Source organism: Maylandia zebra, linkage group LG10, assembly GCF_041146795.1.
Source record: "Maylandia zebra isolate NMK-2024a linkage group LG10, Mzebra_GT3a, whole genome shotgun sequence".
Classification (NCBI taxonomy): Eukaryota; Metazoa; Chordata; class Actinopteri; order Cichliformes; family Cichlidae; genus Maylandia; species Maylandia zebra.
The window spans coordinates 16,334,961-16,620,223 of NC_135176.1; the positions used below are offsets into that span (position 1 = coordinate 16,334,961).

Below are 285,263 nucleotides of genomic sequence, written 5' to 3' on the forward strand. Positions count from 1 at the left end.
AGCTGTTCCTTCAATCACAATTTTAGCGACGGCTGGAAGTGGCACTGCTGCACGTCTGGTGACTACGATCTTTACCACTTCTTCTGAGAACTGTTCTTCACCATCCTGGCAAGTAGGTTAAAAAGAAACATGTCGGTATTTTATGTGCTATTTAAAAATATAACACAAAACAATGTGAGATTTACCTACCAGCTGTTCTCTGAAGAGATCCTCTTCTTTCTCTTTCAGATACACCATCAGGCAACGGATTGCGACCTCTCTTCTTGTTTCCACTGAACTCTGGAGAATAAAAAAAGTTTACTAGGCCAAAAGTCAAACATATTACATTCATAGGACTAGCGTTTTGCTAATTATTGATTTAATTTTTTTTTTAACAAATAAACAATTTAATTTTTATAACTTGAATTTAATCTGTTACATACTGCCCTGCTTTCAATGCACCCTTTGCTAGCAGTAGGATAAGGTGAGTGAAAGTAAATGTAACCTAGATTTGGAGACTATTTCAAACAGTTTTTGTTGAGTTCTAAGGACTATAAAAGACTACAAAGGCTTATCGAGGCTTTTGAGTTAACAAGTTATTTTAAGTATAAAACCTTCTCTAAAATACTACAATGAAACACTGAAAAGATGAATCCAAAATTCAAAAAATAAATAAATAAATCTACAGACTGTAGTTTAAAATTGGAAAAAGTGTGTCATATCCAAATGTGTGAGAGAATTTTCTTTTTAATTATTTGAAGACCACTGTAGACATGCCACAATCCCACACTCCACATTATGCTTACAATTACAGAAGGTAACGAAAGCAAGTCTTATGTGCACACACACAATTTAGTTTTTTCTTGCTAGGTCAACTAACTTTAACCTCAGGCATATTTCACATTTGCGCTTAAAATATCAATACATTTGATAGAAATACTTTTACTCACATAAATACTCTGGCATAAATTCACCACATTTCACTCTGTCAGTAATTAGTTACCTCACCCAAGACCGTCGAAACAAATTTACTCTGACACCATGATAAAAATGCAGGCAGCTGCTGACTGGTTAATTTGAACATATACAGGTTCAAATTGAACATGCTCTGCTGTCTGCAAGGTCTGTCAGCTAACCAAATGCACCCTGACAAGTGACAAATTTTAAGTATAAGTGGAAAAATTGACAATGTACTCTGTTTGCTAGCTAAAAGAAAGCTAGCTAACAACTTTAACTTTAGCAACTTTACTATGCTAAACTATGATTAAAACCATCAAATTTAAAGTGTACAAATATAACTTGTAATTAATCTATTTTGAAATTCAATACTTAGTTAACTCACCGAACACAGTCTAGGGGAAACACACCTCTACTCCCACAAAGTGATAAGAATGCAGACAACTGCTACGCCTGTGATGATACGAACATATGCTACGGGGTTACCCTCTGCTGTATGCATGGTCTCATACACACCTATGGCTAACCAAAGTAACGACCGGAGTGACAGATTTAATTGACAGATTTCATTAACAACAGGAAAAAATACAAACGCTCTTTTATACTTTTATACTTTTATAGAGTAACAACTAGCATAACACAGAGTGTCAATTCACATCATGTAGCTGCCATTGTCAGACTAAACTTAAGCAGTAAATTCCTGTAACTAGTACATATTTATTAAAGACTATAAAACAAGGAACTTACCAGGTAGTGGTGCCAACCTCTGTTTTTTTCCATTTCTTCTTTTTTTATGGTAGTTGTAATTATTTTTTCGTTATGGTCCAGTTATGGGCAGTTCAAACACGAAAGATGTTCAAACTCACTTTTACATGTTACACAAACTTAATATTTTCTGTTGTTGATTGATGATAAAAGTATTTTGTTCAATATACTCAAACATTTAAGTTAAGGAGGTGTTTATTAATTTCTGTGTTGCACTGACTTTTAACATTGATTAGTCAACTCACTGAAACGTGTACATGTAGACAACTTACTTTTTTAAGTAGAAAAATGCTTTTTTGTTAAGTTCTACCTACAAACACCATGAATATTTTTTAGAGTGTAGCTATGGTTTCAGAATTAAGCTGATGCAGAACAGCGTGGTCTCCTTAGTGAAATCTCTTCAGTTTAAGAAGAGATGCATTAAATTTATGAGCAACCCTATTGTAGGATTGAGAGCCACGTCTACACTATAAAAATTAAAACTGACATTTACTTAAAATCTTTGAGGCAACACTTAAATATTGAGTAGATTGGAAACCAGTCAAATCTGTTCAATATACTTGATCAATCGAATAACTAAAGCTTAAACATATTAAGTTGAAATGACTAATTTTAGTTGTTACACAAACATGAAAAAACTGAGTAAATAACACTGACATGCTTGGTTAATGTAACTGAAATATAGATGCTAGATGTTAATTCAAAATTTTGTTCCATTTACTTAATATTGTAAACTGAACGTAATCAAAATTGTACTTAATATTAAATATGATAAATGGCCTGTCGTTGTATAGCCCTTTACTTAGTGCCTCTGGACCCCAAAGAACACATTCAGGATCATTCAGTCATTCACATACACACACATTCACACACTGGTGATGGCAAGCTACATTGCAGCCACAGCTGCCCTCTGACCACCACCAGTTATAGTATTTCACTGGTAGTCTAAGTCTAAAAAAACAAAACTAATATGTAGTTGTGTGTTTCATAATACATGTATGAAAAATGACCACATGTTAAACATTTTTCCAAATGAAAATTTAATTTTCATTTGGAATTTTCATCAAATGTTTCTGTTTCCCTTTTAGCTCAAAGCCTTACATACTTGAAGGATCAATGGCAAACCAGGAGAGCAAACACAAAAGCTCAGAGTATTTAAAAAACTAAATGAACAAAACAATGAAAAAGGCTCATGGTAGTCAATTACTCTATGTTATCGTGTTTTACTTACACTTTTCAGTTGTAGGTGCTGACAATAAATAATACTGATTTGAATAATTAATGATTTTAGTACAAGATACTGATGAGTATAGATACCTATTTATCAAATATTTTGAATTTGAAATGAATTTTAAACAAAAATATTAAGTACATGCAAAGAAGGTATTCTGTGAACCACATACTGAATTTTTTGTCCGAGATAAATGTAAATAAATACCTTAATTTAACACAAACACATACGTTAACATTTTAGACATTCATTTAAACTTATCAAACTCAAATAATTACTAAGAGGATATTCATAGATTTTATCAGGCTCATCTAACTTATATTTATAGTGATATTTACTAAGCCTCTGAATTACAGTGTACACTGTCCTTGACGGCAGTACGCAGGCTAAGTAAGGGTAAGTCGCCAATGTGTAGTTCATAACTTAGTCCACAACAACTGCTTCTTACGTGCCTCAGTAAAGCTACAATATTAGCAGAAATTATTATCTATAGAAGGAGAATTTGCAATTATGTTAGCATTCGATCTTTCAAATGTTGGCGTTTTAATGGACTCTTCCAGTCATGCTGTAGGAAATTACATCACAAATAGAAAATATTCTCATCTGACTGTACCAGAAAAACAGCTGCTAAGTGACAATAATATCATTTTTCCACAGTGCATGTCATACCCCCCGATAACCCGTGTGGTTGGGTTAAAACAAAATGAGCTGAGTTTTCCTTCAGCAGAAATGCCCCCATCATTTTGCAGCAGAGAAGGCTGGTCATTTTTTTTATGATATTGAAACCTAATTTCATAAACTTCTTTTATTGTGAAAATATAGCTCCTAGTTTTATTGTGACAAACTCAAAACACATATTTACTCCTGAATGGTGGAGTTCTTCTAAATGTTTGCACATTTTAGAAGTATAGCAGACAGCCCTCAGCGATACAAGCTATTCTTTCCCCATAATTAGGTCAAGGAAAGGGGTATCCTAACCCTATGCAGTAGTAGGCACAGAATATTGAAAAACTTCTTATATTAATGCTGATAATTGTGTAGAGTTCTACTTTCTCTGTAATGCAATGGATAGTTTTAGTTAATAAATGCAGCAGATTATTGAATATGTCACAGTGATTACATTCAGGCATCTAAAGTGCATCTTTTCAATTCTTGCACATTCTTACATCTCTGCTTCCATCACTCTCTTCTCCCTTATTATCCATCGCCTTCATTTCTTCCCAGGCTTTTTTTTTCCTCACTGTTGTCTTTGATAGTTCTTCTCTGTGATTCTGTTGCTCCCTCTATCCCTTTTCTGTCGAAGATAGCTTGAGCTCAGATCTCTGCTTTGGGATAACTTCATTACAAAGCAACCAGGGGAATCGAGGGAGGGTGAAAGCGAGGAAAAGGAGGGAAAGAGAGATGAGGGAGATAAGTAGCAGTGTTGTTATAAAACTGTCTTCCTTTTTATGCCTTCATCTCATCTCTCTGGTCTTGTCCTTCGCTAACAGAGAGATAGTCTGGTTTTAAATGAAGAAACACTCACCTTCTCCAGGGTGCTGCAATAACAGAAATCGCTGTTCGCTATTTTTAAAAAAAAGAAAAGAAAGTTGCAGTGATGTGGAGGCAGTGATATATTGTAATTAATGCTGTGGAGGGTGCAAGAGATTTTTATATCTCCAACACTATTAACAGCTTAATCCACTTTACACTTTAATACCCGGAGCTATTTTGCAATGTTGTATTAGAAATAGGTGTGTCTGAAACTGAAAGAGGACACAAGACATCTGTAAATGTTGCATGTATGCAGTGTGCGTTTGATATCCCTCCTTTTATCTGCGTTTTTACAACCACGATGACAACAGTAGCCTTCAGGCAGATCAGGTCGCACAGTAACCAATCAACAAATCATGTTTACTGCAAGTATTTTTGTTTTTGTTTAGGAGCCAGCTAATCCTCGTCACTCTTTTTTTTTCTCCTTTGCCTCCCCACTTTCTGTTTTCTTCTATCCAACCCTTTGTTCCACTCCAGTCTCCCTCTTAAGGCAATGTGCTATTAATGAAATATAGCAGGGAAGAAGAGGACATGTGTAAGCTCAGCCTGTTAGGATATGAAGCAGTCATCCCAGTATCATTTAAGTTACTTTAATTGAATCCCAACAGGCAGAAACAGCCCAGTGAAGGCAGACTCTGGTTTGTGTGTTTGAGTGTGTGCGGGCATATGTGTACATATGAGTGGAGAAAGCTCTCAAATGTTTCTGTTGGCATATATAACAGTGTTTGTCTTGCAGCGCAACGTAATAAGTTTCTACAGCTGAAAAGATTTTTCTCACTAAAGGGTTTTGGAGGACTGGGAGAACTTGAAACCTCTTTGCTCCAATATAGCTAGACCGTATGGTGCTTACTGGGGGTGAATAGTAAGATGTAATGGGATCAGCTGTACATAAAAGGGTTAATTCTATTAACGGGAGAACTCCACCCAAACTCCAACACCCTGAAGCTCTATGAGCTACAGAAAGAGGAAGGGTGAGGATTTGTGAGTGTCAGAGCCACAGTCCTGGAGGAAACACGGAGCATCCACAAATACATTAGGAAGGCAGCCCCGTGGAAGGAGCAGCTCCAAGAGTGCCTCAGGGAGCTGAAGACAGACGGTGATGAGGAACAGGAGGAGAAACTATCATGGAAGACCAAGCCCCTACATGGTATGCACCATTGATAGGTAGAAAACGTTGCTGACATCAAGAAATCCTACTTGTGGCAAGAAAAGGTTGACCTAAAGAACAGCACAGAGGCTCTGATCGTGGCATCATAAGAGCAGGATGTAGGCACCAGATCCAAAGAGGGAGGACCCAAGTTGCAGGTTGTGCAAAGGTGCCTCAGAGACTATCCACCAGATAGCAGCAGGATGTAGGAGGCAAGCACAACCAAGTGGCTGGGATAGTGCGGAGGAATATCTTTGCCGCATATGGACTAGAACTCCCCAAATCCCAATGGGAGACATTAGGTCCTGTGGGACTGAAGGTTCCAGACAGACAAGCAGCTGTTTGAAAAACCAACCAGACATAGTGGTGGTCGAGAGGAGCAGAAGACAGTTGTGATAGATGTGGCAATCCCAGTGCACAGCAACATGAGTGGAAGGAGGACAAGGAGATAAGGAAGTCCTACAGACTGAAGAAACAACTGGCGCAGATGTGGAAGATAAAGTCCAAAGTGGTCCCAGTGGTGCCAGGAATTAGGAGCCATTTCACCTTTTTCAAACTCCGAGGAATTGCCTCACCTCCCCCTCAATACCACACCTTCACCTCCTGCAAGTAAGCTTGAAAAACTGTTATACTTACCCTCTTTGGTAATCCTTTAACCCAGCTCTAACTCCGCTCTCCTCTCTCCCCAGTGTGACCAATACTTACCTGCCTAGATCCAGTTGTCCTAACGTTCATGCCACTCTAATAGTTCCACGGCTACGTTTCCACACCACAGTTTGCCACGTCCTTGTGTTTTCACCTATATTATATATTCACCAATAAATTGTGTTAAAACGCTCTCTTGCTTCCGCTCTGTGTGTCTGCGCTTGGGTTCTGTTCAAGTTGCTGGCCTCCGTCCAGCGTGACATTTAGTTTTCACTTTAGTTTGAGTTTATTTGAACTAAAATCTACAAACTCAAATTTTAGATATTGTCTATTAATGGAGACAACAAACATAAGTCTCTCATAAATCACAGCCTGTATTGTAAAAAATATGGACCAACATTGTCACAGTCCCTCATGTAATCCAGCATCAGCCTGCTTTATCTGCACTCAAATAATGATTAATAGATCTCGTGAACATGAAGCAATGATTTTGAGTAAAATCCAACTGAAATATATGAAATCAAAGGTTTATGTGTTAAAATAATTAGTCATTAAGGAAAATATGCTATAAACTGAATTTATAGCAATCAAGTGCATTTAATCAAATGTAAAATGTTACCTTCCATATACATGGAAAATTTACATGTAATCAAATTTTAGGCCATTTTTGGGCATAAGTATTTTGTGTGTGCTCTATCTCTCTCCCTTCACCTTCTACGTTCAGTTTAGCACATTTGTGGCCTTCTCCTGGTTCCTGCTCTGTGCCAGCTTACACACCTGCAATCAGTCTCCTGCTTCTAAGCACCAGCTCATCCTCCCGTTCTCCGCCAGATTGTTCCGTCCACTCGTGTAGTAGTGACGCTCAGACTCTCTCAGTTGCACTTGGTAATTCTAGATCATATTAACCCTGATGATCCTGCCAGAGACTTATCTTGTTCCTCTTATGGATTCCTTCTTTGTGTGTCAGCTGACAGTTCAGTTCTATGTTGTCTGTTTTTGGATTCTGAGCTTTCCAAGAAACCACCACAATCTCTGTATAACCGCATAAAGATGGACAAGGATACAGTGCAGTATTGTTTGTGTTTGGGGTCATCTGAGTATGTTCTTAATCCTGTGATGTAATTTACACAGTTAAGAGAATTTGCTACCTAATAGGTCAACATTTATTGAGAATAAACTAGCTATGAAAACAAGTACATCCACACCACAGCTTTATGGTTATAGCTACATAAATAATGGTTTCATTTATTGCATAAATCCAGTATTTGCAAACCGATGTTTGCAATCCACTCAACACATTAAAAATGATAAACCTGGTCCCATTTCATTCATGATGGCCTCTCTTTAACAAGGAGTTCTGTACAGAGGACAGGAGGAGTCTGATCGTCAGATGACACCAAAAGAGCTACTTGAGAGGTGAAGAAGAGCAGAGTATCTAATAGATAAGACGGAGTTTGTCACAGTTACGAGTTTTCGAGTTTAAAAAGGAGCCCTTGTCACAGAATAAAAGCAGAAGCTAGGAGGCCAGGGTCATTTTTCAAAAGTTTTGACATCATACAAACTGAGTGTTTAATCAGTGTCAGGGCTTTTCTGTGGTTGTAGTCTGTTGCTGAAAATACAAATAATAAAGTTAAATGAAAAAAAAAATAGATTGCACTTATTTTGTTCATTTCAAATTCATGTCATAAAAATCAGCTCATCTACCTAACCTGACCCTTTTGGCAGAACACATATATATTTATTTTACTTTGAAAAACTTGGGATCTCAGAAAGGAGCTAAGGTTTTTGTTTCAAGATCCTAATAAAACACCTGGATGTATATATGAATACTTTACTATACGATGCTATTCTGTAGTATATAATATAAAACCAGAAAGAGCGACAGAGTAAGTATAAAGATTACACTACTGATTGATATTGTTGGTTGCTTCTGAAGGTGGTGGTACATTTTTTAAAACCCCGGTTGCAAGGCTGTACATGCATGTGTGGTCCTGGTTACACCTATTGTAAGGTGTCCTACTGCAGATGGGCTTTTTAGTACCTTGGCAGGTTTTCATGTGTCCTTCAGCCCAAGTTTAGACACATTTTTCAGGTGATGAAACTTTTCAAATGTGGACTGAAGTGTAGTTGACAATAAAACAAAAGCTAATCTGAGCATGGGTGAGATCCAAGAGCTCTTTGCCTTCTGATCCAACTGAAAAAATCCTCTCTTTTGTTTGTTCGTTTACCTTGCACTTTTTTTCATGTGGGGTTTGAAGTGGTCTTATTTCAGCTCCATATTCTAACATGGTGAGTAATACATTACAGTATTCACTGCAATATCTTGCAGATGCATACACATACACACGCACGGAGCTGAACTACAAGACGTGTAGAGACTGGAAAAGAAAAACAAACAAGAGGTGTTGGTGATGACATTGTGTAAGAGACCTTGAGAACAGTAATGAAACAGACAATGTGAACTGGGAGTACAAATATTTCATTAAAGCAAGTGTACTAAACCAGGTTCTCCGGTTATTTGTGTCCTTGTCTCAATCTCCCTGCTGTCACTCATAAGTCATCAATGCACACAACGAATGGCTCATGGCTGCTTAATAAAAGAAAATCAGAAACTCATTTTAATGTCCTCTGTTTCACTTAGTCTTTGGACTTTTAGTAAGTATAAAATATACACACATGCACACACACACACACACACACACACACACACACACACACGTCCTCCACAAGATGTGGAGGGTGAAGGCAACAGTGGTCCCAATGGTAAATGGAGCACTCGGTGCAGTGACCCCCAAGCTAGGCAAGCGGCTCCAGCAGATCCCAGGAACAACATCTGAGATCTCTGACCAAAAGAGTGCAGTCCTTGGAAACAGCAAAGATACTGCGCAGGACCATCAAGCTCCCTGGCCTCTGGTAGAGAACCTGAGCTTGAATCTTTGTATTATATCTATCTGAGTTATATCTTTGTCTTTCTACCTTGTTTTAACCTGCCTGAGACTGACTGACCTGAGAAATGGGAAGATAATATGAAATATAGTCATCAAATACAGGTAGTAATGGGTAATGGAGGTCTTTTACCAAAAGGAAAAAAGGATGTTTGCAAAATCCCTCTGGCTTTCACCTTTATCCCCAAGAGTTCTGACATTCAACCCAAGAATCTTACCTGTAAAAGAACATCTTTTCCCGTCAACCTTTCAGATGGAAGACCTAATCTCATCTATTACAGCTTCTTCTTGGTATGACAGAGTTCAGCCTAATTTTTCTTTTTTACATCTAAAACTACATCTGTTAGTGGCTCTTTCACCTATATAATTAGAGACTGCGCAGTCTTTTGAAGGTGAAGAGGAAAGGTCCTGCAATTGCCATCTGCTATTGCTTGCTGAGATTGTTTTTGTGTTTGACATCTTTTTTTTTTTACATGACAGGCCTGTAAAAGCAAATCACGAGAAGAATGGACTACATATGTTGTGGTAATTCTGCCTTTCTATGAAAGAAATAGTCTATATCTGATGGTTCTGTAACTGGCAAAACAGTGTTGTGGTGATTAAAGTCCAAACCATTCCCTTGGAAACTGTCAACACTGGAAAAAAAAAACATCTTTATTTGCTTATTTTATATTCTACTTCTTCCATTTCAGTTCATGTCTCCATCCACTCATCCATCCATCCATTTCTCAACCACTTTAATGAAATAAAATGTGTTAATGATATGTCAAGATATCACTCAGCGTGATTTGCACATATGTAAAGAACTGTGGTTTCTTCGTTTTGCCCGAAAAAAAAATCCATCCAATATGGCTATTTAGTCAGAGGGTTTAAGTGCTATCTTCCTTCTGTGGCCATGCAGAGGCTGTTGAAAGGCAGAGCCACTTGAAAACCAACAGGGCCATTAAGGTGCTTTCATCGTCTCCACAACCATTATTTGGCCAGTGCATATTCAACTACGGAGCAGCGATGACTGGGCTAATTCACTTAAGATAATTAAGTGAAGTGGGTTTGTTGTGCCATTTCACCCGTCCCTTGTCTTCTCCATCCCCTGCTTTTTTTTTGCATTTCTTTTTGGCACAACCCTCCAGAGTAACAATTAAGCTGCTGATCCACTGAACAATACAGACAGCATCTACCCCCCCCCCCCCCCCCCCCCCCCCCCCCCACCACCACCACCCACCCACATCTTCATTAGGAGATATTTATGTTGCAGTTGCTTTTAAAAAGGCTGAAGAAAAACTTGCAGCGTTACCATGGAGATAAAAGCTGCACACACTCCATCTATAGCAGCCATAGGTCTTCTAATCATGCCAGTGTGGTGTAGTATAGCATGTGACATTCCTGCCTTGCTTAAGAACACCTTGTTATGTAGCCAGGTACATTTTTCCACCCATTCCTCTTCCCATTTCCTTTTCCTTGTTATTTTCTTCTGGACTAATTCTGCCCCCTACTGGGTCTCATCGTTGGTTTGGATTTTTTTCCCCCCATGTTATTCTAGTATTTCACTTACAGCACAATAAGCAGCTGTTGAGTACAGCTTTAAATATGCAACCTTGTCTTTAACAAGATCTCATGTCCTCTTTCAGGGGAAGCGTAGATGAGCAGCAGTATGTGCAGCTCATCTTTATGGTGTCCTTTCCTGTGTGATATTCTGTGAGGACATAGCGGTAGTAGCCATCTGTTGTGACTTCACATGCAATGCGATTTCACAGGCTGTTTTTTATTGCCTGAAACTATCCTCAGTCTGCCTTTATGAGGCACAGCAAGGACAACTAGCTAGTAAAGTGTGTTTGTGAATATGTGCGTGTGCTTTTTTGAGAGAGCGAGAAAGACAGAGGGAAGGGGGCCGCCATACCGCGTAACAGAGGCTGCTCCTGTTAAATCACCCAGCTGAACACTCATAAACACTGAAATGCATCATTTGCAGAGATAGGCAGAGACATGCCACCATTACTTCGTTCCAGCTACTTGACTAGATTTTTCAAATATTTGTCCTTTAAACAGCTTCGGGAAAAATCATTCTGGTTTTTTAAGTATATATTGAATTGAACAGATATAGCTTTTGTAGTATTGAATTTTCTATATGAATTGTGGTGAGTAAATGTGGCTATGACTATGAATTGCATTGTGGGATAAGAGCTCACCAGAGAATGAAGACCCGACGTGGGTTGCAATCTGAGCCTCGCTGTTGTGTGCCTTGGGAGCAAGTCCGGCTAAGTGCATGTGACTCCGTGCTTCCCCAAGTTTAAAAAGAGACGAGTGTCAAGTGAAAGATAAAGCAATATACACACTGTGCACACTGTTTTTCATTTGTTGATTTAGTTTAATATTTTTTTGTTTGGCAGCACAGTGGTGCGGTTAGCACTGTTGCTTCACAGCAAGAAGCTCCTAGGCTTGAATCTACTGCCCTGCTTTCTGCGCGGAGTTTGCATGTTCTCCCCATGCTTGGGTTCTGTCTGAGCACTCTGGTTTCCTATGATGCTCTTTCACATAAGAAGGCCCATGCGCTGCGCTCTGAAATCCATTCTTTTCTGTTGCTTGTGCTACACAGAAAAGGTTTCCCCACTGCGTCAAGCAAAACGCAACACAAGCACTAGCCAGGGAGGACTCGTGTGTGCCGTGGTGAACCTTGTGGCTTGGTGTGAAGTACATTCATACAATCAACAGGAATGCAGAATAACGGGGAGTGGGCACATATTGTACACAGAAAAAAAATTGTATATTACAGGCAGAGAACAGCAGGCAGCTCAACACAGATTTTAGGCCCTTCACACAACCGAGCAGTCAGTTCAGTTCATGCCACTTCCTATGTGAAAGGGTTACAGTCCAAAGACATGCATGGTTTAGGTTAACTGACATTTCTAAATTGAGTGCTAAATGTGTGCATGAATGATTGTCTGCCTCTGTGTGCACCCTGCCTTTTGCCCCGTGACAGCTGGGATAGACTCCAGTCCCACCACAACTCTGAACAATGGATGGAAGGATGGATGGAAGGATGGATGGATGGACAACCTTTCTGACTGCCAATTAAACATAAAGGCAGGAGGGAGGTTTAGCCAATGATTACTGCTTTTATTTTCTTTTTTCGAAACTTGTGTTTTTTTAATTGTTCATGCCTTCTTCCCATGACGTCAAATACTGCTGCTTTGTAAGATGACACTGGCATTTCAAATAAGGTGTCTTTTGATGTCAGCCCCCTGATGCATCAAACACACCAATAAGCAAAGTTGAAAGATGACGGTCCTCTATATAAACAGCAAGTTTGGAGGCTGCAGGGGTGATGATGGAGGAAGCTCAAGCACCACAGTAAACGTCCTGTTTGGAGGGACTGTGCTTTGTATATACTTCACTTTGTTTTAGTTTCAATTTCAATTTTGCTTTGAATCTGCTCCAAGTTTGGGCGCTAAAATTCACAACATTAAAGCTGCACGTTGAAAAGAGACATTTAGCCATTATAATTAAATGTGATACCAAGGGAGTCCTTTACAAGCATCCATACATAACAAGTCAGTAATAAGACCGTCATTTTTATTGCCATAAACTGAGTGCATCATGCCACAGCACTACTGTCCACTCTCTGACAGGGACCTGAGATTGAAAACAGGTTAAATGTCTCGGTATTCTGACTGCTGCCTATAAAGCATTTAAATTTCTTTGACTTTAAGGCACTTTTGTAGCAAAAATGTTTTAAATGTTCTTAAAATACCAAAAGGTTTTACTTATTAATTCACAAGACGACCTTCACTCTCTAGAGAGGTAAGAAACTTCATCTTGGTCATTAGTCCTTAACATTTGCTGCTCTTATCTAAGCTTATACCTGTTAAGCTCCTAATTCAGACATCATCTTAGAAGTATGGTCCTCTTTTCTTCCCATATTATGATGCAAAGAGGGGTCTTTTTTAGCCTCAGTAGCAGACCAAAATAGCATCCATAATTGACATAGGGTTGTCAGTGCTTAAAAATCCTGAAGCATATTACATCCTAAAAATCCCATTAAGAGCTACACTGAACTGAACTGAAGGACCTGGCATAAGAGCATCCTCTCTGCTGACATCTTCACTCTGATGTTAATACCGTGTTTGTGTCATATCAAATTTACCATAAGTATGAGGAGCCAACTGGGGGGAAATAGCCATGTCAGCCTGCTAATGCTAATTACAAGGAGGATGTGTGGGAATTTTGTTAGCTCTGATATTTCCAATGTGGTATTACAAGTTGCAACAAACTTATTGATATCATCAGTCTAATGGAATACAAATTAAAATGATCGCACTAAAATTATTCGATCATATTTTCTATCAAAATAATGAGTACGCTACAGCTTATCAGCAATTTTGCTCCAAACAAGGTTCAGAATTGTGACAGCTCGATTGCCAAAAAAAAAAAAAAAAAAAAATCAAAAATACAATATCGTTTGCACATACACTGCCTATTTTTTAGGTACACCTCTTCAGCTCCTCATTAATGCAGATATTCATCCATCCATTCATCCATTTTCCTCTGCTTATCTAATTCAGTCACATAGCAGCAACTTCATGCATGAAGTTCAAACAAGATTCAGACTGGGGAAGCAAAATGACTTGGTGAAAGAAGGGCATGTCTGAGTATTTTGGGAATCTATTTTGGGATTTTCCCACTAAACCAGGGACTGATCTGAAAAAGAGAACATTTCAAAGAAATAGTAATTCAAATAACCTCTTGTTACAATCAAGACATGAAGATGAGCATCTTTGAATGCACTGGTTTCTTTCACAGCACTCGAATGTCATCCATAGTCACCTTAATATAGCAGCCATAGGTCTTCTATGTTAATATGGATCAAAATCTCAAAGGCACCTTGTTCACCTCGAAGGCAAAATCAAACCCAGTCCTAGCAGGTAGACAATGACTGCAGATCAACAATCCCCTGGATGACATTTACAACAACTGGTTGTTCTAATAGTGACTTTGACCTATTTTGTGTCTTCCACGAAATCAAGAAATGTTGTTTACATTTCACTGCTGAGGAGCCTTTGTCATAATTCCTAGTGAAGTAAATGATGACTCATTTAGTGACCATTACCCAAATCTCACAAAGTCCAGTTGGCTGGTTGAGAATTCAATGAAAGCATATCAGCTCACACCACTAATACACAAAAAGGATGTTTCTATTGTTATAAGACTATTTTTCACTGCACTTGAGTTGACAGAAATATGATGGCAAAGCCCAAGTGTCAGAAAAGGTTTTTCCGGGATAGTTTTCACTATAAAATGTATGTTTCTTGAGAAGTTGCTATAAGTTTTAATTTTATAAACGCACCTTTGTTTATCGTGCTTGACTGCTTATACATGCAATCATTGCTGAAGTGAATAATAGCCAGAAAGTACTTGTAATGAACTGTGGTGCATTACAGGAAGATAATAAGCTTTTAAGTGGCTCAATCAACATAATTAATTCACAAAATATCAAGATAATAAAATGTCAGCCCCTAATTAACCATATACTGTAATTGCTTCATCTTATTCGCGAATGCCTTAGATTGAAGAATCACACAAGTTTTCAGACAACTGTCCAAAGAATAAGCAAACTTTATATAAAAGGGGAACATGTGAAAGTTAAAAATTAGTTAAAAATCTTGGAAATTAAATAAAAGAATGTGTATCCACCCCCCTTTTGGGGGATGAATAGGCATATACAAAAACCTGTGGTGTGTGATCCCACTGCCTCCTACCATCGACTGGGGCCTTCAGCTTCTCAAGATGATTCGATTCATCACACATACTTCAGGAGGGGGAAAGCTATCGTGAATCAGAATCTGTATGTGTGTGCGCGTGTATGTGTGTGTTTGTCTGTCTGTATGTGTGTGTGCATTTATGTCTGAAACCCAGCAGGTAAGTATTTATTTGTCCTTTTCTTTGTGCGACTACTTCCACCTTTCATTGCTTACAAAAGCCCAGACTTGGTGCGTCTGTTTGGGTGGTTCTGCTTTGTGTTTGTGTGTCTGATCTGTCTGGCTCATAGGACTGAAAAGGTTTTTTCTTTTCTTTCTTTTTTTTTTTTTATCCTGAAATGCTGTCTGTACTGAGGTCTCCTTAAACACACACAATACCAAAAAGAAGTCAGGCTCTTTTTCTCTTCTCTCTCCCACATCCCTTTTGTTGGTCTCTGTAAATATCTGTTCAGTCTGACTGTACTTCCTGACCTTGATGGTGAACTCTCCAGCACTGTGTGAGAATTACAGGTGGCTGAGGAAAAAGGGAAGCCAAAAGCAACCGAATGCTGAGCTGCAGACATTTAACCAAGGCAAGCGAAGAATTTTGTTTCCACATATTTTCTCTGCAATAATCCAACAAGCACATAATAGAGCACACAAACAACAAATAAGATTTCCTTGGAGGCAGGAACAGACACTTTGAAAGCCTTCTGTGATCTAAACTGGGATTCTGCTGAACAATGGCAGTGCCCACTGCTTGTTAAAGATAAATCTTTTGAATGACAACCATGCCAAGTCCATACTTGTAAACTGTGTTTCACTAAAGATAAAAAGAGGAGCAACTGACAATTTGGTACCAACAAAACTGCTGCATTATGTCAATTAGTCAACCAGTTAACAGCGTTCTCACTCACTGAAGCTCACGTAACTGTGCGGATTAATGCTGCAGTCAAGGGATGCTGTCAAAGGACTTGATGAGAATGTATCTTATAGACAAAGAATGACTGATGATATGTTATTATACATTTATTAGCTAGTTGGAACCTTAGTGCATTATTATCACTGTTGTCAACTATGAAAACAATTTTTTTAAATAAATAAAAATACGTATAAATGTTATCTGCCTAGAGGATTCTTTAAACATACCAAACAATATATAAAACCAAGTCACTTTGGTACAGCTAATAACTTCTTGATAGATAGATAGATAGATAGATAGATAGATAGATAGATAGATAGATAGATAGATAGATAGATAGATAGATAGATAGATAGATAGATAGATAGATAGATAGATAGATAGATAGATAGTAAAATACTAGGGAAGAGAGGTTTTACCCAACATTGGTGTGTTAAAGTTTTCTTCTCTCTCTAAACTGCTCCTGACAGTCTTGAAGAAAGTTTGAAGGCTTTTAGTAAAGTGAAGGTTAGGAAAAAGATCTCTTTTTTTCCACCTAAAATTTCTGACAATGCTGCCCTTCATTTTAACTATGAATGGAAATAAGTCGCACAGTCAGTCTGTGTTCTTCTGCTGTGTTAGCAAGTTAGTTAATTTGTTATTTATCTGACTTCAATGTTTTGTAGTGGCTTCTGTCAGTCGTTATTTCTCTCACTCTCACAGTGTTTCTGGCAAACACACATGCACACACACAGCTGTCTATGAGTCCCTGGAGACCAATTTGCTCCTGCAGCTGGCATACTGTAGGTGGTACAGGCCATGGGGCATTTACCCATTTACCAAAGTAATGAGGCTTACTACTATTCATGGGTCTCTTCCTCCTCTGCTTTAAAAAAGAAAAAAAGCTGAAAGCTCCTCCATTTTCTCCCACACACAGTGAGATTTTTTTTTTCACTCTCTTACTCTCTTTTTTTTTATTCTTTCTTTTTTTTCTGGCCCAACCTTAGTGGAACAATTTCTACACTGGACTGAACTGAAATGTAGCACACTTCTAAAGTACAATAAGCACCAGGAACAGTTCATCAAACAGGACTCTAATGGAGCAGGAACAACAACGCCCCTGCAGTCCCGGTCACCAGACACACCTGTGTGTGTAACCTGAAAAAAAGAAAACATGAAAAAGAGGTAGGTCAGCACATATTTTAGCTAAGGAAGACAATAACTTTTGCCAAAAGCAGTGCAAGAACAGAGAAAAGAAGGTAAGTGTTTTAGTCATTTTTATCGTTGCTAGAGCAGTTTAGTTTCATATCAAAGCTGCTGCCAGTTAACACATCCCACCTTTGTACTTCTCTGATTCTTACCAGCAGTGATGGAAGGATGATCTTTTTCTCATAGCAGCACCCGACAGTAAAGAAAAATTCTTCTTTGTTGGAGCTGGTAATAACAATTGCTTGTATCCACACCTATTATTATGGGCAGGCCCAGACTGGGTGGGCAGGACTAACCATCCCCTGCAGCTGTGAATAGTGTCAGAAGGACTGCCACTCCACTGTGTGTGTGTCATTACAGTCACAAAAGGTGCTGCTCCAGTGAACGAGAGCATTGTTCTACTAGTCCTGCAGGACTTCAGGATGTCTCATTTATTGGGTTTTTTTTTTCTATTTTCTTTTTTTTTTTTTTTGGTTATGCTTTACTAACATCAGTTTACTAAATGTTTCTTCAGATTTAGTGGTGGAGCAGCGGTTAACACTTTTGCCTCACATCAGAAGGTAAGAAGGTTTGGGATTTGATATGCATGTTAGGTTAATATGCGATTCTAAATTGGCCACGGATGTGGTTGTGAGTCCGTCTCTCTGCTAGCGCTTTGATAGACGGGCGCCCTGTCGAGCGGACACCCCGCCTCTCGCCTCTTGTTTTTCTACTCCGAAGAAAACAAAGGTAGTTCACCAACAAGGTCACCTAATGAGGACGGCCGCTCAGCAGGAACAACCACGCCAGAATCAACCCCCCCACAAGCAGTTTTTTAGATCGCGGTAATGAAATGGCAACAAGTGTTGTTAAACCTAAAACAAAATACAGAACAAAGAAAGTGCAGCCACCATCTCTCTATTTCTCTCCACTCTCCTGTTAACCACCTCCCGTTGCTGCTTGAACTCATCGTGCTCTTCTGGCTGTGTTTTTCTTGTAATTGGATTTTATCTTCACACATGCAAAAATTGAGTCAAAACTCACTCACCTTTTTTTATTAACTCTGGTATCAGTCCATATTTTTGTGCCATGGCTCCTGAGCTGTGTTGTAACACATGGATCTGTGGTCAAAAGTGAAGACAAACCTTTTGTTGATTTTTTAGAAAAGGAACAAAACAAGCACAGGATTTAGAAGTACCATTTTGTAATTGTGAGCGAGTGGGAGGACTACAAGCCAGCTACACTTTCACTGGCCCCTATGCATAGCCTTTTCTGACCATTGTCTACATATTCTAGCTGTTTACTGTCACCAGGGGCCAGCCTCTCAAGCAACCGGTCAGTGGGCTTCTGCTTGTCTTGTTGTTTGTCCTTCAGCCACTTATTAAGAAGATTGAAGGGTTTTGTTTGTTTGTTTCTTTTTTTACAGAAAAGAAGAAAAAGAAAAACGAAATTGAAACTTAGTTTTGAAGATAATTGAAACTGTCTACAGTGGCTACTTTCTTATTTTTGGATGTTTTATAGTTTTTTTTTATGTTACTGTATTTCAGTGTGAAGTCAGCTGAAATCCCTTTGCTTAATCAACCCAATTTTTTAATCATTCACCATTTGACATATCACCATCAGACTATGCACTGGCTGATGGCTTTTTATAGCACACAAGCACATTTCCATGGATTGCACACTCTGCATAGCTAAATACCTTCACAACTGGACACAAATGTGATATCATGAATTTTACATAAAAGTTCAAACTGATTATGTATAAAATGTTCATAGAGCCCCTTTTTCTGGGACTGCTTGTATCCATTTTGGAGGAATGGAACATCTACTGTAAAAACTATTAATGAGCATAAGAGGGCGTGGTAAAAATAAAGGGTCCTAGTGAACTGCAGGGACACAGTAAAGATACAATGATGTTTACACTAGAGCAAGTGCTCCACAGCTGTTAAGATGATTGTCTGACAGACAGAGAAGCAGGAGATGGGGACTTGGCATAACGAGCAATTTAGAATAACTGTCTTCCTGCTCAAACTTTGTCTAAACATTTTTGATTGTTTATTTTACTTTAATCAACACCAGTCACCCAAGAGATGCAAAAGCTGAAACGTAAAAAAGACAAGTAATAAAAAACGCAACAGGACCTAAAAATCATAATATAAAAAGACAGTCCATAAGAGGAAAGCTACATAGTATGGCACAATAATAACTAAAAACAATGGTGGTTATGGAAACGCCCACCTCCTGACTCGCATGCCCAGGAGACCCACAGGCATCAGCACAAATGAGCTTCTATAGCTATTAGTCATAATAGTGGACACAATAAAAAAGGAACCAGTAGCTGGAATTGAAACTTACGCTGATGTCAGGAAGAATTTATTATTGACTAGGTGCATGCTAAGACAGCTCAGAGAGAAAAGGGACTAGAAGATTCAAGCAGAGAAATGAAAGCAAGTTGCAGTCCCACAAGAGACTGTCAGCAGCAGTCTAAGGTCTGAATCTAAATAACAGTCCAACACTCAGCCGTTTGTTTACTTGGTAGAACTCACCCTGCTATGAGAGGAATGGTAGATGAGGGCAGAGTAACCTTTGTGGATTTGTAAGCTACATGTAGATGAGTTTGGAGATTTGTGGACAGGTCCGGAAAGGGCAAGCAGTGACTCAGGCTGAAAGAAAGGAATACAAGTTGGATTCAAAATAGGAAATTGCGCAGAACATTATAATTCAGTGCTGCAGTGGCAAAGTTACCTTCATAAATTGGCAGGTATTTTTATGATTTATTGACTACTATAATCAGATTCTGGTAAATTAAATACATAAAGTCATTGCTTGCACAGCCACCTTTTTCTGTATGAGCAGTGAACTGTGACAGAAAAGTGACATTTGTAGTCCACTACGTCTGTGTAGTGAAGGGTAAAGGTTAAAGCTCTGACAAAAGGTTTCTTCCCTTGATCTCTAGTGTGCACATTTTCTGCCTTCTTGATTAAATTATTACAATTTGAGCCATTTTAACATGCTGTACAGTTTCTGGGATAATACGTGATATTAACACACAATTAGACATAAATGTTTTATATGCTTTCATCCACCCCTAAGCTTTATCTCACTTGATTCCCAAACTCAAATGAGTTCAGTGTTGCTCCAGTCCTGCGACAGTTCCATGAGTCCTGTAGGATTCTGATTTTAAAGGCAAACAGTCCACAAAAATCTGATCTGCGTTGATGTTGGATGCTAAGAAGACAGGCTCTTTATAAGTCTCAAGGCGTTTGTGTGGGCTGTGCTTGAGAAAGAAAACAAAAATACAGATGATGAAAGTATCTAAGTGGGTGATGTGCATGCGACAACTACCAATGAATCAGAGGCCTAGATTTTATTTATCAAAGCTTATCCCATCTCAGAACATTAAGAAAATGTCCTCTGTCACTCATCTTAAATAGCTGATAGTTGCTTCAAATGCTGCAAACTAGTATCGGGTCATCTGTATTCTTCTTCCTTGTCTTCTCTATTCTCTGTGCATGTTGCCAAAATGCCTAGATATGAAATTTAAGCAGCACAAATGTCTCGACAAAGCAAAGTTCAAGCAAGAGCTGTGGGAATAACTGCTCTTTTTTCATAATTTTATTCTAGGCAGGAGTTGTTTTTTTGATTTTCCTATCTTCTCATTAAACTTGTGTTTAAAGACAATCTCCCAAAAGTCACATTAGTGAAGTTCTGACCCTTCCGTCATTCAATTAGACAGTGGTTTGCTCTTGCTAGGTGCCATGATGAATTGAGAGGTGACACATCCTGCTCTAGATTTCAGCTAAAGAAATTGAGACTTCAGATGCAGACCAAAAGATTGCTGCACTTTTAAAAATTGCAATTTTATTGTCAAGTCAAGGTTTAACTAATTTGATTGTCTTTTGTAGCAAAACACACCGTGACCTTGTGCATGTTTGATTTTTTTTTCTTAAACTCCTAAGTGTATCTTTTTGGATGAGACATAAGAAAATGTAAGATCATGAAAGATGAAACTGGAAACATTACAAACGATGAAAACAGAATTCAAAATGAAAAAAAGCATCTGCAGATATTACACAATAGAACACACTATTGCTAAGCAATCAAAGAGTAAACAACAAACACTAAACAGATAACTAGACGACACACTGCTCAAAATCAATAAAGCTAAGTGTACAATTGCAGTGTGTCGTGACCTGTTTGAATGTCACATGACCTGAGGCTGTGAATTGTGGTGCTGTGGACATTGAAGCTGTTGCTAATAAAGGCAAATGGCATTTAGCCATTTCTGCTAGCACACCATGTTTTGGAAGGTGCTCAGTGGGGAGAAAGCATTTGATTATCGTATATTGCTCACTGAGAGTTTTCATTTGATATAATAAATGTTTCACTGAGGTTACGAGCGTTCAGATATGAGTTTATCGTTTTTCACATCAAGATATAAACAGATAATAAACAGCATTTGAGTGAGGGAGTAAATAAATGCTCTTTAGAAGAGCAGGCAGATAGCTAGAGTTAGATCTGTATGTTTACGGACAATGACACTCAAAGATAGCCCAACAAACTAAGATAAATTTGAATAGAGGCCATGTTTTTTAATTCTTTCATGAAACTGCTTTGCAGGCAATGACTTCCTGAAGTCTAGAATCCACGGACACCAAACGCTATTTTACTGTTTACTGTTTTGTCTCTAATGTCTGAAGAGCACCCTCAATTGGGTAGAGAACAGGTGAGTGATTTGGGAGGTAGTGTGCCTCAAGAAACTCTGGGGTTGCTTTTGTAGTAGGCTTTGGGTAATTATCCATTTCCACTGTGGAGTTCTCCCTGATCAGTTTTATAGCATTTTTTTTGAATCTATGTTCCTTTCCTTTTCTATGTTTTCATTTATCATTTATCCAAAGCATTTTTAGTTATTTTCTTGAAAAGTGTAACTGCTCCATTTTATTTTGTTAAGTTCTTTTTTAAGTTCAGTAATGTTTTAATGTAATTTCAATGTAATTGTAAATGGGTTTTTTTGTGTAATAGAGGTTTTATTTTAGCAAATGTTCGGGTTTCTGGCTAAAATCTTTTAATTTAACATTTAACTGGATAATTACTTTAGATTTAAAATGTAACCTAATTTCCCAATGGATGAAAGACATTTGTAATTACCCTGTTTCTACTACCTACAGACAGTTAACATAAAAAGAGAAAAGAAAAACATGAATTAATGAATGGAGAAACATAAAAAATGCAGATACTTGCAAACAGGTGCACTGGATCTAGAAATGCTCTCTGGAATGTAAAAAAAATGCTGAACAAACACAGTTGAGTTTGATTTTGGATGAAGCCTAAGTAATTTTGAAAGAAGATCCATTCTTGGGGCACAGATGGTAGGTGCTTCAGCCACAAAGACTACACAACTGCCTACTGTTTCAATAGGAACAGTGACTAAAGTGATAACTGCATTTAGATGTACGGGAAAGATATTGTGGTTGACAGCATACATTTGATAATGGTGAGCTTGTGCATTAATGTGACGTGTGAGAAAATGAAACAGAAGCATAACTTTCCCTCGGGTAACTGAGAAGCTTGATGCAAAACAGGATCAAACTGTGTCAGCAAGCACATCCTGGGGCTGCAGTGTATAAACCCCTGATTGCAGATATCACGTGAGAGTTTAGAGATGTCAAAAAAGGCACCAGTTTACATGTGTGAAAAAAAAGACGATGTGGTCTGATGAGTGATGCACAAAACGCCACACCCAGGAGGAGTCAATTAAGCAACCTAATCAGGCTTTTGATGTGGAGGAGTAGCAGCTCTACTAAGAGTCCCTTGTGAACCAAGCTTTTCACAGTATCTCAAAGGCAAAGCCCAGTAAGCTTTTGAAGGAAACTCATTTCTGCTGCTTGTATCCACAACGTTATTCTTCACTACTCAGGACCATGACCATAGGTGAAGGTAGGAACTGACTTACACCAAAGTCATGTTCCTGCATTATCATATTAATGCTGGTCCAGGATCAGCACTGCAACCGACCAGTCCTGTTGTTGCAATGTCATAGTTTTGGAAGGAGGAAAAAATGGTGAAAAACACCATAATTTTCTAGAACAAATGTTAAGTGTTTCAAGTTTATTTATTTAATATAATAAATATTTTATCAAGAAAGATGTCATGACCCTGTGCCTTCTCGGCTGACTCTGTATGGCTACAAGTGTTTTTGTTGTGCTGCATCTCTCTCTCTCCCCTGCACTGCGCTCTACCGGGGCGGAGTCATGACGGCTCCAGCCCCTGGCTCGGACACCTGCAAGCAATCATCTCACTCACTTCTTAAGGCGGCTGCTGAGAGTGCTTCCTCGCTGGATTATTGTGTAACACTCGTCAGTGTCATCACTTATCTGAGCCGTTTTTCGAGTTTCTGTCGTGCCACTACTCACCTGCCTTTCCTCTCTGTGCCAGGATTCTCGCCAGCCTGAGGACCGCCGTTGGTGAGCTAAAGCCGGAGTCCGAGCTACCTGAGCTTCAGTGGATGTTGTACATAGCCCTCTTCTTCCCGTGCCTGTGCTTCCCGGAGACCCTCTTCCTGTGCCCCCTCACCTGTATATATTCGCACCTGGTGTCTGTGTGTGTCAATAAATCACGAACTTAAGTGACGGTCTGCCTCCGAGTCCCTCCTGAGCCTGACAGAATAATCCAGCCACCGCTATGGACTCAGCAGGCCCAGCCTCGGCAGCGACAGCCCCTATGTCTCTGGAGGAGCTTCTGCACCGACACGAGCAAATGCTGGTGAAGCTCAGCGGAGACGTGGCGTCTCTAACGCAGGCCTTCGCCCAACGGATTCCGCTGGCCGAGGACCAGCCTCCCGCGGCCCCTCCCCAGGTAACGCACGCTCCTGCCGTCACTACAACAGCCACAGCTACCCAGGCTGCTAGCGTGGTATCATCAGTAGCCTCCGCGGTTTCGCTGGATAAGCTTTTGCCTTCACCTGAGGCTTTTTCTGGGGAGATGGGAAAATGTGCGGGATTTTTGTTGCAGTGTTCTATGCACTTTCAATTACTGCCCCATGTGTTTGTTTCTGACGGGGTTAAGATCGCTTACGTCACCCAGCTACTACGTGATCGAGCCCTGGCCTGGGCCCAGGCCCAGCTGCAGGCTTGCCCCGGAATGTCTTATGACGACTTCCTGTCGCGCTTCAAGTCGGTGTTTGATAAAGGCTCTAGTACAGAGGCAGCTGGCTATCGTTTGATTAATCTGAAGCAAGGTAGGCGAAGCATGGCTGACTTTTCTGTTGATTTCTGGACTCTAGCTGCACAGACCAAATGGGGACCTGAGGCCCTGAAGACCACTCTGTTAAATAATATCCGCGAAGAGCTCAAGGATGAGATAATGATGCGTGAGCTTCCTGCTTCTCTAAATGCTTTGATGTCCCTGTGTATTCAGGTGGATGATCGCCTGCGGGCGCGCCAGAGCTCACGAAGACAGCAGTTTCGCGAGCCCCTGGCTTTTCGGGAGCCCCAACCCGACGCACGGGAGGCTAGAGCTTTTGGAACTGAGGAGGAGGTACCCATGCAGCTGGGACGTTCTCGACTCACCCCTGCGGAGCGACAACGCCGGTTTTCCGCGGGTGAGTGTCTGTATTGCGGTCGCAAGGGGCATTACATCTCTGCCTGCCCGGCGCTGGCAAAAGGGGGCGCCCGCCAGTAATTGAGAGGGTACTGGTGGGCGACCTGTCCAGCAACAAGCCTCTTCCCCGTCTCTTGCTGCCTGCTAAACTCACCCTCCGGTCGTTGTCCCATTCCCTCTCTGTGTTAATTGACTCTGGTGCAGAACAGAATTTCATTGATGCGTCGCTAGTCTCCAAGCTCAGCATTGGCACACGACCACTGCCTCATCCTCTCCGCGTGTCCGCCCTGTCTGGTCACCGGTTGCCTGACATAACGCACGTCACCCTACCTGTCACACTCACTCTCTCCGGTAACCACGTTGAGAACGTTTGTTTCTGCGTGTTTAAGGCTCCAGTAACCCCGCTCGTACTAGGTTATCCATGGCTTTCACAACACAACCCACACATCGACTGGAAGAAGGAGCAAGTTATGGGGTGGGGTGTGGGCTGCCACATGACCTGCCTTCGGGCCGCCACGCCATCTGCTCCCTCTCCCCCCCCCGGGAAGCCTTCAAAGTCACCAGAGTTGTCTTCGGTTCCTTCCGTCTATCATGACCTCGCAGCAGTTTTTAGTAAGGATGAGGCGGGCTCGCTTCCACCACACCGGCCCTATGACTGTGCCATTGATCTTTTCCCTGGGGCGCCTCTCCCCTCTGGCCGCCTCTACAGCCTCACACAGCCCGAAAGGGAAACCATGGAGAGATACGTCAACGACTCTCTGGCTGCTGGGTTAATTCGCCCGTCATCCTCCCCCGTGGGGGCAGGATTCTTCTTTGTTGCAAAGAAAGACAAGACGCTCCGGCCATGTATTGATTACCGCGGCCTCAACAAGATCACGGTAAAGAACAAGTACCCTCTTCCCCTCCTTAATTCTGCTTTCGAACTACTCCAGGGGGCCACGGTGTTCAGCAAACTGGACCTGCGAAACGCTTACCACCTGGTGAGGATCCGGGAGGGAGATGAGTGGAAGACCGCTTTCAACACTCATATCGGACACTATGAGTATCTCGTCATGCCCTTTGGCTTAACCAATGCGCCCGCGGTCTTCCAGGCCCTTGTTAACGATGTTCTGAGGGATTTTATTAATCGATGTGCTTTTGTGTACCTTGATGATATTCTCATTTTCTCTAAGTCCCAGGCGGAGCACGAGAGTCACGTGAGGCAGGTCCTGCAGCGCCTCCTGGAGAACCGGTTGTTCGTGAAAGCGGAGAAATGTGAATTTCACGTTGACACTGTGGCCTTCCTTGGCTATATCATCTCTCAGGGGGATCTCAAACCTGACCCCGAGAAGGTCCGGGCCGTGGTGGACTGGCCTCAACCGCCGAACCGCCAGCAACTCCGACGGTTCCTAGGATTCGCCAACTTCCACCGACGCTTCATAAAGGACTACAGTAAGATCGCCTCACCTCTCACTGCGCTTACCTCTCCCAAAGTTCCTTTTCAGTGGGACCTCTCTGCTCAGGAGGCCTTTTCCCTACTAAAGGAGAAGTTCACTACCGCCCCCATCCTCCGTCAGCCCAACCTCAGGCAACCGTTCGTGGTGGAGGTGGATGCTTCGGACTCTGGAGTGGGAGCAGTTCTGTCTCAACGATTTGAAGGTACGCTCCATCCCTGTGCATTCTTTTCTCGTCGTCTCTCACCCGCAGAACAGAACTACGGCATCGGTGATCGGGAGCTGCTAGCGGTCAAACTGGCCCTGGAGGAGTGGAGGCACTGGCTTGAGGGCGCGGAACACCCATTCATCGTGTGGACCGACCATAAGAACCTTGAGTACATCCGGTCCGCCAAACGCCTAAATTCACGACAAGCCAGGTGGGCCCTCTTCTTCACAAGATTCAATTTCACCATCACTTACAGACCAGGGTCGCGCAACGTGAAGCCCGATGCACTCTCCCGTCAGTTTTCCAGTACGGAAGGAGACTCCGATCCAGAACCGATTCTTCCAGCTACCTGTGTTGTTGGAGCTGTCACATGGGAGATCGAAGCTCTCGTGCGCGAGGCCCAGGATACTGACCCCGACCCGGGGACGGGCCCCCCTGGTCGGTTGTTTGTCCCTGCTGCTGTCCGACCTCAGGTACTCCACTGGGGCCACACTGCCCGGTTCACCTGTCATCCAGGAGCCCGCCGCACCATCACCTTCCTGCAGCGGTTTTTCTGGTGGCCCACCTTGGACAAGGACGCCAGGGAGTACGTTATGGCGTGCACCACGTGTGCCCGGAACAAACGTCCCAACCGACCACCCGCCGGGCTTCTTCAACCACTCCCCACGCCAGGACGGCCATGGTCTCACATAGCGCTGGACTTCATTACGGGGCTCCCACCGTCATCCGGTAACACCACCATCCTCACTATTGTTGACCGTTTTTCTAAGTCGGCTCATTTCATCGCCCTCCCCAAGCTCCCTACAGCCCTGGAGACCGCCCAGCTGCTCACCACCCACGTCTTCCGGCTTCATGGCATTCCGATGGACATCGTTTCCGACCGGGGACCCCAATTTACCTCTCGGGTTTGGAAGGAGTTCTGCGTGCAGATCGGCGCCGCGGTCAGTCTCTCTTCGGGCTTCCACCCTCAGAGCAATGGACAGGCCGAGCGTACCAACCAAGAGCTCGAAGCGGCACTCCGCTGTGTCGTCTCTCTCAACCAGGCCACTTGGAGCGAGCAGCTCCCCTGGATTGAGTACGCCCACAACTGCCTGACCTCTTCAGCCACTGGACTGTCGCCGTTCGAAGCCTCATTGGGCTACCAACCACCCCTGTTCCCGGCCGTGGAGGGTGAGCATGCCGTCCCATCGGTACAACATCATTTCCGCAGGTGCCGCCGGGCCTGGCGGTCCACCCGAGCCGCTCTGCTGCGGACGGCGGAGCGCAATAAGGAGATCGCTGACCGCCACCGGATCCCTGCGCCTGCCTATACAGTTGGGCAACAGGTATGGCTCTCCTCACGCTTTGTTCCCCTTCGTGCAGAGTCGAAGAAACTTTCCCCGGCTTTCATCGGTCCGTTTGAGATTGAGGCCCTGGTCAATCCGGTATCCGTCCGTCTGAAGCTGCCTCGCAATATGCGTATCCATAATGTTTTCCATGTCTCCCAGGTCAAGCCCGTGCTCTCCAGCCCGTTGTGCCCTCCTTCCGGGCCCCCTCCGCCCGCCCGGCTCGTGGATGGGCAGGAAGTGTTTAACATCACCCGCATTATGGACTCTCGGCGGCGGGGGCGGGGCGTCCAGTACCTGGTGGACTGGGAGGGCTACGGGCCAGAGGAACGTTCCTGGGTGCCCCGGTCGGCGGTTCTGGCTCCTGGTCTGCTCCGCGAGTTTCACCGGCGGCATCCGGGTAAGCCAGGTGGGTCGCCGAGGGGCTCCCGTTGAGGGGGGGGTACTGTCATGACCCTGTGCCTTCTCGGCTGACTCTGTATGGCTACAAGTGTTTTTGTTGTGCTGCATCTCTCTCTCTCCCCTGCACTGCGCTCTACCGGGGCGGAGTCATGACGGCTCCAGCCCCTGGCTCGGACACCTGCAAGCAATCATCTCACTCACTTCTTAAGGCGGCTGCTGAGAGTGCTTCCTCGCTGGATTATTGTGTAACACTCGTCAGTGTCATCACTTATCTGAGCCGTTTTTCGAGTTTCTGTCGTGCCACTACTCACCTGCCTTTCCTCTCTGTGCCAGGATTCTCGCCAGCCTGAGGACCGCCGTTGGTGAGCTAAAGCCGGAGTCCGAGCTACCTGAGCTTCAGTGGATGTTGTACATAGCCCTCTTCTTCCCGTGCCTGTGCTTCCCGGAGACCCTCTTCCTGTGCCCCCTCACCTGTATATATTCGCACCTGGTGTCTGTGTGTGTCAATAAATCACGAACTTAAGTGACGGTCTGCCTCCGAGTCCCTCCTGAGCCTGACAAAAGATTGCAATGCAGTTGCAATGTTGATCCTGGGCAAGCATTATTATGGTGCCAAATCAGGCGCCCCCTTCCAGCTCTACTCTCTGCTCTTTCCTATCTTGTCCCTTTTGTCCCTTTTGTCTTACTTCACTCTATCACCTTTTCTATCCCTTTGAAGAAGTGAGGCTCCATAAATGCTAGAGGTAAGTATTATTTCTGAGTTACAGCAAATAGATAGGAGAAAATAAACTGTGGAAAACTAAAGAGAAGAAAGAAGAGAAGAAATAACAATTTAACATAAACCAGTGACACACTCCAGGGATGAGGGTGTCTAGTGAGAATGGCCGAAACACCCGATTAATCCAAGGTCCACTACTGATGATGTGCCCCAAATCTTAATATGATGATCTAAATCAGATCTCTAATCCCCAAAAAATGGCAGATTAACTTGGGTAAAAGACCGAAAGTTGAGGCACAAAACGATGTGTGCTGCTGGTAAATTTTCTGGGCTGCCTTTCCTCATAACAGCCATTCCTCAAGATTCTCTCCATTTAAAGCAATGCAATGTCAGGGACTAAAACATCTACTCCTTTTACTGAATCAGAAGCAGTAGCTAACTTCCTGGCTAATGCTAACGGAATGCTCGGACAACATCATTGGTCAGTTGCAATGCTGATCTTGGGCAAACATTGTTATGGTGACATTAGAACAACACCAACACAGGTAAGATCGTGCTGCCCTACCACTAACAGGAGGGGCTGCAGGGGCTAAGGTCCTGGCTGGTATAGTATATTTAGAAAGCTATCGCTAGCATATTTCGATTTTCTTTTGGAAGGAAACTTTTTTCTCTTTCTTTCAAACTTTGACAAAATGAATGTTGTACGCGTCTTAATATATCAGGTGCCCCAGATACATGAGGCCGCATTGTGGCAAGCTTCTCCTGTTTCACACCACTTCAGTTGTCTTTAGTGTATAAGGCAAAGTTAAAGTTATCATAGTGGCATATGCTCACACACAGACATCATTATTGTTATTCCTGCTGTCCACTGAAGCCTTTGTACACAGTAATAGTCACAACACCCTGGATGTGTTACGACCATCATCTCGTTTAAATGTGGGGATTTCTACTGTAGTGCTGTACAGTGACTTTACCACATGGGTCGCTCTAAGCCAGTTTTGAGCCTAAAAATCAGAGTTGGGACTATACTGCCATTAACTCTTGTCCCCGCTGTTTCACAACCTCATTTTTGGCCAGACGGGTGACTAGATAAGTACTTTTTATAACAGCAGTCTAGCAGTTTCTTTATGCGGTAGGGAATGATGATTAAAGCTTTTTAACACGTAAATTGGGAGAGAATCACAGCAAATCAAATTTGTTAAATGCAAATGTTTTCTTTTAATAATTACAAAAGCTCAAGGCTGATCAGTAAAGGTTTTGGGTTCATAACTAAATGAGAATATCAATGTCTATGTAACCCTTACTTAGTGTTCACATTTTACGTCTTTACATCGTGGTCCAGATCATTTTTGACCAGAGACAAAAGTCATAATAAGTGCCTGCAATAAATTGTGAATTGAAGATTTATTTAGAATGATTTAAATGTTCTACTTACATCTGACAATGAATGATTAAAGATTAATTAATTCTTCAGAGAGCAGGTAGGGTGTAATTTTAGATTTTACAATATTTTGGAACTTGCATGCTTCCCACACTCACTGAAATGCCAACTCAGGTGCATTCCTAATTTTATGACCCTCCTGACCCTCATTTGATCTCTGTTTTATTCTCAGTTAACTGCCAATTAGTTTAATTTTGGTTAACTCAGAGTAAATGGATTCTAATTAGTTTATTATTAGATGATTTAGTTACAGTGTAGGTGCGTCTGCTTGCAGGTGTTGATATCGTGTCTGCGTCGTGGCATCCTCTCACCTTTGTATGATCTCTGTTCCTCTACACCTTTGCACCAAACATGATCACTCTTATGGCCCTTTCACATATGCACTGCACTGACCACACTAGTCTGACTCAGTGGCCCAAAAGTTTTTCAGAGTTTAGCAGTGCTGTTGTTGCATTGTAAGTCTCTTTTCTTTTTCACTGTTTTGAGATTCCCCCGTAATCTTTCAAAAGCCAGAAGCACAGATAGTATCAAGGGTCCCGTTGAACTTTGTCACCACTGTCCCATTAAATATCCTTATAGATATGGCATGTACAGTTTAACAGTTTCAGCATTTCCTTATGCCACAGTTTTCCTTTGACCCACACTGGTGGATGAAAAATCAAGCTTAAAAGATATGAGTCAAATTTGACCATTTTATGGCCTTATTTATATAAATGTAGTTGGATAGTCGAAGATTGTTTAAGCGTAATCTTAAATTTACAAATGGATTACTTTTTAACAAGGTGAAACAAAGCTTAGTTTCTTGTCTGCAAATGAAGCTGTTCTCTTTTTTTTTGTACAACGGTGGAGCAGGCAAGAAACAAGTAATAAATAAAGAAGTAATTCCACACTAGTCAGTTTCCTGAAATGCTGAAATCCCCTTTCTAGCCACAGAACAGAGCATGACTGAGGTTAGGGTCTGCCCAACCCCCAGGGTGCACACCACTGAACACACATCACGTTTATGTGGGCCAGACAGTGTGTAAAAAAAAAAAAAAAAAAAAACCTTCTAAAAATAAGTTAGTTGACCTTAACCTTCTCCCCCCCACCTCTTTCCTCAGTGTTCACATCACTGCATGATGATTATCAATCTTATGTAATGTGGTCATGACCGAGGTGTGCTTTCAACCACTCATCTGAGAAGTACCCTCATCATTCTTTTGTCTCATTCTCATTATGCCTGTGGTAATGCACAAAGACAAACTGGACACATTGTTATGCAGAACTTTCCCAGAATTTCATTTTAGAAGTTGTCCCTGGTTAAATAGAGCAAATTTCTTTTCCTCCTCTTTTCCTCACCCATCCCTATCTCCAGTTCTCAAGTTGCCTGTGGCCCGGCAGCAGCAGCAGCAGAAGCCACAGCAACAGTTTGTGTTGCCACAAACATAGTAGGCAGGAGAAACCCACCATGACAGGAAGATAACAATGCTGCAACCCCACACTAATTGGCCTGGGGCTTACAGGTAGAGTCTGCTGTTCAGCAGCCTGGTATTTTGGGATGTGAAAGCAGAAGGAGGGCAGGTGGGGAAGGGGAAGATGAGGGACAGGAGGAAAGGGGGGAGTAGAGGAAAGAAGTGTCAGGTTTGATTATGGATGAACTGTAAGATAACTTGAGTTGGGACATGTTTTTTCTTGCAAGGTAAAAGAAATTATCTGTCTATATAGATGCAGCATGGAATAAGTGTGTGCATAGATGCCATCTATGCATATCTGCCTCACAAAGCCCTAAGCATAGGACATTGATGATTTAAGCAGTTTGGTATAAGCAAGAGTTGCTACTTTTTTTAAAAATAACCACTGTAAACATTTGTTCTGTTATTGATGGTGTTACTTTTGAAATCGCTCCAAAAGTACATTATATTCTTAACGCTACATAATACCACCACTATCTACTTAGGCTCATGGCCATGTACTTATCTTGTACCAATTTAACAGAATTTTTCTCAGTATTTTTTTATTCTTCTTAGTCCTGACAGCTTCTGGGAAAACAAACTGCTCCATTAATCATAAGCTAAGAGAGGATAGCTGACCTTTTTTGACTTAAAACGGTCTACTCGGCAGCTCAAAAATTAAGTTGTATCAAAAGATTGTAGGTTTAATCATATACTGTAGCACAGTAATAAACAAGAGCTGAGACTGATGTCTGAGGTCTCAGACATAAAAGTGGTCTGGGATTTGTGCCAGTACACTGCTCAATCTAAAAAATAAGCTTCTGGTCTTTGTGTTTCTCATTTAGTGATCAGCCTTTTATTGTGTACATTACTGGCGCAAGTCTTTCATTGTCTTTTTTTTTTAATCCAGTGAGATCCCAGCCGAGATATTATGTAAGAGTGGACATGATAATGGTTATATATCTTATTGCTAAACTAAAGTTGATTTATAGTCGATTAAAAATAAACAATACACAATCACAGCCTGTAATGTTGAATTGCACATTTAGACATCACACTTGATCCTTTTCATTCCTGTAAATTGTTGTTTCAGTTGCACTACGTGGCTGTGGAGCCTTCTTAAATAGAAACGCTTCACCTTTAAAAGCATGTTGGGTGGTTTTCTTTGCTTTACTTATTGTCTCTGTTGTTTTCAACTATGGGTTTATAATGGTCCAATCAGCTAGTACCTGTGTTTCCACTGAAAGCTCTGTTTATGAGCTACCTTATTGTTTTGTTAGAAGCATTTTGAGCAGAGTTCTGTTTTGTTGACCTCCTTTAAGGGCCCATTTATTTGCTAAAATTGCTTATTTTCATTTCTATGTTTTGGGTCTCAGTAAAGTCCATTTTAAAATAGTAACCAGTGTTTTTGTGTGCCTTTTAAGTCCCCGATTCCCTACAGAATCTATGTGATAAGCTAGGTAGGGCCAAACCAGCCATTCTAACAATAGACTAGCAGCCACAACCACCAAACAGGAAACAACTGGCTCTATTAAGTTACATTTTGATTAGTAACTTTTACATGCATCAGGCATAACATGTGGTCAATGACAGGTGAAGTGAATAACACTTCTCTGTTTTTCTTCATTGTGGCACCTGTTAGTGGGTGAGATACATTAGGGAGCAAGTGAACTTTTTATCCTTAAACCTGATGTGTTGGAAGCACGAAAAATGGACAAGTGTAAGGATTTGAGTGAGTGTGATAAGGGCCAAATTGTGATGGCGAGATGTCTGGGTCCAAGGGAGTGATCCAAGGAAGGAACAGTGGGTGGCCATGGCTAAGTGATGCACATGAGGAGAGGGTGTGTGGGTGTGTGTGTGTGTGTGGTCTGATCCAATAGATGGTCTACTGTAGCTTAGACTGCCAGCTCTCACATCCCATTGTTCATTCAGTGGTGCTAGTTTCAGTCATTGTGCAAATGTGCTGTTTATAAGGTTGGGGAAACCTGCAGTCAGCTGAGACTGAAGAAGTCACTTGGATGAGTGATGAAACGTTTCTCCCACTGAAAACGCTACGTCCAGATGAACAGAATCGACCTTTTGGGGTGCCAGAAAAGTTCATGCTGATTCTGACAGCAAGGTGTCAGAATACATACCACACACATACCACAGGCTGTCTACAACTAGAAGCACAAACAATGGGCTCATGAGCATCAGAACTGGATCTTGGAACAATGTAAGAGGGTGGCCTGATCTGATGAGTCACATTTTCTTTTACATTAGGTGGATGGCTGGGTGCATATGTGTTGCCTACCTGTAGAACACCTGGCACCAGGAAGCACTACGGGAGTAAGGCAAGCTAGTGAAGGCAGTGCGACACTTTGGGCAAGGTTCTGCTGGGAAACCTTGAGTCCTGCACTTGACTCCATGCAGATGTTACTTTGATACGTACCATTTCTTTCATCGAAACGATATTCCCTGATGGCTGTGGCCTCTTTCAGCTTGATAATCCACTCTGCGACGAAGCAAAAATGATTCATGAATGGTTTGAGGAGTTGACATGACCTCCAAATTCCCAGATCTCAATCCCATCAAGCATCTGTGTGACGTGCAGAACAAACAAGTCTTCAAAGTTTACAGGACTTAAAGGATAGGTTGCTAACACCTTGGTGCCAGATACCACAGCACACCTTCGGGGCTCTATTGAAGTCCGTGCCTCAGTGGGTCAGGGCTATTTTGGCAGCAAAAGGGGGACCAACATAATATTAGGCAGGTGGTCATAATGTTATGCATAATCAGTGTGGATTGCTGCCATCTAGCTTTTAATTATTATTTTCCCCTTCAAAGTCAGTATAAATCATTCCCTGACAGGCCTTCTGGAAGAGCTTGATGACAGTTTATCATGATGACCTTATTAAACCATCTCAAAGAACAAATAGGTTAGGTTGGCAAGTAATACAGCACTATCAGTATTATTATATTACAGCATATATTTTTGCAAAGCAGTAGATTCCATGTTAAATCCTCCAAAAAGACACAATAGAACAAGGTAGAAATTTTTCAGATTTAAGTTGAAAGTCAAGTAATGAGTAATGACAGCAGAGCCTTCAACAGGGCATGGTTTCATTATTAATAAGCTTCAACTTATATTTACGTTTCCCTTTCCCTTTATAAAAGTAGAAATTGTAAGTGGATTCAGTTTGATTATTTAATTCCTTGCTATTTCCAATTTCACAACACATGCAAACACATGGACAATACACATAGTGAGCTGTAGCGTTCATCCACAACCGTAATACACAGATTAGTGGAAACATGGAAATGGATTTGTGAGAGCTGAGTGTGGATGGCAGCAGTGGTGGAATTTTTATGGACCGTGTATGTGAAGCACGTGTTTGCTTATCCACCTGTATATGTTAACAAATTCCACAAGGGATCTAGTCCAGACTGTATACGTGTCTGCAAACAGTCCAGGCCTCATATGTATGAGGTTGTTAAAGTCAGGAAATAAGTGATTCTGTCAACATCCTAAAGGTCAGCAGTGGTTATTGTCATAGCTCTTTCAGACACATTATTATCTTAGGGATGGCTTAGAAAATGTATATACAGGGAAACCATTTTTATAATTGCACATGCTATCCAAAGGGACAGTTTGGGATGATTGGTTTGGAGACAAAGTTAGAAAGGCAAGGCTGAATATGTGTAGTGGAGGAATCACTGACATATTGGGGAAAGGATTTTGAAAATGATCTGCTGGCAGGAGAAAAAGATGAAGACCAGAGAGAAGATTCATGGATGTAATGAAGGAGGATATGCACAGGGTTAGTGTGACAAAGGAAGATGCTGGGGATAAGGTCAGATGAAGGCAGATGATCCACTGTGGCAACACCTAAAGGGACCAGCCAGAAGAAGAAGATATACTGTTCAAACAGAGATCTCCGCAGGGCTAGAATGAATCATAGAGCTGTATTATATTTGAGACTAAATTCAATTTCCGTGCAGTTATTTTATTCACCCTTCAGGAGCCCTTTGAGCTTTTACAACCCTAAATTTAAAGACGTTGGTATGCTCTTTAAAATGTCAATAAAAACACAAACAACACATATTCTATTTACAATACAACATAGAAAATATATCAAGTGTTTAAACTTACTAAATTACAACCATTTTAAGAAGAAACATGAGCTCTGAATTTGCTGCCAGCAAGACATTTCCAAAACATTCGAATGAGGGCAAGAAAAAGCTGAAAAGGTAATTGGTACTGCAAAAAACAGCTCGGGGAACATTTTTCAACTAGTTAGTCTTATTGGTAATTATAAAGTCGGTATAAAAAGAGAATCTTAAAGGGGCAGATTTTCTAAGAAATAAAGTTGGCCAGAGGTTTACTAAGTAAAATTCTGAGGACTTTGAATATCATCCACATCATGTACAGAACATGATATCGTCAAAAGATTCAGAGAATATGGAGAAATCTCTGTACTGGATGCCAGTGATCTTCCAGCCCTCAGATGGTACTGCATTAAAAACAGGCATGATTCTGTCAGGGAAATCTCTGCATGGCTTAGGAACATTTCCAGAAATCACAACACAGTTCACTGTTCCATCCATAAATACAAGTTGTCATACAAGACTTACAAAAAAGAAGCTACACGTGATCTTCTACGTACCAAAACTCATCTAAAATGGACTTAAGCACAGTGGAAACATGGCCTGTGGGCAGACAAGTCCAATTTTAAATTCTTTTTGGAAAACATGGATGCTGTGCCCTCTGGACTAAAGAGGAGGAGGATCATCTGGCTTATTATCTGGACTCAGTTGACTCAAATCTCTGATAGTCAGCATGCAGATCTGAAAAGGCACCATCAATACTCAAAGGTATGTACAGGTTTTAGAGTAACTTATGCTCCCAGGTAGATGATCTTCTATTCAGGGATGTCCATATTTCAGCAAAGTGGTGCTAAATTGCATACTGCATCTATTACAACAGCATGGCGTCGCATGAGTCTGGGTGCTTAACTGGCCTGTCTGCAATCAAGATCTTTCACCAACTGAAAACATTTAACACAAAATGAAATAAAAACATTATGACAAATAAGACCCAGGACTGAGTAACAATCAGACTGCTGTTAAAAGACGAGGGCATGCTGCACAGTTGTAAACATGGCCCTGTTTCATCTTTTTCCAGATATGTTGGTCCTATTAAATTCAAAATGAGCTAATATTTCTCTTAAAATGTGGCATTTATTTCAGGTTAAATCTTCAAAACGTTTTCTGTGTTCTATTGTAAATAAAATAAGGGTTTTATTCATTTATTTTACACAGCATCCCAAATTACTAGGAATTGGTTATTGGGTTTGTAAAAATAAAGGTGTGTGAAGGGAAATTGTTTTGGCATGGAGTCTGTTTTTTTTTCTCCTTTTTTTGTTCATTGATCTACACTTTTCTAACTATCTCAAATCCTATCAATATTTCAAACAACGTCAAGTATTAAGAGGAAAGCAGACGAAGGCTTGGTTCAGTGAAAAGAGGGATTGCTTTAGCAAATAGCATCAATTTCTCCCTTTAATAGTCTTCAAGAATCCTTTTGGGAAGTATGAGCTAATCAATAACCTGTCAGAGAGAAAGCCTTTTCACGTTTTGGCCAGTCCACCCGCTACTGCTCAACTCAACTCAATCTAACTCTCTGCTTGTTTTTCAGTCTTTCTCTCTCAAACTCGTTTTATTACCTTGACTCTATTGAGTGAGGCTGCCAGCTCAAAGAAACATTGTCCCCTCTTACGCTGCTCAGACTGTTAATAAAAGAAGGGTCACAGTGTCGGAGATGCTCAGCAAATTGGATGGTGGAAAAACCACACATTACACAGCAGGAAGTTAAACAAAACCTTCGCTCAGCGTTCCTCAAGCATCCTACTAACAGCTGACTTTTGTTTCAGTGTTGGCTTTGATTCTGTTAACCCGGGAAATTATCACGTTTAAACTGACTGGTTTGTTTGTTTTGGGGTTTTTTTCTTTTTCTTTTTTTTTTATGCAAAAGGTGTTTATAGTAAGCAGTAGGTTTTAGGGAAACTGTGATAATAGCTAAAATAAAATAGAACAAAAATAAAATTCTAGTTTTGACTGCCACTTAAAGTCAATTTTTTGCATTCTAATATTAATATTTAATTCTAATATTTAATATTATTGTGTTACAACATAACTGTTATATTAGCGATAAAGCTATGATATTTCCCTCTGTTATAGAAAGAAAGTATTCTACAATGTCTTCAGATATTGCTTAAAGCAAACTGGCCACTTAACTCTGACATATGTTCATGCAAATATAAAAGAGCACCTAACTCAAGGGTAGAACCGGTGTCATGTCTATAAACGACCACTTAGCAAAGAACCACTGTTAAATTCTTTAGGGGCTTTGTTACTAGCAGCCTTTTGCCAATTTGTTCCTATTTATTTAGCTGAATCCAGAAATTACCAAATATAAGACAGGAAGCATAAAATAGTGTTTTTGAATTTATTCTCAAAGAGCTATTAGCTAAAAACTTGCCCGGCCTAGCTTTTAGCTGTTTGACTGTTATATAGTGTAGTGAGTATGCAAGTAACAGTGTTTCACTAATGACTACATAATTAACCTAACATGGGAAATATTAGTTTAATGCACAAATGACATTTCTGTTATAAACACCACAGGAAAATACTGACCGTTGTTGACTGTTCTAAAAAAGTTTCTGAGGATATAAAGGCCATGTCTATTGATTTTACAGATCTATGATTAATTGATCAAGAACTTGGAGGAATAAATCTTTTTTTTTAATGACCTCAATTATTGCACTTCAAACTGAATGAGCCATTGTCATAGATTGGCATCAGTTTGGGCTAATATTTACACAATACCTGGCACGGATAGCATTTTTTATATGACACGACTGCCAAGCACAGGCACGTGGGCAAAAGCCAATCTTGATGCTGGTTTTTGGGAAGCTGCCATTGTACAATGCAGCGTGGTAGCAAGGTCAACAAATTTTAAAAGCTCAACCCCTTGAACTTGGCAAAATCTGATGCCCAGCGGCTATTTGACACTTATGGATTGTAATTTCTAAAACGTGTAAGCACATATCACACACTAATGCACTTTCCTCATGACATACAATTACAAAAACCTCCCAATGCACACTGTATAAAAACATCTAATATATTATAAACACACAACAAATCCCTTTAAAAGGTGAGTGTTAAGCCAGGCACGCTCCTCCATCGACCCACGCAAAATGCCTGAAAGCACATTGACCATGGTAGCCCAGTGGGACTGCAGAGTCAATATAAACCAACAGGAGTGATGATTGATTGATCCCTTGCTACCCTACTCTCCTTCTCTGCTGCCTCATCATGCTCTCCTTCCATGCCTAGCCCTTCCTCTCCCTGCAGTCTCTGTTGGCTTGTTCAGATTTATCCAAATTGGATCAAGATCCTGTAGACGTGATTAACAATGCACATCTGACCTGAATGCATCTCAGACCAGAGTCACACTACTATATATGTATATATATAGGCATGTTTTACAGCAATGGCATCTTTTTTTGGTTAGACTGCTGATCATCTATTATGTTTTTTTATTTGTTTGTTTCTGTATTTATAGAAACCATTAATGAAAAGCAAATTAGTCTAGGTAGGGGTTACAAAACATTTTTATTTAAATACCAGTGACCCAAAGTTCTCTCCTGGTTATTTTATCTTGGAGAAACTTAAGTGTGCGTGTCTGACTGGTAGAATCATGCTTCATGATGAACTCCCATCCTGACCCTTTATCACGGTACGTATTTTAATGAGCCAAAAAGAGACGGGAAGCGAGGTCAGCTTTAAACACAGTGATTAGCAGTTCAAAGAGAACAACCGGGGTTTCATCTACCTCTCCTCCTCTTGGCCCTCCCTCCCCTTATACTAAGCTGCTCTCATCTTCAAACAACCCAGGTGGAGGGTGAGGGTTGGCCTCTCCTGGGTCAACCTACTGGGAGCATTGATGGCAGGAGGATGGAAGGCTGGAGGGCAGCTTTGTTGCCTGCTTGGCCTCTCCCCTTGCTGGGCAATGATTAAATCAAGGCCCTGGTGCGAGGCCTTCTGCTGGGGCAACAGTGGGTTTTTAACCATGCTGAGCTTGGATGTGTCCCTGAGAGGATATATTACAAAGTGTCTCTGTTGTTTGTTTTGCCAATTCATTGTGTACCAAGGACGCTTTTATCCACATCATGGGCTTGAAACATCACTCATATATGTCTCTTACCTGCCCAAAATCTCAAAGTGTTATTGTTAACCTGCTGGATATCAAACTTAAGATCCGGTTGGATTTTGATGCTGTTGACTGATATACTTCACATTGCCTAGCCCTTGGCCTTCAAGAGCAAAAGGCACTCTATAAAGGTGGCAGAACATAATCTCAAGACAAAGACATGAAAAACCTTCAGTTATCTGGGCTTTTCTTTTGTACACACAGAGAGAAGATCTGAATGAAACATTTAAAGAGACCAAAGTACTTTGGAAATCCTAAACAGTGACATGAAGATGAGAAAAGTTTAGTTTGATTGCAAGAACTGTAGATTGAAACTGAAGAACAGGTGATAAACTGTGAGGTAGGTGGAGCTGTCCCTCTAAACCTGTTATTTAAGTACATTTGCGCTACACCCAGTTGTTCCAGTGGAGCTGCTCAGCGGCAGATGCCAAAATGAGCCTGCCCTTGCCAACTCCCTGGTGGAACCTTTAAAACTGTATGAATGTGACGCAGTATGGTGCTGAAAAATAGCATGCATGGTAAGCCAAAGCCATAATGATTGAAAAAAGGAAGAAAAAAGGGACTATATATTTTTTTTTCAAGCTCTAACTCCCTCCTGCAGAGCACTTGCGAGTGATTGCTGTTCCCCATGTCTTTTTCCTGTTGACTTTACAGAAAAAAAGGTGGTGCATTCAAGGAGAGTCTTATTCTTATGTAATAACGCCGCAATCATGAAAAAAAAATCTTTTTGTCTTTACGTGTAAACTTTTGGGAGATTCTGACTCCCGCCTGCAGTGTAATAGTGAGTGATTGCTGTGCCCCAGGTCCTGTTCCTGATGGGTTGACAGGAAAGAGGGGAGAAACGCATTCAAGGAGAGTCATCATTTATCCCTACGTAATTACTCTGAAATCAAGGTGCTGAAAGATCTGTGCTCAAACTGACAGAGGAGAACGCCTCTGAAGGAGTGTCTGAAACATACGTTGACTAGGAAATGAGGAGCCCAGGAAGAAAGACAAATCAGAGAGAGAAACGTGAAACGAAGAGATGTCGGGAAAAAGAAGTCGAAACAAAGTCAAGCAGCTTTAAAGGAGATGGTCTAATGAGCAGTCAGATACAATGATTAATCAGCAGACGGTGATGAAGAATGGGTTGGAGATGTGCTTTTGTACATCGTGTGAGCCAAACTGTAGTCAAGTAGTTGTTTTAAAGTGCACGAAAAGGAGTCAATTCCTACTCCAGGATGATTTCCACTGTTTTATATACAATGGATTGTCAATCACAGGACAGTTAGCTGAAATTAATTTAAATCTATTGTCTTTAATCATCAAAACTTCAGCGCAATCTGTGCTGGTTGGCCCGCAATGAGAGATAACATCTGCTGCCGAATGTGTGTTTGTTTGTCAATGTGTGCAATTGTGACATAAATACTTATTACTTTAGTTTATGCTAAAATGTTGAAGTTCCTCTCTGAATTAGCCCCTCTTTCATCTTCTAAACATCCGCATTGAAAATTCTCTCTTTTCATTTTTTCCTGCAGTAATTCTCTCAAGCAAGAGTGTACTCACCCTCCCGTTCTGCCAAATGAGAAGTTTAGCTAACACATCCAGCACTAATCTCAGGACCATTATGGGCATTGCAGGGATGAAAGAATAGTAAGGGAGCTGATGAAAGGCACCAAGGGCTTTCGCTTCTTTTCCACTGTGCTGTCCGCTGATGAGGGGGTTCTGAGGATGTTTGAGTTGATCATTAGGAAGAAAATGTTGCATTCTCTTCTTTTCTACATGCACTTGAAGACAACAGTTTGTGAGCGGCATGTTTGTTCCTAATGCATCATGCATCTTTAAGACATATGCATTCACTTTTATAAGTTATACGTGCACTCGAGTGTGTGTGTGTGAGAGAGACTATGACAGGAAATGAATATTTAAGCACTGAGCCGCAGGTGTAGGAGCCGCAGCCATTTCTTAAGTCTTCTTGAGCACATCATTTATTTACCAGTTTGAGGCTTCAAAGAGGGTTTAAACATCATCATTTTCTCTCTGTGTTCTCTTTAATCATCTCCACCACTCCTTTTCTTAACTCTAGCCTGCATCTGCATTGCACACAGCTGCTCTCAGGAAGTTCAGCAGCATCCCTGAAAGGATGCTACGGTTTCTCCTTTGTCACATGTTACACATCAGTGCGTGCTAGTGTTCTTAAATCCTCATCACAAATCCGATGCCTAGTCCCAAGCACGCCCACGAGGGGGCTGTGAGTGGGGTGACAGTATTAGAAATATATTCACGCAACGCTAGAGGTTAGCGCGTGGGTGTGTGAGAATTCATGAGTGTGTGACTATGTGTAAACATAGATATGAGCAAAAACACTGAAAATAACTTTTTTTTTTTCTTGGACAGGATGTGTAACTTTAGCTAAGTCTCCCAGTGATTAGGCTTTGATGTCGCCTTGAGTGATAGTTGAGAGAGGAGGTAGGCTGGAGGAGAGGAAAGGTGATGTTGCTGACACAGTAGTTTGAGACAACTTTCTTCCTCGCACTTTATTTTAAAAGTCCTTACCGCTTCTCGATCGGCAATCCTAAAGTGAGGCGCAAAGAAAACCCCCAACCGTTTCCTTAGAAGACGGGAAAAGGAGAAAAAAGCTAAAGGGAAGGGTGAAAGGGAGAGGAAAAGAAGCATGAAATGGTTAAAGTTAAATTTTATTATAATGCATGAAGGAGGCACTTGGAGGTCACTGCAGCTTTTACAATTCTGGGTTAGTGCATAGATCCTACATTATCATCTCACGCTGCTACATAAGCCTACAGCATACGTTCTCCTAGGTGACATGAACAGAAATATAAAGATATTTTTACTGGCACATTGTGGCGTATTTGTGTATACTTTTGAAAACTAACAAATGCATTTCCCAGTCTTCTTACATAAACCTAGCAATTTGAACACATGTAAAGCAATTTTGACTAATTTCACAATCTGGATAGGTATTCAAATGTTCACCCTCAGCTTCACAAATATGAGAAATATTCTTGTGACATTCTCATCCATTTATTCACGCGTAGTTAAATGTGCGTGGGCAGATGCCTGATCTAAATGAAACATGTTATGTTCTTTGAGAGTCTTCACAGTATGATCCCTACAAAAATCTACAAATGCGTGCTGCGTAATGTTCTGCTGGTTGTGTTTTCAGTGGGTTCATACAGTCATCTGAAAAATAAAGTTGTCTCGGGACTCTGTGCAGTGAAAACTAAACTACGCCCTTGCTTCTTCCATAGTAATTAACAGGGAAAGAGGCAGCGAGGTGCTGCTAATCAAATTCACTTGATTAATTGATCATCTGCGAAAAAGCGGAAGTTTTGGCAGTGTGTTGGTCTGGAGCATTCAGCGTACATCCCGGGAGTGAACGGACCAGCAGACTCACCCCAAGGTCAGACTGTGCAATGTGGAAAGAAACTGCAAAATATTCCAGAAAACAACTGAACAAATATGGCTTATTTGAAACAGTTGACAGATAGAAGGTAGTTTCTTTTTTAAAAAGACCCTGACAGCAGTGATTAGGTTTGGAAAGCATGACTCTAAATCTGAATGTCATTTGGACAAATGAGACAAATGAGAAAGTGGAGATGCTCGGCCACACACAGTGCCGCATTTGGCAAAAACCAAACACAGCATATCTGAACAAACACCTCTTACAAACTGTCAAGCACAGTTTGTAAGAGGTGTTTCTGCAGAGGAGTAATGATTTGGACTTGTTTTGCAGCCACAGGACCTGAGCACCTTGCCGTCATTTGGTCAACCATGAACTCCTCTGTTTGTCAAAGTATTGTGGAGTCAATGTGAGGCCAACTGTCTGACAGCTAAAGCTTGGTTGAAACCGGGTCATGCAACAGGACAATGATCCCAAGCACAGCAGCAAAACTACAACAAAATGGCTGAAAAAGAAAATAATTGAGATGTTGTGATGGCCCAGTGAAAGTAGAGACCTCGGCCTGACTGAAATGCTGTGGCAGGACCTTAAGAGAGCTGTGCATAAGCGAATACCTGTAAACTTCACCTGAAGCGATGCTGTGAAGAAGAGTGGGCCAAAATTGCTCCACAATAAAGTCATACAGAAAGCAATTGCTTCTGAAGTTGCTGCTGCTGAAGGTAGTTCTACGAGCTATAGAGTTCAGTGTAAACTTTCTTTTTCACATGACTGTATATAATTTAGAAGTGGTGGTGGGTGTTTTTCTAATTAGACAGAATGTCACAGCTTTTGATTAGAGCGCATGTATTTTTCAGCTGTAGACTACAAACACATATATGTTAATATCTGCTTTAAATAATCTTGGACTTGTCCTTATGCTGGGAAAACAGCTGGTTCACACACTGCACTGATAAACTGGAATCATAGTGAGCAAAAACTCGATCACTAGTCAGTATTTTTTTTTTATCAGCCTAATTCTAAATGTATGTCTGTCAGAAAAAGAAATCTTACTGATATTTCTGAAGTGTGTGGGGTTTATTGTCATCACTCTAAAAACACCTGCTGCTACTAAGCTGCTACTAAGTCTTAAAAAAGACCTTAGCTCCTCCCAGGGTTCCTTAAAGCTCCACAAATAGGCAGGGGGTTGGTGTGTGTTTCAACTGTCTGATTTGCTGACATTTTATAATCCTCACATAAGCTGAGCGACATCTCTCTTTTCTCCCCCGGCAATATTGGTACTCGTATTGTTCACTGTGCTAACTGGAGATATAATGTTAGCTTCTTCCGGCCTCTTTAGCTCCCCTTTTTCAAGGAAAGAAGGAGAGATCCTAATGTTGCAATTTCCTAATGTTGTAAACCCGCTCAACATTTGGCAATAAAACCCTTTCTGATTCTGATTCTGATTCTGATCTCTGTTTGTTCAATTCATGAGGAACATGATGCATGATGACAGTATGATTATACGTTTTTTGTTTTTTTTTACTATCCGTGATCCTCCCTAAGCAGGTATGCAACCACCATAAACTTGAAGCTTAACTTTGCATCGCTGCAGTGGCAAATGTGGCAGTTTCTTTCCATGAGTTCCTTGTGGTACACTTCTTGCAGCACAAACATCTATTTCCATCACTAAACAAGCAACCGCTGTAAAGAATGTCATTTTATACAGTTCAGCATCTTTACCCTCTTAGAATGGTACTCCGTGTTAATGCGACCATGATGGCATTTTTGAAATGTCACTCATATATAGTGATTTTTTTCACCTGTTTTTCACCTTTTGTAAATGCGACATACCCTAAATGTAACAACTTCACTCCAGAGCTTTTGGCTTTCTCTGTGTTTAGAACAACCTGAATTTATGACAAAGCTGAAAACATTTTGAGAGAATGGTTTCTGTGGCTCGCTGTTTCTTTTTTTTTCCACTGGTGATGAATTGATTTCTGAATCAAGGTTTTCACCACAGTTAGAATTGCTCCAGTGCCACTGACCAGCTCAAATCTGAACCTTTCTGCTACCCACCAAGGGTTTAGCTCAAAATGGTTCTTGAGAATAGTGACTTTTTCATTAGATGTCATCTCTTTTGGGCCTACTGGACTGCATTAAAGTCCTTAAAATTCCATTTGTGCTTGCCTTTCTTTAGATATGTTGCTATTTTCAAAGAGGTGTTCCACCTATTCAGTGGTTATTGTCCATTTCTCATAAACTTATCAGTTCTTCCAAGAATAGCCACTGTGCTCAGCACCGCAAACAGCAAGTGTTTCTCTATCACCACAAAAAAAAAAATCTTTTATCTTCATCACCAGAGAAGGTAGCCTTCATTCGCTTTACTGGCTCATATCATTCATCAAAGATCAATGCTCATGAACCATATACAACTCTCAAACAGGCCCATGCTCACAGTGGTCCCAAACCCCATATTTACCTTGCAATAACTGTGTAAACAATACATCACATGCATTCACACAAGCCACATTGACCATTTTCAGAAAATGAAGAGTGCGGACTATCGATCCAAACCTCTCCTTTTTTGTCAGGCTTCTAAATGTGTTTCTACACATTTTCCGAAAAATGTAAAACAAATTTCGGGGTTCATTTGTGTCAAGACAGCTTGCGTCCCTGATAACAGAGCAGTTACTTAGTTGATTTCATCTTGTGATTGGTAGTAAGACCAATCCTGCATCTGTGCCGGAGGAGGAATAATGTACTCTGATGGCACAAAGGATTCAGAAATTACCTCTGTAAATCCTGACCCCCTGTCAGAGCTAAATATTAGTTATCCACAGTATTCATTTGTTGCAGCTCTGTATGTATGTGTGTGTGTGGGAGCCCGCATTATAGCATTAATTTTCTGTCTTAAAAGCACAGAATTACCTGAGAGTACTGGGACACGTGTGAGAGTTAATGTGCAGTCAAAAATAAGGCAGGTGTTTTAAAAGCAGACTGGCTTTGCCTTTAATAAAATGATGATTGCATTCATGAAAGCAAAAGAACACAGTTTTCCTACAGTCGTTCTCATTCTGTCTATTTTACGTATTGACGCTCACCCAGTGCATTTAATAAGCTCCGTTATTCAACCCTGATGTTTGTACCATTGGTGCAAATGAAACCTTGACTTCTATAACTTTGCTTTTACAGCTACTGTATCCTGGGGGAGGAATTTAACATGGCATCACTCCTGCGACACTGCTTAAAGAAGACAGACACTGCCTATACTGCTTCCTTTTACCACAGCCCCCTGCACACAGACAACAACTCACCAAGTAACGATATTCGCCTGAAATGAAATCCTTCTTTCTTTTTAACAAACAAATACCTGAAATGATCACAGAGCCTAGCAACAGCTTCCCCTTAAAGATGAGAGGAATGATTTGATGAGCCTTATGAACCTTTGAGTAGTCAGTATTGATGTAATCTATATTCATCCTGGCCTATTTCAGATACATTGACTGGATCAGGAAATGTCATTGTATTTCATTAGCATTTATACATGAGTGAACTATGAGCCTACCTTGGCCACAAATAAAGCAGCCTTTTTTGTATCTTACAAGGGGCTACAGTGCCCCCAAGTGGTTATTCGATGAATTCCATGTCCCTGCTTGTTTGGAATACAAAATGACAATCAATCTAAATTTGTCTGTACCATTTTTTTTAAACTTGTGGGTCTATGACCAGGTCAATGTGGTGTTCCCTGCCTGGTTTAATCGGCTGATAAAGCCTAACTTTTGCTTAAATGTACTTTTATGTTACCAGAGGACACAGTGTATTAAGTGAAAACATGGGGTAAAGGTTCCCATAGTAAGAAAGCCCTACATAGCAACAGCCCAAGGCACTGACTCAGGCTCTAAATTCCCCAAACTGAGCATCCACAGGATTAACTGCAACAAACCCCATTTAGAAGACAACCACACAACCCACAGGACCAAAAGTATCTCCTGCCAATATCAAGCTGCCATGGCATGATGGATCAGGGCTTTTTTTTGTGGCTTTTTTATGAGGATCTAACCAATACCCATAGAAACAGGTTTCCAAAGTATGAACATACAAAAAAAATGTCTTTACATTTTTTTGATTATACAATCCAAAGCTGATCAAGATTCAAAACCAACGTGCTCTTATCGATGTCAGTTATTGTGCGTGAATACCTCACTACATACCAGGATCATATGTTTTGTGCTTCGGTGTATATGCGTTAAGGTGAAAAATGGGGCTGTGGGACGTTAAAACTGAAATGCTACAGATAATGGGAAGGTATTTATCTCCAATTATTGTTTTAATGGCAAAGGGTCATCTTGTCGTTAATTAATCACAACATATCACTCCAGCTTCATCTGCGGTGACACTTTAATTTCAGCAGTTATTATCACTGCTGCAGTGTCGACTGCACTGTGTCTCTGTAATGGCTCTGTAATGACCCTGACTAACGGCAGCACACATGTCTGGCATTTATTAACGGAACTGAACATTGTCGAAGTCTCCGGTATGCATCTGCACCATTCAGGACAGAAATAACCTCCTCTCCTTGCCTCCAATGTCCATAATGTGTTTGAGATGCCATCATACATACTGTAGCAATCAGGTGCAATTTCAAAGCTAGGCATTTGAAATCTTTCATCTTCTCAAGACTATTTTTCAAAACGCTGTTGTCAGGTAAGTGAAAGAAATAGTCCAGAGATAATGACTGGTGAACGAAAGTGAGCCAAAATGAAAGGCCTTTCTTTCTTTCTTTCTCTTTTTTAGACATTTGTGAGAAAAGGGGAGGGGAAAGTCTATCAGCAGTTTCCAACAGGTATTTACTTCTACCTGCAAGGTTATGCATATTTTATTTTGTCCATCTTTCAACCTGTCTATATCCAAACATGAATTTTAATGCGAATAAGCACTTACTTGTCACAGCTGGAAAAGCACAACTGTCAAAAATCAAGTGTACCAATAACTCACGGCTGTTTGAACAGACGCAGAACCCTGAAACGAAAGCAGCTAAATGCAATTCAGCAGTCACTTCATGTATTGTTTCATTTAGTATTTATCATTTTCCCACTGTGACGTTATAAAATGGCTGCAGACAAAGATGGCTACAGCCATAGGCTGCCAGTTAGTGACCTCTAATCCTGTTTTGCCTCCTAAATAATGAGCGCTTTTTCAAAAAAATGCATATTTTCCTTTTGTCTTTCCTGCATGTTTAATTGAAGTTGCAGATGATTTGGCCAAAATATGCAATATGAATCATTCACAACTGGTCAAGTGATACTGTAATTGTGTGTATGTGCTTTAGCAGGAGAATGAGCACTCTAATTTGTTTGTTGTTGTTGTTGTTGTTGTTGTTTTATATCAGGCTCTAAATACCACAGATCTTGATGATGACTAGCAGACAGAGTAACTGTGCATACATGCCTAATGCAAAATGGGCCAAGTCAAATCCATTTTCAGTGCCAAGATGGAACTTTCCTGCTCGTCTTTGACGCAGCAGAGTAAACTTAGACATTGTCACGCTACACATATACTGTAATAACTGAAAAAATACTAAAAGAAATGAATAAATAAAGATATAAATAAAAAAAACATATGAGCAAGAGGAGCCTATAGAGCTCATGTTGGAAAAGCAAAATGTATTTGGCACAACACTGCATTCGGATCATTATTCTGATTGCAAAAGCTGCCAGACAGGTTTCGACTCTCACTGCTCTACCTCCTCTCATAGTCATGATGATCTAAGCCTAAAATCTGTTACCACTGATTTTCAGTTGAGTTCTTCTGTAATTTGGCATACTTCAAACCTTTTCCCTGTTTCCCTTCCTTGGGAATGGTTTCTTGGCCATGTCTGATTATGCTTTGGAGAAAAGCACCAGAAGTATTCGCAGGTCCTGTGTCAACTCGTTGCCTGACATTTTCCTATTTTTTTGCTGCAGAATATATACAGAATAAATATATACAGAAATGAAGGGTGGTTCAAATGTTTTGCAGTGTATACAGGAAAATAAAAGTACAAAACAAAGTGATCAATATTTTTTTCTTAAATCAAAGGTTGGGGAGTTAAGTACTTCAAAGTTAGAGCAAATGCACCATTTTACATCATTAAGCCCAAATTACATGTGTCCATTGTGGGTGTCTCTGACCTTTCATTTTAACACTTTATATTAGACTGGAGATTGTGGTATTTATTGAACTAGAAGACACAATCCCAAACTGAACGCTCCCTTTAAACCCCCTTATGTTGAGACATCTCACCATCAAATAAATGCCCCTCCAAGGATCACTCGCCTCTTGTGTTTGTAGGATTTTGTAAACAGTGGCTGTTATCAACTGTTGTTTGCTGGTGGTGTATGTAAAGCTTAAATGGCAATGAAACTGAATGTGGCCATGGTTTTTCCCATGGCCAAATCTTTGATAAGAAAGGAGTGAGAGATTCACGGCAAGACGTGGGACACAGATATCAAAGGGCGACAATATCAGTGTATGGAATCAGTGAAGGCATTCAAAGGCAAATGAGGAGTGGGAGTCTAAGATTAACACCCAGGAAAAGCAGATTAAAATCAACTGTTTAATAACCAAGTGTCTATGAGATAGGTGTGTTTTTATAAGGTTCTCAATAACATAAGCATTATAATTTATATTTATATGAGGTATGACTTCCAATGGATTTCAGGGAAGGGTGAAAATATTACAGTGATGAATGAAAAATATTTGCTGTCATAAAACCTAAAGCAGTTGGCTTTCTTCAGTTAATTTACAGGTGAAGACAAAATTATTAGTGGTTTTATGAAATTTAGTTTTGTCAAAATTTTCCATGCGCTTTTGTTTAATAGAGCTCATTTTCAGCAGAGCGTTTCAAAACATACTGACCTTTTTATTGAGCCATAGCACAAACCACTGCTGTACACTGATCTGTTTTAACCTTGTAATGCTCAAACCTTGTAAAATCAAGTCAAGACTAACAATGGGCTGTTTTCAATGCTGGCAGTTTCTTGATCATTAATATGATTGATGACCATGACCATTAACCAGTAGCAGTGAGAGTTGGGGAATGGCTGCAATCACAGCATTGTAAGATGGTGAAAGATGTACCCTTAGGCCCCCTCCTCGATTCAGAGATGGTCTTTCCCTTTTCACATAAATGGCCTCTCCTTGACTCCACGCTCAAACCAACGTTCCTCCTTGTCCAGGATGTGTACATCCTCATCCTTGAAAGAGTGTCCACTGACTTGTAGGTGTAAATAGACTGCAGAGTCCTGACCTGATGAGGTAGCTCTTCTGTGTTGTGCCATCCTCTTAGCCAGAGGTTGTTTGATTTCCCCGATGTATAAATCATGGCATCACAATCATGGCATCATCCTCCTGGCACTTAACAGCGTACACTATATTACTCTGTTTACGCATCCTTGGGGTGGACCAATTTTTGCCTCAGCATGTTTTGGGGTTTAATAGCCACAGAGACACCATGACACCGAAAGTGTCTCAGCTTTTCCAATACTCCTGACACATAACGGATCACTAAAGGTTTTCGCTTAGGTAGCAGTTGTCCTTTTCTCTTGGAACGCCTGGAGCATTCTTTAGGTGCTTCCCAGCTTTGACAAATGTCCAGCTGGGATAACCACATTTACTCAGGGCCTTCTTGATATGATGTTCTTCTGCTTCCCTGGCCGCTGTGTCTGTGGGGATGATGTTCTCCCTGATGACACCCAGTTTGTTCTCCAGAGGATGATGAGACCCAAACCTTAAATACTGATCCGTATGCATAGGTTTACAGTACAAATCAACTTTTAAATGTTCACCATTACTGATGGAAATCTCACAGTCTAAGAAGACTCACCTGCCACTTTTCATATCCTCCCTGATGAATTTGATGTGTTTGTGAATCAGTGAATTGGGGCACATCCTGAGATTTGATTTTTACCCAGGTGTCATCCACATACCTGAACCAATGACTTGGTGGTGTTCAAGAGATGACTGGATGATTGAGCATGCTTTAAAACAATTCTGATGGAAATTTACAGAATACTGTCCAGTGAGTGAATCTTTCACATGCTGCAGCATGGTCTGTTCATCTGAGGCCTCAGAGACATGTATCCCACCACACAATCCCACTTGCACACCAATGGAGGATGTGGCAGGTCATTTCAAATGCAGTGTTGAAAAACTGTTTGCAGCAAAAGTTCACTAACGTATATCTGCTAGTTCTGCTAGTGTGACAATTTCAATCTCAGAGGTGAAGCAAGAGGATGTATTTTTAAATGAGATACTGGATCTGCACACAAAGTGTTGTCCAATGTGACAAATTAAAAGATCACTTCATATTATTCAGGTTTTTGTCACCAGAGATTCCAAGTAGCCACAAAAGCATGAGAGAGAGAGCGATTCGTTGAATTCAGAATTCAAAATTAAGGGTGTATTTTGCAACAATAAAGATGGCAGTAAAGGCATAATTTCCAGGAAAAAAGCATTTAAAACCTTATTTGTGTGCAAAGTCATCACCAGTTATAGTTAATTTAAATAGTGTTTAATCGTTTTTAGATTTTATTTTGTAAAGATTAAGATTTAGACACAATGTAGCAAAATCTATAAGTAGCAACATGTTTATCAGAAAGAACACAATATCTGACAATAGACAATATCTAGGTGTAATGAATATTCTATATTTGTGGGACATAAGCTAAGATATGAAGTATAATTTCCAAGGGATTTTACTGAACGTAAGAGAAAATATATGTAAAAGTCTTTGCTTGTCAAAAAAAGAAGAAAAAAAATGGTAAAATGGCATTCAGTCATCCACCCATTCACACACACATTCACACACTGGTGATGGCAAGTTACATTGTAGCCACAGCTGCCCTGGGGCGCACTGACAGAGGCGAGGCTGCCAGACACTGGCGCCACTGGGCCCTCTGACCACCACCAGTAGGCAACGGGTGAAGTGTCTTGCCCAACGACACAACGACCGAGACTGTCCGAGCCGGGGCTCGAACCGGCAACCTTCTGATTACAAGAAGAACATGACATGATGCCATTTACATGTTTATGTATTTATTGTTATTACTTTTATCCATTCATTTATTAATTTTATCATGAAGTTTATGAAGCTCTGGTAAAACATAAACTCGTACAGTAGGTGGCAGTATTCGACCAAATATGTTGAGCTGAGGATAAACAGTATACACCATTGTAGATCAAGTCAAGGAGACACTCGGATGATATTAGATAAAATACATTTTTATCCGATATTGTTGGTCCAATAAATTTCTTCATGCTGAGCCTAGGAAGTCAAAATTTATACATTAAAACAGAAGCGATTTTCAACAGCTTGTTTGTTTGATTCGTACGTTTCTGTGACTCTTTACTGTAACACTTGAGATTTGTTGCTTTTTCTGTCATTAACAGGGTGTCAGGGGCTGACAAACCATAGTGACACTGCTCTGAGATTATACAACTTTCCATAACATTTCTTTTGGGTTGGTACAGAACTACAGGCGGCGATCGTGGCTCAAGAGTTGGCAGTTTGTCTTGTAATCGGAAGGTTGCCGGTTCGACCCCCAGCTTGGACAGTCTCGGTCGTTGTGTCCTTGTGCAAGATACTTCACCCGTTGCCTACTGGTGGTGGTCAGAGGGCCCAGTGGCGCCAGTGTCCGGCAGCCCCGCCTCTGTCAGTGCGCCCCAGGGCAGCTGTGGCACAATGTAGCTTGCCATCACCAGTGTGTGAATGTAGTGTAAAGTGCTTCGGGGTCCTTAGGGATTATGGAAAGCGCTATACAAATACAGACCATTTTACCATTACAGACGACATCAGCTAATTTGGGTGTGCATCAAGTCCTCTGAATGGCTAACTGTGGTATAGTGATGAAAGAAAACAATTTGCTGTTTTAAAACAACACAAAAAGTTGTTGGCTTTCTAAATTCAACCGACAAGTAAATGATAATATTTTTTAATCCCTGACTTTTTGCGAGACTTGGTTGTGGCCAGCTCTACCTCCATTTCTTCTGCAGGTGCATGCATGAACTTTGAAGAATGAACTTGCTGAACTTGTCATAGTAAACTGGAGCCAACATATACGGCTCGCTGATTTCTGGCTTGCAGTCAGCCATTAAAAGGAGACAAATCAGTAACATCCAGGGGCTGCAGCAGGTTAAAATAAATGATCTAGAACGGCGTTCCAGTTTTTTCAGTTAATAAGTAAATTTGTAGACATGCAAATGATGTGCATTTAAAGATCTACAAAATACTGTCAAGTGAGTTCATTTTCCACGTGTAGCTGGATGGTCTGTCCACATGACGCTTCAGGGGCTTTTATGACACTACACAATCCCACCTGCACACATCCTTCTTTCTGTGCTGCACATGTCAGTGAGCTTCAGCATCTGCATGGCCCTGCTGAAGAGGAGAGAGCAAAAACTAATACAGTACTTCAAACAATATAACAAATATCACCAACAGCACAAAACCAAACACACAAAGTGTTTCCAAGGAAGATCTGTCATGGTCCGGAGTCTGATGACTCCATGTTTATGGTCTGTGTTTTTTAATTTTTTCGAGTTTTGTGGGTTTTGTGTTATTTTTCTTCCAGTGTTTGGGTGTTCTCTGTGCTCCCCTTGTGTTCATGTCATTTTACTTTGATGGTCCCTTGTCTCATGTCTGTGTCTCTAGCCTTGTCTCCTCTTAGTCTCGTCAAGTGTGCTCAGTCCCAGCTGTGATCTCCTCCTGTGTCCCATTCCCTCGTTATCCCTCAGTGTGTTTTAGCCCTGTGTTTCTATCTGTCAGTTTCGTGTCATCCTTTCATGCTGTGTGGGTTTCTCCTGTTGTGCTCCCAGAAATCACCATCCTTAGTTTCCCGGTGTTTTGTTTTTAGTTCCCAGTTTCTAGGTTTTGGTTTGGTTTTGCAAGTGTTTTTGTGTGACTTTTGCAACAATAAACTAGCCCCCATCAGTTCATCTCCGTGTTTTGAGTTCTGCATTTGGGCCCTTATCTCCTGCCTGCCACAGCCGTTTCATGACAAGATCATATCAGTCGAGGAGATAGAGATTTTTTTCAACAGACATCAGTTCTGTACATGATCTGTATGCAAGAGAGAGAAAGAGAGATGCCACTTTGGATTTAATTTGGAATTTTTGTTTTTGGAACATTTTTAATAGTAATTATGGGCTGTAACTACTAATATATAACTAGCTTTTAAAAATGTATTTGTGGACAAACAGGACAAATGTAAAGCACTCCTTTGCAAATTTGACAGATTATTCAATAAACACAGTTTTTGACTATTGAAATTAAAGTTCATCTGAAAAATTGTTCAAAATAACTTTCCGAAAAATCCAAACGTATGGGTGCTGGGCAGCAGGGCTGACTTTGAAGCTTTTATCAGTTTAAAATAAACCTAATAATCTTCTGTTTGAATCTTTGTTCTGGAATCTGCTTATATAAAATGCAAATGTATAAAATGTAAGACGCACAAAGAGGACTAAACCTTTGGACCAGTACAGCGTTCATCTGACCACAATGCATCCACAACGAGCACAAATCTGCTGTAGTTATTATGTCACTTATTTCTTAGTGAGACATTTTCCACCGTGGCCCCTCTACACCGGGATTTACTGAACTACACTTTAACTCATCTGAACATCTAGTATATGAACAACAGTTCACCAATCTGAAATTAACTCATGAGTGGAAAAATGTAATACTAGTGTGGGAAGCAGAAAGGTACTGTTTCTGAAAAACATGTAGCAGAAGACTATAGAATAATTTGGAGGATAATAATAAAGTAATGACAATGTCATTGAGTTTGTAGCACAAAACTAATAAGAAAGTAAGTACATTTATTCATATAGTAAATGACCGGTGATTCACATCAAAATAAAACTAACAATAAAAGGAAAACATACAATATAAAGCAGCAAAACCAACAGAGAAGCACAAATAATTAGAAGTAGGTTAAGATGTTCACCATCACCTGTCTAGAACACTGTTTATTACTAACTGTAAAAATGACAGTGAAGAACATCCTGACTTGTGGAGCAGGGTGGTGAATACAGGTCTGCAAAGTTAGGACATGTAGAGGGGCAACATTAAAGATTTGCATTAAAGGGAGAACCTGATACACAGATTCCGTCAGGAGACTAACACAACTGGACACACCACAGACCAGGGGTCGGCAACCTTTATGTGACACAACTCCCTGTCTTGGACCCCGGCACGACACACACAGACATAGTCAGTGTTGCGGGGCAAGTGAGGGTTTTATTTTATTTTATTTTTTCAGCAATTACTTTTCAGCCATCGTGTCTCTGGCTCAGGTCTCCCTCTCTTCGGACCCCACGAGCTACTAAAACAGGGAAGACAGTCAGTCAGTTGATCCAACCTGCCCTGACAGCTTTCCTGGCACATGCCCCCGAACCCACAGCACTACCCCACCTCGCGGAGCCACAGACCAAAAGCAGTTCTTGAAGAAAAAGAAGTGTAGCTCATATAATGAAGGTAACACAGTCTTTTAAGTATAAATTAGCATGCCACAATTACTTATATTTAAAGCACTAATTGATAGTGATTTAAAATCACATGTGACTCCGCAGTGTAAAGTTACAATTTTTCTACTTTAACTTTGTATTTTTATTATAATAAAAAAAGGTTTTAGCTTTTTATTGAACAATTAGGAAGTGACAGAAAAAAGTATTAAGGCCTAGCTTGAAAGAAAGTGGCCAAAGAGTTAAGAAGGCCACTCTATGCAAATTAAATCAAATTTACTGTCAGTACAGCAATTTGTTAAATTAAACAGACTGTTTAAAATTGGACACTGTGTCAGTAGGCACATCATTTGACGTAGGCACATAAAAGTCAGCTAGGTTGCCCAATTTTATAGCTGGACAAGAATCACAAAAAATCATAATAAAAAAAAATTTAACAGTTTTTTTTAATTATTATTACATATTAATATTATAAATATTATTTTTTGCCTCGTTCTTTGTCAGAATTACACTGAACTGCTGGAAAAACCTAAAAGAGCCGCATGCGGTTCAGGACGCGGGACAATAGCTAGTTAAAACTACAAAGGAGGCAGTATTTCAAAAGTCCTTTCAGTGGAGAAAGGACAATAACTCCCGAGAAACACCGAAGAAGAATCGGTTGCCTGACAGCGAAACAGCCAATCACAGCCAAGGAAAGACAGCCGTCTAGCACCGCGGCATCCACTGCACACCTCTCTGAAAGAAAATGGCTGACATGGTGTGTGGTTGTGACATCTTTCGGCTCGAGTTACATTTTTAAGATGAACCGTGTTTGTACGTGCACTGTTGCATTTAGCTGGTAAACTAAAAAAAATGTTTAAGAAGGCGAAAAGAGCTAACTTTAGACGTCGGAATGAGTCCGACGAGGATGAGCAGGAGGAGAGTCAGCAGCCGCAGCTGGCGCCGACAATGTTTGGGCCTACCGAAATCCCATTTATGGAGACTTCCAACAGCAACGCTACCGGAGTGCTCAGCACTACAGAGAGCTGTCATAGTAACGGCCTTCAGGCTAACAGCGTTAGAGCCGTCAAGAAGGAAAAGAAGGTCAAAGATACGACTGCCGTGCCAGGACCCACGAAGGCCAGTTTGCTGAGCTTCGTCGATGAAGAAGGTAACTTTGGTAGCCAAACCGATGCTAAGCTAGCTAGCTTGTTCACATTAGCCGGAGAAAGCGTGGCAGTTTTAAGTATGATCGTTATCAAACAGTTTCTGCATATTCTGCGCAAACTACACTTCCTACTCCAGGCACTGTAGAGGGAAGAAAGTTATTGACCACCAAGCTAACATGCACGTTGTGCATGGTTAATTGGACTCATTATTAACTTTGTGCTACGACTTGTTTGTAAACAGACGGCTCAGAGGTGTTCCGAGTGAAGAAATCCAATCACAGCAAAAAGATTCTGAAACAACTCAAGAAAGAATACAAGGAGGACTTGGAGAGGTCTGGATCTACCAAACAGGATGTCAAATCAGGTGTGTTAGCCTACTGTCAATGCCATGCGTTATGTGCTGTCATGTGAACCATGAAATATTATATTTACTACTTATCTATATATTAGCGCCCAACTATGAAATAAGGTGAAGCCTAATTAAGCAGTAGAACTATAATTTTTTTTTTAACTGTGACATTAAATTACGTTAGCAAATACTTCCAATGTTTCAGCCAATTAATTGTCAGAGGCCCCCCACCTTCTTTAACCATAGTAGTTGTGTTGTCAGCCACATCTGACAGTCACAACTATGCCATAAATGATTTCACTCGACTTGATGCATCTTTCACTGCATTCCTGTTTTTTGTTTTTTCTAGATGCTCCAGCTCAGCCTGCAGTTAAAGAAGAAGTTATTAGCAGAGCAAGTAGTGAACAGGGAGAGGAAGAAATGGAGGTGGAGAGTGCTGATGAACAGGAGGATGCAAGGAGTCAAAGTGGTCAGACAAACAGTCAAGTGTCCAGAAGCAACAGCACAGGAGCAACATTCAACACACTTTCCACACTTGGCAGCTTGAGACCAGGTATATACGACACACACTTCCACCACAGTACCTATCTGAAAGGACTGTCATCACAGGAGCACATTCATGACAGTTTATTGGCATTGTAATAGCTGTGGAGTTTTTCTGTGTGTTATGTAACAAGGAATATCAGTGTCTTTGGTTTTGATATCTTGAGAACAGGTGCAGCGTTTTACATCTACCACTCTGCTGTGTTAGTTTAACTGCATTAGTGCTATGCCCCAAACACACAAGCTGTATTGTTTGTTGTTTGCACAGCATCACAAGAAGTTAGATGAAGACTTTTCTGACTTTATTCCAGGGGAGATTCCTGATGCAGCATTTATCCATGCTGCCAGAAAACGCCGGCAGCTTGCTAGAGAGCTGGGAGGTGATGCTCCTCTGGTTGAAACAGAGGCGCCCAAGAAACGTCTGGTACGAGAAGACCAAGATGCCAGCGATGACGAAGATGAGGAAGAGAAAAGGATCCGCTTCAGCGGCGTCAGGAACAAAAGCCAGAGACAAAAGATAGCCGAGGAGATTGGTACTCTATTCAGCTTCCCTGCTTGCTGTCTACTGACTACTATTCTGAATCAGATTTGTTTGTTTTTTTAACTTTATTAAAAATGGATGTGTCTTTCATATGTGTACAGGTATTGAGGGTAGTGATGATGAAGCACTGGATACCGGACAGGATGAGGAGGTGAGCCGCTGGGAGCAGGAGCAAATTAGGAAAGGGATCAGCATACCCCAGGTAAGATGTACTGAATCTCTGGATAGAGAGATATAATAAAAATATTCTCCTATCAGGTGTGACTGTTGACAGTGAATGATGTTTGTGTTTTTACTTACTGTTTGATTCTGTGCTGCCATTGTATTGTTTACTAAAAAACTGGGGCTTTCCCTTAATCAGAGTTTTTCTGTTTTTCAGTTAAGTGGAGAAATTTAAATATTTGTTCTTCCATATGAATATATTGGAACAATGTCTTTAGATGGTGTGTAAGAGCATCTCAATCTTTGTGAAGCTTGAGCGTATTTAGGTAATTTGGTAGTGACCTTTAGCTTGCACTGGAGCATTTTGGACGAGTGTGAAGCGGCTGGAAGGAGAATCGGGAACTCCAAGCCTGAGACCACGGTTCTCAATCGGAAAAGGATGGAGTGATAACTCCAGGTCAGGGACGAGGTCTTGTTCACGAGTAAGCAGAGAGTGGAGGGAGAGATCGATAGATGAATTGGAGCGGCATCCACAGTGATGCAGATGCTGCACCAATCTTTTGTAGTCATGAAGCTGTCTATTTACTAATCAGTATCTGCCTAGCCTCACTTGTTAGTCATAGATAGAAGCAGAATGGGTTCCCAGGTGGCTGAAGATTGGTCGTTCGAAAGGGACTCGGAGTAGAGCTGCTGCTCTTTTACAAATATAAAGGAGTAAGTTAGGGGGTTCAGGCATCTGACTAGGGTACCACCTTCTACGTGGGCGATCGTGGCTCAAGAGTTGGGAGTTTGCCTTGCAATCGGAAGGTTGCCGGTTCGAGCCCCGGCTTGGACAGTCTCGGTCGTTGTGTCCTTGGGCAAGACACTTCACCCGTTGCCTACTGGTGGTGGTCAGAGGGCCCGGTGGCGCCAGTGTCCGGCAGCCTCGCCTCTGTCAGTGCGCCCCAGGGTGGCTGTGGCTACAATGTAGCTTGCCATCACCAGTGTGTGAATGTGTGTGTGAATGGGTGGATGACTGGATATGTAAAGCGCTTTGGGGTCCTTAGGGACTAGTAAAGCGCTATATAAATACAGGCCATTTACCATTTCTACGTGAGGTATTCTGGGCATGTCTTACTGGGAGGAAGCCCAGGGGCAGACCCAGAACATGGGTGATTTAGTCCAACTGGATGAGTTGGATAAGGTGGCCAGGGTAAGGGATTTCAGGGCATTGGTACTCAGACTGCCACCACCCTTTGCTTTCACTTTGGTATTGTGAAGTAAAATATAGTGTTTCACAACATTTATTATACCTGCATAATGGATGTGAATTTGTTACTCACAATGTTTAGTGGACACACATTTTGGTCAAATGGAATGCAATTGTGTTGGTGATTTCAGTGCATCTTTGTGAGCTGGAAGCAGCTTGAATAAGTTGTGTTGCTTTGCGAGGCAGACACACCTTTACAGAACTCTTTGCATATGATTTCTTCTTGGTTAACGTCACTCAAGTCACTTTGAATCGAGTGACGCATTTCCGAACGATGCGTAATGATCGGGCACAAGCTCTTCACTGTGTCTGACTTTTGCTGTACATCAGTCTTTTAAAGTTGTTCCTCATCCAAGCTAGTATAGGAAACTACATGGTGCAGGGAGCAGCTGTGTTAAGCATATGCAATGTTTAGGAAAGGCTTGATTTGCCTTTGCATTTTATAGTGCAGCATGCATTTTCAATATCGCTTGATCATGTTTAATTAATTGTGGGAAGCCAAAATCATGATTGAAATTAAAATTTGATCCATTGTGCCACCCTAATATATTGAATAGTTTATGGGGTTGAAAATTTGTGCTTTAATCGTTAGTTGGAGCAATGCTGTTATTTTTAGTAGCTGAAGTGTTTTGTGTTTTCTGTGTTCCTAATGAATAGGTCCAAAGCAGTCAGCCAGAAGACAGCACAGTCTACTACCAGAACAGCTATGAGAGCCAGCCGTATGGCTCTTCCTACAGCATGCCTTACACCTACAGTACAGTGGCTCCACAGACTGCCAAACAGACTGGACAAGCTGACAATGGTTCCGTTCACTATGGGGCCTCTCTTAATGATCTAATCCCGGTATCCATTGATCTGGTAAAGAAACGCCTGCAGGATAGGTAGGTCCAGTAGAAAACTGCACCAACGTCTGTTTTCAGTCCTCAGCTCGGCTGCTGCCATCTCTGTTTGCTGTGGTCCTGATGACCGAGACACACAGTCCACAGATCTAAGGACCAGAGAGGCAAAAATGTTGCCTCTCTAGTTGCTGTTTATTATTGTTGGTGTACTTCAAACTTTTCTATCTGCAGAGCTTGTAATTAAGATTGCACTAGCTTTACAACCATCTAACTCATTCTGTCCTTGTATGTCATGTGTCTACAGGCTCAGCCAAATGCATGCAGGCCACAATGGAAATGTCGACCGCTACAAACAGATCAATGAAGACCTTGCTGCTTCTGAGCGTACCATACAGCAGCTGGAGGACTCATCCAATGACAATGCAGAGCAATATAAGTTCTTGCAAGAGATGCGAGGGTATGTTGGAGACTTGCTTGAGTGTTTCAGTGAAAAGGTAAGGGAGAATTCGCCTGCAGTCTCATTAGCTGTATGCTGTTTTGTGTCTGTGTTATCTCCACGTAATGTGGATTTCCAAGGGGTACAGTCTATCGAAATGCTGTCTTTTGAGGATTAATTGTAATTATATTTATTTTTTTTAACTGTTGAATAATTACGGCTAGTTAACAGTGCTAACAAGCAAATGTGACAGTACATATATGTTGCTTGAAGCACACTTTAGGTATTTCTCAGTTTCTTCAAAACTGCTCTCATTAATTAAAAATATATTTATGAATATATAAATATACCTGTTCAGGTTGTTTAACATTATCAGCTGTTTAAACAGAAATAATATATACTAGTTTTTGTTCATATAATACGATACTAGATTTATGAAAGATGGATTCGAGCTGCAAAAGAAATTATTACAGTAGATTAGACAAGTATGTATTAAAATATTTTCACAACGAGTCCAGATAGCTACTTCTGAATGCATGTCTTCACAGAATAATTTAGTTTTGGTCTTACAGCAACTATATGGAATGATGGAAGAACTGGCCTTCCCACCACCATTATGTTTCCTCAACTAATCTGTGCTCCAAATGGGCCACTAACCTTCCATTGTCAGCATGAATTAATGTGGAGTGCTTTCATACAGTATATACATGTCTGGATCATGATATTGTTTATGTTGGGTAGAAATGATGAACTTCACTATATTTTCTATACAAATAATCTAAGTTGACCCTTAACTTTGTCACTTTTCAGTGTTTAAACTAACTAAGTCCACTAAGTTCAGGCTTTACTTCAGAGAGCCTCCCCCAGAATAGCACATTTTCACCCAACACCAGCAATATTTTGGTTCCAGTATTATACTGTCCATCCCACTTCTTTTATCCCTTCAGCAAGACATCCCTGTGACTCGGAGTCCCACTTTTGCTGGGTCAGAGGTCACAGAAGGCATCATATTTTTCAGGTGCCTGCTGTCCTGGAGCTGGAGGCTGCCATGCACCAGTTACTAAGGCAACGGGCCACGCGACTTGTCCAGAGACGACAGGATGATATTAAAGATGAATCGTCGGAGTTTGCAAGCCTTTCAAGTCAGTCCATCTTGAAGGTTTTTATGATTTATTTGAACGGCCTCATTAGCTCTCTGTATGTGCGTGTTATGTCTGCGTGTGTCTGCGGTTCACGCTGTTGTATCGCATCACATTTCTCTCACAAATACGATTAAAGCTAAGTGATGTGTGTTGTCGAGTGGATGAGCATGTACGTTTATGGAAAAAGCTTTGTTGAGGGAGCTGTTTCGGCTGTCCTTTAATGGCCGAATCTGAAAGTCAGCTGGGTGTTTGTAACTCAGCTCAAGTAAAGATGACTGTGTAAAGATGGCATTTAAAAAAACAAATTAAGTGATATGTCATCTGTCACGTTGACTGTGCCATAAGTGAAGTTCCAGCCTGGTAAGTAATTGACACCAAAAAGTGATTGATAAAAACATTGTTTGGATTTAATATGTTTTGTTGCCAGTGGTGCCCAGTAGATAGGAAGGCTAGGGCAATATCTTCACCTGCTTGATAAATTTCAAACAGATTTTGATCTGATCGTCTAATTTATTTTTAAGCCTTTAATTATACTTTCTTATTTGAGTACCCATGTTTTAGTTTGGAATTAGTCATCAGAATAAGAATGAGGCTATGGGTTGGCTTAGCTTCTCATTACTGGCTCTAACATTACTCCTGTCTCTTGCAGATAAAGCTGTCATGGCTCCTAATCTAGACTCATTTGGCCGAGATCGCGCAGCATACCAAGAGCACAGTCGTCAGAGGAGGATAGCTGAAAGAGAAGCACGAAGGTACCAACTTGTTCTCACATTCCTCTCCCTGTGGAAATGCTGTATTGTGCTGTACTTTTGGCCACAAATGCGAAGCCAATTACAGTTACACAGAAACGAATAATGTGAATCCAGCTATAGATTTGTAAAAAAAAAAAGGTTTTCTGTGCATCAGATTTTAAGTCTTGACCATGAGAGTGTCACCTTAGTGCCAAGTTGGTAAAAGGCAATTTCTGCTCATGTTTTTAATTTGGCTTCCTTTATATTCGTGGATGAATACAGGACACGTCGACGACAAGCCAGAGAGCAGAATGGAAAGAGGGCAGAACATAAAGAAGGCTTATCATCTGATGACGAGGAGACTTCTACTGACATCACCAGCTTCAACATGGAGAGAGGTATGTTCCTGTATTTAAAAATAAATAAATAAAAAATACATTAAAAAGTAAATGTATATTGTATGCAGTGTTCAACAATGTTAACTAAAAAAAAAAAAAAAGAAATCTGTCAAAATCTTGTTTAAATTTAACAAACTGAATTCAATGAATTTCTCTGAAATAAGTCAAATTATTTGAATATAACATTCAACAAGAAAACAAATGGTTTTCTGTTTAGGAATATAAGTTTAAAAAAAACTGCACCAAAGATGTGCGTTAATATTTTTCCTGCCTTTTTTAGTAAACAAAGAGTAAATTTGAAAATGAATGAAAAATAGTAGTTATATTTTTGCATTGAAAGTATCGTTTTGATTAAAGAGCCTGTGCACACTGGTTACAGAAACCTAAAAATGATTTAGGTAATTATCAATACTGTTAATTTAGGGCAGCTGTGGCATTTACCTTACATTGGTTGTTAGTCTAATAAATGTATTACGTACCATACATATGAGATTCAACTGATATTGAAAATAATTTTTTAAAATCTGACGTGATCTCTTTGTGCTACCCAGATCGTATAATAAGGGAAAGTAAGAAGGTATTTGAGGATGTTGTGGAGGACTTTCATTCTCTCGACTACATCAAATCCCACTTTGAAGTGTGGAGGAAGGAGTATGCCAACACCTACAGAGATGCTTACATAGGCCTCTGTCTGCCCAAGCTCTTTAACCCCTTAGTCCGTCTGCAGCTGATTACATGGAACCCTCTCGAGGTAGGGCATGGGTGTATTATCAGTGTAACCAGTTCCTTTTTGAAAGGAAATTGGATGAGGAATGGTGATGGAATCTTTTTTTTCTCTATTCACTGTGCAGGCGCAGTGTGCAAACTTTGAGTACATGCTCTGGTTTGAGTCGCTGCTGTTTTACGGCTTTGAAGAGAACAGCACGTTGCAAAAAGGAGATGGCGACATCGGCTTGCTGCCTGCTATAGTGGAGAAGGTCATCCTCTCCAAACTGTCAGGTTCGAGGCATAGCATGCTCAGAGATGTCCTTGGCTTGCAAGCCTGTAGAAAATTACTCCTACTATATGCATTTCTCTCTACTTTGTGCATGTGGCAGTGTTGGCAGAGCAGGTGTGGGACCCACTTTCCAGCAGTCAAACAACCAGGTTTGTGAGCTTCATTCACAGACTGCTAAAAGGCTATCCCACTGTGCTGCACGGGGACAACCGATACACACAGGTACTCCCCACCCTCATCATCTTTTTCCTCAAAATACATTGGCTGTTAGATTACCTGATATTTTTTAGAAGAACTGCTGTCATTACCTTGATTCCCCCCCCCCCCCCCCCCCCCCCCCCCCCCCCTTCTTTTAGGAGCTATTGAAAACAATTGTCTTACGGACCAGGAGGACTCTGGATGAAGATGTCTTTCTTCCACTGTACCCCAAGAAGTATGTTCTTATTAATAACAATATTAACATTTTGATTCCACTTAGTATTTTTTCTATATTTACAATAAGCACTTAAAGCTGCTTAAAGCAATCTCTCTTGCTTTTATTCAGCATCCTGGAGAACAAGAACAGTGGTCCCTACTTATTCTATCAGAGGCAGTTCTGGTCCTGTGTGAAGGTATGTGTGCAAATGTGTGTTCTTTTTGGTGTGTGTGTGTGTGTGTGTGTGTGTGTGTGTGTGTGTGTGTGTGTGTGTGTGTGTGTGTGTGTGTGTGTGTGTGTGTGTGTGTGTGTGTGTGTGTGTGTCTTTAAATTACTTCCTCCAGTCAGTTGCTGAACTGATAGCATCACATGAATAGCTTGCCTGATTGTTGGAGATCACACAATGAGATCTGTATAATTTGAAAAGCAGCTGCAGCGGGCTGATAATCAAAGTATCTTCACACTGATATTATGTACTTTTGTGTTGCTGCCTTTGAGTCCAGTCTAACTCTTGTCTCCTTCATGCTTAGCTGCTGGGCAACATCCTGCAGTGGGACGGTATCTTATCCATGTCCTCTCTGAAAGACTTGGCCTTGGACAGCACTCTCAACCGATATATCCTCTCTGCACTGCAGACCACAGATACATGGGAGGAAAATATTCAGAAGTGCCAAAAGGTAGATAAAATGTAATCACTTAGTAGGGGTGGATTTCATTCAATAGATAAATCAGATTAAACTGAGCATTGCAGATTTCTTTTACTTAACAAAATATCCTTCCATCCATCATGAACGGATATTATGTGTGAGAACATTGTACCGATATCACTACGTCTGTGTAGGTTCTCAGTCATCACTACTTCACTTGTTTTTGAGAAAAACTGAATTTAGAACTTTTCTCTGACCGTGGTTTTACTTGTCATATATAGTTTTAAACTGATAACTGCGCTTTCAGTTGATTTGTTTTAAAAGTGCTGTAAACCTTGATATTCCAAAGCAGATGAGAAGATTTCACATTTGGTAATATAAGAATTAGTGACACAAATTTTTGGTCCTACCTATTAAATTTTGTTTAAAATGATATATTTTACAAACTGTAAAAATTACTGCTCACAAACTGTAAGGCAGTAATTTTAGTTTGCTCATGTGACAAACTGTGATCGATACATCATTTTTTTCCCCACCTTGCATACTCGTTATTTACAACCATGTAAAATACAATAAGATTTGTTGGCTGAGATCATTGTGGTAAAGAGTGAGCATGCACAGACAAAATATTTTGAAGGAGGGGTCTGTTGTACCTGTTTATGACTACATGGTCAGTTGCTATTTTTAAGTCGCATGATTATTAAAAACTGGCCCTTCTGCTGGGGTGTTAGATGTTAGTTGGTTATCTTTTTACCATTAGTGGCTCGCTGAACATGATAACACAAAGCTATTGTTTAATTCGTTCTCGTGTGCTTCTCAGGTGGTGGAGTGCTTGCCATCGCACTGGTTTTCTGGATTGAAGGGCCAGCAGACGTTGCCTCAGTTGGAGCCATTCTGTCGCTACCTCACCCACCTGGCCAACTCAATCCACCGCAGCGCACTGGTCGGGTCTGATATTGAGCGGCGCACTTCAAAGTAAGGACCTCTACACGGCTTTGTATATACAACTTGGCGCCTTGAATTTACTAATAGCTATATCTGCAAGAATGGTATTGAATGTGCTTTAGGAACAATTGCATTGTCGGTGTTGTTTTATCATATTAACTCTTCCTTTTTCACAATGAGTGCTTTTAAGCTGTGTTGTAATGAGTATTTTTTGTAGTGCTCATAGTGCATGTCATGTCATGTCTTACAACAGGGAGCAGGTCAAAGATGTTGTGAAGATGTTGGGCCAAATGAATGCCCTGGACCACATCATAGCTGTGGCAGCAGAGCATGGGATTAAAGACATCAAACCACTTTTAGAAGTCAAATCATAGAGGAGAAGCAACTTTTCATCCGGATTACAGATCACTAAATGGGATTCCCAGAGAAGGGATGTGTCACCCAGCTTAATAACTCAACAACTGAGACCATGACTGAAAAAAAGATCTTGTAAATATTGTATATATTGTATTGTATAGAAAGGTGTGTTTATACTGATGCTGAAATTAGGCCTTGTATTGTCAGCTCAAAGAGACTGTTCACTGCTGGCAATATTTTAAATGTGTAGAAGTTCTTGACATGGATTATTTTTTGAGACTGATTCCTGAATGAACACTATTCACTCCAACTCTGTACAGCAGACTCATCTTTGCCATACGAGCTAAAAGGTCAGATGCACGCAGGCAAAGAATGGTATCCAACTTTTGTTTCCTAACAGTCCAGATGTGATCTTTCTGTGATCCCTGCTTCATCCTGTTAGTATTCCTCACACCTCTCTGTTTAAATGCTCTTTAAGAATCTGAGGGCTTTGTTTTCAGCTTTGCAAGAATTCTGTTTTAGCCGTTTATTTGCCTGTAAATAAAATGAACATTTGAATGATTCTGTCTTGCTGCCATTAAGCAACAACTGTCCCTCACGATGTCGTGTTTTATGTAAGTATTATGATCATAAAAGAACAATCCAAACTTACACCCAGTGTTCTTCACCGTAGGGTTTTTAAAACTACAATATCTCTTTAAACTTGGGGGAAATGGGTATCACTGATTTATTTAAAATGATAACATGGAAAACGTTTTCAAAAAATTGCAAACCGCCAGTTTCTACACTCTTGGCAACTCTGTTTATGTAAAATGATACTTTGTTACTGACTTCAGCCAGCTGCCACATGTGGGATTTGGTGTCATCCAGTGCGATTTCAGCCAGGAGGCGATTGCGCAATAGTAAAGAGCGGGTGGGACAAGCTGTTTTTGCCTTTCTATCCCCTCCTCTAGCTCAACTACCTAGACATAGCCACTCAAGACCTAAATATATCTTTTCTACATTTAAAGACGAGACTTTCCTGACCAGCGTCGTGTGAGACAAGAGTTTGGGGGTTCTACAGCTTCCTCTTCTCGGGCCTCCCAGGGAAACTGTAAATACCTCTCCTCCTTATGCCCGTTAAGGTAAAGTACTGCTTACAATAGCTACGTAGCGACTGCATGAAAGTGATCGGGCACTTAACACTACTGTATAGCAGGCTTGACTGCTGTCCAAGTTAGTGTTAGGGATCTTTGAGGAGACTCATTTTCCTGTGTACATTTGAGTAAAGCGAATAGGGGGTCCATGCTGTAAAACACATGCTCTTTTCACTCGGACCCCCATTTTTACTGCTCGGTTGTCTGTGCTGCCGTCTTCTGCAGCGTGTCTGTGTGCAACTGTATCCTAGTTAAGGAAGCTTCTGTTAATTCTACATTAAGGGGGTACTTGTGATGCATCCTTTGAAGATGCAATCACACAAAATGAACTGCAATTCCCGGACACGTGACTCTAAGTTATCCAACGGTGGCCTGATGCGTGCAAGGATTCTTGCCATGTAAGATCTGGAGCACCGTGCAGGATTTAAAACTGCTCTAAACCCAGGACTGAGTGGGACCTGAACCTGAACTATCAATCGGTGGTCTTCCTCTTGTCCTCGATCGAGGACAGTAACAGTAGAAATTAAAATCACCGACGCCCCGATTTGACATTACTCCGATTTCCAGTTGTACAATAACCTTTTGTTTTCAGTACAGCTGTCCGGGAGTACATAGCTACTGTAAAGCTCATTTAAATTGCAATTTATAGACAAATTGCAGCAAGATTGTTGCTATCGTAAACCCCGTTTATTGACGAACTTCAGAGAGACAGCGTTTGATATTTTTGTAATTACTAAAATAGTTACATTACTTATTTTCCCCAATTACTGTAGCAGGCTTTTGGCTTGAGAGTCTGGGTTGTTTCCCAGTGTCTCTCTCTCTCTCTCATACACACACACACACACACACACACACACACACACACACACACACACACACACACACTCTTTTATTTTGAAGTCTACACCCCCACCCCCTTTCCCTCCCCTCACTATTTTCAGCAAAATGGCACCCACTGTCTCAAGGGTATGTATTTTATGAAAGAACCTCAAACTGACCTGTGGAAAACATTACTAACCCTGTCATCATGATGCATTAGAATAATAAAAAAAAATGAAGCTGGTTCTTAAATTAGAGAAATCACAAGTTTATTGTTTTAATATTGTTCCACTTATTAGAAAATACAATAAAGAATAAGTACTTCATACAACAACATGTGAGTGAAAATAAAGTAATTCATTGGAAAAACAAATTTTAAATGGTCTAAGCCCCCTGACTATTGCAATGATGGCAACAGATTGCTTTTAATTATGACTTCTTCTTATAAGAGATTGGTACATATAACCTATCAGGTCTATTTTTCATGTTTTTTTTTTTATTTCTTTTTTTTTGGTTTACTCCTGAGCAGAAATGTCTGTCTCCAGCATTTGTGCTCAGCCAGTGTCCCGTTGATCAGTCTCAATAGGGAAGATGTGATTAAAAGTGTGGATGCTGCAATCTCAAGAGTTCCATCTGGCACTCCTATGCAACCTCTCAACATAGTCTTCCCCATTGTTCATCTTTCTCTACATAATTTGCTTAGGGATTAATACAGTATTCTGATTCTTACTTTGTGGTGAGCTATAATTGTCCTACATCCAACAATGGAACCCTTTTTAAATCACAATGATCTTTCAGATTGGTCAGAGACTCTTACTCACATTGTCTAATCAGTCATTAAATTTTTTTTTAAGACTCTGGTTTGATTTGGTGAGTCTTGCTAAGGACTTCACTGTGGTCCTAGACTTTGTGCAGGGGTGCAGTGTTTGGCTGGAGGGTGAGGACGGCATTGCTAAGCAGAATGGGTGGTCCTAGAGTAAAGACAGTGGAGTTTAGCTGCAAGGCCAGAAGGATATTGCTGCAAGGATGGGTAGTCCTGCAGTAAAGGCAGTGATACCGCACCTGGGTGCCGTGCTGAGCTAGGGAGCAAAGTGTTTATTGTTGGGGAGGGTGTGTGGTCGTAAAGTAGAGCCAGTGGCGCACAGTTGGAGAGCGAGGATGATCGTGCTGGTGAGGACAGATGGTCCTGAAGCAACAGCAGTGGTGTAACACGGGAAGGCAAGGATGATTTTGCTGAGCAAGGTGGGTTGTTCTGGAATAAGGGCTGTAGCGCATAGATGGAGGGCGAGGATGATTTTGCAGAGGAGGACAGGTGGTCCTAGAGTGAGAATGGTGCCTCACTTGGATGCTGTGCTCAGCTCGAGGGCAAGGTTGATTTTGCTGGGTAGCATGGCTGGTCCTGGAGGATGGTTGCTGCAGAGACCTGCACACAGGTACCACCAGTCGTTACTGACAGATGCTCATCTTCTGAAAGCAAGAGTTAACACTGCAAAACAATCAAGCCATGTACCAAATTATTGACTCACTCATCTGAATACAACATTTTCCACATAAAGCGAGATACAGAACATATGCTCACAGTGGAAATGTGTTGTATGTGGAGAACCAGTGTTTCAAAAGAGAAGTAATATCTTACTCGAAGCTGTAGGGGTACAGCGCGATATGTGGCGCAGTGTTGTGAAGTCGTGCTGCAGCACCTGACTGGGCGTCATCCGTCTTTCAGGATCAAGCTGAAGCATTCCTTTAAGCAGCTCGATAAACACCAGCAGATCACAGATTTCTGCGGATTTACTGGTATAATTTTGATGACGTGTGAACCAGAGCTGAAACATCAAAGAAAGAAAAGGCCCCTAAAAACTCTGAATTTTAAGTTGTTTCTTTTTGGGAGTTTTGTTTAAATATTTATTCTATAAATAAAATCTATATTTAGTTTTAAACATACAAAATAGAACAGTCAAGAAGTACACCTACATTTTTAAGGTCATCAAGAGAGGTCAACTTCATCATCCTTTTCTCAGTGAACTTAATCCCTGTCTCACTGACAAACTGCTCAGGTGTCTGAAAAGACAGGAAACTCATCAACACTGATAAATTGTAAATTTGTAAAGTAAAAAATTGTAAAGTACTAAGAACCTTGAGTTTCCACGTGCTGGTGGTGAAATACAACTGCGTGTTGAAATAAAAGGCAGTCTTGAGCCCACTGTCGAGGATCTTGCCTGGAGGCTGGCCCTGAGTCTCCACTATGTACCTCATCTGGAAATACAGACCAATTGGTCAAATTCAGAGTCCAACAACTTTAACATAATGTGTTGTAATCCTTTAAATAAAGCTTTAAGTTCTTCAAAGGAGAAGCGCTAGTTATACTTACCACCTCATATTCATTCTCACCAGGGTAGAGCATGGAGCCAAGGTACAGATTAGCAGCAATGCAGCCCAGAGACCATACATCTATGGCCTCTGTAAATGGAGCCCCGAGAATAATCTCTGGGGACCTGATTTAGGACAAACAGGAAAAACAGCAACTGTCAATTATTAACAACAAAAGTGACAACTGGATTAGTTATACAGCCAAGAAGCCCATCACAGAAACAGCAGGGGAGTATCCAGTATTGACCTTTAAGAGAAAAAGCCACTTTGGTTACAGCTACTAACCGGTATGAACGGGACTGAATGCAAGAGCCCATCAAGGCAGCGGAGGTTTCACATGCCAAGCTAAAGTCAATCACTTTGACCCTATAAGGTTGTTTCTGATGGTTGACAAGCATCACATTTTCCAGCTTGAGGTCTGCATGTATCAAACGTACAGACTTCAAATGATCCAGTGCTTTCGCAATCTAAAAAAAACCCCCAAAAAAAACAAAAAACCACACACCTTTGTATTAATGTAATCAGCATCCATCTGAAAAACTTTATTTATGTAGAGAATACAGTTAAACACACCTGCTGGGTGATGGCTCTAACTGAGTTTAGAGCGAGTGGTCGGAATTGTCTTTCCTTCATGAATTCATAAAGGTTCTTGTCCAAAAGCTCGAATTCGAGACATAATTTTTGCCCATCGGTAAGAACGTTGTAAAACTGAACCAAGTTATACCTTTCAGATTTGTACAACTTTAACTTCAGCAGGGCAGCCACCTGGCAACATATGAGTTTTAGCTTCAAGTAAATATTTTAGAGGAATTTCTTCAAATACAATTGTTGGATTAACTGCATCAAGCCAAGTCTTTCCTACCTCCAAGTTTGCCAGTCCATTTCTGAAGCAATCAGTCTTAACTATTTTGATGGCTACGCTCTTCATGTCATTGAGCCTAATGAATTTTCCAACCGTGCCATAGACTCCTTCTCCCAGGGTAGTTATCATCTGGTACCGTGAAGCTCCAGTTAAGTGCCAGCCTATGGGAAGTAATCGGTTGATCTGGGCAATTTTATGGGCATCTCTGGCATCATAACACCTAAAAAGAAAAAAACGTTATAAAGGAAAAAAAATCCTAAAAAACGAACAAACAAAAATTTAAAAAGTAATTTAAAACTTCATTTCTTACAATGTAGACAAATTTTCATAATAACAGCAGGTGATATTAGAGGAAAAAGTGAAACAAAGCATTGTGATTGTAAACCGATCATCTGCTGTCATGAGCTAGTTAACCAGAAAGCAAACTAAATACTTGGCAAGTTAATGTCCTTGATTTATCTCAGTAGTTTCACCTTAAAAATTACTTTGATGAATATCGAGTGAACAAGTTCTGCATACTACAGTGCTTGGAGTTTTTTAGTACTGAAATGGAAAGGTTTGGTGAAGCTGTTTTTTTAGGTCACAAGTCAGGGGTCTGACTGGACTTCAATAAATAAGTCTTACAGTTAACGTTATTTTGACCTGTCACAAATATTGATTTGGTGATGTCTAAAGGTTCATTCTTGGAGAGTACAAAACTTCAAACATTAGCCATTTCAAATGAGAGAAGACAGTTTTTACCTATAAAACAAATTAGAGCCACAGAGCCGAGCTCATTTGGCCCAGGTGAAACTCATGCACCTAATTACCCTCCAGTTATCTCCTGCAGAATAAAGCATGGCACAAAATCCAAAAGATAGAGATCTAGTATCCATGCAACATCACAAACCACACCTTCAAAGTGTAGGGGCTCTGGAAGCGAGTCTCATACGAGATACATTTCAATCCAGCATTATGTTTCATTTTATGTTCTTATTAAAAACCTTATTAATATTATAACAGGTGCATTAAGTACTGACAGCCAAATAATTTTAAGAGCTGATTTGCACATGTAAAGTTACATTAAGGGTTGCCTTACATTAAGGGTGCAGACGCATTATAAGCCTGCATGTGGCCTGCATGCACTAGGTCAGGGGTGTCGAACTGCAGTCCTCAAGTCATTCTTTGTTGACAATAAACTTATTTGAATATTTATTAGGACTGCCACTAATGATTATTTTTATTATAGATTAATCCACTTATTTTTTTTCCATTGATTGAATGTTTTGCACAAGCCATAATCCAAAGTTGTAAAGGCCTTAGCAACTTTAGCTGACCAACATTTCCTTGATTGCCCTATTAGATTTATTACCTTATTAGATTCACAAGAACAACCAAGAAACTTGCTAACACTTAAAACACAAGCCCATAGGAGCAGTAGACAATGCATCTTTTGGAGAAATTGCAATGGGATGTTGCTACTTCCAGAGTTGGTCTGTGGCTTAGTGCTAAGAAGCCAGACAGAAAATGGGAGGGAGAGAAGTTTGTTCTTATATCATAAAATGTTAAAAACAATTAAATTTTGTTTTTAAAATCTGGAACATTCAAGTATGCTAAAGTGTACTTAGTATATCATTTAGGCAGACTTTAAGATTAAAGCCTACTGGTTACACTGTAACTAACACTATGATATTTTAAATGGAGGTTTGTTAAAGTTGCTGCTTGTGTGATTATAGATGCAGTGAGAGTCATGTTTCCCTTGCCGCCATATGTCATGACATCTTAAAACCTTCAACCTGAAAGTAGACAGAGGACGTTCAAGAAGGTGAGCTGCTGTTCTTGTTGTTATTCTACTGCTGCTTCACATAAAGAAAATACATTTTATTAGTGGACTCAATGATACTTTATGGTCAGACCTTGTCTTTGTTAGACACGGGAAGCCAAACTAGATTAATCAATAAAGTACATCTAGCAACAGTCCAAAACGGTGGCGTTAGACGCTGCTCAACTGCAGGATGAGATCCTCTCTTTTTTCAGTGACCAAGCTAGCAAACCAACTTGTAAGTCAAACATTAGCTGGGAGGGCCTGAAGTAGCTGGGGAACAGTGACCACACTGAACCTAGGTATTTAATGAATGCAAAGTTTCATCAGTAAAAGCAAACATGCTATAAGGAATATCTAACTTTTATTGGGGTGGCTGCCGCTCAGGAGAAGCAGTTCATCCTCTAATGGGAATATTGGTGGTCCGATTCTTGGCTGCTCCAGTCTGCACGCCAAAGCGTTTTAGGTAGAACGCAGTTAAGCTTATATAAGAAACAGTCCATTTACCATTTATAGAGCTATCTACACTTTGGTCAGATACATTTTTAGAAATTTCTGTTTAATTCTGGAAGGATGACAGATTTTAATATTGATAAGATGAGTCACTACTAACGAATCCAAAATAGATCCGGTCCAGATGGGGCTGATTATTTGATCCTTATCTGTTCTGCGTCCATCCTGATGTGCAGGTGGACTGTGATCTGGACCTGGTTTGCAGATCCACTACAGAGCCTATGATATCTCTAGGTTGGATCTGAGCCAGGGTCATTTTGCTATTTAAAAGTAGCCTAAACCCAGGATTGAGAAGGTCTTGAACCCGAATGTGTCGTGTGGCCTTGGTGGAGTTTCGGCAATCTAAATTAGAGTGAAAGCAGAAAGTGGCCACTAACATCTGACTGCAAACCATAAGTAGGAGTAAAGTAAAGGTGTTGTGCAGTAAGTACCGTAATGGAAAACATAACACATCTTCAAACTGATTCAGATCCTGCTTTGGTTAGTATGAAGGTGTTAAGAGTTAAATACTTGTCTCCTAATTGGATACTGACTTGTCAAGTCGACATTTTATTCTATTTTCTGCAAAAAACAAAACAAAACTCAAATAAAGTGGAATATCTATTGTTTTGCTATTACCACAATGAGTTTTTTGTATTTATGCTTATATTCTTGAGAAAAATAGAGAGGCTCATTATACAGTAACATATAATCGACAAGAGTTCATGTTATAAAGGCATTTAAAGAAAGAGTAATCTGACCTTTCAGATCTAGACCATTGCAGCTCAGACCAGCTCGAGTCAGTCTAACTTTAGCACCCCTGAATGTGGGTCACTAGTGGTGAAGTTGCTGACTGTGTTAGTCTATCTGCAACCCCTACACACTTAAATAAGTGTGTGTGTCTGTGTGTTTGTTTGTATGTGTGTGTGTGTGTGTGTGTGTGTGTAAGCTTTCCAGGATCACTGAGATTATGGAGGCTTCCGCACCATGAAGGGCTTATTCATATTTCCTCATTACTGTGTCTCTACCTGATTTGTGGCTTCTATTTATACCCATCACAGTTATGAGTAACACACTCAGACATTGTGTGTTCCTGCTTTTGGAATTGATTTGTTGCTGAAATAGGAATGCTAAGAATAAGATTCCAGGTAGAAGGTTTGTATTGAGTGGGTAGGGATTTATGAAACCTGTAACTTTTCGTTCTTCGTAATAACCAGAATACTTTTTATGCTTTAACTCTGAATATTTTAGAGTTCCACTTTTTCCTGGAGTAATCTACAGAGTAATAATCTGCTATGAGTGGAATTAAGTTCATTGTAAAATGTTGATGAAAGAGATCTTTTGGTCAATGTAACATAACCTAACAGTTAAACATATGCTCTTGAAGTTCTCGACGATATGTTACTGCATATGATCTTGGTGGTGAGTTCACTCACTTTACATTGTGTCAAGTGTATTTCTTTCTTGGCATATATTTATATTTGTCACAGTCTCTGCTGCGCTCTTGGCCAGGTTTATATATAAAAATCAATATATATCACAAGTATACACAAATATAGTACTTTGAAATATAAAGTTACATTTTTGCTTATTAGGTCAAAAGTGCAGTCGTGCTTTTCTGGGTTTTTTTTTCATCTTTGGCAACAAAAACTCTGCAACTATAAGTTGACTAGCCAATCACAATGAAATAAGTCACGCTTTACACTGAAACAGTATCACTTTCAGAGTTCTGTAGCTTTTTATTGACCACCACCAGTCATAAAAGTGATTCCAGAGATGTCAATAAATACAGCCTTCTTTTTATTTCCTTTTAATTTTGTGCAAAAACAGCATGAACTATTCCTGACCTGACCTAAAAAACATTAGTATTTTTTACCTGCGTCAGGAAAGAGGAGAAAGAGTAGAAGTATTATTAGTTATTACCAGCCAGCCTGGCATGTTGCCAGCCTCTTTTTTTCTTTCTCGCAAGTATAGTTTCACTTTAGTTTGACTTTAAAACAATATGTCCACCAAAACAACCTGTTTAAGGAGTTACTACCTGATGCCCAGGTGCTGCCCATTTCCTTCTTTTACTTATTAACAGTTGACTTGCTTCTGATATTTTTCCAACTTGTTTGAACATAAAATCATTCAGCTGCTACTGAAAAACCACAATTCCCACACCCTAATTTTCCAGGAGTAAGTCATTTCAATTCACTTAATATCTCTGATGTTGCTTTGTCAATTTCTATTACTTATAATAGCAATAACATTCTGAATTTTTAATGCAGGATAAGAACTTTAGAGTTTATCATAATGCAGAGACCTACTCGTCTCTGCATTATGAGTACTTACTTTGATATTGTATGTGCCCTCTGTTAGGAAAGTATGGGGAGTAGGACTGTTAAGAAAATGGGGGAACTGTCATGATCCCTGCATTTTGGACCCCACGTTTGACATTGTGAGGTAATGTTTCCTTTGTATTTTTAAAAGGACAAAATATTTCAAAAGAAAAGTTTTGTTTCTTTTGTAATATTGCTTCCCTTGTGGCCTTAGATATATTTAGTTCATCATTTTCAACTAAGTATTGGTCCCTTTATAGTTAATATATAGTGTACTATTTGTTGAATGGCTGCTTTCATTTAATTCCCTGTGTTTACAAGTTTAAAAGCTTTGTCTATTTTCTGTGGCTCTTTTCGATTATCTTCTTAAGACTTATTGTATTCCTCTGAGTCTTTGGTTCGTCTTAGTTGTAGTTACTGTTTACACTGGGTTAGTACCCTGTTGTGTTCCTTGGTGTACTGATCTGCATTGCCCTGCATCTTTATGCGTTCCTCTGTCTTGTCTTTCTCTCCACCCTTATGCCAAGTTAACCTTTGCTTCCATTCAGTTGTGTCTTTCTGTTTTATTTTCTGTTGTTCTCTGTGTCTTCTGTTTTGTTTACTTCACCAGCCTGATAATGTCTATAGTAACAACATTTTTATACCTTTTACTTTTTACATTAAAGCAGATTTTTTTGTTTGAGTCATTCCTGTTTCCTGAGTCCTGCATTTGGGTCCGCCCTCTCACATGGTAAAATCCATGCTGGCTATTTTTCATCTTCTTTTCTTTTTCTTTCTTTTTTTTTTACAAGTGTTTAGATTAACTTCAAGTTTGACTTACTTACATAACATTCTGTTGCTTTTGGCTTAAATTGATCTGAAAAACTAATATACTAGAAATTTGATTTGACTCAAATAAGAGGCCTAGATTTTTGGTAATGCTGACAAGTGTTGTGGAAACATTTTATGTCTTTATGAAACATTTGGATCTGACACAGTGGCTAACTGTTACTGATACTGTATTACTCATCTTGTTCTTTGTTTGTCCATAGAGGTGGTGCCACCTATCAATACACATTGTTCAGTTACAACTGACAAGGTTTACGGGTTCAAGGTGACCCTGTGGGGCATACCACCTCTATCTTGGTTAGCCAATAAGAAACACAACATGTTACCGTGTGGAACTGAAGATGATACCAAGATATTGCTGCAAATATAAGTAATCAGATAACACAGGTAAAATAAAATCAACACATAATTTTCAGAACTTCTCTGAGTTGCTTTGTCACAGTGTGGCCGGGTACTTATTCTAGCTCTTAAAACATTCATGTGTGATGTATGCATAACTACAACTTGAATCACAACTATAGTCTGTTGTAGTACCTGCTCATCCCTAAGGTTACATTCTTGCCCTCATCTCAGCCCAGAGGCCCTAGATGTAGAGGACAAATTTATATCAAACCACAAGCTCGATGTTTTTAATGGATCTCTTTTGTTCACACTTTTAAAATTTCACCCTCACCTTTTAACCTCCCTCAGTAATCATTGTGTGTCGCTAAACTGAAATGGAGAAAGCATAACACCAACTCCTGCTAATTAGTTCATTTAGTTCAGGAATGGAGAAAGTTGAAAGGCAAATGAACACTAATTAAAAATGAGACAGCCTTCTCTACTTTATATGAATTTATAAAATAAACTACCAAAAAGCAGTTAAAGCTGCAAGATAAATAAGTATAATTCTTTTATATCATGTCATTTGTTCTCCAAGGAAGAAGTTTAAACCAGAAAATGACTGGTGCAGGGACTTGCACCGATATATTTCTACTTTAAGGAAATATAACACTGGGTACAAAACGTTAATCATTATCCTGCGGTCAGAATAGTTTCTCAGCTTAAGTTTTGCTTGTGCTATAGATATGTCAACCCAGTTTTTAAAGAGATACTATCTGCTGTTGCTCATTTATTTCTTTTACTTATTAACAGTTGGTTTGCTACTTGGTATTTTTTGCAGCTGGTAGTAAACTGAAAAATCATTCAGTTGTTACTGAGAACGCTTTTTGTGCGCTTTTAAAGCATTAGATTTAAAGTTAAAATAATATTGTTGTAAATCCATCCATACTGACATGAGGTTTTGTGTTTTTACTTTGCTGTTCATTCACCTCAAAACGACGCCTCTGTTATACCACATGCTGACAATATTTCAAATGCACAGCCTAATAATGCATAGACATTCATGTTTGTGTTATTGACACAAACATGAATGATCAGCATCGTTTATTGACCTGACTAACCTTTTTCATGTTTGTTTCATTTCATTTCCACTTTATTTGTCAGGGGCCATGTACAAACAAAAGAAAAACTTTAATCTCCTAAGAGAAAAGGTTGTACCAGATTTAGCTACTAGCTTTACTATCTGCAGCCTGTGGGCAGCACAAATAGAAGAACTTTGAATAATATCTTTGGCTTAATAAACCAAGTCTCTTGGTTTTTTTTAGCAGGATGCTTCAGCCCTGTGCACATCACAATTCATCCTGCTGCTTCTATTGGCAGTCACATCATTAATACACACTCGCAGCTGGCAGCCGTAAATGCACATGCCATAGCATTGCTTCCATAATAAGCAGACAACCAGAAGAGGATGGATGAAGGAGATGGATAGATGAATGTGTGGCCTCTTTTACATGTTTTCTAGCAAAGTCTAACTTGCCTATCTTTAGGCTAATGTCTAATTATGACCTTCTCCCTTGCCCACACAGGTCTTTCAACTTTTAGCATATCAGAAATTCCAGTGAACAGCTGCCAAATACAAGTCCAACTATTTCCTTATTATTGCAATGAAATATCGAGAGAATAAGCCTCACACAGCCAACCACTAATCAGTCAATTACCTTTGATCCTCTGGAAACAGCAAATCATCCATAAAATGGCTATAATTTACTCGTTATATGTTTTTTTAAAATGTATGTTTCTTATCTTTTTGACTTGGAAGTTAACTGGAGCAGTTGTGCCCTCCAAAATTGCAGACTACCAATTTCCAGACACGTGAATTTCTGGTTATTGATTTCAACAGTTCTCAGGTGTGTGACTTAATCATCTAGTGTAGTTTAAGCCAGAAGGTTATAGCATCATAGTAATGGCTGATAGTAATGAGCAGGCGGGGCTGCGTGTTTGCACCTCTATCTCCTCCTCCATCTCCATGCGTTAAATAGAGTAACCCCGAAACTCCTCACTGCATCCAAAGATCAAACTTTCACCATTGTGGGAGACTGTGTTGTGGGGTTCTACAGCTTCATCTTATTAGGCTTTGCAGGGAAGCATCCAATACCTTAGATACATTTTGCCCAGCTGCTGCATTAAGGTAAAATACTACTGTTGTAATGTTATCATTTCTGTGTCACAAATGCAGGAAAGTGATCAAGTACTACCGAACTGATAACTTAGTAGTACTGTACCCCAGCTTGGAATGATTTTCTGGGGGAGAAATGTGTTTTCCTACATAAAATTAGGAGCACCCAGTGGTCTCTCTACAACCATTTAGAATTTCCTTTTTCCTGCACTTGTATCCTACTGAAAGAAGTTTGTTTTAATGCAACACTACAATAATGAGCTACTTAAAGCACATGGTCAGTAGCCAAAACTATTAAAAATGAATAATAAATCCTGGAAACTGCTAGATCTGAATCTATCGGAGCTGCAATTGAACTTATCCAACAATGGCCTGTAATGTATGTAGGGAAAAGGGTGGCTGTAAGACTTGAAGTACTGTTTTGTACTGTAAAACCACAGGTGGTGGTGAAAGCAAAGGCACTGCAATGAGAATGAGAAAGATACCTCATCCTAAGGTGTTAAATCCCATCCCATTTAAGTCAATATGAAAACTTTCTGAAACTTTAAGGCTGTCATGTCAACAAGGAAATCCAATCTCTCACATGCACAGTACTGTTTGCTATTACTGCAGTGAGTTCGTTTTATATTTACACTTGTTTCCTCTAGAAAAGGGCATATGTTCATTATCTAGATAGCTTCAGCTCAGACCAGCATGAGCTCACATTTTCCCTAAACAATGTGTAGCTTCTGTTTATACCATCACAGTTAAGATGAAGCAAGTTGCAACTGGATTTTGACTTTGACTTATCAAAGCAGTGTGAAAAATATAAGCAAGTCCAGCTTTAGTAAATATGTGTATAAATGGTTATTAAGATATCGAGTACCACCAGAGGCGGGCGATGGTGATACCGATAATGACGTATCACAATAATGGAAAAACAGAACACACACACACATATATAAATAAATAAATACATACATTTATTATATGCCTGTGTGCGCATGTGCATGTTTGAGTTTGTGTGTCTGTGTGGTTGTGTAGGTCATTCACTGTCCCTTAGGTGGTGGCATGTTGACATATATCAGGCAGCCAGTCATGCCCTGTGTCCTTCTCCTGGGAATATACTTTTATTTTGAAATGTTGCTTAGCTCGTGGAAATTTGGAATTACAGAAGTGAAGTGGTTTAAGTAAGTGTTCCTTACTTCATTGAATGACTTCCAATCTAGGAGGAAATGTGTCTTTGTTTCAAACTGACCAGTCAAACACTGATCGCATGTTCTGTGTCCTTGCGTTAAGAGCTGTCTCTACTTTCTATCTCTGACTGTTTTTCTTACATACATTTATTTGCATTTTGTTATAATTAGCTGGCTGGTGTTTGGAAAGCAGTGTTTTTGTGAGATCAGTCAGGCTCATTCTTTGGGTTTAGAGGGCTTTAGAATGAAGTGTGTCTTAGGAGCTGGACTTATGGTGATCAAAAATGTTTTACTTTATTTAATTCAGTCTAATTATCAGTGGGTGTCTTCCTAATTCTGCTGGACAGGCATCACTTAGTGCTTTTCTGTGTATGCATAAAATGTATCTGTAGAATTCTGCATTTAGTGATTATGTTGGGTGTTTATTTGAACAGATTATAGCTCTGATGGCTGAGTGAACCCTGTACTTCAAACGGTACAGTGCACACCATAACATTATCAAATGTTTCAAGGCAGATTTTCATTGGAATTTGCTCTAATTTAAATGAGAGCTTTCTCTTTTTGCTTTATTCCCTCTCTCACACACACACACAGCTAACCAAGTCTTCACTCTAAAGTTTCTTGTGCTATCTAGAGAGACTATAAAAACAAAAACTATATTGTTTTTAATAAAATTAGATGTGGAAAAGATGACTTTAACTTTAACTTTTCTACTTTGACTCTATTTTTAAACTGAGGTTCTTATGTTGTTGTAGCCAGCTGTGAGGTCCGTTTTAAAATGCGGACAGTGACCAGTTCAATCGTTCACAGTTAGCCGTCTGTTTTTTTATATTGTCTTTATTTTAGTATAACTAGTTTAGCTTAGTATACAGATACAGCCACTCAATATTGCTGCTTTCAGTCCGATGATTTTCTCAGTATTATTTTTATAAAGGTCTTTGCCTTATAATTGTTTTGTACCTTAGGGTGGAATGTTTCTTCAAGTTCTGTTTTAACCTTGCAACCATCCAAATCCAAGTGTATTCCACCTGTGTTAACTTGATAGGTGTGTGTAGGTGTGTAACTCTTATCAGCTGTTTAGGCTGTTTATGAGGGCTGGGTCTTTGAAAATGTGAGCAAACAAACAAAGCAACCTCATGGTGCCTTCCTGAAAGCGGGGCATTAGAAGACTGGCAAAAAATGGAGTCTATACTACTATGTGAATTCCATATATTTAAGATTTTCCCACTTGATAGTGAGCTTTTGTTCTTTCTGTTGAAACCTTCAATTTGTTTCAAGGAGAGCAGCACATGCTCTCACAGTTACCACAAGAGTAAAAAAAACCTGACTTTCTGATGTCGGGGGTTTCATGAACGCTGCGCTGAAAACTGTTTCTGTGACTGACCTTCTCTGACCTTAATACACTAAACAGGCATGTTCTGGTTTGTCAGATCATTGCAAGTTGAAATGACTTCTGCATCGTTTTGGGTTACACTCTGGTATAAATCTACCATGATGTTACAAAGTTTGCAAATGTATTAACAACAGTAACGAACTCTGGACTGCATACTTTTAAAACGGGATTTTTACAGTAATGTAAGTAATCTAAAAATCGTTTTTGATTAATTTTATTGAAGGACAAAACACATAATTGGCATTGAATAAGAAGGCTTATCAGGATTTATCAGAAATGTGCAGAGTGTGGAAGGAGAATTAAAAGAAAAACAGGTGGTTAACAGCGAGCAATTTACTGCATTTAAAAATGATGCAATGGCCTGCATTTGTATAGCACTTTTCTAGTCCATAGGACCCCAAAGCGCTTTACACTACATTCAGTCATTCACCCATTCACACACTGGCAATGGCAAGCTACATTGTAGCCACAGCTGCCCTGGGGCGCACTGACAGAGGCGAGGCTGCCGGACACAGGCGCCACCAGGCCCTCTGACCACCACCAGTAGGCAAACATGGGGTTAGTATCTTGCCCAAGGATATTTGACATGCAGCCAGGATGCAGCCTGGGATCGAACCACCGACCTTCTGATTAGTGGCTGACCTGCTCTGCCACCTGAGCTACAGCAATCCATATATTATAAGACTACATAACTAGCTAATATATGTAATTATTATTGTACCACATCTAAAATACGCTCTTCTCTGACAGGACCAACCAGTAATCAGTTTGCATTTATATTTTGCATTGATACATGTGTAGAAAGCTGGAAGTGAATCAACTTCCATTAGTGCCCCCTGGTGGATGTACAAGACATTACCACTGGTTTTCATAAATGCTGCTTGGGACAGGTCATGGTCCTGTCAGGAATGAGGAGGGCATTTGAAGTGGCTGTATCTGTTACTAATACCACATCCAACTTTCATTTGTAGCTTTTATCTTAATTTCTTCTCCTACAATAATTTAATTATTTCCATGTGTTAGGTATTGTGTTGTTTGTTGTACCCTCTGTTTGTTAGGAGGTTCTCAAATATATTTTACCTTCACGATCTGTACCGAAATAACTTGTAAAATGAATAAAACCTCTTAAATTAACTCAATCTTAAATAGGTACTTATTTTGTTAAATCTAACTGAAAGTTAACAGGTTACATTTTTTCAAGAAAGGATTTCTTTGACATTACTTCTGTTGTTGCAGGACAGGTTAAATATTTTCCCTGTGGGATACTGGTAAAACAGTACTGAGTATTTTCCTGGGTATCCGAGATATGCATCAACAAGTTCACTTCTGAATGATTAAAAAAAAACACACACACACACTCATAAACAAAAGGAAGGTTTTGGAGTGGTCTAGTCAAATTCTTACATCACAATGAGATGCTATGGTGAGACCTTAAACAGGCTGTTTATACAGGAAAAGCCTCCATCATAGCTAACTCAAAATCAATTCTGCAAAGACGAGTGGCCGAAATTCCTCGACAGTGAAGTTATTATTATTTCACGTTAGAGCAGTTGATAGTTGATTGCAATTCCTGTTGCCAAGTGTGGAGCAACCAGTTAGTTTTTTACAATTACTGTTTTACAGGAAGCAAATTCTGGATATTTTTGGCTCTTAATAAATTAAATAATCTTTTAAAAACTGCAATTTGCATTTATTTTGGGGGTTTTTTTTGTCATATAATAATAAAATTTGTTTGATGGTCTGAGAAATCAGAAAAGGGCCAATACTTTGTCATAGCACTGTCCATGTGTACACACATACAAAGGTACCCTGTACTTGTACAAAGTGATCTCAAACCTTTCTTTTTTGCATTGAATCATCAAAAAAGGATTAAAAAAAAAAAAAACCTTCACCACCTTGCACTACATTTAACAAACTTAAACATTAAAAAAAAATATTTAAAAAACCTGTCTTTTTTGTACCTGATGTGCTTGTGACAAAAAAGCGCATCAGGTACCACTAAGAATGTTCATTTATTCACCATTATTGTTTAAGGGAGCCACATATTTCTATTCTTTAGTAATACTAGGATTTTGATGATGGAGCCGAACTTAAAATCTGGAGCTTCAGCAGGAGGGAGAGACAACCCCGATCGTGGTTCTTCACGCAGCCTGTTTTACATGCAGCCAAATCCACTTGTTCAGCGAGCTGATTGGTTATCAGACTTTTAGACAGAATAGACAGAATGTCTACAGAAATTTTGACACCTGGAAAAGCTATATTTTCCCCGCTGTGCGCGCACACAGAGACATTTTCAAGTTACTTCCCTCGATCAGCCCTATTATATATAATTATCGAAATGTTTGTCTAAAATGCACTCGTTAATGTTACTTTGTAATGGTGCTAGATTAATGTCCGAATATAACATCCAAAAACCTGACGTTAATACTGCCCACAGCCTCACACAGCCTGGTGCGCATTTACGCACATGGCCTAAAACCCCTGTCTTAATTGAACTGCGGATAACTCGAGATGTGACGTTAAATAATTTTTTCTGTCTTTCCACACATACAGGCCAGCTGGTAGACACTGACTTCAGGTTTAAATAGTGAAATAGTATTTTTTTTAAACAAACTTTTCCTCCTCCTTGTATATAAATGATTCTATTAACAGCTATCACGAAAAACTTCCTCCAGCCATGTGCGCATTTTTGCGATTGCAGCAAACGGAATGCCGATGCGGCAACATACCGGGTCAGACATCGTGTTAACAATGAACTATTAAAATGTCAATAGAGAAGAGAGGCGAGCATCAGGGAAGCTGAAGGAACTGCCCGTGAGATGCTTTTTTAAGGAGACAAACAGAGGAGGGAGGGAGAGAGATGGCACGCTTACCTTCTTGAAGAAGGTTGTTGCCCGTTGTTGGCAGGTGGTGGTCCAGGGAAACCCCGCTCAGTTGGCAGCTCAGCCATTGCCTTTACTGTAGAGTAAATTTAGAGTAAATTATTTGATCCTCTTCAGTACACTGAAACATACACACTTGTCATGGAGTTTGCAACAGCTAGTTGATAACTCCAGTGGTATGGAAAAAAGTAGGTTCTTAAATTTGCTCTCAAAAACTTACTGAAGCTACAGATGTCAGTTTAGAAAATTTACCTTGTTTGTCTCCAGTCCTCCCAAACACTTCTTCCAGAGCTGCCTTTCTAGTTCTAATCAAACCTGCCGCTTTAGCAGATTCAGCTGATGGAGAAAGGCGTGCCGAGATTTCAGAAGAGGGACCCTGTCTTTTACGCAGCTCCATGCGCCGCCCCTGTCTACGTTTGTGCGAAATAAAGCTTCTTCATTGGCGCAACTGTGCACAATTAGCATACATGTCAATAAATGAAGGCTGATATTGTTTCATGCAAACATTTGCATGGTTAAAATACAGTCAAACAACTAGTTGTAGCTAGTTTTATACATGTAGTTAGCAGCCTGTGCGCTTAAGATGTTATCGCTAACGGCTATGGAAAACAACAGCAGACCTGCTGCAGTCTAACCTTTGCAAAGCTAATGCTACTAAATTTAATACCAACACAGTCCCATAGTTAATGCTACGCTTTTTTTCCTCTACCACCTCTGTGTTAGCCCTCATCAAGCTGACAGCATTAACTTTATCCAGCATTGCTAGCGTTAGCTATTTCCACAGTGACATGCTACGTTCAGACAGAAATGTCTTTATTTTATCAGATAAAAGTTTCAAATTCATTAACAGAAGCCAGCACAGGAAACATTAGGCCTGTTGTTAATTCTTACCCACACTTATAGTTAGCTAGTAGTTTTAAAACAGAATAGCACAAAGTGTCCAATTTCGACCTTTGTAATATTTAAATCTAGTCTGGAATGTCTGGTCCCATATCTACACTTACATTTCTTCCTCCAATGAAATGAAGAAAACAGGAAAACAGATGACTAAATCAATAATCCATCCTCTTCCATGCTAATGCCCTTCACACTGGACTGAATGGATTCAGCACCTGTGCTCAGCCATTCACTGTACTGTACAGATGAGTAGAAGCTGTCATTGTCAAAAATAAACCTATTTAGTTAAATCCTGTATTATTATTATTATCATCATCATCATCATCATCATCATCATTATTATTATTATTATTATTATTATTATTATTATTGACCTGACAAAGTGTGTCACTGATACAGTTTTTTTCTGTCTGTTTTTGTTACTTTGTTTAAAGGTGACTTGTGATTTAATTATCTCAGTTTACTTGGACTTCTTTATGGTAAAGCCAGTATGACTAAATTCAGCCACCAGTCTTCCTCAAAGATGTGAGAGAGGTGTTGATTTTTATAAAAAGTGTGTTAAGTGTCCTTTGTTTCTCTTGGCAGTTTCTCTGCTTTTGGACTCTTTAGCTTGTCGTGCTTTTTAATATATCGATTTGCCGAAACAAAACCAAAAAACACAGCACATCATTTTCTGCACTTTTCTCTGTTACTCTGTCAATGGGTGTCAGGGTACTCATTCTAGCTGTTTAAACATTCACACGTGTTGTCCGTGTTGTCCTGACCTGATCAAAGTCTAGAGAACTTAGATGTAGAGGGTAAATTTCCATCAGACCACAAAGCTTTTTATTAAACTTCAGCCCATCTTTGTCTCTACCACTGACTTTACTGCAAATAAATTCAGTGATGCTCTTGTCAGTAAGTCTTTTCCTCTTACAACAGCCCTGCCGAATCCCAGTGAACTCCCAACCTCTTTCAATAATCATTGTCATGTAGCTGAACTGAAATGCAATGTTAAAACTCACTCTCTTCCCTGCACGACTAATTATCTAGATTACTTAACCCTTTATTGGGCAATTTTCAGCCTAAAAACGCTATCCCTCTTATCTTGATCACTTAATGTTTTTGGAATTGAATTGTAATCAGAGGTTATCTGAAAACATAGTAATCCTCACTCACTACCAACTAAAAACACTGCCAGTTTCAAACCATTAATCATTCATAGACATCATGTCAGCAAGGTTGTTTTTTTTTTGGGGGGGGGGGGGGCGGGGGCGGGTTAGACAGATACCAGTTGACTCTTTTACTTATAAACAGTTCTTCGCTTCTGGTATTCTTCCAGCTGTTTTTGGACATAGAATCATTCATCTGCTACTGAGAAAGCTCAATTAGCATTCCCAGGGGCCGTTTTGATTGTTTTCAATGATCGACAGAGGTGTCTGCTCAGTGTTTGTGCTTTTATATTTGATTACTGCCTTGGATACTTTTGCTCACTGTTTTCTCATGCTCTGTCTATTAAGGTTAACGCACCCCACTTGCCCATTTTGTTTGTGGTGTTCCTGAATACTTTATTTTTTATGTATTCATTTATGTATTATTTCATTAAAGGCAATTTTCAGGCCTACCAATCACATTAAGCTCTTTTAAAGCTTCAGTTAAGTAATTTTAACCCCACACCCGAGATATCAAATTTGACAGATTTTTAAGTGTCCAGGACCCTCTTAGGGACACTCCCAATAGGGGCTAAAAATCTGGGACTCTCCACCAATTGCTCTTAGAGCTGAAAAAGCTCCTCGGATGAGAAGTGAAACAGCTTCAAAAAACGTAAAGAAGTCCAGACGCGTTTCTTTCCAAACTCAGTCACCTCAAGGAACTTTATATTGTAAGGTAAAGACTCTACAATAACAACTAAGGCTATTTATGGAATGACTATTAAGTCTTCTTTAAGCCAGCCATTTTCCAAATGTCCAGAAGTGTCATATTTATGGTCTAACTTCATTGGTTGAAAGGGCTTACACCCCTTTTCTGTTCAGTTCCTCCCTTCCACTTCTTTAACATATTATCCAAAGTACCCTGCCAAATACTTTTTAATGTGTCTTACAAGGGACCATGCTTTATATTGCATACTGTTGTAAATGTAATATGCAAGTACAATGCTGCTGTTATATTAGTCTATGTACAAGAGTTCTTCTGGTAGAAATGCATTTATTAAGTCATCCGAAGTCTGCAGGAATTAAGTCTGCACATGTGTGCATGTGTGCCCACTGCTTGGAATAGCCAAGCCATGTGATTCTTCTAGATTCTATTTCAGATCGCCTACTGTCCAAAGCCCCACAGTCTTCACAGCAGCTTAAAGAAAAGTTAACAAATGCACAGTTTAATCCTTCTGTCGTCGCTTATCATTTCATCAGGAGTTGTTAGGTCGAGCGCTGAAGTGTACCTGTAGGTGTGTTTGAGTAAGTACTCTGTTCTGTCTTTTTCTGCCTTCACAACGAACAGGTTACTTTGACATAAGGTTCAGAAGGCGTATTTTAGTTTGTTTTGAATGATCAGATTTCATTCAATTTGAACAAAATCTGACAAAATGTAGATTTTTCGACAGAAAGTTGTGACCCCAGACTGACCCGTATACTCAAGTCAGTCAGGGGTTGTGTGATATATATAGGTCACTTTCATTGGTTTGTTTTTTGTTTTTTTCTGCAAGGATTTTATGACTGCACCAGAACATTTTTTAAAATCTTTACACTAAATTGGATTTTTATTACAAATTTGTATTTATGAGCTTCTGAGATCATAGACAGATGCAGCATGTGTAATGCTGTGATAATCAAAGCAGTATGCAGTATTAGTGCTTCTGGTTTAGTCCAGATTTAATAGATTATTTGTACAATGGTTGTTCTTAAGATGAATAAAGCATATCATTTCTCAACTTTTACTTGCGCATTGTTACTTTTCTGCATGTCTATACACATTAACCATTCACTTTCATTTGCTGAATGAGTGAAATAATATAGGGTTAATACATGGCATGCATTAAGGAGAAATGGCAACCTGAAGTCACATTTTACTTTGAAAAAATGCTAGTTTTTTATGTCATGCAGTATATGAATCAGATATATCAATTCTGTAATTGAAGGCTGGAACTAACACTTATCTTCGCTTTTGATTATATTCTCTATCAACTGTTTGGTCTGTAAATGTCAGAATCTACCAGGAAAATATTAACATTTGATTTTCTCATTTAACTAATAAAGGACCAATTGGTGTGCATCTAATCAAAAGGCATATGTTCATTATCTAGGCCCTTAATAGTGGAAAATAGAAGAGGCAGTCACCTGTGAAAATCTAATGAATGGCCATCGAGCTTACCGTTGAACGTGTATCATCATTTAGAATCACTGACAACATGCAAACTATAGTGACCTCTACACTGCTGCAGGTGTGACTTCTGTAGCAGTTTCAGTTTGATAATGGTGGACAGCTTGATGCAACAAGGAATAGAATCATTTCATTGTGCCAGCACATTACTAAAATTTCCCCATTTGTTTAATGTAAATATGAGTTATTGTATTTTCTTGCCTTTTTTCAAAGATTCTATGTTTGTTTGTTTTTTCTTTGTTTTGTTTTTTAGTTCAGTGACATGAAAATATCTGTACAGTGTTTTTTGTCCTGAGCAGTTATTTTCATTTATTCCCTAAAATGTGGCTGGTTGCATGTGATATTATATTTGTATTTACATATGCTATATTTTACAGCGTCGTCTAAGTCGGCTTTAGATATATGTGTGTAATTTTGCTTGGTTTGGATACAAGCTCATTTATTAGACATCTTTATACAGTGTAATTCATAATTAACGTGTGATGTGCTAGGCTGGAAAATTGAATGTGAGCCTGATTATTCTCAGAGGTAAGTGCGACGACAGTGTTCTCACATCAGCTTGTCCTTGGGTGGAAGTTTCCGTGAGCTGCGGAAAAACTGTTGCACTGTCCACATGACCTCTCGTGTTCATATCCTTAGGTCACTGTAATCTGACAAGGTGTCTGGATACTTGTCAGGCTGCTACTCCCTGTTACTTGTGTTTATCTTGTGCAAATGATTTAGCTGTATGATCCAAACATGGGCTAAACAGTATCAATCCTGGCAGATACTTTTAGTTTATTTTCTGCAATGAGTAACGCACTATAATGAGCTTCCTTAGCTATTGTCAGAAATGATTCGGAGTCCTTTGTTTAAACAGGGGAGATGAAAAACTAAGCGTGTTTTTTAAACTTACTGTCTTTCATCTTTAGGTTGTGACCTCTGAACCCCTAAACCCTGACTTTTGCTGAGACCAGAGTGTGATCCATGGCTATAAAGAGCCTTCTGCACGCTGCTTCCACTTTCAGGAAGCAGCTGATGAGGGTGAAAGTGGTAAACTCTAACTCCGAGGACTCACGTCTGTGCCGATGTCTCAACACCTTTGACCTGGTAGCCCTCGGTGTGGGCAGTACATTGGGTGCTGGTGTTTATGTGCTCGCTGGTGCTGTTGCAAGAGAGAATTCAGGCAAGTGACATTACTTTTGATAGTGAAAACATGCGTATTGAGGAAAAACCTGAAAGTTTTTAATCATATGATTCCCACCACCTTCCACAGGTCCTGCTATTGTGCTGTCATTCCTAATAGCAGCTATAGCCTCAGTGTTAGCCGGGCTTTGCTACGCTGAGTTTGGAGCCCGTGTTCCCAAAACAGGCTCGGCTTATCTGTACTCCTATGTGACTGTAGGGGAGCTGTGGGCCTTCATCACTGGATGGAATCTCATTCTTTCCTACGTCATTGGTAAGCATAAAGCACCACTGCTTTATTGTTTCTGTTTTGCCTAGTTTAAGGTCATGTGTAGGAGGAAATTTGTCTTCAAGAATGTTTTTTTCTTCGTCTCAGGTGCCTCCAGCGTGGCTCGTGCATGGAGCGCCACCTTTGATGAGTTGATAGGGAACCCCATAGGGCAGTTCTGCAGACAGTACATGGCCCTGAATGTACCAGGAGCACTGGCAGAGTATCCTGACATATTTGGTGCTTTCATCATAATCATTCTTACAAGTAAGAAGACATAGAAAACATTTAATATTACACTTAACACATTTTCCCAAGACATTTTTCATTTTCCATTTCTTTGTCCTTTGCAATTCTAAGGTCTGCTGGCATTTGGGGTCAAAGAATCAGCAATGGTGAACAAGGTCTTCACTTGTATCAATGTCCTAGTCTTGGTGTTCATGGTGATCTCTGGATTCGTCAAAGGCAATATTAAAAACTGGCAGCTAGACCCTGAAGAGATCCTACATGCAAGTTATACAACAAACAGCACCAAGTAAGGACATATTCAATGCTGAATCTTTCCCTTTAACTGTCTCTGTTACTCTATTTTGTTTTTATCTGGATGACATTCTTTTAGAACTATATTTCATATTATTTATATTCCTCTGGTTTAGTGTGACAGACGTCCTGCCAAGCGCAGAGAGTTTAGGAATCGGCGGCTTCATGCCATTTGGATTCACCGGTGTCCTGTCAGGAGCCGCTACCTGTTTCTATGGGTTTGTAGGATTTGACTGCATTGCTACCACAGGTTAGTGCTGATCTGACCTGAAAACTCTGTCGACCTTCTGTTTTTGACTCCCTATGCTTCACGTCTCGCAGTTTCACATACATCTCCCTTTGACGGCCTCATGGGTGTGTTTCCATTTTCAGGGAGAGAGGGGGGAATGTAACTCAATCTTTTTGGAACCGTTTCAGCCCCGAGCTTTCCTAAACATCCAGAAGTATTACATAACAGGGGGGCAAGAGAGAAATTAAAGATGCACTTTACTGCGTTTGACTTATTTCTGCTATTGGCTGAAGGCCAAAAGACTGCTACTCAGGTTAGGGGGGAACAAACAGGGTTTTGGAAGAGGGCATTCCAGAGGTTTTTCCCTGAGTTTTGCAGAGTTTGTGAACAGCCTTGTTTCTTTATACATGTTACAAGGTTTTTCCCACCCATAGGTTTCCTGAATTTTAACTGGCTGGCAAGCTGACCAGTTAGCCTTAAATTACGATTGTCAGACATAACACAAACTCACAATGATCTTTTTGCATGTGTGTGTGTGTATGGCAGTAAGAGTTAAGTTGGCATGAAGCCATACTCCATTTCCCCCTGACACACACACACACAGACACACACAAACACACACACACATATCATCCACACAGCAGTTGTCTCCGTCACGTTTCAGAGCTCTTTTATTTTACAGTACTTTGGGCCTGCTTTGACACGTAACTGTGCGTCTTATGCACTCGCTCCATCACCGTAATGTGGTTTTATTACACAGCAAGGCCTTCCTACATAATCACCTGCAGCTGAGCAGTTAGGCCCCTCAGCATGGTGGCTCCCCCCAAAAAATAAGCTAATATCTTCAAACCTTGCAATGAATTGGGAGTGGCTAGTAACAAAGACATAGCTGTATAGCAGACGATGGGGCGATTTAGGAAATAACTAAGAAGGTAAAGTAATTTCACTACTATTTACAGGTTCAGTCAACCACTTAGCATTCAGTTAATTTCCACAAAACTTTGCATGCACTTCTCGATTCAACTGCAGCACTTCTGTAAATTATGTTACCTTTCTGAATACAGTGCCTGCACCCTGCATTCAAATGGACAATTCTCAGATGAAAGCATAAAACTCCTCCAAAATCTGAATATCCATCCATCATCCATCCAACACTAGAGTTTGTACTGTGTTCTGTGTTTTCGTTCCACTGAATTTTCACATATTCACTTTTCTGCCTCATGTTCAAACGCTGAAAGTAAGAATTTCTGTCTTCTGACGATGTTTTTCAAATATAAATATAAGCAAAAAATGGCACATTACCTGAAGATATTTCTGCACCCGTTGAAGTCATACAGAAGCAGATTTGCATATCTTGGCTCTTAACTGTGTCTATATATTATATATGTCCTAGGTGAAGAGGTGAAGAACCCCCAGCGAGCCATTCCTTTTGGTATCGTATCCTCATTGCTCATCTGCTTTGTGATCTACTTCAGCGTTTCTGGTGCTCTCACCCTCATGATGCCATACTACCTGCTGGACAGCAACAGCCCTCTGCCTACAGCTTTTAATTATGTGGGCTGGGGGGGCGCGAAATATGCCGTAGCTGTAGGCTCTCTTTGCGCTCTGTCTACAAGGTAAGAGATTTGAACTTAGAAGCACAATGCACATGTACTAGATCTTGTTCTGAGTAAACTTTGAACTGATTACCACTAAGATAAGCAACTGTGAATACCAGTAGATATTCTATTAGGCTGAGGAATATAAATTTGTTCCTTGTGGACTATGACATTTATTCAGCATTGTCCACTCAGTCATCATTAGACAACTGCAATTTTCCTTTAAAAAAATCAAACTGGAATCCTATCAAAATATAGATGTTTGAATGGGGAAATGAAACACTGTCACTCAGCTGCTACAGCTGCAGCAGGAGGGCAGGAGTCAGTAACTAACTCAGAGTTTAAGCTCCTGTTTTTTGGAACAGAAGATCCAGAATTTCCCCTATTTCAGGATTAGCAAACTCAGAATCTTCACTACATCTGCTTTCTGGAGCGTAACCAAAGACTATCATTCATTTTAAATGCGCAGTTGTGTACACGGTTCTGTCTCAGATAACTACACACACACACATATATTTATGTTTGTGTTTCTGAGCGAGAGTGTATATTTAACTTCGGAAAGCATTTGATGCCTTAACTAAAAATAAAACATGCTGCTGAGAATATAGCTGCACCATCAGTGTGTGAAGGCGATTATGTAACAGGGACTCAGAAAGGCTAAGGCAGGTGACTTTTTTTTTTTTACTAACAATTAGTTTCTAATCACTTTAAATGATGGTCCATATATGTTATATTTAGCAATTAATAATAGCAACAATCAACCAATATTTTATTCATGATAGAACATAGAAAACACATCAAATGTTTAAACTGAGTATTTTACTATTTCATGATAAAAATTACGATACAATGATAATTTAGAATTTGATGGCACCAGACTGGGCATGGGTGCAACAAACAGCTGAAAAAGAACATTTTGATATTATCTTAAATGGTTCATCGCTGCACTAAAGGCAATAGCCAGAAATCAATATTGGAAGCTCATGTGCTTCGGCCCCTCGGGCAACACTGCATTAAAACCAGGCATGATTCACAAAGGTTAAAGCTCTATCATGCAGAGAAGAAACTATTTATGAACATGATCTAGAAATGCTGTCTTCTCTGGGCCAAAGCTGTGGTCCAGTGAAATGCAATTTGAAATTCCCTTAGGTAAACTTGGACACCGTGTCCTCTGGACTAGTAAGGAGAGAGACTATGCATGTTGTCATCGCTGTGTCCAAAAGTATGCATCTCTGATTTTAAGGGGATGCATTAGTGCATTAGTACATTAAAGGTTTTATAGTGACATATGCTGCATATCTCAGCAAGACTGTGTTAAACCACTTCTTGAAACACTTAGAACTACATGGTTTCATAGTAGCAGAGGGTGCTCAAAGGGCCTACTTGGAGTCCAGACCTTTCACCAGCTGAAAAGATTTACATTAAAATATTTTTTCTCCTATCATCACAAAAAGGTCGTGGTGGATGGCTGTCGCTCCCTGAGCCTGGTTCTGCCAGAGGGTTTCTTACTGTTAAAAGGGAGCTTTTCCTTCCCAGTGTCACCAAGTGCTTGCTGAAAGGTATTTGAGCAAGCACTTGGTATTATTGTAAGGTCCATATCTTTCAGTATAAAGAGTCTTGAGGCGCTGTTTTTATGAATTGGTGCTATAAAAATAAAATGAATTGAAAATAAACGTGTAGTGAAAAATACGATAAACAAGACCCAGGGCTGTTGAACAGCTCAAATCAGATAAGAGTGAGATAACATTCCTCTTTCAAAGGTTCAGCAGCTGATCTCCTCAGTTCTCGAATGCTTCGAGACTGTTGTTAAAAGAAGAGAGGATGCCACACAGTGGCAAACAGCATGGCCCTGTCCCATCTATACTAAGACATATTAAATTCAGCTAATATTAAATATAAAAATGAGCTAGTATCTTTGTTTTAATGGTACATTTTCTCAGTTTAAACATTGATTTTTGTCACGTTTTATTTTGAATAAAATATGGGTGCATAAGATCTGCAAAAAAATTGCATTAAATTGTTATTTACATATTACAAAGTTACATTACAAAGTGTTGCACATGTGTTCCTAACTTAAAATGTATGCACAACATATTTAAGTATCCTGTGTTCTGTGTTTTTTTCTTTTGTCTTAATCTGCTGTATCTATGTTGAATGTAATGCTCCTTGCATATGTGTGCTGTTGTCTTTGCTTATGCATGTTTCACATGGTTGCTCCTGTGGATACTTTATATTTTGGTACGCCCTTCCCCCCATGTTAGCTTGCTGGGTTGTCTGTACCCTGTTCCTCGTGTGATCATGGCTATGGCTGATGATGGGCTGTTATCAAAGTCCTTGGCCAGGGTCAACTCCTGCACCAAAACCCCACTAAATGCAACTTTTGTCACTTCCTCTCTGGCAGGTGAGATACTAACATGCGTTAGCATTAAAAACTAATTATTAAGTGTTTTACATAGCCAGGTCTCTGTTTAGTTGGCTGAGGGAGTCAAGGTTATTGTGTCTATACTATAAGTCTTCCATTGTTTTTTCTGTTGGGAAACTTGAGACATATTTTCTAACTTGCATCTTGAGAAGGAGATGTGCACCAGCACTAATCCAAACTAAACCGCATGGTACGTGGACTAAAACTGACAGTAACAGCATGTGCAAAACATGCAGTCATACTGGGGGCCAAATTTTACATGCTGACATCAGAGTATCCTTGTCCCAGCATGTTGTTCTTCAACAGTGTTGCCAGTCTGGCACGCTGCAGCATGTTCTTTAACCCCCAGATCTTTCCACCCACATACGTCTACTTTCTCTGAATCTTCCCTTGGTACTCGCTGACCTTTCCTAATTCTTCTTTCCCCCTTGTCCCTCACGTTACACCAAACCGCTGCCATCACAATATGATGCCCTCCCCCCACCTTTACCCCAGTCTGTTGGGTTCCATGTTCCCCCTACCTCGTATCATCCTTGCCATGGCGCAGGATGGCCTGCTCTTCTCCTTCTTGGCCAACATCAGCGAGAGAAAATCTCCCGTAACATCTACTGTTGCTGCCGGGGCTATAGCTGGTAAGATAAAGGGGGGCGTTAAATAAAAACGCAAATTCCTGTATTTGAGTAGAGGGACTTGAGAGAGGCAGTGATAGAAGGTCAGGTTTGAATTGAAGAGAAAAAGAACAAAGCAGAGACTTTTTGGTTTTTGAAAGATTAAGTTTAAAAACTTTTTACAACTTTTTTTTTTAATAGAGGCAGCTCTTTTTGCCACCTCCAGCCTATACTTTATCCATTCCCAACTGGGGCCCTTTTTAAAACTGAAAACATGCAAACCTTTAATCAAAACTTTAATCAACAGGTTTTTAATTTTTTCTTGATTTGTTTTGTTGAGATTGATTTACTATTAACTTCTTTCCTTTCTTAGCCACTGCTTCATTTTTTATCTTTCCCCACCAGTGACGTGATATGAGATTTTGCCCCATTTAAAAAATAGAGCGGAAAAATAAGAGTGTCATATAAATGAAATGGAATGACTTTGCCGCCAGGTGGTTGCTGGCTTCGCTCCATAATGCTATTTTTACCCTATATCCTAATACAGCACCCTAAGAAGATTGTAGTTGTGAAATTTCAAGTAAATTTTGAACTCATATAATTATATATTATACATTTTTTTGTAGCAAAGATTTCTTGTGTGTGTGGTAAACCATTGGAACACCAGAGGGTCATGACCCACACTTTGGGAATCACTATTGTGAAAAGAATATGTACATTCGAGCTAGCATCTTTATGAGGCTGTACTCAATGGCATCATTTGAGCTTATGATCAGCATACTTCTATGCTCACAGTAACTGTATAAGCATGCTGAATGTTAGACACATCTTAATTTATTCTTCTAAGACAAGTATGGAAAATAATTGATGGGATCAAACAAGCATTCTCACTTTAAATTTTTATTTTTTGTCTCCTTGTACTGTGAAGTTGTCATGGTGTTAATGTTCGAGCTGAAGGACCTGGTGGACCTGATGTCGATAGGGACGCTGCTAGCCTACACATTAGTGGCTGCCTGTATCCTGGTGCTCAGGTTGGTGAGAATATATCAGCTTGGACACGGTCTGAACATGTTTATAGTTGTTTATGCTAGCCAACAAAACTATTGGAAGCTATTTCAAACATACGCAGCATTGACATTGCTTATAAGCAGGTTCATTGTGTGCTAATGTTGCAGTGTGCATTACCAGCTTTGTCACCGGTGCTAGCAACTATTTTAAGTGGCAGGAACACAGAGTACAACTGCTATGTCTGAACACTTCATTATGGGTGTTTGTTCTTGTTGTTTCAGGTACCGGCCCAGCATGGGTTACCAGATTGTCAGTAGCCACGAGGAGATGGAGTTGAATGAGGGCAACATCCTGCCCGGTATGGAAGAGAGGCTCAGCTTCAAAACGTTGCTGTTCCCAGACAACCCCACACCATCCAAACTGTCAGGCTTCACTGTCAACGTCTGTGTCTTTCTCCTCGGTATGTTATTAAACCAGGACTGCCTTAAAATGGCAATAAAATCATACAAATAATGTAAGAAAATCAAGTATAAAGACCTTGTAAAGCACTTTAGTTTTAAATGTGCTGTAGAAATAACATTTATTTGCTTACTCAATAAAATGAAGGCGTTAGATCTTTGGTAAACAACCCAACAAGTGTGCTCGCCTTGAATGTAGGTGATGGATTTATTTCCAGTATCTTCACTGTTAAAAATCACATTGCACTTGTGAAGTATTACACATAAGATAATAACATTTCTTTCATTTTAAAGGAATGCTGATGCTGGCATTCAGTGTTCTGGCATCTTATGGAGATCTTGCTTCGTGGAACTTGGTAGCCCTCAGCGTCATCTTCATGATGTGTCTTTTCGTGGTCTTCATCATCTGGAGACAGCCCCAGAACCACACTAAACTCTCCTTCAAGGTTTGATTTAAGCCCTTTCAGCACTACCTCTGCCCCCTGAGAGTTCACGCTCGCTAAGTTTTAATGGATACTGTTACGCTTTCTCCTTTTGTGGTATTTGTCTCCCAGGTGCCCATGCTGCCCTTCATTCCAGTGATCAGCATGTTTGTCAATATCTACCTGATGATGCAGCTTGAAGAACGCACTTGGGTTAAATTCTCAATCTGGATGGCCATAGGTAGTTACACTCCATCGTTCTTTTTTTAACTGCAAGAATTCTGCTCGCTACACTTACCTAGGATGATGCTGAAAAGTCTCACACACCCAGCTGACTATTTTCCTTGCTTTAGCTGCTTGAAATGGGCTAGCTGCTTTGACTTGACATTGCAATGTGTTCGCAGACCGATCTGAAACATTTACAAAACACGAGTAAACATACTTTGTCAGTTGGTTGCGAAAATGTCAATGTTATTAAAAAGGTACATGTTTTTAGACTGAAAAGTTCAGCAGGTGTATTTGCATTGAAAAGCTAGGATTCCATAACACCGGTTCTTTTTGCCTTTCCAGGTTTCGCGATCTACTTCAGCTATGGTATCCGTCACAGCACCCTGTCAGCTGCAGCTCATTCGACTCCGGACACAGAGATGATGGGCTTAGGGCTTAACCACAAGTCAGCATCACCAGAAAAGGAAGCCTTTCTGTCCAATGGCATTGATGTAAGGGAAGAGAATGATGGAGATTTGTAGGAATTTGCAAATCTCCATCATCAGATCACGCTGCTTCCAAGACATGCATCCTTGATAGCCAGTGTCAGCTCACTGGCAGAACTTTCTTTTAGGGAAGGTAAAGATAAATACCTCATACCTAAAATTCACAAACTTCTGACTTACTTCTTCAGCTGCAGGGAGAACACAGCCATAACTGACATGTTCTGTATTTTGCAATAAGGTTCAGATTCAAGTGCCAATTATTACTTGACTATCAGGAATTAGGGCTTATGTTGGAGATACAGAATACATCATTGTCTTAAAGAGGTTGGGGGGGGGCATAGTCTCTGTTTCTTTTCATATTGGGTTGTACTTACGTCTACAACCTGTGACTGAGCCACATTTTTGACAGCAGGAATATGTACAAAAGCCAATATGTGGGTACCAGAAAGGTCTGCAATGATCAATGATGGATGGATTTTTGTTGTTGTTGTTGATGATGATGTTTGTTTGTTGTATCAAAAGTTCATCAGTTAGGTTCATGAGTCTTTGTTGGACAATGACACATTTTTTAGTGCTTTTGCCTCCATTCTGTACCAAGAGATTTTAAATCAAATGATCAAGATGTGAATCAAGGGAAGTGCAGACTTTAATTCAAAGTGTTTATACAATTTCTGAATTTAATTATCAGGGACAAAAAAACCCTGGAGAAATTAACAAGGGTTGCTTTTAATAACTGGGCAAAAATCTTTTACAGTCAGTGATGGTCTGACATCCAGAAATTAGTTCAGTTTTTTCTTCTGAAAGTGTAACTCTGTTGGCTTGATGTAACTGATATGGCCATTAAAGAACATAGCCTTTCTTTGCCTTGAGAAAGTTGCTTTTGCAGAATGTGTTTGGTCATTATCCAGTTTGCACTGCGAAGTGTCCATTGTACAACCGGGTTGAATTGGAACATAGAGTACAGCCCTGCATGCTTCACAGTTCATCCTGCTACTTATATCAGCAGCTGAATCGTCATCAATAAACTCTAGTAAACTGGTTCCACTGGCAGCCATACATACTCATGCCATAGCACTGACTCCACCGTGTTTGACAGATGATGTGTTATGCTTTGGATCATGAGTTGTTTTTTTCCTGCTTCACTATCCTTTTCCCATTATTATTGGCTTCATCCGTGCAGGTTCTTTTAGATATATTTCTGGCAAAGTCTAATCTGGCCTGTCTCTTGTTGAGTTTAACCAGCAGATTGAATCCTCTTTTAAAATGACTCGATTTCCATTCATGAAGGCAACTAACTACCTCCTAAAGAGTGTTCTTGACTTTCTTAACCAAGAAAGTCAAGAACACTCTGATAACGACTGTGTTTAGACCGTCCCCCCCATTCCATGCAAGACCACCTGGGTTGGCCTGGGTTGGCTGGAAGACTGTTTACTTAGCCTGGCGGGGCGAAGGACACTGTCTCAGCTGAACTCTGGACACACACACACATACACTGATATGCACACACTGATCCCCCCTCCCTTTCCAAACGCCTTCGATGCTTGTGCCCTACTGGGGAAGATGGCAGTCGACTGGACCAGCGCAGACACGCTGCAGGACCAGATGCGCTGTCTACACCGGCTCTCTCTTACCCTTTCTTGTGTTTCTATGGTGTACTGATAGTCATGTGCTTTTTGTGCTGAGGTGTTTTTTCTGTTATCAAACTGTTCTCCCACTAGGAGCTCAGTCTGAGTGGAGTTTTTTTTCTCCTCCTCTTACCTCATGTTATGTATTTTTGTTGTTTTTTTCCTATCAGCCTACCTTTCTGACATGTCTCCCCAAAGTGATGTTTGTGTAAAGTTGGTCAGAAGGTTCCTTTGTAAGTGCGCATGCGCCATTAGCGTGCTGCCTGCTGTTACCCTAATTTCCTTCGGGATTAATAAAGTATTCTGATTCTGATTCTGATTCTGAAAAGAATTCTGCGATCATCCACTTTAGTTTCTCCTGTAGTTTCCTACGCTTTCTGGTGTTGCTCAGCTGCCCCCCTGTGTCCCTTCTTGTAACAGATTATTGATTTGGCAGCTGTTTATTTTGGTTTATTTTTGATTTAAAATCCATCGTTGTGTGGTGGTCCACAAAGGCTAAATTACAAAAAAACAAACACAAATAAAGTGTGTCATTGTCCATATACTTATGGACCTGAGTGTATGTGCAGCAGTCTTATCATCAGATAACACATGTAAGTATAAAATACAGGTTGGTATGAATACCTAAGTTCTCTAAAATCTCCCAGTTCTTATGTAACAATAGAAAGTATACTGTTCTAACATTGCTCCATTACAAGCTCTCACATTACACTTGGCTTATCTGTGACATAATTCTTCACTAACAGAAATCTGTGGTCAGGTCATTGTCTGGATGTATAAAAGCAGCTGCAGTTCGCTGTGCTTTACCGTTTCTACATGTGAAAATTTTTCATTGATGCCTTTTGAGGTCCAAAACTTGGTCCTCATGTTCAGTTGTGGTTTAACAGTACAGTTTTAATGCAGTGGTATGTTTGTTTATATCTTTGTTTTCTTAAGCAGCAATCATGAAACATTGTAAAGCAAAGATCTGCAACGCAGAATGTAATACACAAACTAATGTTCCAGGAGTGTAGACAACACTATTGCAAGTTGTTTAACTTGTGCGTTGTGTTAGCTCTCCCATTGGTAATGGCAGTAAATCTAACTTCTGAATCTTTGTACATGTTTAGGATGAAAGCAATGACAGTTTCAGATTTTCAGTTCATGTCCTCCAACTTTAAGTGACAGTGGATTTTCACAGTGCTGGCTGCTGTATCTTTGCATTTGTGGTTTGTAGCATGTATTTTCTAATGCAAAATAAGAGAGGCCAAATTTTTACCACTTGTTTGTTTTTTCTAATCAAATGAAATGTCTCTTTTGAGGAAGTTATATGTCCGCCATTCATTTTACATGTTTTCTCCTGTTTATTGATGTGTTTTAATACCCATGCTGAATTTTTACAAATGTAATTGGATACTGTTTGGCTGAGTTTTACACCACTGTCATTAAAATATGTAACACACAAACTGAACTTAATAAAATTTTGATTGTATGATCAAAATGACTGGCTTCATGTTTTATTTCTTTAAACATGGTTTTCACTATCAAAATGATGCTTGCATTTTGAATGAAAGAAGCAGTGAAGCAGTGATGTTGGACATTTGAAGTTTTTCTGCTAGTTCATCCCAAAAGTGTTTAATGAGACTGAGGACAAGGCTCTGTGTTCGCCAGTCAAGTTCTTTCACAATAAACACATCCAACTATATGAATCTCGCTTTGTGCAAAGCGGAAGTGGGATCTAAATACTGTGTTCCCTAAACCCTAAACTGTTCCCATGACGGAAGCAGAGACTTGTCTAAAATGTCTTGATAACCTGAAGCATTAAGATATTCCTTCACTGAATCTAATGAGCCCAGGGCCAGCCGCAGGGAAGCTATAATTAGGGGTGTGGATACAATTGATTTCTTTAACTGTAGATGGCAGATCTTTAACTTTTCACACATATCATAGTTTCACTGCATTTGTAGTTCTTCAATTACAGTTTTATAGCCAAAGCACTTCCCATAATTTTATAAAAGGAATTTAACTCAAAGGAATCTACATGTTGTGCCAAATCACTATGTATGGACCTACAACAGTATGAAAGAGATGAACATAAAATACTGAAATACAGGAAATGCGTGTAACTGTGTAAACTATAAATAAAAAACAGAATCTTTTATTCACAACTGAGATATTTTAGGACATCAATGTTAGGCCCACTTGATTGATTTAAAATCTTGGAAAATTTGTCATTTTCCAAAAACCTATGAACCTAATTGTATATACATCTTCTCACACACACACACACACACACACACACACACACACACACACACACACACACACACACACACACACAAATCCTACACATATCCTGCTATTTTGGTACCAGTGTCAGTATGTAGACTCCATATGTCTGTAATGCTTAAATGATTTTTGAATTTATATCACGGTAGGACTTGTAATTCAGCTTTTCAAAATCCAGTCGCGGTCATATTGGAATCCCACCACGTGGGAAGAGCTGCTTCCCACATGTTCCAGCAGAGGGCGCACATGTGTTAAAAAAGCCCGGCCGTCTGAGCAGAAGGATGCTCAGCCAGGTGTCGGCTGCAGCATCAGCACCGCTCCTCCTCCAGTTCCCTCCTCCTCCTGCTGTCCGCAGTACCTCTCTCTCTCTCTATCTCTCTCTCTCTCTGTGCGTCGTTTCGGGCAGCCAGGGAGAGTGGGGAGGAAGTGGAGAGACGCGCTGGCAACTCCTGGGTTTTCACCGACATTCTTCAATGAATCAGCAACAGAGAAAGCTGCAGGTAAGTCGCACGACTGTAAACACCCCGTGCTTATTTTTGCTCGGAGGGCTAGCATTGATTTCCCGAAAAAGTGTCGCACTTATTTTGCTCGTAGGATTTCGGGTCTTGCTGCCGGACTCGGTTCGACCAGCACCATAAATACAGTTTGTTTTTGACTAGGCCCGCATCACGGCAATGCGCGAAGGAATTTAGCTCGACTCTACATATAAATAGCTGTAACCTCGAAGTTGAGCCACAGTGTTGGAGAGAAAGTGAGGTCAGAAGGAAGAGACGGTGCGATGGAGATGGATGGAGCAGGTCAAGTCTCTGTGAGTGTTGCTAATGATCCAGTATAGATTTTAGGATTTAAACCAGATCCACTGCACTGAGAGATGATATGGACTTGATTTTGAAGGATTTTGTTTTCATTTCTCGCCAAATGTCATTTATTGATGAGCTATTTTTTGTGAGTGTATAGACTTCAAAAGCAAAGACTCTCACAGCTTTCTAATACATAACATATAATTCTTGTTAACTGATAGCGGAAAAGCTGCAATATTTTAAATTTCTTGTCGTGTTTGCCCGCTCAGGCTTAAGCTTTTTACCAGTGAAAGTGGACAAATGTACATTTATAATACCAAGGTTTGAAGTCTGATAGTATGATTAATAGCTTTTCATTTCTAAGTCCACGAGTGACACTGCTGCACACTCATGCAAACACTAATTCTTCAGTATCTTGACTGCTTTCAAGGAATTCACGGCACAGAGGTTGTATTGATACTTCAATTCCATTTGCAACACTTCCCATTTTCTCAGTCTCATTGTTGGAGACTTGAGACCTGACAAAAGAAAACAACGGATGGAACAATTAAAAGTGACTGAGGGATTTCACGCTGTTGTTTCAATTGACCGGTGTCGGATGATTGGATTGTCCTTAAGGCAGTTGGATGGGGGTGTCTTTGTTGGGGTGAATCCCCCTTTTTCAGCTGCTTGGCCGAAGTTCTTGTACTTTTTTCAAATCCGTTCTAGTTTGCAACCGTTAAAGTTCAGAATTTGCCTGTACTACTGAAGTATGTAAACAATGTGCCTCTAATCTGACAGTTTCCGTGTAAAAATAAGTGATGTTTTCAGCATTTATTGGAATTGTCTGCTGCCACTATTGATCTCAGTATCAGAGACTTCCCACATTTATGGATCTTCAAGTCCGTTTTGCTAAATCTCACCAATCCCTCCCGATCATGTTAACGTGGAGGTTGACACTGCATCAAAGCAGGAAAGCAGATCTTACGGCCTTGGCTGTACACTGACTGCTCTAGTTGCTGCTCTCGATGCTGATGCATGTGTGATTGATTCATTACATCTGACCTCTGCTAGGTCTGAAGAGCGATCAATTTATCAGATCTCTGCCAGAAATACCACTGCCGGCTGTGTGTGTGTGCGTGTCTGACTTTGTGTGTTTTGTCTAAGCGTGAGGTTCCTATACCGTGTGTGTGTGTGTATGTATTTGTTTCTGTAGGTACAGAAAAGCCTATGAATGTAGCACACCGGTATGACCTTCAAGGTTATTTAATAGGACAGAACGGAGGAGAAGGAGGAGGAAGGAAGGGAGAGAGGGAGAAATTGAGATGGGAAGTGAACTGAAGCTGAGAAGGACACTAAAGTTGGTCAGTGTGCCTTTGAATAACATGTCACAAGTGCAAGGTTTTAATTATTTTGAAACATTTTTGTCTTTTTTTTTTTTTAACATTTTTGCTTGGATGATTGCAGTCTACTAATAAATATAACAGCGGTTTCCCGATAGTGGTGAAATAGGTTTAATGTAAGAAAATGATAGAAAAGGTTGAAGTTATTTTAATAACACAATTGTAAGAATCCTCCACACTTTGGACGCAAGACGCTCTGCACTTGCAAGTGCACGTACACACGCATGTGCCTTATGTGTGAACCGAGCATCAGCACACGCATTCTCGAATTCACGCTGCTTTTGTCTGGAAGGTGGCATTGAGCTTATTGTAGCTCCTCCCCTGCAGTCGCAGGCAAGACATTACAGGGTGAAAAGAGAGGCACGCCTCCCTTCATGACACACAAACACACACACATACAGTTTTCCGTGTCCCACCAGGAACAGACATGAAAGACCTTTATTCACTTGTGTCAGACAGTTTAAGCGCTCACCTGATTTTGCTTTTTTTATTTTAAATGTATCTTATTTGTATATTTGTCTCATATTATTTGATTAAGCTACAGATGTTATTAAGAAACTTTATAGAATTGTGTCAGTGAACTTAAAAGCACGTGTGTGATAGAAAGAACCGCTGTAGTTATCCTTGGTTAGGTCTACCTCATTAATGTTTTATGAAACTTCTCAACAGTGTACATCTATGTTCTTTTTTTAGACTTACTCCCACCAAATAAAATCCACTCCCAGAACAGCAGCACAAGGGGATTCTTCTCCTGTGTTGTACTTTCTAGCTTTCCATTATTGAATGTATGAAAACTCTTAAAAAAAGCCCCCCCCCACACACGCACTTTTTGCATATCATTGCCCCTCCCAAAAACCCCTCATCTTGCCCTATTCTTTGCTCACCTCTCACTGATCCTTGGGCAGCTCTCCCTCCCCCATACCCCAGGGGTTTACCACTTGCTCATTGCACATACGCTTGCACATTACAATACTAACCAGAATCCGTCACATCCCCGCTCCTTTGCACCCCCTTGGCACTCCGCAGCATCATTTTCTGTTTCTATATTCTCTCGAAATAAACACAAGTGACTCAGCTCGTCTAAGTTGCTCTCAGCTTCTCTTTGTCTGGTCCGTCTCGCCTCTCCTGCTTTATGTCTGACTGTGTATGTCTGCGAGTCTTGGTGAGCTTGTGGCATCCTCACAGTCCCACGGAGAATTGCACTATCATTGCACCGCTTTGCATTTGAAATGACCTCCTCTTTGTCCCGCCTCATACAGTTTCGCACAGCCAGCTATGGAAGAGTTAACATTTTTTTTTCTGCGACAGGAGTGAGGCTAGTGGGTGGAGGGGCTTTACTAATAACAATGCGGTGGTGCTGCTCCCAGCAGCCAGCATGGACAAACACCCTCTTTTCTGCTCCCCTTACCTCAATAAACCCTTGTCTGGACCTTTGCAAACACGTGTTTTAATGGCACGTAGTTGCTGCTTTTAACCTGATGGTTCAGGTTGAATATCCAGAAAGGACTCAGCTTTGTTGTCGTTTTTATTTATTTATTTTTTCCCTCATATTTCCTGCCTTTTTCTTTCATTTCATCTTAGGTCGGCTTTTGTTGCATTGGTCTTGCTTTTTATGTGCCCCATTCTTACATTTAAAAAAATGTAAAATGTAAAATTGTAGTTTAACCATGTAGATCACGTTGCACCATAAAGTTTATTATTATTGTCTGCCCTCACTTTATCCCAGTCCGGCATTACCGACTGCATAGCCTGGTGAAATAGACAGCGAAGCGGGACCGTGTCCAATTTAGTAGAGATTCATCCCGTGTTTTTGCATAAAAAGCAAGGCTAAAATAAATAAATAAATAAGGAGATGGTAAATCCCATAAATAGATGTGTGCATGCATGCAGACCTTTTGTTTTGTTTTTGTTTTTTTAAGCCTCATTCCCCCCCCCAGTTAGGAGCTGTTTCTTTGTCTGCCCCTGCTGCAGCGATAGTCACTGCCTGAGCGTGAGCTGTTGTGTGTGAAGGTGATTCTCGTGTTTGATGATCTTTCATTTCGCATGCACTCGGTGATCACCTTGGTGCTTTATGGGGTTTTTCGGATCAGAAGTCCTTTTGTTTTTGTTCTGCCTCCCGTGTTGGCAACAATGGGACAAACCTAGCGTGCGAACACGTTTTGATGGATGGATGTGCATGTGAACCCATGCCAGCGTTTGACCGTTTTTCATTTGGTTTCACCTAATAAATCTAATTTCTGGCATATTGTGATCTGCTGCTGATTTCATAGCAGGCGCCAAACGCCGCCTGCCTGCCCGAAATAAGGGAATAAATCAGCTTTTATTGGAGATCATCTGATATTCTCATTCTCCCTTATTCACTCATATATGACCACCCACTATGACTCAAGATCCTGTAGAAATCCTGTTACCGATTCCCCTGCGATATAGACTTATTCCCCTCCCCCGGGGTACAAAAAGGTGTCCAACTGTAGGAGTAGAGTGGGGGGATGAGCTGAGAGGAAATCATTTGGGCAGATGTAGCCTGCTGATGTGCCATCTATAAGGATGAAAATGAGATTGATTACCTCACCCTGCCCTTATTAACTCTGTATTATTGGGATGAAAGAGAAGAGGGGAGCAAAAGAGACAGAGTTGTTGAGAAAGGCATAACACCAAAGAACTGAAGGGACATCGCTGAGCTCAGTGTTGTGAGCTAAATTGTGTCAGCGAGGCGATGCTGGTTGATGAGGAGCATGTCTGTAAGCACAGCTATAAAGAAAATCGGTGCAAAACAACAATCAAGGAGCTGGAGAAGACTATTTCTGGTTATTTTTGCGCTCCTGTTTGCCTTGCTGTTTCTGTGTGATGGTAATCCCTTTGCTGTGTGCATACTGGGTTATTGCTCGGTTCACACGTATAAACAGTCGAGCATACTTCAGTGAATCATCACTTGTGAAATTCTGTCTGCAGGTTATCTATTGTGTCTTGTGAAAATGGAGCGTTTAGCTTATTTCACTCCTATTTCTGTCTGTGTGGTTCGCAGACAGCGATGAGGTGGCGGTAGTGGGGTTGAAAAGGAAGGAATGGATGACTAATTCTTAGCTAATTTGTGAATAGGTTTTTTCGCTAAGCTTTATCCTGCTGGATGATTACGTTAAGGAATGCAATATAAAGACAACATCCTCCACCCCCACCAAATTAGCACAAATATGATAGTTTTTATGTCTTACATCTATCCACGGCTCTAGAACACGGCTTTTCACAAGTTCACACTCTCCAACATGTTCATTGTACAAGGACACACAAGGGTAATTTCACTGGTGATTAATTGCATGTATGCAAAGACACAGCATGGACTGAATTAGAGAGAGAGAGAAAAAAAGATTTTAAGGATAACCGCTCCACTGCATTTTAATGCAAATCTTGCACAATCCAATTTTCAAATGCGGGAACAATCAGGAGTCATAAATTATGTCGTCGCTTTGTCCATTTGAGTTTTTTCCCCTTTTGCTAATATTGCAATGTGATGGAATTTACATCTCAGCAGAGGTATGTGTGGATGAAAGAGCGATAGGGCATGGGGCAATGAATATATGTGTGTGTTCCTGGGTTTCCCCTTGGGACCACAGAGCTGTAAAACCTGTCTGCTCTCCAGTGGGGGAGGAGAGAAATAAAGCAAAGTGCCAAAGACAAATGGCTTCTGTAATAGCCACATGTGCTGCTGGACCAGCAACAAAGACACTGAGGGGGAAGGCTCGTGTTGATGTGTCTACACAGGTGACTGCCTTTGTACTGTCACATGCGTTCATGCGATACAGAAAATGTAAACCAACTCAGCAACAGAAGAACAAAAAGATATGCCCATCAAATTTCCTTACTTGCTTTCAAAGAAGAATATATAAGATGCCGGGGCATATTCCTTTGAAATTTCATGTTTTTTTTATCTGGAAAAAATTCTTTGCGGCACTCAACTTTGATCCCCTGAATGAATCCAAGACTGACAGCCCCTACCCTTCTTGAAATCTGTAAAAACCTCTCACATATTTTGGCTCATATTTTGACCTGAGAGGAAGTAGAGGACTGAAGAGAGGAGGCTGAATCTTCACCACTCTTACTATTGCAAGACATTAGTGTGTTTAGAGACACAGTTTTCTTCATCCAGTTAAAAAACAAAACACAGCATTCTCTCTATAAGTCAAATATTCATTAGAAATGCCTTATAGCAACATATTGAACAATTCAATTTGTAATTGTAAGTGAGAGGTTAGAACACAGTTAGATGGTTACTTTAATTTGAGCTCTACTGTTGGAGTGGAGATAAAAAAAAAAAAAAGCTGGTAGGTAGGCAAAACTAAAATAAAGAGTTGCTAATGTGGCCAGGAAATAGCTATTAGTGTGTCAAGTCAAGTACTTCCATTGTTTCATGTAGTACACGATCTACTGCATACTTAGTTGTGGAGTATGTGAATTTCAACAGGTTAATTTGGCCAGCTGTTGCACGTCTGAACTTCTACATCTTTCTGTGCCTCTGAGCACACATAAAATAACATTTTTCTACAGTCAAGATTAAAATTGACATACACGCAACATTAAACACCATTACACCAACATGACGTGCTTTAGATGGCTGAAAAAAATCTCATTTAGCTATCGCTGACATCATCATTGATGCTATTATTGGCTGACATTGTTTGGAACCCTGTCTTTCCATTGCGTAGCCAAGAGTTAACTTTGTGACGTTTATGAGTACATCGTCAGTGCGCTCACTTCATGTAACAATCCTTGATTGAGTGAACAGCAGAGATGCACCGATCGACCAGTCAGGAAGTGGAACTGGACAAATTCCAGCGTTCTCGTCCCAGACTGGTGACTGCCCGGTCAGCCTCACTCATGTGTAATTACAAGCTGGTCTGTTTCATGCCTGCACAACACAAGCGCAGGTTTCACAGGCAAACGGCCATGCACGCTAACACGTCATTAACGTGGAAGTTCTTCACTGTGAGTGAAGTCACAGAGTAAAATACTTAATCCTCACCCTGACTAAAAATGGCCATTTTAGTGATGTGGCTAAAGGTAGAGCTATGCAGATGTCAGAGCCAACCACAAGACAGCAGCCTCGGTATGAGCAAAAGATCAAAGCGGTTACAAGAAAAACTATGGAGACTAGTGAAAAAGAGAAAAAGGTTGATGTTCTTTTTGTATTGAGTGTATGTAAACATGCTAGAATAAATGGCATAATAAAAGAAATAACATTTTTTTTATTACAGATATCTGTTTCATCGACTTTTTTTTCGTAATACGTCAGCTAAAGATTATTGTACAGGAACCCCATAACGTATTGGAGTCGAAGGAAAATTGTACGTTTTAATTTCTTTCATTATGAAAATCAGATTTTACATTAAAGAAACGTTTTATTCATACTGTCAGTTTTAATGCTTAGGAAGAAAACTGACAAACAAAATAGGCATCAGTGGGTCACACTTAGAAAAAAAACTGAAGAAAATTGCAGTTGGTGCATTTCTAGTGAACACACTTGTGTGAATGCAGACTATTTGAGTCACAGCTTAGACAAACTGATTGGAGTGTAGATGCAGGTGTAAACGATCAAGGTTGAGCAGACACCAGTGTAGAAGAGAAGAATAGAAGCAAAGCAAGCAAAACAACAACTAGACACACAGGCTCCTACAGCCTGGCTTTACTTTTGTCAGGAGATTTATTTATGTGTACCCACAGTCGAGAGATTAAAAACGAAAAAAACAACAACTCTCAGTTTCAGCGACATGACCAGTACCAATTAGTATTAAATCTTGTAACAGATTTTTGTTAACTGATTTGCTCTCTTGGGCTTTTATCAGTAAGTCGCTTCAGAAAAGGGGCTCTGTAGTGCATCCTATAGAGGGCCAAATGAGCACTAATTAGAACACTCGTGTGCTCCAGCAACAACTCTCTTTTCTGTATCTATTTGCATGTCTCATTTCTCTCACCTCAGGTCTGTGTCTCAGTCTCTCACCCACACAGACTCATTCCTGCTTGGAGACAAAAACGGAAGGTTAAGGAAAGCCTCCGTCTTTTCTTAACTCAACACCACTTTCGAGTTTCCTTGAGACCCCTGTCATGTATTGTTACCAACCTCTCATCTTTCACCTTCTAAAAAGAGCTTTCCGTCTTAAACGCAGCACTTCGTGGGATAGGAGCCCAGTGAAAAATATCACAAATACAAGTGTCATTCTCCAAATTTAAGCACTGCCAAGATATCCCCATATCACAGCCCACGCTCCCATCACTTAAGCTATGCACCTTTCCACCTTTTTGCAGGGATATGATTGCTCCTTCGCTCATTTATGTTTAGTACTGTGTGTATTTTGTACGCGCTGTGCGTGCTTGTGGCTGAGTGCGCCTCTAACAACAGTTGCGTGTAGGTGTGAGTTTACATGTGAAATTGATGCACAGTAGAATGCATAGGAATGTAAAAGCATAAAAGTGACCTTCAGATCTTTATTGTATGACTGACCTTTTTCACTTGTGGTAAATTCGAGCATGAGGAAATGTATTATCTGCATCCGATAACAGCTTTGTTGGGTTATGCCTACATCTATTATTTCCCAGATGAGCTCAGTCTGAATACTTAACTCAACATGTACATGTACAGTTAGGTGAAACAAAGCCAGCCTTCCTTCTTAACACCTAAATCTGAATGATGTGGCACAGATTACAATATTATCCTCAAGCAGCTTATGCTATTTATTCAATTTGGATAAAAGGAAAATAAATGTTAAAAAATACTATAGCATATATTTGTTCCCTAACTCCCTAACAATCTGGAAACTTACTATATAAACCTTTTATGATACCTGGATTGACTATATATATATATATATATATATATATATATATATATATATATATATATATACTTATGATATATCCAGGTATCATAAGTTTGTGATTCAATTTGGGTCACTCAAATCATTACAAATGAAATTTATATTATGTGTAGAGCTTATCAATGGCAATCTAACGTGTACGTTACATGTAAGTTGTCGCCTTTACATACGTTACCTGTACAATATTTTTGTAAATACATTTTTCTAAATAACGTTTACTGCAGTGTCGCTTTTACAAATGTAAAAATAGGTGTTCATCAAACACTGACATTAATAGCGCTTGTAATGAATTACTTTGTCTTCTACAATGAGTATGTAGCTTCAAATAGGCAGAATGAATATATGTTTGTATTCATTTGTTTGGTCTTTCTGAACAGCAATTTTTGCCATTTCACTGTATATGAAGATAAAGGGAATAACATTATAAATGAACATGCATGTATGTGTTTTTATATATACGTGTGGCGAGCAAGTGCAGACAGGCTTGGCTTGTATAATGTAAATAAGGGTTTGGCTGTGCCAGGAGTGCTTGTGGCAACTGTGCGTTTATAACTCATAACTACTCTTATATAATGCATAGTACCCTGTCCACTTAGTTTTTCATATTTGCAGTTTTTCCTTTGCTCCGAGCTGGGTGATCAAAGAGATTTTTCATATTTGTTAGATTTTGTAATTGCATAATTCATATTCCTGCCAACCGACACGCCTTCAACCAACACTCCCTCGCATGTGATCTTCTTTACTTAGAGGATCTGAGCGTGTGTGACATCAAAATAGCCTAATAACGAGGAAAGGCAGCTGAGGGTTTTTTTTCTTTTCATGTTTCAGATTTTTTTCTTTTTGTTTTACTATCATCCACCAGTTTCTACTATTCTTTTTGATTCTATTATTTTTCATGTTATGATTAGAGTTTTGCTGGATTGTTTTCTGTTTTGGATTTTCTCAGTTAGGTGAAATGCAGCTTATTCTGGTTCAGCCACTGTGACCGAGCTCAGCATCCAGCCTCCCGAGAGTGCTGTCATCAGCACAAGCTGCAGCACTACATCAGTGCCAAAATTGATCTGCCACACATGTCTTCTCAGGGAATTCTCTCACCCTGTAGCACAGCTCTCTGCCACTTTCCTTCCCTCCTATCGGTCTCTGTCCCCGCCTCTGTGTGAGCAATTAGCTAATTATTTGATTGTTTGCGCCAATCAAGGGTAAATATGAGCAGGGTACACACAGGCAGAGGGGAGCAGACATTGTGTGGATTATCCTCCATGTTCTGTTTGTCAGGCACAGTGAATTTCCATGTGTTCCCATTGTGTGTGTGTGTGTGTGTGGGGGGGATGTTTACTTTACCACAATCTCAATAAAAGACTTGGGTTTTTAGATTTTATAACTGAAATTCTTTTAAAATTCTTGCTAAAGCCAACTTTTATTGCTTTTACATTTAGAGAGAATTTAGCTCTCTAGGTTTTGTGGAATATCAAACGTGCCACAGGCAGTGAGAGCTGTCACGGGGCACGTGGAAAAGCCACTCGCTAATGAGAACAGACACCCCTGCTGCACATATAATTAGAAGGTGGGAGAGCTATTCATACTTTGCTACTCAAACATTCAGTGTGATGGTTTAAGACATATTTTACTTCATTCTTTGAATGCACAGACAGATGAATTGATCCAGACAGTTTTGACGGCAATTGATTGAAATCTGACGCTTGTTTTGTATGAATTTTCTCTATGATGCAGGAAACAGGCCTACAGAACAAGTGAGCAAAAGATGCTCTCCCTGAAGGGCAAAGGAGCTGAAACCATTAATATTCAATGGTTTTAATGCTTCTGGTTCAAGGCAGAAAGAGAATTCCTCGTAGAGCTCTCGTATAATTATGGAGAAATTTAAGGAGACAGCCGGAAGTGTTTATTTCGAGAGCGTTTGAGTGTGCGTGTTTTATACCGCATGTTTAACTCATCTCGTAATATGATATGTAGTAATATGTTTCAGCTCTACGGCCTCATTTGTGCATTAAAGGCTAACGCAAGTATTTAAAACACAGTTTTAGAGACTGCAGATTTTAAATGCAGCAGGACATGCCGTTGTTGTGTACAGTCCAATCATGCCATTAACTACATCCACCCGCTACAGAAAACATGCTGAGAGGAGAGTGGAAACCCTCCTGTAGTGATCAGACATACCGCATGGATTTATCCCTTCTGAACTGCTCTTTCTGGTCCTCGCCATTAACGACCCCTGCACCTAATTTTCATCTTTTTCATGTTAGGATGATGCCTGCCTTTGAACATATTGGAGACACTGCTTGCTTGTGTTATATGTTCTATAAAAACTTAATGATCGGAAAAGCTTTTATTACAAGTCTTTTCACCCAGTTCTCATCTTGCTTTCTATTTCACATTGTCTCTTGAGGAAAAAAAAGCTCATTACAAATCACTTCTCACCCTTTCCGCCTTCCTCTTACTTGCCTTCATCAACCATTCCCAGGGTGACTCCTTCACTTACATGCAAACACGCTGTACTTCTCTCTTCACATATCTCTCACGACTAAAGTGAACATCTACAGTAACTGTCCCTGTACTCGTGCTGATCACAGTAAGAACATTGCTATTACCTCAGTGATGCGCTTTATGGATGCTGTTTTGCATAAAATAACTGGTTTTCAAAATAGTGAAACAAAGATTTTGGTGCTCAATTCAGTGAAACAGGCAATGTTTAGCCTCAAAATACACATAAAATGCATAATGTAAAAGACCCATTATACAGAATTATTTAAATTTTATGTAAATTACCGATTCAAAATGCATCTGTCGCTTCAGTGTCGCAGGTGGATATTGATTTTAACTAATTATACATAGCTGGGTAGTGTTATCTGTTAGCTCATTGTTGAGCTGAAATATAATTATTTCAGCATATTAGAAAATAGAGTACAAAATGCAACACTTGCATCCAAAAGATACTGGCGTAGCAGCCCTACACAAATGAACGTAACACTGTTCTTAGGTGAAGTACTTACTTAGTTTCACCACCTCTGGACATGTCTCTGCTCTCTCTCTCTTGTAGGGCAGCCGCCCCCAACCTTTTTTGGGCCACGGACCGGTTTATGTCCGACAATATTTTCACGGACTGGCCTTTAACGTGACTTAGATCACTTGGCTGTTTGTAGGTTCCAAATTGCTGCAACAGGGGAGTTGCAGGGTGCCCTGTGGAGAACAAACTGTGCAACGTCAGCACAATAACATGGTTGAACGGTGTTTCTCCTGCGTCTTCTTTACTTTTTACATTTTCATTTATTGCCTATTTTAAAAACCGACTCCAATAAACTGGAGCTGCCAGTATGTCGCGCTTTACTTACAAAGAACCTAATTTTGCCAATATCAAGTGCACCAGTTTCCAAGTGATTCGCTTATAAGGAGGAGACATGGCACTCCCAGAAATTCAAGGGTGAATTTGCTGGTAGAAGTTTAGCTACTGGGACAAAATGTCCATTGAAACCATTGAACTTAAAGATAATTTGGATAATGTTTTAAAATAAGTATCTGGAGGCATTTCAAGATGGCTGCCAAGTGGCCAGACTTGTGTCTAGAATGACTTTGATGATGCCTGAAATTAAAATGAACATTATTACTTAGAGAACTAATATCTAATTCTCATAAAAATGATAAGTTAAAACCTCCAAGTTCTTTTTGAACACACAATAAAACTTGCAAACTGCTGTAATTGTGTGCATGTTACATGGCACCAGCTCCATAGGCCCCATTTATGCTAAACTGCCTTGCAACCACCCACTAACACAAGAAATCTCTAAGTGGGAGTCAAGAGTTCTCCTCTACTTGTAAAGTCTCTGATGCCTCTGAAATAGAAACAAGGTAGTATTAAAACTGTAATTTTCTTGTTATACTTCCAGTGATTCTTCTCTCATAGGCAACCAGTTTTTTTTTCAAATGGCTATCCACTGATATGAGTCATACATTAAGAGCAGAAAATGGTTCGCCATACACAGCTGATTTCATAATTGCTGCTACCCAGAGCAGGCTGAATATTAAAAAAAATTAAGTGACTCTGTGGGGGAACTGCAGAATGGCTGCTTATTAAGTGTACTTGATGCTTTTTTTTTCTGACAGTTCCCTTTGTTGTCTTTTATTTCAGATTGAAAGACCTTCATCGTGGTGAAAAACCATCAGAGACCGCTTTTTAACTCGCCGTAAATGCAAAATAAGAAAGGTGAAGTGAGAAAGGTTTCATGAGATGACATTTTGTCCCTGGCTTATTCAAAAGAGCCGTCATCAGACCCTGAAGAGAAAAGGCAGTGAGGGAAGTAACTTTTGTAGCTCCATAAATGGCCTCAGTACCCTGCAGGTGTCTTTGAGTGTGACAAAAATCAATTCAACATGAGCAATCCAACTAGTATCCAAGGCCTGAGGGTCAGTGTTGACAGAGGAGAAAAGATTGGAAATAAAACCCAGATCCAGTTCACTCAGTCTGGAGATGACAACGCCAATCAGTTATCCTCAATCAGTGATCAAGAAAGAAGAGGTTTGTATGAGGACACGGGATACGGCACAAGCTCTATTCCTCCCTTGGTCTCTCAGAGCGACTCCCCAGAAAAGTTAGAGTTTTGGGGATCAGAGCAGCAATGCGTGGAGTCTGACTATGAACTTTTGGCACGTCAGGAGATACATACTTACCTGGGAAGCAGGAAGCAGGAGGAGAATGAGGAGGAGGACGATTGTGGAAGCATGAAAGATGGAAAAGATGAAGGTGCCATGTCAATATCATCGAGTTCAACAGCCAGCTCTGCTTCTACCGGCGTGAGGAGAAATGACAATGACAGCAACAGAGTGGAGAGTAAAATTCAGAGAGGCAAAGAGGTTCAGAAAAGGATCGCCTGTCATAGCACTGAGGAGCTAGACGCATGTGTGACAGCAGAGAAACAGGACACCAGGTCAGGCAGAGAAAGATGGAAGGGAGGTCTGAAGGAGTCTAAGTCTGAGACGAATGTGTTTGTCTCCAGCCTGTCAGCTGTTTCCCTCAGTGGAAGCCTGTCTAGTGCTCTGGATGGTGATGGAGAAACTTCTCTCGCCTCTCTGTCGAAGACCAACCCTTATCACAATGCCCAAAACACTACCTCAGCCCAGAACAGAAGAAGGGCAGCCCCTGTAGATGCCAATCAGAACTCCCCACCGATGCATCCTCAGGAGACCCTTAACCCAGCATTCTCATACCAGGATCAGAGAAAAGATGAGAGAAGTCATAGAAATGGCTTGTCCTCTGATGGAGGGCTAGGCCAAAGGAGAAAGGCTGGATTTGAGGAGAGGGTGCTGCCACCACGGCGCCAACAGCTTGTGAGGCCCCTCTGTCAGACGGAGATGGGAAGAGCGAGGAGTGCAGACTCCAACACTCAGCAAACTGAGACAGGGCAACCGTCTCCTCTTAACCTCTCTGCAGATCCACACAGTAATGGGTCAAACAGAAAGTTTACAAAAACATCTTTACGTGAACCATCTGATTTCTCCCACCTGTACAACACATCTGTAGTCTCCCAGCTGAGGCAACCCAGCCAGACATCCCAAAGGGAGACTCCACCAGCGGAAAAACAGCCAGCTACAAGTGCACGCCACAGTTCCAATCCCTCAAACCCTTCCACCTTAGAGAAGAGACCCCAGACTCAGCTTACATACAGAAGGAATTGCTCTAGTCCCAACAGAACTGGGGTTGAATCCAGGTCATCAACCCCTCCACACTCCCCTCTCAGGACACCCCAGGGCTCACCATGCAGGCAACCCTCCATGTACCTCGTTTCTAGGAATGTCTCTGGAGTGGTTAGACATATCCCTGCTGTATCAACATCAGCTCAGGGCTATGGCAACAGTTGCTTGAGAGCACCAGTCAAAACTAATATAAGCACAAGTGGAATCCCCAAAGCGCCTCTTAACAACCAGCAAAGCTCCCCCAGCTCTAACAACAACAACTCCCCCAAAGACAGCTCGCCATCACCTAAACTGAAACCTAAAGGAGTTCGCCCCAAAATCATTACCTACGTCCGAAAGAATCCTCAGTTTAAGCCTCAGGCTTCTGATGGACCGTATCAGGTATCCTCGCTACCATCCAGGCTGTCCGCATGCACCCACAGCCAAACACCCACATCTTTTAAAGACACAACTAAAGAGCCCCCAAGGCCTGATCCGGAAACCCGAGGAGCCCCAGTTCTTTGTGCCTCCAATCTGCTTTATGATAAGTACCGCCAGGAGATGCAGACAAACATTTTTCCATCAGGAATACTGAATAGGAGTATAAGGGCTCCTGGACACACAAACACTGTTCCACCCGTACACGCCCATAGCCACACAGCACCTCCAAAACTGGGCAGCAAGGCAGACAACTTCTATGGGACACCATCAGAGGTGAGTCCTGTTTACTGTAGAGATGTGATTTTAAGTCTTTCTTTGATTATGAGTCTTACGCACAGTTTATTGACTAAGCATGTTAATGCTTCCATCATGCTGATAGGCCTAGTAAACCATGTATAATTGATAACAGGCCTTTTGCATTTTATGATCACTCTCAGAGGACCTTCATTATTGCTTCTAAACCTATTTCTTATTGATACTGATTCAATAAATTCATTTTGCATTCATACTTATATACGCAGTCAAACACGAACATGGGGAAATAAATATTTAATGCTTGTTGAAGTGCAAAGTCCGCGGGGGACGAGTTAGTTTTCAGTGCTTCACATGACAATGTATGTGTGTTAGCATTTTGCCTAGAACACAGTAACACTGTTGAGAGTGTCAACATTTCAAATTTATTCCGCAGCTTCCAGTTTCCCTGCAGGACTGTTACATTTTCATTTAGAGTTAATAAGATCTGATTTGCTGGGTTCCATTTTTCATCAGATTTAATTGCTTCTACTCACAATATAAGAAAAAGAAGCATGCAGCAGAGTTCCAAACTGAGGATAGAAATACTTTTTTTTTCAATAATCAGCATCATGCTGCTATTAGATTACAGGGTGCGTTGCATTTTTGCACAAAATTAAAGCTGCTACAGTATCCAGACATTGTTGCTAACAAACGTGGGTGAAAGTCTGAAGGGGGTTTTAAAGCAAACACACACAAATGTTAAAAAAACAAAAGAAAACGCTGTTATTATCTTAGTCATGAATTTAAGTGTGGCCCATACTTGAAATGCTGCAATGAAAAATGGAAAGCTCTTATGTGATTTAACTGCACAGAAATGGCTTCAGAAAACACAGCATGTCAGTTATTTTGATGGCATTTGACTCCATTTGGTGATTTTGATTTCTAGGTTGGAAGATCCGTCAGCTTGAAAGGCTGCTCCGCTGAGGACCCTCTGCAGAGCAGGACGGCTGCTCAGGCAGGAGGGAGTGGCAGTCTCCTGCGGTCTGGCAGAGGTCTGCGTCTGGGACTGGGAGCTGTCACCAGAACGGCTACGATCGCGGCCAAGGGCAGAGGACCTAGTCAAGGTCAGAGGTCAACACAAGTCTTCAGCCAGCCGGTCCAACCTGTCACCCCAGCAACTAATCAGAAAGACCCGGATAATACAGGTAAATTAAACATTTGACCAGATCTGAATTTTCCACACAGAAAGCAGCAAGGATAGCAACTGTAAATGACCTCTTTTGAGTCATCTGAGCTCATGTCAGATTCTATTTCAGCAACCCAAAATTTATGCTGCGTTACCTTTCTTCTCCTCTGCCGCACCAAGCAGTTTTGAGACCCTTTCCTCCCCTTATCAACTTGGCCCGAGATGAAGGCAGCTCATTAAAATGCGTTCTCTGAGATTAATTTTGATCTGATTGGGAATCTTTTAGAGACACTCTGAGGGGACTCGTTCCACACCAGTACGCTGCCATCACCAAAATCAAATAAATAAATAACTACTTGCTCACATTTTCCTCTTCGCGCACAAAAAATTTCCAATTCTGAGGGTTCAGATAGCATCTCTGGCTGCCGAACTCAGATTTAAGTCACAGCTCAACTGATAATGCAATATTGGAGTCTAAAATTTTCTCATCATCCTGCACACTGCTGGCAGGCTGTGTCATTTATCACTCCCATGCATGTTTGATTTGCTGTGTAGCTGAGGGTGCCAACGCAGACACAAACTGATAACATCCGGAGAGATTTTGTACATCTACATGTGTACTTTAATATATACATATATACACAAAATACATACATACATACCCAAAACTGAACATGCACAGTTGATCAGCATAGTTTCATGATGTGCTGGGCTTCCTTATCATAATCCTTATTAATACATATGCATAGCAACTACATGCCGCTTGGCCCTCTGGGAACTAAAGCCTTTGAAGTACAAAGCAATTAACACTTAAGTGATGTCACTATCTTCCTTCTGGAATCCTCCATGCCCTTTGCATGGTTGGATAAACGGCACCTGAAATGCTGAAATTATTTGAGTTTTTCATTTTTTCTCATCAGTCTCCTGGGAAAACACTAACTAGAACCCCCCACCCTACCCCCCACCCCTTTATTTCATTCATCGCTGTGAATAACAACATGTGAGAGAAGAGGAAATCTCTCTGTGTCACACAGATTATAGTAGTTATGCTATAAAGTTATTGTGTAGCTGTCAAGCTACTCAAACTACTTACTTAATTACTATATAGATACGTCTAAATACTGTATTGTTTTTATAATAAGGACCTTCTTCTCATATGTGTTGTAGCAACCACAGCTTCTTCGTGCTGACACTCTCATCTACTCTAAAAGCAGTGATCCTGATGCTTTGTGCATGTTCTGCTGCAGAGGTTGTAATAAACTCAGGTGTTACATTTACATGGAATTTCAGACTCAGTGGAGGTAATCGGTGCAGGTTTTTGTGTCTCACCTTGACCTGACTCTAAAAGACTGGCGATTGTTGCACCTTTCCCAGCTGCCTATCCCATTGAATTTTTCTGGCCTAAATTACTTAATGTCCTTGCTTTCATTCAAAGGCAGTGGACGGAAATATGGTTTTGCTCACGTCTTTAGCATTGGCAAAACTCTTAGGGTTTTCTAAGGGAAAACAATTATAGCCTAAAGGACCTTTATATATAAGCTTTTTGATGGTGACTTTATCACAGAGAACTTTGAGATGTGTGGAATAAAGACACCGGTTACTGCTTTCTATATTCACAAGCAGTCTGCGGCTGTGGTATTTAGGCTATAGTTGATGATTGCCAAGCTCACTTCTCTCCGTTGTCTCTCAGAGTGAATGAGTACAGAGGAGTGGGGGTTGGGAGGATAGAATAGAAATGAGACCATTTATCTTGAATGATCCTGACCTTCTCACTCTAGAGGAGCAAGCTCCAACCTAATGAACAGACCGCATGGCACACAGACGGGCGCTAAGGATTGAGGGAGGACATGACAAGTGTGAGCAGCAGCATTGATGATGCTGGAAGGGAGCTAGACTGGAAGCTTTTTTAATTTTTCTCCCGGGTTTTCCCCTCTCTGTTCCAACAGAGTTTTATTTCTCCTTCACAAAGTTTTTCTTTCTTTCTCTTGTCCTCACGATGTGGTTGCCCCCATAGCATGCACTGGCACATGCAGCTGTGCCAAATGGAGAGGAAATGAGGGCTGCCTACCTTATCTCTGTAGCCAGCAGGGGATAAAGCTCCTCTTCCACCCAGAATCGTTCCCTGACAATAGCTTCCTATATGAGGCTGTGATTACCTTTTTAACCTCAATTTCTCTCCTTGATTCCAAACATTTTCCTTTTGTCCTTCAATAACAATAGTTTCTCTTTTTTAAAATTTACCTTCCATACCTTTCAAGTTTGGAAACGACTGCTTTTAGTCTTCGAGATAACTTTGAAGGGTTACTGATAATAAGGCAGTAAGGTTATGGGTTAGATAGATATATTAACAATGACCTAATCTGTGAGTGTCACATTGAATACCATGATAGCGCTGACATTTGAGAAACCGCTGGCCAGTAGCCCAGTCTGCAATCACCAGCAGAGCCAAACACAGCTGTTCACAGGTTGTTGTGTGTATACTTATTATATTTACTTGGCGCAGCAGTCATAGTCATAGAATGATGAACTTCCTGGTGCCCACTGAGAGCTTAGTCAACACAGGATAATGAATGGTTCACAGGGGGATAAACATCACAACTGTTGAGCTTCTTGTATATATTTTGCCTAATGAGTTTAGTCAATAAGTACTAACACACACACACATACATGCACACACACAGACATCTGTACACAAAATCACTTTCCCTGTATATCAGGATTCATTTGTTGCAACTTAGATAAAAGGAGCATAAATGCAGTAGAGCCAGATATGATGAAATGCAGTGAAGTAGTTCTTTTTTTCTCAGTTCATTGCGCATGTCTTGATTCGTTTTTTAGAATTCTCAGTAATACACATGAGATAACATGATTTATGCTTGATTCTCAGATGACCAGGCTGCCACCCCACCCGCTACTACGACAGCAGCAGCCCAGCCCCAGGCTGCAGCGGCCTGCAGGTCTCTGCTTCCCAAAGCAAGTCAGTCGGGTCTTCGCCCCCCAGGTTTCAGCTCCAGCCGCCTGCCCGCGGGCCGCCTGGCGGCATTTGGCTTCGTCCGGAGCTCCAGCGTGTCCTCTGTCTCCTCGGCCCATTCTGCTGACAGCACACAGAGTGACCCCTGCAGAACAGCTCACCGTGAGTCAGCTCAAATCTGTTGACACCACCATTACCACGCGTCAGATAGAGGCCCTTCCATGCACGCGTCTGCTTTTCTATGATGCCACGTTCACGTCACGCGAATGCCTGCCTGTTAACTTTAATGCCGACTTTATCACCACATTATGATACATTAAGAGTGATAAGCACTTAAGCGCTTTTGTTGCCTTCCACTGTGTTTTCCCTGATGAATATAGTTTGCATAAACAGCCCCCACCCACATGCATTATGTTAGGGTTTGCTTTCTCTTTGAGTTCCACCCCTCCTGCAATTTATCCTTCACTCTGAATTTTCACACACAATATCAACGTAATTATCGTGTGCAGAGACACAGATTCAAGAAGCACATCTTCCATAACACACGAGGACACCAAAGAAAAATCAGATTATAGTCACTAGCAGTGCAGTGTGTAGCTGTCAATTCGCATTAGTGTTTTATCATCAATAGGTTTGTGCACAGGCCACGTTGGTCTTTCCATTCTTACGCTTAGAGGTTTGTCAAAACGACACAGCACACATCATCGTTACCCAGACTTACCAGTAATTTTACAGGCTCTTACTGTAACTGGGTCTGTGCTGCAGATTCTGTCAGCATTAGCAGAGATAACAGCAATGCTTGTGTGAATAGTTTTCATTTTCACAGTAGCAGGGGCCTGGAAGAATTTACAGTTGTGATCCCAGTGCTGCTTGGCAGACTGGTTAGATAGTTGGCTGAATTTTGTGATGGCTGCATGTGTATTTAATGTGACCTACATAGGAAATGCTTGCTCTTCCTCTCCCAGTTACAGTTGACGTAAGCGCCTCGCTCTCACGCACATCAGGCCCCCTGTTATGTCATCGCTCCTTTCCCTCATTTCCCCCCTTGTGCTCATCCTTTTTTTTTATCCTTGTCTTTTCTTTGCCATTGGTTAAAAAGTGAACACAAACTGTGCAGTACTGAGGGAACGGCTCTCTGCAGTGCAACAGGGAAAAGAGGAATCCCTCTGGGTTTCCAAAGCAGAATGTGTTTATCTTTTTCTTCTTTTTTTTTAAACAAAGCTGCATAAATAGGGAGGTTTTATTTTTTGAAAAGCCTATGTGCTTCAGGAGAAAAAAAAATGTTTTTATTGTTTTAAACTTTGTACGTATTGATGAAGGAAATAGCACTATTACTGACTAAGAGTGGGGGCACGTGTATGTGTGTCAAGCTGAAATCAGTGATTTTAAGAATCCTTTATTCATGAATATTTATTGTCTTTTGGAGCTATTTCTAAGCAACTATACATCTCAGCATCCTCAATTTAAACAACTGCAAGTACAACTTATGTGGATATGTCACCACTTGGCAAAGGTCTGGGAGAACACCCAAACTGTCACCCGTAGATGGGAGAAAACTGGTTAGGATGTTCAGTAACAACCATGGAAACTGCTGATTCATCAGCATCACTTTCCACAGTGAACAAATAATGGGTTGTTTTCTCGCCGTGGCACTGGTGCATTGCACAAAGTGGATGGAACAGTGAATTAGGACTACCTCCAAATCCTTCACCTCAAATCAACACCTAGATGGTAAAATTTGTTCATAATTAAGTGCTCTAATAGGATAATGACCAAAAGTAATCAATTTACATTCTTCATTTTATATAAAACCTTCATTTCTACAGTTTTTTTCTTAAAATAAAATATTTCAAATAATGTCGCACATAAGTGAAATTTGATTTAAGATATTTCTGCTGAGCAAACATTCATTAATTACATCAGGACACACTGCAGCTCTTCACATACTGTAATGACACACTTGTACTACTAAATCAGAGAAGAACAAACACAATGTGACATGATCTTTCTTGCTGGCACATTGTCTATTTAAAAAGCTCTCGGTATTAATGTGCAGTAGCCAATCACCTGTCGGTCAAAACTCCTTAGGCAGTTAAACCTTTATACATCAAATATACTCAGAAAGTGTAGCAGCACCTGCCAGGACAACAGAGAAGACTAGAAATTGTTAAAAGTAGTGCCTGCAGCAGAATATTCCTCTTCCTGCTGTTGAACGGCTGCAGTGTAAGGTGAAGCTAAAATGGAATAGAGGATGATAGACGTGAGAGGAGGAAGATTAAGGTCCTTTGATGTTAAGTTTTATGTGTGTGTCTGTTGGTGTGTTTGTACGTGGCATGCAGTGCGGGAGACAGAAGGGGAGAGCAGAAACATTTATTTCCACTTTTGACTCTGCGTGGTGCTTGTGGCCTTTATCAGTGAAGTATTTGAACTCTGGGCCCTTTTTGAACCCCCGACTGCAGATCCTCCTTTTTCTTTCCTGCTGTGTGAGCACTTGATGAGCTTCAAGCACAAGGTTGTCTGATGTCTTTTTGTCTTACTTTACTTTACTTTCTTGGGGGGATAAGTTTAACAGTCATACTAGCTCTTCTCTTTGCGAGATTAGGGTGAGTTTTTTTTTTTTTTTTTTTTTTTTTTTTTTTTCGCCTGTCCCATTTGGTTCTTTAGCCATCAGAATTGTTGTCTGAAGACCAACAAGGATACCCAATGGATTTACTTTGCCAAATGGATCATCGTGGCATTGCCGTATTGGTCCATTTGGTCGATCTTTGTTTTTATTATTTATTATATTTTATTTTCAGATGTTACAGACGGGACAGACATGAGTGAGAGATAGGAAAGGGAGAAAGAAAGAGGAAGGAAAGGAAAAACAGAAGGGGAGAGGGACAGTGAGAAAGGGGGGGAGAAAAAAAATAAAAAAAATCTCCTGGATCACCTGTTGAGAGAAGAATAGAAAACAAGCAAAAAAAGACAAAAAAAACAAAAAACAAAGCAACATACTAAACACAACACCATCGCATTAATCTAGCTAAGTGTAAACAGCAGTAAATACTAAATATTCAATATTGTTGTGCAGCACGCAGGACAGATGTGCTTCGAAGTAGCAGAAAGGTGTAATTTGGGTCTACGAGCAGTGAACACCCGTGTGCATACCTGTGTGGATCAGCGCACTTGTATTCCAAAGGTTTCTCCATGTAACGATCTGCTAGGGAGTGTGGGGGGGCCACAGCCGCGTCCTCCAGGGTGTGAAGCAGGTATGGAGGAGATCAAAACTCCAGACATCCAGAGGCCCCCAGAACACAAGAAACCATGGAAGACCAACAGAGGGGCAGCCGCGCCACTGTTCCATTAAGAGCTGAGGAGAGTCCCAGATGAGGGTTCACTCAGCAGCCGCGGAGCAGAAGCCAGGGGGAGTTGCAGTGACGCGCCCGTGAGCTCCGCCGGCCGCCAGCTGTGCCTGAGTGACCGAGCCCCAGGCCGAGAGGCCGGGGGCACCCCACCCCCGAAGGGGCCCGAGCGAGCCCCAGGCTCCAGGCCCCGATAAGCGGCCGCCAAGGAGTGAGCCGGTGTGTACCTGGACGCCCACCCCCAGACACAAAGAACCACCAACACACCGACACCTGAGGGAGTCCGCCACCGGCAGGGGAAGTGGTGGTAGGTGGAGATAGGCCTCCAAACCTTGGAGGGCCTGAGGTGTCCCCAGAGAGGTGGCGTCTGATACCCAACCTGACATATAGACACAGACATACAGGCACACACAGATACAAACATCCATTCCCCCCCTCATGCTCTCATATGCACTTACTCCACACTCAACCAACGTGGAGACAGACATAAAGAGACGCTGTACACACGATCACACTCCCCAAGCGTACTCTACAAACCGGGTCTAGGTACCCTTGCTCCTGGAGGGGGGAACTGCACCCAGACCCAGGTGGTGTTACCCTTTTCCCTGCGGTGGGGAGAGGCAGACCACCCCGACTCCGTAGCAGCAGGGAGGCCCCACACTCCAGACCGCAGTCGGACGGCCAACTCCACCTAGCCCTCCCGCTCCAGCAGGCCGCAGAGAATGGGGGTGGGAGAAGACTCCAAACCTCCCTCCACCCGCTCATTGTAGTGTTGATGCATGTGTGTTCTAAGGTGCAATTAAAACCCAGGAGGGCATGGAGCTACCTGCCAAGGAGCAGCAGGTAAGCGCATAGTCCCTCCTGATAGCCCTCAATGTCTAAGTGTATTTAAAATTGAGAGGTGGGCAACGACGCCAGGGGTGAGGTATACACCCTGATGGTAATTTGGACTCCGTGATTGTGCCCACCCCCAAGATCCTATATGTATGTGTAATGAGAGTGTGAATAATGTGAATGTCTAAGTTGTGGGATAAGAAGAAGAAAAAAAAAAAAAAAAAAAAAAAAAAAAAGAGATTAGGGTGAGTTGCCATACATTTATATGTATAATGAGTTTAAAACCACAACAATAAATGTATTTAGGAGTTTCTCTAATCCACATGACAGTTCTTAGATTTGAATGCCTCACTTTTGTCCTTCAAACATACCTTCTAGTTCTTGTAAATAAATAGCTTAATCTTTGTCTCCTCTGGCCATAAAACCGTTCTCCAGCATTTGGTTTGTTTATGTGGGCAGCTACAAACTTCAGTTGGGTTCAGTTGTCCATGGCAATGTAAAACTTGCTTTACTGTGTAAAGGAATGTAGGTGTTGCAGCATTTCCCAGTTCATTGCAGACTTCAGCCTTGTCAGTTTCTGGGTTGCTCCCAAACATCCTAAGCACTTCTTCTCACCTCAGGGTGACAATTTGTGTCTTGTTCCAGACCTTGACGAAGTTGTGATACATGCAAATAACTTGTACTTAAACACAGTTGTTTGAACTGATGATGCTGGAAGCTGCATTTGCGTAGAAATGACTCCAAGAGACCTTCCCAACTTGTGTAAATCTACAGTTCTCAATATTAGATCGTCCTATGACTCTGTGTGCTTTGGTCAATCCAACGAGTCCTGCCAAAGTCAGCCATGCAGTCAGTCATGATTACTAATGAGACATTAGTAGGCATGCTTATTAAAAGGTTTAAGTGAGTGTATGTATACTTTTGACCCTGTGTGGTTTAGAGAAAATCCATAATAAATTCAAACTTGTGTATATAAACATCTGACCACAACTGTATCAAACATTAGTCAGAGATTTAGCTAACATGGGTTTTTTCAATAATATATTAAAGCTGTCAAAATACAGGAAGACTGACGTTTCATTTAAACCGAAGCCTTTCCTCAATTTGAATTTTAAATATTGTCAGTTTTACCCCCCAAAAAATGCCTTTAGAAATCTTTATATAGCTCACGGCACTTTCTGAGAGACTGGTCCGTGTTTCTGCACAAACTCATTTGTAGAGAGAAATTTGCAATACCTGATTTTCCTCCTCTGCTCTGGGATCTTTGCCCCATCTCACCACGCTCCAGCTTCGATCAAAGAACAGAAAGACTGACAGATGCATTCTCACATCCTTCTGTCAAGGATGTCAGGGGAGCTCCAGCAACCTAGTACCTACTTGTGCAGAGAGAAGCATTCCCCATTGATCAACGAGCAAAACGGACTCCGTTAGTGCTCTGGATGGTACTGATAGAAGAAATCATTAAGGAGTAACGCGTTTGGGAAAAGATTGCAGGGCACTAGTAAAGTGGGTTAGAGGAATGTCCCTGGAGTTTATACTTCCCACTGTTGTAGTTCATCCTCCAGCTCAGTGGGTTGTGTGTGTGTGTGTGTGTGTGTGTGTGTGTGTGTGTGTGTGTGTGTGTGTGTGTGTGTGTGTGTGTGTGTGTGTGTGTGTGTACGGTGCAGGACTAGCGTAGATAGTAGCTTCAGTAAAAATAGCTGATGGCTTGTTCAACTATAAGCCATTCAACTTTATTATTACAGTGGGATGAAAAAAAGAGTCATACAGCATCAGGAAACTGGGGAAATTAATGAAAATTATTTGCAATTATTTGATACTATTAGAGCTAATTGGAATTAGGGCATTTTTCTGCATAGGAACACATAACATTCACACACTAAGCTAATACTAGGCTAAACTGCTTTGACCATAATTGATTCTTATCAGTGGTTTGTATATAAGTATACATGGAAATATGTATGAGTTAGTCTAGAGGCTAGAGTAGAGTATCTAGAGGCACATAGCTTACTCTACATGGCATTGATTAGCCATTAATTCAATCCATGCTTTAGCCCAGTGGCTGACATCTCCCAAGATGTTTCATGTGTGTGTGTGTGGATGTCTGCGTACTTTTGCACTGAAGACACCCCTCTTGCATCCGCACATGAAAGAGGGGTGTGTGCTGTTAATTCCTCTGTGATTGACAGACTCTGTTTCATAGCTGAGAGAAGATTCCAGCAGAAGACAGTTGATTAAGCCTGTGCCTTTGAGCAACACCGACTCCATGACAGAAACTCAATCGCCAAAACAAACTGTGTATTATCAGCTCTATTTGTCTTGTCTTGCGATAATAAAATATTGTAAGAAATCAAACGAAGGGCGGGCTGGAGCGAGCAGGGAGCTGAGGGGAGAAGAAGAGCTGAAGGGAGATGCAGCGGTGAAAGCAAATTCAATGAGTCAAAATGAGCTAAGGGGAGAGAGGAAGGAAGACGGGGGAAAAAGGAGCGGAAAGCGAGGCATGCGGAGAGCTGCATAGAGAGGAGAGTGAATGCCGTACCCCAGATGCCATGGCTCAGATCTAGTCTCTGACTCATGCTCGCTCACTGTGAACAGATGGTTTCTGTGGTGCATGTGCGCACACACTTATAAGCATACACACACACACGCTGGTGGAGGAGAACATTAGATGGGCCAATTAGATATGGCTGGCATTCTGTGGTAGAGGAGAGAAAAAACTAACATGGCAGAGGCTTATTGAAGCGGCAGTGCTCTAGCGGTGAGGATGGGCTCGACGGGGTTGTTTATTAACTGCTAAAGTCCCACTCTATTTCAACCAGCTCTGTGTTAATCGAGCTTTATGAGCTTAAAAGATGCTTTAGACTGACAAAGATGCATGCATATTAGTCAAGAGGCAGCACCCCTGTCCTTCGTTCTCTCCCCGCTGAGGAGCTCTTATTGCTATTTTAGTTTTTCACTGATGCATCTCTTAGAAGAAGCAAATAACTCCAGGAAATATCTTTTTTAATGAGATAATTGCAGGAAGTCAAACATTTTTGAAAAGATTTTGGAATAACAAAATAGCTGCTAACACAAGTTAAGTTTTGTTTGAGTTTTATTAGAAAGTTTCATGTTGTCAGCCAGTATCGTTTCTTTTCCTGTTTTTTATTTACTAGTTTTTGCCTTTTTATTATATTTTTTATTTCACAGCCTCAAAGGCAACCTCTTTTATAGACACGTAAATAATGTCGTCACACTTGTTATATGTAATTTCATGGCTGAAAAATGTAAGCTTGTAAAATTAATAAATGAATATTTATTTTTTTGCTTTGTTCTTTCAGAAACCTAAACAGGGAGCTTGATATTATCCCAAAAAGTGTCAATAACTAACAGGCGGGTGTAGCAGCACCATGGTGGTAAATGCATTTTCATTAACTTATTCTGTAAAAGGCTTAGTGCCTGGAGACAGAGTCTGAATACTGCTGAAATAGTGCTGACTGCCTGTGCTCACTTCTCGTGATGTTGCCTCAGTGAGTGAAATGACTGTTTTTGTCCAAGCTTGTGACCAGAAGCTGAAAGAAATGCAGAGCAAATGGCTCGGCTTAAGAACACTTCAGCAGGGATGATTCTGGCTGTCACTTTGAACCCAGACTGTGGTTAACAGATGGTCTCCTTCTACTGCCTCCTCTCTCCATCCTAAATCTTTCGCTTATTCTCTCCTGCTTTGAATGTTCAGAAATCTACTTTCTTCAAGACTGATCAAGAGCCTAACAGCAGTGTTATATTTAACCTTCTAGGACCCTGCGTCCACATATGTGGACATCACATTTTATTTAGACCAAAATACTCACTTATGCTCTACAAGGGCCTGATATCCACTTACGAGGACATTATACTGCCACTGTTCTATCAAAATTCTAACAAATATCTTCATTTGTGGCTCTCATTTTTCTTAGAAACAAAAAGCAGGTAAAAAAAAAAACATTTGATAATTCTTTGTTTTTACATTCATCGGGCCCCAATATGCCCAAATGTCAAAGAGAAATTAAAAATGCATCCTCTGGAAGAGTTCGGGTCTTAGGAGGTTAATCAAGAGAAAATGCTTTTCCTCCAGTCTAACTCTGAGATCATTTCTTAAGACTGAACTTTAAATTACCATTTGACTGCTTTCAGTCAGTGCTCCTTATCATAGAGGAGCATCTCTCTCTTGTTGACCATGAGAGGAGAAACGCTGTCCTTTTAGCTGGAATGAACTTTTAATCTCTTGGCATCTGTGTCCTAAGAGAGGAAAGGAGGCCCGAGGCTGCTGCCGTCAGCTCCTGTGTTATCATTTAATTCGACTGTCTACAACCCATGCCTTTGCTCTGTGGGGTTATTAATTTGATATTTATATATTCAGATATAACCTTACCATGACTTTCAAGAACATCACACATGATTGTAGCGTTTTATTCCCTGATATAAAACTGAGAATTGTGGGATGTACAATTCCGTGCGTTTGCAAACTGTTTTTTAGTTACCATGAGAAGACATTTGGTGACAATCTTAACTTAAAGTTTTAAGTTAATGTAGCTTGAGATAAATTTCAGTTTGGAGCATATTTAAAGCCACACTTTCTAATTTTGAACCAATCAACCTCCTTTGTCAATTCCAGGTTGCACTTTCAATTAAAACGATTAATGTAACCTGAATATTGAATATCAAATCTGTATCTTATTCTATGTTTTATTCATCTTACTCTGTTAGCATGCTTTGGAAACCCAGTATTCAAGTTAATCTGTTTGTTGACCAGTTTTTAATATTTAATATTATTAATGTGATTTTATTTAGATAGCTTTTCTTCCAAATATTCTTTTACTGGTTCATCTACAAATACTGGATAGAGTCGATGGAGTCAAATTCCCTTCCTTATGTGGCTAGATTTTTTTTTCTTTTGACAGTTGTTCTGAATTTCATTTATTCCACCTTTAAAACCAGCTGAAGGAAGGAATCAGCAGGAAGCCATTAATAAGCAGAACAAATTATGGCCTCTGATGAATATGAGTTTCAAGCTTCATTACACACGCTGTCTTTCGTACTGAACAGTGTTAAAGGAAACTGACATCTGTCTGTGAGAACATGTGGTCTAATTAAAAAAAAGTTTAAAAAGTTAATATTAGGGTTAGGCTTAAAAGTTGGTGTATAAATGGAAAAAAATTTCAGTAGGTTTACACACTGACTTACATTACTCATCACTTATAGTTTGTTTTAAATCACACTACAAAAGCAGCGTGCAAGCAAACCTGGATCTGTTACTTTTAACTTTGTGAATTAATTTCTTGCTGTTTGTTTTTCTGATTATTTCTTCTAATTATTATTAAAAATAAAATAAAAATATTATTTAATTATTATTTCTTTTAATGACTTAAACTCAGTCATTTTAAGGCGCAAGGTGTAATCTCTGTCTTAAGGTATTTGTACTTTTGTTGTTAAACAAAAAAAAGTGAGATAAAATAAAGGAATGGATTTATTGATTAAAACGCAAAGAAAGCGCATTAATTAACATTAACTTAAAGTTAAACATAATAATATTAACAGGGAAACGATGATATCTGTTCATTGTGTCAACATGAATACTTTTTGTACTTCTTTTGTTCTTCAAGTACAAGTTTGAGTGTAGTGATTTTAAATGAAATATTTGCGCACTGTGAGGCTGCTTCATCTATTTATACAGTATACAGGACACGAGTACCTCCAGCTCAGTAGGTATTAACGAGAAATGCTCACAAACCACAACTTAAAACATCTATACTCTTCCACTTGTTCTTATCAGGGTCGCAGGAGCCTATCCCAGTTAACATGTGATGAACGGCAGAGTACACCCTGGACAGGTCGCCAGTCTGTTGCAGGGCTAACGCAGAGAGACAGACAACAATATGCTCTCACATTCACACCTATGACAATTTAGAATCAGCAGTTAACCTAACCCAACTAGGTTATTTGTCTTTGGGAGAGAGCTGGTGAAGGAAAGGACATGAAGGAAATATGGTGAAATCAAAGTCACGATCTTCTTGGTGTGAGGCAACAGTGCTAACCACCACCGTGCTGCCCTGACTTAAAACAGGACCAATGTAACCCCTTTACCTGCTTCATTAGTTATCTTACAAATATCTCAAAGAATCTGTTACCGCATGGTTCTTCTTTTCATATAATACATAATACATCATTCGCCTTTTTGTTGGGTGGTAGGTGTTTTTCAGGAAAAAAAGGGGGGCTATTGATTTGCCATGTCAGCACTGCAAGCTGCACTGCAAGCTCCTACATCAGCGCCTGCGTATGCATGTTTGCACCTGGATGCATTCCCCCTGGGTTACTTTCAACGTGAATGGGCTTGATCAGTTCCGTGCTATAAATGTGAATGTGAAAAACACCAAAAGAGTTCATGTCGCAGTGAGAACGAAGCATTTGACTATTTCACTTTCAAATTAAAATGTCGTTTTTGCCAGTGAATACCAGTGAAAACCAAAAAGCCAGGTCAGTTCTGCTGGTCTTGGTTTAGCTATGAGGAACAAACCCATCCAATAAAATGGCCTCCCGCTGAGAACAAAAGCCTGCTGTCTTTTGTTCCCAGCTGTTTCCTCTTATTCATGGTCCCTTTTTCATTTCTTTGCTATTTTTCATCCGTCTCTGTAAAATACTAAGCTTGCTGCCGGCTCCATTGCAGCACCAATTATTGCTCCTTGTAGGTCTTTTTATATCCTTTTGTTGCCTTCCTCCTAATTCCATGCATCCAGCCTTTTCCCTCTTTCTTTCTCTGTTATCCATCATCAGCTGGCAATTAGCCAATAAGTGATGCATATCAGCTTGATAATGAAATGCATCCCCCCTTTTCTCCTTCTCTAAGCCCTCAAAATAGTCGCCATCTTCTCTTTCACAGCATTCCCCAGTTTTGTATTCCCCACATCATCGTTTTCTCTTCCTCTCTGTGCTCCGGGAGTTCATTTGTCCATATTTGACCTCTGACGAATGAGCTCATCTCTGTTTATATCAGCCAGCCAACTGATCTATGTCAACTCAGTTTAAATGTTCTAGGCTAGGTTTTCATCTTTTAAACCTCTAATATAAAGGATGCTGACAGGTTGAGCCACAGAGCTCTGTGAACGTAGTCCACTCCTCTCTCCAAGATTAGATTTGAATGAGATAAACTGACCATATCTTCAGCTGGTTAATGAGAAAGAAATGCTGTCAGACTGTCAGCAGCCTTAGTAATGAACTCCCAGAGGAGCTCTGGGATAATATGGAAGCTTGGGGAATGCAACATATGTCAACTGTGTGCTGACAAATCAGTGAACAATAAGACATGCTAGTAAGGTTAACTGGTGACTCTAAATTGGCTGTAGGGGTGGATGTGAGAGTTTGCAGTGATGGACTGGTGACCTGTCCAGGTTGTTTCCTGCTTCTGGAATATTACATATAATATTGCTGTTTTTATATTTGCACAATATTCATGCATCAAAGAGCAAAGTAAGTTTGCAGTCACTATGGGCTTGCGGCTGGTCAAAGGAAAGTATTGATAGATACATTCAAACAGGATTTTTTTCCTGTGTTGTTAAGCAACCAACTTGCGTTACAGTGAGGTACAAGTTGTGCTAAATGGCTTAATGATAATTTCATAGCTTCTTTCGATCAGCTTTAAAACCAATTCTTAATCCCTGTTTGATGGAAAAATTTTGAAGCTTGAGAAATGCCGGTAATCTCTTGTGTCACTATTGATCAGGAACGGGGAGATGAGCAGGATTTATGCCGTGCGAGAGAGAGTGTGTAAACTATCTGTCAGTTTTTCAATAGATTAGAGCTCCATTAAGAGTCAGGAAGAGCAGTAATCACTGCAAGTATACATGTTCCAAGTATTGTATGCCTGTCGATGTTTCCCTGTGTAAACAAATCCCTGTATGTGTGTGTGTTTGAGATTGTGTGGGTATATGAAAGACAAGTGTATGTCCCAGGTTAACGGACAAGAAATTGGGGGCAGCAGCAGTGAGACCCTGAGGTTAGAAACCATTTCCCGGTCCAGTGACCCTAAATTCAGTCAGAATATAACCCTGTCCAGTTATAGGAATAATATGTGATCGCAAGAGATGTGAAATACAGAAAATAGGGCAGAAAACTCTGAAGGTAATGAGTTGGTTTTTGTTTTTTTTGTATTCTAGGTCTGAGTGTGAGTGAGGAGCCTCCTCTTCATAGAGTGACAACTGGCACTGCGTCAACAGATCACCAGAGAGGGGCACAATGTCGCAGCAACAGCCTCCAGCCCCCCTCCACTCCGGCACTGCCCCGACGCTACCTGCCACCCCAGTCAAGAAGCTCCCCTGGAGGTCAGTAGTTTTCCTGGAACAGCGCACAGAGTCTTGGTTTGATAAAACTGAAAGCATTTTTTTGTTTTTTCTGTGATTTGGCACAGCTAACATTTCTGCACTACCACACATCAGTCGAAACCCATAAGCTCTGTGTAGTAAATGTAGGAAATATATAATTTACATGCACATTTGTTCTCTATGGATGTGTGCAAAAGAGAGAGATGCATGTTTCCAGTAACAGATTGTGTCCTATTGTCTCACGCTGTCGTCACATATGTGGTTTACAGGCACCTATTGTGCACATATGTTAAAATAATTAAAAATATCATGAGAAATCCACATTAGAGGAGGCACACTATGCAGCATATCCAATCGAGTGCCACCAGGAATAAGAGGATGGAATTGACAGCAGCAATATTCTTTTTCAAATGCATTTGTATTATCATACATGAAGTAACACCAGGCGCTCCATAGTATCGCACTTCACTCTGCCACATTTATATGATGTTATAAAAATGACCTGCTTCTGCTTGAATAGATGACACAGAGCTACATGTTCTCTTCTGTGACATAAGCGAAATACATTTGAGACAAAACAATGCAGACATCGCTATTGTTGCCAACAGGTTCTTATCAGGGATGCAGACGGTGTTGTGGGGATGAGAAAATATCCTTCACCCTGTGTGCCCTGAGCTGATACAGAGTGTGTTATGAATTATTGATGTAGAAAGTTCCTGGCAACCTGACTCATACCCTTTTTTTATATTAGCGTTGCATTAAGGCTTTTTTTGGCTCTCTATAGGGTTGTACAGACTCATATGTACAGTCATGGCAATAAAACAGAAGGTACACCATCTTTGAATTCTAAGGTTTTATGCATCAGGTCCCACAATGAGGTAAATAGAACCTCAGATGAGCACCAACACATGCAGTGTTTCATTATTTATTATTTATTTACCAAAAATCAAGCCGAAATTGTCACGGTCTGGCTGGCAGACCGTGGGGATGTAGGGAGTGAGGACCCAAGCGCGGAGCTCTGTGTGTAGACTGTGCGTTTATTTACAGTGCGGTAAATACTGATGCACAATTAATCCCCGTGCTCCCCAAGACTCCCGCGTGTGTCTTCCAGTGGCGTCCGTGTTCGTGCGCCCCGCTGTCGTGACTGTGCACACCCTGTGCGTGCTGTCCTTCCTCTCCATGCTCCTCCTGCAGGGAAAACAATGGAAGCAGCCGTTAGACACTGACCCCCGCGGGCAAACACGATCAGTACTTCCTGGAGTAACACTGACTTGGGAGTCTAACTCAATGATCCCACATCGGTGGGAGCTCCAAGACTCTCCTAAGTAGCTCCCCCGACGAGCCGTGATCAGCAGCAGGTGTGTGGCTTGGGTGTGGCCAGTCCCCTAGCAGGGCCACACCCACCAGGCCTGAAGGCGCCTGTAAACAAGTGTTCAGACACACCTGCACCCATACACACACCCACACACACACTCATATCTACAAACATGGAGAAGAGGGGCAGCAACACCAAAAATACATATAATATCACAAGTCCATGACTGCCCAGGGATCCTGGGTCGCTCAGACCCAGGACCCTGACAGAAATGCAGAAACTGTATGTGGAAAAACTAAATACACCCCCATGATTAAGTAACTTGTAGAAACACTTTTAGCAGCAAAAAAACTGAAGTAACATGTCATGAGCACGTGTATTTCTGCTTCAGCCTGTAAAAAATAACAACGGTTATTTCATGTAAAAAATATCTGTATCGTCATCTGAACATGTTCTACTTGTTTGGAAAAGGTGCTCATACAAGCATGGTGTTCCGTGTAGGCAATGGGAAATGTAGCTGTGCTATCCTAAACAGCTTCACATCACAAGCATCTGCTGACCTTTTATTTTCAAGTAGCCCATCCAGATTTAAATTCAGATTCTACAAAGCCTCACTGTGTGTTCGAGTCAGTACGGTGATGTGATGTGACAGTGTGTGGCAATAAAGATTCCCTCTGAGAGCCACATTTGCATGATTTTACCAAAACATGCACACTGAACACCGCACACACAGTGTTGCTGCAGAGCAAAAGAAACCTCCAGGGTTATATGGGGATTTGTTCAGGATCAGAGGCTTCTTTCCCGTAACAGGTCTAATTAGTTTCTTTTCAAGGTCTCGCTCCCACTCTCCTGCCTTCTTCACACCAGTCTCCCTGCTAACCTCTTGAAACTTCCTTCCTTCCTACTTCTTTATTTGTGTCACCTCTTTTTTCTCCTCCACTTAGAATTTTTCGCCCCAATTTCTACATTTCGAGCTCCCGTGTACTTGTTTCAAATCCAGCCACTTGTTCTTACATTCACTATTCTGCAAAAGATTCAATGTGAAACGCAGGAGAATGTTTTTGAGGGTTGAAATAATATTAATAAATCATTGGGAGTTCCTAATTGTTTCCTGTCTTGACTACAAAGTGCAATAGTGTCACATAGACGAAGGAGGATTTTTAGCACATCTGCTCAGCTTCTTTTTGACCCGCAATCCTGTGGGACATAGTTATACTACACAGCAGGGGGGATGTAGCTGGAGATGAAAGCAGAAGGGGTAACTGGAAAGATTGGAAAAAAGTTAGGAGAGGAGGAAAATCAGCCAAGAAATGGAAAAAAGTACAATAAAAAAAGATTGAGGCAGGCAGGCAAAGTCGATTTGACACTCATGTGTGTATATCTGACATGCTGTACTAGCCAAATGTCACTGTGTGATATTCGGAGCCTAATCAACACCTTGTGTTGTGACAGTGAGCAGGAAGGAGTTTCAGCGGAGTTCAGAAGTCACACGTTCTCTCCCGTCCTCTCCAAAAAGGCTGGCTGTGGTTCCTCCCAAACCTCAGTCTCCAGGTAAGTTTTTCCTCTTTGTTATTATGCAAAGTGTAGATATATGGAATAGTGGTTTTCTTTGTCTACAATACAAAACAGAGGTGCTAGAAATCGAACAGTTTGACTCGCACACAGGGGCAGAAAACTATTGATGGTAATATAGACACCTGTGCTTGTCCTACGATGGCAAGTCAAATTGTATGTAATTAAAAAAGCCTGTGCCAGAATCCCGGTGGCTGACTAATTGTACACTATTCATCCTGATCAATAAGACACGTATTGTATAGCTCCACCTCACTCTGCTCTGGGGTGTCCCGCCCCCCAAATATTTCTAATACCCAGATGTGGTTCTAAACAGTTTGAGGTGGAGATTTGTGATATTTAACAATTTCTTCTATGTTGTGGTTTCATCCATGTGGTCTGGAAAGAGCAGAGTAATTTTCTTTTGGGATTGCGGAGAGAATCCAGATGTTTCCTAGCAGAGTCAAACACATCTCCTCAGGCCACTTATTTTCTCACTTTGGTGCTGCTGTTCACCTTTGTCTTTACTGCTACTTTCTCGGACCTCGTCTACTCCTACACGGTCCCAAAATGAAAGCATTTTTCTTCTTTCAAATTCCCAGCATCATTGATTTTGCTCTTGTTTACTGAAATTTGCACACTGTTGTTCCACCTTGAAGTTGCTCTGGACACGATCCCAGCAAGATGCTAGCGAGAGAAAGTGAAACTGATATTCACCTCGTGAATATCTCGGCCTTGATATCTTTAAGAACACCCTAAAAACACACAGACAAACACTTCCATCTATGCTCTCCGCAAGATTTGCCATTACCTTTTCTCATTGTTTCTTGCATCGTTATTTCTCATCCATCCACCTCTCCGCTCTCATCTGCATGCTGCCTTCACACTCATCCATATAGGCTCATTTAGTATTCAGTATCCTCTCTCTAACCTTTCAACTAGAACCTGCACATGTCTAGGTGTGTGCACATGCATGCTTGTGCACATGTGCCTGAAAAAGAGGCAGAGAGCATTTGCTGAAAATAAGGGAAAGGGATTCCTAATAAGGCTTCAAGGCAAAGAAAGGACATTGAGATAGATGGAGCTCTGGAACAATTGCTGACGCTTGCATTTTTTTAACAGATGACATCAAAACATCTCTGCAGTTTTTTACCTTTTGGTCTTTATTTCTGTCATTTTTTCAGAGAGCTACTCCTACTAATGTGTTACATTTCTACCCAAAGCCCTTTGGTTATATTTGGTTAAACGGGTTATAGACATCAATCACCAAGACAGTTATTCAGTTCATCTGCAGCTATTCCGCTCTATCCGTTCGTTGCTCTTTTTTTCTTTCTTTTTTTTTGTATTTTACCCTCCGCACCCCCACCTCCCTCCAAACAATTTTGCACTCATTACCTGGGACCCTGCTCCCCAAGCCCAGCCTCGTGTTGCCATGGAGACCACTCCCCATGCTCCAGCAGGCCTGAATTATAACGTTGAGGCAGGTGATTTGGTGTTCTGCTGTGATTTTATTTTGTGTGCAAGCACATTTCCACCTACAGGCTGGTTTGTGAGTCTGTTGCTAATATAGAGTAAATTTTATGGTATACACACACTCGCACTGTAACAAGGTGGCGCAAGGGTTAATCGCCTTGCTTGTGTGTCAGCTATGATTTAATGATTGTGCCCCTTCAGACACCGTTACTTTGATGTGCCCAAATGTTTCTTTACATATGCATGTTGTAAATAAAACACCCACGTTAGCATAATCGTGGTGTTAAATCGTTATATGAGAGAAGTTTACACATTTATCATGAGTTTAAATGGCTCATTATGAGAAACTACCTGAAGACTGTATTAAAAAATAGATTTAATTAAATTACTACCATTTATCCTGAAAATGCAATCACTGATTCACCAGTTGAATTTTGATGTTTAAAATTGCCAGATTCCATTAAGGATATTTTTTTGGTTTCATGTATTTACTTCCTGTTTGTTACCTCTTTATGCTGGGAAACTACTGAACTGTTTTAAAAGTGCCTCTCCTTTTTGTCACTGTCATTCAACACTAAAACTGATGTGACAGAACACATAAACTTCGGTATATATGTTTAATTGGCTGATGTTCAGTTGATACATTTGTGAGTCCCTAATGTCTTGTTAGTTTCCTTAAAACACACACACACACACACACACACATACACACACACACACACGCTCATTCTAACCTTATTTGATTGTCTTTGTTGCGTGCAGCAGCAGTCCGGGGCTCAGCTCCCTCTGGTTCCCCTCGCCGCGTGCCCCCCCTGAGGCTACAGCAAGAACAGCAGGAGAACCTGCAGAGAGAGAAAGAGGAGGCTCAACAGAAAGAGAAACAGAGGCAAGCGGAGGAGAGAGAAAAAGAAAAGCAAAGAGAAGAGGTGGGTAACTGAGAAACTCTGCAGCACCGTTTGGGCTGTTCATTCTGGTATTATTCTGTGTCGCTTTTCAGGTTCAGAGGCTGCAGGGACGCTGCGAACAGCAGGAGAGGCAGCTGAAAGCTCTTAGAGATGAACTGAAGAAGACTTCGCTGGGTCTAGAAGCTTTCATAGTCACCACTCAGCATTATTGCCTCAAGGTAGCGAACTGGAATGATACTGTGCACAGTATTACTGTAATCACCATATTAAGGCTTAAAGGTTCACCTGCCATCCCATGCAGATTTACAACATAATACCGCAGTCTTAGTGTTTACACCAAGCCTAATATGTATGACACACGTGCACACAGTGCACACGCGTGAATTTAAGGGCACATGCAGTATTTAACAGCATGAAGTGTTCACAGCATGGTCAATGACATGCTGGATGACAAACAGTTTGAACAGTGTGACTGTGGAAAGGGTCTACCAGAGTTCAGTGTGTCACTGATCTGGTTTCATCCAGTTCTCTGTCTAATGGGATGATTTCACCTCTGAGGTGCTGTGGTAGTAATACCAGTGCCAGACTGTCGGGGGACTGTCTGACTTCTTTATGGTCATTGTCTGAGTGCTGCAATCACAGGTCCACACTGCAGATATTCAAGACAGGGAAAGTACAAGTGTGACTTTTGAGTGGATTTGAGCTCCCTCTGCTGGCATCAGTCAAAAACTACAGCTAGAGCATTGTATATAATACTGTGTAAACAGTTCTGTATAAGCCAGACTTTCTTGTACTTTTTTAAAGTGGTGTTAAGCGGTAGGTAGGGTTTCTGAAGGTCTTTGGCATCATTGGCTGCTTTTTCACTCATTTTCAGTCCTGTACGTGAACCCGACCATTTTCTGATGAATGGCCTTTTGTTTAAGACACTTAACATTAACCTATGAATCATTCACACACAAAAAAACACCTAAACTAGTGTGGTGTCTAAACATAATACACAACTTAGCAAAAAAACTATTTGAAATTGTGTCTTTGGGCACTTTGTTATGTGTCACAAACGCACATATGTTTCCCTTTTCTCAAGCAGAGCCTACCAAAATTACTAAAGACAACATAATCTGACATAAAAGAGTATTTTTGCACCAACAAGAAAATGCAAATTTGAAACTTTTGGTTTGAATCATCGTCATCATGTATGAGAGAAGTAAAGTGAATGTCTACAGCCATCTGTGAACCACAGTCAGGGCTCTGATATGGTTTGAGGCTTTAATCAGTGCAATAACATCTGGAAAGCTTCTGATTAGCAACAGAATTTTTTTTTCTGGCAGTAAAAAAAAATCCCTTACTGCTATTTAAGGTAAAGATTAAGAGCTGTTTGTGGCAGTGTGGATTTTTGGGTACATTTCAAATCAAAGCATGCTGTCCACTACGTTGGTTAATGAATGAAAAACGCATCTGTTAATATACCCATCAACCTTACCTGTAGCCTCACAAATAACATCCTAGTAAGTGAATTGTACAAAGCAGTAATACTCAATTTAGGGCATGAGCTAGACTTTTTTCTACTTTACTAAATTCAGATTATTTAACAGGTTCTTACAATGTTTATTTTTCTGTCAAATCTTTTAAATGTCACTAAAGCAGTCAGTACTGCAGCTAAAATGCCAAACAAACCCAGTGTCAACAAGTTTTTTGTAGTTAAAAGGCCAGTAAATCCATAATTAAATCATTTCAAAGATAGACTATTGGCCTTCTGTTCATTATTTAAACTTTTATTATTCTCTTTGGCCAAATTCAAGGCCAGTCTGAGGTCATTTGAGTTTAAGAATTCCAGTTGATTTGTACTTGGGCTGTGCACTGTGTCAACAATGACGTTCATTTTTGTTTTTCAGAATGAAACCGCAGAAGAAAATCAAAGGAAGTTGTCTTTGGAAATGCAAAAGATCAGAGAGGAAATGGGTAAAAATCAAATCACTTAAAGTAATGTACGGCTGTTACATTAACTAAAGCACAGTTAATGTATTCTAGTTAGAATCACTAGACCATTATAACTACCTATTATTCACACCTGGGCTGTTCATACAGTGAATTGTAAAGGTGTAATCAGTGTAAAAGGCAGATATTTTTATTTTTACATTTTATATTTCAACATAAAACGACTTGCATTAATGATTTCCAAATAGAAATGTTGGTTTTAAGCTTTCTATAGCTGCTAGTGTCCTCATCGCATAACTAGATGACTAGATGTACTTCATGCACAGCCTCAAACTCAGTGCGCTGGGAGAGACTCCAGAGAGAGAAGGCAGCGCTGGAGGTGGCGTTTGAGCGAGAGCTGCAGGAGCTGCAGCTGCAACAGGAGGCAGAGCTGGCTGCTGTGGAGGAAGGACTCAGGAAGTGTCACTCAGCAGAGGCGGAGCACCTGAAGGCGGAGCATCGGTCAGAGATGGAGGAGTGTAGGACTCAACAGCAGGAGCAGGTAGGAGAAAGGCATCGGTGGGAGGTGACTGGTTTGTTTCTGTTATTAGCTGGCTTTAACGTGCACGTGTACACGTGTGTGGCTGTGCGTTAGATCGAAGAGATGACAGTCAGCCATCAGGCAGCCATTCAGGAACTCAGAGACATGCACAACATCACCATGGCAACACTCCATGAAGAGCACGCCCGTACTATGAGAGGTATGAATGTGGGGTTTGTTTAATAAAAAAAAAAACACAATATGATGCAAGCACTGCAGGGAGTCACACCAGCTCTCTTCTTTTATCATCCTTCTAAATCTGCACATAGACTTAAGGAAAGCTCACGAGCAACAGAAGATCCTTCTAGAGGAGGACTTTGAGAAGCTTAGACTTTCTCTACAGGTATGATACTGAAAAGAAGATTTTTTTTTAGGTTTAAACATAGACGTCTGTACTGGTACAGTGTGTAATCTTGTATTTTTGTGTGTGCATTTTCTCAGGATCAAGTGGATACGCTCACCTTTCAAAACCAGAGTCTGAGGGACAAGGCCAAACGCTTTGAGGAGGCTTTGAGGAGGAGCACAGATGAACAGATAGTGGTGAGTAAATACCCTGCATATATATACAAAGAGCGCAAACAGAAACTTGGCATACTTCTGAGACGCTGGGTGCCTTTTATTCAAACACTCCCTTTCATTCATTTATTTTTAAATGCGCTTATTTTTTGGCAGGATGCTTTAGCGCCATATCAACACATCGAGCAAGACCTCAAGAGTTTGAAGGAGGTCGTGGAAATGAAGAACCAGCAGATACACCAGCAGGAGAAGAAGATCTCTGACCTGGAGAAAGTGGTAGGCTCAAATAAGCCACCGTAACCAGCATCTTCTACACTGCCTTTTCCACAAATTCGCACTATTTTGAATAGACAGAAAGGTCAGTGTGGTCTGTATAATGATAGATTGCGGTATGGTTGTTTTCTGCTTTTGAGCAGGCCCAAAAGAACGTGTTCCTCGAGGAAAAAGTGCAGGTTCTGCAACAGCAGAATGAAGATCTTAAAGCTCGCATTGAAAAGAACCTAGCCCTGTCCAGGTAAGAGGCATCATCATTAACATTAATGCTCAGCATTCACTACTTCATGCCTACCTCTCCTGTAGGTACATCCAGAGTCAACCTTTGAGGTGAAAGTTAACTTTACCTCCCTTTTTGTCTTTTTCCCTGCAGACAACTGTCTGAGGAGAACGCAAACCTCCACGAGTCCGTTGAGAAGGAGAGCACTGAGAAGAAGCGCCTGAGTCGGAACAACGAGGAGTTGCTGTGGCGTCTCCAGACCAGCCCTCTCGTGTCTCCAGCGTCCTCCCCACTCCACCGCTCCTTCTCTACCTCACCACTTCCCTCATCCCCATTATTTTCCTCTTCACCTGTAGCAGGGTGTGACTCCCCCACTCACTGCCATGGCTGTCCTCAGCAGGCCCAGTACTCCTCTCCCTCCCACAGAGCTGCTGCTACCAATCAGAATCTCTCACCGGGACCAGCCACACCCACACACAGGGCAGTAACTAATCAGAATTACTCACCCACCCATGTCACACCCACTCACAGGGCATCACGCAGTCGCTGTAATTCAAATACTTCTCTCAGCTCTTTGCAGAGATAAGTTCTTTCCCTTCTCAATTTTCTCTTCTGACTCATTTGACCTTTATTTTATTTTCTCTTTCCCAACCTTCAGTTTGTTGTTTTTTGCAAGCCTGTGGTTTCCAGTCATCACAGCATAAACTGGACAGACTGTACACTCAGTGCTAAAGCAATGAGGTTACACAGTCCTGTACTTTTATCAGGCTCTACAGCTGTTGGTGTCCATCATATGAAAGTATCATCATACACAGAAACACAATGTGGATACATACTGTGATAATGACAGCAAGCTCCTTTTTCCCAGCCCACACTTTTACTGAAATAGTCTTGACTTGTAGGTTGTAGATAATGTATGATAGCGGCACAAACGGTGCTGTAAACTTCCCCTGCATGGGTAGTTGTGAGTCCTGCACAGTACATAGTACAACAGTGCACATTTACAGATGGAAAGTAGCACACTGCTGGCACTACAGCACATACTCTGGGGTGGTACGAACACAAATATATCAACTATGTAAAATAAGCTATAATTTCTAATTGGGATTAGTTTCCCATGCTTTCATGAAATCATGAATTAATGTTTCTCCTTTTTTGGATTGTATCTCTAAAAAAATCCCTAACAAAGCGCCTTAAACTGGGTCCTGCAACCTCACCAGCAGAGAACGACCAATGTTTTATTTATAAAGGACTTTGGATAAAGAATTGGTTTGTATATTAAAAAAAACACCTAAAAGTCATGTTTCTTACCTTCCTCAAACTGTATTTAAAATTTTGTAATTACTTAATTTTAGCTGACAGATTTACTTGGAACCCCAGCCATTTTTATCAGCAAAACACAAAGAACTTATGTCTTTTAAAACCTTGCCAGGTCTTCCTACACATGAGCTACTCTTCACTTCTGGGATCCCTCAGGTCAACTTGCAAAAACTATGTCTGCCATTTTGGATTTACCTCAGTGGGAATGTGCCGTCTGTTGTGTCTCTAGCTCAACGGCAACGTCAACAAAAATCACACAGCTACCGCGGAGCTCAAAGCTAAGGGGGGAAAACCTAGCACAGGAATCACTGTTTTAAATGTTGTGGATTTCTTTATAAAGAAACGTTTCTATCTAATTTATTACATGTGTTTTGCTACTTAGCAAGCATGTACTGTGAAAGTCTTCCAGTTTTAACATGGAACTTATTATTGCTGTGATTTGTCTATTTATTAAGCTCGAGGTGTGAAGAAGATAAATGGCGTTAGTTACTTATAAAATATCACCTACAGGTCACAAGTCGAACGTGATGTACCTGAGGAGAAAGCGGATATACTGCATATTATGTGACTGGTTGTCTTCACACATGCAGTTTTTTGCAAAAGTTTTGCACCTCTGAGGAGACTGCAAAGTTTTTGAAGTGAAACCCTTTTGTTCAGACCCTAATGCCCAGATTCTTGTTTCATTAACTTTAAAACTTTGCAGCATGCACAAAATCTATCTTACTATTTAATAGCTAGCTAACTTTTAAAGCATCAAAGCTTTGTTAACTTAACAGACCTTAAAGATTTTTATAAGACAACATGCTGTAAAGAATGTAATTTGCCCACTGATGCACAAACTTCTGCAGAAAACTGTACATTGATGGTGTCGTATGGTAAAATATAGTATCTATAAGCTATGTAAATTTTCAAAAACGAACCCTCCGTTTACCTCTTCGTGGTGTAGTACAGTAACGTAGTCCTTTCTCGGTCTGTTAACTTCTTCAGATATTCTTCTGGTTTGTTTATCTGAACAACACTTTTTATTCTTTGATTATCATGTTGTTGCGAGCTACGCTGGATTTCCGGTGTGCGAGAATATATTGTTCAGGGAGTTGTTTTCTAAAATTAGATTAGAAATCCTTTCTTTTTTATATAAATATAGAGAGAGCTTCTCAACACAGCATTATACATTTCCAAGATATTCCCCAAGATAATTTTTCATTTATATCAAATACAACAGAGAAACCAACAACTGATATATACAAATGAGAAATATTTTATAGCACACAGTATGTTATACCTGCCTCCTGTACTGTACTCTTCAGATTAACTTCCCCTCAGGGTCTTAATCTCTCGTCCAGCTTCGAACAAGCCAAGATCAAATTTGTGTACAGTATAATCTCAGATTTACTCACAAATAAACAACAACAACAACAACAACAACAACAAAGCTAAAAAAGTCCAGATATGTTAAAAAGGGGTCACTGTAAATACATCAGGCCCAGGAGAAAAGATGAAGTTGGCAGCGCTAATGGGAGCATGAGTTAGATTTAGAAGCTGATCAAATATTGTTAATAGTTTAATAGATGCATGAAAGGGGGGAATAGGGCTGCGTCGGGGGGCACCAATTCTTAACATTTCTAAAACCGCCCCTGGTTTCATCTTCTGTTCACTTACAGATGAAAATGTTACCAGCATGTAAAATATATGGCGTTTCTGAGTTACCAGTTTTTCATTACCTTTAACTAAAGTTGTATTTGCTATACCAGCACTTTTGACAGTCCTGAAAAGAAAGAAAGAAATAGAAGCGGGATTCTTTTCATGGATCTTTTTTTTTGTATGAGACGTACACAGGGTTAACTGTTCTTAAACGAGCAAATGTTGGCGTTGAAAAGGGGGGGGAAAAAAGTATCTCAATTGTGACTGATTTTGTACCTATACTAACAGTTTTTGAGAATGTCAAAAAGAACATGCCAGTCAGAAAGTCACTGTGTTTTCAGTTTTTTTAGGACCACAATTCACCGACACTGAAAGATTCTTTAGGTTTCTCCTAAAAAGTTATTTAAGCTGCAAAAAACTACAGTCAACATGGATGCAACAAAACTACTGTTTACAAGTGACAGCGCAAAGTTACCAGTGTCGTATTTAATGAATATTTCACCACTGAATGGACTTTCATTTCTAAACAATAAACTGGTATTGTAGTGACCCTGCAATGTGTCCTGTGGACATCTTACTATGTGCTGAATGTCAAAAACCTAACTACTGCGTTTTAGGGTTTTTTTTTTCCTTTTTTACAATTTGTTCATGTGATTTTGTTTAATATACAAGGACCTTTTGTCTGACGACTATGTAGCAGCCATTTAACATGTAGCACTTGGCTGAGCCTCCCCGTAATACACGAGTAATTTATTCCATTTATTAGGGGGCAAAATGCCCATTTTAATATTTAAATGCTGTCGTAGCAAATGTTTGTCGACTTTCAGCTCTTAAATTTGAATTTGTGTGTGTAAACTATACAAAGACTCATTTTGGAACTGGTAGAGGAACAAGGTTTACAGAATATTGTTTGTTCTGGCACTGATTGTACGTTTGAATGTAAATACATTTACAACATGAGCTGTGTCTTAGTGCACCAACAGAGTAATAGAAGCATGTTTTTTGTTTTGTTTTTCTTTTCTGTCTTTGCTGTTTTATCGCTCTCCCTTTCTCTTATTTAACCTCTCAGCATTTGTGATTGTCAAAAATGTAACTGTAGCGTAGGAGACCTAGAAAATGAAGAATGAAATAGTTCATCAATGTAATGTGATGCACAGTATGTTGATGCCTTTGATTTGTTCTTTTTGGGGGAGAGCAGAGTATTAAAATGTTTAAGAAAAGTGAGGGAAATCCTTGTGTTCATTTTAGTAGTACTAACGTGTGTTTAGCTGCTGTATATTCAGAGCTAGTTTAATAGTTCAAAGCCCTGACTTACTTTTTGTCATCACTTGTCTTTTCTTCAAACAACAATCTTCTCATCTTTTAAGACGCCACGAAATAATTCTCTACACAAGATGTTACTTCTTTTTATATTACTTTTATTTTTGGAAATGAAAGAATCTTTTGGTAGTTAACAAATAAATTCAAAAGAGAAATAACATAATCTGTTAAGCGATGAGAATATAAACTATAAAGAATGTTACAAACACAATAATTACAAAGCAGCAAAAGCTTTGTTCATTTACGGAAATATAAGAAAACATTCAGTCATTCATGCACTGTATAATGAATTGCAGACAACTTACTGGAAAAGTTTATCAGAATATTGTTCTAGACAAATAACAACAGGTTTAGTCAAGTCACACCTTGAAGTAAACATGAAGATTTTCTGTGATTACTGTTTGGCATTCGCAACAGCTTTTTGTTTTTTTATGCACATATATGCAAATCAGTCGTTTGATTCAAGCTTCACGATGAGCAACAAGCTGAGGCGTCATCAAGCCGGCGACCTCACTTCCTCATGAAGTGGGAAATGACATCCATGGGCAGGGGGAAGATAATGGTGGAGTTCTTCTCTGCTGCGATGGTGTTGAGAGTCTGGAGGTAGCGAAGCTGAAGGGCTGAGGGAGACTCGGCAATCACAAGGGAAGCCTCTTTCAGGGCCCGGGATGCATTCATCTCACCCTCTGCTGCGATCACCTGTGCGTGGATCAAAACAGAGTGAGTAATCAGGAAATGCAACATAAGTCATTTAAAAGTCAAAAGCGTGAAATGAATAATGCACTTCTAGGAAGTATTTCATGTGCGACATTTCCAGACCTTAGCCCTGGCCTCTCGCGCAGCCTCGGCCTCAGCGGCCATGGCCCTCTGCAGCTGAACCGGCAGCTTCACGTCTTTTATCTCCACACGCTCCACCTTGATCCCCCAGTTGTCTGTGGCTTCATCCAAGTTAGACTGGAAAAGTCAAGAAGAAGAGATGATCACAGCTACAGCTTACAGTGTAAATACAGAGTATGTTTGGGAAACAGAGCAGATACTACGCACATCCAAGTCTTTTTTTAGGTATTAGAAATATGATGCCAAAAATAAAATGGAACTGGGTTTTTCATATTCAGATTCATCTAAAGGGGATTTTCTGGCTTCTGAAAAACCTCTAAAAACCACATCACACACGTTTTATACCTGCATGCTGTGAGCGATGCCCTCGCGGTCAGACAAGACTTCAGCCAGGTTCTTGGTTCCCAGGACATTTCTAAGGGTGGTTTGTGCCAGCAGACGGGTGGAAAAGTCAGCATTGCTAACATTGGCCACAGATGCGATGGGGTCACTGACGCGGAAGTAGACCACGCCATCTACGCTAACTGTAACTGAATCTTTGGTCAGGATCTATAAAAGAAATACATATACCAGCATGATGAGTCATTTTATAATGCTGCAAGGGGGCAATTTTACATCATTTTGTTGTTCGTCTACAATCCTACCTCTTGTGGTGGGATGTCAAATGAAATGGTTCGCAGATCCACTTTCACAAAGGAGTCAGTGCATGGCAAAACAAAGAAAATTCCTGTGGACAAAATAAATAAAGTAAATACAAATTCTTTTGTCTAAGAACCCAACAAATGTGCAAACCCTGAGCGTTTCTACCTGGTCCTTTAGGCTTCCTGTCTGTGATGCGGCCCAGTCGGAAGATGACAGCTCGCTCATACTCCTGAACAATCTGCAAGACCAAAAACACAAGCTGAGTTCATGTTCACAGCAGCAAAGGAAACTGTGGTTTCAGCTCCTCAGCCCACTGTGCTTATTTAGTTATCTCGCTCACCTTCAGACAAAACCAGATCGTTATGGGGAAGAGCAGAACTGTGAACAGGCCAGCGAGTATAACTATGATCCAGCCGCACGCTCCCAAAGCCCCTGTGCGTTCGGCTAAAGAGAGAGAAAAACAGAGACGGCGTGTGTTTAAATGTGTTTGGCACACTTTGACACCCATACGTGGATGGAGAAGAAAGTTACCTTGTCATAAGTATTAGCTTTAATCACGCTTACATAGAAAATTGGTTCTGATTCGGTGAGGTACACAAAGATCTTCTTCAAGCTCTCAAGCTTCAGCTGCTAAAAGATCAACAAACTATTCAAAAGTGGATTACGTGCCGACAATTGTAATTAATATTTTCCCACAGTTCATAATGGTCTTATTGTTGGACTGCTCCTCACATTTCCAGCTTATCTTAAATGTTGGGTATAAACAAAAGGTCCGTGTCAACCATTAAAATAAATATTTTCTTTGTTATTGTGATACCTATCTGTGTATATTTCCTCAGATTTCCATCCTAGAGCAAACACAGATACACAGAGAGCTAAACTGTTAGCGTACACATGAAAACACTCTCCCATGCTCTGTGCACACACTGAAATATTTACTCACGCAATACAATCTTGGGATTTCTGCTTTGTTTGTGAAAAGAAGCCATTAAAAACAGAGAAGGGTCAGTGTATTCCAGACTCATGGTGTACAGTCTTTCTCTGCGGTTTTGTGACGTGGCCATTAAACAATGATGTTTAACTTTATGTTGGATTATTAAGCAGCATTAGGGAAATGTTGTAATGTTGAAGCGTAAGTCTCAGCTTCACGGCTAATTTATCTGCTTATTTTATACGTGAGCTGGTTTTCATTGGGAATAATAAAAATAAAATGAGCGCCTGGAATTGTAACAAGGCAAAAAAAAAAACTTATCTGAGACATATAAGTACAGAATGTCCCAGATGACTAACCTGCTTAAATTTATTGTGGATCCCTTTGGAACTGGAGGTGAGATCTTTTGGCTTTCTGTATCTACCACACAGGACACCTGAGGGACGGCTTTTAACCCTCATCTGCCAAGTAGGCCGCCACACAATGCAAAAGTGCGTGGGTGGAAACCAGAGCGCAGGCACGGGTAAATAAGAAGGCCTGTTTACACAGTTGTAATTCATATTTTCCTTCAGACAATTACACTCACACTCAGTTTTCCATCCTACAGTTTACACAAATGTTTAGTCATGCAATATCATCTCCTTTAAAAAAAATTAATTTGGGAGAGGTGCTATGTGTAATAGGTTTCACCTCTAATAACAGCATTTGAGCCTCTTTATATGGTTTACAATAAAAGCATTACAAAATGACTCCAATGTGAATCACTAAACAGGGCTACTATAGGATGATCTTAAGTATACTTTAATATAAAGTTGAGAGATGACCTTTATTTTGCTATTATGCTCTGTGGTATCTTTTCTGTGGTAAAAAAAAAAAAAAAGAAGAAGAAGAAAGAAAGGTGTTGTTTATGCCTTCAAACAAGAGGACATCGATCAGCAACAGGAAACAGCTTCCTGTGGTTTGAATGTGTTGCTGTGAGACTGAGACCACTGTACTGAAGTCTGCAGGCGTTTCAATCCACCTTGCAAACCCACCTCAGATGTTTCATATGTTCTACGGCTATTATTGGGCGACCGTGGCTCAGGGGGTTGGGAATCGCATCTGTAACCGGAAGGTCGCCGGTTCGATCCCAGGGCTCTCTGTCCTGGTCGTTGTGTCCCTGGGCAAGACACTTTACCCTACTTGCCTACGGGTCTTGGCCAGAGGGGCGATGGCGCGATATGGCAGCCTCGCTTCTGTCAGTCTGCCCCAGGGCAGCTGTGGCTACAACTGTAGCTTGCCTCCACCAGTGTGTGAATGTGAGAGTGAATGAATAGTGGCATTGTAAAGTGCTTTGGGTGCCTTGAAAAGCGCTATATAAATCCCATCCATTATTATTTAGAAGTTATATATTTTAAAAATAATACAAGATGATCATGTTATTTCAATCACAGCTTTCATTGTGCCTGTTTTTAATATCTGTATATTTCATTTTAGAGAAAAAATAATAAGCATACTTGCATACTTTTAGTTGAGTTGTAGAAACTTAGCTAAGACATTTAAGGAAATCTTAGCTGTCTCAGTACACTAACCGATCTCTGCACCCAGGTAATATTTTACCTACGTCAAAAATAGAAATGCTGCCCGCACAGCTATCCGTTTGGCATTATCTTGTCCGACAGGCTGGTGATAATAAAAACAATGGGGTAAAAAGTGATATGGAAACAACCCCTTATCAACGCCCACATAAAGGACATTTCCATACATGCGAACATGACAGCGCTTCCTTTTCACCAGTGCACACACACATAAAAAAAGTCACATGCTTTGGGACTGTTTGTCTTGGTGGCATGTGATTTCTGTCACTATGACGATAGAGTCAAACTATAACCCTAGTCTGTTTAGCTGCTTTCCATCTCCACACCGACTATACAGATATAAAACTGATACTAAAATGACTCACAGAACAAGGATGATATTTTACATGTAATTGTTGGCCAACAATAACACTGTGCCTTGTTGGAGAAGGATATAACTCTGTTCTCGAATGAAGTAGTAGTAGTAATAGTAATAGCTTACTTAGCACAGCCAGTAACAGGATATCGAACCCTAAAAACACGAAGTAATAATAATAATGATATTGAAAGTCAGCTTACATATCAAGTCCTCTTTGCTCATTCCTCTCCTCTTCTGGCTTTCCATCTGGTCTTCCATTTCCATATGCTGGTAAAACTGAGAGTGGTTAGTAGGAAGTGCGTTTAGAGAGAGTTTGTTGAAGTGTGCCTGAACTGGAGTAAGTGCGCCTTTTAAAGAAGCCCTGCTGCAATACAATGTGGCTCAAGGTGTAGGCGTGGCTCTGATTCAGGGTCAATCATCGCCACAGTAACAGAGTACTATCGTCATGATTCTTCCAGGCAAATGGATAATCTTAGAGGCTGTAAAATTCTAGATAGCACTTGCAAAAAAAAGAAAAGAAGAAGAAAATCAAAAACCACGTGACATGTATGAACCACATGGGAAACAGTACAGTATATCGATATATTTATTACTATAAACTTTTATTTCTGCTGTGATGTTTACATAAAAAAAACCGTATTATAATTTTGTATTTTCATTATTTTTTATTTCTTAATCAGAATCAGAATCAGAATGGGTTTATTGCCAGATGTTGAGGTTTACAACATTAGGAAATTGCTGCGGTGCTTCAGTGCAGACAATAAGAATTAAAGTGCTATGTAGAAAGAAAGATATGTGCATGAGATATACATGAGATATATACATGAGAATAAGAATTATGAGTGCTACGTAGAAAGATATATACATGAGTGCAGGTGGTGATCAGTGCCAAACATGAAATGATGCAGTGACACAGCGTAGGGTCATGTGTTAGTGGCGGGGACAGTCATATGGTTATTGTTCATGTGTCCAACAGCAGAGGGGAAGAAACTGTTCTTATGGCGAGAGGTTCTGGTGCGAATGGACCGGAGCCTCCTGCCTGAGGGGAGCAGGTCAAACAGACTGTGTCCAGGGTGAGAAGGGTCAGCTGAGATCCGGGCTGCACGCCGCAGTGTCCTGGAGGTGTACAGGTCCTGCAGAGATGGGAGTCTGCAGCCAATCACCTTCTCAGCAGAGCGCACAACACGCTGCAGTCTCTGTTTGTCCCTGATAGTGGCTCCAGCGTACCACACGGTGATGGAGGAGGTGAGGATGGACTCAATGATTGCAGTGTAGAACTGCATCATTGTCTGTGTTGGCAGGTTGAATTTCTTCAGCTGCCTCAGGAAGTACATCCTCTGCTGGGCTTTCTTGATGACGGAGGTGATGGTGGGCTCCCACTTCAGGTCCTGGGTGATGGTGGTACCCAGGAAGCGGAATGAGTCCACAGAGGTGATGGGGGTGTCAGTCAGGATGATGGGGGGGAGTGGGGCTGTGTGCTTCCTGAAGTCCACAATAATCTCCACTGTCTTCTGGGCATTCAGCACCAGGTTGTTGTGGCTGCACCAGGACACCAGACGTTCAACCTCCCTCCTGTAGGCAGACTCGTCCCCGTCCGAGATGAGCCCAATGACGGTGGTGTCATCTGCGAACTTGATTAGCTTGACAGACTGGTGGGTGGAGGTGCAGCAGTTGGTGTACAGGGAGAAGAGCAGAGGAGAGAGAACACAGCCCTGAGGGGAGCCGGTGCTGATGGTCCGGGAGTCCGAGACATTCTTTCCCAGCCTCACGTGCTGCTTCCTGTCCGTCAGGAAGTCAGTGATCCACCGGCAGATGGGATCAGGCACATTCATCTGGGAAAGCTTGTCTCGGAGATGGTCTGGAAGGATGGTGTTGAAGGCAGAGCTGAAGTCCACAAACAGGATCCTGGCGTAGGTTCCTGGGGAGTCCAGATGCTGCAGGATGAAGTGTAGGGCCATGTTGATGGCGTCGTCTACAGACCTGTTGGCTCTATATGCAAACTGCAGGGGGTCCAGGAGGGGGGCCGTGAGGGTCTTGAGATGGGAGAGAACTAGGCGCTCAAATGACTTCATGACCACAGATGTCAGAGCCACGGGTCTGTAGTCATTTAGTCCAGTGATCCTAGGTTTCTTGGGGACAGGGATTATGGTAGAGGACTTGAAGCAGGCAGGCACATGACATGCCTGCAGTGAGGAGTTGAAGATGCCAGAAAACACTGGGGCCAGCTCGTTTGCACAGTGTCTGTGCAATGCTTTAAGTTTAACACTAAAGATCTTCGGGTTTTATTTCATTTTAAGATAGACGGATAGATAGCAAAGAAACAAATCATTTAAATCAAATAAGATACAATTTGTGTTCACGATTAAAATGTAATTTATAGTAAGATGTAAGCTGGAAATAATATAATTAAGCTATAATTACATTTTAATAATTTCCCCACCATGCTTCTGTCAAATAGAAATGCATTCCTTTGTTTCCCTTACTACTAGAATGAGGAACCAGTTAAAGCCTGATGTTGAAAACAGATTTTGTGAAATGTTGCAAAGTACACTTCACGTTACACACAAAAATGTCACTCCATAACATTGCCCACGACCTGAACAGTACAGTGTACGTACGATGTAAAATGTAATTCAATTTACTTATGCTGTACTTTTACTATGTAGGGGAAAATCAGCCAGCCAGCTTTACTGCTGAGGATCCATTGGAGCAATAACCCTTTTTACTTCTGTAATTCCCTAGAAAATTAAATACATGTATACAGGTTTAGATGAATAATCCTAATTGCACTGACTGAAAAAGTGTTTAATAGTTTTACAAAAAAGCTAAACTGTACAAAACAAAAATCACAAAAAGTTTTTTTATATATAATTAGCAAACATATTCTGATCAAAGAACTCAAATGGAAAAATTTTTTCCATGACTAATTGACACATGACTTTGTGTGTTGAGCAATAGCGACGCTTGTGCTAAGCTTTGCATATGGTGGGGTAAGTGGAACGTACGCAGGTTGTAAAACCATTCAAATCAAGGTTAGGAACCAAAGTGGATATTAAATAGATGCACTCATTTAGGATTTGTAGTTAAGTGAATCTTCAAAATTGAGTTGATGTATACGTGTAGCTTTATGGTTAAAATAAACTTTGTTTCCATTATTTTGTCCAGCTCCAGTATTTTTATTCAAGAGATGTCGACAGTAATGGCATCACATAGACTACAGATACAGTAACCAGCAGTTCACTGGAAACATTTTTTTAAAAAGGGCAAAAAATAAAATAAAAACTGTGTAGCATACAAAACATCTATTACTCAAGACAAAGGTCATTGTCATTGAGATAATCCCAGTAGAATAGAAAACTACTAAGGAGCAAAGAGGGGCAAAAGTACAGCTTTCAATCTGTTAAACTACAGAATATAATAAAAAAAAAGTGACAATGTCAAAAAAAAATGCCTGCATACCCTTATTCTGGATAAATGTTGTAGTAGCAGTCACAGCAGTGTCACATATAAGAAATAAACTTTGTAAACATGAGAATCACAGAAAATTGCAGTCACAAATATGTTCACTGAAAAGAAAAGAATGAAAAAAAACCCAAACAAAAAACACACTTGTGTAGAGCTGCCAAATGCAAGTTTTTGTATGTACTACAAACTAACCCCTGACACAGCACATTCATTTGTAGTTTGCATACTTTAGTATGTGCCCCTGCTATGCTTTGTGAGGTTTTTCCTATTTATTCTTTACGAAAGCCTTCTCCAAATGAAGTTTAGAAGTGCTGGAAACACTCAATTTGAAACTGAGATGTAGACAGAGTCCTTACAATGATCTGCACTTCAGCTACAAAAGCATCAAGAATCTCCGTGCACTCCCAGCAACTGAGGTGGTGGCAATGTCCCAGCATCAGCAGAAAAAAAAGAAGTTGTTTCCATCGCTAAAATTACAGAATCGGATCTGTCTGCCCCTTTTCTACACGCTGTGCTCACAGTAACTTTAATTTAATGCAGCTTAACTGTAAATAAAACTGTTCTCATTTACCTATTTTTGTGTTACATAACTGAACAAACAAGAATTGGTGAAGCACCCCCTCGTTACCAATTTAAAACAGCCCAAAGTGTACTGCTAAAAACCTGATGTTTTTAGAAGAAAAAAAAAACTGAGACAAACTTAACATTTTCACATGTTAAAGAAGACCACTGTGCTGTAAATTTTTAGATTAGAAATTAGCATAACGGGGACATCATCAAAAAAAAAAAATCATGTTACAATACTATATCTTATGCCTGTCAATCTATTTCATTAGCATTTCATTTGCTCTGTAATTGGAAATGAGATACTACTGTGGCTCAGGACTGAGGTCAATTTATTACATAATGTTATGTGGACTTTTCTAATACTCTATAATTCATTATTCATTTATAAATGTTCTAAGTTTGATTAAAAACAGGCAAGTCAGGCTAATAATGAAATCACTCACAGTCTACCTGTCAAACTAACAACTTTCACAATTAATATTTACAACGCTTCACTATGAATGATATTACAATTATGCCTTTTCCCCCACAGACTATTTGACCCATTTCACTCCTGTTCCAACATACACAGTGATTAACTGTCATGTGCTCATCTGGGGTTCAAGGACAAATAGAAAGTGTATCACCTGCTAAGAGGTGTGGCAGGAGTCAATGTTACTTTTTTACTCAATGTTTCACAACTATTGTAGGTTTCACGGCCAGCCCAACGGTTGGTGCAGCCCCGATTGGATAGGGAACGTGTGTCCTGGGCCTGCAGGGTAGTTGGTGAAGCTGTTAGGTTGAGTAGTGAAGTTCTCCAAAGCAGAAGGGGGATGAGGCTGGAACAAGATAAGAAAATCAGTGTTTACAACAACATAATATTCAGTTCTTTTTGTTTTTTAAAACTTGGTCAGAACATTTGTGTGTGTGTGGTTTTGTGCGCATTTACCTGCAGCAGGGCAGACTGCACAGCTGGGTTGTGGAGGCCACTGAGTGCAGCGGGGGAGGCAGAGGGAGAGAAGCCTGGCACTTGGAACGACAGTAAGCCAGGAAACCCGCTACTGCCTGGAGGCTGGAGTCCACCGCTCAACCTGGAATATGCGCATGCATGGTCTTAAAAATGGCACATAATAAACAATAACACCACCTGCATGTTATCTGTCCTTTTTTTAATGTGTACACGAGCTGACATTTAAAAACAGCTGACAAAAAGTCCATGTACTGCTGTACAGCTGAGCCGTTGCCATGCAACCAGCGAAGACTCTCCTTTAAGTCTGTGTGCATGGTGTTAGTATCCAGCCAATTCTAAGACTACTTTTCATAAGAATGTAAGAATTATACTAGCAACATAAAGGCAGCTTATGATATGACACTTGTCATGTATGTGCATATTATTATACTTGTTGTTACTAAATAATGTGGTGGCTCATTTAATTCCTCCTACAAGACAGTTTGTCCCTTTCGAGTTCAACAAAAGGAAACCTTCTGCTTGCATTACTTGTTCAAGGAAAACATATCACACTACATATGACGGAGTAAACAGTTGAGCAATGCTGCTGAAGGACTATTTGAGACATCACAAAAAAAAGTCTAATGCTTGCACTCCATGTGCTCCTTGCACTATCTAAATGAACTGTTCGGTTATCAGACAATAACAAAGTGGAAAGTAGTTATGATTTACGATGCCCTTTTTTCCAGCTATTTTATAAGCTACTGGAAATCTGTGTCACATGGTGTCATCGTGTCCAAATTCTTAATGCAGTCTACTTTTCCCTTTCATTACTACAATACATGAATACTATAACAGGTAAGCGTTTGGCGTTCAAACTCAGTTTAATATCAGGAAGTCAATGCTGTATTGTCACACATAGAGCAGATTATGGCACACACAGCCCAGTTTCTGTATACTGGCTAGTAAAGAGGACACATACCCAGGCTGGAAATTGGAGCTGAAGGCAGACGCAAAGCCTGGTAAAACTGGTGAAGATGATGGAACGCCGACTGCTGCTGCTGCTGCCGCCGCCGCCGCCTGCAGTGGTGCCACTGATGCCACTGTAGATGGAGTGGCCCCTGGTAGTCCAATAAATGAAGTTAAAACAGGGCTCCCAGCACCATGCCCCCCTGCCACACCAAGTCCAGGGAAGGCAGTTGGGCTAGCCCCAGGTGGAAGGCCTGGGAATATAGAGGGAGCAGAGGTGAGGCCTAGACCAAAAGGAGAGGCTGCACTCGGAGGAGCATTTGGAGCCAAGCCAGAGTAGATGGTTGTTGGTGGGTGGTTAGAAATCTTGGTAGTTGGGGACATTGTTGGCATGGATGAGGGGACAGTTGAAGGAGGCAGAGATGAAGAAAGGGAGGGAAAAGGTGACAGGCCCGGGTAATGAGAGGGTGCATTGCTGGAAGACAGCGCTTGTAGGCCAGTGAGACCAACAGGACTAGGGAGAGAGACTTGAGGAGAACCTGAAGGGTGTGAGAGGCCGTAGGGACGTGCTAGAGCAGCCTGTGCAGAGCTTGGTGTGCCAGAGCGAGAGGTACCCTTGAAGGCAGAGGGTACAGGGCTATTACTGCCACTGCTACTACCCGCACTGTGTCTGTTCAAGGCTCCAGCCACAACTGCCTGAGCCTGTGCAGAATGAGCAGGGGAAGGTTTAGGACTGGGACCTGGGGTGGAACAGCTCGGAATTACTGGCGTGGAGCGTCCAGGGGGAAGAGACTGCGGTCCAGATGGGGTGTAACTTCGGATCACTGACCCAGAAGAGTTACCTGCTTGTGGGTGTATGCCAGGGAAGGGTGATCCTGACTGGTGTTCTGTGGACTGAGAATAAACCTTCTGCTGACTGGAGTTCGTCTGAGACAGGGACTCTGGGGCACTGCGTGAAGTAGCAGGGGTGCCTGGTCGGGAAATTGCGTGGAAAGGGGAGAAGCCCCCACTGCCAGGGACAGGAGTTCCACAAGGTGTGCCTGATGGGGTGTGCGCTTTAATGACAGATGAGGGTGTAGGTGTAGCATGACCAGTGGGAGTCTGTGGTCCTGCTTTGATTACAGATGGGGATGGAGCAGGTGAGGGAGAGGGGGCGTTGAGGTTGTGAGAGGGCACCATTCCTGGGAAAACTGGCGTGATGGGGGTAGTGGGAGGAGCAGGAGAGGCCTGGTTTGGGACTGGTGTGGACCCATGAGGAATGAGGAGGGGCCCGCTGTTAATTCCAGGTGTGGTGTTCTGTGGATTGCCTGGTTTATTGTAACCTGTAAAGAAGGAGATTATAGTTAGCTAAATGTGCGAACTAATGACTACTATTATCTGACATGCATGGACTTAAATCGAAAAAATGTTGCATTTTATTTATTTTTTAAATGGTTTTTTTTAGTAATACTGTTTACAAACATGTTTTACTCCAGGATGTAGGCAGGAACGCCCAGCAAAGAGCCAATAAACTTGCATATAGAGCATTCATACATGCAGCTCATTAAATTGAAATTTAAAACAATTTTCAAGATCAAAATATGTCTTCTTTTTACCTTTGGGGAAAGGTTTACATAACACACTGGGACATGCTAAAATTGTTTTTATCTGAACATTCTGGCTACAATAAATCTTTGCATTTAAGATCACAAATCTCCCCAAAGGCCTTCAAAAGATGTATTTCAATTGTGAAAAGTGATAAGACGCTGCATTTGGAAAACAAGTCATCCCAAGCGATGCGTGTTAAATGCCAGCACAAAGCATGAATCCAGAAAGAAAACGAGTGACATTAGTTTGAAGTTATTCCCAGGCTAGTCAACCCAAATCCCAACCCCACAAGTGATCAAAAACATACATCTACACTGACTGACCAGAAAACCAAAATATCTACAAGAGAAAAAAAAAAAAAAAACAGTAGAAAAATCACTGATTTGTTTTTACTGAAACTACTTCTCATTTGTCTGGTACATGTGCTGGGTGCTTTGTAGTGTTGTACTGTGCTACTGCATCACTTGCACTGAAAGGTAATTTGGTACTTTTTCAGTTTAGTCCTCCACATTTATTACAAGAAGAATTATCAAGTTAAATGTATCCGAAATACTGTAATACTGGAAGTGGATGGGAAAAACGACAATAAAATGTTCTCCGACTAATCTAAATGGACGATTTTAATTAAAATCACAGTGGACTTTATTTCTGGTCACTCAGTGTTCCCAAGAGAAGTGGGAAAGACATCTTTACCTGATAAAGCCATTAAACTGGAGAAGCACAGGTAAGCAGCATGCCAGTGTGTTAGGCAGCAAGCTTCAACGAGTGTCTATTTGCTCTCACACTCACACGTACATGGTTGCTGTCATTGGATCATACCTGCTACTTTGTGGGTGGAGTTGTAGGGGGGTGGGGGTACGTTGGCTGTTATAACCCCTCCCATAGAAACAAGGCCTGCGTTGTTGTATGCACCTAAGCAGCAGTTGTAAATATTAAGCGTGTCCACCACACATTCATACACATAAAAGAATCACACACCCCACTACTTACTGCACCCAAACCAATCCCAGATGGCAATAAGAAAACATGGTTAAGTGCACCTCTTTAGGCATCAGTATTAATTGAATTGTCTCGGAGCTTGGTATCCACCTTTTCAATAACTGATAGGTTGTATAGGGAAATGCAAAGGAAACCAGAGGTGGGAGTGTGTTGCTTCTGTGGTGTTTCTTACTTGGTGCAATGGTGGCGTGGGGTCGGCACGGTGGTATTGGGTAAGGAACAGGTCGATGAGGATTGTATGTTGAGGGGAACTTGAAAAAAGGATCACAAAGATATAAAACACTTAGGTGATCAGCAAGTTCTGTATAACTGGAATACATAAAGTCAGAATGTGAGGAAGAATCAAGGAAAATAAGAAAAAACATCCTTTGTATGATCAATGGTTAACAAGTGAAGCAAATTATTTTTTTATACCATCATTATAGTCTGTGTTTGACGTTCATGCTTACAGGTTTGAATGGTCCTATAATTCGGGAAGCAATTCCTTTCCCCTCCATATTGTTAGAGGTGTCTTCTTTCTTCTCGCCTTCCTTTTTTACTGGTGGGTTTCCCTGTTACCATAAAACAAAATTATATTATTTCAAATGACTAGGCCCATTTAAAACAGATAAGGACATCCAGAAATGCACCATTTTGTTGTCTGTGAAGGTTCTCAGTCATCCAGGTCATCGTAGTCAAAGGAGCTTGCAAAGAAAAGCGTCTGGACTTCTTTAAGTTGCTAGAAGACGTTTCACCTCTCATCCGAGAAGCTTCTTCAGTTCTAAGGTCAAATGGTGGGGAGTCCCAGATTTAAACCCAGTGGGAGTATCCTCCCAAAGAGGGACAAAAGGACCCCTTGATGATCCTCTAATTGGCTCATGTGATTCTAGCAACTTAAAGAATTCCAGACGCTTTTCTTTGCAAGCTCCTTTGAGCACCATTTTGTTGTTTACAATTTAAATCAAAAAAATCAATTTTTATTTCCAATGTAATGTAATGCAATGTTAGTTGTATGTAAAGTCTGTTAGTTCAGAACTTGGGTATCCTTCAACAAACCTCATACTTACAGGAAATGACCCAGTGACCAAGCTGGGTTTGCCTTTAGGATATGGATTTCCTGGTATTATTCCACAGGAGGAGATCATTGCTATGGGAGCCTTGCAGCCAACCTTACAGACCTAATAAGAGAGAAATATTATTATTTTAAAGGTTGTATGTGTGTGTGTGTACATTAAAATATGCAAACTAATGGAAAATAACACAATAGCACTCTTAGTTTAAAAGTTTATCTTAGTTTTTTATTACATTAATTACTTCTTCCTAAACAACAGACAACAGTTTATCATCTCCTTATTTTTTTAAAAGTTAAACTTGCCTGTTCCAGGATCCTGCGGGCACGCTTCTTCTCAGACAAGTGTATACGAAAGAGATCCTCCACTGGCCGATAATTCTGAGCATCTGAAATGTTTCTGAATGGGAAGAGTAATATTTAAAGGGATAACAGTTAGTCAACAATTGTACAAATCACTAAGATTTAAACGCAACATCTGAGTTACAGTGTTTAAAATGAGTTGTTTAACCTACTGGACACATTTGTAAAATGTACTCACAAGGCTATCAGTTCCAAGACAATCAGTCTGTCTTTTGAGAACGTGAAGCAGTTCAAGATATTTGCGACTTCTGTTGTGGGGATTGCAACCATTTTCTAAAGGCAACAGATTAGAAAGCATATTTGAGGAACAAAGAGGTTTCAACTTCACTTAAACACATTTTCTAAGTTCATAGTATTTGCTGCACTTGTTTATATTAATCACAGATACATCTGTGATACAGATTACAAACAATTATGAAAGTGTATAAAAATACCATAGTTTGACTATTGCTACAGTTCAATTCTGTGACCAGCTATTTATGTAAATATTACTTTGACACATACCACCCACGTTGCTGTAGACTAAGCACACCCCCCTATGGCAATGGCTCTCCCCAACGACAGGGGCCTCCCCCAGTAGGACAATGCACCGTTAAACCCCAAAAAACAAATGCTCAGGAACAACTCAAAGAGCATGACAAAGATTTGCTGACATTGACCTGGCCTTCAAACTTCCATGATCCCAAACAAACATCAGGAAGATTTGTAGGAACAACCCTGATCCACAGAGGCCCCACCCCGAAACCATCAGGACCAAACAAATCCGCTGTCCCTGTACACAACAGGAAACCCCCAGAGGTCCCGTGTCCATGTCCCTAAGGTTCAGAGCCATTTTGCTGGTGGAAGGTTGACCTACACAATATTAGGCAGGTAGTCTTAATTTCTTTAACGTTGTAGTTGATTATCTCACACAATATAAATAGAGAAAATAAAACTGGGGCCCCAATCGAACAAATAAATAAAAATAAATCAGTGGTTTACTTACATGCTGCAGAGCTTTAACAGCTTTGATCTGTGGTTCAGCCCATGAGAAATACTTCAATATTTCCATCACCTGTGGATTTTTCAGGACAGTATTAGTGCAGAAGCAGAAGCATTAAAAAAGTGTTTATGTGTGTATATATAATATATATATATATATATATATGTATATATATATGTGTGTGTGTGTGTGTGTGTGTGTGTGTGTGTGTGTTTGTTTTTATCCTGAAATATGAGTTCTTTGCAATCATCCTCTTTTTTAATAAATAATCATGCAATTCATCTTGTAACAACTGTAAACAAACGATCATGCAACACGGGTTATACAGTGAGTAATCTATGATTCGAGGTATCGTTTTGCTTTGTGATTGATTAATCTAATCTTAATTAATCTAATCTTTTATCACATGAGGATAGCTGGGGCTATTAAATATGGAGGAAGCTTGTAAAACATTTACCTGTTTACTGGAGAAATAGCCATGCACCTGCTCAATGGCTCTGATGCGCTGATCGGTCAAGACGCACTACAGAAACAGGATGACGAGAGAGCAAGCTAGAAGCTTAAGCGATTCCAAAATAAATAAGATATTTTGACATTAGCCGCTTCTTACCTTTCTTATCTCATCCAATACAATGTCAAATGATTTCTTATCCATGTTTGTTGACTTAAACAAACGCTAGACTCTTTAACAATGAATACTACCAAAAAGCTGAACTTAAATAAACAGACTGATTATGATACAGCAGATTAAGTCAAATGATGTCAAATTCATTCAGATGACTTTTATTTTGATGACCAAAGTTACTCACTTATACTATTAATTCGTCGAAATTTAAAGCAATAAATATTCGCAGCATACTACTTAAAAATTGCATGATCGTTACATACAATACAACAATGACTTCCAAAGAAGAGGAGCAGTCTGCAGAGCAGAACCCGTCTGTACCAGATTTGCCCGCAGCTAACAACAAGCTAGCGGGCTACAGCTAACTCGACTCGGAGGACAGCGCAACTAGAGAAACGACTAGACACCCGGAAACAAATATTTGCAGGTGTTTTCATTCAATCATCGTTACATTTTTTGATGATCTATTAAATAGGAGTGAAAAAATGTCAAAATATATATTTTAAAATCTCAAATTAACCCGGGAAGATAGCAGTCCTGCTAGCTCCTGACAGCTGGCGCTGTGAACGTCAACACTGAAAGGACCCCTTAGAGGTAGCTAGTTTAAAAAATACAGCGTGTAGCAAAAGTGTTAGAGAAAAAATATCAAAGCTACAGTTAACTGGGGTAACATCACCAATGAAGAGAGTTAATGTATAAACAATATATTTGTGAGTTCAGTTGACTTTAGCTTATATTATAATATCTATTTTGGTTTTTGTCGCAGGCGAATTTTGAACAGCATACAGGAAGAAAACATAGGATGAGTCTTACCGGAGAAGAAGTGAAGTGCGACCTGAATTGTTCTTGCTTTTCTTAAAAATGGACCGGTTTTCGTGGTCAAATGGGCTCCTAGAAATAAACGAAACTTTAGTGATCCAGCAGCGAGGTGTCAGACTGTATGACGGTGATGATAAGGTATCGTTTTGCTTTGTGATTTAACAGCCTGGTCCAACAACGCGGTGGCTAAAACTTACACCATATTACTGTTACAAAAACCATATATGTCAGATGCTGATGAAGAGTTGTTGCTTTATGTGGTTGCATGTGTACCGTGGGGAGTGTTTGTAGCTCGGAAAGCTGCGCAAGTAAGTAACGTCAAGTCTTTCGTGTCATTGTACAGGCTAAGCTGGATCTCGGAGTTACCTTGCTGAGCACCCATCGTTTAATCTGGAGGGATATCAAAAATCATGTAAGGGAGCATTAAACACACCCTAACTACCCACCTTGTGTGCCAGCTGGTGCCTATTGCTGATATGATGGCTCCTTTTGCCTTTGCTGTCTCCAGGAATGCTGCATCGCCATGCCCCTGTCACAGATCATCTTCTTTGAGGAGCAGGCTGCAGGAATAGGAAAGAGGTAAACACTGCTGAATACATTTTTTTTTCAGCACACTGCAATGGTCAACAAAGACAGTTAAAAATTATCAGGAATGCACTTAAATCATTGTGAATATCAGTCCTAATGTTTACTTATTCAATAGTCTATTGTTTGCATCATGTCAATTTTGTACATAAATAGTGTGATAAAGAGCAAAAGGTCTAAATTATTTAGGATAGACAACTGCCAAATTATTATAAATAGCATCTGTGTTGCCCCTTACTGATTCAGTAAAAGGACTAGATGTTACAATCCCTGATAATGCATTGCTTTAAATGGAGAGAATCTTGAGGGATGGCCGTTATTAGTAAAGGCAGCCCAGAAACTTTACCAGCGGCACACATCTAGTGTGCCTCAACTTTTGGTCTTTTACACCAGCTAATCTGCCATTTTTTTTCTTCATTGGTTTGGTTTAGAAATTAGAGATCTGATCTATCTTATCATATTAAAATTTGGGACACATCGTCAGTAGTAAACTTTTGGATTCATCAGGCGTTTCGGCTATTATCACTAGACACCCTCATCCAAGGAGGCCATGCCAGGGTTGATCAGGCTACAGAGTGTGTCACTGCTTTATGTTAAAATTGTTATTTCTCTTCTTCTTTCTGCTGTTTAGTTTTCTACAGTTTATTTTTCTGTCTATTCACTGCAACTTAGAAATAATATGTACCTCTTTAATATTTATGGAGCCTCACTTCTTCAAAGGGACAGAGAGAAGTAAGACAAAAGGGACAAGATAGGAGAGCTAACTAGGCTCCATTGCTACTAAATATGTAGTGAAAACAAAGATCAAAACATGATGATCTCACTAGTTGTACTTTGAAAGAGGCAAGCATCACTCTTACATCAATAGATGTGGTAACAGCTACAGAATAAAAAAGTATGGGGAGAGTAAACTAATAAATCCTGTAAGGAGCAATTGATGGGGACTCCCTTCAAGAAACTTAAAGAAGACCAGAAGCTTTTCTTTCCAAGCTCCTTAGACTACAATGACCTGGATGACGGAGAACCTTCACAGAGAACATATAAATACACTAACTTAAATTTAGTACAAGAAAATATGTATCTCCTAACTACTGGTTTTTCTTATTCTTAAGTGCAAAAATAGTGATCCACCTGCATCCAGTACCTGCCAACAAGGAGCCAGGTCCATACCAATACAGCAAGTACTCTTACATCAAGCTATCCTTTAAGGAACATGGGCAGATTGAGGTAGTGATTCAACTTCCTCATTTTCACTTTTTGTACTGCTTTTTTTTTTGATGACTTGGAACTGACATGGCTCTGTTTTGTTGTTTTTCCTTGCAGTTTTACAGGAGGCTCACTGAAGAGATGACCAAGAAAAGGTGGGAGAATACACCAGTTTCACAGCCCATTCCCACAGGAACTGGATCTCAGGTTAGAAACAAAAGAGCACACCGTGTTTCCTCACTGATAACCATCTGTCCTTTGTGCTCTGTTATGTTTATGGGGATTTGTAGGTGTAGGTGGCACATTGTTTTCACTCACCAGCGTATAAACGCAACTTCCATGTACCGTAACAGTTCAGTATATGATAAAATGAAGCTTGGAATCACTGTCAGTGTAAGATATGTTCCACATGATGGCAGCGTAGGCACTTAATTCTTGTACCTTTCAGTTTTTAACAATTAGTAAGAATTACTGCCTGACATTTAGATTTTTCCAACGTTTTTTTTTAAGTATCAATATGCATCAAATTAGATTTAATGTTTCACAGAAATTAGTGCAAGAAGTCATTCCACTTGCATTAGGTCATGTGTCTCCAAAAAGTACATTACTTCATTTTTTGTTGAACAGGATAATGGTCAGTAAAATTAACGTATGTACTATAACAACTGCTGACCACAAAGAGTTCCCTCCTGGATTTCTTTTGTTTGTTTTTGTCCTTCCTTGTCCTTTGAGACAAGTTGCCCGTGTTTAACTTGATTATGTGTGTTTTCTTTTCCTTTGTGGTCATGTAGGCAGGAAAGACACGTGCAGTTGGGATTGTTGGCATTGAGAGGAAGATCGAGGAGAAGAGGAAAGAAACAGACAAAAACATTTCTGAGGTAATGGGAAAAATAAAGAGTGAGAAATGGGCCAGAACTGGAATTATGGTATACTCTCTCTGATGCAGAGTTATGGATAAAATCCATCGCCATCTCCTTGAAACCCTTAGCTGAGGTCTTGTATTTAACCAAAGTCATTTTGACTAAATTAACTGTAAATATATTTTAAAATAAATATGGTTTGGATTTGGACTTTTTTTTTTTTTTTACATTTTTTATTAGTTTTTTCTTCTGTAAAAACTTGTCAACATTGGACGTTATTGCAAAGCAAGATGACCACAGCCACTGTGACACTCTGGAAGGCAACTGGAAAGTTGTTTATATAACTTCTATTGAATACATTATATGATATATCAGTATTTAAAAATACTAATTTAATCCAAATGACAGATACAAATACATGGCAAGTATAGCTTTTACAAAAATGGGGTTTAAAGTTAGGAAGTATGTTTTATATCCAGCTACAGGGGTGGGGGGTTTGCTGTGGAATGACATTTAAATTATATCTGCAGCCAGGAAGTTTTGTGGTTTATTTAATTGTCAACAATTTTGAAAGCCATTACTCATTCAGTCTCTGCTTTTCAGGCCTTTGAGGACCTCAGTAAGCTGATGGTGAAGGTAAGGAAGCTCTCATTTCATGTTTACATGTTTCTATAGTTGCTGAGTTATAACAGAATTAGGGAAGCTTTAAGTTATCCACTGACAAATGTGTAAATTTATATAATCATAAATAGCAGAGCTGTGTAAAACTCATTTCCTTAGTGGGATTTTCTTCATGATTCTCTTCCTAACAGGCCAAAGAGATGGTGGAGCTCTCCAGATCTATAGCCAACAAGATCAAAGACAAGCAGGGAGACATAACAGAAGATGAGGTAAAGAGTTTCCTGATGTGATGAGACAGAAACATGAAGGATAATATCTGTACCTTCAAGTCACTGTACTGTAATCCTCCTCACATCTTATTGAATCACACAAATCGCACAAATTTAACACAACACATGTTTTATTGCATGATACGGTTACCTTAGCGTTTTAGAAAATTGTGACTCTAAAATAACTTTTTTAGCAGCTTGTTTTTTATTTATTCTTGTGTTTTATTCAATAGACAATACGGTTTAAGGCATACCTCTTGAGCATGGGTATCGCTAACCCTGTTACCAGAGAAACACATGGATCCGGTACACATTATCACCTGCAACTGGCTAAGCAACTGGGGGATATGCTGCAGGCCCCTCTGGAGGTGGGTGTGATTTTTATTTTTTGGGGGGTGGGGGGGTGGGGGGTGAAACAGGAAAAAAAGAGATACCTTTTATATTTACTTACTTGCTTTTATTTTATTCTCTTCATGATCCTCTTTCTCTCACGTTCTTTCTCCCACTCCCCACTCTCACAGGAACGTGGAGGTATGATGGCTCTTACAGAGGTGTACTGTCTCGTCAATCGTGCTAGAGGGATGGAGGTAATTCTTCGAAAATGCACACATAACTGTAACACAACATTGTACTTCCACACTACACACAAACATCTTTGGTTATTTTTTTTCCTCTTTCCACAGCTGTTATCTCCAGAAGATTTGGTGAATGCGTGTAAAATGTTTGAGTCATTGAAGCTCCCGTTGAGGTGAGTTTGTGTTGCATTTGTCTTTGTATTCCGTTTTAAATTAGGTGTGCACTAAATTAATTTGAATAGAGACAGGCTATGTTACTATAGTGCTAGGTTGGTGCCCACTTCACAAAGGCCAGGCTCTTCCTGCCAGGCTTCCTGTTGATTGAAGGGCTGTCCAGGCCTCCGCAGCTGTCATTTCCTGTTACTTCTCAGTTTCAGAAAAAAAAACAAAAAACTGGCTTGTTTTACTGTTTGCGTACAAAGTTGATCCCAGCACTACAAGCTAGTTGCCATATTTTAACTGTCTATAATATTTAATAAAACAGCCTAAAACCCTAAAACTGGTCTCTATTCCTTCCATGCACACTTAACCCCTTTTTTCTCATATCTCATCTTGTGTGTAGGTTGCGTGTGTTTGATAGCGGAGTGATGGTGGTCCAGCTGCAGTCTCACAGTGAAGAGGAAATGATAGCTTCAGCACTGGACAATGTAAGCTTTAACTGTTACAATCATAATACAGTCTGTGACGTTATCATGCTTTAGGGTGACTAAACATCACATTCCACTACTTATCAAAATGAACTAAATAATTTAAAGGTGCTGTGAATAGGAATGTAAAGCAATTTACATGTAACAACCTTTTATTTGCTCAAAACAGTATGTTGGCTGGCATCTTTTTAAAGGACTCGGGGCATGATTTTGTCATGAAAAGGAAGAGGTTAGCAAAGAAAAAACTGGGATAATCAAGGAAATAAAGAAAGTAGACAGGCGTATTGGGAGCATATGGCAATGAGAGAGGTGGCAAAGGAAAAGACTTATAGTAGGTTCTATGTGAAGCCGGACACAAAGGAAGGGGAAAAGGACTTGTATATATTTGCTAGACAGAGAGGCCAAGCTGGAAAGGATGTGCAGCAGGTTAGGGTAAGTAAGGATAGAGATGGAAAATGTGCTAAAAAGCGAAGAGAGTGTGCTAAGATGGAAGGAGCTGATGAATGTAGAAAATCAGAAGGAGGGGAGAATGGATGAAGGACAGCTGGTGAATCAGAAAGCAAAAATTAGCATGCATGGTGCTTTACATAGTGGGTCTAACCCTTAACTGTTCTGTGTAGTCCTGATGGAGAATTATAGAGAAAATCAGAAGGACTGTGTGTGGCTGTAGAGAAAGCATATGATGGGCTGCCTAGATAAGAACTGTAGTTCTGTATAAGGGCATTAGAGGAGAGGTTGAGATGGAGCCAGATGAGCTGTTGTGGCGATATTGGTGATATTGGCTATTTGCTGATCTATCAGGGTCAGCATTTATAATGGCTGATAATTGATTTATTTATTTATTTTTAACTAAAGACGAGACAAAAGACACACTATTCAAACATGTTATGAGTGTTGAGCTTGCACAGTTCGTTCACCGGAGAGCGTTCTGCGATGTATGTTTGGAACCACAAACACAACAAACAGCTGATCGGCCCAGAATTGGGCAAACAAGTAAATTAATAACTACAGATAACAAATGTTAGGGAAATCTGTTTATGTTTTGAGTGTCTGACAGAATAATTAAAAAAACTGGACAGTATATCAGATTTTTAAATGATCAAATATCGGTATTGGTATTGGTCTAAAAACTCTGATATTGGTTAGACTCTACTCAGTTCCTCCCTTTATTGCCACACTGCAAGCTAGTGTAAAACACTGGCTAGAGTAAGCTTAAAAACTCAGTCCACTAATGTCAGCAAATGATCTTCTCCCAGCACAGCATAGCCTTTAACATGAACTCTTTGTTATAGCACAAAAATGTATAATTCTATATATATCCCTACCAACTTCAGGGAAATTACTGCAAGTTGTCTAACCTTGTTATTGCTAGGAAAATACTAAATGGCTAAGTTGGCTACTCCTTTAAATGACTTCACTAGGTAATCTAATCTATGATACTGATTTATGGGTTGCATTAAACTAAGCTGATTTTGGTCAACAGAGAGTTATTTCAACACAGAAAAAAAGGTGAATAAGTAGCAATTGCTTTCTTCTAACCAAGAACAATCTGTGCAGTACAGACACTGCTCCAACAAGTGTGAACAAGCGTTCAACTACACGTTTTCTGAAGGTTAAGAGAAAACCGATACATTTATAACCAATTCTGTATCTCTTCCTGTCATGGACAGGTGTCAGAGAAAGGCTCCTTGACTGCAGAGGAGTTTGCAAAGCTCTTGGGTCTCTCTGTTCTTCTGTCAAAAGAGCGGTAAGTTAGTCATGTCAGTCAGTTTTACTTTATCGTCATGGTGTAGAAGTGTGAAATACTTGTCTGTGTCTCATATTTTATAGTTCTTTGTTGCTGCAGTTTGTCATGTTGTAATTTATTTGCCTTCTTCACTCCCCATGTCCAGGTTGTTGCTGGCTGAGAAGATGGGCCACCTTTGTAGAGATGACTCTGTTGAGGGTTTAAGATTCTACCCAAACCTATTTTAACCTGTTTACAATTAAAGTGGAATATATTAACAGATGATTTCTTTAAAAAAAAAAAAACTATATCAGCTGACCTCTACAGGTGCTGTACTTTTCATACATGCTGTATGTATCCAATGTATGTATCCATTTGGTGTTCTGATTATAATAGAGCACTGTGAATCCACCTATAGATATGTTTTTATCTAGAACTACGAGCGATACTGGACTGTTTTCAAAATGTTTCAAGCTTCAGGTCCACTCTCGTTGGTAGAGTGACCATCGGGTGTGTTTGGTAATAAATGCTTTTTGGAAAACGGCACTTTATGTTTTATACTTTGTTTTCATTCACAATGTACTCATTCTGGAAAAGTCGGGTATACCTATTCAATGCAACCAAAGCATTCTGTTATGAAAAATACCATCGCTAATGACATTTTCCAGAGTAAAATATATAATAAGTGGTTAGGGACTGTAGCGTTCCCTGCTGACATAGATGCCCAGGTTTCAATTAATCCAAATGACCTGCTCCACATTGCATCTTTTGTTGGTCATTTAATTTAGTCCATCAACATCAGTTCCTGTCCCTTTCCCAGCAAACGCTCCTGTGAGTGTAATAGCTTTGGGTAAATTCAAGACCAGACAAGACAGACTAAAATGCGTCTCCTGTCAATCCAGTTTACAGAGTGCATGTGAGTAATACTCAGTCCCAGTTCAGAGGAAAGTTGTGCTAGACAAATACCAGAGTGTGTGTTTTGAAGGCAAAACTGAAAGTTAAGCACGTGATCAACTGGCACAACAAATCTTTCAAAACAATACTTTATCATATTCACCCACAGTTACCATATAGCAAGTAACTACATATGAATGAGGAGCCTATGGCAACAAGTAGTGTTAGAATGGTGCTTCTGTTGTCACCATAAAGTATTTTAACAAACAGAATAGAAAAGTTCATTGTTCCCATTGTGAACATGAACGTTTCATCTCCAGAGAGGTTTCCTGTTCTGTGTGGACTCTCGCCAGAGGAAGAATGAAGGTCTGCAGAGTTGATTAGATTACCCTGCCATGTGGCCCGCTTATTGATAGATGAATTCAACTAGTTCAGGAAGTCTCGAGAGCCGAGCCGAGCCGAGGCAGGTCTGATTCTCATAATTGGGGATGCATGCACAATATTTAGGTTAGGTGAACATTTTACCGCACGACATGAGTCCAGTTGCTCTTACAATGAGATTGACTACGGCTTTCTGCATAATTTATGATTTGGTGTGCTTTTATTTTATTTTATTTTATTTTATTTTTAACTCTAATTGGTTAATCATAGAAAAACGACATATATAGTTTACTATACAATACTGATTAAAACGTTAGATTTTTTTTCTCACACTGTCACATAAAGTATTGAACTACAGATCCCTATGTTGAATTTCACATATTTTTCCTGCGGCACTGCCATCTTAAATGTTTTGATGATCCGGGCGCCTGTTAAAACTGATATCGATCTTTGGAATGATAGACTTAATGCAATGCGATCCTTTAACTGCCAGAGCAGGAAATGTATCTTTCATTTGTGCCTTTTTTCATCTAGCATGAAATTTCCCAGAGCTAAAGCACGTTAGAACCAGTTCCACTTCTCACTGCTTCATTTTACCTGCTATTAATCTCAGGCAGGAATAAAAAGGGCGAGAGTCGTTTTGGACGCAAAACGTTCTTTATTTTTTAAATATCTTCTTAAATGGAAGCTTCAAGGCAGATAATATTTAAGACTTAAGTCGTAAACCGTTTAACTGCGTGTCTAATTTCTGAGAGGAAAAGGGAGTTTGTCGCAAACATAATACGCCCTCTTGTTGACCTTACTGAGCGGATCTCTTTCACGCGCTCTGAACCCCAGCGCGCGCCTCTGGAGCGCTCGTGGGGCTGTCATACTTGTCCCCCTGACTGTCAGTGAAATTTATTAGCAGCTTATCTGGCAAAAGAAATTCGCAACGAGCATATGGAGGGACAGTTACTGTGGGTGCTGTGCGGGGGAAAGCGTCGAGGAACCATACTTTTCTGAGTCTTCAAGACACGTGAGTACAATTTGATTTAATCAGACTGCACTACACAAAACAGTAAAGGGTTAGAGTCACTATGTAAAGCACCATGCATGCTAATCTAGACTGAAAATCAAGGTTTAGATTCACTAATCATAAGGTATTGCGCATACAAAGGGCGCTGTGTTTATTCGCGGATTAAAAACCAGTCATATCCTGAAAATATTCACCCAAATGAGCTACACAGTATGAGCAGGGGGTTAAAAACAAGCAAACACCAGGCTCCACCTTAACTTTGTATTTGCTTGGAAGTTTGGCTGACTTTATGATGGAAATAATAACTAGTAGTAAATTTTCTGATTCTGCTCTGACTTCAAAAGTCTGAAATAGTCGGTTTTTGAAAAAAAAAAAAAATATATATATATATATATACATTGTTTGTTATATAGATCAATTCAGACAAGTGTTTGGCTTCAGCCTACTACATGTTTGTGATGAACAAAGCCCCCTCCCCTTCTTTTTTTTGAAACCTCTCTTGTGTGATGGTGGCAGCTCCCCATACCCATTGTGAAGATGAAAGGAAGAGGAAGACGCCAGTGTAAATTCAGAAAAGTCATGTTCACTGTTCATACTCTAGCCTTCCTGTTTTCCATACATGCAGAAGAGCGCACAGCTTCTTGTACACACACTTAACTGCTATCTAGTACTTCTCTGTGGATTATCTTCTTGGTTTTTTTGTTTTATTGTTCTATGATTTCCCCATTTAAAGCTTTTTACAGCGTTGTGATGGTGGAATAGGACGATCATGTGGTGTTGGAGAAGAAGGAGGCACAGGTATCGGAATGCCACAGGCTGTCTCACTGCTGTCCTTCCTGCTAGTGCTCATTGGATATGGTGAGTTTCTACAAATCTATCATCTTACTGCATTTTAATTGACTGTTGAACGAGGCTAATGCGTGGCCTCTTCAGACACCCGCTTTCCTTTGTGAGGATGTGAGGTCCCAACAACAGGATTTACACAATACAGAGCACAATAGCTCTTAAAATAACATGCTACTAGTGCGTTTCCCCCCACTAATAGCACCCTGATTCTTGGCTTATATACTCAAACATGTTTAACTCTTTGTCTGTTTGATATCTATACTTTACTGCTTTTGAACCTGTTAATGTGGACTCCACTGAGCTTGTTCTGTCGTTCTGAGCAAAAAACTATACTTTGTGGTTGTTTGGGCAATATATCTGATGTTGGATAAGGGAAATGTATAAGAGGTTTATAAAAGTATTATAATTACACATAGGACACGTTGTTATAAATTATGGTTACAATGTGTTGTCAAAACTGACGCTTTATAAACTCACAATTGAGGCCAAGTTTTACTAGAAAACCTTCTACAATTTGTAAAATTACCAACAAAAATGAACAGACCCATACACTCCTAGTATTTTTTTAAACAGCCACAAATATTAACTCACACTTGAGCTTATCATTCTGATTAATTTACCTAACAAAATGGAACTAGAAAAAACCTTTAGGTACAGTAAAACTTTGCTTGCATGCTTGGAAAATCTGGATTTTTTTTTAAATAAATGCATTAATGGTTAACTACAACCAGACTTAATTTTACCCATTGTGGACATATTAAGAAGGTGTATTCACCACTTGTAGAACAATGTGTAACATTTTCTTTTTCCTTTCTCTGTCTTTCTCACATCTACTTGTGTGTTTTCTTTCCTGCAGCTTTTGCAGGGCTCAATATCTGGCCCTCTTTGCATTCTGCCCTAAGCAACAGCAGTGTATTTGTGGACTTCAGCATAAAATCCAACAGCAGCACCATCCGGAGAAGGAGCCTATCTCTCGTCAACACGGAAAGCAACACCACTGTTCTGACCAAGACTCTCCACAACAATCAACCGGCTGGCAGGGTGGAGTTCAACTGCTCCTGCTTCCCGTACGCAGGAACTTTCCGGTTCCTGCTGAGACAAACCAGCATCTCCACTGTTTTCCCTACTAATAGCACAGAGGGCAGTAGCATAGAGAGCACTACCTGGTGGTGGAGTTCAGAACTACAAGTCCATTGGCCAACCTTTCATATTGCCGTGGAGAGAGCTGGGAACCACTCTGGATCCTTTCAGGCAATAAAAACAACATTTCAGTATATACTGCTGTAAAACAATGACCATAAATAATTATCATACTTCTCTTCTGTTGTTTCTCTTCAGGTTGGGATATCCACTAATGAACACTTTCAGGCTTGTTCCAGCGGCATTGATTCTGCTCTCTCACTAGAAGTCAGCTACATGGAGTACAACCAAATAGGTCATAAGAGCATCAACAAGGTCCGAGCCCTCACGCGAATCCCAATCAAACCCCTCCGTTCTCAGAGTGTTGAACTGTCCTGTGCCTTCCCATTCACAGACAGAGATTTCATAAGAGTTGCTCTACAGTCTCCTCACACAGCACAGGAGGTGAAGAGCTCTGGACCGCTCTACCTGTCCCGTATCTTCTCCTATAAGCTGCTAGTGGAAAATGCCAATGCTTACAAGAGTGGCTGTGAGGGCACTATGACTGTTAAATTGATCACCCCGCCCTGTGCTCACATCAATGGGAAAGTATTACTGTATAGTGATGCTGCTTCATCTGCAGAGGAGCCCACTTCTCCCCCGTTGGCCTTTAACTGGCTGACTCAGGGAGAGAATGAAACTGAATTCAACTGCTCCGTGTTTTACCCGGGAAGGCATAAGTACTGCTTTCGCTTTGTTTTCAACTACAGCCGCTCGCCCAGTCCAGCACAGACGTGTCTGGTGGCTTACAAAAGTGCAGGTGAGATTGTTTAGCCCGTGTGTTTTTGGTGTATTGGAGTGGAGGGAATTTATGTAGCAATGCAGAGTTAAAGGTTTTAAACTACTAATCTGCTTTATCGTGTTTTAACACTTTCCTTGCATCCTGCAGAGTCATGGGGGCCATGGCAGCCGTGGAGTGTGTGCAGCGTGAGCTGTGGAGAAGGGGTGAGGGAACGAGTGCGTGAGTGTTTACTGCCCTCAGGTGTGCGAGGGATGCAGTGCACTGGCATGATCAAGGAGCAGTCCCTGTGTTCATTAGAGGATTGTGTCGGTGAGTTTGTTTACCCTTAACTTGCTCTTTCTAAACTTCAGTATCTTAGATTAAAGCTTTTTCTCTTCAGTTTTGTGTCCAAACTTTGTTTTTCTTTTTGTCCCAGTGGTACCAGCTCCTTCTCCATCTCTCTCACCTGCACCGGTTGGAGTTGCACCCTTGGGCGGTAACATGATTGTGGTAGTTGGTATCTCCCTTTGTCTGGCTGTGATTATGGCTACTGTTGTGGTGACGGTGTGGAGAAAATTTTGCCAGAGCCCTCAGTGCAGCTCTGTCCGGAGAAGCTCCATGCATTCTCCTGGAGGGCGCAAGCTCTCAGATGAGGCTTCCATCTGTGGGCACAGCCTACAAAGACCCAGCCTGTCTGATGTTCACAGCCCTTCAGGGGGCGTGGGTGTGGCTGCAGCCCAAAAAGATGGGGCTTTCTTGGGAAGTCAACCTCTCTCACAGACCGTGGTGATACCACTCCCACAGGACCCAGAAAGACTATCTCCCACTGGCCAGAAGGTGTTTCCACCAATATTTGGGTATGTTTTAAAATTTATAATATTCTATCCCAGATGTCGCCCTTTTTGTCACAGCTATTAAAAAAAACACACACACAATAAACCGGAAACTATTTTTTGCCTAGGTACAAATTGGCACAACAACAGTTGAAAGAGATGAAGAAGAAGGGCTTAAAGGAGGCTACACAGCTGTACCATGTCTCTTCCAGCCCTGTCCATGACACTGTTGTAGACACATCTGCTTCACCCACCATCTCTCCCATTCCTACACCGATTGGATTTGCTCATTCTGCCTCCCCTTTAGGTCTACAGGGTGATTCTAAACTCAAGAATTTTCACATTGCAGCTCCCTTTTCTGAACCACCACCACAAACTTTTAGGGCCACACCGGACAGACTGAGTCCTAGAGTGGAACTGATCGTAGGTCCTCCTGTTGCTGCTCACGCAAGTAGGAGCAGCTCCAAGTGGCATGACCGCACTGCTGACTGGGTAGAGATGGTAGAGAGGAGTGGGCTAACAGGTTTCAGAGAAGAAGGACATGCAGCAGCGGGAAACTCTTGTCATAAGAATCCAAATTTCCGACGGACTTCCAGTTTTAATGATGCCAAACCTCAGCTACCGTCCTTCTCACAGTCCAGACAGTTCAGAGAAAGAAGCCTGACCCAGGTAACTTATATACTCTTTAGTATGATTTTAATTTATTTTTTATTTTGTTTATTTATTATTGCTGTAAAACATTTTAGTGCCACGAATGGTCAAGTTTAACCGTTATGTCCTTTCCAGGTGGGATCTCGGACTCTTCCCGAAGGAAGCTGTTGGAGCAAAGGAGGGTGGGAGAGACAGCCATATCGCTCTTATCCAATTCCAGAGCATGGGGCTTCAGAGTGGGCTAGATCCAGATTACAGAAAAGTGACCAGAGGAACCCCTGGACAGAGAAACCAGTGCTTTCACACATTAATGAAATCAAACATGCTGGAACCAACACAAACACAATTTCAGCATCTGGGACACAGGGTAAATCTGACTTTAATAGCACAGCAGAGAGGAGAAAAAACAGTGACCAAGTTTCAGGGATCGGGGGTCCCGCCGCAGCACTTGTTAGTTCTCAGGAAGTGAACCAGTTGAGTTTGGATCGGGCTGAACAGAACTGGAATCGTCGTGGCCCCTCACCAATTCAGAGGAACATCCTGGCCCGGAAATTAAAGGAGGCTCAGTCCAACTCTGCAGCCAAGGGGCGCAAGCGCAGCTCCAGCTTTACTGCTTCATCTTCAGACCAGAGGAAAGGTCGCTGCCACTCTCTGCCCGTGACTGAGGAGTACACCAGCAGTGATGGCTCTCCCTACAAGCTGAGCGAGGCAGAACAAAAGATGCTGGATCTAGATCTGTCCTCGTCATATGTATGGGAGGAGGAGTAGATCACAAACGACAGCTGAGAAAAGCTGCCACTGAAAAATCACATTTATTCTTTACCCTTCACCCTACATCTCTGTACCCATCTATGTATTGTAATGTTAGATTTATCTCTATATGTTTATCTTTTAAAGTTCTTATTTTTGACTTTAGTTTGGAATTTTTTAAGGTTTGTTTTGATATTTTGTAATATTATTACTGACTGAAAGTTTTATTTAATTCACTGTATGCCATTGCTGAGATTTTTAACACACTTTGGAAATACATTTCTCCTCTGTACTTCAACAGCTGGTACAATAAACCTGTCACATTTTCTAAATGCACTCTTAAAATCAATACCTAGACCCAGATAATGCTCTAGTTTTATTTCCACATAACTGTATGTGTTTCTTTTATAGTGCTGCCAAGTCTTCTGCAATTACAGTACTCTACAATACTGAAACCGCACCAGCTACACTGCTTCTGTCACAATGGCCACGGGCCGATAGCTAAATTGGACTCGATTGCAGATAACCACAAACAGAGACGGCTCAAACGTTTTGCAGTGTTTATTATTTAGTCAACCAGTGAATTCGTGACAAGGAGTTGCTAACGAAGTAGCCGTGGGTCGGGGGTGAACGGGGATTTAGCAGGTTGAGACGGGAACGGAGCGGTTGCGTTGGTGATCGGCGTGAATCTCGCTTTCAGGGAGAGGCGGTGGTAGTCCAGGGGAGTAGTGGAACGGCTGGCAGACCTGAGTTCCGCTGTGTCCAAGGTGGTGAGTGAGGCTGGAGGGCAGGTAAGGCGAGCTGGGGTTGAGGGCGATGACAACGAAGGTCCAGGAAATGCACATGAAACCAAGGTTAACAATGAAAAAGTGGCAAGAGCGTGAAAAGCCGTAGAGTCAATACCAACGTGAGGTCTTTGACGCACTGGCGGTGAAGGAGAGTCTGAGGGGACCTTAAATCCTCAACCTGATTGCCCCGAATCAGTCTCAGGTGTGCAGGACTGCAGCAGGGAGATGGCTCCGCCCAGGGGTGGAGACCAAGGAACTCAGGTGCCTGATAGCACTTTCCAGTCGAGTCTCCAGATCCTGACAGCTTCACTGTTTAATGTGAGATCTAAGCAGTGTCAAATATGTAATGAAAATTACACAGTTGTATCCATTGTAACTATGCTTGAGGACAATCAAATGAACATCAGAGAGGTGTTATGGATGAAATGCTGTTTATTTTAGTGTTTGGTTAATAGACACTTTACAGAAAGAAATGCATACAATACGGTATTACTGATATTTGATAGAAAAATAGCAAAGGGAGAAATTAAAATATGGCAAAGAATGTTTGTTTTTGTTTTTTAGCGTTTAGGTTTTTAAATTTCGCCCGCTCCACTGCCCACGGCGTCTAGGAAAACCAGAGGCCGCACCTTCATGGTGGTGTGTTTAAGTGAATACCAAAGGCCTTTCCAGGTCCCCCAAACAATACCGTCATCATACTCGGCTTTGTACTTCCCTCTGCGATAGAATTTTCCATTTAAGTTGGCTGCATGACATCTGTAGATCAGAAGTTAAGGGCACAATGTCAAAGGTAAATTTTCCAAATTACAAAACCCGGTGAAGGGACAGAAACTTCATACCGTAATCACATTTGAAGTGATGCAGACTCATCATGAAACAGAAAGGGTGGGTGACAGCCTCACCTGTTGTACCACCAACCTGCTTTATTCTCCTGGGCACAGCTTCCCTGGAGGTACCGGTCGTTATCCTGTCAACCACCGGCATCAGTGTTTTCACATTCATCATTTGCACATGAGTAGTCTATTAGACGTGCTGTGAAACATCAACTTGCCATCTTGGAGTGGTAATGGTTTTGACAGATGTGCGACTAACCTGATCCCTGGTGCTGAAATGCATGCCACTGAGGCAAGAAGACCACTGCTCCACCACACCCCTGCTTCCACTGAGAGCATCTCCCGCTGACCCACTGTACTGCCCATACTGAAGACGATATTTATCCTGGAATGAGCATTAGAACAATGTTTCCTGGGAGGATCGTTATACTTATGATTCTAAGGAAAAGCTACACAAAGTGTTTTTCTCACAGCCTCATCGGTGATCCTGAAGTTGTCATAAAACGCATAGCTTCTCTGTCCATCCCAATCCATAAGATCGATCTTCACAAGGTTCTTACCTTTAGCACAAAAAAGACACAAAGTAAAGTTGGTAAAGGAGAAGCTAATAAGACAGGAAATAGAACTTTTTAAAATGCAACATATGAATGAAAAAACACATACTGGGTGTCTAATGTGAAGCATTAGTGCATAACGTGACCTGCTGACCTTCTGAGAGCAGAGAGTAAATATGTTCATTGCCCAACCAAAACTCGTCATTCCACAGTTTGAAGTCGCCAAAGCCATCTCTGTAGTCCACCCAGTCTCTGAAATGAGAAGTAGGCTGGCAGTTGACTTCAAACAGAAAACCCCACAAGCTTTATCAGCATCATACTAGATAGACAGGCTGTGGGATCTTCCACCCACATGCTGTGGGCTACTTCTTCTGCACAATTACCTGTGAAAGTCAACTCTTCCATGCCGGCGTTTTTGAAACACTGTCCACCCTCCTCCATCATCCATGTCACAGTAAACTAAAAAGGGCTCCTGATGTAATTTGGGTCTTATGCGGTAGAAACCGCTTGATGGTCTCTGTCTGTCGAACAGTTCAGAACAGTCTAGAAGAAAGACTAAATGCTTCAGAGATTGCTGATTATTGTTCTTACATTGACATTTTGACTTTGTGTTGCATGTCAAGTAAAAATAGCTGTGCATGTGCAAAACTCAGTGAACTAGAAATAGAAAAATGCGTCATGCACTGTAGATTTGCACCAAACATAGTGCGCTTTTCTTACCTTTATCATATACAATTAAATTGCCTGTCGGTGGAAGTGGTTTAGTCAGCGTCATATCCAGTCCATCTAGTGCTGCGCTCTTGTTGTGGTTTAAACCAGAATCGGGGTCTGAATCAGCCTGAGGTTTGCTGTTAGACGCAGCAGGCTGAAACGGACGGAAGTATTTGTGCGTCTGCAAGTGCTCAACCTGCCATTTTCTGATCAAAAGACTATTTTCAAGTTTCCTTATGCTGCGCTTGAGAACAGCAAACTCAGGCCCGCACGAGTCTGTTGCCTTAAAATAAGGAAGGAAAAAAATACCTCTGTTTTTATTCTGATAACACACAGAGGAAGCAAGTAATGCATCACGGTTTTTTTCTACACATCTAGAAAAAACACAATTTAAGGCAAACATTTTCAGTTTTCACAGTCAATACAAAAATAAATGAAAATATTTGTTACAGAGTAGATACATACAGACGGCTGTGAAGAGGAGACCAAGACTGGGCACAGCAGAGTCAAGAACAGCAACACTGGCATGACTTTTAGGAAAAACCACGTTTTCTAAAATAAACAAGACAATTTAGATTAAAACTTTAAGAAAAATCAAAAAGTTATCCAAAACTTTAAATGCTTTTTTTAAACACCTGAAGAATCTCGAAGCCACAAGCCTTACCTTCATTTCACAAAGCTTCCCTTGTTTTCTTCAGGTTCAGTGTTCTCTTCCCCTAAAATTTGTCAGCATTATTTATAGGCTGGGCGTCTGCATGTTTCACATTAGAGGATTCGGACTAGAACGGTCTCGTCAAACACTGAACTCAGGTCAGTTTTGTGCTTGCTCCTTCATAAACCATCGCATTGTCTTGAAAGTAGAGCTGATCTCAGAGCTGCAAATAGCTTCACTGACCGAAAATGTTGAAAGAGCTCCATTCTTTACATACCAGAAGCGCTGCTTGTGGGGTTTGCCTTTTAAATATAACACAGTGATCTATTGGGGGGAGACAATTATTCCTAAAAAAAATTACATTCTTTTTATATAAATGTCCTACTTCAAACACTAATTCGAGCAATAAAGTAATGCAATATATGATTTCTTAGTAATTTCATGAACAGCAGAACATCCGGGTGAACATTACCCAGGACACTAAAGTTATAATATTTACACATATTTAATATGCAATGGTATAAAACACGGGAAAGGTGCAAACTGTAGTGTAGGAAGTCAGCGTGTGGGAAGACGATAAATGACCCTCTGCATGTGAAGTAAACACGCAGAGGGTTGTTGTAATAAAAGATGATGCAAGGAAAATGGGTCAGATGGAGGCAGACATGCGCTGTGGCGACCCCTAAAGGGAGCAGTTGAGGTATTTTGTGTTTTCTATGTATTTATTTCATTTTTTTTTTTTTTACTTTTTACTTTTCTGAATATCATACCCAAATCTCATGAATTCATGACAAAAAACAAACAAACAAGTGACGCAAAAGGCAGGAATGTACTATTTCGTTATTTTGGCCAGTCTATTAGAACCAGATGTTCCAAATTAGGCAGCCCGTTGGGCTAGTTTAGTAACTATCGGCGGTTTAAATACGTCTGTGCAGAAGGGTTACCGTCAGACTCTGTTTTTGAGTCAAAGTAAGCTGAGAAGGAAATATGAATAAAGAGGGGGGGCATTTTTTCCTCCTGTTTTTTCTTTTTTTTTTTCTACTGAGCTCCAGGAAGTTCGAAACCGCTACGTTTGCAAAAACGATGAGGAATAGTGGATGGATAGAAAAAAATCCACCCGGTTAACCTTTGAACCGTCTTCCTTTGTCCCCGGGAGAAGTCACAAGACGAAGTCTCGTATAATTTGACGAATGACAGTCCCGACGGTAAGCAGGCGGTGGGAGTTTAGTTTAGTTGGGCTTTTTGAGGGTCTGATTTGTTGTGAACGCTGCAAGGAAAGCAACAGGACAGTGAATGGTGATCACACAGACTGTGGACCGGGCGGTGAAATTTTGTTAAAATTTACCCAGAGGTAAACGGAATGAGCGATTCCTTTCTTGAGCAGTTTCTTTGTACGTGCTGCAGCTGAATGTAGTGGTTTAGGGACGCGCTGTGGACTCCTGCATCCTGCAGGTAGCACCGGGAAATGCGTGAGAGACTGGTTTGAAGAAAAGCAGCGTTTTAGGACGATGACACAAAGTTTATGCACTCTTGTCTCATTTGTTTCCACATTGTAACCACGTAGCATCGCGCCGAAATGGGTGCACTCAATCTTATCACGCTTTTGTCTCCAAATGCAGAAACTCCACGTTCAGGACAAAAAGAGAAAGGAAACAGAAGCATCATGTCCTCTGTGTACTTTAGCCCAGGGTTAGACTCAAGTGTAAATGGGTGAGGTTTTTATTTATTTATCTCTCTCTATATATCAAACAAATACATATATTTGTGTGTCTTTGTCCGTAATCTCTATCTGTCTTCTCAGAAACATGACAAAGATGGAGAACGCTAAAGTAGAGATTGATGATGGAAAGGAGGAGAGTGCACTACCAGACACGCTGTACTAGTAAGTTTACAGAGATCCAATTTGCACAACCCTTCAGCTCTACATACAGGCACATATAACCCTGTCCCCTGTTTTGCAGCAATCTTCGGAAAAGGATAGCCCCGTTTGTCATGTCCTTTGGCTTTCGGTGAGTGTGTTTTTTGCAAATTGGAAAAGGGTACACCCCTACCTGGTTGTCTTTTTAATTAAGTGGATGTTTTATCATCATTTGCATGTCTTTCTTTCCAGTTTATTTGGAGTAACACTGATCATAGTGGACTTTGTGCTGGTGATTGTGGATCTCTCGCTGCCAGCCAAGAGTAGAGATGCTGGAAATGCGTTAGAGGCTGTGTCCCTCACCATCTCTTTCTTCTTCCTTGCCGATGTCCTCCTGCGTGTCTATGTGGAGGGGTGAGTGAGAAATGCTTGTGGGAGTCTAGTCGTTGTTTTCTGTACCTCTGTAACCATCAACACCCGTTTGTGAGTAAGAAGTCATGCGCATGAGCCAGCCTTCCAGGAAGAATAGCCTCTGTTCTGAGGAAGCCAGTGGATTGCCTAACAAATCAGACAAAACTTACTTTTGCAAAAGTAACTTTTTGCTGACACTGCGCTAGAAGAAGTGCTCACATTGATGCAGTGGATCGCGATCGCAACTGTTTCCGTGCTAATGTGAGAAAGAGAAATGTTTAAAGCAGTGATTCCCACCGGAGTTTTGAATCAGCTGAAACCAAGTCTGATTTGTCATTAAACAGGAAGTTGTGAAAAGGAAGTCAGACAGGAAATGTTTTGGGTTAGGGATTAGGAAATGTAATGGCACAGTCATCAGAGTGTCAGAGAAATCACTGAATATGTCCATTGCATGATCTGTGCGGAGTCTTTCTCCAGCTGTATACTAATTGTCTTGTGTCATGTTTCCACTTATCTTGGCCTCCTTTTAGTTTCAAAGTGTACTTCAGCTCCAAGCTGAACATCATAGACGCCTGCGTGGTGATTGTCACACTGGTGGTCACCATGGTCTACACCTTCTCTGACCTGTCAGGTCCCAGCCTCATCCCCAGGTACATGTTTGCTCATTGCATTCCCATCACAACAGGCATACAGTCGGAAGGAACAATTAAATAATTAAGTATGATCAGTAAATAAACATTTTGTTGGATAAGAAAAATGCAAAAGGGGCCACTTTAATGAGCATATCATAGTATAACACATTTAATATTTGAATTAAAAAAAATCTTGTATTTCTTTTCCATATGGGAATTTACACCAATAGCCCACCTACTTGTTTTCTCTTATGATTCCTGACTGACCTCATAGATCTGTGTACAAACTACTCCAAAAAGAAAGCAATAGAGCAATGTTTTCAGTAAATTTGCAATTAGCCATATTGTACTTTAAAAACCAAAGCAAAAAAATGTTGAAGTTATTTTTGTTTTCTTATTTGGTGGTGAAAATCTGAGAATGAATGACTGACTTGGCTGATTGTCTAATGACTGTTTAGCTTAACCATATGGTTTTAAGCTACATGCAGTAGTTGCATAGAGTATCGTAAACCATATTACAGATTTTATAATCTCCTTTTGAATGCACTGGACTTCGAACACCTGGAATAATGATTCACTTTTGCAATTTTCCTTTCAGGGTTGTGACATTTCTCCGCTTCTTGAGAATAATAATCCTCGTGAGGGTTTTCAGACTGGCTGCTCAGAAGAAAGAGCTGGAGAAAGTCACCAGGAGGATGGTAAGGTCGTCATTCTAGACGCAAACTGGACAGTTACAAGTGTTAGGGTTGGCATCAAGAAAGAACACTGGAAAAATTGCTTATTTTTCAGATTTCTGAAAACAAGCGGCGTTATCAGAAGGATGGATTTGACCTCGATCTTACCTATGTCACAGGCAGGTGTTTGAAGTTAAACAATTATGCATGTCAGGAAAATACATTTTGAGATTTAAAAAAAAGAAAAAAAGAAAAGAAAAACAATGATTTTGCATCTTTACCCGCTCTGTAGACCGCGTCATCGCCATGTCTTTCCCCTCCTCTGGGAAGCAAGCCTTCTATAGGAATCCAATCAGGGTAAGTGAGTGGCCTTGGATGCGAACCATGCACCACCTGCTTCATTTTACAAACATAATAATAACATAGACAAAGATCAAGATGATCCCAATCACAGTTACCATTGGCTTTTAACTGACTTCTCTTCTCTCTTTGTGCAGGAAGTGGCAAGGTTTCTAGACACTAAACATGAAGGCCATTATAAAGTTTACAATCTTTGCAGTAAGTGTGCACCACCTTTCCTCACATGCACTGTATGCCCTTTTGTTGAGGATTACAAAACAGCGTAGTTTCTTTTTGCTTCCAGGTGAGAAAGGCTACGACCCCCAGTTCTTCCACTACAGGGTTGAACGGGTGTTTATTGATGACCACAATGTCCCCTCCTTGGAGTGAGCACGGTTTCTGTTTCATATGTGGCCTTTTCTTTAATCTGGATCTTTTTCTTGTAGTAAACCTATACCAATGTTGAGACTTCAAGCATTTCTATAAATGACTCGGATCCAGGAAAAAGATGCATCACAACTGCATCAATTCCAGTGCCAGTTAGTATTTTCACACCTTATTTCTTTGTTCTTGTACTGGATTGTTTCAGGGACATGCTCAAATACACAGCGAGCGTGAGAGAGTGGATGTCTGCTGATCCCCAAAACATCATTGCGATCCACTGCAAAGGAGGGAAAGGTAACATTAGTGAGCTCTCCTTGACTCATTATCATTGGATCACTTATTTGAAAATATGCGTCTTTTTAAATGTGAATTCTACTGCTCCCTTTCCCAGGACGCACCGGTACTATGGTGTGCACCTGGCTTATCGACAGTGACCAGTTTGAGAGTGCACAGGTACATCTCTCTTACTTACTTGTGAAACTAGGGTAAATAGATAAGTGCTTTAAAACAAAGCTATATCCTTACATCTGTTTCTTTTCGCACTGAAGGACAGTCTGGAGTATTTTGGCGAGCGGAGGACGGACAAAAGTCAGAGCTCCAAGTTTCAGGGGGTGGAGACTCCCTCTCAGGTAACAACAAGTCATCAAAAACTCTTTGTAGTGAAGACCTCTAATCATTATGATGAGCAGCTCCATGTGGCAGAAACACAAAAGCATGGCAGCAATACAACGGCCTTCTTCACATGTGAGGCAACTGTTTTGTTTTTGTTTTTTTTTACAAAATTTGTAACATCGCCACAGAAAGTTGCCAGGTTTTGGCCAAACCTTTTCTAGGAAAGTATTTGGAAACAGCCAATGGTTCTGTCTTACAAATCATTTGTGGGAGATTTTGGGCGTACCTGTGAGACATCGCTCTTCACAACCATCATCAAAACAAATAGTAAAGGAATGTCTTTTGGAATAAGTATATTAGAGTTTTAGGCACCGGTGAAATCAATTCCAAGAAGCATAAAAGGGATTCTGGAGTCTCAACATCTTCTTAAGCCTGTTGGAATACACGTACAAAAACTAAATGCTTGCTTTTTTTAATGGTAAATGGACTGATTCTTATTCTTTTCTACTTTCCCAGAGTACTCAAAGCGCTCTATAGAACATGCCAAATTCACATATTCACTATCTTCTATGCTTTCTAACCACCATTCACACACATTCATACTCCGATGGATGCATCACATAGCTACTTGGGGTTAATATCTTGCCCAAGGATATTTGGTATGCAGACTAGGCAGAGCCAGGGATCAAACCACCAACCTTCCAATTAGTAGATGGCTTGCTCTACCTCCTACAGCCACAATATGTTAAAAGGTTTTGTTGTTTTTGTGTCCTGCAGAGCCGGTACGTAGGGTACTATGAAATCATGAAGAATAAGTTCAACAGACAATTGCCTCCACCAAAAAGCCTCAGGATTAAAAGCATCCGTATCCACTCCATAGCAGGTAAACTAGAAAACCTGAATCATGTTCGTTTATAGCTGCACCACCAACAGTGGCACATATGAGCTTTTTTTTTTTTTTTTCTCCCTCTACTCCTGCTCAGGCGTTGGTAAAGGTAATGGTAGCGATTTCAAGGTCAAGATAATTGTGAGAAAAGAGCTGGTGTTTGAGTGTGTGTGTGCCAAGCAGGAGAACTGCACGGTAAGTCTGTCACACACTCACAAATTCACACAACAGGATTGAAGAGTTTTAGCGTTTTAACCCGTTTATGCGTTTTGTTAGGTATTTCCTGATGTGGGTAATAACGCAGCAGTCATCAGCCTGCAGAATGGACCTGTGGTTGAAGGAGATGTGAAGGTCATGTTTGAATCGAGTGCAGTGAGTGCTTACTTTTTCACCTTTCACCTATATTAAAGGAAAGCTTGTGAATTAGATTCATGTGATCTGTTCTCATCACCCTTAGGGTCTCCCGAAAGGATATGAAGATGTTCCATTCTACTTCTGGTTCAATACATCCTTCATAGAAGATAACAAGTGTGTTTCTTTTTCTATTTCAGCAGATCAGAGACCGTTTTTTTGTATTCTTTTGACTGTATTATCATGACTTACACTCTTTAAACTGTCCTCAGGTTGTTTTTACCCAGGGAAGAGCTGGACAACCCACACAAACCAAAGACCTGGGACCTGTACAAGGAAGACTTTGGTGTCACTATGTTCTTCTTAGAATCTGAATAAAAGAAAGATCGAAAGATGGGAAAACCTGTTCTAGCTTCAATGATGCATAATGAACAGAAATATGCAAATTGAACACTAATTTAAAAAATGCAGTTTTGGTGTTTAAAATTGACCAGAGGAATACCGCACATTTACATGTTTAAATGTTGTGATCTTAAGTGCTTACAATTCTCCACTTTACAAATAATGTAGACTAAAATTCTACTCTCAGCTTTTGCCACTTAAATTTGTGAGACATGGAGAATTACCAATACACAAAGAATAATGTCCACATTTAAATTAATCTGTATGTGCAGGTACTTTTGTATGTAGTAAAATGATCAACATTTAGCATTCATGAAATTATAAAGCTATATGTGGCTTTTCTTTTCATAGCTCAGTGCTTTATTTGTGAACTATTTCCCAATGCTGTTACCTATTCAGCCCCACTTGAGGATTTATTGAAACCTAAAGTAGCCTAGGTATTGGTTAGGGTTAGAGTTGTCTTTGGTGGAAATGTGGAAAAGGGAGAGAGGAAGCTAAGACATTGCTAACGAGAGCTCAGAAAAGATGTTAGTCTCACAATGATTTAGAATTTGAGCTTTCAAAGCAGCAGCTATTGTAGAAACTGTATTGATTTTGATGAATTAAGGGTCACTTCAATGCAAATAATGATTTGATGGCAGTTTTTGTATCAAATTTCTGAAGAACAAAAAACTGTAATAAAGTGTTGGAGCTGTGCATGTGTTTAATTAAAAATAATCATTTTAATTTAAACTCAATATTTGCCCCACAAATAGGTAACGAGCAAGCAATTTTATTCACACTCTGTACAATCGCTTAAATTACTGCTTATATTACAAGCACTTTCCTGTTACACCATTAATTCCCCAGATTTGAGGAGCCAAACAAGCATGTCAGATTTATTCACTGCTAAAGAAAGTGGCTAAAAACAAAGTGCAGGCAGAAGTAAACATTAGGAATGTAAAATACTGCTCTTTGGTTGGCTAAAAGATGTTTTTGCTGAGGCAAAAAATGTTGCACATAAGGTGGATTACATAAAGCACAGGCCTAAAATCCAAACAATGGTGCTGACGAAGGACTTAAAAAAAAAAAAAAGATATTAAAGTGCCAGAACATTTGAGTCACACTGTGGGACTGAGATTAGCTTCATCGCGGCACAAGAATAAGGTCTGCCAGCAGGTGTCTTTCTGTGTGGAGTTTGCAAGGTTACTGTATATGTGTCGGTTCTTGTGTCAATGTGGGTGTGAATGGCTGCCTGTCTGTGTTAGCCACAGGCTTGCAACCTATAGAGGGTGTGCTCCACCTCTTGCCCCACGACCGCTGGAAAGGCTCCAGCCACTTTGCAACCCCAAATTTATATAAAAAGAAGAAAATTAATGGATGACTAAAATTTCAGAGGGACAGAGGTTTAAAAGATATATCGCAAGAATCGATAAGTTCATGTTTAACAAAAAAAAGAAAAAAAGAAAAGGCACTGGCTTCAAAAGAACTGCTTAAATCATGAGAACTGAAGAATCCTTGTAATGCCTAACACTGTGTGCGCTTCAGAACAATTTTAACCACCCTTTTCACAACTGACATTAAAGAAAAAAAGTCAACCGTCCCACATTCATCTAAGTGATTTAAAACACATTATTAGTGATGAGGCACAGCAAATACTCAAGTTGGGTTTCTAAGTTCCACATCCATGTGAACATGAATAATAGGTCAAGTGACTTTATGAAACCAAACCTATAAAAACAAAAAAAACAATCATTGTCCATCTGCAACAGAGGATGATTTGTTTTTGGCTCAGTATCATATTTAGTCATATTGCTTTTTCCCCCTCACCCTGCCTTTTCCAGGCTAAACTCCATCAGATCAACAGAGAGTTTTTGTGGCAGCTCTGGCTAAGCTTCCTTTAAAACCATTAAGGTAGTCGCACTGCTTCAGGTCATCATAACGCCCACTTCGCAGGTAGCACAGTATACCGGTCTTGCAGACCTCTTTGCAAGGCTTTGAGACGTGTCCTTTATACCTCAAATACCAGAACTTCTGGAAGACAGGATCATCATTGATAAAGGTCCCAATCAGCCGATTAAAATCGGAGGGGAACAGAGTAGACAGACCATAAGCTTCAGTGGCACGGTACAGTAGTGTCCATTTAGGATCCTTTTGTGGACTATGTGGTGCCCATGGACTGTGGTTTGCCTCTGTAAGGTTCATGATGTAGGTTTCATGGTCGAGTACCAGCCGAGAGCTTCCTTGGTAGTTCCCATCAACATAGTAGACACGGTATCCTGAAAAGATATATTTTTGCTGCGTGTGAGTGTGCTGCTTATGAAATGCTGGAAGATGATTTAACTCAATTATTAACTCACCTGGATTAAGGCCAACAAAGGTAGTGACACTGGGAGCAATAAACACTACCCCCAATGGGTGGGTCATGGTTTCCTCATCATAAAACATCTGGAACTCATCCAGGTGCGTATGGCCAAAAAACTGTCCAGTGATTGTACTTTCATACCTGAAGAAAGGATGCGAGAGTAGTTTACCAAAGAGAAACCAACCAATTCATCTCTGTTCACATGCTTCAGATGCTGAAAAGTGTTTCTAGTAATAAGCCAGCTCTGTATCTCGCTGCTGTAATTCCAAGAATACTGCTTATTGGGATTTAGTTGCATTGATCAGCATTACACACGCACCTTTTCTAAATTCACATTGGGAAACATTTAATGCTCTGCAATTAAACAATAAACCATTGCTTAATGAATACGAGCCCAAATCATTCTCCAAGTGACAAAGAGGTAGCCAGACTGACTTTAGTACTCCAGTTATCTTCTAACAGTTTCTAACAGCTTTATATTAAATCTTCAGTGGCTACTGCAGCTACCTGTTGACAATGTGATAATAGTTCCAGCTCCAGCTGCTAAGACAAAGGCCAGGTGGGATGTGACCAATGATATGTACCTACAATAAAGGAGGAGATATTTTTAAAGAAAAATAAATGTTTTCCTTTGCTTAATAAATGAGATCAGAGGTAATTAAAATAAGAGAATCCCAATGTCACAGTGTTAAATGATCAAACTCACTTTTTCTCCCTTGTCCTCGCTGGCCTGGAGAATGTGTATGAGCCACTGCAGCTGATCCCCGGGATCGGTGGAGTTCACCATCAGCCAAAAGTTTTCTCGTGCACAAAAGTTCATATTGAGAGAAACCAGCCTCAGACCAGGCTGAATCTGCACTGTGTAGAATCCTCCATATCTGTAATTACAACAACAGGACCTCTGAATGACTCAAATTTAAATGAAACTCTAGACATTATCAGGCTCTGGGTCACTTATTGAAGCTCAAAGTGTTGTATACACTCACTGGCCAGTGAGTGTATACAACAACAGGACTGGGACCGAAGTGGTCTTTTGTAGCCCATTTGTATACCATGGTTGTAACAAATGGTTCTTTAGGTTCTTCTCCGACCTCTGGCATCAACAAGGAATTTTCACCCAAAGAACTGCTGTTCACTGGGCATTTTCTCTTTTTCAGCCCATTCTCTGTAAATCCTAGAAATGGTTGAGTGGGAAAATCCCAACAGATCAGCAGTTTCGGACATAATCACACCAGTCCATCTGACACCACCAACCATACCACATTCAAATTAAATTAAATAACCATGTTCCACATTCTGATGTTCGGTTTGAACTTCAGCAGACTGTCTTCATCATGTCTGCGTGATTAAACACACTGAGTGGCTGTCATGTGATTGCCTAATGAGATAGTTGCATTAATGAGCAGTTAATCAGGTTAGTTGCTGCTATGTGATTGGCTGTTTAGATATCTGCATTAATGAGCAGTTTAACAGCTACACCTAAAAAAGTGGCCAGTAAGTTTATAAGAAACACTTTCCATCACTGGTAACCAGTCAAAGTGAAACTGCATCATAAACACAGTTTCCTCGTGTTCCAGTGTAAATGCTTTGTTACCTACGGGTAGCTTTAACTGCAGTACTGTGGCAAAGGACATTCACATATAATAAAATCATAAAATTCAGTAACCTTAAAGTCTTCAATGCCTGATCTGGCAACCACGGGGCCCATTCCTCTGCCATTTGGTCATATAGCCAGGAAGAGGATCTGTTGCCATGAATATAGGGTGGAGGGAAGCTGTTTACTGGTGTGCTCTCGTGGTTTCCTACAGCAGGGTAAACCATCACATTAGGTCCCAGGTGTCTGAGGACAAAAGTTAAGAGTCAACATGAGATTGGACCAGTTCAAGATAGCACATGACAAACTTATGACTGGACAACCCTATGAATGTTAACATGGTCTGAGTCAGACTACAGTGTGTTTGTAATGAATGTAGCCATAAACCAGCACAACATATATTGTTAGTTTTATAATATTAAAACTACTCTGATCTGCTGTTTTATGAGCTAAAGTAGCACGTATCAAAAAAAGTCAGTTAAACTTAAAGCTAACTTACTTGTGGATGAGTCTGGAGATGACAGTAAGCTCTGACAACTGCTGCTCCCTGGTCTGTGACCACACATTGTGTGCTGGTATGTCTCCAGTCCAGTAAACCCAGTCCCATGGCCCAGCTTTGGCAGCATTTTCCAGAAGGTTCTCCACTGTCCAAAGAGGCAGGTCACACTTTCCATAAGTTCCCCAGTGCCCAGCCTTCCTCCTGCTCAAGTTTGGAGAGCCTGAATTGTTACGACAACACAGAGGTTCCTTGCAGTCTGCAGCACTGCCGACGTCATATTCCTGTCAGGAGGAACAAAGAGTAATATTTTTTTTAAGGCACGAGTTAAACCAAAACAAGTCAGGTGATCAAAGCCATAACACTTTATGCTGAGTCAAGCCGAAAATATACAGACGCTGTAAATCACTAACTTTAACCTTGTTTTTAACAAACGTATGACCTTAATATAAAAAGGTTTCATATACACACCTACTGACAGACACACTTTGAGGGACTACATATATACACAAAATTAGGACAAGAATAGCCAAGTTTGCCAGGATTTCACTTCAATTTCAATTTTGGCTCTTTTCGTTTCACACACTCACCCTGTCCCAGTGGACGTCTGTGAGAAACAGTACTCTGCTCTGTGGAGAACCCGGTTTGGGAGGAGAGGGTGGTTTAACGGGGGGCTTAGGAACATTTGGCAAAGTGATGTTCCAAGGTGCATACACATCAAATTTGCCACAGGAAGGGCCCACCAGTATAGCACACGCTTCAGTGGGCCACAGAAATGACTCCTGCAGGGCCCTTATGAAGTCATCCCTGAACAGCTCAATTATATCCCGACAGACTTGCTCATCAGCCAGATGGAGACGGATACACGCCTCACCTACTGCTTGTGCCACTCGCTCTTCATTTGCATCACTCTGGGGGAAGGGGTTAACAGAGAAAAAACAAGCTCTGAGAGGAGGAAATTAAGAAAACGAACCACTGCATTTGAACTTCCTGCAAAGCAGGCCAAGCTAAAATTTGTTTAGAACAATCTGAATTTAAACATGCTCAAAGAAACATTTCACAGTACGAACATAAGTCACAGAATTTAAGTGCAGCATCTGCACTTAAAAAACAGGAGAATATGCAAACACATGTGGTTGAGGTCAGCAGTTACAGCTAACGATAAACATGTTATTTGTGGTCAATAGAGACCACATGACATAGTCTAAGGACTTTTATGCTAAACACAGAAGAAGCAGAGTGTCATACGACTTGTATCATACACCACGAACATTTTTAAACTTTTTATGCTCTGCAAGTGCAGTAATATTCTCTAACATAATTGGTGATTCACATTTGGAAACATAATGCGAACTGCTCAGATTTATTGTCTTTTTAACCCAATTTGGCTGTACCAGAATTGAATAAACAAATAAATAAAAGCGTAACTGCCACAGCTTAAGAGAAGTCCCTTGTTCAGTTTAGGAAGTTGGACAATGTGCAATAAACAGAACAAACCACAAATCACAAAGAAGAAATAAAAAACAAACAAACAAAAAAACAAAAAACAGTTAAACCAGAAGCATATGTTGATATCAAATCTAGTCTTCAGCCATCCAGTTTAAATGTTTCTACTTCTCAACATTAGAAAACACACTGATGTAAATGGTAAAGGGAATATTGAATATACTAGAAGCACCTCTCACTATTTCATGATGCAGGTTAATATGGAAAACATACTCTTCCTGCACAGCATTTTATGAGGCAGCTGCAGTCTTCCAACATTTGTTGGACTTTGATCAAGATTTTCTACGGACTGTAAAAACGTAAGCTCTAATTATACATGTAGTCAAAATGCAGTCCACAACAACAAGTAATGTATAACTACACTTAAATGCAGTTTTAATACTCCAGTAAACGTCTCCTAAATGTTTTTCACTTTTAAAACAAATGACTTCCTGAGCTGCTCTAAGGACCGGATGGTCTGTTGCACTTGTGCAACTTGTGGTTTAATAGGACATTTTTAACACATTACCAGAAGGGCAACATCAACAATGGTGAAGACAGCTTTGCAGACGTAGCAGGTGACATTTCTCCAGTTGAATCTGACACTTGAGTGGCTCAGCTGCTCCATGAACACCAGGCTGGGGTTTCCGGAAAGCTGCGCTGGATGACAGGAGCCAAACAGCGGCAATATCAAGACCAAAGAGCAGGTTATCAGCCCAAAGGAGGGCGGCTGAGAGGAGAGCCTCATGGTCCAGACAGCAGGTGTCCTCAGAGAGCGTTTGCCTCAGCCTCTGTACAGGACAGCAACACAACAGGCACAACAAGAACAAAACAAGGATGGGTGTCAAGGAAGTAACACTTACTGTCGCGGTGCTTAACTTAACACTTCAGCTTCAGCTTCAGCTTCAGAATAAGTGACTCACAAACAACCGCAAGCAATATTCCTCTGTATGTCAGCTACTAACACAGCAGCAGCGAGAACACACACTTAACAAAGCTAGCTACTCTTCTGATACCATACCTCTGAATATAACAAAGTGCCGCAGTTTTCCCTGAGTGAGAAGCGGGAAGGTCAAGAGCGGCCCAGCTCCCACGTCCACAAAGTGCAACGAAATGAGCACGGCAGCCTTCTTTCTTTGTGGAAGTCCGACTGTCACCTCAGCCGCTGCTGCTGCTTCCTCTGACTTCTGAAAAAGTCAGCTGACACGTCACGTGAGGCCGGGTTCACTCGTGCGCTCCCCCCCCCTTCCTGTTTTCTGATTGGCCCACAGTCTGCAGCTGTCAAATGAAGTCAATTAAAGATTATCAAAGCTGAGGTCACGCGCTGACCGTTTATATTTTTACCTCCCCTTTGACCAAATTCTTCCTTAATTACACAGTGACTGAAGTCCAGAAATAGCTGCCTAAGCAAACTTTTATAAATTTGGGACTATAAATTCAATGTGCTGATCGTCAGTATATTCTGCTTTATGTCCGCTATCTTAAAATAAAACCAATAAAGTCTTAATTTTGGTCAAAACAGTTGTAAGTTGCTTATTTCCTTTGTGTGTGCATGCGTTACTGATTCATAATTTATTATTTTATAAGTGTAACGCTATCACCAGTACCAGCGGGTCTATTATGACACATGTAAATATGGATACTACTGCAAAGAATCAACAAAATATTCAAATTTCTATATAGTTATTAACTTGAATGTGCAAGCAACCAAGATGACTGATTCCCAATCCAACCAAACATGGAATAAGGTCAAACATTTTTGAAGTACACCGTGATATCTCTGACAGTTATTGCATTTTTTTTTTCTAATATCGTTATCATATTAGTATGATATGACTCTACTGATTTTTTAAATTCGGTTTAGTTTCACGTAATTTCCAGATTGGGTTTTGATCATTTTAGTTTCGTTTTTATTGTTTAAAAGTATTAGTGTTAGTTTGTCTTCTTAATTAAGGGCAGATATGGCAGAGGTTAGATTTAGCATTACAGTAAAAACATGGAACTTTTGAAAGCAGTTGACTCATATCCGAAGTTTCACCAAACACATTCAAATAAACTGCCAAATACTAAAACTAAAAAGATTTCCTTTTTATTTTCTACTTTATTCTAGTTAGTTTTCCAAATTGGAAAAATGCTTTCGTCACATCTAGTCTTAGTTAAAATATTGCAATCTTGGTTTTTGAGAAGCTGATCTTTAATATCATAGTGTTTAGACATCAGTCAGTGTCAGAATCAGAGTGTGAATTCTTAAGACCAAAAAATGGCTGTAAAGTCACTTACCTTGACCTTTAACCACCAAAATCTGTTTTTTTCTCCACGAGTTTAAGTGAAGAATTGTGTAATATTTGAAGAATTTTCCACCGGAGACAAAAGAGCGGAAGCAATCATTGACAGAAAATCCCAATGACATAAACAAAACCCCATCCAGGTAGCGAAAACGATTTTTAAGAAGTGAAAATGTGACAATGTTTAGTCTGTGATGAAAGTAAAATGATGTCTCAAATGAAACGAACAAGCATTTGTCATAAATATAAAACATTTATTGCATTGGCAGTCAGTGGTGTGCATAAAAGAATCGATTCTATACATATTTCACTGAATGAAATCCACACTGGATCAAAAAAAGAGCTTGCCAGCATTTCAGTGACCAAGTCTCAGTCATTACAAAAGATCTGCTTAGCCAAAAAGAACATTTAACTACAAATTTAACTTATACAAGAAAAGCAATACAATATTAGTGTCTGAACTGTGGGTCGCTGAAGTGGTTCCTGGAATTATTTACAGTGGCTTGGCAGATACATAAAGGAAGTGATGCTATAGAGTGGTTTGGTGATTAAACATGAAAAAGGAAGTGCGTGAACTGATGCACAAGCATTCACTTGTCTTGCATTTTCTCCAAGATGGGAACAATCATATCAAACTTGGGTCTCTTGGCTGGGTCTTCATTCATGCAGAGCCTCATCAGCTTACAGATGTGAGGGGAAATCCCCGGGGGAATGGTCGGCCGAAGACCCTCGAGAGACACCTGTTTATATTGGGGCGGTGTTAAGTAGAAAAGCTGCACGTGTTTGTAATGTAATGTTGAAGCCTATGGGCAGATAAATACTGTGTCAACTTACTTTCATGCCTATCTCCATGTGTGAGAGATCAGCAAAGGGGACTTCTCTGGTAACGAGCTCCCACAATAACACAGCGAAACTCCACATGTCTGCAGATCTTCTGTTAATGTCCTCGGGCTTCTTCTGCAAAGCTGAAGAAAGAAAAAAAACCCCATAAACATAAGCACTATAACTTAGATCTTCATTATGTAACTTTACCAGGTAAAACAGCACGACTGCTTCTTAATTGGTACTAAATTATACAGCGCAGTTTCCTCCTGGCTGAAAGACTCATAAAGTCGAAGGAGGCATTTAGTGAGCAGGAAGCAGGAGGGAACAGTGAGTGAGCGAGGAGAAAAACAAAAGGGAATAAATACCTTCAGGAGCCATCCACGCTGGAGAGTACATACGACCAGGACACTGGAAGGACAACTTAGCATCCGCCATACTTATCCTGGCGGTCATGTCCTCATCAATCTGTAGACGAATTACATCTTGTGATCACATCTGATAATAAACATGCGGATATCTAATGAAATAAAAGACAGCAGAAAGGCCTCTCACCATGATGTGCTTACTGTTGAGGTAAAGCCGCGAAACCATTGGTTCTAAGGTGTGGAGGAAAGCCATGCCACTGGCAATGTCCAGTGCAAACTTCACTGCCTGGCTCTGGTCGACCACGAGAGCTGAGGGAACAGAAGGCAGAAGTAGGATATGGGGTTTAATTAAGTGCCATGATACCAACATCTAAATGTCACTTAACTGACTAGCTGACATGAATGAGTGAGATGGGGGGGAGTGAGAGAAATAAGAGAAATAAGTGAGAGAAAGACGCATGCACAAATACGTTTCTTTATCCATAATGTATGAAGCCACACAGCGTCATCCACAGTGGCAAACCTGCCGCAGTCTTAGCTCTTTCAGGCTGAGACAAAAGACAAATTTGAGCCTTTTCATTTTAACGCATGCACACATTGTCAAATGACTTACTGGTGCCCTGGTGTAATATGTTGTAGAGGGATCCGTAGGGCATGTAGTGGGTAATGATTATAGGGTGAGGGGATGGCGGTGACTGACAGGCCCCAAGAACAGGTAGGATGTTTGGGTGAGAAAAAATCCTATCAAGCCACAACAGAAAAAAAAGAGAGATTGTGAAGTGTTTCTAAATATTATTTAATAAATAGCTATTTATTCTAAGCTCAAGATGGTCTGTCTGGGATAAGAAGAGACTAACAGAGAAGAAATGGCCTCAAAGCTTGGTCTGAATCACGAGAATGCTTTGCAAATCCACGAGAAACCACCCCACCATTTGTGTCACCTTTAAAGTTAAGCCCAGCAGCAGTGTTTTTGCATTTCACTGTCACCTATTTTTGCAGTACATGAAAGAGCTTATGTTGCCTCTAATCTTCGGCGCACGCATAACCAGCGCTTTGATGATTGCATCAAGCACAGCCAGGACGTTCCTACTGCGCACTCAGCCTTCCTGGTGAGGTTTCTTTGATTTGGCCTGCTCAAAGGATTCTCTCACCTTCTGTTCTGGTCATTTTATCCCGAGGATGACAGAATTTATTAAAAGTAGATGAGATGGGAATGCAGTTTTGCTCAGGTGATTTAATACTATTCAGAGGACGCTTCAGAATGCTGAAGTCATTCTGTGGGCCCGCCTGGGCCCGTCTTAACACGTTCTGCAGGGTTCGACGGTTATTGCACGATAAGTTCATAACAGAAAACAGGATTAGAAAGTAATGCTTGAGTCACATTGTGAAGGGTCTGGTTTCATCTTATAAAAGAGGTTCATGTTTGCTGTAGAACCCGACTTAGCAAAAATAAAGGGTCCTCTCCTCCATTGCATAAGAATCCTGCACAACATCCTAGCTAATCTTTGACCACAGACTTCACCGGCGGTTCATCGCGGTCATCTGTACTCTACACGAGGACTGTGTTTACCAGTGCATGGCCACCAGGCCAAATGTCGACTGATTCTATGTAACTCAAACAGACGCTAAGCCGACTCAAGATAAGAAACTGCAGCACCAAATGTATTTGCCTCAGTTTACATAAACACGCAGGCTGACAGCATGTGACCCTGTGATGTTTGCCCATGATCCATGACACGAAAAGCAGAGGTGAAACAAGCTTAATTCAAGAATTAAATTATAAAGATAAATTCCCAGGATATGTTTTTTTTTTATTTAAACTATCTCATTTAAAGCTTAAAGCTTAAAATTATGCATTATTAGGGCCAAGATACAGTGTGAATTTAACACCACCAAACTAAGTCACTGAACTGTATGATACATGCAGTGTTAGTGCCTCCTGGAATATTTAGCTTTATGATAAATATGATGACTCCTTGTGCCGTTTACCCACCCAAATTCATAATACAATTGTCCAAATATGGTGAGTTCTGGCTCAAGAATTATGGCAAAGGTCATAAGAGTCGAAATGTAACTCCACAAACCAGTGCGTGCTGTAACAATGGCTAGATCCATCTTTCATATACAGTCAATGCAATGGAATACCGATTCATTGTTCAGATACCACAAGAAGCACTGCTGCCCCAGACCCACCACTATAACCTTTCTCATTCCTACAGTACGGTTATTTGAATCACCTCAGTTTAGGATGTTCCTCGTTGAAGTCTCTGCTCTTCCTGGTGGTCCAGTCTCTCACTTGTAGCACTTTTACTACAATTTCGTCCCCTTGCCACCGACCCTGCCATAACTACAAACAGAGCGCATGGTGTTAAACAGCCGGGGAGCTGAAAAAGACTGGCACGCAGCAATAAAAACAGAGTGCAGCTAACCTCTCCAGACTGGTTTTCATTGATCTTTGCCAGCAGCGAGAGTTGCTTATAATCGATACCAGCCTGCTTGTTGAGGGTGCCATTACCTACAAGGTCAAAAACATCGCTATTATTGCAAACATTCTGCTTTGATATGATGATTGGCCCCTAGAGTGTGGAATAAATGCTACTCACGGGGTCGTGTCCGCATGGTGCCCTTCCAGAAAGTTTCCTTGTATGGAACTTTGATCAGACTCTGGCCCATTTTCTCTGCCTTTTCTAAAAAGAAAACAACAAAAATTAAGAATGCATAATTATTTCCTTTTCAAAAAACCCCTGTTTGTCTGTTAAAATATCCAAAAATAGTCCCCTGTAGCACCTTGTAGCAGCTGTCTTAGGTGAGGCTTGCCTTTGTCCAAAGGTGTTTGTCCATACCTATTGCATATACACACCTGGGCACCACTGGCCACCAGGTCCTAAAAGAAAAAGTGGTCAAACAATGTAATGTGCACAGATTAGATACTGAAGAGCTTCACAGAAAAAGACTGCAGTGACCATCTCTGACCAGAAGAGGGAGCAAAGAGATAATGGTAAAGTAAAGAGAGAGCATCTGTGTATGGGTATATAGTAAAGTACTGCACCTCGGCCACTTCATCCTGGCCCCAGAAGCAGGCGTAGTGGAGCGGGGTGTTCCCGTGCTCATTGACTGTGTTGGGGTCGGCTTTGCACTGGATCAGCTGCCATTAAAAAACAAAAGGGCATAATGATAAATAAGATTTGACCCACCTAAAAAAAAATAAAACACATACACAGACCCACTGATTAACAACACTGTATCTGTATCTGGGTGGCTTTGGTTCAGGAGAGCAGGTCATCTGCTAACTGGAAGGTTGGCAGTTCAGTCGTTCTGAGTTGATCGGTATGTAAATGTGTGTGAATGTCAGATAGCAAGCACTCAGCTCTAGAAAAAAAGTCCCTACGTGAATATATAAAGTGTATTGTATAAAGCGCTGTGTTTACCTTGGCCACGATGTCTCTGTGTCCATGACTTGCGGCGAGATGCAGCGGCGTATCGTCGCCACGGTTCATCACATTTATGCGGGCACCTCGCATGATGAGCATGTCGACAACGCCGTTCTTCCCTTCCCTGCACGCCCAGTGGAGAGGGCTGAAGCCGTGGTCATCACTAAGCCACAGGGCAAGCACAGTACGGGAAGCAAAGAAGACATACTTTTACTGTAAACTTACTTTATAAAGTCTGACAAGTATATTTTCAGTTGATGAAGTGTGTGTCACTGTGAGGTGATGACATTCTTGTTTCGCTGAACTGCATGTAGGAGGATGCTGGCGGCCTCTGACAAAATTGTACATGTGTGGCTTCCTCTATGACATGGAGACACCCAGGTTCTCACACACAGACACACACACACACCAACTGCTAATCTTTATTTAGACTTAAGCATATGCTACTGCACTTTTCCTGCAGCCTATACTCCTCTGGTGACTCCTCTGATGACTGGCATGTGATAAAAATGCCAGTGCAAGCTGGAATAGCTACTAACATATGTAAAGGCGCAAACACTTGCAGCACTGCACTCTAGCAGCCTGCGAGGAGCCCAGGATATCACCTCCATGTGACTTGGCCCTCTTTCACCCGTTTTGCTTTACCTGACCCCAAGGCAGCTGCTGGGGATTCTCGCAGCTCGTTGCAAAGCCACAACCTCTCCACTCTATTTAACAATAAACCCTAAGAGAGCTTGTACAGCCCGTAGGAAGTAGCTCCAGAACTAGGTTAACACTTAAGTGAAATGCCAGTTAGGCACATTCTGTCTGTTCTGATCCAGCACTGTGTGGACAGACAGTGCAGTCTAACCAGCCCTTTGGGCTATAAAAAGTAACAGAAGAGAGAGAAAAAAACTCAGGAATGACAGGGTGGAAAAAACACAGTGGAATCCTGAGCTACACATTCTCTCTCTCTTTCTCCTCATGTCTCTTTATGTCACACGTTTCCAGGGGGCTGATCTGAAACAGCTTTTTTGTTTGTTTGGTAAAATGTTTGTTTCTAAGTTCCCTTTCCTTTTGTACCAGATGTAGAGGTAAAGGAATTCCACTAACATGTAGCACATTTCCCCTGCCGACACATGACGCTTTAATTGCACATTATTAGATATTCTAAAGGTAAAAACAGGCCTGACCGCATAGCTGAGCTTCCTCAGAGTAAGAGCCAAAAAGGAGGCCTCCAGCATAATGAGTGGCCTCTCAAATGTTTATGCGGGACTGCAGAGAGCTGTCTGGGTAGCTCTGTCGGCGAGGGCTTGGCCCTGTATGGAGCTGAAACAGAGGAAATGGTCTTGGCTGTTGCGTGGTTGGCTAGAAGCTCTGCAGCCCTCAGAGGCAACGTCAACAAACTGCACATATATGGCCTGACCAAAGAATGAGATAACTGAGATCTTTAGCAGTGAGGTCTTCTTTTTGGAAAGGGCAGATGTTGACGGGGCTGCACCCTTTGATTAATATAAAATCATCTGGCAGTAATAGTTTGGATTTCACTTTTAATCCCAAAGTGTGGCTTCTTTAAAAGTAGCTGTTTTTTAAACACAACACACTTCTAGAGGGGCAAATCTTAAGCTCTCTGAGTCACGTAAGTTGCTGTGAAACCTCCTCTGAATTACCCATAAGCAGTTTTTGGAAATGACCTCATAAGAAGAAGGGGGGGAAAAAGTACAGACTGTAGCTTAGTGATGCTCAGCAGTACGTGGAGTTGCAGAGCGAGAACAATATGGAAACTATGTGACCAGCTCCAATGCGCCAAAGATCACCTTTTTCTAATGCACACCAGCACACAAAAACACCAAAGAATCATTTGCTTTTAATACAAATTCTTTAAAAGTCCAGGTCTCGTTGCACAGGCTTCAACATCACAGCTGGATTCAGCAGAAAGTCCAGCAGCAGTCCTCTTCAAAGCCTTGTCTGTTTGAATGAGTGTGCACAGTTATCTGCTTACCCCAGGTTGAGGTCATTCTCCGTGTTGTCCAGCCACAGACGAACAGCCACAGAGTTGCCCTCTCTGCACTGTGTGAAGATGTCATCCATGGGTATGCTGCAGGTTCCGCCTGGTTTAAGCTCAGGATCACAGAGCCTGTAAGAGGTTTTATTAAAAGGTTTTCACCCCCTCACACTTAAAAGCTTTGCACACCTTCCAGCACATTATCAGACATCACTCACTTTTGAATCTAGATTGCTATCAGCGCTATTCTGATGGCTGACTAGTTTTAAGGTCCGTGGGCGCCTTAAAAATGATCAAAATGTTAAATTCACTATTTTTGCTGCAAAAATATCCAGAAGCCAGCAGAATATAAAGCCCCCACGTTTCCTCTTGGCTTCATCTGCCTCCGTTGAATCGGATGGGCTGGCCTATTGGATCACTTTGAAAACTACTGTAAAAAAATGTTCAAGTTCAGTCAACAACGAAGCTTCTCGGGTTTGTTGTATGTTTAGGAAAAGTATGAACTGTATAGAAAAAAAGTTTTCAAACCTTTTACCAGCTGGTGAGCGATCGATTTCTTGTTGGTTTCTTTTTCCCCCGCGAAAGTCTGCCGTCTCCTCAAATTTAAGAGCAGGGAATGGTCGCTCCGAGTCCACGCCCCGCTCCTCAGAGCTGATGTGGGCTACAGCTGGAGAGAAGTTCGAGGAGGTGTCCGCTACTGGCAACCATATCCCGGGACACCGAAGCACCAGCGCTCCCTGCTGGAGGCAACGCAACCATGCAAAAGCAAGCAGGGCATTTAGATGTTCTGAGGTCTGCTGAAGCTCATCTTGTAACCAGCAGGTTGCCGGTTCGATCCCCAGCTCTGTCTGTTTTGGTCGTTCTGTCCTTGGGCAAGTCACTTCACCTACCGCCTACTGGTGATGGCAGGTGGCAGGACTAAAAAACTATCTACAGCAGATTAACAGTATCTGAAAGAAACACGGATGAAAAGGCCACACTATCAGTCATGGATTGGCCTCCCCAGAGGTCGGACCTCAACATTGGGAAGCAGTTTGAGATCATGTTGACAGAGAATGGAATCAAAGGCACCCAACAGCCAAAGAAGAGCTTTGAATGTCCTTCAAAAAGCCTAAAGAACTGAAGACTACTTAAAGAAATTACAAGAAAACTTATCTAAGAGAGTTCAAACTGTGTTGAAGAATGTGGCTCAGGGGGTCAGGGGGTTGGGAAGCGCATCTGTAACCGGAAGGTCGCCGGTTCAATCCCTGGGCTCTCTGTCCTGGTCGTTGTGTCCTTGGGCAAGACACTTTACCCTACTGGTGTTGGCCAGAGGGGCCGATGGCGCGATATGGCAGCCTCGCTTCTGTCAGTCTGCCCCAGGGCAGCTGTGGCTACAACCGTAGTTTGCCTCCACCAGTGTGTGAATGTGAGAGTGAATGAATAGTGGCATTGTAAAGCGCTTTGGGTGCCTTGAAAAGCGCTATATAAATCCAATCCATTATTATTAAAGAATAACCCAGTAATTAATGTTGGCTAATTATGAATTTTCATAGCATTTTAATGCATCACAACAGGATTATATATGTATACAAATTAAAACTATTAAGTGTCATAGTTTCATAAACTTGGTTGTTCTTACATAGATTTATTTATTTATTTTTGCCAATTTATAACTTGAAAAATAACAAAACAGCAAGATTTATGTTCTTCAGTTACTTAGTGTTTTTAGGACAAATAACTCCCTATGGCAACGTGAAATCCCCTCATCTGTTTTAACTAGCTTGTTATTGACAAGGAATGTAAATCTCATTGGCTCCCTCTCTGCAGCAGCAGGGCGGTGAAATATTGTGGCAAAAAACATTTTCTCCAAACAACATCAATAACTGGAACCAAACGTCTTCATTCACAGCCATAAGAACGCACAGTTGCTGGCTGTTTATTGCGGCTCTCCTTCTGGATTTAGAGGGTGTGCAACACAGATTGTGCAAACACAGGAAATGATGGGGAGGAGGGGAAGATGATGATATGTGACAAAGGTCGTGAACTGCCTTCAGAGCTACACAAGCCAGAGCACGTGGCGTTCCCCCGACTGTGTTCAGACACCTGAACAGGATGAAGGCGGGATGGCCTTTAATGTTTTCAAACCATAAAAGTAACGTTCTGTCACTGTTATATTTTAAAAGCTGTCATTTTTCAGAGAGGGTCATCCTACCATTTTATAACTTACACTATATACTACACGCTGTACTGTTAAACTGTGCAATTCCAAAAAACATCTGTCTTGGCTAAGCACATCTGGGTAAACACCAGATTGGTCTTTATACCAGGTGTACGATTGTGCTTTGATTTAGAATCATGCATTTATTGTTGAAATCCCCGGCTTTTTTTTTTTTTTTAACTCAGTCCTTTTCACTCCCTGTGTGTATATACACACAACTGCATTTAATCATGAGTAACAACCAAACTCTGACTCTTTCTCCTGTAGTGTGTCCTTTGTCCCATCTCTCTTTGTTCTCTTCTCTTTCCCCTCATCCCAAATTGGTCGTGGCAGATAGCTGCTACTCCCTGAGCATAATCCTGCTGGAGGTTTCTTCCTTTTAAAAGAGTGTTTTCCCTTCCAACTGTCACCCAGCGCTTGTTTTTAGGAGATCACGTGATAGTTGGTGGTTCTTTCTAATAGTTTCGGGTACTTACCTTACAATATAAAGAGCTTTGAGGAGACTCTTGTTATGAATTGGCACTATATAAATAAAATTGAATTGTAGGTACAGATGCACACAAACACACACATGCTGTCAAACAACTCTCATTAGCAAACAACATCACCTTTTATGGGTAGCCTTTTAATGTTAACCTTTTACAATTTTTTCCCTACTGTGTAAGAAGTCACCATAAAATTACTGCACAATTGAAATTCCTATCATGAATGACATTCCTCCTCCTCATGTCTTTTGATCAAAATGATTCATATAACGCTCTTGATCGATAACTGTGTCAAACCTGTAACATGTAATGCCTTTCATGGTCATTAATTGACTTTAGATTCATCTATTGCTGACTAAGGAAAAGGAAAAAAAATGCTGACATTTGGTCACAAGATATCAACTATACCCTATTTATTAGACTCTTTTTGTCCTGATAGGCTCTCTGATTTAGATGCATCTTCTGATAAGTATGAAGAGTTAGATGACGTAAACAGTGCCGGAGAGCTGGCAGAATCAATCTGGCCACCAGCTACTGAAGGCTGAGAAAATCCTCCTGTATATGAAGGTCCAATGCCAGCTTTATCAAGCACTGGAGCATTTAGCGTTTCATTTGTGGGAGTGAGCGGTGTGGCAGCTGATAATTTGAGTTCTGAGGACACAGACGCATCCAGCTCAGCTGGAAGTGGAGATGAGGTGTTGGGAGCATGATGTGTTGCTGAAATTTCAGTCCCAGCAGCTCCAGATGCTGCCTCTTCCTTGGCATTCTCTGCAGCTTTGCTCTCCAGCTCCTCCATCCGCCGCTGGACCATCCGAGGCATCAGCTGCACATAGGTGCCCATTAAACGATGGTTAGATCGAATGAGCTTCCCTGCACAGTTGTCCACACAGCGCTCCTGGAAGGCAAACAGCAGTCAGAGGTAGAAAGCAGAAAACTACAGTATATTGTGATCACACAGTAGATATGCATTAGTAGGCAAATGTGTTATCCACATCCTGGCTGGGACTATTTTTAGTGGTTTGACTGGACTGAAAATATTCAAGCTGCAACATAAAACTGGCTTCTTTATTGCAGGTTAAATTCAGTAAGGGCCTATGAATGCTACAAAGTTTCTCTTTCACAGAGTAGGGTCACAGGCAAAGTCCTCTCTGTCAAAGATGTTACACAACATCAAATGTGTTTGTAAATACAATAAAGCAGCATGACCAGGATGGACAGATTTAGAGATGAGTATATTAAAGAGCTTAGATTTGGCAATTTGGAGACGAAGTTAGAGAGGTAAGGTAGAGAAGGTTTGGACGTGCATAGGAGAGATAGGTGATATATTGGACAAAGTTTGTTGACGGTTGAGACAGTAGGCAGGAAGAAAAGAGGAAAATCCATTGACCACAGAGAAAATTCATGGATATAGTGGAGGAGGGGAAAGGTTGATGTGACAGAGGACGATGCTAGGGGTAAAGTGAGATGAAGGCAGACGATCCGCTGTGGCGACCCCTAAATGGAACAGCCGACAGAAAAAAACACTTGAAAGAAATCGTGTTGAGACGCAGAACACGGCAATCAAACAATACCACCACGTAGCCGACACAGTAACTGTGATCTTCGCTTTTCCTACCTCGTCCATTGTGAGGTTTCTGTAGTTGAAGTTGCTGCTGCATCGCTGGAAGCAGATTTCAGTCATTCGGTTGTAAACCAGAAGAAAATCCCGCAGCTGAAAAACATACATTCACACTCATCATCCAGCCGTGTTGCTGATTGGGTTATAAAGCAGTGACTTAAAGTGACTTACGTTTCTCAGCTGTTGGTCAGGATCCATCATGGAAATTTGTCTACTTCTAAGCTAATATGTTAGCATGAGCGGTGATCAGCTGCGGTACTGAACAAATGATCCCACTTTTAGATTGTCTGGGTTGGGTGACGGTACAAATCGACAAGATATAAGTCACATATAGGCTTTAACAACGGAATATTCGCATTTGAAATAAGCGCACCTGAATAATTCGCAACAACTGCATGACATTCACATGCACGCTGCCATGTTGGTTACGAAGATCGTCTCCGCCCATCAGAGGCTTCACTACGTAGTCTGTGAAAAAAAAAGTTTCCATTTCCGGCTGGTTAGAAAAAAAGTGAAAGATAACATGATGTTTTTTTTTTTTATTTTTTTAAATTTTTGTTATACATTCTTATATTTCGTGTAAATTATCTACCATCATCTCTCTGCCTGTTTGCTACTGTATTTTACTAGCATAGTAGCATTGGGTTGCCGTCTGAAAGGTGGAAGACCTAAATTTATGGTTTATTCAGGTTCGTGCAGGTAACCAAGGTCGTAACCAAACCATGCTATTTAAACTTAATAACAGAAATGAGTTGTTGTACCGTAGCGAGCTTCCTATCATAGTTTGAGAAAAACAGCCGAGAAGCTAGCCAGTCTCTACAGGTAGGCCGCAAGTGGATAATATGACCCTTCACTGCCTCAGAACAAACCACTTTGCTACAATTTAGTTTTTCTCTCTAAAGAACTATGGTTGGCACTCATTACTTAAATTAGTACTTGTGAGTAATCACTACTTAAAAAATACTTAAAAATACAGTATAACTTAACATCCTTTAAAAAGAACAAATCAAAAATAAATCTCCAGCGGCACTTATTACTTAAAAATACTGACCCTTCAATTTGTTTCTTTCTTTTAAGGTCTCTGGTTGCTACTCCTTTGTGCAACTGTATCTGCTGGTAAGTACTTTATGTACTGAAAATAATATCCTAGATTGTTATGGCAGTAGTTACAAATGTTAGAATTTTAGCATCATTTGTGTATTATGAGGTTGAAATACTACAATCTGAGTTCTGTTGTTTATAATACAAAATAAGGTTATGTTCTTTGAAAACAGTATACTTGGCCTCAACCTGTAACTGTCTGAGTAGCAAAATTATTATTAAAGATTTAAAAAAAATAACGCGTTCATAATAATATTGATTATCCTTGATTGCAACCTTTGTCCGTTGTAACCATTGCCAAATAAATTTAGATGACTAATAGCAGTTTTACAAGGAGGTGGAACAGATTAGAAAACCCACTTACAGTTAAGTCCATAGGTTTTTGAACAAAGTACTTTTTTTTTGCTAATATTGCCTCTGTCCATCACCACAGTGGGTTTTAAATCAAACAATCAAGATGTGATTACATTGAGGTGCGAACTTTTAGCTTTAATGTAAGTGCTTTAACAAAAGTATTGTGTTAGTTGTTTTAAAATTGCATGCATTTTTATACATAATCCCCCATTTTCAGAGGCTCAAAAGTATTTTGTAATTGAACAAGCTAACATAATTTAAAAAATTATGACTAGTTTTTAATACTTGGATGGATGTCAACATTTACCTGACGTCCAGAACCCATGGACATCACCAAATGCTGCCTTTTCTGTATTAAGATGTCCAGCATTAACCTTTCCCGCAGTCACCTTCAGTGGTGTGCTTTGGATCGTGAGCTGTTTGTCTCTACTGAACTATTCTATTGAATGTCACACTTACTTTAACAGTTGTTCGAAACGCACTATAGAAATTTAATGCACAATTCACAAGCTGCAGTGTAACCCACTTTATATTTCATATCTGTCATGTAATCTTTGTTTCATCTCATCCCCCCTCCTCTCGCTCTCTTCGCACACATACATGAAACAAATAAGCAACTTAAAAATAACACCTGTTCCAATTACTGCAGGTCACATGTGGCATCATAAGCAAACTGTACAATGATAGCAATCTTACAAAGAAACCACATGCCCGACTACAAGCTGAAAGAGAATTGTTGCATTGCTTTTTCATGGCTGAAATTAACCCTTTAAAGCCTGAGCTGTGAAACAATCGGCAGAAAATTCAAATTCTTGAAAACAGAGAGTTTATTGAGCCATCTGACAAATTTGTTTATAAATTATTATACGTTTTAATTTCCATATATGGTGCTTAATTTGTATTGTATTTGCTACATCTGGCATTTCAGTTTAAAAAGTCACAAAAAAACTGCATGTATCAAATACGATACACTAGGCGTTAAGGGGTTGTGATTATGCAACCACAAATTTGTACTGTGAGTTTGAAAGCCAATGTCATATCTTAATTACTACTAATTTTTTTTTTTTTACTTTACTTTTTTTTTCATTTTATTTTTTTAACTAAAAAATTAATCTTCTTTTGTATTTTCTGTCTCCTCACAGCCACATCATGCAATTTGCAGATTTTTGCTGAGCCTTGCTGAAAGGCAGATAAATACCTTTGAAAATGTACCTCATTTTCTTACCGCTTGATCAAAGTTAAGTCAGCAGTGAAGCACGATTCTCTGCAGGGTCCCCAAAATGGGCGTCAGCTTGGCTGAGCCATTCTTGTGGACTGCATAATCATTTAATTACTCAAATCATTATTATGAAGACGTTACGTAGTTGAATGATTTCCTGCATTGTCAATGTCCCTTTAATACTTTACTGTAACCCAGTCATAAACTTTGGTACTTGGTTGTATGTTTACTCTAAGAGCATAGTATAAAACAGTACATTTTCCTTTGTCTATGTAAAGATAAGTGTGTTGCCTTTTGCTTCTCATCATGTCATATTAGATTACAGAACACATTAAAAGCGTTATCTCTTTTTTCAATTACACGATTAAGATAGATCTAAAAGCTAAGTTGTCAATTCATACTTATTTAAAGAGTAACTTAGGAAATGCCCACTGCAAATCAACTTAATAGGCTACAGTATAAGATTAATACCCATATTTAAATGATAAACTGCTCCTAATTACAACTGATTCTTTATAGAAGCGTGACTTTATAATTTTGAAAACATCCTGTATAAATGACTGCCTTTATGTCCTCATACATGACAGTTACTAACGGTGCCTGTTATCCGTGAAAAGTTTCTTTTGTGACATTCCCATATGTCTGCAAGAGTTGCATCCAAAATGCCCAAGGGCAAAATTTAATCCATAGAGGGGAAGTAGGCCATGGTCAGCTATTGAAAAACTGTCAACAAAGAGTGGGCTGCAGGCTTCTGACTGCTGAGTTCACTCCATAGCTCAATTCCCTCGGCAGATAGCCGGGCAGTAAATTATCCTGCCAAGGGATTACAGTGAGGGAAATAATCATTTAAGCAGATGGCAAATTAGCTCATATGTGCAATAGATTACTAAAGTAACAACCATTGTCATAACCATGACGTGTGAAATCCTACATGACATTTACAACAAAGTAAGGTGCCCACAGGGAAAACAAAATGTCATCACTTATGTCCCACTTAAAGCTTCCCCCCCTTTTTTGTTTTTACTTCTCTGTTTTTTAAACGTTATCGTCACGTTAATGTTATCTTCACCCTTAGCATTACCGAGAGGCGGTTTCACATATGCTGAGCATGTCGAGTTTTTCAGTGAAACATTCCCTCTCAGCACATAGCCAGCGCCCACATCGTGGAAAACAAATGTAAGAAATAATTTCTTCACACCTTTCTATGAGACATCTGGTAATATATGATGATGAGACATCAAAACAGTGAGAGTTCTTCCATGGCCTGTGATGATTTGGTGTTTTCCTCATCTTTTGCAATAAACTGAAAAATTTCCACACGGGCCTTGACATCTAAATGTCACGCAAAGAGTTTCCTTTTAGCTTTATTTACATTTATTACACCCTCTGCATGAAAGGTACACTTTTCTTCCTCTGTTGCTCAATGAGGAGACCTCATCTTGTCTATCTCGGAGAGGAAATTGCTCAACCCTGCAAGCAGTTTGAATATTTTAGGTGACGTAGTTTCATTTTACAGCTGTAGTAATAGACAGTAGTTTGTTTTTTGCACATAAAATAAAATAAAAACCAAAAAGTCTTTTTCAGGTGATATAGATTTCAGTTCAAAACAGTTCGAAACAGTAAAACTTGATATGTTTGTTTAACCGTACTGGTGACCATCCTGGCTAAAGCTACCAATGAAAGGATCTGTGCAGCTCTGAAAGGTTTCTACTTCTGAAAGCTGTTCACATAAACTCCCATTGTTACACTCTTGTTCATCTTTCATTTCTTCACTCTCTTGATTTCCTCCATCCTCGCGCCTTCGCATACTATTCCAACCAACATTCCTCTCCAGCGTCAGATTCTTTTCTCTTTCCATTTCCTCTGTCTGTTGAGCTATTTGTTGACTGTTGAGGTAGATGCTGCTGTGTGAAACCATGGTGCTGGTGTCTCTGGACGGAAGATGAGCATCCATGTCTGCATCCACCTCCAAGAATGTATTCGGAGGAGGTGTGTGGTGGACTGACAGCTGTTCGGGGAAATGATTTCGTCCCTGTGACTGGCTATGCTGATGGCGATGCTTCTTCTTTCGTTTCTTTGCAGTCTTCAGGTCCAGTGAGGCATAATTCAGGTCATTCTGGAAAGGCTGGTTTCAGACAACACAGACAAAAATAGATTGATTGTAAAATTGATTTCAGGTTTTGCTTTACTCTGCACCGGTTTCTGCATCCTATTTAGTGGCTCCTGTGTATGTTCTCATGTATTTGAGTTTGTCGAGTTTATTTTTAGAAGGCTTCAGGCTTAATTGTGTTCATTGGTTCACAGCTTTATTGACCACAAAGAGTCTCTGGTGTCAGTTGCCTTCCGTTTTGAAAGCACTTCTGTAAGCATCAGTTCAACTGATTTGACTGTTGTATTTTTGCACAAAATGTAAGTATTTAGTTTTAGATTGAGCTGACTTCTTGAGTATAGTCAGATAGTCAGTGCAGAACATTATTATACTGTGTGAAATACTGACAGTTGAAGTCCATTTTATGTCATAATATCTATCTTAGTCTCCTTAATGGTTATAAAATGGTTGTAAAAGAAACGATGTAACTGAACTTAGTGTCGAGTTTGGTCAAAATCATAACTGCAAACCGTGTGCAGTAGGACAAAGTGAAAAACAAGTAAAATGAATTCCTACCATCACAAAAAATAGAAAGTAGAAGGAGGGCACGGCAACTAATCAGTTATTTTTGGTTACAATTGTATCTTCAGTTATGGAAATAAGGTAAAATGTTTATTGCGCTGCATTCCATTTCGCAATTTTGTTCTTGTCTTTTGTAATAATTTTGGCGCGTCTCTTTACTCCAGAGCAGTACACTCTTAAAAGCATCAGGCAGTAACAGATTTAGCCAAGATGATGAATAGTCTTTGTTCAAATTCAACAATCACAAGCGCTCAACAAATGAGCATTTTAAAAGTAAGCGACTAACTGTGTCAAACAGTAATTATTTCTTCTTTAATTGAGTAGCGCCGACACAGAAGCATAATGTGTCATCCTTTCACATTTTTAAACGCTATCAATCGACGCGCTAATTTTACATGACTAACATATATTTCACAAGTCACATCATCAGCAAGTAAAGTAATCAATGAAAGAAGTGTAAGAATGACAGAAGAACTATATACACAAGTTACAAGTGCCATTCACATACATTAGTGTGCAGAATACTGTATGTAACAACTCAAAGGAACTTCAAAGAACCTGTGAGTTATGCAGTTAATAGAAATTCTGTAAATAAAGATGGAGTTAAATGAGCTTTTTATTAATTTATGAGAGTCTTATTAGGGTATTTCAAAGTCTATTTCATGTAATAGGAATATGTTAATCCACTAAAATACACTTGCAGATAGATTTGAATAAACTTATGAACAGCACTTACCTTCTTACTTTCTCTTGTGCGTTGCATGGTCATCATCTCATAGCAACCCTCTGCAGAACCTGAAGTAAAACACAAATAATGTTTTCTTTTATTAACAACAATGCCCTTTGTATCATATTTGATACATGAGTTTCTGAGACCTCGTCAACATGATCATACACAACATGATATAGCGAAGAAAAATTGTGGATTTTGTTTTAAGGGCTAATAAACATCTCAGTTCCAAAAAATCAGAATTTTCTGGCTATTTTTTGATGGGTTGGGTCTTACAGGGTTAAACATTCGGACGGAATGCTAATAACAAGACAACTAAATTATAAGTCAACAATTGGGGGGGATGTACAATTAAGGCAAATTTGCACATGTTAATCCATTAAGTTTTAGTCCATATTAAAACATGTTTTCCATGTTTGTTTTTGCCAAAAATGTTTTTGTATATATCAGCAAACCATACACAGTTATACATTAAGGTATACAAGTGTTTCTTAATGCTAACGCACTGATTTTGTCTTGTTTTTTTCGAAACGAGTCAGAAAGCAGACACACTCACTTCTTCTCTCTGTGCTGATGTTGCCATAGATTGGATTTTCCTGTTGCTCATGATGATTGTGGGGATTTTCCCTCTGCTCTTGATGATTAAGGTCATGAAAATAATGCCCTTCATTGTGTGACAGGCTTCAAAATATGAAAGAACATTTGGACAGTTTGTTTAAACAATGTGATGCTATTTGCATATTGTAATTTTATCAAAAAATAAAATGAAAATACTCCAGTATCTATTACTGTTACTTACAATCAAGTGTTGTCTATTGGACTAAATAATACATTGCCAACAAAATAAATAAATAAACAAATATATATTAAAAAACATACGTTTCTTCTTCAGAAGTGTGGGGGCAGCAGGATCCATTTTTTTCTGTGTGAATAAAATATGTTGCAAATTTACAGAAAGTAAAGAGTGCGTTAGAAATAACTGTGAATACATTTAGATTACATATCACCTTACCTCTGCACAAAATAGTTCTTCGCTTGATGCAAAAGATCACATTGAGGCATAAAGAGATCGACAGGGCCACAGATAGCAGCGCCACGGCTACAGTTAGAATATCTACTAAGAGACAAAAACAAAATGACCACTAATATTGAAAAATGACACATTTTAGAACTCAGTGTTCATATTTCAAACCTATTTATTTGCTTGCGCTGTCATTAATATTACAACCCCCTTTCTATGCATCACAGTATCAAAGAGAAAAAGAAATGATTCTAGCATGTTTTCTAAAAACAATTAGATGCTTTAACATTGTTGGACAAATCCAATCACTGATGGTGAAGAGGAGAATTTTTAAGAAAACTACGACCTTGCATACTTTAAAGCCTGATATGGCTACTTTAAAGTTATTAACGTATACAGCTTCGAGTGTTTCTACAAGCGAAGCGTCGTAGGTTTGCTTTTCAAAAATAATCTTTCCCTCTCAGTTTTGTTCACAACTAGAAATTATTGACAAATTTACATAAAATGCTTTTGCCATGTTCCCACAAGCACAACATGCTTAACTACTGTAGACAAAGAACCATACGATTACATACATATATACACAGACATGATTACTAACTCAGTCAGCCTGGAGTTTTGACTTTTATCTTTTGTCCTGCCATAATCATAACATAACTAGAAAAATATTTTTCTAGTATTTTGGAAAATAGCAAATTATACAGAATTATACTTAGCGATATACGACGTATGTGAGATATGAATAATGTTGTGAAATATACATATCATATATATATATATATATATATATATATATATATATATATAGATATATAGATATATATAGATATAGATATAACAGATATGTATAACTTTAAAATTTCTAAAAGGTCTTCATATCCTACCCATATTCCAGCCGTCTTGAAGAAAACGTGTTCTCTGTCTGATACGACTGCTCTCAGGTTACAGGGCATCACGTTGTTTAATCAGTGAGATGTGCAACACTGTAGTCTATTTTTACCCTCCCTCTGTTACCTCGCTGGTATCACGGTACTTTGAAAACTGAATGTTCTTCAGTTACAAACAGGAAGCGAGGTAACCTCATTCTGAGGCACGCAGTCTCAACACTACAGTGGGATACAGAATAATTTCATATAGATCGCTGTATTATAATATAAACATGACAACTGTTTAGAAACGATAGCAACTTTAATATTGTTTGTCACAGTTATAAACAAATACAGTAAAAAACTATCTACAATAAGAAAGCAGAGAATTTCACACAGACTGGTCTGCTCTCAACGTTAGAGTTAAAAAAGAAATAAAGAGTCGAAAAATGGTGAAAACCACAATGTGGTCTTGAACGATAAGCTCACATTTATAGTGTTCTGTCAGCTGTATGCAAGGGCCATTGTTACGTATGCTATGTATATATCAAGAATTTAAATCTTGCATAGACGTAGCGCTTTGTGGTTTAGCTGTTGTGGTTGGAAAATAAGAAAAAAAATGCAGTTGTGAAAAGTTTCCCAGAACATCTACATACGTGAGTGTCTGCAGGGCAGATAAACACAAATGTCGATGGCTAAATAAATATAAGCAGTATCCATTTAAATTGCTCATTAAAACTTAGCAATTCATTAACTCAAAGGATTAAAAAATATATTTAAAAAAACATCAGAGAACTTCACTTGTTAATGTTTATGAAACCCATACTGATTCATATTTTCTTTCATCAAGTGGTTGCTATGTTTCTTTTAGCCATTAAGCCCATGTGGTTTGTGGTTTTAGCCCTGCTTTGTGATCATGATTGTCGCTCTGCGGTACCTGTGGACAACAGGGGTCTTTGATATTAAGACATTTGTAACATTGTTGCATCAACTAAACATACTGAGCTAAATTAGAGAAAATCCTTGGGTTTCTGGGCAGGAAATGCCTCGTCAGACTAATGAATGAAGTATTACAGCAGAAGCAGCATTCCTTTGAAAGATAAAGAAACTATAGAAAGTACACCTTAAAAAGTTCTGTCACTGTGTATGAATTGGTAGTATATGGAGTAAGCAGTACAATATTTGAAACAATGTCACAAGAGAAAAGTAAATAACACAAACACGGTTTAAAAGTCAGTTTAATGAACTTTAATATGCGTTCATTTTCAGCTATTGATATATTTGGGTGCATTTTATACAAAAACAAACAAACAACCCCCCCCCCAAAAAACCTCACAAAGTATATACACAGAGCCACATTTGGAAAATTTCCTGTGACTGGTTTGTAATGAGTAAAAATAACTTCATTCTGTAACTCTCAACATGACCAAGAGAGGACAAAAATTTGAGTCATTCATATTTGAGTCTCTGTTAAAGAGTTGCACCTTGAAATGGGGAAAGAGTCTGTCAGAGTCTCGCTGTGTCTTATTGCTGTATACTTCACTGGAGGTGGAGGGGGTTTGAACGAAGGCGGCGAATCCAGCCTACAAAGACAGAGTCAGAGTGCAAATATTGACTTGTGGCATTGTTAGACAGTTAGTTGAAACCAGAAAGCATTGAGGCAACTTTTGTTGTGATTTGGCGCTATATAAATAAAATTGAATTGAATTGAATGTGGAGGTATGTATTGTAGGTCATGTGTGTCTACTGGAAAATTTGACAGATATCAATATTTTTGAGGTCATTGAGGGTCACCCAGTGCACGACCCTGTGCAGGTGTGGAGGACGGTTGAATGCATAGATAGTAAGGGTTTTACCTGGTTTTTATAACTTGTCTTCTAAAAAGAAAGCCAGCCACGGCGATCAATACCAGCACCGGAACAATGATTACCACCAACAACAGATGAATCGGTGCCGTATCTAAGAAGCAGATTGTGAGAAGGGAAAATGTGATTATTTGTACAGCAACAGCTGCAGTTTCTAACATATTGATTGTCTTGCTCTGGTGAAACCGAGCAAAACTTCAACAAATACTGATAATAAATGTAAAGCTACAACGCAGAAACTTTCTGCCTCTAGGCAGAGAAGTGTGTCTTACAATCCTCCCCCTCAGTTTGTCATGCAGCATCCCTAGAAGTAGATGCTCCTCTTAATGAGTTTTCTACCTGGGAAAGGCCTCTAGCCGGAGGCTGAGCAATATATGATGAAGATGCAGATGGTGAAAGCAAAGAATCTCTGGCTTTTCAGGTTTTGCCTTTTGAGCATTTATATCTGCTGTTTGCCTGTTTACAAGCAATTTTTTTCCCCAACACTGTGACCTTGCCTTGATATTCACAAACCGAAGTGCTCACTTTGTTGGTAGTCCCCAAAGAAAATGCACCAAATGGTCTAATAGCATCACTAACGAGCTAGAGGCAGACTGGCAATGTATAAAAAAATTCTCACATCGTACCGATACATGTTTAGATGTAAATAAAGTAAAATACTGCGGTTTTAAAACTTTACCCTTATTTTCATTTTCTCCATATTTATCTCCAGATGAAGGTCTTTCAGGACTTTTAAAAATGTTTCCTGTGGTGCTGTATTCTTCTGGCGTTGCTGAGGAAATGCCCTCTGGTTGCTCTGTATGTACCTCAGTCTCATTCCTCATCTCATCACTGGCCGATTCTTGCGTTGAGGTCAACATTGTGCTAGGATAGCCTGATTCTGTTGTCCTCTGGACAGTCGTATTGAACAAATCTTGGGTGTGAGAGTGTGTGGTAGGGGATGCTGTGACAGAGATGTGTGTAGAATTTGTAAAAGAGGTTATGTGCTCATCAGCTGTGATTGTAACATTTGTGGTGTTTGGAGCATTTGTAGCAATGAAGGTGGTCCGATCTGTGTGGGTTGAAAGCTCGGGGGTTGGTGATGTTGTAAGGCTGATGCCTGCTGATTCAGTCAAACCCTGTGGTGACACTGTCAAGACAGTGAAAGAAGAAATAATCCTGTTATCAGAATGTACTGTGCAGATTGGTTGTGTCTTCATATTGTAGAAATCTGTAGTCTATCCATCACATTAGAATCATGCTAGCTTGCATTACTGTTTACAACATACTTCAATCTATTGGGAAATAAACTTAATTGCTTGCTCGCCAACACTCAAACTTTACGGTCAGAGCCTCGTATTTAATATGAGATATAGAGCTGTGTGTTCAATGTATTTCCCAAATGTAAAGCTATTCATTGAACCTGCATAAAGAGTAGGGATTATAATTATAGTTGACGAAAACTTTAAATTACCCAATGAAGAGTAATACATCATTAAAACACGGCTCATGTTGGCATTCGGGAGAATATGCATAATCAATACAACTAAAATATTTCAAGTATCTAGAGTTTGAAGCCTTGGGCACAGATTTATGAGGTAACGGTGTTGGCATGAATTTGCAATATCAATAGTACAATGTACAGGTGTTTCTTTTTAATTAGGACAGTTTCTCTTCTGAGTGTAAATTTTAATGCTACCGTGCCTACCCTGATATATACACCCAGAGAGGTTTGATGTCCAATGAGACACAACTGAGATGCCATAGTTTGATAATGTACATTTCTATTAAATTTAGATGAGAGCTACGGGAAATTGTGACCTATTTCGACGTTTTCAGTTCTACATTTGCTGTACTACTCCAATCTGACCAACAGACTGTGCTCTTACCCCATATCACGATTTATAGCTGGTGTTGAGCTACTGTTATAGTGTGCAGTGCGTTGTGTTTGTGTGTTTGTGCTTGTGGTTTGAAACATAGAATGAAAGAACGGGAAGTAAGTTGTGACGTCTGTGTGGCTACTGTTTGTATTTTTTTGTCACGTATTCAAATTCTCATGAGAAGCGTCTACAAAGGATGAAAAAGTAGACAACTGGGGATTATTTTCCTAACTGAGCACAGCCGGCTCACAGCACTCCATCAAACTATTTAACCAGTGGTGGCAGGCAGACCACATGCTGCTTGGTTGTATTGAAATTTAAACTTTTGAATTATGTTTTAGCTGGGTGTATTTCAGTATTCCTTCAAATCCCAATGGACAACCGATTTAAAGCAAATAATTGAGTTTCTTTTTCTTTTTAGTTTTAGTAGTTCCCAATTTATTCCTAGTTCCTTCCACATTCTCATAACATGGCTGGCAGCATCACAATCCTTTGAATCTCTTGCCTTCCCTTCAGCTAATTAAAAATTAAAATTGAGTGAGCTACAGTATAATAACAAAAGTTCAAGTATCAGCTTTCTGGTCCAGTGCAGTTTATTAAGTCATTCAGTCTCTTGGGCCCTCTACTAGATTGCTAATCCAGCCCTCGGGAAATGATGAAATTGAATATGACACAAAGAGGCAAACAGCAGCAATGAACTGAAGACGCTCACCTGTCTTCAAACTTGTGGTTGTCGTTAGCACTGTGACCACAAACTCTTTGCGCACACGTTTGCTTCCTGTGTTGACAGTCAGTGTATAAACCCCTGCATTAGCATCAGTCACCCACCAGAGCTCCAGAGATTCAGTCTCTGACAACAGTTCATCATTCTGGGGCAAAGCATGATTATGTAGCACATAAAAACCTTTTATTTTGAAAAGAAGTCAGAGTTAAATTCAGTTTCAAATTCCAAGTTTCCTTTACCTTGGTCCATCTGTACTGTGCGTTTGGAAATGATGTGCAGCGAATTGTCACATTTTCTCCATTTTGGACTTCAACAGTGCCATTCACATCACACGTTATTTTAATGTCATCTATTGAGGAAAGCATGAGATTAATTAGATTTGTTGATCACACAAAAAACGTAAAAAAAAAAAATCAACCGACTGAGTGATGTGAAAAGCACATTTTGTAATATGTCTTCTGCCAGTGTTGTGATCCCAACATCTTCAACTGAACAAAAGAGTGTGTTGTGTCGTGTGTTATGAGACAAGTAATATGAAAAAGAAAACTGTCTTTTAGCAGAGCTACTAGATGTGTTCTTTTCGTTCTTACTTGGATTTGCTGAGCGGTAAATAGCTGCTGAGATTGGCAGAGACTGAGTGCTCTGATGCAACCTCAAGTAATGTGAAATATATGCAATACAGCATTAGATAGAAAGATGTTGTGTATTTCTATTTAAATATTAAATCCAGGGTGGTCTACAAAGTCTGGTTTAGGTACTTAGATATGGCTTTGTGTGTACTAGGTTCTCTTACCTTTGATTATTAGCTGTGTTTTAACCTTTTTGGATCCATCAGGAAAGGTGGCCATGTCACAAACATAGATGCCTTCATCCGATTTCTTCACATCAGAAAGTATTAGATGGGAACCCAGGACATCTCTACCGTTCTTCTCAATCTGGATGGTAATATTTTGCCAGAATAGATGGAATCCATAAAATTGGCTGTGCAAACCCAGCTTTGTAGTTTTATTTGTTTCCTTACTCCATTCAATGCTGACAATCTTGTTATCAGTAGCACTTTTTAAAGTGCAGGGTAAGGAAACATTCTGGCCCACTACAGCTTCCATCTTTTCATAATAGAACAACTCAACACCCTGGATCCCTGTCAGACACATCAGATAGAGTTAGAAGTGACAAAAGTCAGGACACAAAATCACTTATACTTTGAAGGTGATAAAATAGACTGCAGTCTGCTGGGGTGCAGGCTTAGGATTATAGTAACACAGCTTGTCACACCAGAAGCCAAAACATATTTCAAAACTAATGATAAACATTAATCTTTGCCAGTATATCATAACCCCCCAAAAACATGTGGATATCCAGAATTACCTTGAATAGTAGAAGCAAGAAGTAGAAGACAGAAAACTATTCCCAATGCATTTCCAGCCATTTTTGAGGTCCCCAAACTCATTACGACAAATCAGACTGTATCCATCGAGCCTGATTGAGGCACTCAGGAAAGGCAGAAAGAGTAGAATGTCAACTGAGGTTAAAAAATGGGGAAGAAACTGCGAGACAGGATGGCCTATCTTTACAGGAAGTCGCATAGAGACAGTGACTCATTCGTGTATTATTGAAGCTTTGTGGTAAAAAGAACCTCGTGCAAAGCATACATTTGCAGTAGCATGTGCTTCAGTCACTTCTCCTTTTGTCAGGACTAACTAACAAGAGTCAGACTCATATCATTTTAACAAGAATGATACCAAGGGGACACACAAACCCAAACAAGAAAAAAATTAAAAATGATTTAAATTAAAACCAACTTCTTAATGTGTAGTGTTTGGTTGATACATCAGTCCACTCAGACCTCATCTTTAGTATATCCTTAATACGCCACAGATGAACAACGACATGTGACATAATATGTTGTGATATTATTTAATATAACAAAAACAAAATCAAAATGAAGTACAGCGGTTCAGTCTTCCACAGGATTTAGGAGGGTAAGTAGCATGCAACGCTACAAACAAAAAAACATAAGAGCAACATTGCAGACAATTAGAAAAGAGCTCAAAAAGTATGAGGGCTGTTAGGAGAAAACCTCTTTTCTCAAAAACAAACATGGCAGCACAAGGTAGCACCTAAACAAACCACAAGACTTTTGGAACAATGTCCTTTTGACACACAAGGACAAATTGGAGATGTCTGGCCATAACGCCAGCAAGAGTCGTGTAGCGAAAACATAACACAACATATTAGTTCAAACACCTCACACCAGCTGTCAACCACTGTGGTGGAGGGGAGATGATTTGGGCTTGTTTTGCAGCCACAGTTCACCTTGCAGTGATTGAGTCAACCGTAAACTCCTCTGTAAACTCAGGTATTCTATAGTCAAATTTGAGTCCGACTGTCCAACACACGATGTCAAGCAACAGGACAGTGATTCAGTGTATTGCAGTGGCCCAGTCAAAGTCCAGACAGGAACCACATTGAAATGCTTCAGTGGGATCTTAAGAGAGCGTGAATAAACAAACGTCTACAAACCATAATGACTTGAAGTAAAGAAGAAATTTGCAAATATTTCTCTATGTTAGGTTCAAGGTTCAAGGCTCTTTATTTGTCACATGCATAGTTATACAAGTATAACACACAGTGAAATGTAACCTGACACGCTCCTCGACATGTGCAAAAAGGGGGGGGGGGGGGGGGGGGTAGAGGAAGAACATTATATATATATAGTATATACATGAATAGTGTGAAAAAATAATAGTCACACAGAAAACTCGTTTGTCACACAACACAATAAAGTCTGAAAATAAAACACAGTCACAATGTATAATTAGTATGACCATTGTGAAAAACACAAATAAAACTAGATTGTTAAATGAATAAAAATACATCGCTGCAATCAAAAGAATCTATCTATGCATGCCCGTCACACATCTCGACAGACACGAGCAAATAAAAATATCTTTCCTAATTTAATTTATTTACTTTTCAGTGCGGGCTGTTAGATGTAGGCCTCAGAAGACAAAATGTGCATCGACATATTATAGCAGTTGGCTAAATTGATTGCCTTATATTATCTGTTTGGTTAGCGGTTAACATCTCCAAGCAGAAGTAATTATAAAGCTCGTCACACTTGCTTTGGGATCAAGAGATAAAAAAACAAAAAGTATTACAGAAATAATGGGCAATTTTCAGCAAATATGATTTTATTACTCCAGTAAATAATTTGTTTATCCCATTCATTAGAGACGAGAAACATTGTTCCTGTAAGACGTTGTGTCACAATACTCAAATCGTAATGCATAAATTAATTCTTCAAAGAAAATTGAATCATTTGCATGCGGCTTTGTGAATGATAGCTTCAAATAGCTATATCCAATTAGCACAGATCATAAGAATAAACTGGAAAATTTGGTTAAATCTTCTAACCAAAGGCTGCAAGGATACATGTGTGTAACTAATGAGGGCTGCAGGCCAAGTGAAAGCCGATAATTCCGAAAAATATTTTCGGAAAATTACTCTTCAGGGATTTAAGATTAAGAAAACTGTTGGTAATCTTATTTGATGAATAAGTTGCAACGTTTTAGAGACTGCAGCTTTTTTCAATGTCAAATCTGTGGAAGCAGAGAGAAAGCACTTGTTATTGATATTAGGCCCCCCTAATGCTGTTTTAGTACCCCACAATACCTACTGCTTTCCCACATATTTACTTCTTCACATAGTGCTGGAAGTCTTTTAATTAATTTTGAATATTTATTTTGAACTAAAACTCTCTAAATTAGAAGAAACTGCTGTGAACCATACCTGTGCATATGCTATACTGTGACTGGCTCATATGTTTCACAGTGTGTCTCTCTTATAATTTAACTGATGCCAGTACGATCCAAGTTGCTTTTTAAAAAAAATCTATTTATTATATTATTAATTTAGTTATTTGATAATAGCAGCATCACTTCCACTGTGACTCACAGAAATCTCAAAAATTTCTGCCAATCACATGATCCCTGTGATTACTTCATTAAGTAGTCCAAGAAAAATGTGACAAAAGAATGATAAGTATTCCACTAATTAGAATCAGCGTAATTTCAAATCACTAACCACTGTTCCTGTCATAAAATAAGAATTAGGTGAAAATGAATCATTCTCTCACTCCTTCTATTAACTTACAATTAAAAGAATGAATGAAGAAAACCTCTGTCACTTGTTTTAGTATGCTGTTTCTGCCTTCTTTGATGTGCTGAGAAGGAATGAAAGTGCTCTAACCTGCTGTTGCACCCTGCCCCTCTTGCACACACTATTACTCATAGTCCCAGTCAGAGGTCATGTCTGCTCAGAAAATCTCTGGGCTTCCTAGATACAGGGGAATTGCACTTTTTGCAGCCTATTGCACCAGAACACTAATTGTAAACCTTGTGTGCGCGTGTGCGTGTATGTGTCCGTGTATGTGGGGTGAATTTTTATGCACTGACCTCAAGGGGATATGTGACACCTATGCTGTTACACATTCACACATGCTGCATTGCTCACTTGGACACATTCAACGCTTGGTTTTTGCTTTGAGCACAGTGTTATCTCCGAGAACAAGTGTGGTTTTTAAAGGCAATGCATTATTAAAATTCAAACATGTAGTGGAGATTGACTACAAGCCAGTCGGAGCCCTGAGAGACATTTTATTTGTACTGTATCTAAATCTAAGTGTAAGTTTTGCTGCTTTCATATTGTGTTCTTCTGGTACAAACTAATTAACACGTTTTTGACCTTTTGTGAAACTTCCTCAGTATTGATTATTGCGCTTTATCTTCAACTGCGATAGAGTGCTGTAAAAAAACAAACCCAAAGCCTTTCTGATTTGTTAGTTTTTTGCATGTTAGTCACACTTTAATCATCAAAGAAACTTTAATATTAGACAATTATAACTTGAGTAAATGCAAAATGCAGTTTTAAAATGATGATTTCATTTATTAGGCAAAAAAAAACAAAACCTTGGCTGTATGTGAAAAAGGAATTTTCCCCTAAATTTAATAACTGGCTGTGCCACCCTTGGCCACAAGAACTGCAATCAAGCATTTATGATAACTGCCAATGAATCTTTTACATCACTGTGGAAGAATTTAGGCCCACTCTTCTTTGCAGAATTGTTTTGATTGAGCCACATTAGTGGGTTTTCCAACATGAGGGCATGCCAAAGAATCTCAATCAGATTGAAGTCCAAACTTTAACTACGCACTCCAAAACTTTCATTTTTTTAACTGGTGGAGTTAGAGAGCTGAAAATCCTACAAATAGTCACGTCCTGAAGCAGCAAAGCAGCCCCAGACCATCACTCTACCAATACCATATTAGGCTATTGGGATGATGTGTTTTAGGAAATGCTGTGTTAGTTTTATACCAGATGTAATGGGACACAAACCTTCCAAAAATGTTGACTTTTGGCTCTTCAAGTTGTTTTGCAAATGTGAGACCAGCCTTTGTGTTCTTTTTGGTAAGCAGGGGGTTTTGCCTTGGAACTCTCCAGTTGGTGCCATTTTTGTCCAGCCTCTTTTTTATTGTTGAATCATGAACTCTGACCTTAACTGAGGCAAGTGAGGCATACAGTTCTTTAGATGTTGCTCTGTTTTCTTTTCTGAACTCCTATGAGTTGAAGGTTCACCACTGTTTTCCCTATTTTGGGATGATGCCTCTCACTGTGGTTTGCAGGAGTCCTAAAGCCTTAAATGGTTTTGTAACTCTTTCTAGACTGATAGATGTCAATGGATTTGACATTTTAATGTGTCTTTAGTTTCTTGACATGATGTGTTGCTTTTTGAGATCTTATAGTCTACTTTACTTTTTCAGAAAGGTTCTATTTAAGCGATTTCTTGATTCACCAGGTCTGGCACTACTCAGGCCTGGGTGTGAATAGTGATATTCTAAGGAGCTTGGATAGAAAAGTGCCTGGACTTCTTTAAGTTTCCTTGAAGACGTTCCATCTCTTATCCGAGAAGCTTCTTTAGTTCTATAAGCAATTGGTGGAGAGTCCCAGATTTTTATCCAGTTTTGAGATCCCTTCCCAGGCGCCTTAACGCCTACTCACACCCTGGGCCATTTGACCTCAGTAAATCACATGATAGGGTGAGGCTAGGTTTCACAATGGGTTCATGGCTGATTGTGAACCACACCCATTTTCACACCTTGGCTTGTGTGATTAGGTGGAGGAGTCCATGACTCTCTTGGGGACATTCCCTTAGGGCTTAAATCTGGGACTCTTCACCAATTTCTCTTAGAATTGAAGAAGCTTCTCAGATGAGAGGTGAAACGTCTTCAAGGAAACTTAAAGAAGTCCAGAAAGTTTTCTTTCCAAGCTTCTTAGACTTTGATGACCTGGATGACTGAGAACTTTCACAGACAGACTAGTGATATTGAACTCAGCTTTCCTGTGATTATACACAGTTAATTAATGGGGTGGCAATTACCTTTTCACACAGGATTACTTAGGTTTTAGATACCTTTTTCCCCCTTGACAAATAAAATCATCATTTAACCCTTTAAAGCCGGTCAGAGCAGGCACGCTCCGTTTTGCGTAACTATTTTTAAATCCCGGTAGCACTGCAACCACATAAGCTAGCGCAATAATTTTTTTTGCATATGAAACCAGAGGAGTTGTACTTACATCTTATGCCATCAGCTTGTCCTAGGTCACAGTTTCCTTCCACATATAGCTTTGCAAAAACTACATAAAAAGCGCTTGCAGCAACAAAAACATAATATTCCAGAAACACGCTTTGTCGATCCGATCAGCTATTTGTAACACTTCCTACGTCCATCAGCGCGAACTATCGCATGTCCTCCATGTCCTGCCCAAAACCGGAAGTGACGTCATTTTGCGGAAATGTAGTTTTTTACCATCAGGGCCTTATGAGCCTATACTGGTGTTTTTAAAAGTTATGTTTGACTTTATGACTTTCTGTGTCGTTTGCACTGCTGGAAATAGTTTATTTTGATGTATATGCTGTTTTTATTTGCAAATTTCCGTTATAATATTTATTTATTTATTTATAATATTTATTTATTTTTCGTTTTTCCTGCAGTATATAAAAATTGGTGTATTTCAAAAATAAAACTATGAAGACACTCAAAATAAATTTCAGGTGGTGGGAAACTATTTTGTTCAACTTTGGCATGTGGTGAAGGGCAGACTGAAATCAGACGGCTGGATTAAGACACAAAATCTGGGATTCTTTTATTACTCCCCTTATTTGTAGGGAGGGCACTGACCCATTCAGAAAATGACGCATTTACAATGATTGCTTTCACCTCTTTGACTGTTGCTCAGGTGTTTCTTTTATGTGTGTCTAATATTTTCAACTCTCTGCCCAATATTTTTGGGAAAAAACGTTCACTGTTTCTTTTGAAGGATAAATGGAGAGACACAAATAACAAGCACTGCAAACATCAAACTCTGAACAACATTAAACTTTGTGAAAGTATGACATTTTGGAGACCGTCATGAGTGGGAGTTTGAATGAAGAGGAAGGGACAAATTGAGTAAGGCATTGTGCTTGATAAAACGTTGTTTTATAACTTGTCAAGACCGCTGACAATGGGCTGCAGAATGAATGTCTTACAATGCTGAACAGTATATGGGATTGTAATGTGGGATATTTAAAAAAAAAATAGAAATGCAACAATTTATTCATTACTCATTCACTCACACACCTCATAAAAATGAGAAGCACCACCAGCAACTGTCATTTTAACAGCTGAACTAATCACAACCACTGACATATTATGAAAATTCCCTCACTAGTGGCTGCATTTCTTCTAATATCCAATCTTGAAAGATATGAATAAATTATTAGGTTAGTTATTCAGTAAGTTCGTTAGCTGTACCAATTTCTTCATTTGTGATCACCTATTCTGGTCAGTCACAAATGAACCAGACTAGTTATGTGTGCAGTATACCTGAAAGATAGGACCTTTTGATGCTTTTAATCATTTGAAGCAGTCAAGTGAGGAAGACACTGAAATCAGTGTGGGAGAAAGGAAAAACTGTTTTCAGAAATGATCAGTGGGTTGGTTGTGAGGGTGTTATTTATGCTTTTGTGCCCCCAAAATAAGCAATTACACACTCACCAGCTAGTACACTAGTCCTGAGCTCAGTTCTGCCTTCAGAACTGCCTTAGTTCTTCTGATAAATTCAACAAAGTGCTGGAAAATTGCTCATGGCCGGAAGTGTGCCAAGCCAGTATCCCCACATCATTACTCATCACCATGTTATTTTTTTTTTAAATTTTCTGTTGTCTGAATTTGGTGTGCTTCCTGTTCTTAGCTAACAGGGGGGCTACCTGGTGTAGTCTTCTGCTGTCTTACCAGCTTCAAGGTTGAACATGTTGTGCAGTCAGCAATGCTCTTCTGCATACCTTGGTTGTAAAGACTCATTATTTGAGTTACTGTTGCCTTCCTATCAGCTCAAGCAGTCTGACCATTCTCCTCTGACCTATGGCATGAAATCTTCTCCTTGAGTTCACCAGAAAGTTTCTCTGTAAAGAGTTTAAAACTTTCTTCCTCCTTCTGGTGCTTAGTTTGAACTTCAGCAGGCTGTCTTGACCATGTCTAGATGCTTAAATATATGGCTGCAGAATTAATCACATTTTAGTCCTCATCATGATTTTGACCTCCCACAATTCACGGAAAATGACTAGCATGAGTGATACCAAAATGCATATATGCATATATTAGCAAAAACGTTGCACAAAGTAAGCAGTGTTATGTTTACATGAAAGTGTCACAAAAATCAAAGAACAATCATGAGAAATGATTGCGACCTCACTATTGATTAAACTATGGTCATGAGAATTTGCATATTAATGATCAAGGAACTGACCTGCAGTCAGCTGAGACTGAGGGAGTCACTTGGATGAGTGATGAAATGGTTCTCCCACTGAAAACGCTACGTCCAAATGAACAGAATCAACTTTTGGGGCTTGTTCAAACTAATTACGATAATAATTGTGCAGCTCTATTTCAGTGGCCAGTGAGTGTATGGCTATCATAGGGAGGGTTATGTCAGGTAGATGACTGGTTGTGGCAACTTGACCATCCATCCATTCGCTTCCGCTTATCCTTTTCAGGGTCGCGGGGGGCGCTGACCCCGCGAGAGGCGGGGTACACCCTGGACAGGTCGCCAGTCTGTCGCAGGGCCAACACACAGGGACAGACAACCATTCGCACTCACATTCACTCGCACATTCACACCATGGCAATTTGGATTTTCCAATTAACCTATCCCCTCAAGCTGCATGTCTTTGGACGGTGGGAGGAAGCCGGAGTACCCGGAGGGAACCCACGCAAACACGGGGAGAACATGCAAACTCCACACAGAAAGTAAGACCCCGGCCTGATGTTGGAATTGAACTCAGGACCTTCTTGCTGTGCGGCAACAGTGCTAACCACCGTGCCACTGTGCTGCCGCAACTTGACCATTTCCTACTAAATTCTAATCAGTTTGTACATAAGATCAAAGGAAAATCTTTTTTAATTTGAAAAAAAATTACATTCTGAGATGTAATGCAGAGAAGAATAGGAGAGCCTTGCATTTGCAATGTACAGACGACACCCTGAAAACATAATGGTGAAAAAAAAAAACATCAGAGAAACTTCAGATCAACAGAAGAAGATTATGTCTTATGGAGAGATGTTCTACATACAGACCAAACCAAGTAGGAGCAGAAGAATTACAATATACATTTTTATTCAGTGCCATCAAGAATGACAAAGAAGCAGAATAGCAAATCTCATTATACAACCAAAAACCGCAAACGGTATCTCCAATCTAATGTGATTATGCGAGCCCACTCAGGACTTTTACAAAATCCAGCAACACTTGCAGCTTCTTTAAACTCAAGACCGCATAAATATTTTACATAACAAAAAGAGATTGATTTAATTGGGTGGACAACTTTGTTTTAGTTTGAGTTCACTTCCTTTCCTTGTGAAACACTTTAATGTTTTCACAGTCGCACCCTCTTTTCCGTATACTGGAAAGCTCATAATAAAGCTAAACTTAGTCACGCACTGTTGGTTCTCTCAAAGCAAATCAGTGTTCTTTAAAAGCCATCAAAATGCCAGCTGAGAGTTGATAATCCCCAATTATCCCCTGGATATGAATAAAATATCTCTATCAAACAAAGCGTAGAGGATGAATAAAAGTGGAAGTGACAGAAAGCTAGAATTTCCAAAGCGTGATATATTTTTTTCCCATTGCTATCCCTGCACAACAAAAGAAATGGCATCTAGCCACTTTCCTCTAGTGGTGTAGAGGAGTTTATTTGTGGTAAATCTGAAACTATTTTCTTAGCTTATCAAGCTACTAAAACAAAGAGCATCAAGTGGGATTTCTTCCATGTGAAATGTATTAAATTCTCTTGTTTATCTTAATTCCCTTTATATGGTTGAGATATGCTTTTCGCTTTAATGCCTCTCGCATTTAAACTCATCACTTTGACAGCACAAAGAGATTTTGTTGAGTTGTAGTTTTGTTTAGTTATTATTATAATTCTTATAGTTCGACAACACTCTGGCACATAATGAGCCATGTTCTCATTGTGATGCTAAAGTGCCTTAAAGTATCCTATTTGACTTTGTTCATTTTTCTCTGTTATACAGAACCCTTCCTCTAATGTCTCAGGGCTTCTTGTCTGAATGCAGGTCTCCTGGGAATCTGATTTAGTGCACTGAAGAGAAAGTAACTCAACATATGAGAGCCTCAGGCAGCAACTGTTAGCGCAATCCCATATTTGGCCTCTTACTCCAACTTGTACTTTACTGTCTTTTCCTTCAGCAGTCTGCTTCTGTCTCTTTCTATAATATTTTCTGTTGATTAAGGTTATATGTGCCTAATGGAAATTTATTAGTCACATAAATTATTTTTCTTACACCTGTATAAGTCCTGATGCTTACTTGGAGCTGCAGCAGAATGCAATTGCTTTTAAACCAGGCAGCTTTTCTTCCAAGTTGTGAAATAGCTACAGTACTGCACAATAAAATGGACACGAAGCTGTTTCAAAGACCTTCTGCAACCCTACCTTTATAGTTGGCTTTAGCTCTGATTGTTTCAGTTTTCTTGACAAATTTGATGTATGGTTTAATTTCACAGCTATCAAGAACCTTATCTCCAACAGCAGCAGGCAGCTGTTTAAAAAAAAAAACAAAAAAACGGAAAAAAATATTACTGTCATAACACATTAGTGGTTTTCACCTCCCTTATGGAGTTTTATCTAAACTGTCTTTTTCAGTCAAGTATATATTTAAAAAAAATTGGAAGTTAGCAACGACTTAAAGGTACTAACTGCCAAGTTTGTAAGTTACTGTTTTACTAACAGTTTTTACTCGTGTACCAGAGTTACACTTGGAAAAAAAGTGGTTGGCAATCATGGCACGACTAAAATTATTCGTTGTGAGCTCTTTTTACCTTGAAATGGTTGCTTTGAAGACGGGGAACAAGTGTGTGATTGCTTGCAATTGGTTGCCGTCTTCACACTGAGTTTGGTCTGTCAAGATAGAAATAAAGTGTCAATAAGATGTAGTCTACTATCAGGTTTTTTAATTTAATAGCATCAAATTGTCAAATCCATGTAATCTGTAGTTATATAGCTAAATGAGATAAATTGGTGAAAATTGCAAATCTGTTTCATCTACATAAACAGAAATTCACATTAAAAGGAAATTCTCATTAACTACTTACATTCAGACTCCAGCCACAACCTCAGATGTTACCCAGATGTTGCACGTTCAACCCCTGGGCGAACAGTTGGTCAATGCAACTAATTATATTCAATCACCTAACGTACTACCGTCTCTATTCTCTAATATCTTGAGACTTGGGATCTATGACTAGGAGTACACTAGCTTTTGACTCTCTCAAGCTGGATTTGTGTTGCCCCATGCTCTCAACCAGCTGCACTAAAATAAAATATTCATAGGCACATAAACTTGTTATTATAATTACATATAATAGTTATAACCCGTTTGTGCCATATATCTACAGGTATTATGATTTCTGCAAAGCAACATATAATACATTTCTGATTGACAGTGACTGATGTGGTTTCCTCATAAGTTAAAGTCATAGAAACTAATAACACTAAATCATCCAAAATCTTAATTCATTTGGATATATGCATGGCAACGAACAGAAAATTCTTGCCTGACTGTTATAAGGTCAGATCTTTTGTTTGTAATTATTCATTATGATATTTGAGAATGTTTACAATGTTAACAAACTGTCGAAGGATTTGAGAATGCACATTGTGAATCAAGATTAGTAGAGAAAGGTATGGTAACAAAGGAATTAAATCTTAAATAGCTTAAAAATGCATTTTTCCTTAATTGAAATGAGATCATATTAGCAATTCTTTAACAACAATTTCAGCTCCTGCTCCATTTAGCATACTTTGTCTGTTAATGTTCCTTACTTGGTATTCAGTAGCACGAGCACACGTGTGTGATATACAAAGAACTGTAATAACTGAGAAGCAGAGAGCAACTCTTTTTTTCACCCAGAACAAAACAGCAGCAACAAAATATTCTTTACAAACTCTTCTGTAATAATACCTTTGAAAAATGTTTCCATTTCTGAGAAAGCAATTTCATGATGGTATTTTTCTTTCAAGACATTTCTATGTAACTTCAAATGTACAGATGAGCACACACAAACATTGTGGTGCAAGGACTGTGGAACACAAAAAACAGTGTTGCTTTTTGTGATTACTTTTGATCACATTGATTCCACCAAAGGTCCCCATCCAGTGTGAAAAATGTCATGCTACGAGGAGGAAAACATTCTACTTCTAGAGAAAATGGCTTCAAAAGTCTTCAAAACCCTTATAGACATTCTACCATGTTTATTTTACAGTCATGTGGAAAAGAAAGTATCCACAGGACTCTATGCAGTGTGTACAAAAAACATAGTTAAACTGCTTTCTGAGTAAAAGGGTAAATAGCAGCCAATTTCTGCTAATCAAATGCAATTAATTAATGGATGATGTAATCCATTAATTAAGTGTAATCACCTCAGTTTGCTGGTCTGGAAAATTCAGACATGTATTCGCACAATGCCACAATCTTTCTTGTAGTGGCTGTCCCCTCAGATCATCCCAAAAATAGATCACGCAATGGTCAACAAAACTGCAAAAGCCCAAGAGCTACTTCATCTCACACTCTACAGTTAGCCTCAGTTAGAGTGTTTACGGTTAAAGTTAATGACAGTACAATAAGAAAGAGACTAAACGAGTTTGGCTCGTTTAGAACAGAGAAAGAAAGAAAGATTCGTCTTTTTTTTTTTTTAAAGAACATAGGAGCATGGCCTAGGTTTGCAAAGTTACATCTGAACAAAGACTTCTGGAACAACGTCCTTTGGACAGATGAGACCAAAGTGGAGAAGTTTGGCCATAATACACAGAGCCATGTATGGAGAAAGCTAAATGCAGCATATCACCACAAACACCTCATATCAGCTGTAAGCACGATGATAGAAAGTTGATGATTTGGGCTTGTTTTGGAGCTACAGGACTTGGACACCTTGCAGTGATTGAGCTGACCATGAACTACTCTATATAACAAAGTATAAAATATGAGACTGTCTGTCTAACAGCTAAAGCTTTTTAAAAACTGGTGAACCACGACAATGCAGCAGCAAATCTTAAACTGAAAGGCTTGAAAAGAAAAGAATTAAGGTGTTGCAATGGCCTGATTGAGATTCTGTGGTGGGACCTTATCAGCTCTGAAAGACCTGAAGTAATATTGTAAAAAAGAAAATTCCTCCATATCAGTGTAAGAGACCAAAGCGAGAAAGAAAACAACTACTTCATCTTATTTCTGATAAAGGTGGTTGTACAAGCTGTTAAATGATGTGGTGTACTTAGGTTTTCAAAGGACTGCGTAACATGTGAAAGCCTTTTCTTATGACTATATAGACTTGTGTGACAATTTTTAATTCAGATTGTTGTAAAAGCAAGAAGTCAAGTAATGTTTATGCAGTAGAACAGCCTCCTAAAAGTTAATACTTGGATAAATTCAGCCAGAGACCTCTAAATCTTCTCAGATTTTGTGAGTCGAGCGTTCATTTAGCCACATGGCAACGTGTGCTGCACTCATTGTCAGCTGACGAGAGAAGCTGAAATGCGAGTTGAAGTGATGCACCAATTACTGACTGACCGTTTCCCTTTCAAGAATCTGTTTGTGAGTGAAGTAGATCCAGTGTTGTGGGAAAATAGTGTTTGGGAAGTAATTCAAGTAGCACATAGCCACAGGCACTTCTAATTGCATGCCACCATGGATGACTAACTTACTGCAATTCACCATAAAGTGCCGAGAAACGTCTAGATTTTCTTGTACCAACTGTCTAAATTCTGTGTACCAATGTCAACTGTATGGAAAGTAAAGTTTACCAGCTAATGGTAAGAGTTTTAAAAACAAGAAGGCATTTTTACCTTCTGAAAAACAAAAACAACAAAAGAAGCAAGAGAACTAGCATTTGATTTTACAACAGTGAACATAGCAAACTGGTCTAACTGGCAAAATTCAAAATTCTCCCTGGTTATTTTAATACATTTTAAATCAAATAGGCATAATAATTGCACAATAAATTGAGAATTAATAAATGGTAAATCATTTTTCCTTGGTTCATGAAAAACTGCAGACAAAGCACTATAAGGTTTCTGCGGTCAATTAACGAGTTTCAGGAGTGAGCAAAGAGTTGCCAGATAGCAGCAGTATTTAGAGTGGCATAAGGTGCTGCAGTGCTGGCATGGTGTGACGGAGTCACATTGAGACATGACTCATTATCCTTGTGGATAATTTCACTTCCACTTCATCAACAACACCCTCCTATTAGTCGTCATGATTGTCTCCACTTCAGCCGCCTCTGACTGAGAGAACTACCATGTACATTACATAATTTATATCGTTCCTTGTAACCAAACTCAATATTAACGGCTTAAATGGCAGCAATTACAGTATTCTTCTGATCAATGATTACATGAGGTTTGATATTAATTATCAAGATGTCTGTTTTAATGCCAAGAATAATTGTCATGGAGAAAGAAAAACAGTAGTAAAGGAGAAGAGTAACTTTTGTTACAGTCTGACTAGAAAAACTAGATTTGAATCACTTCCTATTTATTAAAATCTGGATTTGCTGACCTTTCTCAAAGCTAGTTAAGTAAAGGGGTGAAGAATTGATAGAGCCCTTCCATCTGTAGATAAAGAGCACAATAAAACACCTGACAGAGCACCCTACTTTCATCAGGGCTAAGACGGCTCCAGTGACATTATCAAAGTAATGACATTTATCAAAATATCAGTGAGGTCCTTTTAGGTGGAGTAGAAAATGGTAAGGGTGTGGAAAAATTAGGTATTTGCTGCACGAAACCCCATTTTGTCTTAACTCGGCTTATAGGCCACAATAAATGGAAAGGGACACAGCTGATAGCTGCAAATTAAGATATTTATTTCAGTGCTCCAAATATGGGGTGTGTCAGTCAGTAACATCAGTGATGTAGATGTGAGAGTGTGAAATAATGGGGCACTAATGGGCGTTGTGAAAAGAAGACAAAAATGAAACTAAAGGAGTGGGGCAGAGCGAGGAGGAGGAGAAAGAGAGAGAAAATATCTGGTTGTACTTTTCTCCTCTAAGCTTCGCCCAGGTGTTCAAATCCTGCTCTCTGGATGTAGCGACTATGTTTGCCCGGTACCTTCAAGGGCAAATAGGAAAACACAGTAGTCTAACTGCTATATTTGCATGCCAGCAGGTTATGCAGGGGTCACCACAGTTACAATTTGCTTTATTTCACTGTCCACTGCATTTTGCACCATTAATAACTGAGCCACTTTAATGTCATATGATGTTTGCTGTGGTTATTATAGCTTTACACATTTAGTAAGCCAAATCTCTTCTATTTTTTGTTGTTTTATCACATTTTATTGGGCTGGCACAGCGGTGCAGATCACTGTTACCTCACAACAAGTTCCAGGTGTCAACCTGCCTGCTGTGGGTTCCAGTGGCGTGTCTAGAAAATTTTTGTTGGGGGGGCCAGGTAGGTGCACAGATTTGGAGAAGGGTGGCAGATTTAATTGGCAGATAATGTTTAAAAAAAAATTCTACCAACCCTTAACCATAATTCAATAATCCTATAAACCTAATAACCAAATGCACTTTTAACTCTTATTAGAATGAGATTTTAACCACTACGGTGCAAAGTTTTTAGATACTGCGTTGATAAAGTACAAGAGATACAATCAGTGCTTTGTCAGTGCTTACTCAGCATTCAAGGACATCAATATTTGCATAGTATTTTTACTGACATATAGTGCACATATGTTTTGGGCAAAAACATTTTTGAAAATTAAAATACGAACATTTGTAACAAACAATTGACAAATTAGCCAGTTCCAATGTAAAACTTTATCTGCCTGTTAAAAAAAGAAGATAATCTTCTCACAAACTGGTGTTTGATTTTGAAACAGGAAAAAAGTGGAGAAACAACTGAAAAGACTAATATTTGAATAAAACCTGAAAGCAAGTAAATACTTTCTATGCTGCCTAATGTAAACTTTGGTAATATTGATAAAGAACAACACTGGCTGATGATAAAATACAGTCAGCTGGCATGGTGACACTGCCAGTATTAACCTGCAGGGCTGGACTGGGACAAAAAAATTGGGCATTTTTACTACAGACCGACCCACCAGGTATTAAAGCCATAAAGCCTTTGAATGAAAACAAATGCTGTTGTGACAGTGATGTACAGTCTTGTTGGTATATGTATGATTTCTATACATTTTACGTCAGATAAAAACTTTGGTTGTAAGATTTAGATAATTATTTAATAAAAACTAGGTATTTTAAATGAGAATAAGAAAGAAAAGTATTTCTTTGTGCCCACCTTTCCCTGTTAATGCCGTACCTGGCCCCCTGGCAAAACTTTGCTAGACCCGCCCCTGCACAGTTACCAGCTGTCAGCTACATAAAAAAGGATCCTGGTGTTATTTATCTCTCAGAAACAGTTGATAACTTCAACTCATTCATGTCACCTAAAAGGTAAACCTGTTTCTCCATCACCTGTTCAGCTCTGATGATTCAGTAAGGACATCTCCTGGTTTCATCTTCATGTTTCCCTCTCACCACATATCTAAACAGACATCATGACCAGCAGCTTTACAGCTGTGGCTCCAGCAAACATCAGGTGATACTAGAAATTAATATTAAATACATTCTAACAACAGCTGATCAAGCTTAAACGTGCTGCTGTTGTTTAGCGCAATATCCGCTGGTTTCCTCTTTCTGGCGCAAAGTGGGCGATAAACAAACAAGAGAGAAAAGCTGATCAGCTGATCATTGATCAGTTTCATGATTGAAGTAGCAACACGAGAGGGAGGGGGAGAGAATGAGAGAAGAAGAGGCAGCTGTGCAGCATAAAGACAGAATAACTCCAGCTTTGTGTCTTTTTTCCATTCTAGCTAAAGTCCGGGACAAACTGCGTCTCTTCTCAGCTCAATACGAAACGCGTAATATTTTCTCTGAATGAGGGACCATTCCATTTTTTTAAGGAGCCGTTGGCAACTCTACTAACCTTATGAATAAAATAAAGTTCACTATCAGTAACATCATAGCACCCACCCAGCTGTATAAAAACTCCGTCAAACTGGCTAGAACGCAGTATGAGTTATTGCAACTGACAGTAAAAAGTCAGCAACATGAAAATAAACTCCACCTAAACTTGGTTTATATCTGACCCAGATAGACTGCAGGTCATAACTTCTTACCTGAAGTTCAGTTCACCTGACACTCGGACTGGTGGCTGCTTCGGGTCTCTCCTCCTGCCTCCCCTTCCCTCATCCACCTGTTGCCTCTGTGGAAGCCCCGTCATAGCCACCACCAAACAACGGAGTTATTTCTACACATCGACCTGCATCTGGCCAATCCACCACCTCTCATTGTTCATGCCATTACAAAAAAAATAAAAAATAAGTCACTGGGGATATGCCCGGTATGCCCGATGGCCAGTCCAGCTATGTTAACCTGCAACCAAATCTGCAGCTCCATACAGCAATGTTACGACTTAGATTATATCTTATAACTCATAACTCTTATGTTAGCTCCCCTCAGTAGCATACTGTCTGAAATATTCCACAGCTGCAATAATTCTTTAAGTGTTATTTTTTTCCTTGGTATTCTAATTTCACCGAAGTTTACTAAACTCAACAAACTTGATATTACTTACCGGGACATTTATTCTGTCCTCATTTTCTTTCACCGAAAAATTGTTTCCTGCAGTGCCGTCTTTCGCGCTTGGCTCTCCTACCTTTGCTAACGTGATGCGCATAGCGCAGAAGCGATGCTGCATTCACTTACACTCCTATATCTAAGCGTCACCGTGAAAACATAATCGGACATTTGATATTTGATTGAATTTTATTGTTTTGCCTTTGGGGTGGCACCTGGGGTGGCCAGTCTGGTTTGGGGGGTGGCCTGGGGGGGCACAGGCCACCCCGCTGGACACGCCATTGGTGGGTTCACGTTATATGTGGAGCTTGCATGTTCTCCCTGTGGCTGCGTGGGTCCTCTCTGGGTACCTACAGTTCAAATACTACTTGTTAGGTTAACTGGTGATTCTAAACAATACGATATTACAGGGAGCAGCAATAAACATAAAAACAACAGAAGACATGTCAATTAGTCAATTACATAACCGTCTGGATATAGACCTATAAAATATCACAAAACACCAAGTTAAATAGCAGTGCTCTCGTCATCTTCAAAGGGCTGCCAAAGGGAGCAAATGGGATGTCAAAGACGGTTAAACATTAGACATCTCAGTATTACAAAGCCTAATCTCTGTTTTACTCCTCAATCCACATCAGGCCTGCTTGTGCAACTACCACTGTTCTTGTTCAGGCAAACAGCCAGTTCGTAAAGCCAGCTTGTAAAGCACAGCAGTAACAGCAGTTTCAGTATCCACTCGCTGAGAAAGAGCATGGTCATGGGCCGTGCATTCTGACTACCAGCTGGTTAGATGGCTGCTCTATTTGAACTGAGGACTCTATACCAATGGAACATATGGACAGTGAGCTTAAAGAGGAAAAATAAGTAAAATTCATAAAAAAAATACCCATGGTGAGCCATTCCTCGCAACTGTCCCAACCAAGAAAAAGAAGAGCAATGATCACTTTAGTCAAACCTAAAGTGTTTGTACCAGAATACTGTCTCAATATTTTTTTTAATGTGGAGCAAAACATGAAACACTGCTACCTCTAATGATAATGATGCTTTAATCCCCTGAGAGAAGTTACACGTATGAGATGTAAAGGATCTAACTTTGAAATAAAATGCATGTTTGTAGTTTTTGTTTGAGCACTGGAGTGTAGGCTCACGAAATATGAAGCAGTTTGACATGCAGTGGAATATAATGTCAAAATCTCAGTGTTACGGCCCTGGGCCTCGGAGGGAGTGAGACCGCCTTTCTCTTAAAGCAAATCCAAGAGTGCCAGGACTCGCTGATGATTGGCTAGCTGGAGGCTCATGCCAGCCCTCGTGTATGCTGATTGCATGTGTCAACCCACATAGACTGTTGGCTTCCTGGGAATCCTGTGGCGCTCCATGAAGCAATCAGTGGCTGATCGTGCTCACCAGTGGGCTGCTGCTTAGGAGTGAACATGCAGTTTGCCCTTCTTGCCTTCCTCTTTGAACTGTGCTCGCTCAACTCCGTTCATAGTGTTGAACTTTGCATGTTAACCCCAGTATATTGTTGAGCTTAGTTTGTTTAGAGTTTTTTGATGCTAGCTTGCCTTAGTTAAATTTTAGCTTTTAGTCTCACCCATGTTAATGCCTTATGTGTTAATTGGTTGCAGGTTTTCTGTTCAAAGTTTGTAGTAAACCTTTTTTTTAAACTGATTCTCCTGTCCTTGGGCTCATTTATGCTACCTCCCCTGTCACCTAGCAGAGCTGGGGTGTAACACTCAGGCACTCTGTGTTTCTCTCAAATAATTGTTATACTTTGTCATTTAATGTTACCCCTGCTAACCAGTCACAGAAATAGGCATCACTTACCAGTGGTGGCTCATCAATAGAGGGCTGCTGAGGTGCCGCATCCGTAAAAATGCTGCAAGGAAACAAATCCATCACAAACAATTAATGACAAAAATTAAAGGCTGAGTTTCAGTTTTAGCTTGAAATTTGCCCCTCACGGGCATGACCAACTGGCATGAATGACCTACCTTGTTTAAGAATTTGATCAGACAATTCAGCAACATTCACACAGCACAGACACTCCTGTCTTGAACAAGAACAGACACTTGTTGTTAGCTAGCTCTTAACTGATGTCTACTTCATTTTAAGGTAGTTGGTGGACCCGACCCTGCTTTTAGTCAGCAGCAGTCCATCGATTGTGGAAAAGCATATACATGGACCTTCTCCAGTACGCTATACGACAAGCTGAGTTGGCTAACTGGATGTGTGAGCAATGATTTTGTTTTCCATGGCTCCACAGGTGTACGGGACTTGAAGCACTTAACTGAAAAGTGCAAAAGGCTCAAGAGTCGCAGTGACCGCTTGGACAGTATCATGAAGCTACACTTTTTTTAGCAAAGTAGAACAACTGAATGAGAGCAATCAAATTGGCAGAAGACAGCACAACGAAGAGGTGATGAAAAATCACCACCTTCTGTCTAGAATCACAGACTGTGTTAAATTTTGTGAAGCCTTTGAGTTGGCCTTGCTTGGCCATGATAAAAATGCAGATTCTGATAATCCAGGGATTTTCTGTGGTTTGGAGAGAAAATTCATGTTCAAGTAGAGGCTACCTGCCCCAGTTGGTCTTGTTATGAAGGGTTCATGTTTATTCAAGATTTATGTAGATACTTTTGTTTTTAAAGGGGTATTTTTTTAATTGCAAAGGTTTAAAAGATAAGAAAGTGTTTGCGTAGATTTTAGATTTGTTTGTTTTTTTCTTGGCCTGCCTGTAAGATGCTTTAGATTGTTTGACCCATCGGACGACCAAAAAATTAAAATTAAAATTAATAATTTACCAGCAGCCGCCACTGTCACTTACTGATTTTACTCTGGTTTTCTGATTCCAGACATGAGAGTCATGAGTGTAATGAGTTGGCAGTTCTGTCTGATATCAAAATGGCTTTGTGTCTTTTGTTTGGGGAAGTAACCTGCTTAAATATGTATGTGTCACCTGTTCAGTTCAATGATAAATTATTTTAATTTTAATATCTGGTATGTGATTCATTGAGATTTCAGCTCATGTTCCAAACTTTCTGAACACAGAACGTGTCACAAATGTGTGTCTGTGAAGCAGGTTACTTAGTTTTGACACAGTTTGAGAAAAAAACAAAGAATAAAATAAAATATTCAACTTCTTTTCCTTCTGACTCTTCCACGTTTATCAACCTGCTTGCTTGAGCACAGCACCAGAGGAGAGGCTCTGCTGCTGCTGGTGACTGAGTGTGTTTGTGCATGGTGAGCATAATTATGTTTGCTACAAAAGCTTCAGTGGTTATATGAACTCATAATTCATATTCATATTCTGGGAGTAGAAAAATGCCCATGTTCTACGTCCTGAGTGGGACATGTCCCCTGTGTCTCCTCTGATATTTACACCACTGTATAAATGATTGGTTTCCTCTGCCAAGGAGGTTGTGATGTCATTGCCTATCATGCCAATTTTCATGAAGGTTGAAGTGAAGCACAGGCAAAGACGAAGCCCATTAAATTTTGTTATGTACTTTTAAACTTGATGAACTTGATTCACAAAGTCTGGGCCTAAATCCAAGTTTCCTATCATACCGCATTTTATGAAAACATTCAAATAATTGTCGCAGGCCACATTATTTTTTTTTCTACATATTTTTATCAAAGTTGGTAAAGATGATCTTCTGATCAAGCATAATAAAATCAGATGGATTTTAAAAGTGTTTATTTGTCACAAGCAATTAAAAATAGCACAAAGCTGCCTAAAGTGAAGTTAGGTGACACTACAGTCACAACTAGGGAAAACTGTGGCATGACCAAAATTACTGCGACTGTGTGCAATGAACTAATGACTTCATTGCCTCCGAAATGGTTGCTTAAAATAACCACTTGCAGTCAACTGGCACCCTCAACGTGCCGTTTGGGGACTCAGCACAGCAATAAGAAAGCAATACAATGGAGACAGTCATGTTATCTGTTTGCAACTGAATGGGTAGTTACATGCAACCTGCTTGTAATGAACTACAGACAAAAATTCACATTAACTACTGACAGAGTCCAGCCAGAACTAAAATTCTAAAATTCATCTGTGACTAATGATAGAGTTTTGTTGGTGTTTGGTAGCTTTGCCTTTGAAGGTAAATAGGAAAATACCATAAGTGGTCAGCAACCTTTCTTTTTCAGAATATAACTGGAATACAACCAGCTTTTAACCAGTTGAGTCTAGTCCTCTATTGCAAAGGGATGCGTTACAGACACGTTGCACTCATCAGCTGACTAAGATTGCAACATGTTCGCAGTATGTCTGGATTTTTAAATAATATGCAGATATTTCCATACCTTCACCATTCTGTATAAGAGTGATTGCTCCTGCCTCTCACCGGGTGATCTTTGCTCTGGCTGACATTGCAACACCTGCAGTTGCTGCAGCTACTTGCAATGTGTCATGGAAGGTAAAAAAAAAAAGTTCTATGCAATCACCTTGGGGAGGTTGCCATCCTATTTTTACTGTAATGTGACTGAGCCCTTATCTCACACCTCTGCAAACCAAATTTGGTACAGAGACTCTATTTTAATGGAAGATGGACACTCTGACACTAGTTTGTGCAGCAATAACTAAAATGCTTACATAAATGTGATTTCTGTAAAAACAAAACAACCCAATATTCATAATTATTTTATTTGCACACTGGCATATTAAAGAAGAGTGGATTATTACTATATAAAAAAAAAAACCACCCAGCACGCCCCTGCGGGCGGTTTATCCTTCAAGCTCGGGTCCTCTACCAGAGGCCTGGGAGCTTGAGGGTCCTGCGCAGTATCTTAGCTGTTCCCAGGACTGCGCTCTTCTGGACAGAGCTCTCCGATGTTGTTCCCGGGATCTGCTGGAGCCACTCGCCTAGCTTGGGAGTCACCGCACCTAGTGCTCCGATTACCACGGGGACCACCGTTACCTTCACCCTCCACATCCTCTCGAGCTCTTCTCTGAGCCCTTGGTATTTCTCCAGCTTCTCGTGTTCCTTCTTCCTGATATTGCTGTCATTTGGAACCGCTACATCGATCACTACGGCCGTCTTCTTCTGTTTGTCTACCACCACTATGTCCGGTTGGTTAGCCACCACCATTTTGTCCGTCTGTATCTGGAAGTCCCACAGGATCTTAGCTCGGTCATTCTCCACCACCCTTGGGGGCATCTCCCATTTTGACCTCGGGACTTCCAGGTTATACTCGGCACAGATGTTCCTGTACACTATGCCGGCCACTTGGTTATGGCGTTCCATGTATGCCTTGCCTGCTAGCATCTTGCACCCTGCTGTTATGTGCTGGATTGTCTCTGGGGCATCTTTACACAGCCTGCACCTGGGGTCTTGCCTGGTGTGATAGACCCCAGCCTCTATGGATCTTGTACTCAGAGCTTGTTCTTGTGCTGCCATGATTAGTGCCTCTGTGCTGTCTTTCAGTCCAGCTTTGTCCAGCCACTGGTAGGATTTCTGGATATCAGCCACCTCCTCTATCTGCCGGTGGTACATACCGTGCAGGGGCCTGTCCTTCCATGATGGCTCCTCGTCTCCCTCCTCTTTCTTGGGTTTCTGCTGCCTGAGGTATTCACTGAGCACTCGGTCAGTTGGGGCCATCTTCCCAATGTATTCTTGGATGTTCGTTGTCTCATCCTGGACTGTGGTGCTGACACTCACCAGTCCCCGGCCCCCTTCCTTCCGCTTAGCGTACAGCCTCAGGGTGCTGGACTTGGGGTGAAACCCTCCATGCATGGTAAGGAGCTTTCTTGTCTTTATGTCAGTGGCTTCTATCTCCTCCTTTGGCCAGCCTATTACCCCAGCAGGGTACCTGATCACGGGCAGGGCGTATGTGTTGATGGCCCGGATCTTGTTCTTACCATTCAGCTGACTCCTCAGGACTTGCCTGACCCTCTGCAGGTACTTGGTGGTTGCAGCTTTTCTAGCGGTCTCTTCATGGTTCCCATTCGCCTGCGGGATCCCCAGGTACTTGTAACTGTCCTCTATGTCTGCAATGTTGCCTTCTGGTAGTTCAATCCCCTCAGTTCTGACTACCTTCCCTCTCTTTGTTACCATCCGACTACACTTCTCCAGTCCGAACGACATTCCAATGTCATTGCTGTATAGCCTGGTAGTGTGGATCAGTGAATCGATGTCTCGTTCACTCTTGGCATACAGCTTGATGTCATCCATGTACAGGAGGTGGCTGACAACTGCTCCGTTCCGTAGTCGGTATCCGTAGCCAGCCTTGTTAATGATCTCACTGAGGGGGTTCAGGCCTATGCAGAACAGCAGTGGGGACAGAGCATCTCCTTGGTAGATCCCGCACTTGATGGTGACTTGTGCTATGGGCTTGGAGTTGGCCTCTAGTGTTGTAAGCCACATCCCCATTGAGTTCCTGATGAAGGCTCTTAGGGTCCCATTGATCTTGTACAATTCTAGGCATTCCAGTATCCAGCTGTGGGGCATTGAGTCATAGGCCTTCTTGTAATCAATCCAGGCAGTGCACAGGTTGGTCAGTCTGGTCTTGCAGTCTCGGCTGATTGTTCTGTCTACCAGTAGCTGGTGTTTTGCGCCTCTGGTACTCTTGCCAATTCCTTTCTGTGTCCCACTCATGTATTGACCCATGTGCCTGTTCATCTTAGCCGATATGATGCCTGACAGGAGCTTCCATGTAGTACTGAGGCAGGTTACTGGTCGGTAGTTGGAGGGGACCGGTCCCTTCTTGGGGTCCTTGGGGATCAGGACCGTCCGACCTTCGGTTAGCCATTCCGGGTGTCTCTCGTTAACTAGCAGCTGGTTCATTTGTGCTGCCAGACGCTCGTGGAGTGCAGTCAGCTTCTTTAGCCAGTAGGCGTGAACCATGTCGGGCCCTGGTGCTGTCCAACTCTTCATACTGGAGACCCTTTCTTGGATATCTGCCACTGTGATGGTTACTGGACCCTGTTCAGGGAGGTCGCTGTGGTTTGCCCTCAGATCCACTAGCCACTGAGCATTGCCATTATGGGTTGCGTCCTTCTCCCATATGCCCTTCCAGTATTGCTCCGTCTCCAGCCTTGGTGGTGCTGTTCTCTTATTGTTCCCTTGCCACTGAGAGTACACCTTTGCTGGTTCTGTGGAGAACAGCTGGTTTATTCTCCTGCCTTCTATCTCTCTGGTGTACCTCCTCAAGCGGCTGGCCAAGGCTGTGAGTCTATATATATATATATATATATATATATATATATATATATATATATGCATATGCATATATGCATAGTGACACAATTTTTTTGGGTCTTCATTTGTCTTCACTAAGCATCTCAGTGTAGTTCAGCAGAAGTCTGCAACACTATCTAACAGACATGTTGTTTAAAATAGATTTGCCAAAGCAAATCATTTTATACAATGAACATTCCTGTTGACAGGGTGGATCCTAAATATACTATGTTTATATATCTTGACTTTGAGCCTCTTGTGTATTGTGGGTGAAGTCTCTTTTACATTGCCAACTTCCAGCATCTGCTGAGACTATGTAATGTGCAGTTGTATTTTGCTTTTGCAGTCCCTGGAAGCGTCATGTGAAAAGACTTAATGTGACAGGAGCTTGCTGTTGCACTGCAGTCCCAAGTGCACTCTGTGCTGCAATTCTACAAGGGCATGATCTAACTGTCCCTCTCAATGAAGTACTGGGCAAACTGCATGCAGCAGAATAAGTCTTAATGATCTCTGCAGCAGGGAGGGTTGTTGATCCGCTTCTTTCAGATCTGTTTCTCTCTGTACTTCCTCTCTGATAGGGTTGCTGTTCACGTTAGTTCTTGAACCCTTTTCAGCTAAGTGTCCTTCGCTTCTCTTATACTCAAGAGTTTATTATGCCTCTAACCAGTCCTTTGTCCATGTCAACTTTGAAGAAATTTCTCCTTTTTTACTTTTAATATTAGCATTCTTCTTTGGTGCATACGTATTTGAAGAGACAATCTATGTGACATTGCACAGTGCTATAAGCCTATCAGATTAAGTCACTGATTCAGGACTTGTGAAATATAGCAGATGCCAGGTACTGTGGGCACACTGAAGTATCTTGAAAGTAAGGATAGGCAGCATAGAAACCTTTTAAAATACATAGCATTTTAAAGTAAAATGTGTTGCAATAGAATAAAGGATAAAGTGTAGTTTATATCAGTACAGTGCCCCGACAATCATTTTTAAACATGTTGTATTGAGTAAAAACAGAATGCAATGATTTGCAAATGTCATAAACACACTTTTATCTATAAAAGAACCCAGAAAACATATTAAATACTTAAAGTGAGAAAATTGTTGTTTTTTATCACTGTAAGCAAAAACAATAAGGTCATTTTGAATTTGGTACCAGCAGCACATCTCAAAAAAGTTTAGGTGGAGAAAAAAAAAGTCTGGAAAAGAAAGCGATGCTAAACAGAAAAGGCTATGGGAACATTTGCATCTAATTAAGTTGATTTGCAGCAGGTAAGCAAGGTGATTGGATATAAAAAGAGCATCTCAGAGCGGTGGAGTTTCTCAAAAGTAAAGATAGGCAGAGGTTCATCAAAATCTGAAAAAAATTGTGGAACGATTTTGAAATGACGTTCCTCGGGGTAAAACCTTTTAAAAATGGATGTTGCATCTCCTGGACTAAAGAGGAACGGGCTGTTAAATGATTTGGGGAGGCTTCGCACTGGTAAACATGGCCCTGTCACAGCTTTTTTGAGATATGTTGCTGCCACCAAATTCAAAATCAGTGAATATTTTTTTAAATAATTATACATTTTCTCCAGTTAACCATGTGATTGCTTTCTTTTCTACTGTGAATAAAATGTGTTTATGAGACTTACAACCCATTGGACTCTGTTTTTTTTTATTATTTCTTTGCATTTTACATATTGTAGTGCCTGTTTGGGAACTGGAGTTGCATTATGTTGCTTTACATAACCCATTTCTTTCACAAAGCTATAAAGGGGTTTTCATTACTCTTCACTCATATTTTCCAAATAACCCATGCCCCCAACTGCAACAACAACCAAACCAAATGGCAGTTTTCAGTGGCAACGTGTCCAAGCAGCAGGTGAAAAGTGCAACCAGGAGAACGCTTGTCTTTTTTTGTGACACTCATGAGAGTCAGGATGTCACTGTAACGTTGTAAAGTGTCTTAGGGAGACTGTGGCTTGTGCCAGCATGCTGCTGTGCGCCCACACAGTGAAACAGGAATTTTATTTTATTTTTTTAACACACAAGCACAATCTTCACTTACCACTTCCTGCTGTACTTGCCTCCTCTGTGACATTGTCCTCTTCCTCTAAAATAAATATCTATTTGAAAGAGTTGGCACGAGCTATATCTCCTCTGACACACTAGAGAAGATGAGACGCTAATCACTTCATTGCACTGTTCACTTCACGTTAAACTGGTTATAGTGAACCACTTCAGTGTCATTTGATATTTGCTGCGGTTGTTTTATGTGTCATTTTCAATGTTTTACATAGCATTTCGATTTTTTACTTGTTAAGTTACCAGTTAAGTTCTTGCTAGTCATTTTACCTTACTCTTATTTTCTTTTGTCATTCTATTTTATTTAGCTATTCTATTTAACTTATTATTACTTACTATTATTATTTTATTTTTGTCATTTGGTGTTTTTCTCTTGCTGTTTTGGCTGCTATAACACAGGAATTTACCAGCACTGGAGAAAAAGTCTCTCTCTTCTATAAGCTCAAATGGCTTGAGTGGGATGTAGTGAGCTTTCTAAAAGGTAGAAGACAGTCCAGAGATGCACAAGGAAAGAACAGAGGCAGGTTAAAAGGTGAATTCAAATGTGACATGGTCTTTAAAACCATGCCAAAACTTTGTGTCCCCCTTTATTTTTTATTTATGTTTTTTTGTTTTTGTTTTTTTTTTGTTTTTTTACAGAGAAGTAACCCTGCATGCTTGAGATGCACATTGCATACCTGGAGTCAGCTGGCATGCCTTTTGGGCCACATCATCCAGCTTTTTGATGCTTTTACTATATTTTCCTGGTACTTGACATCTGCGATTTAGGGTCATTACTGAGAGTACAAAAAAATATATATTAAGATGGATGTTGATGCTGGTGAAAGCATACTTTGAGTAATACGGTCTAAAGTGCGCACACCCTGTTTTGGTGCTCCTCTTATACTGATAAGAGAATCTGATGACATCTGGTCTAAGCTGTAAGGTGTAAAGACACATCAGTTCCTGTTTCACACCTTAAACTGTGAATGTTGACACGTTCCTACTGATTAAAAGGCAAGCATAGAAGTGTTAACCTTTCATTTAATGTTGTTGAATTAGAAGTCAGCTCTCACTTCTTACACATTGTAAACATAGGATTAAAAATAGAGATTGAACTCTATTAAGGATTCATAAGATTCAAGGATTAATACAGAATTACTGTTAGGAAGCCAAAGATAAAATGAATCAGGTGAGAAGAGGCTGTACTTTGGCTTAAGCTTTAAAAACCATCCCTTCCTCATTGATTGCAAAGCTCTTAACTATGTTGAAATCAGCTACTGGCTTTCACTTCCAGGCATTTTATTTCTTTTCTTTTTTTTAATTGAGGGGGCAGCCTCAGCCATGTTGGCTGTTGGTCAGTGTCAGAGTGAGTGACGAGTGACAGTCACTTTGATTGGGTGACTGATGCCTCACTTTTTCAGGCTTAAATGTAGAAACACTGTCCCTATTTTACACACATCCTCAACCTTTTTTTTTTTTTTGATTAAATGCTGTTTTTCCTCATGGTATATTGTATATTTGCTGTCCTCCCTAAATTGTTTGACTCTCTGGATTCTCCAGCTCCAATATTACAAAGTCAAGACACTTTTAATAGATGGATTTGGTAAGATGTTTTCTGAATAGGGACACATTTCGTTGTTAGATATATTATACTGCATTACCTAACTGTCTGGGTGGAAGAGGTGAGGTAAAAGTCACAGAATATTATACTAAAGTACAATGAGTGAAATATAAGAGGGAAAGACAGACACACAAACCCAAAGGCTTTGATATGGTCCAGAACATGCATTTCTTTTCCTTGTTTAAGGACCCTTCACTCTCACACTTCACTTGATCCACCCAGTCTCCTTATCCTCTGCTTCCCTTATTGTGAATGCACTGGACTCAATCCACAATAAAGTAATAGTAATTGTGTGGATGCTTTAAGCATCCACACTATTGAGTTCCTGTTTCTCTTTATAATGTAGGGACAGTGTTTCTACATTTAAGTCTGAAAAAGTGAGGCATCAGTCACCCAATCAAAGCGACTGTCACTCGTCACTCACTCTGACACTGACCAACAGCCAACATGGCTGAGTTCCTGTTTCTCTTTTGAGATCCTGTTTCTCTTTATTCTTTATCTTTATTATTGTGTGAATGCTGTAGACATTCACACTATTGAGTTCCTGTTTCTCTTTATTGTGTGGATGCTTTAAGCATCCACACTATTGAGTTCCTCTTGGGACTTCCGTGCACTTTTTGGCACTTAACTACTTCCACAATTTTCAGCCGATTTTCATCGTTCAAATTGCTATTTCTGCTAATGTGTGCTATGTCTTTTGGTATTTTTCACTATTATACTTTTTAAAATATTAAGCTTAATTTGTCCCATTGAAATGAATGGGAAAATTCTGCAATTCTGCTAAAATTTTCTTGTTTTTGAAACTTAACTACTTCCTCATATTTTCACGTAGAACAACCATTAAAACTTTAAAATGTTCTCAAATTATTGGGCTATTCAGGTATAAATCAGCTTTTTCAAATCTTTTACCGTTTTACTTTTATGCCTCTTAAAGTTTCCAGTTGCAAAATTGTGATTTTTTCACAAAATACATGCGTTGTTATGGTTGCTATGCACTTGGCTTCCAGTGTGCCACTGAAGGTTTTGCAGTCTTCTCTTCATGTCTGAACAACTTCTTGCTACTTGCTCAATTTTCACTCAACTTCCACAAATTATACATCAAAACGTAGGTATTTTTGCTGGCTTTCTGAAAATGTCACTATCATTGTTGTGTGATTTATAGAATTTTGGCAAATCTCCTCAGACCAACACAAAGTCGGAAAATTCTCCATAGAAAGTCAATGGAGAGCTTGTTCAAAATCACCGCTTGATTTCTGTAATGAGAGGCATATTCGAATCGTCATATCTCCTTAACGAAGCAAAGTTAAGACATAAGGCTTGTCCCAGTATATCTTCAGATACTCCTGACGCTCACAATTCAAGAATTATTTTCTCACCTATTACCGTTCTGAAATGAGTTAGACTTGTTTGAGGGTAGGAAATTCGTCCTTCGCTCAGATTTCTTCAGATTTCAAACTCTGGAAATGAACCACTTTTTTCTCTCGTCATATCTTTTTAATGTATTTCCACAGAGACCTGAAAATTTCCATGATTGTTCACCAAAGCCTGCTGTCTCTTACAGTGAAAGAATGATATTGATACTCCAAATAGATTTAGAGTTAGAGAGTGTTGTTTGAGGGCAAGTCAAGGCAGTTTTTGCTTTGCTCTACTCAGTTGTGGTGAATTAGAAGTCAAATATCTTTAATAATTCATATTTTAATGATAAATTGTCAACACTTGAAGATTCCTCCATCTCTTCTGGTGTAAGAATGACCATTCTAGCCCCTACGGTTAGGAAATTATGGTCATTTGTTTGAGGGGAGTCGTCATTATGAGAAATAGACTGCAAAAATCCTGTGTCTCTCTGTGCTGCGTGCACCTGTTTTGGCGGGAAAAAGTGCACAGGCTCTCTGATTGGTGGATTCAAATTCAGCAGCTCCCAGGCTGCTTGACTGAGCTAGAAACTTGCTTCTCTCTCCCCGTGTGTGTGTGTGTGTGTGTGTGTGTGTGTGTGTGTGTGTGTGTAACAGAGAGAGAGAGAGAGAGAGAGAGAGAGAAAGCCTTTTAATGGGATGATCTCATTGTAAGATTTAAATTCAATATATTTAGACTGGTTGACTGAATTGGATCTTGTGTGTGTGTCTCTCTGTGCATGTGTGTTTGCATATGTGTCCATATTTGTGATTGTGTGGCTGTTATATGTTTTTTTGCCGATTTTTTTCATTTAACAAGTATATTTTAGGGACCCTTAGCATGTTCGGCATTTTTTCAGCTGTCCATTTTGCTTTTCCAATTTTTCTGTTTTAAGTTATTACTATTGTGCTAAATCATACTATTTCTCCTATTTTATAAGATTTGTGTTAATTTAGTATTTCTGCCAAATATAGTATTTCTTATTAATTATAGTTTGTCTACCAAATCATAGTACAGTATTTTTGCCTTTTATAGGATTTTTATAGGATATTTATATTGCTTAATATAGTGTTTTTGCTTTTTATTGGATTTGTTCTTAATATACTATTTCTGCTTTTTATAGGATTTGTGCTTAATATAGTATTTCTGCTAAATGTAGTATTTATGCTTAATCATACTATTTCTATATATTTCTTCCTGGTCCCCAGGCAGCCAATCCTCTGTGAGGACTCAGACATTCAAATGCACATATCAGGGCCTGCACGGCTTCCCAGCATGCCAATCATATCTGAGGTCTGCCGTTCCTTCCCTTGTCATATCTCAGCGACGGATGTACAAAGATCAATGAAAATCGTGGTCAAAGTACACCAAAGTCCGCTCATTCAGCCAGTAGAAGAATTATGCTTCTAGCCCACCTAATTTTTGAGTTACACAACATTTTGTAATTCCAAAAAACAGCTTTTTTCGCCTCTCACCGCGATCTAATTCTGACTGCTCATCACCCTGTTTTTCAAGTCGCCCGCTCTCTTTCCCAGTGGCGCAGTCTGCAAGCCAGAGGTCGTGGGTTCGATTCCCCCTTCGTCAACATGTTTTTTTCCCTACAAATTAATACACTATCACAGACCAGTAATTCATATTGATCATTCATTACAATTCTGCAAACTTTTATGATTTTACCAGCTTTTCTAATATGGACCTCACATTCTTGTTAACACTCCATGGCACAAATACTCTTCCCTTTACGCTCTGTGTATGTTTGTGTGTATCAATATTTCTCCCATTTTAAAGTATTACTCCTCCATAATTGTATTTCTGTTAAATCAAAGTACTTTTACTACATCTTACTACTTCTGCTCAATCATAGTATTACTGCTAAATCATAGTATTTCTGCTACTTTTTGGTACTTGTGCTAAATACAGTATTTCTGCTATATAATTGTATTTCTGCTATGTTATAATATTTGTGCTAAACCAGAGTATTTGTGCTGAAACATAGTATTTCTGCCCAATGATAGTATTTCTGTCAAATTATACTATTTGTGCTAAAACATAGTATTGATTTAAAATTACAATATTCATAGTTCATCACAGTGTCTCTGGTAAATCACAGTATTTCTGCTATGTTGTACTATTTTTCTAAATCATCGTGTTTCCGTAATGTTTAAGTATTTTTGGCTAAATATATTATTTCTATTATCTTATACTATTTCTCCTAAATTCTTGTATTTTTGAGAGGTTATCGTGTTTCTGGTAAGTTACAATATTTCTGCTAAGTTCTGCTATGCTATTGTATTTCTGCCAAGTATTATGTTTCCTCTAAGATATTGCAGTTCTGCTAAGTTATTCCATTTTAGCAAAGTTCCTTTGCTTCTGCAAAGTTTTTACAATTTCTGCAACTTCTCAGCTTTTTCAGCTAGTTTTTGCAGACAGCTTCAGCTTTGAAGCTGAAGCTTCATGAACACCAACACCAGCTCCTTGGTGTTGGTGTTCAGAAGAAGACTGTTCTTATTACTGCTATTACAGTCAGTTAAATAAATCTATCATAATAAAGTACATTTTAACATAATGACCTTGTGTTTATTTATGTCTTTTAACCATTATTTCAAATTCAAAGAATCCTGTTTGAAACATTTATTCAGAATCAGAAACTTTATTGTCATTGTCACGAGAACAACGAAATGAAGAATGGTCCCCGATCATTGCATCATCCCTAGCAATATCAAAATATAAATAAAACAATAAAATTCAATAAATAAAATAGATAGAATACTTAAAATACTAATAAGATGTAACAGTAAAACATTCACATACATTCCCACACACATGCTTCAGGCCGTGCATAGATTAACACAAGAGTGGCGTGATGGACATTTTTTTGTAGTATTCAGATGTGTTATTGCAGTTGGATAACAGCTGTGTTTGAGTCTATTAGTCCTTGCTCTGATTGCCCTGTACCGTCTGCCTGAGGGCAACAGTTCGAACAGGGAGTGGCCAGGATGTGAGGTGTCTTTTATGATGTTTTGGGCCTTTTTAAAACAGTGGGCATTGTGTAGAACTTCCAGTGTGGGGAGAGGGCAGCCAGTGATCTTTTGGGCGGTGTTAATGATCCCTTGGAGTGCTTTCCTCTGAGCCCCTGTGCAGCTAGTGTACCAAATACATATGCAGTAAGTTAGAACACTCTCAATGGTGGCTCTGTAGAAGGACACCAGCAGTTTCTGTGTGATGTTATTCCTCCTGAGAATTCTCAGGAAGTACAGTCTCTGTTGGGCCTTTTTCAGCAGCTCGGAGGTGTTCACACTCCAGGAAAGGTTCTCCTCTATATTGACTCCCAGGAAGCGGAAGCTTGCCACCCTTTCTACACAGTCCCCATTTATGAATAGTGGTTGGATCTCTGCCTTTTTCCTTCTGAAATCTATTATGAGTTCTTTGGTTTTTGAAGTGTTGAGGAGGAGGTTATTGGCCTTACACCATGACGTCAGCTGCTCCACCTCGTCTCTGTACGTAGACTCGTCTCCCTTGGAAATGAGCCCCATCACTGTGGTGTCATCTGCAAATTTCACAAAGATGTTGCTGTGGTGGCGAGGAGTGCAGTCGTGTGTGTAGAGAGAATAGAGCAGTGGACTGAGCACACAGCCCTGGGGTGAGCCAGTGCTGAGACTCAGGGCTGAGGATGTGTGATGGCCAACTCTGACTCTCTGTCTACGACCCGAGAGGAAGCTGTTGATCCACATGCAGGTGCTGTATGGAAGCCCCAGGTCTTGTAGCTTGGCCACCAGTTTGTGTGGAAGGATGGTGTTAAAAGCTGAGCAGTAATCCACGAAGAGCATCCGGTCTGTAGTCATTCAGGCCGGTGATGTGGGGCTTCTTAAAATATATAGAATAAAATTTCTGTTAGTTGCTTTTTGTTGCAAAAAAATCTAGTATAATAATATTTAAATTTACATATATTTTTCACGTTTTCAATTTTGTGTAATTGCGGAGTTTCCCACTACCCGTGAATGGCTCTTTTTTTATGTCTCCGGCTGACGCCTGAATCTCTGCCCACTCTCTGCTCGTCCCTGCCGGTAAGCGCTGCTTCTCTGTCTCTCTTCTCTGAAATGAAATGTCTATAAGCTGTTTGAGTGATTTACCCAGTTGTTGTTAGTGACTTATAAAGGCAGTTGAAGTATAAGTCATGTTAAAGTAACACAATGACTACTTTTTTAGTGAAACGTTGTAATTTTAGTATTTAAAAGGAGTGTTTGGTATGCTAGCCCTAACAACCTAAGCGCTAACGCCTAGCCTAGCTGCTATAGGCCCAGTGTGAAATTAATGTGGTTCATTTGATTGTTTAATACAGTTATTGTGTTGTATTTGGTTCATTCGGTGTGTTAGTGTTTCTGAGTCTCTTAGGAAAGTGAAGTTAGTTCTCCTCTTCACAAATCAGTCAGTTAAAACGGCCTCATTCTTTAGGTTGTAAGGTAATTTTAGAACCACTGATTAGCTGCTGAAGCAGCAGGGTCGGCAACTTCAAAGGAGCCATTTTACCGCCATTAGCTGTGTCCCAAAACGTGTTTTTGTGCTTTGAGTTAATTAACAGAAGGGAGAGAGAGAGTGAGGATAAAACACATAATATAAGAATAATAACATCTCTTAACAGGAAGTTTTTTTTAATAAGTTAATTTTAGTTTTTTAGTTAAATTTTAAGAACTGTTTAACAAGCACTTGTTTGTGCAGGTTGTTTTTTTTTTAAAAGAAAACCTACACCTGCAGCTCTGTTTAACTTCTCACTTTGTGAAAAATTAACGAAATATAAAAAAAGTCCACCTTCAAATAAATAAAATGCAGCAGTGCACCATTAATATTATAAATATGATATGTAGATATTTAAAACAACAGCATATTAAATGATACTGTGTGTAGGTGATAATATTTTTAGGAAGCAGAATTTGAATGCAGACCAACTCAAATGTTGAAGCCTACAAAAATATCATCCAAGCTTTCATTTATGATTGTTCATGCCTTGAAATTGTGATGTCAGAATTTGATAAAGTGTGCAGTGCTAGGTGTAGCAAATCATTGCTTATTAAATCTACTGTGTTATCTAATGGCACCAAACTAATAGAGCTATCACATAACTGAGAAACGTGTGTGGCTTATTACAAATGGATGAAACCACATATTACCTTAATGAAGACAGTAATCTTTAATAAGGTGTAGAAAAAAGAGGAGAGTTGTTTGTTGCTGTGGTAAACAAAGAAGTATACTGAATCTTTTGGACTACACAGAGTGATGCAGTATTGACTGTGATGCTGATTTGAGTTGTCTCATTCTGTGTTTTTGTGCTTTGTCTTTTGTTACACAGAATGAAAGAGATCTTTGGTTTTGCCTTTGCTGGTAAGTAAACAGTGATTGTAACTGAAGCAGTATGAACCTGGCATTGCGTAGCACATTTGGCAACTTACATGCAGTAGTTTGACTTTTTGTGATATGTTTCCATTTACTGATGGGCAAAAAGTTTTTAAAAGTTTTGGTTTTCACACTTTACTAGTACTGACCTGTTGTAGAAAATGTTGGAGCCACAAAGCTTCTGTTTAGGAAATATTTGGCATATCCTGCACTTGTGCCAACAAATATTGGTGGCTATTCTTTGTATTTCTGTAGTAATGAATGCTTTTATTACACTTGCTATAACCATGTGAGACGCTGCAGTTCATTTATCTCCTCTTTAGACTACAGTAAGCTCATAAAGCCTTAAATAAATTGAGAATTTTACTAGTTAATTTATGTCACAGTAAATTGGATTGTGTGTGAAGAGGCTCAACAGTCTGAATCATCAAACAGTGATCTGATGAATTGTTTCCTTTCTCTAGACTGCTGATCTGATTTTGACCCTATTTTTCTTCCTTTCATCTGATTGGTCAATGTCATGTCAATCACAAATGTAACAATCCAATCAGAGAACAGATGGGTTTGGCTGTCGAGGGGCGCTTTTTCTGAACTGCAGGTCTTTGAAGGGAATAAATGCCCTTTTACATGCCAACCCAGTGTTTTCCTTCATCACCACGAAGGAAAACAGTCTGTGGTCGTCCGAGTTTGGTGATTTTTGTGTCACAGGTCTACGTGTTTAATACAGGGACTTCCACAGCCTTTTCAACAGCGCTGCGGACGCGGGGTGGGGGTGGGCAGTGTTTTGGAAATGACAGTCTTCATTACAAAGCTTTCTTCATTATGAATTAGCATACATGTTTTTATTGAACATTTGAAGAACCAGCAAAAAAACCAAACTCTTGTAGAGGACATAAAGTCAGAGATAGAAAAGACAAGGAGCAGGTGCATCTAGTACAGGTAGAGCTGCTGCAAAAACCCACAGAGCCCAGCAGCCAGCGTAACAAATTCTGGATCCTTTGCTTTTAGTTAGCAGTTAGCATTAGCAGCACATCCTGCGTCCGATGTGAAAGGACTTTTATGCTGCGCACTGTGACTCACAGCAATGGTCCTGGGTCAGCCTTGACTTTGTGTTAAACTAATCCTAAAGTAATAATGGTATTTCTAACCACTGATATACCACAACTTTTTCCTTTCAACAGCTACTGAAAGTTAGGGGACCTAGCTGCTATCGGATATTTATATAGCGATCCTCCAGCTTCAAACTGTATCACCCTTCAAGGACCTGCAGTTCAAAAAATCGCCCCTCCGACAGCCAAACCCATCTGTTTTCTGATTGGATTGTTACATTTGTGATTGACATGACATTGACCAATCAGATGAAAGGAAGAAAAATAGGGTCAAAATCCGTACTTGTAACTTGCAGGGATTTTTTTCTAAGTCCACACACAAATCTTTTTTACGCACACACAAATCTTTTTTACACATACAAATCTTTTTTACGCACACACAAATTCTTTTTACACATACAAATCTTTTTTACGCACACACAAATCTTTTTTACACATACAAATCTTTTTTACAAGTACAAAATATTTATGACCACATTTTGAGCCCATATATAGGAGTCATCTGTCTCCAAATTTTTCATTTTGTCAAAAGTCATACTGAGTAAATTATTTTTTACTTTTATGTTAACGGCTCCCCAGACATTATGATATACTGTTGTACCAGGTAAGTACACACAGAAACAGGAATTTGAGACCTTTGGGCATTAAGGATCATGTGAGTTGAGTGCATGTGAAGTGTTTAAAGCAGGTGGTCTGAAACTGTCTGCTCTGACTTCATTGTGTGGGTTTAGCTTGACCATATAATGTTTATAGTAAGTTACTGTAGCACCACATCTTGGTTTACAGACTCTGTTTGTTTTTATTGTGTTAATAGAATGCAAAAATGTCCTTAGAAATGTTCCACCACCATATGATAAACATTTTCATTCAGTTGAATCTAATAATGTACTGTACAACTCTTCAGTGTGTAATGATATATATGTTCTGTATTTTTCGGACTGTAAGGCGCACTAAATTCTAAGGCACATTAAGCCAAACAAAACAGATAAGTCAAACTTTATTCAACTCATTTACAATAACTCTCAAAATTGTTCAGTTGAAGACATAAAATACAGAACAATACACTCACTTTTCAGGATTTATGGATTGATGAATGTGGATTGATCAGTTTGAAATCTGCTTCATAAGCATGGCTCTCAACAGCTGCCAGGCCCTTATACACACACACCATATTATGTTGAAGCACAGTACGAATTACTCTATAAGGGTGCTGACTATGGTAGCCATGCTCCGACAATACATCAAATGGTGCTGCTTTGTAGCTTACCAAAGTCATACTAAAACATTTGACAGATTTGACAGAGTGCCGTGTACCACATAAAATTGGTTTGAAATCAGTAAGCACAACCATACATAAGGTGCACTGTCTATTTTTAAGAAAATTAAAGGCTTTTAAATGTGCCTTATAGTCTGAAAAATACAGTAAAGGCAGGTTTATTGGAAGTGTGTAATTCCACTTTCTTTCTGTCTTACAGGTGACCTGCTGCAGAAAACCCTCTCACTCTATCATTGACAAGCCATTAACAAGCAAATTCAGTCTGTCCTATCACTCTCCCTCTCCCTGCTCCGTCGTTTTTGACAAGCCATTCTATCTTCTATCATTTCTCCGCCATGAGCTCTATCTAATTTTGACAAGCTTAAACCTGTGTTGACAAGAAACCAAGTTTGACAAGAAACCAAGGTTGACAAGAAACCAAGTTTTTGGAAATTGAAGTTACCACAACTTCGGCGATCTGTTTTCAGAATTCTGAGAGATCCCCCTCTCATTGCTCTATCTTTCCTGTCGTTAAACTCTCTCACATCCAGTCATTTTGCTGGAAATCACAAGTAGAAAGTTAAAATTACAGTAGTAGAATTACAGTACAGTAGAACTCACAGTAGAAACTACTTACACAGCCCTACATTTGTCATTTTAATTTTGCATTACACTTTGGAATAAACATTGATTGGCTGTTTGGCTTACAGGTGCAATTACTTTAATAAATTATATAAAATATACATCTCTTAAAGGTTTATTTGTAATAAGACAATCTGGTTATTTTGTAATATATACATTCAGACTGCTGTATTTACATAAATATTAAATTAGATTCAAATACATTTTTCAAGTCTGTTTCATTGACTATAACATTTGACTACAGTAACTTTATACTAATATTATTTAAGGACAAACCCATTTCTGTTACTCAGTGTAAGTATTGAGTTACAATTGTCATTGAGAAGCTGCCCTGAGGACCCGGACTTCCTGTTTATTGACTGCTGCAGAACATCCAGCTGAAGAATCCTCATCGCCTGTCATCTGATCACCACACCACCACAGCTCCTTATATTTGCTTTAAATTTTAGATATATAAAAGATTTACACAAAGTCTACTTCAAAGCTAAGAGTTTTATTATAGCCTGTTGATTGTTGAGATTTATTGTGCATATTACTTCACAGAAGTATAGACCTATTCATTAACCAGTCTGGTTAAAAAAAGAGAATATACAGTTTTTGAAAAAGCTACAATAAAACTGTTTTTAAAGATCTTTCAATAACTTTTATATTGAGTTTGTATTTAAGTCAGCCTTTTACATCAATTACACAGTTATAAGAACACTTTACCATTTGTATAGTTTTACATTTATCCATTTAATAGAAACTTGAGGAGTTTTTCAGTGTTTACAGGTTGAGTTTTGTTTACATTTGTGTATAAATACATATAAAGTCCAGTTTGTACTTGCACAAAATGCCAAGGAAAGGTCAAAGGTCACAGTCCCAGAAGCTTAGATGGCAAAAGGAGAAGGAACAGGTAAATGTTTCTCAGACCGGTGAGCAGGTAAAGGTGTCTGTTACAAGTATTCCCAGTCCAGAAGTGCAGCTCAGCGTTCAGACAGCCGCAGTGTCTTATGCAGATGTAGTAAAGAGAGGTGTTTGCTCATCATCTGTGCCAAATGCTAAAGTACAGCAGGTAATCCAGACTGAACCCCAGGAAACTGTGCAAACGCAGCATGATGGAGAAGCTCCAGGACCGTCTCATGTACAGGTTACAAACAGTGAAAGTCGCCCACGAGTGAGTAGCGTCTGTGCATCCCGAAGCCAGGCTTCTGCTAAGTATGGAAAGTACCGTAATCAGCAATGCATGGCGAACAGTTTGGTTTTCCTCTCATTCTTACACGAGGATGAATTCATTACCAGAGCAGATCTTAACCGTGTGTTGGACAAAGGCCATGCTGTGTATTCAGATGCCAGAAAGAGGTTTGTGAACAGCATGTTTCTAGCCTGCGATGAACTTCCCTCAGTGGTCACCAGCCGCAGACACGAGTATCAAGTCGACATGTCTCAGTTTGCTCGTTACGGCACATTTGATGGTACAGATCACTTTCCGAGCCTTGAACAGGGACTACAGCGTTTGGCTTCAGAGTTTCGCTACACTTTGCTAGTCATGGGAGGAACAGTCATCACAGTTTGCAGGCTGACTTCAGGTGAATACGCATACTTTGACCCTCACCCACGTAAGTCTACAGGAATGCCATTGTTGCTAGGTGTAAGTGGTGGAACTGCAGTTGTGTTAAAATTCACACGTCTTAACGACATGATTGACAGGATCAAACGTTTGTACCGAATGTTTAGCATCGCACCAACCTGCACTTATGAGCTACAGCCTGTTGAGTTTCACAGTGAAAACGCTGCTTACCAAAGAGATGCCGAATACAGACAATGCGCTACAAGTGCTCCAACACCAGATTTAAATGAACCTGTTCCTGAATTAAACTCCCAGACATCCAATGAGCAGACACAGAAAACTGTGACTGACACTTTAACCACAGAAGTGACATTATCCAGAGTGAATTCTTCAAATGAGACAGCTGCTCCTGAAAGCAACCATCATCCTTCTGATTTTTTACAAAAAGAAACATCTGCATCTTCTGTGAGAGAACCTCAGGTAACATCAGATTCTGTTCCTCAGAAGGATCCAACCGCTGCCTCCTGTTCAACCAAGACAACACAGGAACTTTCTCATAAACTGCGGAAATATAGTAAACAGGAAAGGGAAAAAATGAGAAGAAGATCATTGGCCCAACAAAAACTACCAAAAAGAAAGGAAAATCAGAAAAATAAAGAAAGGCAGATGTCTAATGATCCTGATCACAGACAAAAGAAGAGTGTGTACAAAAGTAATCTATATAAGCTAAATCCTACATATAGAGAGAAACAGAGGGAACATTTGAGAAAGATCTATAAGGAAAGAGATGATTTTAAGGAAAAACAGAAGGAGCAAATGAGAAGGATCTATAAAGAAAGTACTAAAATTAGAGAGAGAAAAAGAGAACGTGTCATAAGGATGTATAAAGACAATCCTATATTCAAAGAAAAGCAGAAGGAACGAATAACAAGAACATACAGAACTTGTGCTGAATTCAGAGAGAAATATAAAGCTTACATGAGGTCATAAGTTTCTAACCTATATAAAGAAAGTGTAGAATTTAGACAGAAAAAACAATGTTATATCACTAAACGTTATGGAGAAGAAAGACAATTTCAGCAGCAACACAAGGACAATATGAGAGAACGAATGAGAGTGAAATATTGGAACAGTTTTTCTTTTAGACAGATGCATAATATCAGATGTGCAATGAAAATAAAAAGAAAATATTGTCAGATGCATCGACCAGCTGAAAGTTTACAGTGTCATCCAGAGAACAGTTTAATGAATGAGGCCATATCTCGTTTCAGATCAAACATTAAGTCAGCACCATCTTATGTTTGTACTGTTTGTCTAAAAGCTTCTTTTCCTAATCAGGTGAAAATCTGCAAAAGAGAAAATTACTCAAAACACCAAACTGTAGCTCAGCAGTGTCTAACTGGTAAATTTGTTCATGTGTGTGATGAAGCATGTAATGATCACTGCAGCTTTTCTGTTGAGAGAAAAAAGGAGTATATCTGTCACACGTGTCACAGTTCCCTCAAAAGTGGACGCATGCCAAGGCTTGCTGCTGTTAACGGTTTAGAACTGCAGGATATTCCAGCTGAACTGTGTGATCTCAACATTTTGGAGAGACATCTGATTGCCAAATGCATACCTTTTGCTAAGATTATTCCACTTCCAAAGGGCAGACAGAGACTCATACGTGGTAATGTGGTGTGTGTGCCACCTGAAGTCCAACAAACAGTTGACTGTTTACCGAGGGTCAGAAGCCAATCACAGGTAATGAGGATCAAGCTGAAAAGACGACTGTGCTACAAAGGCCATCAGCTGTTCCAGACTGTCACCAGGTCTAAACTCATTGAAGCCCCGCGTAAACTCAAACAGATTCACCCACAGTACACAGATGTTGTTATCAGAGATGATGCATTGCTTTGTGATCCAACTTTACCTGATGATGACAGCAGTGATGAAGCTAGCATGGGAAGTGATGATTATGATGAAGCAGATTTAATGGAAATTGACAACTATGAAAAAGATGCCCTTTTGTGCGAAAGTGAGCCTGAAAGTGAACAAGCTATTAATATGCAATCCTGTGATGAACAACCAGAGGAACAAAATCCAGAGGAACCAGAAATTGATTTGAACAATGGAAGTTTTGCTCTAGAAAGTTGTCTGCAGCCTGTTGACATTTCAGAAGAGATTCTCTGTTTCACTGATAACACATATTGTGTGGCTCCTGCAGAAAGAAACAATCCTGTTAGCTTCTTCAGAACTCCTCATTTGGAAGCCATGGCATTTCCTGTGCAGTTTCCTACTGGTCAGAATACACTGGATGAAAAGAGACTTCTTAAACTCACACCAAGTGCTTACTTCAAGTCAAGGCTTTTCAACATTGATGCAAGATTTGCTAAAGATACAAATTACCTGTTTTTCTCACAGTTTGTCACTGAAATACACTTGGCTAATTCCAGCATGACAATACAGCTAAGGAAAGGTAAAACTATGACCAAAGATGGATGCAAAATCACATCAGGAATGTTACAAAGTAAGACAGAAGTAGAGAAGCTGGTAAGAAATAAAGATGCAATCAGATTTATGCAGCCACTCAGAGGAACTCCAGCTTACTGGCAGAAAACTACCAAAGACTTATTCAGTATGATTCGTCAAATAGGAACACCTCAGTTCTTTGTCACTTTCTCTGCTGCTGAGATGAGATGGCCTGAAGTGATTCAAGCAATAAAGAGACAGCAAGGTGAAGAGGTTGATTTTGAAGCCCTGGACTGGTCAGAAAAGTGTGAAATTCTAAGATCAAATCCAGTAACCACCATGCGAATGTTTGATAAGTGTGTTGAGGCTTTGTTCAGAGATTTGCTTTTTTCTCCTGCACAGCCCCTTGGTGAAATCATTGATTACTTTTACAGAGTTGAGTTCCAGCACAGAGGTAGTCCGCATATACACATGTTGCTGTGGATTCAAGAAAAGGTAGAAGTAGATGTGGATGACGACCAAACTGTCTGTGACTTTGTGGACAGATACATCTCAGCTCAACTCCCTGACCCAGAAAAACAACCTGTACTGCACAAAAAAGTCACGGAACTACAAAAGCACAGCAAAAACCACACAAAAACATGCTTTAAGAGTGTGAACTCTGGTTGTAGATTTGGGTTTCCAAAACCACCAGCCACAAGAACAATGATTGTGAGACAGGATGAGGATTCAGACACTGAAGCTGCAAAAGCCAAACTCAGACCTTTGTTGAACCTCCTGAAGGAACCTGAAGCTGCTTCCCTCACCATAGAGCAGATTCTGTCACGATGCAACTTGACAATGAATGAGTATGAACAATGCCTCCAAGACATAAACAAGAAAACAGGTCTCATTCTGAAACGTGACCCAAAGGACTGTTGGATCAACAATTACAACCCACACCTGCTTGAAGCCTGGAACTCTAATTTAGATGTCTCATTCAGTTTGAATGCCTATTCATGTGTAGAATACCTCTGTAAATATATAACGAAGAAAGAATCTGGCCTCTCTGAATACCTGAAGACAGTTATTGATAACTCTGGAAACAACATGGTCAATGAATGTGATGAAATGAGAGCTGTGATGCAGGCTTACTCAAAAAAGAGAGAGATTAGCGCACAGGAGTGTGTGACTCGAGTCTGTGGCCTAAAAATGAAAAAATGTTCCCGCAGTGTTGTATTTGTACCAACAGATGATAACCCGGTAAAAATGAGTCGCCCCATGAGCTATCTGCAAAGCACAACACATGACAGTTGTAATATTTGGATGACAAGTTTGAGTGATAAATACAAATGCAGACCTGAGACCCCAGAATATGAGGAAATGTCGCTGGCTGATTTTGCTGCCCTGTGCCGGTTGGTGAGTGGTCCAAATGAAGGAAAAGATGTGCTTCTAAATGGCCTGTATTTATATAGCACTTTACTAGTCCCTAAGGACCCCAAAGCCCTTTACATATCCAGTCATCCACCCATTCACACACTGGTGATGGCAAGCTACAATTGTAGCCACAGCCACCCTGGGGCGCACTGACAGAGGCGAGGCTGCCGGACACTGGCACCACCGGGCCCTCTGACCACTACCAGTAGGCAACGGGTGAATTGTCTTGCCCAAGGACACAACGACTGAGACTGTCCAAGCCAGGGCTCGAACCGGCAACCTTCCGATTACAAGGCAAACTCCCAACTCTTGAGCCACGATCGCTTCCTCTTCTGAACCAGCTTGGATTTGTACAAAGGCGAAAGAATGATAAACCAGCTATAATCAGATATTACCACTGTTCACAGGAAAAAGATCCTGAGCAATATTATGGACGACTGTTGAGACTTTACCTTCCACACAGATCAGAGCAGGAACTGAAACCACAATGTTTCCAAACCTATCAGTCCATCTCCAACTCGGGTTTTGTGCGACTTCCATGTTCAGACCACAGTGAGTCTGTGAAACGGATTGTGAAAAGAAATAAAGACAAGTATGAGAAGAACTCTGAGGATATTGAGAGTGCACTGGAAGAGTTTGAACAAAATAGGGATGTTGTGATCGATGAATGGTGTAATTTGGCTCCTGAATCTGAAGTTGTGAGGCTGCAATGTGATGAGAATCTTCCTGAGAGACATTCTGATGATGAGAACGAACAGGAAAATGTCCCTGACTACAGTCGTCAGTCTGATGCTGTAACAGAGATCAGAGCCATCAGAGAACAACCTGCAGTAGATCCAGCCGTGGTACGTGTAATGTATCAGAATCTGAACCAGAAGCAGGCCTGCGTGTTCTATGCTATAAGAGACTGGTGTATTCAGCGAGTTCGTGGTTTGAACCCAGATCCATTTTTCTTCTATATCAACGGTGGTGCAGGAACTGGAAAGTCACATCTGATTAAATGTATTCACTCTGAAGCATCAAAGATCCTGAGCAGACTGCCTGCTAATGCAGAAGAAGCTGACATATCAAATCCAACTGTTTTACTGACTTCATTTACCGGTACAGAAGTTTTTTCTATCAATGGCTCTACATTACATTCTCTACTGAAACTACCCAGGAGTCTGAAACCACCCATTCAAGGACTTGGTAACCAACTGGATGAAGTCAGATCTGAGCTGATGAATGCTGAAATTATTGTTATTGATGAGATTTCAATGGTTTCAAAACCCCTTTTTGCTTATGTGGATGCAAGACTGAAACAAATCAAAGGCACTCAGAGACCTTTTGGTGGAATGTCAGTTTTAGCTGTTGGAGATTTTTACCAGCTGCCACCAGTGCGACAGTCTAAACCTCTCTGTGTTTACGATCCAGAACAGACTGACCTATGGCAGGAGCATTTTCAGATGATCACTCTAACCGAGATCATGCGTCAGAAAGATGATGTGGCCTTTGCAGAGATGTTGAACAGGATTAGAGTGAAAGAAAAGGCAGATGAGCTTTCTCAGTGCGACAGAGATTTGTTGTCACAGGCTGTGACTGCACCAGAAGAATGTCCAACTGAGGTCTTACACATTTATTACATCCATTCAGGTGTTCTGAGGACATATTACAGTTACCACAACCCTGTCTTTTGTGTCCTGTCCTCGAGCCAATCATGAAGTCGTCTGGTGAGTTTTGAAACAATTACAGATCATGTTTGTTACAGAGTTTACTGATTGTAGAGCATGAAAAAGATTTTTCATTGAAAAATCACATTTCTTCATATTGTCTTCCCTACTCTGTCTGTAAGAAGACCCTTTCTTATTGCAATGTTATTAATCATTTCACCAAATCATGGCTGTAGTTCATGCAGAGCCGGGAGATCTGCTTTCTGTTATCATGCACCTCAGATCTGAAATATGCTGCAAAAAGTATTAAACGGACATAATTTATTTTTTATTCTCATGTTTTAAATGACTAAATCTACTAATGCATTTTTTCATGGATGTTAATTGTCATCTCCTTTTTTGATACTTTTTTTACTCTGACATATGTATCTTAACAAACAAGATCTTCCCCTCCAAGAGCTTTCAAATATGAAATAGTAAATAAATAAATTCCAGATAAATGCAGGTATTTATTATGGGTCACATGAATAAATACAGACAATTATATTTTCTTGATTATAGTAAATTTTGTAGAATCAGATGTTTTGGGATGAATGAGGTTTTGCTTATCATGTTTTACAGGTTAAATTTTTTAAAAGTTTTAAACTATCTTTAGGCTACCAGAGATGTCTATAATGATACATTATGTAGAGAAAAACATTTTTACAGCTTACAGAATATGTATAAAAACTGATTTAGAAGTACATGGAAAGTTTCTGCATCCATTTTCTGACTTGGCCTTTAACAATTTAACTTGTTTGGGTAAGCACGGTGGCACGGTGGTTAGCACTGTTGCCGCACTGCAAGAAGGTCCTGAGTTCAATTCCAACATCAGGCCGGGGTCTTTCTGTGTGGAGTTTGCATGTTCTCCCCGTGTCTGCGTGGGTTCCCTCCGGGTACTCCGGCTTCCTCCCACCGTCCAAAGACATGCAGCTTGTGGGGATAGGTTAATTGGATAACCCAAATTGTCACTAGGTGTGAATGTGCAAATGAATGTGAGTGTGAATGGTTGTTTGTCCCTGTGTGTTAGCCTTGCGACAGACTGGCGACCTGTCCAGGGTGTACCCCGCCTCTCGCCCTATGACAGCTGGGATAGGCTCCAGCGCCCCCCGCGACCCTGAAAAGGATAAGCGGAAGTGAATGGATGGATGGATGGATGGGTAAATAGTGGATTAATATATCTAAGTCTATAAGTATAGCAAGCTGAATTTATACAGACACACAGCTCTAAATCTTGAATTGTAGGATGTACAAAAATGATCGTGTGATTATTATGGACATTTAAATAACTATATCTATTGAACCATTACACGTATTATTTATAGAAATTACACAATCTCAAATTGTGAAAAAAGAAGTGTTTAAGAGAATAAATAATGTGTGTTTGTATGAATCCTGCCTTAGTATGGGGTGTCAGTAACTACATTAGTATAGAGTAGGTCTAACAGTGGTTTTCCACATCTGCTCTAATACAGCGGTCCCCAACCTTTTTTGCGCCACGGACCGGTTTATGCCCGACAATATTTTCATGGACCGGCCTTTAAGGTGTCGCGGATAAATACAACAAAATAAAACTAGTACTGGTACCGAAAAAAAGAAAATTTATTCATGACACACGTGAAAAGACCAAGGAAAACCGAGTAAACAATAAAAACGATAACAAAATAACGCTGAAAACCGACAAAAACCCTGAAAACTATACATTTCACACCTGAGCCTCAACTCAGTAAAACCCGGTACCAAACGACTCGCGGACCGGTACCGGTCCGAGGCCCGGGGGTTGGGGACCGCTGCTCTAATATATATAGATAATGGGTCAGACATATAAGATAAGATAAGATAAGATAACCTTTATTAGTCCCACACGTGGGAAATTTGTTTTGTCACAGCAGGAAGTGGACAGTGCAAAAGTTATGAGGCAAAAATTAGAATACAATAAGAATAAATACAGTACACAACTGTACAGAATAAAATAAAATACTATATACAGTAGAATAAAATAAATATACAATAAGATAAAAATAGAATACAAATACAAATACTATATACAACTGAGTAAAAATACAACGATGACAGAAAGGATTATTGCACTTAGTATTATTGCATATGTATGGATGTGTGTGCTTGATCAGTTAAAGTCTTTATTATGGAGTCTGACAGCAGTGGGGAGGAAAGACCTGCGAAATCTCTCCGTCCCACACCGTGGGTGCCGCAGTCTCCCACTGAAGGAGCTGCTCAGTGCTGTCACAGTCTGCTGCATGGGGTGGGAGATGTTGTCCAACAGTGATGACAGCTTAGCCGCCGTTCTCCTGTCACTCACCACCTCCACTGGGTCCAGAGGGCATCCTAGAACAGAGCTGGCCCTTCTGATCAGCCTGTTCAGTCTCTTCCTGTCCCCAGCAGAGATGCTGCCGCCCCAGCAGACCACACCATAAAAGATAGCAGAAGCCACAACAGAGTCATAGAAGGTCTTCAGGAGTGGGCCCTCCACTCCAAACGACCTGAGTCTCCGCAGCAGGTACAGCCTGCTCTGCCCTTTCCTGTAGAGGGCGTCTGAGTTATGAGTCCAGTCCAGTCTATTGTTCAGATATATATAAAGTCATTTTGAAAAGTTCATAAAGGTCACATCCATTTATATGTGTTCCTCTTTATCATTTTATATCAGGTCACACAGCTGACTTCAGTTTTGATCAGAGTAGAACCATAACATTCATGCTAATGGTTCTACTGTTTACAGTTACTTTATGATGGATTTCACCCTGGTCACAGCACTATGTGAAAAGCTGTTAGAGGTAAAGTTAAGCCAATTAATACCTCATCATAAGTCACTCTCTAATGCAGGGCAGTGATTATTTTTCACTGTAATTTATTACACAACAATTTTCTTTATTTGATTCTTTAAATATGCACATCAATTGTTTAGCTGTGTGACTCTCCACACCTGAAATATATCACAATACGGACTTCATTTCGACAGTATTTTGTAGATTGGTACCATATTTATCATCAAATCATCTTGTGCATTTATTACCTAAATGTTGTTTGTGTGTTGTTTTTTTTGTTTGTTTGTTTGGGGTTTTTTTGTTGCCATTTTTACATTTCACCAACTGTGTAAATTCTGCAATTTTACCTTGGTTTTGTTTCACATCAGTTTATCTGCTGGCTGGCATTCCTGTCTTCCTTCTCTCACCCCAACCGGTCGCAGCAGATGGCCGCCCCTCCCTGAGCCTGGTTCTGCTGGAGGTTTCTTCTTGTTAAAAGGGAGTTTTTCCTTCCCACTGTCGCCAAAGTGCTTGCTCATAGGGGGTCATATGATTGTTGGGTTTTTCTCTGTATCTATGACTTTTGTTGTGATTTGGCGCTATATAAATTGAATTGAATTGGTTTTCTTCCTTTTCTAATGTTTCTGGTCATTTTTCACAGTTAAACAAGTAACTTTGAGGTTACTTCATCATTTTCAGCTGTTATCTGTTTACAGTTTTTTCCTAATAATTACATTTCTGCAAAATTATAGCAGTTCTGATAAGTTGTAATATTTCTGCCAAGTTATTAATTTTCTACTAAATTATATCATTTCTGCTAAGTTATGTTATTCTAAATTATATCATTTCTGCTAAGTTATGTTATTCTAAATTATTACATTTCTGCTAAGTTGTAGCTTCTGGTAAACTACAACGTTTCTGCTGAATTGTTATGTTTCTTCTAAGTTATTGCATTTCTGCTAAGTTATTGCATTTTTGTTAACTTGATGTCGTTCTGCAAAGTTATTAAAATTTCAACAACTTTTTAAAAACTGACTTTGATTTCTTCAGCTTCTTCAGCTATTTTCAACTATCTTCAGCAGACAGCTTCAGCTTTACAGCATCCACACTGCATTTTCGCAGGAAATGCAATTTTTTCTAGTTATATTTTGCAGTAAAATTGGCAAATGTTTTAAATTCAGTACGCCGTCTTCAGGACAAGGGCAGAATTCAATCAGGGCTCTTAATTATAAACCTTCTTTTATTAATAAATACACAGAATGACATTTTCAAGACTTTTAATTAAGTTACGTGTTCCAGCCTTTTATTTGTGCCCGCATTTGTAACTCTCACCTGCTATTCTCTCTGAAAAATTCAGAGAAACACGTGAATGTTAGGAGAAAATTAAATTATGTCAATGTATTTTATGGTATTATTCTTTTGTGGAGAGCTCACCAATGCATTTGTAGTGGTAATGCATTTGGGGATAAAATGTACCGTATGTCTTTAGGCAATATGAGTGTGTAGGATCTGAGACCAGGTTAGAGAAAAAACACAGAGACAGAGTCTGTGCTGAAGATAAAAGAATCTTTTTGCCTCATTGGTAAACCCAGTTGCTCTATCACACACGTCTATATTATCATATATTGAAAAACTGATATCTGACTAAAATATTGATTGCATATCAACTAGTTTACAAAGAGAGGAACATTTAGTGACAGAACTCACTATGTGTATGCAGTAAATTTAAATATTTGATACTGGGTGCTATGTTTTTTTTTTTTAAGCTCTGCCTCTTTGCATTCTGAAGGTCATAGTTAAGTCATGTAAGATTAATTCTAATTTTCAGGAAGGTTGAATATTACAGTCTCATCAGCTAGAGCCTGTCTGCTTTAACTTGACATACTGATGATTAAATAATAAGTTTGTTGAAAATATCATCAACCAGGAGTTGTTGATCAGATGCAACAGCAACTCTATTGATGAGGGTAAATGAATAAAAAGATACACTCACTGGCTACTTTGCTAGTACCTTTGCTTTGAGAATGAGCCTAATTCTTTGTGACATAGATTCAAAAATGTGGGAAACATTGCTTTGGGATTTTGGCCCATATCAACATGACAGCATCACACGGTACTGCAGATTGGTCGGCTGCACCTCTGTGATGTGAAGCATCCGTTCCCGCATGTGCTCTCCTGGATTGATATCTGGTAACTGTGAGAGGCATCACACATTGTTAACAAACTGTTAATTAAATTATTTGAGCTTTTTGGCACGTTATCCATCTGAACATGGGTACACTGTGTTCATAGAGGGGTGAACAACAATACTTAGGCAGGCTGTGGTGTTTAAAGTTGATACTAAAAGGCCTAAATAATAGCGTGCCTAAATAAATAAATAAATAAAAAATTCCCCCACACCATTACAGCACCATCACTAACCTGAACCATTGATACAAAGCAGGATGGATCCATGCTTTAATGTTGTTTACACCAAATTCTGACCCTTCCATCTCAATGTCACAGTACAAATCAGACCAGGCAATCCAAACTATTATTATCAAATTTTGGTGAGCCTGTGCAAACAGTATAGCCTCAGTTTCTTTTTATTAGCTGACAGGAGTGACACCTAGTGCGTTGCTCTGCTGCTGTAGTCCATCTGCTTCAAGGTTCTATGTGTTTTGAGCTCAGAGATGCTCTTCTGTCTCCCTTGGTTGTAAAGAGTCATTATTTCAGACCCTAGAAGTGATTGTGCTGGAAAATCCTAGAAGATTGTTACTTTCTGAAATGCTCAGACTAGCGTCTCTCACATCAACTACCATCCCATATTTAAGGTTATTTAAATCATTTCTTCCCCATTCTAATCCTCAGTTTGAACATCAGCAGCTCATTTGGACCATAGCTGTATGCATTGGGTTTCTGCCATGTCACTGGTTAATATTTGTGTAAATAAGCAGTTGAACAGTGTACCCAATAAAGGCAGTGAGTATATGTTTAGCTACCTGTTGTTAAATTTTACTTGCCTTGTTTGATCAAAATGCCAAATTACCATTCAGTTGAAAGCATTGTGGACTATATACCCTGTCTGTTAGTGGATGCATACAAATCAAAACAGCTTGTGGTATCTCACTGATATTGGAAATAAGTTTCTATTAGATTTATATGAGAAAATATGCTCACCTAAGCAAAATGTGGCACAGTACTGCCCTAAAATCCTGACTCACTCTGAAACTACAGAGTTGTAGGATTTATTGGATTTTATTTCCCAATGGGCAAGATTGACCCATCTAAATAAAAAAATACATATGAGATTTTTACTTGGACTTTCATCCTGGCTGCACTGTGCGGGGGCTCTACTCTCCACAAGATATATGGTATACTGCAAAAAGTATTCACTCACCCATTTAAATCACTAAATTCAGGTGTGGTGAGGTGTGGTCTGCGGTGCCGTTCGGATGCACCTGCACTGCATCCGCAATCACGCCTACTGTGTTAAACACGGGGAAACAGGGTTTGGGAAGAGAGAGTTGTGAGTTGTGGCGTAGTGTATGCGCGGCTGGCAGTCTGTGAGCTGCCGCCGCATTCAATAAAATGTCTCAGAAACTTGACCTGTGGACTCGCCGTGTCTCATTCACGCCACATCAGGTGTTCCGATCACTTCCGTGGCCAGAGGTGGATAAAATCAAGCACCTAGGCAAAGAAATGTTGTAGAAACAGTGAATTCCAGCATGATAACATGATAGATGCCAGCTGTACAACAAGTCCAGTTGTGAAATTTCCTCGCCACTAAATATTCCACAGTCAACTTTTACTGGTAATATAATGATTGGGAATGACAACATGTTAGCCATGAACAGGTAAACCATCAAAAATTACAGAGAGGAGTCAGCGGATACTGAGGCGCATAGTGTGCAGAGGTCACCTGCAGAGCCAATCGCTACAGACCTCCAAACTTCATGTGGCCTTCAGAATAACTCAAGAGCAGTGTGTAGCTTCGTGTGATGGGTTTCCATGAATGAGCAGCTGCACCACATGGAGTGGTATAAAACACATTGCTACTGGACTCTAGAGTAGTGGAGAAGCACAGCAAGACATCTTGGACATTTTCTTGCTTCCAACTTTGTGGGAACGGTGTGAGGATGGTCCCACACGTGGTCATGGCCATGGTTCCAACAAGACTGCAAACCAGTGCACAAAGCAAGGTCCATAAAGACATAAATGAGCAAGTTTGCTGTGGAAGAACTTGGCCTGCACAGACTCCTGACCTCAAAAATGATATCCCAAACGCCTTTGGGATGAATTAAATCATGTTAAACCCTATGGCTTAAAAACGGGATGTAAACTCGTGTGTGAGGGCGAAGAAGAGAAAACACTTTGTAATATAGTGCATGCAAAACATTCTGTTCTGATGGGGTTTGGTGATTGGCGAGTTTTGGTGATTTGGTGGTGTTTGGTGATTCTAGTTCTCCAGTTCAGTTAATGCTACATAAGAATTGCAAGTTTTTTTTTCAAAAATGTAATAATACATTTTCATCTTTAGAAAAGTAATTTAAATATTTGTGGCAAAGAAACAGATAAATAATTTTGAGAGATCCATGCTGCCAACATGTTTACATTACTTTTTTTCCTCCTGGATCAGCCACATACTCGAAACTATGAAGCCACGTTCATTAAGATCAATACCCAAATCCATTGAGTTTTGAATGAGCATCTTCAAGGCACAGTAATAATAATAATAATAAAAAAAGCAACAAAAAAACCTCAAACATACTTTAAATACAATATTGAAACATTGATTCAACCATCCATTTCTTCTGCTTGTATCTGCAGTCTTATTCTCTTTTCACTACACATAGCTTTTAGCCAGTGCCACATACAATAGGGTAGGAATGTAGATCAACCAGGAAATGAAACGTTTTGCATTCATTCTCATCTTTCTCTTCTACTAATCATTGCACCAAATCATTTATCAGTCTCCCTTTCTGTCATTCTCTTTCTGTGTTCCCCACAAGGACAAACTGCTTTGTCCCTGCTGAATCCAAGGTTTGACTAGCTGACAGACTCCTTTCCAGCACCCTGGGATAGACTATCCCATCAGGGCTGAGGAGTATTATCCATCTTAAGTTGGAACACACCTCCCATTTCTTAAAAAGGGGTGCCATCACTGCAAAAACAATATAAAACGTGCAAACTAGCCTTAGATTTGCCACATGAACCCACACATATTTTTTCTGTGTGAATTAACGTCATTGATGGACAGTCGTCACCTGTCTGCCAACCTCTTTGTGTAAAGTGTTTTGCGAGGATTTACTTTCCTGTTCTGCTGTTCATTCAGTCTTCTTTCTGACGTGGAACTTGGATGTGATTTTTCATTTCACAGGATTTATGCTCACAAAACCCTATTACCCCGCCAAAGAACAAGAAAGAAAGACAAAAAGAGATCCTTTAAGTATGTAAGCTCAATCATCATTCAATCATGAAAACATATTTATAATCGTTTTTTTATTATTTAAAAGTTTAAAAAAAAGAAAAACATTCAAATACATTTAGATCCATAGGTATTTAGCCAGTGAGGCAATTTGTAATTTTGTCTCTGTACACAACAATAGTGAACTTGAAATCAAACAATAATTATGCAATTGAAATACAAACCTACAGACAGCATCAGCCTTCGTACACAGACCTCATTTTCAGACACTCATAAAGTCATACTGAAAACAGTTACCTCAAATATTGAATCAAGGATGTTGCTTAGCATGGTAAAACGTTCTTTTCCACGTAAATGTGACACCAACAGTATTGTACATTTTAATTACAAAACATCATTTCTGTTAGATTTAATCTAAATAGGTGTAATCGCCTTTATATAACGATTTAAATCACTGCCGATAGTAAAAAATAATTAGTACAAGATAAAAGGACTATGCTTTCTTTTTGTTAGCAGTAAGGTTGACCATAATGTGGAGGAGGTAGTTGACACCAGTATTTAATTAACACTGTCTTACACAAAAGAGGTTTGGCACAGAAATATTTTTTCTTTATGAAAAAGTAGTTCTCCAAGACAATATTTTGCTATTAATTTAAGTCTTATGTATTTTTTAAAAGTGGAGCTAAGACTGACATGAAACGACACCATTATGAGATATGTACTTATCTTCTTGTTCCTAATTGTATATGTATGTAGTCTTGATTATGCCATGTATTGGTGCATTTTCTTTGAGGCTGTTATGCATGGTGTTCATGGGCAGCTGCAGAATTAATTTGGATTTATCCAAGTGGATATCCTTATATTATGTATATCAAGATTGAATTATGTAAGATATGAGAAGCTGAAAAGTCAGGGTGACCAACTTTGCTATGAAAGAATCATTTAATTTGCACAACCGCAGCCATGAAGGCTCTGGAATTTTAGCTGTCCATTTATTGATGTACTGGAACATCTTGCCCCATACTTTCTGAATTGCCTTTCATAAGTTGGATTGGTGTGATGAGTACTTTTTATGTATCAGATTTCTCCACAACAGCACAGTAGGTCAGTGACTGTGCTGGCCACTCAATTTCAGACAGAACACAAGCTTCTTCTCGAAATATTGGAGTTGGGTTTTTGGATCATTTTTGGTCATATTATGTGATGGAAAAGAAATGTATACACAAGTCCACATTTCAAAATATGTCTAAGAGTTCACAGGATACTTCACACTATATTGGTAAAGTACAGTTATAATAGTTTGAGTCAAGAATATAAAAATATCCCCATTGTATGAAAAAAAAAATCTGTACGACAGATTTATTGAATCTTTGTAAAGGATGTTTCTACAAAATGTGCACTTAAAAGTAATTGATTTAATTAAAACAAAACAAACTAGTGTCCTGAAACACAATCAATTTGTCAGTAAGCACGAGTAACAAATAACAAAAAGGCATGTCTTTATTTAAGCAATACAGGAATTGCAATATCAGCCAAAGAACCACATCACAATCACATGTACTAAAAACAAACTAATATAAAAAAAGACAGACACTGCAGCACAAATGCAATAGATAGAAATATGTAGCAAATAATGCTGGCAGACATCAAAGTGTTAGAAGTGTGTGGGGTGTAGAGGTTCGGACATGGTACTGGGAGGAAATATATAAGGTGTCTTTAGGAGTATCAAAAAAAGTATCTTTTTTGTCTTACCTCATGGGTGTTTGTGACGTTGTCAGTCAGTTGTTCCTAATAATTCTGATCTATTTCTGCTTTGATTAGGGCTTTTTACAAATACAGATTTTCTGGGGTCATCAAAATCAGTGCATCATGTTGTCGGCTTTACTGTATCATAGCCAGGGAAACTGGTCAAGCCACTCTCTTCGAAATGTATACACTTTCTCCCTTTTACTTTCAGTGGGCTCTCGCTCGGAGTCGATCGTATGTGGCTCACTATCTGATGCCGTCTCTGAACCAGTGTTAGACATAACCTGAGAAGTTGATGGCTCCGTGTCAGAACGCTGGCTATGAATTTTGGGTGGATCAGGCTTTAACTTAACAAAAAAGTTGTCAATCGTTCTTTTCATCTTTTCTCATTACATCCGCTTCTATCAGGCCTAGGCTACTCACCTCTCTGTATCCGCCTGCACTTTCAAACGTACACACACGTAGCACGTAGCCTAAAAGAATATCTGGACCACGGCCAATCCCAATCAGAGAGGTCTCGTCCTTGACTATCTCTGATTGGTTTAGACCCTGATATGGGCACAATGTGTGTCTGTTGTTAACCACACCGAGACTTTCACAGTCGCAGATACTTTTTTTTACTCGAACAGCTGGTCGTACCTATGCGACCTAGGATTTATTAGGTATTAGAAATTAGGTCGCATGTGTGACCAGAATGGTCGCACTCTGGAGCCCTGGACAAGGACTGCCATAGTAAAACAGGAAACAACACAGAGACAAAGAGTGAGGGACAGTGACAGAGAGGGAGACATGGCAGGCTGGAAAAAATACACAGACCATGACAAACAGGACCTGAAAGGGAACATAAAGAGAAACAGGAGCATACGATTGAAAAACAAAGAACTAGCAGTTTAGGAGGCAGCCACAGATGGCCAGACGGTGCAGGACAAGTCATGTCTGCATCAGTGACCACTGACTCGGGTGAAGTGCATACCACTGGCTCAGGCGTAGCAGGACCACACGGTGAATTGCAGACCTCTGGCTTGGGCAGAGCAGGACGAGAACATGTGATGTCTGGGGGAACTTTGGTTTAAATGTTACAGAGGCTATAATGAGTCTACCTGACACCGTGCCCTACTATATGGACACCACTTGATTGGTGTCAGTTTCCTTCTACAGCAAGTCATTTGTATTTACTTACCAGAATAATGAACCTGCAATGCACATGTACACAAAACATCTGTCTAGCTTAATATTTTCTGAAAAATATTCTTTACAGCTTGATCTAACTATCAGCAGCTGTAGAAGTAGTATCCAATAACCACAAGTTAGTACAATCAGATAGTGCCAACATTTCTAAAATAATTACAGTTTATAGTTGATAGTTTGACTAGTGTCAGCCATTGCCAGTGAGCACTCTACACAAATTGTGCAGCACAGATGCTGGCTCACTGCTTTTTGGCTTTGATAGATTTGGTCATATGCACCATTCAGGCAAGCCATTTAAGTCCAGAAAATAATTAAGTGGAATAGTTTCGACATCCAGCATTATGTTTTTAGAAACTGGCCTCTAAAAGCGCTGCTTTTTATAGAAAAGGTATTTATGCTTGACAAGTCAACCAATAATCTGCTTTTTCAAGTGCAAAAAGTGATCAATGGGAAGGTTATTTTTAAAAGTAGGATAAAAGGAGTGAAAATTAAGTGAACGCATAATGATAAATCATTAATGAGTCTCATTTTTCTCTAATGCAGTCCATCCAGTCCACACTCTGCAGTCGAGGAACTGAAAGTTGCAGTTAAATACTGATGGATACGTACCAAATGATGCACAGCTTCCAAGATTAATCAACGAGTAACCTTGCTTCAGAGCTTAATCTGGGATTAAGGTATGAGCCTGCTGCCAGTACACGACAGCTATGCATGAATATCTGAGGCAATTTGAGGTTCTTAGATGTTTTCTAACCACAGCAAGGAGAAACACGACCTGATAGGAGTTTGCATTAGAAACTTTAGTCCACCCAAAGAATAAAGCAACATTTCTTTGATAAAAAATTCAGACAAAGATTTTTCTTTCACATTGGGACTAAACTGATGTCTTAATTAAGTTCTGTAAAATATTTAAAGCATTTGAGAAATCTTAAAAAGAACTGTTAATACTGTTTTGTTAAGCGCATAGTGCATAGAGGTCACCAAGACATAAAGACATAAATGGAATGTAAACACAAATTCATATTAGGTGTGCGAAGGCGAAGAAGCGCAAATATTTTTCGCAATACAGTGCATGTACACATTCAGTTCTGATGGGGGTTTGGTGATTCTACTTCTCCAGTTAGTGCTACAAAAGAACTGCAAGTGTTTTTCAATAATGTATTGTAATGTGAGTCTAGAAGAATGGTCAAAATTTCCCATAAACAAAAAAACAAAAAAATAATTTAATGCATAAATTTTGTGGAAAGCCTTCCCAGAAGACTTGACTCATGTCAAGCAGTCAAGTTCCTATGCATGGGAACGCAAATAAGCAGATATTTTTGGCAATATGTAAGTGTTTACATGTTAAGGTAGAGATACTGCAATGTGTCAAACCATGAAGGGTAGAAACAAGATACTAGAGGATGAAACACGAAAACAATGCCCTTAACGATCTAGAATTATTAGATATTACCCCGTAAGAGGATTATTGTGGCACATCTGGGTCTAGTTAGCTCATATATAATTAGCTGCTTATCTACTTTAATAGCTAGGACACCATCAAACTTGATAGCTTCCTGAATTATCCACATTTCACTATAATACAAAAAAATGCTGTCAGAATGCTTTAGATGAACTAACAGAAACAGTTCGAATAATTGTTGTTTTCCATGATAAAATACAAAATACTTCACATATGTCACGGCGGGGTGCGCCGATGTGTGTGGAAACAGGACCCAAAAGCAGATGAGGACAAGGAGTAGTAAGGTCTTAACAGAAAGGTGAGGCTTTATTAAAATGACGGCAGGGTTAAACCAGGAAACCAAAACGAACTGGCAAAACACTAAGAAACAAAACACTAAAGGTACTAAGACCAAAAACTATAACTATGACTGAGGTGGAAATAAACAGGCTAAGACTATGACTAACGTGGAAATACAGACGAAGACTAGAACTATGACTGAGGTGAGGTAAACAGACGACCCGACAATGACATGCAGAAAACAGAGGGCTTAAATACATACATGAGGTGATCAGGGGAAGTGGAGACACATGGGGGAAACAGCTGACTGACATAAGCCTAAATGACAGGACCAGGAGGAGGAAAGCTAAATGCAATGAACAAAGAACACATGACACTGTCAGAATAAAACAGGAAATACTAAAACTAGACATGACAACACAACTTAACAGACCTAATACGTGAAGAATAATACAAGAACCCAAAACATAGAAAACCAAGGGAACAATAATAAATAACAGCTTAAACTAAAGCTAGATAGGAAATGACACAAAAACTAATCACATATCAAAATGAGAAATATACAAAAATGAACTCAGAGCGCTGGGTCAGAGACCCAGCCTGTGACAACATATTTCAGACTTCACAATGCTTCACATATAGGGATAGTGATTCTCCGGATGCTGAGTTGTCCCATGTTGTCTGCTGGGGCCTTGTGTCTTATTCCTGGCTTCCACTCAGTTGTTTTAGTTTGACTGCTTATAAAGGCTTATTTTGATTTTTGTTACTAATACATCCTGCCACACTGCATTTTAGGGTTTTATTTTATTTTATTTTTTTCCTAGGATATGTAATTGACCCAAAGGCACATTTATGCAATGCATACACGTTTCATTTATATAATTTTTCAAGGGATCTTATATCTGTTTTCACTCGTGTATGCTTTGCATACAAGTTCCACGCAAGACAGATACAAACTTTATAAGATTTATATAGATTTTTTCCATATAGGTGGTTTATTGATGACTCTGTGGCTTTGTTTGTTTTGTTGTACCTCTCAGCGTGGGAGAGTTTGCTCTTCTATTTATTTTTTTACGTATATTAAGTTTGGTGTCTGCCCAATGTCAACTTGAGAAAAGGTCTAATCTGCCAGAATAATGGGGAAAAACACTGGAATGATTGAAAAAAATACAAAGAAGGTGACCTTTCATTTGCATTTATTTCCACCTTATGAATGATCTCAGAATTGTTGCAATGAGTTTTAAGACACAAAGTGTTATAAATTAATGTCTTGCAGAACAACAATTACTTTCCCTTTTAATACATGCCTGGTGTATTATTATGGGATAAAATCACAAAGGGAGGAAATTTTCCGAGATCAAAGCTGTTTTTACAGCTGAACGAAATCAATTTGCAGACATAAACCGGTTACAATGCATAAAATTTACAGTTTGTCCTTAAGGGCAACAAGTGAGGCGTCAGTGAATGAAAAAGCAAAAACATAATATAAATCTCCACAGGGAATATTAGAGCACACTTAGAACTCCTATTAATCTTCATACTTCCATACCAGCTCAGGAAAGAATTTTGCAATGTTAAGCAGCCAGGCAGCTGGGGATTCGCACCTAAATGAATAATGCTGTCCTTTCTACTTATCCTTCGTCTCTAATTTCTGTGAACAAATCTCCATAAACGACTGGTAGAGGGTTTTGTCCCCACTTCGGTGGAATAATGTCACAGGAAAAAAAACTGTTTCCAAAATCTACATACAAACTGGTTTATGGAAAAATCTAATTCAAAAATGCATGATGAATATACACTCACCAGCCACTTTGTTAGGTTCACCTGAGGCCTGTACTATGAAGATGGATTCTGTCTCATCCAGGTAACTTCAGGAGTAATATTGGGTTTTTTGATACTATTAAGACATCGCCATGGTAACACTTTCATTTGAACCTAACCTGCTCTGGAGCAATTGGTATGATATTACTGCCTACAATCGGAAAAGAGCATTATCGTTTCTGGAAGAGCCCATTGAAGAACCCGCCTTGTGTCTATTTAGTTTGTGGTTTTCTGTCCTTGTGAGTACATAGTTAATACCTATTTCACTGTTTCTTGAATACTTTAATTCTGTTTTTTTTTTAAAACACTCATTACAACCGAGGTAGTCAGAAGGATATTTTTGAAGCCACAAAACGTCAAGTCTAGAAACAGGTGGCGTATAGCAGCAGACAAACACACTGAATGCCATTCCTGTCAGCTTAGATCAGGAAACTATAGCTACAGTTTGACCGACAAAACATTGTCAACATTTTTATGGTAGGATCAGAATGTGGTGTAAACAACATGAAACCATGAATCCATCCTGACCTGTTTTGACAGTTTAGAGTGTTGCTGATGGTGTAATGGTGTAGTTTCTTGAACTACACCACAGCCTACCCAGCTATTGTTGCTAACTGTGTCCATCCCTTTATTATCATAGCGTACCCATCTGCTAATGGCTGCTTTCAACATGATAACAAAACTGTTTAAATCATCTTAAACTGGTTTTCTAAACATGGCACTGAATTCACCGTACTCTAGTGTCCCCCCAACAGTCACCAGATCTCAGTCCAGCACCTTTGGGGTGTGGTGGAATGGGAGGCTCTTATCGTGGATGCGCAGCCAACAAATCTCCAAAAAGTCTGTGATGTCTTCATGTCAATATGCACCGAAATCTAAGAGGAATCTTTCCAGCACCTTGTTGAATTTATGCCCCAAAGAAGTGTCTGGCGAGTGTGCGTAAAAAACTGATTTTTATCGGTTTTCATTTGATTGTACACCCGTAGATTTTTAAGCAAGTTCTGATATTGCATTTTGTCTCACGTTGATGTTGCATGTAAGGATACACTGTGGACTATCCCTTCTTTCAGGAAAAAACAAACCATCCTGATGACAAATATTTCCTTCATTGATGTAGAGCAGGGGTCCCCAATCCTGGTCCGCGAGGGCCGGTGTCCCTGGAGGTTTTAGATGTGTCCTTGATCCATCACAGCTGATTTAAATGGATAAATTACCTTCTCAACATGTCTTGAAGTTCTCCAGAGGCCTGGTAATGAACTAATCATGTGATTCAGGTATGTTGACCCAGGGTGAGATCTAAAACCTGCAGGACACCGGCCCTCGCGGACTGGGATTGGGGAGCCCTAATGTAGAGGTTGTGTAGCTAGTGTACAACAGGACCTTTTTTCATTTTCTGTGTCAATTCGTGCAAGTCAAATTTTTAGTGAGGAGTACAATTTGGCCAGATTATATTGTATACTATGTATTTATTTTCCCATTTCCCTCACCTGTCTTTCTTGTTCAGGGTTGCAAGGGCTTCCAGCAAGCATTTGCTTAGAAGTCGAACACATCCTGAACAGATTGCCTTTTTATGTCAGTGTCAAAAATAAATACTGTATACATATATTTAAACAACAGAAAATGGTAATAAGATGTATAATGTAAGATTTATAATGTATAACGAGGATCTCATGTATTTGTCGTCTTTGTTAATATAGAATCAGTGCCATCATTTAAATGTGAATCTTTCACTTTGTATCTGTTCCAGAAATGAGCTCCTCCCTGTTGTTTGTGTGCGGTGACATTTTCAAAAACCTGGTTACCTAATTACTGTTTTAATGCAATCATCAGTCATGGTTAATGTTTCATGTTAAAAGGTCTTTCAACCCAGTTTAATTAAGATTGAAGTTGAGCTGATAAAGAAGGTGTAATGGTTCTGGGTTATTTTGACCCATTGTTTTTGAGTTCCGGTGTTTTGGTGTTAATTTGTATTACGGTTTATAATTTAAGGTTCTTTTTGTAACCCTGAGTTTATTTTATGTTTGCTTCTTGTATGTTTTAGGCTCCCCTTGTGTGTTTGTCCTGTGTCCCCCTCTTAGTGTGAGTCCTTGTGTCTTATTGCCCTTCTCTGTGCCCATGTTTCCCAGCATGTCAGGTCTCTCTCTCTCTCTCTCTCTCTCTCTCTGGTGCTCCCTCGCTCTTTCCCTCGTCCCTACGTTCCCCTCTCGCTCTCCCTTGCCCTCTTAGCGGTGTCTGTGTTTTAGTCCCCTTGTCCGTTCCTCTTCTTGTGTTCCACCCTGTCTCCCCAGTCGGTCTGCGTGTGCCATGTCCGGTTGTCACAGTCTACATCTCACCATGTTTCCTGTTTCACTTTGACAGTCCGTGTCTTGGGTTAGTATTTTCAGTTTTGCTTTCCTCCCTGTCTCATAATTTGTGTCAGCTGTGTTCCCCATGTGTTTTCTGTTCCCTCGTCATTCCCTGTGTATTTAAGTCTCTGTTTCCCTCAATCTAGTGTCACCGTTTCCCTCATACCCGGATGTATGTGGTCTATTCATGATTTAGTTTGTAGGTTTTCCAGTTTAGCTTTTTTATCATGTCATTCTAGCAATAAAGCTGAGTTTTCGTGTTAAAATCCTCTCTGTGAGTCTGCATTTGGGTCCAATCGTGCCTGCCACACACAGGTTATGACAGAAGGAGAGGTATAGTTTACTGCACTAATAAAAAAACAGCAATAAGTGTGACTCTTCTACAATTCTGAATATTTCAGAGGGAATTACCCTTGTCCCTTTTTTCGGAGACATCAAGATATTGTTACTTTGTGTGACTGCCTAATCCCAAAAAAATTCCGACTGATTAAACTGGCTGTTACTAGGAACCAGTATAACTTGATTCTGGGGTGTGCAAGTCATGCCATGTTTGCAGTTTTAATTATGCATTCAGAGTTGAGTGTCTCATTGTGGTTTGTACACTTTGACATTTTCAAAAACCTGGTTTCAAAATTAGTGTTTGATGTGATCTGGCGCCCTGCAGTTTTGGTGGTTGTGGCCATGTTTCATGTTAGAAAGTCTCTTGACACAGACTCGGTAGAGTTGAAATGGAATTAATAAAGAAAGGAGAGGTACAGTTTACAGCAATTTTAGCAAATATTAACAGATTTTTCAAAATAGTTTAAGAAACGAAACTTTTGTGTGTGTGTTTAACTAAAAAGTCTCTTATTACAGTTTTGCACATTTTATGGCCAAAAAAACCTCAGAGCGCTTCAGACTGCACATTGATTTTTTTCCCATGATGGACAGTGGGTGCCATCACTTTGTCCCTGCTAAAGCTCCTCTGGTATGTCCTCTGAGCTCTCACCTTCCTGCTCTGCCTGGCTCTCTTTCACCTCATCCTCTGACAGCTATACGTCTGACTCCCCTTCTACAGTGAAATCCTTTCGGCCTCCCTCAGCCCTCTGCTTCCTGAAGTAAAAGGGCTGAGGGAGGCCGAAAGGATAGTATTTAACAACTGTATTGCGGTACAGTGAGCGCTTTCACATAGTTTGCCTTCAAGGTGTAAATGTTCCTAAACACATAAACATATTTATTGTATTTATTTATTTTTATATTGTACAAATGTACAACTTTTAAATTACTGGGGTTTTAATTTTTCTCCGTTACATAAGATAAATTCCATAAATAAGATTAAGAACTGTGGGGCTTGAATTGAACTTAGTTGGCTTGAAGAGATTTGACTTTGTCGCATCTCACACAGACCACATGTTGATATTAGCTAGAGGTGTTAAAGCTATTGAAAAAGTCTAACCAAAGGATGTTCTGGTGCTTATGGGATTTGAACTACTTCAAAAAAGTATAAATAAGCCCCAGGAGGACAATCTTCACACATCATCATCCAAAGATACAGGACAAACACTTCCCAGCAGTTTTCACAGACACAAATGGGACACAGAAGCACACACTCACTCACTCTTTGGCTATAACCCACGGAGGAAAGATAACTCTCTTTCTAAATACACAATGTTCTGAAACAGAGAGTTTCCTTTATCTCAGATTAAAATAAACTCAGAGTTTTCACTAAACCTACTTCCAAAGCAAATACTGCATCTCCATGGTTGTGGAAGCCTGTCCAAGGTGTACACTGCCCCTCACCCAATGAGACCTGGGATAGGCTCCACAACAGTGACGATCTTTTTTTTTTTTTTTTTTTTTTTTAAATGACATCAGAAACAGCAGTATGCGACATTACGTGATGGCAGAGCTTCAGTTCATCCTTTGTCATTTTTTTTTTTTTTTTTTTTTTTTAAATAAATAGGACAGGGGGAATGAATGAGAGAAAGAGGGGGAGAGAAAGAAAGAAAACCAAAGGGGAGAAGAGACGGTGAGAAGGGGGGGGAAGAGAGAGAAAAAAAAAAAAGAACTCCTGGGTCACCTGTATGGAGAAAAAAAACAAACAAACAAAAAAAAACAAACAGAGGAGACAGCAAACAACAAAGAGCAACATAATAATAGAGAAAACAAAGCACCATCACAATAAACTAGCTAGTCATAGATATCAATATTTACTAAATAATAAACGATATTGTGCAGCACGCAAGATAGACAGCGCACAGTGTGCTTTGAGGCAGCAGCCAAGAAAGCTTTAGTCCGCGACTGTGAATACCCATGTGTGCATACCTGT

General features: G+C 40.1%; 15 protein-coding genes and 2 long non-coding RNA genes across 33 annotated transcripts in view; 7 read left to right on the forward strand and 10 right to left on the reverse strand.

Annotated features, from left to right (window-relative positions):
• The window catches only part of LOC143420676 (uncharacterized), a 1,799-nt gene extending 413 nt beyond the window's left edge, over positions 1–1,386 (reverse strand). Inside the window, exons 1-3 of the long non-coding RNA XR_013100401.1 lie at positions 1,322–1,386; positions 190–279; positions 1–105 (exon numbers count right to left, since the gene is read on the reverse strand). The exon at positions 1–105 is cut by the window's left edge and continues 413 nt beyond it. This is a non-coding gene — a long non-coding RNA (uncharacterized LOC143420676). The remainder of the gene's footprint in view (positions 106–189; positions 280–1,321) is intronic.
• A 55,019-nt stretch (positions 1,387–56,405) lies between these two features.
• On the forward strand, positions 56,406–67,176 carry paxbp1 (PAX3 and PAX7 binding protein 1). Its single transcript, XM_004550023.4, has 18 exons — positions 56,406–56,866; positions 57,106–57,228; positions 57,563–57,766; positions 58,068–58,289; positions 58,399–58,499; positions 60,366–60,589; positions 60,852–61,041; positions 62,002–62,125; positions 62,775–62,877; positions 63,139–63,254; positions 63,806–64,005; positions 64,106–64,253; positions 64,352–64,473; positions 64,608–64,684; positions 64,796–64,862; positions 65,197–65,343; positions 66,134–66,288; positions 66,512–67,176. Exons 1-18 carry the CDS (start codon positions 56,569–56,571, stop codon positions 66,630–66,632), a joined length of 2,742 nt encoding a protein of 913 aa, XP_004550080.2. The 5' UTR covers positions 56,406–56,568; the 3' UTR covers positions 66,633–67,176.
• Positions 67,177–67,496: 320 nt separating this feature from the next.
• On the forward strand, positions 67,497–98,921 carry slc7a1a (solute carrier family 7 member 1a). Of its 5 annotated transcripts, none has more exons than XM_076889185.1 (14): positions 67,497–67,739; positions 73,515–73,603; positions 90,354–90,607; positions 90,698–90,880; positions 90,983–91,141; positions 91,235–91,409; positions 91,531–91,664; positions 93,037–93,259; positions 95,503–95,642; positions 97,200–97,302; positions 97,561–97,739; positions 98,032–98,183; positions 98,292–98,400; positions 98,730–98,921. In XM_076889185.1, exons 3-14 carry the CDS (start codon positions 90,409–90,411, stop codon positions 98,906–98,908), a joined length of 1,935 nt encoding a protein of 644 aa, XP_076745300.1. In that variant the 5' UTR covers positions 67,497–67,739; positions 73,515–73,603; positions 90,354–90,408; the 3' UTR covers positions 98,909–98,921. The 5 variants fall into 5 exon arrangements, with proteins under 5 accessions (XP_076745300.1, XP_076745301.1, XP_004550083.1 ...); XM_004550026.5 differs by lacking the exon at positions 95,503–95,642 and adding an exon at positions 96,159–96,295 and having other exon boundaries at positions 67,499–67,739; XM_076889186.1 differs by lacking the exon at positions 73,515–73,603.
• LOC101474289 (homeodomain-interacting protein kinase 1) lies at positions 68,833–86,251 on the reverse strand. Of its 2 annotated transcripts, none has more exons than XM_004550027.4 (11): positions 86,193–86,248; positions 85,441–85,636; positions 85,180–85,264; positions 71,800–72,019; positions 71,511–71,702; positions 71,223–71,404; positions 70,939–71,062; positions 70,704–70,823; positions 70,542–70,628; positions 70,207–70,393; positions 68,833–69,993 (listed from the first exon to the last, which is right to left on the reverse strand). In XM_004550027.4, the coding sequence occupies exons 2-11, from the start codon at positions 85,583–85,585 to the stop codon at positions 69,908–69,910; spliced, it is 1,428 nt and encodes a 475-aa protein (XP_004550084.3). In that variant the 5' UTR covers positions 85,586–85,636; positions 86,193–86,248; the 3' UTR covers positions 68,833–69,907. The 2 variants fall into 2 exon arrangements, with proteins under 2 accessions (XP_004550084.3, XP_024659694.2); XM_024803926.2 differs by having other exon boundaries at positions 69,930–70,056; positions 86,193–86,251.
• Positions 98,922–103,105: 4,184 nt separating the features above from the next.
• On the forward strand, positions 103,106–147,774 carry mtus2a (microtubule associated tumor suppressor candidate 2a). Of its 2 annotated transcripts, none has more exons than XM_012918933.4 (16): positions 103,106–103,265; positions 115,955–118,209; positions 119,117–119,375; positions 122,244–122,489; positions 134,674–134,838; positions 137,606–137,704; positions 139,940–140,103; positions 140,175–140,300; positions 141,975–142,041; positions 142,344–142,558; positions 142,652–142,757; positions 142,867–142,940; positions 143,039–143,137; positions 143,270–143,389; positions 143,527–143,627; positions 143,760–147,774. In XM_012918933.4, the coding sequence occupies exons 2-16, from the start codon at positions 116,197–116,199 to the stop codon at positions 144,190–144,192; spliced, it is 4,287 nt and encodes a 1,428-aa protein (XP_012774387.3). In that variant the 5' UTR covers positions 103,106–103,265; positions 115,955–116,196; the 3' UTR covers positions 144,193–147,774. The 2 variants fall into 2 exon arrangements, with proteins under 2 accessions (XP_012774387.3, XP_004550085.4); XM_004550028.5 differs by having other exon boundaries at positions 143,530–143,627.
• A 194-nt stretch (positions 147,775–147,968) lies between these two features.
• stoml3b (stomatin (EPB72)-like 3b) lies at positions 147,969–152,667 on the reverse strand. The gene is made up of 7 exons (XM_004550029.6): positions 152,433–152,667; positions 149,707–149,810; positions 149,532–149,604; positions 149,369–149,451; positions 149,070–149,273; positions 148,707–148,841; positions 147,969–148,586 (listed from the first exon to the last, which is right to left on the reverse strand). Exons 1-7 carry the CDS (start codon positions 152,494–152,496, stop codon positions 148,398–148,400), a joined length of 852 nt encoding a protein of 283 aa, XP_004550086.2. The 5' UTR covers positions 152,497–152,667; the 3' UTR covers positions 147,969–148,397.
• Positions 152,668–155,167: 2,500 nt separating this feature from the next.
• proser1 (proline and serine rich 1) lies at positions 155,168–164,079 on the reverse strand. 3 transcript variants are annotated; one of them, XM_004550033.4, is made up of 13 exons: positions 163,751–164,079; positions 163,598–163,663; positions 163,144–163,212; positions 162,337–162,431; positions 162,102–162,195; positions 161,794–161,904; positions 161,197–161,298; positions 160,920–160,998; positions 160,568–160,660; positions 159,004–159,483; positions 158,175–158,415; positions 157,193–157,334; positions 155,168–157,082 (listed from the first exon to the last, which is right to left on the reverse strand). In XM_004550033.4, exons 1-13 carry the CDS (start codon positions 163,793–163,795, stop codon positions 156,957–156,959), a joined length of 1,743 nt encoding a protein of 580 aa, XP_004550090.1. In that variant the 5' UTR covers positions 163,796–164,079; the 3' UTR covers positions 155,168–156,956. The 3 variants fall into 3 exon arrangements, with proteins under 3 accessions (XP_004550090.1, XP_004550089.1, XP_012774385.1); XM_004550032.4 differs by having other exon boundaries at positions 155,170–157,082; positions 158,175–159,483; XM_012918931.3 differs by lacking the exon at positions 160,568–160,660 and having other exon boundaries at positions 155,171–157,082; positions 158,175–159,483.
• Positions 164,053–171,619, forward strand: vps36 (vacuolar protein sorting 36 homolog). Of its 4 annotated transcripts, none has more exons than XM_014409910.2 (15): positions 164,053–164,192; positions 164,532–164,722; positions 164,928–164,996; positions 165,093–165,163; positions 166,282–166,396; positions 166,493–166,582; positions 167,167–167,253; positions 167,839–167,871; positions 168,048–168,125; positions 168,359–168,493; positions 168,647–168,712; positions 168,809–168,873; positions 169,263–169,347; positions 171,018–171,094; positions 171,240–171,619. In XM_014409910.2, exons 2-15 carry the CDS (start codon positions 164,627–164,629, stop codon positions 171,319–171,321), a joined length of 1,149 nt encoding a protein of 382 aa, XP_014265396.1. In that variant the 5' UTR covers positions 164,053–164,192; positions 164,532–164,626; the 3' UTR covers positions 171,322–171,619. The 4 variants fall into 4 exon arrangements, with proteins under 4 accessions (XP_014265396.1, XP_076745304.1, XP_014265395.1 ...); XM_014409909.2 differs by lacking the exon at positions 164,053–164,192 and adding an exon at positions 164,262–164,359; XM_076889188.1 differs by lacking the exon at positions 164,053–164,192 and adding an exon at positions 164,312–164,431.
• A 1,364-nt stretch (positions 171,620–172,983) lies between these two features.
• On the forward strand, positions 172,984–178,692 carry thsd1 (thrombospondin, type I, domain containing 1). The gene is made up of 8 exons (XM_004550034.5): positions 172,984–173,363; positions 174,097–174,221; positions 175,066–175,460; positions 175,548–176,148; positions 176,278–176,439; positions 176,546–176,966; positions 177,071–177,611; positions 177,729–178,692. The coding sequence occupies exons 2-8, from the start codon at positions 174,170–174,172 to the stop codon at positions 178,359–178,361; spliced, it is 2,805 nt and encodes a 934-aa protein (XP_004550091.3). The 5' UTR covers positions 172,984–173,363; positions 174,097–174,169; the 3' UTR covers positions 178,362–178,692.
• An 853-nt stretch (positions 178,693–179,545) lies between these two features.
• fgl1b (fibrinogen like 1B) lies at positions 179,546–182,123 on the reverse strand. The gene is made up of 9 exons (XM_004550035.3): positions 181,894–182,123; positions 181,695–181,781; positions 181,239–181,512; positions 180,902–181,061; positions 180,673–180,770; positions 180,436–180,524; positions 180,224–180,349; positions 180,034–180,098; positions 179,546–179,887 (listed from the first exon to the last, which is right to left on the reverse strand). The coding sequence occupies exons 1-9, from the start codon at positions 181,897–181,899 to the stop codon at positions 179,707–179,709; spliced, it is 1,086 nt and encodes a 361-aa protein (XP_004550092.3). The 5' UTR covers positions 181,900–182,123; the 3' UTR covers positions 179,546–179,706.
• A 321-nt stretch (positions 182,124–182,444) lies between these two features.
• On the forward strand, positions 182,445–189,126 carry tpte (transmembrane phosphatase with tensin homology). 3 transcript variants are annotated; one of them, XM_004550039.5, is made up of 19 exons: positions 182,445–182,581; positions 183,501–183,591; positions 183,683–183,763; positions 183,843–183,890; positions 183,992–184,153; positions 184,681–184,800; positions 185,381–185,480; positions 185,572–185,635; positions 185,749–185,813; positions 185,954–186,014; positions 186,100–186,181; positions 186,385–186,473; positions 186,571–186,632; positions 186,728–186,808; positions 187,569–187,674; positions 187,775–187,872; positions 187,954–188,049; positions 188,135–188,205; positions 188,301–189,126. In XM_004550039.5, the coding sequence occupies exons 2-19, from the start codon at positions 183,545–183,547 to the stop codon at positions 188,404–188,406; spliced, it is 1,539 nt and encodes a 512-aa protein (XP_004550096.2). In that variant the 5' UTR covers positions 182,445–182,581; positions 183,501–183,544; the 3' UTR covers positions 188,407–189,126. The 3 variants fall into 3 exon arrangements, with proteins under 3 accessions (XP_004550096.2, XP_004550095.2, XP_004550094.2); XM_004550038.5 differs by lacking the exon at positions 182,445–182,581 and adding an exon at positions 182,772–183,086; XM_004550037.5 differs by lacking the exon at positions 182,445–182,581 and adding an exon at positions 183,094–183,232.
• Positions 189,127–189,186: 60 nt separating this feature from the next.
• On the reverse strand, positions 189,187–195,549 carry smpd1 (sphingomyelin phosphodiesterase 1). The gene is made up of 9 exons (XM_004550036.5): positions 195,371–195,549; positions 194,879–195,140; positions 193,455–193,775; positions 192,868–193,148; positions 192,441–192,614; positions 191,481–191,652; positions 191,282–191,358; positions 190,770–190,915; positions 189,187–190,688 (listed from the first exon to the last, which is right to left on the reverse strand). Exons 2-9 carry the CDS (start codon positions 195,095–195,097, stop codon positions 190,270–190,272), a joined length of 1,809 nt encoding a protein of 602 aa, XP_004550093.1. The 5' UTR covers positions 195,098–195,140; positions 195,371–195,549; the 3' UTR covers positions 189,187–190,269.
• A 1,318-nt stretch (positions 195,550–196,867) lies between these two features.
• On the reverse strand, positions 196,868–203,892 carry ilk (integrin-linked kinase). Of its 2 annotated transcripts, XM_076889190.1 has the most exons (14): positions 203,768–203,892; positions 203,458–203,669; positions 203,237–203,371; positions 201,253–201,418; positions 200,874–200,969; positions 200,612–200,708; positions 200,428–200,511; positions 200,254–200,339; positions 200,062–200,171; positions 198,438–198,565; positions 198,012–198,133; positions 197,825–197,924; positions 197,469–197,599; positions 196,868–197,374 (listed from the first exon to the last, which is right to left on the reverse strand). In XM_076889190.1, exons 3-14 carry the CDS (start codon positions 203,323–203,325, stop codon positions 197,225–197,227), a joined length of 1,359 nt encoding a protein of 452 aa, XP_076745305.1. In that variant the 5' UTR covers positions 203,326–203,371; positions 203,458–203,669; positions 203,768–203,892; the 3' UTR covers positions 196,868–197,224. The 2 variants fall into 2 exon arrangements, with proteins under 2 accessions (XP_076745305.1, XP_004550097.1); XM_004550040.4 differs by lacking the exon at positions 203,458–203,669.
• Positions 203,893–206,043: 2,151 nt separating this feature from the next.
• On the reverse strand, positions 206,044–208,010 carry timm10b (translocase of inner mitochondrial membrane 10 homolog B (yeast)). Of its 2 annotated transcripts, XM_004550043.6 has the most exons (4): positions 207,916–208,010; positions 207,714–207,829; positions 207,540–207,635; positions 206,044–206,819 (listed from the first exon to the last, which is right to left on the reverse strand). In XM_004550043.6, the coding sequence occupies exons 2-4, from the start codon at positions 207,741–207,743 to the stop codon at positions 206,334–206,336; spliced, it is 612 nt and encodes a 203-aa protein (XP_004550100.1). In that variant the 5' UTR covers positions 207,744–207,829; positions 207,916–208,010; the 3' UTR covers positions 206,044–206,333. The 2 variants fall into 2 exon arrangements, with proteins under 2 accessions (XP_004550100.1, XP_076745306.1); XM_076889191.1 differs by having other exon boundaries at positions 207,714–208,004.
• A 1,564-nt stretch (positions 208,011–209,574) lies between these two features.
• LOC101478582 (uncharacterized) lies at positions 209,575–215,589 on the reverse strand. Of its 2 annotated transcripts, none has more exons than XM_004550044.3 (6): positions 215,523–215,589; positions 214,630–214,734; positions 214,497–214,539; positions 214,174–214,298; positions 213,624–213,682; positions 209,575–212,341 (listed from the first exon to the last, which is right to left on the reverse strand). In XM_004550044.3, the coding sequence occupies exons 1-6, from the start codon at positions 215,524–215,526 to the stop codon at positions 211,856–211,858; spliced, it is 822 nt and encodes a 273-aa protein (XP_004550101.2). In that variant the 5' UTR covers positions 215,527–215,589; the 3' UTR covers positions 209,575–211,855. The 2 variants fall into 2 exon arrangements, with proteins under 2 accessions (XP_004550101.2, XP_004550102.2); XM_004550045.3 differs by having other exon boundaries at positions 214,630–214,731; positions 215,523–215,579.
• Positions 215,590–216,725: 1,136 nt separating this feature from the next.
• Positions 216,726–221,480, reverse strand: si:ch1073-15f19.2 (uncharacterized). Its single transcript, XM_004550046.3, has 7 exons — positions 221,321–221,480; positions 220,746–221,093; positions 220,192–220,301; positions 219,941–220,097; positions 218,049–218,498; positions 217,361–217,463; positions 216,726–217,087 (listed from the first exon to the last, which is right to left on the reverse strand). The coding sequence occupies exons 1-7, from the start codon at positions 221,400–221,402 to the stop codon at positions 216,958–216,960; spliced, it is 1,380 nt and encodes a 459-aa protein (XP_004550103.3). The 5' UTR covers positions 221,403–221,480; the 3' UTR covers positions 216,726–216,957.
• Positions 221,481–254,378: 32,898 nt separating this feature from the next.
• LOC143420678 (uncharacterized) lies at positions 254,379–259,139 on the forward strand. The gene is made up of 3 exons (XR_013100402.1): positions 254,379–254,511; positions 255,792–255,823; positions 258,420–259,139. It is a non-coding gene; the product is annotated as an uncharacterized LOC143420678 (long non-coding RNA).
• Positions 259,140–285,263: the final 26,124 nt, after the last annotated feature.

Bases quoted from the DNA above. Each gene is read 5' to 3' on its own strand.
- ilk (XM_004550040.4), bottom strand. From the start codon at position 203,325: ATGGATGACATCTTCACACAGTGCAGAGAGGGCAACTCTGTGGCTGTT. The intron at 200,340-200,427 runs GTGAGTAGCATT...TTGACCTTGTAG, and splicing joins CACCATGCGGACACGACCCC to GTAATGGCACCCTCAACAAG. The intron at 197,375-197,468 runs GTAAGTTGACAC...CAATATAAACAG, and splicing joins ACATGGAGATAGGCATGAAA to GTGTCTCTCGAGGGTCTTCG.
- si:ch1073-15f19.2 (XM_004550046.3), bottom strand. From the start codon at position 221,402: ATGAGTTTGGGGACCTCAAAAATGGCTGGAAATGCATTGGGAATAGTT. The intron at 220,098-220,191 runs GTAAAGGAAACT...GCTTTGCCCCAG, and splicing joins CACAGTACAGATGGACCAAG to AATGATGAACTGTTGTCAGA. The intron at 217,464-218,048 runs GTAAAGTTTTAA...TCTGCTTCTTAG, and splicing joins TGGAGAAAATGAAAATAAGG to ATACGGCACCGATTCATCTG.
- thsd1 (XM_004550034.5), top strand. From the start codon at position 174,170: ATGCCACAGGCTGTCTCACTGCTGTCCTTCCTGCTAGTGCTCATTGGA. The intron at 176,440-176,545 runs GTGAGTTTGTTT...TTTTTGTCCCAG, and splicing joins TTCATTAGAGGATTGTGTCG to TGGTACCAGCTCCTTCTCCA. The intron at 177,612-177,728 runs GTAACTTATATA...TGTCCTTTCCAG, and splicing joins GAGAAAGAAGCCTGACCCAG to GTGGGATCTCGGACTCTTCC.
- LOC101474289 (XM_004550027.4), bottom strand. From the start codon at position 85,585: ATGGAGCTGCGTAAAAGACAGGGTCCCTCTTCTGAAATCTCGGCACGC. The intron at 71,703-71,799 runs GTAGGAAAGACT...ATATGTTGCCAG, and splicing joins ATGGACTGGCAAACTTGGAG to GTGGCTGCCCTGCTGAAGTT. The intron at 70,394-70,541 runs GTAGGTGTACTT...TTGATGTTTCAG, and splicing joins CTCTTGATGACCTTAAAAAT to CTCTGGTTCACACGTCATCA.
- timm10b (XM_004550043.6), bottom strand. From the start codon at position 207,743: ATGATGGATCCTGACCAACAGCTGAGAAAC. The intron at 207,636-207,713 runs GTAAGTCACTTT...TATGTTTTTCAG, and splicing joins CTGACCAACAGCTGAGAAAC to CTGCGGGATTTTCTTCTGGT. The intron at 206,820-207,539 runs GTAGGAAAAGCG...TTTGCCTTCCAG, and splicing joins GAAACCTCACAATGGACGAG to GAGCGCTGTGTGGACAACTG.
- slc7a1a (XM_076889185.1), top strand. From the start codon at position 90,409: ATGGCTATAAAGAGCCTTCTGCACGCTGCTTCCACTTTCAGGAAGCAG. The intron at 91,410-91,530 runs GTAAGGACATAT...CCTCTGGTTTAG, and splicing joins TATACAACAAACAGCACCAA to TGTGACAGACGTCCTGCCAA. The intron at 97,303-97,560 runs GTTGGTGAGAAT...TTGTTGTTTCAG, and splicing joins GCCTGTATCCTGGTGCTCAG to GTACCGGCCCAGCATGGGTT.
- LOC101478582 (XM_004550044.3), bottom strand. The intron at 213,683-214,173 runs GTGAGTGTGTCT...GTTTTACTTCAG, and splicing joins CATCAGCACAGAGAGAAGAA to GTTCTGCAGAGGGTTGCTAT. The intron at 212,342-213,623 runs GTAAGTGCTGTT...GTCTGAAACCAG, and splicing joins GCACAAGAGAAAGTAAGAAG to CCTTTCCAGAATGACCTGAA.
- fgl1b (XM_004550035.3), bottom strand. The intron at 181,513-181,694 runs GTATGTATCTAC...CCTTATTTTAAG, and splicing joins TCTCCTCTTCACAGCCGTCT to GCAACAGACTCGTGCGGGCC. The intron at 180,525-180,672 runs GTCAGCAGGTCA...TTTGTGCTAAAG, and splicing joins TTACTCTCTGCTCTCAGAAG to GTAAGAACCTTGTGAAGATC.
- tpte (XM_004550039.5), top strand. From the start codon at position 183,545: ATGTCCTCTGTGTACTTTAGCCCAGGGTTAGACTCAAGTGTAAATGG. The intron at 186,809-187,568 runs GTAACAACAAGT...TGTGTCCTGCAG, and splicing joins GGGTGGAGACTCCCTCTCAG to AGCCGGTACGTAGGGTACTA. The intron at 187,873-187,953 runs GTAAGTCTGTCA...GCGTTTTGTTAG, and splicing joins CCAAGCAGGAGAACTGCACG to GTATTTCCTGATGTGGGTAA.
- stoml3b (XM_004550029.6), bottom strand. From the start codon at position 152,496: ATGGAAATGGAAGACCAGATGGAAAGCCAGAAGAGGAGAGGAATGAGC. The intron at 149,811-152,432 runs GTAAGCTGACTT...CTCTCTCTTTAG, and splicing joins GAGCAAAGAGGACTTGATAT to CCGAACGCACAGGGGCTTTG. The intron at 148,587-148,706 runs GTCTGGAAATGT...ATCCACGCACAG, and splicing joins CGCGAGAGGCCAGGGCTAAG to GTGATCGCAGCAGAGGGTGA.
- mtus2a (XM_012918933.4), top strand. From the start codon at position 116,197: ATGAGCAATCCAACTAGTATCCAAGGCCTGAGGGTCAGTGTTGACAGA. The intron at 142,758-142,866 runs GTATGAATGTGG...ATCTGCACATAG, and splicing joins GCACGCCCGTACTATGAGAG to ACTTAAGGAAAGCTCACGAG. The intron at 143,628-143,759 runs GTAAGAGGCATC...TTTTCCCTGCAG, and splicing joins AAGAACCTAGCCCTGTCCAG to ACAACTGTCTGAGGAGAACG.
- paxbp1 (XM_004550023.4), top strand. From the start codon at position 56,569: ATGTTTAAGAAGGCGAAAAGAGCTAACTTTAGACGTCGGAATGAGTCC. The intron at 60,590-60,851 runs GTAGGTCCAGTA...ATGTGTCTACAG, and splicing joins AAGAAACGCCTGCAGGATAG to GCTCAGCCAAATGCATGCAG. The intron at 64,685-64,795 runs GTATGTTCTTAT...GCTTTTATTCAG, and splicing joins CTTCCACTGTACCCCAAGAA to CATCCTGGAGAACAAGAACA.
- smpd1 (XM_004550036.5), bottom strand. From the start codon at position 195,097: ATGAGGCTCTCCTCTCAGCCGCCCTCCTTTGGGCTGATAACCTGCTCT. The intron at 192,615-192,867 runs GTAAGTTAGCTT...TTTTGTCCTCAG, and splicing joins ATCTCCAGACTCATCCACAA to ACACCTGGGACCTAATGTGA. The intron at 190,689-190,769 runs GTGAGTTAATAA...ATATCTTTTCAG, and splicing joins CTTTGTTGGCCTTAATCCAG to GATACCGTGTCTACTATGTT.
- proser1 (XM_004550032.4), bottom strand. From the start codon at position 163,795: ATGGATAAGAAATCATTTGACATTGTATTGGATGAGATAAGAAAG. The intron at 161,905-162,101 runs GCAAGTTTAACT...CTCTCTTATTAG, and splicing joins CCCGCAGGATCCTGGAACAG to GTCTGTAAGGTTGGCTGCAA. The intron at 160,661-160,919 runs GTAAGAAACACC...ACTGCTGCTTAG, and splicing joins CCACGCCACCATTGCACCAA to GTGCATACAACAACGCAGGC.
- vps36 (XM_014409910.2), top strand. From the start codon at position 164,627: ATGGACCGGTTTTCGTGGTCAAATGGGCTCCTAGAAATAAACGAAACT. The intron at 168,494-168,646 runs GTGGGTGTGATT...CCACTCTCACAG, and splicing joins TGCTGCAGGCCCCTCTGGAG to GAACGTGGAGGTATGATGGC. The intron at 168,713-168,808 runs GTAATTCTTCGA...CTCTTTCCACAG, and splicing joins ATCGTGCTAGAGGGATGGAG to CTGTTATCTCCAGAAGATTT.